The sequence below is a fragment of the Thermobia domestica genome, chromosome 9, assembly GCF_964235325.1.
Source record: "Thermobia domestica chromosome 9, izTheDome1.hap1.1, whole genome shotgun sequence".
NCBI classification, from domain to species: Eukaryota; Metazoa; Arthropoda; class Insecta; order Zygentoma; family Lepismatidae; genus Thermobia; species Thermobia domestica.
In genome coordinates this window covers 16,481,143-16,769,500 of record NC_137462.1, presented here as the reverse complement: position 1 = coordinate 16,769,500, position 288,358 = coordinate 16,481,143, and the positions used below count along the sequence as shown (strand labels likewise).

Sequence of the window (288,358 nt, the reverse complement as noted above, 5' to 3'; positions counted from 1 at the left end):
ATTTGGGTAAGTAAGATTTACTTAGCTATAACACATTTTATTGTACTCTCAAACGTTGAATTCTCTAGATACTGTCGCCCATCACATATATTGTTCTATGGACAATTGAATCAGGCAAATTTGCAAAAGTATAAACCCTAGTTATAAGGAAGACTAAATTTTAACAATTTCTAAATTTGAAGATTTGACGAATGAAACCCTCAATAAATTTAAGAGGTATTTCTCCAGGTAGTCATGTCCTTAGAACAACAATACAATCTTACATCTATGAACATAATCACATGTTACAAGAAACTCACATCTCGTAGAATAAATTAGGCCACAAATATATTAAAAGTTCTTTGAGAATCGAATCGCTTTATGTAAAATGACATGGCAAGTTTCCTATGACACTAAATGATCCACATTATGTTTCCTACGCCTAGACACCTTTTGTGAGATATCTGCACCTGCCAAACTGTTTCCTACACTTCGTATACTGTAAATAAATATACGTTTTAGGCGCTGTCAACTTCTTGACCCTTGGATGGAACACGTGATTACTTCTTCTCTTGATATGTCCAATGGTTGGAAGAAAATAGAACATTTTTGTTGCTGCCATCAGAAGATTCAATAGAGCTGGTAACACTGAAGAAGCTCGTCTGAATCATCCATTTAATCCCCTTCCGACGTTGAGAAGATATTGTAACTCTTTGAGACTTGCACTGGACTGCATCATCACGAGAGATGGCAAGTCTGTCAACTCCATCTGAGTTGGCGTCGTAGTTGAGGCCACAGTTGTCATAAGGCTCGTCATTCTTGGAAGAAACTCGACTACTGGGTCTCGTTATATACAAGGAAAATCTTGTTCCGCACCAACATTACGGTAGGTCTCACCTGTGGCCCCAAAATAATTTTAATCTATATACACGACTACGAAATCTCAACGGTATACAGACAGTACCCTCCAATACAAATTTATTACTGTCCACACTAACTTCACTAAATTTGTCGGTCATTATCTGAATAGGACATTTATGTTTGTTATTCCAGGTAAGAAACTGTTCTGTATTAAGGAGCGAAGCTGACTAACAAGAATCAAAACTTCCAAATGTTCTACCAAGCATTTATGCATGGACAAATACATCAATTGTTTTGGAATTAGCTATTTTTTGCACTCTTCAACTTTGTTAGGTTTTAAGTACATCCTAGACCCCACTTGTGAGGATCAATCCTGGAACGTTTGACCACACAGAGTCGTAGCAGTAGCGGAACCACTTGGTATAATCAGGTTAACCACCTGCTTATTAGTGTTACCATGGGAGTCCCCAATATTATCTTTTGTACCGGTTGACTTCCTATTATGCCGATTATAATTTACGTTTATATGTTTATTGTTATTATGTCCATTAGTTAGTCGTTTACGTCGAACACGGCACCTCAAAAGAAGGTGTGGTCCCCCACATTCAAAACATTGTGGCTTTGTATTACCAAGTTCACATTTATTATGTCCTACCAATGCGATGGAATGTTTTCAAAATGTAACATATGCTACTAAGCTGCATCTATTAAGGTATTAAGACTATTTGGAACAGAATGGCGGAAAAGGTTGTAAGTTATTTTGTTTTTCAATCCATTCAACATAATGTCTTTAACCATACTTTCGTGTAAGACACCTTTCACAATGGGATAACTATCACACCTCTTCTTAATACATTCCATCGCATGCCACGTTATCGTTGTAAACAATAGACACTCATCTCCGCATTTCTATTACAACTTCATTGCACTGAATTTTCATCATAATTATTTAAATCCTATTTCGGTAACGAGGTTACTAGAATTTTGTTATCTATTGTATAATACAACTTACTCATGTCAATGCCATAAGATGATGACAATGTTTGTTTAGATCGTACAAGACTTGTGTCACAATAAGAATCATCCTCTACCTTCTGGTTGACACGGCAGCGCGACCTATGATTTATGTCACCACCAGGCATATGTAACCAATTACATTCACTCGAAAATGAAGATGAAAAATCAGTAGTGTCAGGAAATAGTTTTGTATTATCATGACGAAAGAATCTACCATGATTGCCTTAGTGCATTTTATTTAACCCTTCAGAGGTCGCGTCACGGTCTTAAACACCGTGCTGAAGAAATATGTTGCATGGATTAACAGTCACTGAGCTCATCTACCTATCACCTATACCTTCATGTGAACTCGTCATCTACATATATAAACTTATTGTTTTCCTTTAGCTCTAATAAGTTCCACATAATAAAGCTTTTGTTCACTAACTGGTCTTTTCGACTGTGCGCGTCTCTTCGAGGTAAAGTAACTCGGTCGAAAGCACCAGTGAAAATAGTACTGTTTGTAACAATCTTTTCCTACCTTGTTCGTTTATTTTAATGTGTTGCTGCCTTCTTTGTGAATTTAATGGTATTTCTGAATGATGAATGAACGTAATACATGGATGGCAACAAAGAAAAAGAATACAAGCCTCTTAGTTAGCGTTGACAAATAAATTTTATTCCGCAAATATGCTGGTTCAAGTGAACAAAATTTTGGATTTTCTGTAAGTTATATAAAGTGCGGCCGTTTCAAGGATATTCTTCTTCTTCTTCTTCTTCTTCTTCTTCTTCTTCTTATTATTATTATTATTATTATTATTATTATTATTATTATTATTATTATTATTATTATTATTATTATTTAAATGATCTGTCAGAAATAGAACTCAATTCTATGTTGGATTCTAAGGATGAAAAAGATATTGTAGAAGAAGATATCATGACTGAATTACACAAACTTATCAGTTTTAATATAAAGGAAAATGAGAAGACGTTATGGAACGGACGCTGTTCTACCCTAACCCATACGATGAGTGGATGTAATTTAGCATGTCGTAAATCTGTAGTGAAATAGAGAGAAGATGCAGTAAATATATTATTTAGGCATGTAATGTATTTCTTACGAACTCTGTGCTGTACAAAATAGACCCACATGCTAATCAAAGGATTTATAATATAGTATTGCTGTTGTCTACCGAGAACATCGACCCACAATCAGAAGAGCAGAGAAAACACTTTGTGCTTACATTTTATAATTCTACTAAAGAAGAAGTGGACAGTGTAGACGAGATCAGAGGACGTGTTTCAGTGGGTAGAACATCGAAGCAATGGACATTACTATTTTTGTTAGTGTACTAAACACTGGAGTGAATAATTTTATTGTACTTGGACAGAATATTGAACTGGAATATAAATGCTTTGTGAAAAAGCTTGAAATATAATTACGGGGAATAATTGGGACGACATCTTCTAAATAAAATACATCATCTCAAAAACAAAACGTAAGCTTCACAAAATAGCAGAGAGTTCAGAAATTAACACTGCTCCACCACCAACTAATGACAGAAATGCTCCCGGAAAATGGTAACATTGTGATAGGAAGAAAAAGAGGAAACCGAAGGCAAATTTTCATCACTGTGTATATCTGTAGGCAGCACACGATCTCCACGTGTAATTGTAATTACAAATAACTATGTTTAAATGCACGTTTTCCTTTTACATGATGTGGAGAAAGTGCGGAACAATTACGAGGACATGCTTGCAGAAATAAGAAATGGTGTGAGGGTAAGCCGAAAACCACTAATGAAGCCCTATAGGATCGCGCAGGCAAACAAGTGCGCGATGCGCTGGATGCGCTGGATGCGCTGGTCAGGAGCAATGTATACAGACATGGGTGAGTATAAAAGTATCGAAATGAAGTTCATTTTATGACATTGATTTAGTGTAACTTGCGCGTATCTTTTAAATATCCTTGTATTGTTTTCCGTATTCTCTTTAATATTCTATCAGTGTTTTCCAGAAAACTACCAAGGGGACCACTTATATTCATTGAATATTGTACATTACGCTGGTTCGAAGAAACTATTTCTTTTTCAGAAATTGCCTTAGGGCAGAGCTTAGATTTGGCGAAATTTATCTAATAAGAAGTTTGAACTCTATTGGTGAAGGTCTTAAGGGGCCGCTGAAAATTGAGAAGAATTGAAAAATGTATTGTTATTGAAAATTTTCAAAAAATAGATTTTTCTCCATTGATGGCATTTTCCATGTTGGTTATCTATAAATGATATAAAAAGCTACACATCATATTAATGGGCAGTGTAGAGTCGATTTGGAATATCTGAGATCGAAGGTATTATCGAAATATATTCAAATTAAACACAAAATGTGTACGTATATTACTTTATTATGTTTCTTCTTCCGATGAAAATAAAGCACACTCATTTGACAACTCGTACGCTTTTAGTGCTTTGTCTTGACTTTTCCGCCTGTTTCCAAACATACCTTGTTTCGAGAATAGCCAAGAACTCACCACGAGGAGGTGACTGCAGGTACAGTTCCGTTCTCCCATTCACCCTTGCAAAATTGCATATATAGGTTTAGTATGTAAAGCTCAACCAGTTTCTATGTTTCTGTGTAGTAGTTTTGTACATTGCCTTAGTGGAAAATATTTAATGTCGTCACAAGATTTAAGAATTTCCAAAACAAATCGATGGCTCTCTTCTTTACCACACACTGACGCTCCTCCCTCCGTCACAATTTTCACATGTCTTTCGACTGCTTTTGTATGAACATAGAAACAAGCGGTATCTTCTCCCGGGTAAGATACTGACTTAATTTTATCTTATAATTGTTTCACTTAAATGTCGTATCAATGGTTGAGTAGAAAATTGGCATTTAGATTACAATTATATCGACATAGTTGCCCGCGTCGACCAACTGTGAATTCTCGGGTGACATTAATACATAAAGAACATAAATATCATGGTCATCCAAGTATGCTCACGTTTGGGTGCTTATCAGAATTCATTGTCGGAAGAATGTGTTCCAGGTAGGCAAACCATGCCATTCATTTTGACAAAGTATCGGTTATTTTTCTGTACTTCTCGTCCATGTAGCGTTAAACAGACAAATAAACCACAGGAGTCGACCACTTTAAACCCAATATATTTTTTTCCTGATGAAAAGGCAAAGAGGATCATACAAATTCATAATAAACAGGACGAATGCTTGCAACGTTTCAGACGGATTATCCGTTGCAGTGTATTGACGTAGCATTCTATTAGTAGTTCTCAACCACCTAACATGATGAAATTTCCGAGGATACCTCTCAGCCAGTCCAGTGTTGCAACCGGTTGAGACCGTTTAACAGATGCAGAGAAGATACTTTTGATCTGACTTTCTCCCCTTTTAAGTCGGCAGTCTAAGACATCAATACAGGCTGAAACCTTTGCAGCAACACGTTCTCGCAGTTTCGTAGCGGCAATCGGATTGGTTCTGCTAACCTATAATGTCCAGTGCTATGTCCGTCAATTTCTTCAATGATATGCTGTAAGGGAAGTTCATTTGTGTGCAAAAGACAAACAAATTTTTGAAGAGGCTTTTTTACGTAGTATTCCAGCTGAATTATAACAAAATTCTTCAATGCCGAAGAATTAATGGACGTTCCATTGGAACCTACTGCGAGGAGTCCCAACGTATCGATATCTTTTTCTAAGATTAAATTTTGAAATGTTTCAGCATGCCATTTCCGTATTCGGATGTAAGTTTTATACAACCAATCCAGTTGAACCTCGCTCCTATATAAGAAAAATGTGGTCCTTCTTCCCAAAAGCCGAATAAGATTTACTTTACTTTTTGCGGATCATCATTGTTTCATCACATCTTATATTAAAATATAGTCCTTCTACTTTACATGACTTAAGTAATAATACAGTTTCACCTGCAAATATTTCACCTATTTTCTTTCTTTCCCTAAGAACTTTGTTTGAGTCATTCATTTTATCCTTACAATCTGAAGAAACAAGACCCACATCATGTAAATATATGAAGCTATAAGAGCTGCTTTTCGTTTTGAAATTTTGGTGCTAAAACTGCACTAGTTAAATTAAGAAAATTCAGCCTCATTCCCTGGAAAGGTTCTATGGTCACCTTTTGACTTTCAGAAGATTGGTACTCCTTTTCTGAATACAAGGCTCCCTCCATCTGAGATTCAGCTTCATTTGGGAAGAAACTAGAAATAAAACTTGAAGCTCCTCCATCTTCAAGGTTTTTTCTTTGATTTAGATCTCTCTTCGCTACGAGCAATATTGTCTTGTTGAAGGTTAGTTTCTATTGTATATCTAAACTTTCACAAACATGTTTATTTAGATGCGCTGTTCAATCAAGATGAGTAATTCCAAGGAAGGTTCTGAATTCTTTTTTTCTACAATTGATATGAACAAATGATGCATTCGGATTTTGCAATATCAAAGTAGTATTAGCCATGTTCTGAAAATCAGCTACCTTAAATGCACTCCAAGTTCTCTTTTATGATTTTTGAAACTGGCGAATTTCGGAATGATAATCTTATATTTGAACTATAATTCCTTGTTCACTTAAGATATCATCTTTGGTAATGAAAGCCTTATTCCAAATATGGATTCCTTTCTGATCAACTGAGCTAGCTATTTCTTTGGTAGATGAATCCTTGAGAAAATAACACACTTAATACACATTCTACGTCTGGATATTACAGCTAGCACCATTGCTGAAAATCAAGACACATGAGCACACCATATCCAATGAAAGGAGGATCCCTTTGAAGAGAGTGAACCTTCCGTGATTTGAATGAGAATACGTTGACGTCAAACTTTTAGACAATGAAATACAATACCAATCATTAATAATTACACAAGAGTATAGTAGCATTTATTGTTAAAATTGTGAACAATGCTCTTCCAAATGCAACAAACTAACGAGAACCACAGTACCACTGGCAAAACTCAAGCCGATACTAATTTGTTGACGCTTCTTCCATGGGCGAGTCCACTACTCGTTGCAGCAGGGATGAGGGATTGATTCACCCACCTACCCCATAATTCAGATCCCACAGCAAATTTTATTCGCCCTTTGTTTTTGTTCCGATAAGACTTTCTTTAAAATAATATTGTAACAAATTGTTAAACAAACATTCTGTTTCAAGTGAAAAGTTGTTCAGATGAGCTTTTTATATCTCAGCTCAGAACTAAGCTCTCTGGCCTGTTTAAATGTATACGCCCAGTTCAGAAACAAATTGTATTTTTAACGTACTAGAAACTTGTATATTTCAATTCCAGATGTATGTCGGAACTCTACAATTTATTTTTTTTTAATATTGTGACTTAAGCTAACTTACGAAGGAGGTACAGCAATGTTCATTATTTATAGTATTGTTATTATTTAAAACAATTGTTATTATTTATAGTATTGTTTATATCATTTAGATATGACCTACATGCAAAATACCATCTATAGATAAAATATACTATTTTCAACATTTTCACAAAAAGTACTTCCTTTTCATTTTTTTCAAATTTTAGGTCCGATGCGGCACCTCAGAACTTTCGCCATGGAGGTCAAATTTTCCGCACTTCTTGTTAAACCAATGTTGTCAAAACTTAACATTAGCCGTAAGACATTTTCGAAAAAGAGTTCTTTTTCGGAATACCCTATTGTACATGACTCTCGAACAACCCTATTTGTAAAAACTTATGTCTTGACAAGTTTTTGCATACATCACATCAGGCACTTTGTAAACTTGGGGGCCTAAGCATGATTCACTGGAAATATATGTTGTCTTTTGAGCCAGTTACCATTTGCTCACAATTCAATAGTTTACCTTCCACGACATCTGATTTCAGTGAAATCGAAATTTCTTTCAAATTAATGTATAACTACTTTTCTTTTGAGACTGAGGAGAGAATCGTTAAGACAGAAACAAATTGTCTGGATTTGTTTTATTCCAGCTATATACGATTAGAAGCAGATAAATAGCTTTAACTTTGCAACACAACTAACAACATGTTTTTGGATTCTATGAGGGTGCACGTGGGTTTTTATTCCATTCACTAGCCGATGTTTGTGTGAAAACGTTCTTCGTCTCGGCCGTAATACACCTTCGGAATTTGTGACTATGAATGCAGATTTCACACGCTGTCCTTTACGTTTGTAGTAATTTCACATGCTGTCTTTTTCAAATACCAATAACTAACTCTCTGGCGTATGGAACCCAGAGGTTTCTGGGCCGTGGTCACAAAAGCTCTCCATTGAATTGTATCTTTAGCGAACTAAAATCGTTTTCTATTTTGTATTCGTATTTCTTTGAGATCTATCTAAATATTATATTCCAATATATACCTAAATGTTCTTATTGTCCGTTTTTGATTGGGTTTGAAGTTAAAAATTTGAAAGCGTTCTTACTATCTCCAATTCTGGCTACATGACCTTTAGACAGCATCGCCTCCTAGACTGGATGACTCTAACAATGCTTGGTAAACGTTATAAATTATGCTTTTTCTCGTTATGAAGTTTCCGCCATACCGTATTCTTGTTCGTGTTGGGTCCCAATATTCAACTCAGAACTTTGTTCTCAAATACTTCAATCAAAGTACGCGATCATGTTTTGTAAGAATATAGCACAACACACATAATTATTAATTAATATGTTCTAAGCTTCATACTTTTCGACAGAAATCCGGACAACAAAAGGTTTCGAACTGACGAAAAGCATATAATTCCCTGCTTTCAGTCGACATTTAACTTCTTTGCGGATATTTGTTTGGTCTGTTAATATTGATCATAGACATTGTTTTCTTTTTTGATGACATATCAAGTTTTTTTTTTACATTTGACGAAATGACGCACCTATAATTTGTAGTATTACTTTCCCGACGACCTTTCATATTTTTAGTTTTACTATGATCGACTTAATAAGATGTCTGCATTTCTTTCTATTGTTTTCTTATCACCCCTATTACATTTTGTATCAGCGTACATCATAACCTGGAAACTACCATTCACCTCTAGGCCCTGGTTGCTATCTCTGATTCAGACAAAGTTTAATAATAATATGGACAACGCATCTCCATATTTCAGCTATTCTCGAACTGTATGATAGTGACAGGAATTTTCTTACTCATACTTTACATTGGGATTCGAAGTTCTGTAAGAATGCCGTACAATTTTCTCTCCTAAGTGAGCCATGGTCCCTTCTGAAATCAGTAAGTAATCGAGAGCGGGATTATTGTATTCATATTTCTTCTCGACCATTTGTCGAATAGTAAATGTCTTATCCATAATTGATCCATTTCACCTAAATTGTCACCGATAATCTACAATAATTTCATCGGTGTATGTTGTCAATCTTGGTAATAGAATATGGATTTTATAGGATATTTTCACAAGATATGTATCTTGATAATTATTGTAATCGGTTTTGTTGTCTCTCTTCTGAATTGTTACAATGATCACGTTTTAGTAGATAAAAGAAGGCAATGTAACATAATTGCGATCGTTTAGAGGGGCTGATTGTGACACTGAACACTACCTAGTAGCAGCGATAATACGACAAAGATTATCGTTGAATAAAAGTAATATTCATTATCCGAAATCGAAGAGATTCATTTTAAGGAATTTGGAAGAGAGCCAGGTAAGAGAGGAATACCAGATTGAAGTCTCGAATAGATTCTCGAATTTAGAAGATTTGGATGAAATGAAATATTTGAGTTTTACGTCCAATGCTTATGCAGGTTAGGCTAAAAAAGACGGTGATTGTGAGAAATGATTGAAATGGTGGAATAAAGAAAGTGAAAGGAAACGGGAGGACCTCGAGAAAACCCTCGAGCGCGGTATTTGTGCACCCCAAAGTCCACACGGCACGAGATAGGATCGTGCCAGTGACCCCAAGCATCGGAGGTGGAATTTTTACCACTGAGCCACCTCACCCCTGCATTTTAATCGAGATCCAGAATATCACTATCTTCGGTTCCTTTCAGAAAAGTGGCCTCGTGGGTGGCCAAGAGATCAGTGATTGCTAATGACGCTCATTAAGACTTTGCCTAAAGATCACAATATCTTCAACATATCTCGATTTCAGTCATTTTTACCGAAATGTAGAATTCCTTTATTTCCGGCTTTTTTCAAAAGAGTGACCCTGTAGTTGCCAAACGATCAGTGATTGTTGATTGTGTACATTTAGATTGTTTCCTTAGGAACACCACATCTACAGCATATCATGGTTTCAAGCAATTCCGCTGAAATCTAATTCTCGTAAGAATTGTCGTGGGTCCTTTCTCATTTCGAACGGGATAAATACCAAAGCAATCCTTTTCTAGCAAAAAGGAGAAAACCCTTATTTCCTAATTTGAACTCATCTTTGCATCGGCAGAGCTTCCTTTCTATAAAGTGACCCTTTCAATCAAGTAGACTCCTTTTTTTGAAAAGTTCCCTTTCCTCCCCTTAATCTATTTACCGAAAGAAACAAACAATACGTTTCGATTATTTCCGGTCCAGTGACTAGTTTAAAAAAATCGGATGACCATAAACCATTGCGAAGCTATGTCCTTTCCACTTTCACTTATTTGTCTTGATGGGTTTGCCCAAAAGTCTTCAATTGTAACTATGGAACGTAATTTACGAAAGTCAAAATTGTATAAATGCAACATTTTTCACTTATGTATATTCAAAGTTTCTCAAAATAGTGTGATAATCCAGTCTACCTAGAGCAAAATTAACATTAATTGATTCATATACAATAGTAAGTATTTCATTTTGCTTCAATTATACATTTCTGTGTAGAAAACTACTGCTAGCTTCACGACAGTATTTTATTCAGAGTTCCTATTAAGGACTGAATTTTAAAATCTCCATAGTATGTGATAAAGCCTACTACAAATATTGTTAAATATATTCCAGTAAGGAAATATTAAATGTAGAACATCCTTTAGTATCTCATTTTAAATGGATGCTATTTCCATTTTATAAAAAATTAAACGATCAATATGGAAATATCATTTCAATTTCAGAGGCTAAAATTGAAAATATCTATCAACATTTCTACAAAAACAACAAAAACACGTACGAAGTTTAAAAAAATCTGGATAAACTTTTATTTTTTTCTAAAACAAACCGGAATCGGAACCTAAATCGGAATTGATTCAAACAGTAGGAGTTTGTCTAAGGTTCGTTCAGTTAAAATCAATGAATATATATGTAAAAATTAATGTATATGTTTATTCACACACACACACAGACACACAGACACACACACACACACACACACACACACATATATATATATATATATATATATATATATATATATATAGGATTCACTACCAAGTTTAGCCTAATTAGTACTCTTAAGACGCAGGGTAGGGAGTGGTACGTAAACCTAGTAGAAAATGACTGATATTAGTTTCGAAATCATAGTTTACACTGTGGGTTATCCGTAAGCTTTGGCTTTAAAATGTCCGTGTGATAATCTCATATGTTCAAACATCAAGGATGGACGGAGAGAGGTAAAGGGAGGGGATTACCTTATCTGTAGATTCTAGTGTTGTAAACAGACATGGCCGTGTCCTGGTCTCATGTGTAAGGGCTGGTTTTGATCGTTTCTGAGGGGTTTAACGAAACTCTCACCAGTGTGACTGCATGAATGTACCATTTTTCCTCTTTTCTATTAGTACCTACGACATGACTCTTATGGCTAAGGTCCTTCTCACATTGTTCATCGCTTTCCCCCAAATGCCCATGGGTTTCCTCCCGTTGCCTAGTATATTTTCATTCGCTCAAGTCTTATCTTAATTCAATAATCAATCGCCTCTTTTACCCTAAATAGGTAACACTGTGGAGAAAAAAGTTATCTAGTAAAATATATCTAGGAGAAAAAAGTTACCAACGCTTCCTGTGATATTTATATATTTCCTTCACACGACTTTCCGTTTTTATTACATAAAAAGTATTATTGCTTTTATGTGTCATCATCTTCCGTACATTATCAACAGTTTGTTGTTCCCTACTCTGTAGGATGAAATGGATTCATTGTAACTCACAGTGATAGTCTGAAAATATCTGGTAAGCGATCCGACTTTAGATCCACGATCAAGTGAGTTTGTGATGAAGAACATTCTATTAACTGATCTTTCTTTATGTTTGGGTGGTAAATAATCCCATCTTCTTGCACATTCTCATTGCCCCAATTCTTGTAAAGTCATTAAGTGTTATTAATAACTGTCTTCTATAGCACACAGATCGTAGTGGTGATTCATAGATTCATAAACTAGCAGACGTAATGGTTTTATTTAATTTCATTTTATCCACTATAATTAGTGCCAAGTTTAGTTTATGCAATACGTACAGCACGATAAAGCTCCTTCGCCTCCTTGATTCTCTGCAAGATATGAAAAACCTTTGGGCTGCTTTCTTGTATGTCGTTCCATACATCATGACTAGGACCAATCTTTCCTAAGCGCTTATCTAGTTCTCGACACTTCCTCTGGGAAATACCCTTTATGAACTCTCTATTATCATTTCCTTTCTTTATGAAAGAACGTTGAATCATTGTTATTGCTAATATTAAATGAACTCGCATAAGGGTTATTGACCTTTTCCTTTGCAATAAAAATTATATGAGACAACTTGTTGAAGGGCATGATAAGGAGTTTTATGCAAAAAATATAATCTAATTCTAACGGTGCTTTATTGATTCAAATATTGAACCAAATCATATATTTTAGATATATAGAATATTATTATTTTATGTAAAAGAATTATGCCAGTCACTTAGGAGAAAAGTGCAAAGGATATATGAAGTTTGACAATGCAAAATGAATATTTTTTTTCTGTCAACTACTTCAATCGTTTGTTATATACTTGCAAAATAAATGATCACTATAAAGTAAGATGAAAATGTTGTTACATAAATGCAGATTCATATCTTGCTAAATCAACGTTGTTTCTTGTTTCGACCGTGACAATAATTATTGACTTGAAATTGGTACAGCAATCTAAAGCTGCGTAACTTTTTATAGTGATTAGTCTATTAATTATACACATAAAGTACATAAAAAACTTTGAGTTGTGCTGAAAATTAAACCTTTCTCTTTTGTAGTACACAAAACGATAACAAAGTAATAATGATTGAAAGTAGATTTAATTAAAGATACGGAACAATTTTATGAATGTGTTTACATTAAAAAAATATCAAGATTTACTAAATATCAAATTATTACGTACGTTTCTCGTTAACTGCGTTCAAAAATGCATACGTAATTGTTTCTGTAAAATTTAACACATGTAATCTGGTTCCATGCATTAGGAAATATTAAAACCTAACACAAGTCCTTTACGTTTTGAACAATATGTGAAAATGTTATAACCATGATGTAAGCACTATTTTTATAACAAAGAACGTGAATTAGATGGTATATTTCAGACGCCAATCATTGGTATAGTGGTCATTAAGAAATTGCATGAACAATATGATGAGATATAGACTAATGCAAGGAAAGAAAAAAGGTTTTCGGAACCTTATTGTAGCTCTTTATTACCACAATATAAGTAAACATTTACTTAATAGTCTCTTGAAAATAGGCATCATCGGAACTCCCACACACGCAAATACTAGTTCTCCCTCTCCTTCGATTGTTAGAAACACGAAAGTTCTCGTTTGGTATCATCCGAAGTTCAGGTCTAGCGTTCGCTTTGACCTGTTCCTTGCTGGTGAAGCAGGTATATTCAAGACATATTTTAACTTTGGAATGAGAAATGTATCTTATGTTGCTAAATTGATTTTTAACTCTATCAAAATCTTTGAAGAAGATTTTTTTTCAATCAGCACTTAGCTCGCATCAACTGATCACCACACACTCCTATGTTCAGCTACACTACTCATACACTTGTCACAGTAACTTATAACCTTGTCACAGTAATCAAATTCATAATTAGGCAACTCAAGGAGTGTACTGTAGAAGATTCATTGTGATTGCATTCTAAATTACAAAACTACAATTTTTCTTGAACTTTTCAATTGCCCCTCGTGTGCAAAATTATATATGTGTATAACCTTATATATACATATATGTAATAGGCTACAAGTGGTATTTTGAAGAGCATAGATCATACTGCCAATAGTAATGAACGATACTGAATTTACTATTGTTGTTTTTTAATATTATTATTTCCGTTTTATATATATCATAAACTAACTTATATAGCTTCTGTGACTCATCCGTAGTTATGTTACCATTTTTCCGACTTTATGCAGCACAATGATGCAATTGAATATCTAGTTGGAAATGAAGTTTATTCCAATCGAAAATGCAATTAGTGTTTTCTTGGACTTTTTTCCTGGTTCATTCTGATTTAAATTGTCACATCATAATAATTTATTTTCTCTTAATTATTCATTCCTGATCCTAAAAATATGTTCCTATAAGATTGAAATAATAGATACAATTACTGTCTAATTTATGAAGGAACTAATTTAATGACATTTGTGGTAGCCAATACAATGACCAAACATCAAAAGTTTTTATATGTCACCTATGACTGAGATATTTCTCCAAGAACTCTAGTAATGGAAATTATTATAATAATCACATAAATGATTTGAGAGCTGAAAGTTTGTTTTGATTTAGTTTAGCTTAAAGCATTTTTCAAAATTATACTTATTGCATATGTGTTGAATATGAATATTTATTGCTATATGTATATTTTTCGACTACACTCCAAGACCGAGCAATTTTGGAAGTATTGTATATGAGATATACGACAAAAGTAGAATACTTTTGTAAGATTCTTTACAGCTGACACATTTATATAGTTTTGTTACATATCTTTATATTGTGCTCTTACTAAACATGTGTGTGTGTGTGTGTGTGTGTGTGTGTGTATCAGAAAGACTGCATATGTGTGTTTTGTATTGATGTATATATATGTGTGAATGTGAATCAAGGTATCGTGATATGTTTATTATACAAAATAGTTTTCAAACTTTTGTTAGTAATTATGTGGGATGGAGCGTCTTGTGGCGTTAACCTTGTTGCTGTAGGAGAAAAGGAAATAAATAAATTAATAGTATAGAAATTAGCTATCATTGTTACATTTAATAATCTAATAAATTATTCAATATTATCCCTAGTTAGAAGCACATGGACAAAATGGAATTGTGCCAACGAGGGATTTACATTATCCATAGGTAGTGGTATGATAGAGCTAATTCTCGAGTGCACTGGGTTTAGGATCCAGTTATTATTATAAAGTTCGGTTCATAGAATACATAAAAGAGCATTTCAAGGCAGCATGCATACGTAAGATACAAATTCGTATTTCAATTCTGATATTTCCCTGTGCATTGGTTGTGTACTTGTGTAGCAATGTTAGATCACATGTAAATAGGAACAAAATGAGAAATTTCATATTTTTATTTACGCCTTCTAAGGAAAAAGGGCAAGCAGTTGAACGTTCTACGGTATGTTGTTTAGAAATTATATTGAATCATTTATTTCATTCAATTTGGACATTGTTTTATATTTAGTAAGATCTTCATAGTTTACGTAGATAGGCTGGTTAAACTCATATGAGATTTCATTTAACCATTTTAGGATTCCTGGTAACTTGTCTTACCACGGCGTAGTATAGTCTTCAGCCAATTATTTACGTTTTATAACAGGTTTTTAACCCGGGGATACCAATATGTTCTAAAATTTACTTCGGCGACCTAATACTTCGTGATTTCTAACAGTTCTGTGCATACGTTCAACTTGGCGTCTTGGTTAATTTCATTTGGTGAGTAACGGTTGTTATAGGCAGAATGTCTTTGCCAGTGCTCTCCTGTAGGTGTGACAGAGAGAGGCGATTCGTAAATTTTACGAGGTATTGGCGGTAACGTTACAATTTTGAAAGTAACTTCCATTCTTGTGTATTTTTTCTGAAATAGGAATTTTAATGCCAGTTACTATTGAAGTCACTCAAAATACCTTCGTAAGTCTTGTTTTATGCCATCTTTCGGTTTAGCTTAGTTAAAGCGGATTCATTGAAAGTAATGCAATTTTTTGAAGTAGACTTATGATAAAATTATAATAGCAATCTATACATATTTTGAACCAACAACTTTTAATTAAAAATCTATAAATTAGATTCGGTTCAAAATCTCTTCTTGTCGCGAATTCTGTCCAGGAATTTGAAGCTTAAAATATATAAATCGATAATCGTGCCTGCTGTTCCATATGGATGCGAAACATGGTCGCTTACACTGAGAGAAGAACATAGAATGAAAGTATTTGAGAACAAAATTCTGAGACGAATATTCGTACCCAAGAGGAACGGGAATGGGGAATGGTGGAAACTTTATAACGAGGAACTACATAATTTATACTGCTTACCCAACATTATAAGGGCCGCCAAGTCTAGGAGGCTCAGGTGGGCAGGTCATGTAGCTAGAATGGAAGAAAGTAGAAACGCTTTCAAAGTCTTGACTGGAAGACCAATCGAAAAACGACAATTAGGAAGACCTAGGTGCAGATGGGTGGACAATATTAAGATGGATCTCGCAGAGATAGGAATACAAAGTAGAAACTGGATGCAATTAGCTAAGGATAGAAGTCAGTGGAGAGCTTTTGTGAACGCGGCGTTGAACCTCCGGGTTCCATAGGCCATAGAGTTAGTTAGTTAGTTTGAAATTAGACATTCTCAATGTATTCTATAAAGTAAATAAATAAACATTATTTATTATATTAGAAACTATTTATATAGTATTACAAAAATATCTTAGATAAAGTTTATAGGAGGAAAACAATGAGTTTTAATTCAAGTCGTAAAACTTACGAATCTTTAGTAATATTTTACTACAAAAACCTATTAGTGTTCCAGGGGAAATCCGGATGTTTTATTGATCAAGTCAAGGATGGACCAAAGAACATCACATATACGTTTTGAAACCGAGTGGTCAGCATGACCTCGTCAACTGAGACTGAGAGTCGTGACTTTTTAGCTTTTTCTTAAGGAAAATTTCAAAAATTTCTCACGACTTTAGTTTTCAACATATCATATTGAAACTTTGAGTACGGATTTTGAGTATCTCTAGGTATGTTTCAGATTTTTCAGATGAGTACGTACAACCGGGTTCGGGTCCGAGGGGCACAAGTGTTTCTAGAGGGTAATTTTTCAGAAAAAATCCAGTTTTTCCCGATTTTTCGGTTCAGGTGTATGATACACACATGTGAGTGTTAGCGGTGGAAAGGACTTGTTATACCGGACTCCAGATTGTATAGTAATTACACAGCATGTTTTATACTATGTATATTTATGTGTATGTATATGTATATAGTCTTAATTCTGATTTCCAACAATTTTTCCTCACTATATATTCAAGATACAAGATCGAAATTTTGCACATGTATTATGTTCATACCAACGTATATTTCTTAAAAAAATCAGATTCCTACGTCAACCCAGGCCTGGGCCAGTCGGGCAAAGTGTTATGGCAGGATTTAAAAATTCCGGATTTTTTTCAAATTTTCCGGTTGTGTTCTATGATACGGAGATGCGGCTGGCAGCGTTGAAAAGTACACTCTATCCTGAAAACGAAGTGTTTGAGCAATGATCCTACGATAAACACTAAGGAAGCAGTGGCTGTTTGAGTGAAAACCTAAAATTTACTTCAAAAAGTGGAAATCCTTAAATGGTTAATCCAGTTACCAGACATCACCTTTAAGGACAAATGCACTTTCTGTCACACATATAGGGCAGTATTCAGAGAGAATTTGTTAATGAAGGGTTAGTCACAGGACTAGTTAGTGACATACTAGCTCATTGCTAAGAAATTATACTTTTTGCTATTCAGAGTCTACTTTGAATACTACTAAAAAGTTGATTTGGGTATGATTAAGTAATATAACTTCAATGCATCGGGAAAGAAAAATAAATGTGGCAACTACGGAAAAGAAGATGTGCGCGTGGTAGTCTGAAACATGAAAATACATGAAATACGAAATCGGAATGTGTCGCACATTCTAAACGGGTGCTAAAAGGGTACCCTCTGCTCTAGATTAATAAGTCCCATGTGATTAACATCGTCAACTACTACGTTCTAATCAGAGTCTCTGAATACACTTTTGATAACCATTCGTTAGTCGTAGTAGGGCTTTAAACAGACGTCCAAACGACTCTGCATAATGCTCATAGAAACTAATCTCATTTATTATCACGTCAAACCCAGATGAGTGAATGATATTTCTTAGAGACTATAAACTGGTCTGAGAAGGTCATTTAACGAGTGGCACTCTACCACCATCTCCTCTGTTTGCGTCAGATCGTATTTGGTGACGCTAAAATCTCCGTTTTAGTAATAAGAAGCGTCATAATGTTGCGAGGTACCGAACTCCACAAAACAATTACAATGTAGAAGAGTCCAACCATTGATTTGGGAGCCCTGGAAAACCATACACTGGTCATGATTTCAGCTAGACTTTAGTAAGATTAGGAAGATGGTACTATTCGCAATGCCGGGTACAATAATGAAAACAGTTCAGTAAACTTAAGATAACTTGCTAGTACATTCATTGAAGGAGTTTCTGAGAGCGTACACCCTACTTTTTTCTTAATACATTGAATATAATAAATGATAGTCAACTCTTTCGCATGAAGGTAAAAACTTTGTGATGCTAATTGCACAATTGTGGTAACTAATAATTTACTAATTGCTTATTCCCTGTGGTGTCTTAGTGAAATAAAATAAAATAAAATGTATAGTCTTATGTCGAATGAATGTGCTTCATACGTGAAAGGAGACTAATGATTCGTTAACGTTAATAATTAAAAAGTATAATTGATAGAGTGAGAATTTCGAGGAGTAAAATATAAACCGAGAAACGCCATTTACTTGATATTGGAAATCACAAACAAGCACATCCTGAGCTGAAATCAGGACTCTTTGTACAATAGTTGCCTACAAACCACCAGGTCAACGTGGCTTCTTCTAAGCCAATGTGCCTTATGAAGATATAGGTATATAGTGTCGAGCCCAGTTGTTAAAACTGAGAATTTATTATTGAAACCAGCAGAAGTTTCACTTTTTGCGAACGGGAAGAATAAGATGTATTAAATGGAAAACCTCTAAATTGCATATTTATTACATTGATTTTTCTACCTATTCATAAACGCGATTCTGGTAACTTCCGACACATAATTCGATCGCTTTTAAAATAACGTATTAAATACGTAATGACAGATCTCCAGGTTAAAGTATTCAACACAATATAATGATCCCTTATTTCTAAGTAAAGATTTGAATTGGCTCGGTGCAATAAGGAACTACTTCTCACTTCTGTCAAAATTGAGATAAATCAATACATGGGACAGGAACGTCTGCCTGATTCAGCAGCAGATGGTGGTTGTGCTGTGCGTCATCGTGCGCAGTCACGTTTTATTCTTCTTCAAAAGGAACGTACAATTAGCAAGTTATGTGTAACAGTGTTAAGCCACACGAAAGTGACAGCTATCGAGAAACGTCTGCAGAGCGCCTCCACACTTACTAGTGATTTTGATGAAGAAGATAACCTTCCAATCGTTGACAACAGTTTTGACGACTCAGAGTGTGTGCTTGTAATGTCGAGCAACAACAGCACTGACTCAGAAATAAGAAACAAGTTTATATATGTGGTGTTATGTTAAAATGTGGGTTAACACCTTATTGCCTCAGACATGAGCTTGGAAAAACGATCTGTAAGTGTGAGGTATTACGCGTATGTTAATACACAAATCAATTCACCATCCATTCGTCAGGACTCTAGCTAGTTGATATAGAAAAATTATGAATCATTTCTGATGACAACAACTGATAACATAATGAATGTTGCCTAGCGCCATATTACTGAAATGATTAATCATGATGAATGGAAGGGGTTGTCATGAGAACCTCCCGAACGCTCTCACAGAAGCCAGTTTGGAATATGCAAGGAAGTTTATAATATGCAAACCGAAATATGCAAACGCACCGAGATTAAACGTGAACAAGCAGTGCCTGAACTGAGATCTTATGATACATTCTCTGTATATGACATAGTATGTTCCGTCGTGTACATCTCAGCAGCTAACGTACGTTAGTTCTGACAGATTTCTAAGATTTTCTTGTGAGAAATTTTCTATAGGGTTTAAATTACCTAAGTCAGACACCTGTTCCTTTTCCGACTCGAATAAGGTAAAGTTGGATCATGCTATATTTGTACGTAACGAAAATAAAGGCCAATAGTTAAAAGGCAGTAGAGCACTATACCCTGCTACGGCAGAAACCACATTTAAAAATTAACTGTTCATCCTACAGCCTACAAAAGAAAACTCTGGAGTTATAATTTCGTAGTTCATTCTCTGCTTTATCCTTTGTGGAGTGAAAACACATCCAAACGCGGTTCCTCTAAAAATTTCTAGTTACATGCTTAAATACGTTATGGGAAATAATGTGCCTCAGTTAAGGACTTCATATTATTAGTGTCAATTGCAGAAGGCAAACTAAAAATTGAATATTAATTGAACTATATGATGCCCTGGTTCGGTGTGGACGACTTAAGAGAGCCTTTTATTATTTCCCAGTTGTATGCCACACACAACTGCCATGAGACAGTAATTGTGGCCGCATTGTGCTGTCCGAAAGTAACCAAACTCCCATCGTGTACTCAGCAGATGAATGTATAGATGTAATCATTAGTGGAAACAGAAGAAATTTCATGAAACACGAATGCAGCAAACCGACTTGAAGTATCTCACACCACTTGTGATCAATTACCAAGAAATCAATTACAGACACGAAGGAGTCTCACTAGTTTTCATGGACGATCGTGTTTAAGCAGCTATTCACTATATTATGCATTTGTGAGCTAGTAAGCTATTCATACCAGAAGAAAGAAATCATCTATATAGTCTACGTGCAACCTAGAGAAACGAAGTAGCCTACTACCACAACTGAACCTAAGTGATTTGCTATGTAATTATCAGGAAGAACTTCCCATCGTTATGCAGAAATACTCTGAACTAATGTTCATTTTATCCTGTATTTGAGATGAGGAACCGAATGGCATCCGGGACGGATAATAAACCTGTTAATTTATTTAAAATATGGGATTGAAGAGCAAGAAAGTGTTTCTCCAACTGTGCAATGAAATATATGAAAGCTGAGAGTGGCCGAAAGACTTACTGAAAGTGATCATGATACTGATTGCTAAGACATCGCACCCAAAGAGATGTGAAGATTATAGAACTATTAGCCTCATATCTCATGCAGCTAAAATTCTGCTGCGAATACTAAAAATAAACGTTAGAAAGACAAAATGTATGCTGATGGGAACGAAGTGTCCTGTTTCAAATATAGAAAAGGTGGGGAGAAAATAGAACAAGTGAATAAAGTCCGATGTGTGAGTAGTATTCTTAGTAATGACATGATGTGCGAATGTGAAATAAAAGAAATGATATGAATAGCAAAACGTACTTTGGGGGAAGGAGAATCTGTTTAGTAGGAACTTAAGTAAAGGGTTGAGAAAAACTTTTAAAATGCTTCTTGTGAAGTGTTGTACCGTATAGGTCGGATACTTCGATATCACGTAAATGTAGTGAAAAACGTTTCCTCAAAATGTGGGTGTGAAGAAAAAAATGGAAAGAATTAGTTGGGTCGAGTGGAAATAAATGAAAGATTGGTGAAAATGATGTGGGAAAAATTACACATTTCAATGTTATTGAGAATAAGAGAAATTTAATGGGATATTGGCTGAGAAGAAATTGTATCATCAGGGACGTGCTAGACGGTATGATGTTAGGAAAGAGAGGGGAGGGCAAAGTCGGTTGCAATTAATTTATGATACAAAAAGAGGAAGATCATAAATAAAGACCAAGAGGTTAACGAAAGACCATTGACCATGGAAGTTTCCCAACTGCTTCAAGTGAGCTGCCAATAAGGTCAGAATACCTATAATGATGATAATGAATGTTCATGCTGTGAACGATGCACTAAATATGGCATACTTTTTATGTCAACCTTCTTCTGGCGGAAGTAATGGAGAGAAGTGTGTTCAAATGTTGGATAAACATGCTGGCTGATGCATAAGAATGGTCTGCCTCGGTTGAATTCATATAATTTGTGACTTGCATTATTTGCATTAATGAGATCCACTACTTACACCACATACGCATTAAACTGGTAAACAATTTTGTTTTCCTTCTATATTTAAGTTTGATTTTTGATTTTAATGTATCTTTTTTCACAATAAAATTGTCATTTCTGTTGGTTGTTATTACACAGTACTGACACCTAACACTTTCATGCAATACCAACCAAGAACAATGAGTACTATTGAACTGAAAAAGAGGTAAAAATATAACACACTTGTCATTTTACTTGCACATAATTGTATGTCTATATAAGGGAGGAATTTTAGTTATGCTTTTCAAAAGAAGTGAAAGACATTACAAAAAGAATTCCGATTTATGGATTTCTTCAAATTTTCAAGTGCTAATATCTCAAAAACAATTTTCCAAGGCTTAGCTTCTTATTGCACCGGAGTTCTTCATGTATGCTTTAATAAAGCGCTAAATAACTTCAATGCTATGTACACTAAATTTGTACTTAAACTAATCATATCATTACCTTTCAATTTCCTAGCGTGCAGAGATAAACATTCCCAGTATATGTATAACCTGCACAAGCACAATCCAGTATTGTGTTTTTATATTATATGCACCATTAAGAAAAATAGTATTCTTAATAACATTTATTAAGTTATTTTATAAGCTTATGATCTTTTGTTTCGATTATAATTTGATTTCTCTTATTATTGTTCCATCACATTATTTCTTTCAGTGTAGAAAAAATTTCAATATTGTATATTAAGTAATACTTGCTAATAACGAAAAATTTCTACTCAGGCCTGGTCAAACCGCATTCTTTTGTGAATCAAGAAACTGAAAATGAATTTCAACTTAGAAATCGCTTTGATGTTGATTGCCTACAGTGGTAACGTTGTCTTAACTCAGGCGGAAAGACGTAAGTTTTGAATATTTCAATCTCCTGCTCGTTAAAAACATTTATACTATTACTACTGCTACTACTACTTCTACTACTACTACTACTACTACTACTACTACTACTACTACTACTACTAATAATAATAATAATAATAATAATATAGCTGAATGGAGTAGCTAGCGTGGGAATCTTCGTTTGTATGTAATAAAGTATTTATCCATAAGAGCATACCCGTAAAAAATGAACGCATTATCATAGTGGTCATTGCTACTCAAACTGCAGTTTCATTTTCATTTCACTTTAGTAAGAATTTAACGCTTTGCATTATCCAAGCTACATAAAAACAAACTTTAATATAAAATCAATGAATATTATATCGAAAGTTATCTTCAAACATACATGCTAATGAGACTCAGTATTTATAATTGATTCAGAGGAGTTTAGAGTACAATAGAAATATTCTTCGTGAAATGGATTCCAATTTGAATACAGTTTAATTATTAACTTATGAATGTTCTTTTGGAATTCTGAGATCTATTTATCAACCTGCACCTGGACTGATGTCAACGTCATTGAAGAGACTTCTCTGATTAAGCATTAACAAACTACCTGTTTAGCACGTTACACGAAAATGTGAATATTTCCAATATAACATCAAATGAGGTAGATTTACATCTTATTTGTTCTTATTTCCATTACAACAAGTGCAATTACACTGAACAAAAAATTTTAACATTTTTCATGCTTCAGAAAAGAAAAGGAAATTTTCTTATGCAAATGGGAATGCTGAATAAGAAAATATAAATAAAAATGTTGAATTATTTCGATTTTAAGAGTAATCGAGTGATATATGTACTATGAAGTTATGGTATTTTTAGATTCTCGAATTTTCTATTTGGCCTTTCACTTAAGTAGCTATTGCTTCAATTTTGTTTATCCAAATACCGTGGTTCATTGCTTCCAGATAAACCAGGCTTACAAATGATACTATGCGCATGTGTACATGATGTATAACAGGAGGAAAATTTAAGGTAAAATTTGAAATTTCCCGCCAAAAATACCTTTTCTCAAGTGTACTGCTCATTGGTTTGGCCCCGGCTGAAAGTACCCAGACAATGCATGCTTTTAAAATGACCGCATTTTACACTAAAACATGTGCCAAGATTCGTTGTGTTATCTACAATAGTTGTGAGAGAAAAACATTTTTCAGTTCTGCTTGACAATACCAAACATCATATATGGAAAAGTGATATATAAAATAAAAATACGTAAATAGACAAAAATATGTGGTTATAACGTGAGACCCCTCTACATTAGAAGCAAAAAAAAAACACTCAACATACCGATTATAGGGTATGAAAATTGATTATACATTTTTTTGCCACATCGTTTATTCCAAAGAATATAAAAGTGTCAATAAAAAAATAAAATATCTAAAATGAAAATGATAAAACAACTTACATGGATGTTACAAATGGCGTCACTTTGCATGTCTCTTGTATTGTGGTTCTGTGACATTTCTAACGATTCCCCATCAACAATCTGGAAGCACAGATATAGCTCCAGTTTTTCTGATATCGATTTTCCATCATAGATATAACTTGGTATAAATGCTACATTTGTTCCTCAATGAATTATCCGGAATTTCCTGGGAAGAAATCTATGTAGGACTGCAACATATGCATTTTTAGTGACATATTACACTCCGTTGCTTGAAAGATGATCCACTATATCCTTATAGTTCTGAGACCCCTCGTTTCCTAAAACATTCTTCACTACTTTTCGGATAGAATCGGATGCCATCCTCTCATTATCTTCAAACACTGCACTAATTCAGGATCATGGAGAAGTTAGCGAATCTGTAAGCCAATAAGGATTCCCTACCTGATTTTAGTTTCAACATTTTGTCTACGTTACGCACAATATATTTGAAGAATTGTTTCATGCTTCTTTGAATAGCCGCCATTCATCGAGATTGTTCTACTTTAAGTTTACTCATAATAGCAAACACATTGTTGCCACACACTATGCCACTTTCCACTGAAAATATTGCTCCAGGAGATTTTGAAGTGATGAAAATACGGACACTTTTAGATCTACAGAATATGCTCCCCAATGCTTGAGTCTGGATGACAGTAGTTCTGCGCCGTCTTTTAAATCCTCGGGTAATTTAATTCAATTGAGTATCAAATGGTGAATATATAATGATATGTTGGTTTTCTTAAGTCGAGATCGGTGGGAGACGATGAATCTGCAGCAGAACTTCACAACCTAGATCTACGTTGTCCGCCTTTTGCTCAACAACTGTTGTAACACTTTAGTAAGGTTCAGGAAGTTATAGAATCTTTAGTCCTTCACAATGCAGCACAGTGACTAACATAAGGAATATTTGGACAAGTAGCAGTGCAATTTTTTGGATACACCTTTAATTGGAGGATTCATTCCAAAATAGCAGTTTGAAATATGATCTGTTGGCTCTCTCCATATCATTGGAACTGTAAATAGCATGCATGGCTTTTTTTCTATGTAGCCTGTCCCCCAAGTAGGTACTACTTACTCCTACAAGAAATATGTGACACTATCTTCTTATCTATATATTCAATTTGACAGCTAAAGTTCAAATGATAGACTTTCTTTATGATAGGCGTGAAATTAAACTATTTCGTTTCACTTCGTTATAAACAACAATTTGCTCTGCACTGTAAATACATTTATGCGACATGTTTCTACTCATTATAGCCATAGAACGATAAATAATAATAATGCTAATAATAATAATAATCATAATAAAATAAGAAGAATAAAAATAAGAATAATGATAGCAGCACACACCCTCCCAATATCTGATCACGAACCCGTTAGAAATTTAAAATGTATAACTACAAAATAATATTACACAACAGGGTTTCTCTGGCAAACTCTTCAATACAAACTAAACCGCGATGTGGTTGATATTTCTTTGTCAGCGACGAAGTACAAGAAATAAGGATAGCTAGAGACGAACGTCGGAATTTATTTCGGGAGAGATCCTAAGCTTTTCGGGCGTTAAACTACATTGCAATACAGTTGTAATATATTATAATACAATTTGAGGCTAAATTATATTACAATTTACTAAATTGCACCTGAAATTAGACTAAATTTACAAGAGTCGGAATTTCCGGGAGTCGAGACAAGCAGAACCCACCTCCGGTGTACGTCCCTGACGTTAGCAATGAAACAAACCTTCAAACAACGGAAGTTATTGAAATAAGTAGACAACCCCTTAATTTGCCCACCAGAGCACACCCTGTGATGACATATTTCTTTGAAACCCGAACCGATGTGCAAAACTAATTTCATATTCGTTATCATCATCCTAAAATTAGTAAAAATTGGAAATTTATATCTCCCAAGCATTTTCTCTGTTGAACAGTGTTATTAACTATTCAACAAAACACATTTTATGTTTATTATTAATGTGTCTGATTCATACGTGTATTCACTTAACGAACCCATTCATGTACTACCGTACTTTATACAACGGACTGTAGAATCTAACAAAATTACACAGTGAGTGGAGTATTACGGCAGTCAAATGTGTTGATTGGAAACGTTATTGGTTCAAATGAATTTAACTCGTAAATTTGTTATTTGTTGTTCAATATAAAGATGATGGTGATTAATTAAGATATAACTTGTGAATTATGAATCTAGTATGAGATTGGATATCCGAGATAAAATTTCACTCATACGGTGGCTGCATATTGATTTATGTTTAGTTTTGTTATTCTGCACAGCGCAAATATCAGACCAAAATATACAACTGAAGCTAGAATCAAAGCTACTTGAAGTCCTATAACGTTTGCAGCACTAAAGGCGCGCACTATAATGGTATACTTTTTGCTGAATTTTTGCAAGTAGCTCTTCAACAAGCTTCCGTGGATGCGGATTCAACCAAATAATATTCATACAAGAGATGAACATTCTGTCATGTAGATATCTTGCCTACAACAAAGTTGTATTGGAGCATTGTTTTGTAATTATGATCCTTGTAAGTTTGTCATCATTGTTTACTTTTTAACTTTAACGAAGTAGTTGGGAGGATTAGTGAGGAATGTACGCACCACTCCACTAATTTGTAGTTAAGCTATGTTTACATTTTCTCGATGCAGTTTTGTATTTACACTATCAACCTACAAAACTATGTTGATGGCAGCTCCTAAACCAGATGAAATTTAACACTTAAAAGTATTGGAGCTATCGAACTTCGAGAAAACTAAAACATGTAATGGATATTTAAACAATAACGACAACGTTCGTCTGTGATTACTGACTACAGTATAATAATAATAATAATAAACGCTAGACCAGTGGATTTACAAAAGTTTTTTTTTCAGGACTTTGAGTAATTTACAATTGTTCGGAAAAATACAGAAATAGCCATCGTTTGAGAATAAAATATCGGGTCAAAGTTTGGTAAGACGATGAGTAAATTATTTATTGTCTTAGCTTATATTAATGCGCAGATGGACACAATGAACAGGATATGTTAAGAATATGTAAAATGCTTCTAGCGCACCTTCTTCCAAACCTAAAAGACTTCTATCATTTTTGCTGTTTGAAAATACAGTAGTTATTATGACCGTATGATACCGTGAATAGAAGTTAATCGAAATAGGCATTTCTCTATTCAAACTTAGATTTGTTCCATGATATGGTATGGAAAGTGTTAGTGTGGAGTTGCATTAGTGCTCGTTTTAGGATAGGTCGCGAAAGGTAGGAATAATAATTTAATTATTACAAATTCAAATAATTATAAACATATATAAATTATAACAAAAATAAAAAAATCATAACAAAAAGTATAAATATCTCATAAATGTAGTAAAATCTAATTATATATATATAATGTAGACAAGAATTTCAATGTAGAATGTGAGTAACATGCGAAAGAAAAGACAACGTTGTAATACTATCTAGCTAACCCAAGATACTAAAGATAGACAACACAATATGGGTACTGATTTTAGTTTGAGAAAAATGAGCTTTATGATATTTAGGCTTAAAAAGTCCGTAGACAGGAAAAGAATTGCAAGGTATGGTTCTAACCCAATACACTGGCTGTAATCAAACTATAGAAAATCAGTACGATAAAACTATTTACAGCATGTAACATTAACCCTAACTAACACAAATTCTTCTTATCTTCATCTTCTTTGTTAAATCTTGTCAGATTCCGGTATCGAACATCGAAATCGACATCGAAATGGATGGAACGTAGTTCTTGCAGTCTTGACATTAATTTTCTTTCATCTTCTTGTGATGTATCCATCTAATATAAATCCAGATACGTGACGTCAATTTTCTCTATTCTTCACATACTCACATTTCCAGAGTTAAAAGTAAAAAACGTCTGTGGACATACGTCGTCCAAACAAATAGAATGTAGCAAGTTTTGAAGATATCAACGTGTTTCAAATTTTGAAGTGTTGCTAGTTTCAAAGCATTCCAAGTTTCAAAGTGTTTCACCGCTGTATTTGGATGCAAAATTCACAACCAAGATAGACTAAGTTCTAAGCGTGGCCAGTGCTAGAAGAAAGTTCATCATCCATCTACAAGGTGTTCCTATTTACAGCCCAATCTTCAAGAAAAGTAATCCACATAGATGTTACTCGCTGAGAGACGGAATAACAGGTTCATCATCACTAGGAAAATATATCGGGAGTAACTGGTGATAGATGTCCCAATTTTCTCTGTCATAAGAACAAAATATAACACGGTCTACGTCATCAAGATGTTCCTCTAAAATATTCTTGTTGTAATCGAGGCAATTTTGGCAGTTTCTAACTTCGGAAATTTAAACGCTTTTATCGAAATGTTAGGTAGTACAATTGAGAAGAGATCATCATTCTCCAACATTACTTTAAAACAACGTTTCTCGTAACATCTTCTTGTCTGAATTTCATGGTGCATATGCCATAATTGCATAATTAGCTGATAAACGATGACCATTAGCAATGTTCGCTTCTCCTGGCTTCAAAGGTGATATACTCAAATATTCTTCTAAAAATTCAGTTCCAGCAGCGTTTTGAATAACTTTGCCTGTGCCACCTAAAGGAGTTAAGATTTCATTTGTCGGATTAACCATGGCATTTGCTTTTATATCTACTATGTTTCCTTTATAAATCTGGATAATATCTTCTGGATAATGGCAGTATTATGAGCAAATTTTTGCTTTTCTTCTGTGGACTTCTTCTTTATAGTTGCCCATGTCGGTAGGTTTTCGGGAATTAAATCCTTGATATGAAAAGGAATGAAAATTCTTCTATTCATTATTTCCTTGGGTTGAAAATTTCTTCAGTAGGTGATCCTTGGTGGTCACCGCGTCTCGTCTTCTTGTTTTCTATCGTATGGTCTTCCGTGTAGACGCTGAATGGCATCTCTTCGTCAGAGTCTTCAAGATGGTGTTTCTTTTCCGGGCTTTCCTTCTCATGAAGTTCCTTCAATCTCTGAACTGCTATGCTGTCTATCTTGTAAGATCCTCTAGCGGTCTTGTTCTTAACATATTAGGAATTTTGATTTTACGCTGTTTCAATCATGCCAAACCAATGAACTTTCCGCTAAATGCCTTGGCGTTACCTTACTTCCTTATAGTATGTAATATCCAATATTTTTCTCCTTCTTTAAAAGCAGGTTTTGTGTGACTGTTATCAAAAAATTTTGTCGCCGTTTTATTACGCTCAGTCTCCCTGATCTCTTTTAAATGTTGCATACGAATTTCATTATCTTCATATTCACATGAGGTGTTTAAAATTGCCTGATGAAGTAACACAGTTTTAAAGCAAAAAGACATTCAAATGGCGAAATTTGAGAAGATAAATCCTTGGTGACATTAAGCGAAAAAAATATGGGCTGTAACGTATCAACTCACTGTCGTAAATCTGTGTTACATAATCTTGATTTTAACCGTTTTTCTATATTTCGGATACTAATTTCACAAACACACTTACTGTAATGCCCAGGAACATTCACAAACGCATGTTAGCTCCAATCATTGCACATAAGTCTTTGTATAGTCCACTAGTAAATGAACTACACTTCTCTAAAATAATTTCATAGAAAATTACATATTTTGAATTACTTTATAGTAAAGAAATTAAGCCAAAGTTATTGCAGTAACATCAGGAATGGAATTTGCAATTACGTATCTAGTACAATTGTCGACTATTACCACTAGATATTTACGATTTGACATATTATTGGGAGAATAATTCCCACCTACATCAATGTGTAAGCGATAGAAGGGCGGAACTGAGGGATAAGTAAGCAATGTACCATACTGAGAACTAATTTTCGACTTTCAAATATGAGAGGTTGTACAATCCTGACATTTCTTATATATATCTTAATGTTGGGAAAATACACTGTTTTAGTAACATATCATATATAGGTTTGAGAATAACCAGAATGATCTGATCCTCATGCAAATGTATGACAAGCATTAAAAACCCTGTTGAGATGTTTCCTGTTTTCCATATAAAATGCCATCCTTAATAGTAAAATATGAGGCTTGACGTTCTATTATAGGATTTCTACTTTCTTTTTGCTCCTACGAAGAAAACAATATCTTTGACAAAGGAATCTCTACGTGCAAAATTCTTTTCATCTAATATTGAAAATAAATTAGTTATTTCAGGTCTAAAAGAAATTCTCGGGTCCTCTTGATTCTTTTTCTGATCATCCAAATCTTTAGGCAGTTGAAAATCGAGAAATAGCATCTGCTTCTATATTGCTAGAGCCACTAGTATGTGAAATATTAAAGTTGTAAGATTCAATTTCACTCTACCATCTGGAAAGTTTACTTACATTCTTTGTCTGCTTCAAGTACAGCAAGCTGTGACAATCCGTCTTCAAATAAAAAGGACGTCCCAAAACCAAATACCTAAATGTACCTAAGTAACACAACAATGATTGGAATTCAAGCTGATATGGGTGTAATTTTCTCTCTCTAGAAGACGTCGTTTGACTATAATAACTAATAGGAACTAGATTTCTATCGACAGGCGAATTTTGATGTTGATTTAACAGTCCCGAGATGGCAATTTTGCTGCCATCAAAACAGAGATAAAGAGGATAATGAGGCTTACATCTCATTAACCAAGGAGCTTAAAATGATGGCTTGCTTCATGTCGTTGATAGTTGTAAATGGAGACCAATTATTCGTTTATTCGTTTGGAAATAACCCAATTATCTTTACTAACTGTCTGACCAAGAACATCTAATGAAAAATACCCTAACTTTGTATTTTCTGAGGAAAGCTTTATACCAATTTCTTTTATTCTTTGCAATAACATAAGGGTTAACCGTACAAATTCATCAAAACTATCACTAGACCGAAAATAATCTTCAACATAGGCAAATATTTTATCTTGTGCAAAACCTAAGGTGAGTTTCCCTAATCTATTCGTACCAGTTGTAATATTTAAATTAAAATTAAAATTAAAATTAAAATTGTATGAGCGAACGCTAGGAATCGAAAACGCAGTAATAGGTTTTGACTCTTCAGTGAGAGGAATATTATAATTGCTCCAAAGACATCACTAGAACATAATCATTTGCTTCCTACCAAATTAGTCAAAATTCCGTGGATAGGAAGAAACTAAAAAAAGTCAGGAAACATTTTTTATTGATGTGGCGCGGATCCTCAATAAATTTTAACTGTCCACTCCTCTTTCTAACAAGCACTAGCAGATATTTATAAGGAGTAATACTGAGTTCAATGATCTTACTTTTCAATAAAATACCTACTTTTTTAAAATCTTTTTCCGTAGATGATATAGGATGGCAAATTGTGGGCGACTGACTGGAATATTGTCTACTAATTCAATCTTATGCTGATATCCTTTAGCACTATACTAATCAAATTAATTCCAAGAAAAACTATAATAAAATTCCTTTACAAAGTCATACAATTGCTCTTGTTGATGTAGCCGTAATTCAGGGTTAACATTTACACATATTTGTCATAACCTTCAGGAAAAAATGTGTTTACTACATTCATTTGATGTACTTTTTGTCAGCGCAATTTTGTCAGCGCAAATTAGGTCGAAAACCTGTGAAATACGAATTTTTGGCAATTTTCGCAACATAACAAGGTCTGAGTTGGACCTCTTATACCTATAAATATACATACCATGGGCCCAGGCACTGAACCAAATTTTTAGGTTTGGCAATTTTAAGTGCTCTTTTAACCCCTGTCAAAAACTAGTGGGTGTGCAATGTACAACGCCCCAAATGTATAGAGAGCAGTCTAGGTACTAGTAGGTCATTGACCTTGTCATTTTAGCTCCAGAATAGGGGGAGCCAAAGTTCGATCAGGCCAGGATAATAATTATCCTGATTTCAATAAGAGTATGTTTTTTCTTCCATTGGGATCCATGTAATTCCAAGTTGTAGTATTTCTGTAAGCTATTTGCCGAATTAGAAAGTTTTTTTCTGGAAGGAAGTCAAACACCCCATCATATATAACAGTGTTCATTTTTAATTGAGATGCGTCAAATTGTAATCATATATTAAATGCTATGAAACTGCGGATGTACTATCTGAATCCGACTTACTCCTATCTGAAAGACATGCTTAAATCTTTGTTTTGGGTACGCAACAATGTTTACCAATAGGTATTACGCAGTATGTTAAATGATTTTCAGATTTGCTTGATATAGAGTTTTAACACTTGGTATAGAAAGTTTCTGAAATTACACACTATGTCCAATCTACAGAGATTGTAGAATATATACAAATTAAAACGACATAACTTAGTACACGTTTGGAACTTCTAAACTAATGGACGGAAAAACCTGGTGATTTGTACCATATAAGTAGTACGAATCGAACATTACGCGACATATTTTGTAATATCACTAAGTTACCAGTGTTATCACCGCTACGTAGAGTTATGTACACTTTGTCTCAAAAATGTTAAGCGCATTCCTTATTGGCGTTTTGAGGCAAAAATTTTTTTAAGTCCAACTTCGGGTACCTTCGGAAAATAGTAAACCAGATTCCAACCTCCAAGCCAGCCTTTGCAATCGGGAAAAAGTTTGCAGATGTGTTTCTGTTCTTGTAAATATAATAAGACTTGTTACCAAGTGTTGAAAAAAAGCAACCTTGATTGAAATACTTAACGATACAATATTTCGAAACAATGTATTAATGTCAGCACATGCTTGTTTGCCATTTAACTCTCAATACGTGATGGAACGATTAGATACGGTAAAGAATCATGAGAACCGTTATACATCACTAGAAGCATCTTTCCAGAAGTCCTTGTGTTAGCTCACTGGTAAGCTGGCGGATTTCAAATCATAAGGTTATGAGTTCGATTTCCATGTGGATCAATGATTTTTTTGTGAAATTATATTTTCCGCAATGCTTGAAAAATTATATAAAATAATTACATTAAAATACATCAGTTGTATATATATAACATAATCATTGCAGAACATAGTATTTATTATGTTTAAAACATAACATCTGAAATAGGTAGGTGTTCACATTAGGTCGGTATTATATATGAGAATGTTAAATACAAATTAAGAAACTCGTTTAATAACAATAAATAAATTATGTAGTGTATTAATTTGCAGCTATTTGTCATATAGAGGTTAATTCACTACATTCATAATACAGCACGTCATTTATGTTCTTGAAAAATCATTCGATGCATGAACAGAGGGTATGAATAGTGAATCCGAAGTCGCAACGCTCGCAAGAAATTTATGAACCCTAAAAGTCACGTGAGCATACTGGAATCGACCTTATGAAGCATGCCACAGCAGAAAATTTTTACATATATGTTCAATTCAATTCCTGATATATGCTTTTGCAATGTGAAAGTGGTGATGCCTTTTGTCGCTGTCTCTCGCTCGCTCGCCCACTCTCTATTTATAAAGAATATAAAAGTGGATGTGTGTGTGTGTGTTTCAACATAATTCTGATATATCTAGAGCAATTTTAACTATAATTCTTACAATCTGGAAAAAGTACTGTCGGGATACATATCAAAAATGCTAGAAACGGGTCGATATTAGTATCGAATCCATACTTTCGTGGTTGCTTAGGTGAATAGTTCTACTTTCAATTCAAGTCCAATTAAGATCCCATTAGCACCCAGGGTAGTTACGTAGCTACATAAAAATATCCAAATCAACGAATATTATAATCGAATCGTAAGTTTTCAGCGTCGCTAACAGTACCGCATTTCCCATTAGTCCACATTAGTCCAAATTTCACATTTGTCCCATTGCCTAGAGGGCAACATATTTGCAGAATGAAAAGTTTAAAATTTGAATAATACTTTATTTTTTTCCGTATGAAAAAGTTAAAAATCAAGAGCAAATATACAATTTCATGAACAATCCTCTTTTACTATTCTAATATGTCTAATAATAGCGTAAGAAATCTAAAAATAATTCCGAGCATGTTTCAGATTTGTTCTTTTTTCTTACGTAGTTGTACCTGTAGCATGTAGTTAGTGGTATTTAACTGTAACAAATTCACTAATTGAGCATATTCGAATTAAGTTTTATTTTTAAGTTAGGGATGAAGGGGCGGAGAAATATGTAGTTATTGGGGGCACCGAGAGCAAAAGTTCCTAGGGACGCCAAGCTTTTAAATGCAACACTGCAAATTAATTGGTAGAAATTTTAATGCCATTTAAGACCAAATTTAGTCCTAACGGTGGCAGTATCCGTTTGCTCTCCTAGGAGAAATGAAACGGGCTGACATCAAAATTATAAAAAAAGACAGACATTAGTGTCGAATCCATAATTTTCGGGGTTTATTAGATAAAGAGTGGCACTCCAGGTGCCACGTAAGTTAAGCCCTTACGAGCACTCTGAGGGGGTGTGTGAAATTTTGACATGTGGAAGTAATTGAAAATGACCAATGTTAGTGTCGAATCCATATGTTTCGGGGTCCCAAGTTCATTGGGAGCAGTTTTGATGGCCTTTAAGTTCAACTTCTAGCAGGATTAAAATCCCCTAGCACATCTACTAAGAAGAGTCGAGAGTCGAGTAACATATACAATGATTTAAAATGACCGATATTAGTGTAGAGTTTATAGATTCGTTATCACCGAGATAAATAGCAATTCTTCTGAACAAACATGACAGCTGAATTTTGAATTCACAGGGGCAGTATCGAAGGCATTGCTCACACAGCTCTAAGTATATTAATGTTTCTGTATAAGTGTATATTCCAGCGTAACTCCTTAATGTCTGGGACAACATTTACCAAACTTGGGGGACATATTACTTTCAATCTAAGAAGAAAATATTGTGGTAATATAAAGTTATGAAAGTTGGGAAGTGTGACATGTACAAATAATGTAAAACGACTGATCTTCGTTTTTTATCCATAATTTTCTCTGTCGTTGAGATGGATAGTGATGCGCAGAATGGAGTTTAGATCCAAATTCATCCCCATCTTTACAGGATGATGGCCTGGGAGAGAAAAAAAATAGAATCTCAAAAATTACTGAAGGATTTCTCGAATTTATAGTTTTCGGGGTAGAGAGAGCGTTTCTAATAACTTTCGAAGGTAGTTTGTACCTACTTCAAGATGGTTGTTTTAATCATATTAATTTCTCTCCGTGAGAAAAATGACCATTTCAATACTATATGAAGCCAACCTTCGCAATCGACGAAAAAATTTGTAATGTTGTAAAATTTGTAATGTCGCAATCGACGATGTGTGTTTCATGTGAAGATCATAGATGGAGTTGGTCAGTTGGTCGGTTGCTAAGTGGGTGAAATGGGTCAAGATTTGTGAGTGGGACATTGGATCATGGGTCAAAAGGACGTAACCTACTGCGAAACACCACTCACCGTGATTCACATTCACCCTCCAACCCATTCTGTTCAGTGCATTGTAGACAACATCTGAACACTGGTATGCTTTTCTACATTTTACTTTCAAGATCTTCATTTTTTCTTTTGTCATTTGTTTCTAATGAAAAAAATTCAGTAACTTTTGTATTTTCACAGGATAGTAGGAGTTTGATTTTGGGATGCAGCCTGTGAGCTTCCAGAGGAGCTAACTGCTTGAAAAATATGTTTCAATCACCTGTAGCATATGAATTATATTATAAAAAATTGAAAGTAACTATGTCTGCGTAATCATCACGGTCAAATTGCAAAGTCAAATGAAATGACGTTTGGTATATAATCAGGCCCCAATCCCAACTGCGAAGTTATCACACGTGTATCACTTTCATTATAATACATATCCTTAGGGGGAGTAGAAGTCCGAATTTTGTCGAAAAATTGAGTATCTCACAAGCCGTTCAACTAAGAGCTGATATTCAGGAAATAACTCTTTATAAAAATAAAAGAATATGTCCTGACATTTTTTAAAATTGTCTTTTATGAGCGGAGTGGGGGTTAGGGATGCATTTTCTATATATTTGGAAATTGGTAGTGGGTTGATTTGTAAAAATTATCGAAAACGCTATATATTAGTTGAGAAACAAATATAGTAATGAAAAAGTTCTCCGAATTTTATACCCACTGCTTTCTATTTATAATTGCTGAAGCTGGTGTTTAATATATGGAGCGTTGAGAGCATAATGTAATCAAGCCATAAAGTTGAGAGAAAAATGGCCATAAATTTGTATTTTAAACTTAATTACATGGGCATTTTCAATTACTACGGCATACTTAATTATATATAAAATTAGTTTTTCTTTCTATTTTACGTTGGTTTACTTTTCCTTGATTTGAGACTTTCTGGCAACAAAGAAATAATTATATATGATAAATTTAAATTCATTTTAGTTCGGAAGATGAGAAACACTTTGCCATTATATATCGTAAATGTCAGATCCACCAGTATTGTAACAGACAGGTGCTTGATCCATTGACGGTAGAAATTCAAACTCCGATAAGTGATAATTTCACAGTCTTGTTTTATTACAAGTGTAACCTCTTTAGTCAATGGAGAGGAGGACGTGGATCATGGGTCAGAGTTGATGTCGATGGGTTTTGGTGGGTCGGAGTTGGTCGCAATGGTTCAAAGTTGTTCATAGTTGGTGGTGTGTCAGAGTGGATCACGATGATGGGTCAGAGTGGGCACTGGGTCATTTGGATGGTGGGTGATAGCGGGTCATGGTGGGTCGTGGATCAAATTTTCATTAACTCACACCATATCTTTTTAAGATTGTACTAAAGATAAGGGGCACCGAAGATGCATGTCAGCTATTATGCTCAGATTTTGCACATAGCTAGTACCCCACCAGAAAGCAATACATCTGAAATGGTTCATTGTATCACCTCCTAGAACTCGAGATGTAGGGGTTTGTCTGATAGGCTAAATTCAGAGGTCAATTATTTATCCTTCAACAAGCAAGATTTTTATGATCGTTTCCGTGGGGAAATCAGACCTGTGCCTAGTAATCGTAATATTGACAGTTCGCGTCCACCCCGGGGTATTTATTTTTTTTGACTCACCTAAATATAAGCAAATCACACATATAGGCATTTTAACACATTTTAGGAGAGTAATTATGTGGTTCGTTGGCGTTTCATCGCGTCTCTGCAGCTGGTAGTTTTCAAAATGGAAATGGGGCCACCGCGGATCGTCGCTGCGGGGCCACCAATTTTTGGCGAGAGATTAATAGTTGACCATCTGTAGTCCACCGACGTTTACAGCTTAGGGTAATGAACGATGTCTTTGCTTTGTAGACTTCATGACTACCGACGTCGGCAGTCAACTAGCTTATATTATTCCTTTACTAAGTCTGTCGTTCTTGTTTATACGTGGTGTTGTCATAATAATAATAATATTAATATTAATAATAATAATAATATTTGTAGTAATAGTAGTATAATTGATAATATAATAGTTATATTGTCTATGTATTGTCTAGGTAGGACTACACACAAGATTTGGCTCGGTTTGGTTCGACTCGACTCTAATCCGAGTCGAGTGGGGGCATATTTTTGCCGCCGAGTCCTAGAGTAGACCTCGAAGATGTCTGTATCGAGTCGAGTCGCACGTGCCCATCCCTACTAATGAGAGCTTATTCGAAGTTAAGCGAATTCGAAAGTTAGACTATTTATCTAAGCGACCCTGAGAACTATGAATTCGACACTAATATCGATCATTTTCTAGCAATCTTTTATATACATTCCCCTCCTATTCATCATAGGTAACCCGACAGCACTCTTTTTCAGACTATAAGAAATGCGGTTAAAATTACACTATTCTGCACACAGCTAAGGAGAAATGGATAGAACGAAGACTTTAAGATCACAAGAGACATAGCAAGCGAGGGAAAGAAAGAGGAAGAAGACAAGAACAAAAATGGTTTGGAATAGAAAGCCTAGGCAAAGAAACAGAGAATATAAAGAGAATGCTTCGGCAAGCATGAATTAGGACATACAGGAAAGGAGGAAGCAGAATAATTGAACTAGTAAGAAGAACCAAGAGAAAAGCAGTAGCGGAGAAAGATCAAAGGGGAGTAATAGATAGAGTAGGATGCGCGGAGTGTAACAAAATTTACATAGGAGAAACAAAAAAGAAAATGCAAGAAAGGATAAACAGCACCAGGACGATGTAAGATTGAAAAGGGGCAACAATGCGATATACAAGCATCACAAGGAGACAAACCACACGATAGGGTGGGAACGAGCAGAGATCATAGAAGTAGAAAACAGAACTTTGGTGAGAAAATGGAAAGAGGCCAGAAAGATTATGAAGGGTGGATACAAGGTGATGAATTGGAATGCAGGGTTCTTGATAAATAAAGATTGGGAAAAGATTCTGCTTAAAGAAGGAGAAATGAAGAGGAATAAGAAAGAAAGCGAGAAATTAATAAGGAAGATAAGGATAATTACAGGACAGAATGTACTCAACGAAAAAGGTACACTTTCAATTGGACACGTGTGCAGCTAAAAAGTGAAATTGAAAGCCATACAAGTGTTAGTTTTTAATGAAGGGGCAGAGCCTAATTAAAAGTTGATCTCCAAAGAGTATATAAGTGATGACCAACTCCCAAACAGACAGAAGTAGTGGAAGTCTGATGAAGACAAAGTTATTGTGTTGAAACTGTTAGGTGATACTTTTTTTAACATATTATCACATAGCCTTGCTCAGGGTGTTACTGTGTAATCTAGGCCAGTGGTTCTCAATCTAATTCCTATCATGATCCCCTTTTATTACATCCTCTTGCCAGCAACCCTTTTATAATTTGTATTTTATAGTAAGCTTGTGTGGGATTTTAAAACATACCTATTTCCATAATCGTACAATCCATTTATTGTTTATAGTGAACAGTGCCGTAGCATTGAAAATGAGCGCGCGGGGCGAGAGTATACGACGATGTCTCCGTAGATATGAGTGAGGTCGAGAGACTAGCTGCGAAGCGCCACCATGATTGGCACGAAACTCAATAAAATTTTCAAAAGTAAACCCAGCCTTTCCTTGATTTTGAGCACATTTTATTACGCTTTTCCTTCTATTTTATGCATGTGCACATGCACTTTCCTATCTTGAGTAACACACTTCCTCCCTAATTTGTGCCCCCTTTTTTCGGCGCCCGGCACTGACAGTGGATACAGTAACTTTAATATCTATATTCCCAACGACGAATGTGCTGGTCCAAGATGGATGTTAAACTCCTTCATTGAAGAGGCCATTAACGTATCTGATCTAAGCCCACAACTTCTTGACCAAATAATACAATTATCATGAGACAAGTCTTTGCAACCAGCTTTCTGTAACGAAGACTTGGACAAGTTCTGCCTGATGAGAAGAAAATCCTGGTCTGGTATCTGCTGCTTGAAAAGTAATAATTCCATTTGGTATATCATACTTGTGCGAAAGTGTATTTTTTCACGGTAAACATTAAAACAAAGACAAGAAATCGCTTATCAGTTGAAAATGGCTTGATAATGTTCGTCACAAAGGTTGAACTGGGCATTGTTGCAATAGTGAAATTACACCATACTTAGGTATCTCATTAGGTTTCAATTTTAATTTTATTTTAATGTGCAAGTTTTGTTGCATGTGTATTTTACTAGTATTTCTATAGTTCTCAGTAGTTTCATATCATACCTCTTTCATTTAAATTCATTTCTAAACAACTCTGCACCCTTTGAAAATGTTAAGTAGGCTTGCTTTTTATTGTTTTTATAGTATATATAAAAATAAAAGTATGCCTATCAGAACATTATTCAAAACAATATTTAAAATAATTTCCGGTATTAGATTCTAACTATTTTTATCGTTTCCGCTTATCTTCGAGACTCCCTAGGGGCCGCGACTCCCAGGTTGAGAAACCCTGCTCTAGCCATACATGAGTTATGTTGGAACATATATACATACAGCTTATATGTGTAAATGCAGATAAGAGAGAGTTCAGAGAGCAATTAAGGTATTACCGCTCTCAATTTCTTCACTTTACTTTTACGATTCGTGAATTTCTTATGTGACTGTTTGGGACTGGCTAGTTTTATGTCTTGAACCACCATCCGATTTTCGATATGCTCTACCTAAATGCTGTAATGCGAATATTGAGAAGTTACCTGCGTATGAAAATAGCTGCACATAAATGAATTACATAACTTATTTATTGCTATTACACGATTTTTTTATTTTTATTTAATATTCACATATAACATACCGACTTTCTGTCAACACCTCAGATGTTATACTTTAAAGATAAGAGTTACTTGTATCGTGAAATGATGTGAATATATATATTCAAGTGATATATATAGAACTAATGATATGAATATACATATTCAACTAATATATACAACTGATGAATTGTAATTTAATTATTTTACATAATGTTCATGCATTGAGGGAAGTAGAATATCATAAAAGAATCTCACATGAACGGGTATCGAATTTACGATTTAAACGCTCGGTGGTGTACCACTGAGCTAACATGACCGCTTTTCGTAGGCTGCTTCTGAAATATAACTAAGCTTATACGTAAAATATATTTTCCGTATGGAAATCACAATGACGAAACGAGAGTGTGAATACATACTTTCGAAATATTGTATCATTAAGTCTTTCAATCAATGTTAGATTTCTTTCGCAAGTCGTTGACCAAGTCGTTCCCTACCATAGGCGTGTCGTGCAAGTAACCAATCACACGTCAGGTACTAGCTTTTACTTATTGCTTGCTGCTCACAGCTCACAACATTGGTAACTATGGCTAGACGTACAGCAGTAATTACTTTATGGGAGTTGGAAGGCTATTCTGCAACTGCAGCTAGCAGGCGAGTAGGTGACCCGGCCTCTACAGGAAGGCAATGGATTCGGAAATATGGTGCTACTGGTCAGACTGGTAATTTACGATCTCCTGGTCGCCAGCATGTGTCAACCGAAGCCGAAGATGCGAGATTAGTAAACGAAGCCCGGTTTGACCCAATAAGGACGTCTAGGTAGAGGAAGGAGATAGATTTGTCACCCATTTAATAGATTCCATGCCCAGAAGAGTGGGGAGTGTAATAAATTCAGATTGGTATTCGTCACGATATTAATGTCTCCACCTTAACTCAAGTAAACAGCCCGTTTCAGGGATACCTAAGCGCTTCTGAAAATATTTCTAGAAGTAAACCACTCCTTGTATCCGATTTCTGTGCAATTCTACTATCAAAACACGATAATTCGCTGCATGCTTTGAACTCAAGACCCCTTCATTGCTAAGCCCGTACTCTATCAGTGAGCTAACATACACACGCAAATGCAATCTAAAGAAACACGAATTTCAATTTCCGGTATTCGATGACAAAGATGCTCATATAATTTGCAAATGTTGTATTCAACTTGGGATACTCCGCAACACACACACACACACACACACACACATACACAAAGCGAAAGAGAGAGAGAGAGAGAGAGAGAGAGAGAGAGATGAATATACAAAAGCATATTCAACGTATTCGAATTAGACTCTAAGTAACGACATTCCGTTCTAAAGAGAAGTTGTGTTTTTTCTCGTGACGTTAAGGGAATCGGGAAAAGTGATGTGTCTTGAACCAGGATCCGACTTTGGATACTCTGTTTATACACTTTCTATATCCGTAGGAATATACTGTGTTTCACGAATGTAAATAACATGCTGTAATGAGAATATTGAGAATTAACATTTGTATGACAAATAGCTGTAAATAAATACACTACATAATTTATTTATTGCTATTAAACGATTTTTCTAACTTGTATTCTCATATATAATGTAGAACATTCTCATATATAATACCGACCTACTGTGAACACCTACCTATATCAAATGTTATATTTTAAATATAATAATTACTATGTTCGGCAATGATTGTGTTATGTATATACAACTGATATATTTTAATGTAATCATTTTATATAATTTTTCATGCATTGCGGAAAGTATAATGTCATAAACAATTAATGACCCACATCGGAATCGAATTCATAACCTTAAGGTTAGAAATCCGAGAACTTACCAGTGAGCTAACACAAGAACTTCTGGAGCCATGCTTCTAGGGATGTATAACGATTCTCAAGATAATTATGACATTCATGTCCACTACAAATGCTGTGTCTGTTCTACTTTGACTTTTATTTTAATACTAATGGGATAGTTATATTCTGTCTTAACTTTGAGCATTCTTTTACATATTGAAAGATTCGTTTACGTATCTAAATGTTCCATCACGTAAGGAGAGCTAAATGACAAAAAACACGTGCTGACGTTAATACAAGGTTTCGAAATATTGTATCATTAAGTATTTCAATCAATTTTGCTTTTTTCTACACTTGGTAACAAGTCTTATTATATTTAAAAGAAGAAAAACACATCTGCAAACTTTTCCCGATTGCAAAGGCTGGCTTGGAGGTTCGAACCTGATTTACTATTTTCCGAAGATACCCGAAGTTGCACTTAGAAAATTTTTGCCTCAAAACGCCAATAAGGAATGCACTCAACCTTTTTGAGACAAGGTGTACCTTCAAATAGCACTGCGTCAGGGTTTGAATATTTCAAATTTATTTACTGAACTAAAACTTACTGTTCTTTAGTGTGAAGAAATAAATGCACTATAGTATCATAAATATCAAAATGTTTGTGGCATCAGTAGCAGTAACGATGCATATCGGACGGATGGGATAATACACTATTAAATTATCTAATATTATGGTAATGATATAATGTATTTTTAATGAACAGCAACAACAATACAATTGACTGTTAAAGATAGCATTTCTCTAAAGCCATTACTTTAAGGAAGGTCTGAAAGTTACCTCGTATAATTACGTAGATGGATTTTAATGCATGTTTAGATCATAAAGATGTTTATAGCAACTAGACATCGTACACTATCTAGGATTAATGGTAAACACAAATAATGTTCGCTACAATTTTTAAAGTAATTGTGAGTTGTTGTTGTGATATGCTTACCAAATAATATTATTGTAATGTCTGAAAAGTATAGCATGTTGTAAGATTATAAAAAAAGAGGTCATTTAAAACTAGCGCCACTTCTAATGGGTGGTGAAAATAGGAAGTAGTATTATTCTGGACGTATTTAACTATCTTGTGGTCATTGGAATATTGAATTAACGACGGAGAACACATGCTCTGGTTAATAGTCAGAAATGGTGTAATTTTAATAGAAAGTTCAGAACTTTGTCTTCAACGAGTTTATAACTTCGTAAATTGTGATATATTCGACATAATCTGCATAAGTATTTATACTATTTTCCTGAAAGTGACTAGTAAAATCTGTTGAAGTTGAATAGGAGTCTAAACTGAATACTTTTACAAGGCATTTTTGTGTTATAATATCTACGTATGAAGTTTGCAATTTCAATTCTTGTTTTGACTGACTATGTAATAATACTAGGGATATTGAAGGTTTTTACTAATTTCCAAAAGTGTTACCTGAATGAACTTTTGATACATGGCAAAAGATATTACTACGAATGATTCAAGGGAACACTAAACAGTATTTACCATGATTCGTCGATGAATTATATAATCAGAATTTGTTGTATGAGTTACTACAATATTATATATTCTAGATTGATTTTTGAATAAAATCATTCTATGTTTTAGTGTACCAATGGATTTAATGATATTTGTGCAAAATTACATTAAAATTTTGACATCTCTATCGTCACCACGTTTTTCATATTTTCTAACGCACTCACCTAAATTCCATTATAATGATTTCTGTTTTTTTTTTAATAATTTGTGTGGTTTTATACCCTGCACCACGGCGTCTAAATTAATACAAGACGTCGGCACAAAAATTCAATTTTCCGATCCTAATTATAAATGGAATTTAATTGGGAGTGTCTAAACTGTGCTTGGTGGAAGAATAATGAACAAACATTTTCGTTGAAAAAAAAGGGGAAAAAATACTAGGCATAAAACTTTCAGTCGGAGTTTGCTACACCTTGGAAGAGAAGTTAATGTTGGCCATTGGTTCGTCTTGTCTGGCTGTTGCAGTGGGAAGAAGAGGAGAACTATTACGACAGTGTTCGGTTTGTGTATAGCTGCGATTACCTGGTTGAATTGTGTGTAAGCAAAGAAAAGTGATAAATTTAAAGCTTGGGTTAATAATAATAATTAGTTTAGTGAATATGGCTTCTAATGAAGAATATGTGGAACGTATTCCACAGTTAGTGTTAAATCATTTTTCGAATTGAGACGCAGGAATCTTCAGAAGGTCAGTAGACAGCTATTCGGAAAGACAAGGACATGGGCCGGCTTCCGAGGTACGTGATTCATTTATTATGCCTAGGGGCGTTGTTTGTTTCAACGAACCTAACTTGTTATCAGGGAGATAACGTGAACCACAAGTGGACAGGTGCGCAAGGTCAGTTACTCCTGATATTGATATAAACAAACTTGATTTAAATGATTGTGAAAATCAGATGCTTACTACTTTACATTGCGATAGAGAGCCAACTGAATTATTTGACGAATATAAAGAATTACCGCAAAAAATGAAATACACTACTTTGAGGTTTTAAGACTTCCAAAACTGACTGAACAATTTGTTACTAATAATCAAAATGTGGGAAATACATTTAGACCCTTTGCCACTAATTTAGAGAAAATTACGATAGGTATTGCTAATATTTCCTTTTGTAATTTAAGTCAAGAAATCAATTCTTGTGACGGAAGCGATTACTTGTTTTTATTTAAATTTTTACTGGAAGTACAGAGGTTGAATAAGGGTAATGTTTATCCATATGAATCAATAGTAATGGTTGCTTAAAACAAAGTAAGGGCATTTTGCGTACTAAGATCTTAGAATATATGAGACAATGTGATAATTGGTTGATACTTGCTCGCAAAGTGTTTAAAAATTTAAGTTCTTCCTGAGGAAGAAGAGTTGTATCACGTAATTATGTTGAAACGATAGAATCTGTAGGTCAAGATCCCATTCACTTTGTAGACAAAGTAAAAGATAGTTATATAATACTGCATGGTAACTTAAATGAGGTTCATGTGAAAGAAATTATATTGAGTGGCACAGATCCACGACTCATAAGAGATATTTACGGGGTTCGAGTTCCAGATACTTTACAGGAACTTGAAAGGGACTTATTTTCATATGTGACTCATTTAAAGAATGTAAATATTTATAAGGCAATTAATAAATTTTCTGAAATGGAGGAAAATGTTAAAAAGAAAGGATTGAAAAAAGCTGTCTCATGTTTTGAATGTGGAGGACCACATTATGCTTGGAAGTGTAATTTGAAAAGAGCGTTTAATTTGTCTAGAAAGTTGCATAGTTTACAATTAGTAGATTAGAGGAATGCGAATGTTGGAGGAGGAAGCAAGGTTAAAGGAAGATACAGGCAGGAAAAGGGGGAAATAGTAGAGATAATGATAGAAAAAGTAAAACAGTGAATGATACGTTGAGTGTGGGAGTAAATAGCAATGAACAGTTTACTAAGGAAGGCAGTGTTGCTACCTTCGTAGAGGCTTTTGTATTAGGAGAAAGATTAAGAGGGTGTGTAGGCACTTGCTCAACTATCAGCCTGGTAAATGCTAGAGCTTTTAGAAAATGGAGTAACACATTAAATAATAAATTCAAAGTGATTGATGATTTGTTTATTGGTAAGGGTGTAGATAATAAAAATGTCACGTTGAAAGAATTCTTTACTCTGCCCCTAAAATTGCTATAGAATAAAATTTTATTTAGCAGAACATCAAAACCCAATGTTTATATTAGGGGTTAATGAGTTAAAACAAATGAAGGTTACTATTAATTTTGACAGTAATAGGTTAGTATTAGGTTTGGAGAATAACAGGACCATTCGTTTATTTGATCAATTGAGTCAAGCACACACAGGTATTAGAAAAGAAGATACGTTAATGAGTTTTGGCTCCGTTGATTGTTTCCATAATAAGTTGTTCTTTCCATCCGATGAAAAAGGGAATGAAAATGTAGGAGAAAAGTGCCATTTTAAGGGTATGAATAAAGATGAAAAAGGAAAGCATAAAGAGAGGCGAAGGTTACAAATATAAATAGTTGAGAGATGAGAAAAGCTTAAAAGTCATTCCATGAAAACGAAATTGACCATTTGTTTCAATTCAATTTTAAATACAAGTGCGGAAGCTAGACTTAAGGATAGCGGTTCGTTAAGAACTAGGCAAAAGTTAGTTGACCCCGAAGTTCTAGAATTAGATACTGGGTTACAACATTACGTAGATCAGTTAGTGAATCAATTTAAAGATATATTTGAAGAACAAGTAGGAGAGGTGGCTAATTTTTGTCATCAGATCATATTAAATGATGACCAGCCGGTAAGGAAAAAAGCTTATCCAATAAGCAGGATCGCACAAAAGGAAATGGATAAAATATTGGATAACCTATTGAAACAGAATATTATTCGAGAAAGTGATAGTGCATATGCCTCTCCTTGTTTCTTGGTGGGGAATAAAGATGGCAGTAAGAGATTAATCGTTAATTATCAAAAAAATAATACAAAATGTTACTAAACTCTCAATATACTCCGAGAATGGAGGATATCATGAGTTATCCAATAGTAAATACTTTTCTAAACTAGATATTCATCATGCATATCACGTGTTAAAGTTACATGAGGACTCAATTAAATATACCGCATTTCTTACTCATCGGTGGTTATACGAATATAGGTATGTCCCTTTCGGTATAGCAAGCAGATTCGCTTTAAGTAAATTAATCACAAAATTGTTGTATCATCTTAAGGATAAAGGTGTTACCTGGTATGCAGATGATTTAGTAATTCACACTGCAGACATTGAAAGTCATTAAAACCTCCTTAGTGAAGTTTTTACGATTTTTAAAGAAAATGACATTACATTGTCTTTCAACAAATGCACCCTTTTTCAACGAAAGGTTTCTTGTTTGGGGAATATAATAGAAAATGGCCATATTTATATGGATCCATCTAGAAAAGAAGTAATTAAAAAATTACCTTCTCCGAGGAACAGGAAAGCTCTAATAAACTTATGTTCATTTCTTCAGTATTTTGCCAAGTTTATTCCTAATTTTGAAGATCTTATGGACCCTTTGAATAAGTTGAGGAGCCCGAAGGTTGAATTTAGATGGGGAAATGAGCAAAAAGCTGCTTTCAGTAATATTAAAATGATGTTTGAAATTCACGTAATACTTAAATTACCAGACCTCAATAAGAGATTTTTCCTGCCAAGTGTCACCACGTTTTTCATATTTTCTAAGGCACTCACCGAAATTCCATTATAACGACTTCTGTTTTTTTAATAATTTGTGTGGTTTTTATACCCTGCACCACGGCGTCTAAATTAATACAAGACGTCGGCACAAAAGTAATATCAATTAAAAGAGTGTTCCAAAACAGTTACACAAATACGCAATTTTAAGATCTAACAAATTTAACAATAATTTTAATTTTTCCTATTTCAGTAAAGGTATTAACAATCAAATTGCTATGAATAGTATTATGATCCTTTTGGCTAGTAAAGGCATGCACCTACTTAGATGTGATACTTACCTAAGCAAATGCTTTGAAGTAATGTTCTTTGGGGAAATATTAATTTTAATTTTGAATCCAAGTTTATTTCGATTTGCTGGAAATATGTTGTTTAACCACCGTAGTTTAAGGACTAGGCTATGATTCATGTGCGATAAACTGTTGATGGACATTGGGTAACTACTGTGAGGAACCATCCAAAATTTGGCTATTAGTCTGTGTTTGTATTGCAGTAGCATTCTCACGCCCTAATACAGGAAATATAAAGTTTTCGTTTACTATGCCAATTTTGAAACATGTTATAACCCAATGTGGCGATACAGGTGCCGTTTTTCGATTACTTTAAAAGTGACATGGGCGTATGAAGTTAAATGGCATACCATATATATATATATATATATATATATATATATATATATATATATATATATATATATATATATTTGATATATGAGCTTGTAGTTGGATGTTGTATACTTTTGTTTTCTATTTTGTAAGTCTCATGCGTTATTCTTGATTACTTGTGCACCAAGTAATTTCATTAACTATAAAGGAAATCAAAAAAGTACTGTCGTTTTTACACCCACCACATTCGAACATCGATGTTTCACCGAATACGCACCTCGAACATAAAAAATAGTCCGAAGTAGCATCGATGACCTACTAACATTCTGCAAGACAATGGATTCCAACGCGGTAGAACTTGGTAGGCCATGAAGCAAAAAAAAAAAAAAAAAAAAAAGGTACCAACTGCATTTTTAACCTGTACTGGGGATTTGAACCAGTGTCATGTAAGATGATTGTCCAAGTAATGGAATAGGTGATAATCGGACGGTGCAGTACACGAGAAGTATGGCGAATGCAATAGTTTTTCACATCCATGGCACAGAATCGTATCCCGTTTCACATTAACAACATGTGGCTTAGGGTTGTCCTGTAACAGGAACACCTCTTTGCAATTCAGATATGCTCGCTACAGACGTTTGAGTTTTCGTTGAACACAGCTATCTGTTGACAGTACATAGTTGCATTTATGTTATTACCTTCTGGTAGGAGTTCACAATGAATGATGCCGAAAGCAGTCCACGCAACACAAGATTATGTTCTTTTGGTGAAGGGCGGGTATCGGCTGTTTCGGGAGCGGCTCGTATGATGGTAACAAATGTTCGCTGCACTTAGAGCTTCGTGCAGGAAAAACTTCTCATCACATGCCAACACCCTATCCAGAAATGGCTTCTTCCTCAGACGAGACAGGAAAGAAACACGGGTTTCTGCTGGGTTGCCTTCTGACTTGGAAGCAAATCATGTGGGACCTATCGACCCAACTTCTAGTGATTCCCAAGATGATGGTTTATCACTCACAGTGAGCTGTAGTCTCAGTTCCTCATATGCGTGGCCACTGCTCGCCTCAATTGCTGTGTGAACAGATGTCTGCATTTTGTACATGTGTTGGCCTTCCGGCACTTGATACGTTTCTGAATATTTCGTCACCGTTCTTAAGCTTGTTAAACAATCACTGCACTGTCTTCGTAGTCACGACACCCTCATCAAAGTTCTGACATATCTTACCCTGCGTTTGACCGCAGTTTGACACGTACAGGTTACGCGCTCTTATGACGCTCTGTGTAGTCCCCATGTTTAACTGTCCAATTACATTCAATTCACGGTGTGAGGGCTCATTGATAACTTACCTCCACAAAAACGACATGACTTCCTTGGTTACCTTTGTAAATTGTTATTGTCACTATATAACAATTTGTTTATACGTCTTTGTTTAAAGCATGCTCAGTAAATGAAACTGGACCCATCCAAGCCAGTCATGTTAGTTGTGAGGTTACATGTGAAAAACTAAAACCACGTCTACCTCATATTCTATACCTTTGCCAGATGAGTATTGTGGTTCGCTGCGTTTGCAAAGAAGGCTACGTAAGAGAGAAACCAGATTATAACGCAAGATGCATTCTTAGTCGAGAGTGTCCAATGGGTAAGAGTTTTCATTTTATTTTCTTCAGTAATATTTTATTTCTAATTTTGAGTACTTTGACCAACTTTGCCACAATAAGTATTTATTGTCCAATCGCACAGTGTTTTTTTACCTCTCCCTTGTACACAACGTTTCTTCAAACGTACATGTTTTTAATATTTTAATAATTATCAAATTTGTTGTTTCCGTAGAATATTCGGACATAGGCGAAACCCTTCGATTTGCCACACAGTGAGAAAGATTAATACAATTCCAGTTCTGCCAAGTGTGGTCCAAATTATTGGTTATCAGTTCAGGTATACTTCATTAAAAGTTTACGTATATATATATATATATATATATATATATATATATATATATATATATATATATATATATATATATATATATATATATATATATATATATATATATACTGTATATATGAAAAAGTATAAACATTTTCGTTAAGAATAATCGTAACTTAAACAATTCCAGCGGGGTTATAACTACAATTAATATACTGAATATTTAAATTACTGATAGCTCTATCTTTATAATTAAATTGATTTTCATTCACTCAATACGAGATTTCATATAATGCCTTATTAACGAATTTTTATGTTATAAATGCAATCCTCTCAAACACTTCGGTAGTTATAACCATTAATATCAAAGAGATTTCAAACAGGTAACATCTTACATCTTCTTTTTGGAACAAATTTTGATAATACGAAATGAATATCATAATAGGACCAATCGTCAAAAGAGAAATTTTGAATGTGAAATGCGCCCTATTTAGAAAATTTGCCTTTTGGTTCCAAACGAAGAATTACAACATATTTTCCTCCTCCAATATGAAAAAGTGGTCGAAAGAAGACACATTTTGCCAAACGAGAAAACTTGTATTTTGTTTTCAATATTATGATCAGAAACGACATTTTAAATTTGATATCTGTCCTGTGTGGAAAAATTGTCTTTTGGTCTCAAATGAAAAAAAAAATTAAGAAAACGTCTCAAATGAAGAATTCCAAAATATTACTTTAATTTTCAATATTTAGAAGTGCCCCAAGGTGAATCAACTTTGCCAGAAACTTATGTTTTTCTTATTTTTGTCCATTTTATCATTTTCGAATTCTGTGTAGAATGTTGGTACCCACTAATCGTCTCGTGTTTGAAGTTATCAATGTATAACTTAAAATAATTTAGGCAACTAGCGTCATTTCTTCAGCTGTCCCAAATGGCTTGAAGTTTGGCAATATAAATGGCGATCCGTCACTTTCAATGTTACATTTCCGGTTCACAGATGTCCAGCTGAGAACGCCAATCAGAATTGCTGATGAACTAAACTGAAGAAATCTCACTCATCAGCTGCATACTTGTCAGCGTAGTTATCACAATATTTAGTCATGTCATGTGAGCACACGCGTATTGCAGGTTGAAAATAAAGTAGACACAAGATGTATTTCACGTATTTTTCTATATATATATTATACCTAATTTCAACGGTCGACTTGTGTTTTCGAGATTTGTTGAAGACGTTATAATGACAGGATCAGGACGAAAGAAAAGGAGCGAAGTTCAGTCCCGTTTACGGATCACATGGTGAAATAAACAAGAAGATTCACAACTTCCTACGATGTTACCTGAAAATCATTAATAATGGAACATATCCAACTGGGAAAGAAATATCAGAGCGAGTTGCTTCCGAAGTCCAAACAGCGTGTATTAGAGCATGTATCCTCTACATTACAGAATAGAAGATAGTTGAAAAGTATGAAATTATCACAATAAGTGTAGAAAAATTTTGAAACCATAAAAGGGAAGAAAACTGACGATAATGACGTAAACAGTTAAAGAGTTTTTCATTTAGAGCTAACATAAAATTGTTTACTAGGTGTACCTGCAAATGTTCAAACTGAAGTAATTGTCAGTGTATTAAAGAGGAGAAGGTGCCACTTGAAGAGAAAGATTTACTGGGAAATTAGAAGAATGAACGGAAGATCATAATTGGCACAGTAAACATTGCTGTAAAAGCACTGAAAAGAAGGAAAGAAACACTGCAATGAAGGAAAGAATTAACAAATCTGAAGATATATTTTCAGATCAAAAGAAGTCCACAAATCCCTACTGAAGACAATGACGTAATCTTCTTCAACTGAATATTAAGATGAATTCATTCCATCGTTTTAAAAAAAATTCCATGGAACTCAAATACTTTCATATAACAATAATTCTTTTCCATGTCTCGCTCTTAAATGTGATCATCATGGAGTATCAGACAGAGCAGCTGCCACTGTTGCAAGTTCATTCCTTAAGGATGTTGGAATTGTGACGAAAGATGACACATCAACAGTGATCAATAGAAACAAAACCTGTAGGGAAAGACAAGAATGAAGTAAAGTGTGAAGGCTGAATAAGGAATCTTACTAACGAATCTCTATTTTCATGGGCTGACAGAGAAAGCAGCCACTCAAGAGAAATGGGAAACTAAGTTTTATAGACACACTACAACAGAAGATCATGTCGCAATTGTTAGTATCAGGTTTTATCGTAAATAGGTCACATTTTCTCTGAATAGGGGATATGCAGCAAGCATCAGCAATGCACTTTTAGAATAAATTAAATCAGCTGGATTTCAACCAAATAGTTTTATTGCCATTTGTTGAAATGGAACAAAGGTATGTACTTGAGTGCAGAATAGGGTTATTAGAAGAATTTAAATGGAAGTGAAACTACCAGTCCAATGGATGTTTTTTGCCCTTTATATAAATGAACTGCTACCTCGCCATTTATTTAATCACGTAGATTGATGACTTACGGAACGAAGTTATTCTCAGAGCCTCTGGGAAAACCATTCAGAATTGTGAGGAGAGACCGATTTCTGCCTTCACTTCTATTCCGAGCTCACACCTTCCAACAATTATTAACTTTGAAGATAATAGACAAAAGTACCTCTACTGTATATGCAAAGCAGTCGCAAAGAGAAAATGCACACCTAATTAAGCAATGCAAAAACCAGTTCCGGTCGGTTACTCTATATAGTTGACGACGGTTTGTAGACTTCTTCGTGTGTGTCTGTCTCTACAGCTGATCTATCAAAGAGCTTGATCGCATTGAATTAATGTTCTATGCTTGTTTATGCTCCAGTTTATTAAGTATAAAACTGATGCCCTTTTTCAACAAGGGAATACTTCATCTGTGGAAGCTTATCAATCAGTCAAAATACCTTTAGGCTAATTTGAGGGAAAATGTGAACTCCGTAATTCTGCGTAATGCGTACTTTTCACTTGCAGAAAACATACTTTAGTGATGGTAACTTAAAGAAGAATTTTAGTCGCAGCAATGCAGTAAGTCCAAAATTCTACAGTTCCAAGTGCTCACACTTACTTGTACAGTATATAGGTACACAGACTTGATCAACAAGCGAGAAGAAACAAGAGCAGACCCACCACTGATATCTGAGATTATCGCCGAATTATTTCAAAATCTTTCTACCACATTTCTGCGAATTTCTACGTATTCGGTGCTGCACGCAAGGAATAGAAATTTGCTTCAAGTAGTTACAGAGGCATCTCAGACGGACAAGGGAAAAGTGTCGTGGGATGGCTACATATTAGCGGAAGAAAATGAAAGAGTTCAAAGGACAAATAAAATCAATTTCCTTTAAACATGTAATAGAATGACAATAATTTGGAATGATTAAAATAATTTGAAATTAATTGCGATATTTGAGTGTTTTGTAAATTACAAATGCTTTAGTAAACAATTACTTTGCTAACCACTTTTACCAGATTTCTAACGTCTTTTGTTTTCCTTTTTAAAATTCATTTCCACTTTATAAAGTCGAAATTTCAAGCCACTTGGACACTTCATTAAATGTTACTGGTTACCTATTTTTTATATATATATTAGCATGGCGTCATATTTCGCTAACATAAGACACAAGGCGACTAATGTGTAACAATATAATGTACATAATAAAAAAATGATAAAATTTAAAACAAATATTCCTTTTGGAAAAATTCTTCCTCCTAGGGGCACCTGTAACTATTTAAAGAAAAAAATAATATTTGGGATTTTTCATTTGAGAGGAAAAGGCTTCTTTCCGACATAGAGTAGATTTGAAGTTCAAAATTTCGTTTTTGGCGATCTACCCTAATGCGTATAACTCAATATATGATTTTATGTCTGGTTATCATTACATATATTTATTACACAAAACTAATATCACATTAGATACACTAGCAAGCAAGATGCCAAGCTTCACACAGTCGGAAAAGTATGCATTAAACTATCTAAAATATCTTTGTTGTAAACTTTTTGAAACCTAATAATATAATTTCGCTTTTTAAATATTTTTAAATATACAATTATCATTTTAATTAGTCATGTGCACTTTGTCCCAGCATATTGAACACCCTCACAGGAACTGAATTCATATATATCCTACGATATTTTAAATCTGATGAACACTAGTTATAAAAGTACTGTAGTATGAATATTATTTTACATAAATTCAATGTCAAAATCTCTAAATTATTTTTATTATGCTTTGCAATTCATAAACAATACCATAAACAGTAAATGTAATACTTAGTAGACAGTAAGGAAACATCTTGTCAATTGTAACGCTCCTCTAATTTCTTTATTTTTTGTCCTAAATCACATTGGTTTTAGTTAAATAAGCTTATAACATTGCAGTTTATGGTAAACGTTTCCAGAAAAGAAACAAAACATATTTAGCAGTATGAACTAGACGTAGTAATGAATCCGGACCGATTATTGTAGCCAAACTGAAAAAAATATAAATGAACTACTAGTAATGTCAATTACAACTCAGCGATCGAATTCTACACAAACTGTGTGGTCATTTAAAATTTTATTTGTATTATACCAAAAAAACTTTGCAATGGTTACGAAAACTTTTGATGTCCACACAAATTTCAATAGTCAAACGTTTACTGACGGTATATTTAGAAATAAGTTGAAACTTTATAATTACCATAGCTGTTTCTTAGGACTATTAGATTTTGGTAAATATATGGTTATTCGTATCATCATATTTAATTTGGTACTGATGAGGGATTCCAATATAGTCTACTCATAATGCAATGTAGTTAAAACGTTCCAAAGAAAAGGAAATATCTGTCAAAAATGTGGTTATGAGGCTACAATATACTATTTCAGTTCATGTATGTGAGTCGAACAATTCAGAGGCACAAAAGCACACATAACACCATTACAAGTTAAGTTCAAATGTGTTATATATTAATCCATTTCACCCTGACGTTGAGTTTTTGCAATTCTTAAATTTCTTTCTCCATATGCATTGTATTTGTTACAAAAAAAATCAATACTGTTCGCAAACTGAAAGGTATTTATTGTTAAAGTTAGTGTTAGTGTTATTGTTATCTTATATAAATTCATGTTTGATGACACTGTTTCGGTTTTACCTCAATTGTCAATCTAGCAACAATGCATCGCATATCTCAACCTGCTCCCGTGCCGGAGTTTCACAAAGGAGTTACTGGAAAGAAACGTGTACACAAAGTCCACTTTCCATTGTTTCTCAGGTGTTTACGTCTTTGATTGTTAAGTATTGCGTTCCGCAACGTCCACGGAAAGATTGAGCTGAAATACAAAAAAGGGACTTGCAATTACATTTTATATTTATGGATTTAAGTTGGTCAGTGTTTAATTTTCTCCGTTATTGTGTTGATTCAAAAAACTGTGACGTAGCTCAACGTCATACTTGAATATTCTAACTGAAATGAAGAAGTTGGGTCTATATGCTAACCGCCGATGAGAGGAAAAAGAACTGGGACATGCCCCTTACAGCCTCGAAAGTCTTAGCAAAGCAAGAGAGATTTACCATTACTTAATGATTTAAGAAATATGACGGAACAACCGTTGTTCGATGGAATGACAATTCCATTGTGATGGTGGATACTTATTCTAGCAATGTTGAATCAAATTGAAATATATGTCACTTTGCATTCTCAAATGAGGAGAAGGAAAATATCAGTCCCACAGCTATATATCACATTATAATGCTAACATGGGGGAGTCGATCTACATGTTGTTTTGTCTAATTATGAAATCAGAGTCCGTTGCAAAAGATAGTGGTGACTGATTATTGTGAACTTCGTAGACGTATCTATAGTTAAATGTGTGGTAATTGTGGCAACTTGTACATCACGAAGTTAAAATATAATTTCTCCAATTTTGCAGTGAAATTACGCGCTATCATTTGAACATTGCTCTTGCGGCTTCTGAAAGACACAATAATGGACCTGCAGGACGTCCAAGCAGATTTGCCGTCGAGACAGCAGTCAGAAATACAACTCAATAGGTCCATCATCTTAGAAAGTTTGAGAAGGGTCAGCAATGTAGGTGAAGGGAATATCATAATTAGACTGTATTTATCGCCTCCTTTGTGCTGTGCCATTGCATACAAAATGTTCAGAAGCATTTTATAAGTTATAAAAGGAAATATGTATATATAGCCGAACATGAAGTTTGGTGCACGAGGTGTGTTAGAAACGTAATAAGAGTTTTTATGTTTTTCAAACAACAATGTTATCCCCTTTAAAGTAGTTCTCTTGGACAGCTATACACCGCCAGAGTCGTTTCTCCCACTCTTGGTAGCAGCGATGAAAGTATTGAACTGATATGAGTTTCAACTGATCGGTCACAGTCTTTTGAATGTTTTTGAGAGTTCCAAAATGACGTCCTTTTAGGACATGTTTCAATTTCGGAAAAAGAAAAAAGTCACAAAGTTTCATGTCACGTGAATAAGGTGATGTGGAACAATCTATTTTGATGTCAAAAATTCACTGATGGAAATGGCCGTGTGACACGGGGAATTGTCATGATGAAGCATCAACTTCTCTGCAATGTCTGGTCTTATACGAATCAACCTCTTTGTTAGCCTTTCAAGGATATTTTTATAAAACACTTGGTTGGCAATTTGTCTTTAAGGAACAAATTCTTTGTCTACGATACCCTTACTGTGAAAATAGCAAATCAGCATGGTCTTGAAGTTTGATTTACCCATTCAACATTTCTTTGGCCGAGGAGATGAAGGAGTGTGCCACTCTTCTCTTTGCCGCTTTGTTTCAGGATCGTACTAAAATATGCAGGATTCGTCACCTGTGCTTACACAATCGAAGAATTCTTGGTCATTGGCAGTCCTCTCAATAAAATAAAGGCGCAAGATTTTCCGATTGTCCTTCTGTTCAGTTGTGTGTTTTTTTCGGCGCCATTTTGACACTAATCATTCGCAGGTTCAAATAGTCTGTCAAAATTTGATGTACGTGTTTAAATTTAACTGTTCACTCATCATCCTTATTGCTAAACGAGGGTCTGGTCTCACAAAGTCCTCACACGTCCAAAGTTTTTAATGTTGAAGGTCTCCCTGAGCGAGGTTCATCTACAACGTGTTATCGGGCTTCCAAAAGTGATTTGTGTCAGCGAAACCCTTGTGATTTTGATAAGCAATGTTCTCCATAGGCCTCTTTCAACTTTTCAAAAGTCACACTCACGGAACTCACCAAGGTCAGCACGAAACATTATTGCACAAGTTTGCTCTAAATACCGATGCTCCATTTCTGTAATACACAACAAAAACACAACTTCACTGATGGCACTATCAAAAATAACCAGTCAGCTGTACGGAGCTGTAACTCTCACTGAGGAAGCGGAAGGGATAAACAAACCGGTCTAGCACAGACCGGTAGACACATTGTTGCCAGATCGCCCGCAGTGTTGTAGTATCATTACTTTTCTCACACATTTTGTAATTAGAAATTTTTGTTTTAAGACATGACTACCTATTGTTTTATATTATTCCCACAAAATTCTTATTTTCTGTCGTATTAGGTATATGATGATTGAGATAGACGTTTGGTTTCTAATATTGTGACGGAAAGTAAAGAAAAATATAACAAAATCTTATGATACTGCAAATTGTATAATTATTTCAATAAGTACCACTTTTCCGCTAACATTCCCGAAACTATAACGGCTTACAAACCGGTGAAAATATTGAGATTGAAAAATATTTTAATGCATATGTAGGGGCTTGACAACCCATAATATGCACAATCCCTAAATTCAGTACATTGAAAACAACAGCGGTTAAAAATAGGATAAAACGACAATATTCCGCTTATTCAAAATTACGATATTCATCTGGCTGAGTTTATGAAGACATTTATGTCAGCAAATATAGGTAAGAAGCTTATGCAAATAATGGAAAGTGCACGATTGAGTGCACGATTGAATGCATTTTGTGCGGATGCATTAACTATTACGCGACCAACAAGAGCACCGAAATTTTTAATTATTCAAGTCAGCGTTCTTTCACTCAAGCAACATGACTAGTATCAGTGACGTGAGAATGATGTGTTAAAACTCGGTTCTTTCCAACATTTATTACGACTTTGAATTTTATGATCTGTGAGTGAAATTTTTCTGTATGTGCTTTCATTTTACAAGTTACTTATGGCTTCTTCATACAAAACATTATTCTTTTCATTTGGCAGAATGTGACCCACGAAATGAACTTGAAAGAGTAGGTCCACATCCACTTTGCTGGGAAACATGTAAAGGTCCATATCATCTCATTGATACCCCGATTGAACCATGTCCAACAGAAGTCCAGATGGGTTGTTTCTGCAAAGAGGGCTACGTGCGAGATATTCTATCGGGAAAATGTATTCCCAGATCAGGGTGTAATATAAGTAAGTGAATATTATTCAACAAGTGATAGAAAATTTAAATTGACAGTTTATTGCTATTGCGAGCTAGTTGTTTTTTTTTTAATTTTAATCCCAGAATCGTAAAGTGTTTACTTTTAAGAGATGCTTGTTTATTAGAGTTGTTTCTTGAATTCTAAAGATGGATTTGATAATCTTAGTGCTTAATTCGTAAATTCACATTTCAAGTATAAATTATGTTTTGCACCTCAATATTAATGAATTTTTATATTGAAATGATACGTTAATTTTATTTACTAAAAATTGAAATTATAGTCTTTGCTATGATTACTTTTGCAATTCATGATGTTAACGGAATTAATATTCATATTTATTTGTGTTGGATGCATAAATTACCAAAATAGTAGTATCTAGAAAGTTATTCAGACGTTGCTTTGCTCTTCTACGTACATGTTATAGTAGCTCACTTATTAGTTTAAATAAAGGACTTCATTGGAGATATATTTGACATTAATTTTCTCATTCCAAATGCTAAAAGAATAAAATTTAACTCTTACGTAATATCAATGTTTAGAAATATTAAGCATATTTCAGTTTTGTCTTTAAGTACACTAAATTATTTCCATCTTCCAAATTATATTTTGGAAGGTTTATTAATATTTCGCACTAATTAAACCTCTTTTGCTAAATTATCTGAAAGCATATACCATCTTAAAATCTGTGTATATCTTCATATATTGTATAGCTTTAGTAATATTCAAGCCATCTTTCTAGCAATATCATTCAAATACCGAACATCTGAAATGCATTATGTCAATTATAGATTTTGATATTAAATTTGATGTTAAGGAATTACGTTTTAAGTGAAAAGTCTAAATAGCTATACCGTATTTCTCTAAACGTATTACAGAACTTCAAGATATTGCTATTTTACAAAACAGCCTTAATCTCTTCTATACCCTCCAGTTTAAAATAGTTTTGAAATTCGCATCTTTATATTCAGGGAAACTCTACTAAATTTTGATCTTCTATTATATCTGCATATCTCGAAATGTCGGAGGTATATTGGTATAAAATTATGTGTTCAGATTCTTTGCCTAAAAGAAACATAAATATGTTGTTGCGTGTTTTGGTATTTGACATACAATAATCTAACACTTTATTAATTTTCTTTCAAGCGCAAAGAAGATCTCAATTATTTCAAACGATATAAAATAAGCGAAATTTATATGTTCAAGTTTAAAAACTTCCGAGATATAGTTATCTAAGTGTTTGAATTGCAAAGAGTCCGTGTTCCCAGTCCTAAAGTTTGAAATTTTTAAAATCGCGAATCCTCATGTATTTTTAATTAAATGAAAATATAATTACTAAATAGAAAAGTGGAATTGTGTTATCTGAAGGGATTGTAATATATTAAATGTAATAATTTCTACAGTACGTCCTTCATCTTCCAAAATTTTTCTTATTTCCTTCGTTAAAGGTAAATACAGAAACACATTTTTTTATCCGGAAAATAATATAAATAAGTATGTTTTAAGTGAAAAATTCAAATACCTGATTTAACACACGACATATGAACATCCTTTGTACGAGTTCCAAATGTTATTTTCTCCGATTCCATGAGAAATTTAAAAAAATTTAAACGGCATCATCCATTACGTATTCTATGCATCTACAAATTTAATCATATATCACTAAGCAATTTTGCCTATTAATGGGTTACTGGTCTAGAACTAGTTCATATGTATCTATCTGCTATCCTTCTATATATAATGTGTAGAAAATAAGTTGATTGTAAACTATGTCTTAAATTGCTACATCTGTAGGCAATGCTGTTTCTATGTAGGAATTTTCTCGACAAATGGATATCGGAAACATATCGTTATATATGATCGATTCCAAATATTGTTTATATCTGACACATGTCATAAAAAACGTACCCCATTTATATTCAACATCTTAGGGATGGTTTTAAATCCATATGATTCACATTTTCCTCTTTTTTCTCAGAAATGATATGCCTGGTAACAATGGTGTTAAGTAAAATCACATTTCCTTTTGTATTGTTGAGACGTTAGAATTCTACAAAATTTATTCAGAGAAACAGGAATCTTATTAGTACCACGTAATTTCCAAGTCTTAGTTCAGAGCATGGGGGGAAGTGGCGACAAACAATGTTTTCACAACCATTCTACTAAGATTGATTTTTTCCATCCTGTCTTATCATGTCACACTGTCGAAACGTAATATTGAGTTCATACTCACCAAATGTTCTCAGAAAGTTACCAAACAAGTGGGTACACTTTTGCCTTTCTCGAAATACTTCTGAGAACCGAAAATGGTTCCATATGCGGATAAATCTGTAAATGTCTACTCGGAAACAAACTTTGCCTGTTCTAGCTTATGTAATTATAGCGTACATATTAAATTTAGTGGGTACTGATTTCGTGTGTCTAATTATTGAAGCTTGCGACAGATCTTAGAGTTTCGAATTTTCAGTAGTCATTAACTTTGTTAAAATATGTTCCTAGACACTTTTTTCATTTTTATTTTCTTTCATATAATGAAACACCTTACAGGGATCTTTTGTGTGCTCACTTTCCTCCGTGCACAACCAAGAGAGATAATGTAAATGAGAAAATCACGCAATCGAATGGATATGTGAATTTTAACGCGTCAGGAAAATATTATCCTATTTTTATTTACAAATAAATAAATAAATAAATAATATTGAAAACAAGGTTTTTAATATTTTAGAATCGCTTAGTTTTTCGTATCCGTTTCAAATTACTCTGTTGATAAATATGAGTGCTAATGGATATTTGACCTATTTATTTTAAAGAAGTAGATTCAGAAATCAATATGAAAAGATAAGTTGAGCTGAGTTGGAAACAATAAATTATTTTGGACTTCTTGAATAGTTTTATTTCCTTATTTTGGATAAATAATTTGTAATTAAGTTAAAATTATATAATAAGTTGTAAAAATATACTGGAATAACGAAAATACAACGGGCAATTCATCGCTTTTTTTCTGTAATCGTTTCGCTGAATCAGAATTTAAATAATCCTTTCGAATTGAAAAATGACTTGAGAATCCTAAACGCAGAGATGATATATCGGCTTTTTCGCCACTGCCAATATCATCATCTTCTTCTAGTATAATATCTCACTTCATTCTCGCATGTGCTTGGTTTTTTCAATCTGGACTTTTGAATATCATTTACGTCAAAACAACTACCAGTGATACCTTCTTCAAGTAAAAATAATCATTTTTATTATCGTCACCTGAGAGAACGTAGACACTATCTTGGAAAATGATGTTCAATTCCTAAGAAGCCAATTGAACGACTTATTCACAAGCAAGATACATTTATCTCCTTCTTATTGTCTTGAATTCCCAAATGTAATACATATCAAGTAGTAATTACAATAAACATACTTCATGTCCTTTGTTTATTTAAAAGAAGTGATATAAAGAACATTAAAAAGTAATACTAGTAAAACTAAAACAATGTTCATTTGCTAATAAATAAAATAAAGGGAAACGTAAGTCATGAAGAGCAAATGCATCTGGTAAAAGCAATGCATCTATTTATGTTTCGGAAGGAAATCAGATAACAACATGGCACATAAAAAGGAAATAGAACAATAAAAATGAGATATGCAAAGGAATAAGATATATTGAAGGCAAATTACTAGGTAAGGTCAAGCTAAGAATGTAAGAAATAAGGTCCATTACATTTGAATGTGAATTTTAGAATTGATGGTGAATCCAAAATTTTTGTGGTTAGTGAATCCAAATTTTTAACAAAGGAACACACACATAACTTCCTCAATTCAAAACATACTATAAAACTTACTATAAGTATGTAAGTCAACAAAGGCAGAAATTGACTTCCGATCGAGCATAGTCATGGCCAGTGTTGGGCAAATTTCAACTGAATTAACAATTAACAATTAATCTGTAAGTTTAATTGTTAATAGCAAGTATCAGTTCAAGTAAGTAATGCTTAATTGTTAATTGCAGTTGGCTATTAATAGAGGAGAATCAATTGCAATTGATCAACCAATTGAAAGTAGATGCAGTGGGAAGTAATTGCAATTGAATTACGTCATAGAATTGCAATTGGAATTAATTAGCAATTAATTCCATTGTAATTGATTTCCACAGCAATTACTTTCAATTATTTGATCAATTGCAATTGATTTTCACTGATTAATTTTCAATACTGTAGTTCAGAGAGGGAGTGGGACAATGAAAACTTAAGCCACGACCAACTGACCCACCACTCATCGTGACCCACTCTGACCCACCACCCACCATGAACCACTCTCACCCACTGTCACCCACAGACCCACGAAAACCCATTGTCATCAACTCTGACCTATGATCCACGCCCACTTCTCTACTGACTAAAGAGTTTAAACTTGTAATAAAACAAGGCTATAAAATTATCACTCATCGGAGTTTGAATTTCTACGATCAATCGCTCAAGCACCGCTCTATAACAATAACGGTGGAACTGCGGGACGCAAAACTGAAATAACGGTGGATCTGACCTTTCTGATATAAATAAAATAAAGAGTTTATTTGTGTGTCCGTGTGCGGTCGTGGACCAAACGAGTGGACCGAAAGTTTTCAAAATTTTGTCACGGGTAGCTCTTGGTCTAAGCCCCAGATCAAGACGAAGATTTTTTTTTTCAAATTACGAACTAGGGAGTCTCAGGGGGACGTTTACTGGGACATGTAAAATTAGTAGAAAATTACCGATATTAGTGTCCATTTCATAGTTTTCGCGGTCGCTGAGATCAATGGTGACACTACCATAGCGATGACATTCAAATTCATCCACCATTGTATGCGGGCCTTGGGTCACCCGAGGGGGGAATTCCGAGACATGTAAAATTAATCGAAAATGACAGATATTAATGTCAAATCCATAGTTTTCGGGGTCGCTGAGCACAATGGTGAAACTCAATACCTCGTTTACTTTCACATTTAGTGAACTGGGACATTATAAAGGGGATCACGAGACATGTAAAATAATCCACAATGACCTATATTAGTGTCAAATCCATAGTTTTCGCGTTCGCTGAGATAAATGGTGATACTTTCATTAGCAATGATTTTAAATTCAGCCACCATTGTATTCGGGCTGGGAGTCACCAGGGGTGAAGAATTGCGAGGCATGTAAAAATAATCGAAAATGATCGATATTACTTTCGAATCCATAGTTTTCGCTGTCGTTGAGATGAATTGTGATACACCCATAGGCGTTGATTTCCAAATACTGCCCCCATTGGCTGTGGGCCAGAGGCGTTGTTTTTTCAAACTTGGAACCAGAGGATCATAGGGGCTTTTACCAGGATATGTAAAAGTAGTAGAAAATGGCAAATGTTAGTGTCACATTCGTAGTTTTCGCGGTATCGTCTGGGGCTAGAGACGATTTTTTCACAATTCGAACCAAGGGGTCTCAGGAGCCGTTTACAAAAATATTGGAACAAGTTGATTCTGTTCCGCCATCAACGAATTTTGAGGTCGTTTCTTTCGCAACGTTTAGTGCCATTTTTGCGTCTTTTGTGCGCTTATTTCGACGTTTTGCGAGGCACAGAAAGAGGGTCAAAATTGGCTTTCAAGGTGGGATAAAAATGACCTACTGTTGCGCCATTATCGAATTTCGAGGTCGCTTCTTTTGCATTGTTTAGTGCATGTTTTGTATCATTTCTGAGCATATTTTCACGTTTTGTGCGCCACCGAAAGTGTATCAAAGAGGACCTACAAATATGCCAGAAAAGGACATATTATACCCACTTTCAAGGCTCATTTTGGCTCACTTCCACTGACTCACAAAGCAACACAAATCACGCACAAAAATATGAAGAAAACGACCTCGACATTCGATGCTAACGGAACAGCATTAACTTATTCCTCTATACTTGTAGACCATTTTCACCCATTTTCGTTGTCGCACTACAGTGGAAATAGGCGCACAAAATGGTACAGAACAGGTACTATACGATGCGAAAGAATCGCCTCCAAATTCGATAGTGGCGGAACAATGGCTCTTTTTCTCACACCTTGATGGACCATTTTGACACACTTAGGGTGGTGCTCAAAACTAGGAAATAGACGGACAAAACGATACAAAACGCACTCTAAACCATGTGAAGGAAACGTCCTCCGAATTCGTTGGTGGTGGAACAGCATTAACATCTTTCGTTATATTCGTAGGTCCATTTTGATCCGCTTCCGTTAACGTACAAAACAGGCACTAAATGGTCCGAAAGAAATGATCTCGAAATTCGATAGTGGCCTCCTCCTACTTTAAAGGCCCGTTTAACTCACCTCGGGTGATGCACAAAACGAGGAGCGCAGGAAACGTAAATAAAATAGGCACTAAACGATGCGAAAGAAACGACCTAGAAAATTGATAGTGGATAAACAGTGGGTCATTTTCGTCACACTTTGGACGTCCATTTTGACACACTTCTCATGACGCACAAAAGGTGGAAATAGGGGCAAGAAACCGCACGAAACATTCACTAATCGATGCGAAAGGAAGGACCTCAAAATTGGGTAGTGGCAGAGCAGTGGGTCATTTTCGTACCACCTTCGAGGCCGATTTTGACCCTCTTCCAGTGACGCACAAAACGTCGAAACAGGCATACAAAGGGGTACGCGATGTAAAATTGAGGACCTCGAAATTCGATAGTGGCGGAACTCTTTGTCAGTTTCATCCCATCTTGGATGCCCATTTTGAACACATTTTCTGTAATGCACAAAACGTGATAATACGCGCTCAGAACGGCAAGAAACTGGCACTAAACTATCCGAAAGAAGCGACCTCAAAATTCGCTAGTGGTGAACACTGGGTCATTTCGTTCCACCTTGGAGACCAATTTTAACCCACTTCCAAACGCACAAAACATGGAAGTATTCGCACAAAACGGCACGAAACGATGTGAAGGTAACGACCTTGACATTCGTTGGTGACGGAACAGCAATAGCTTGTTCCACCATATTTGTAGGCCCATTTTGACCCACTTATGGTGACGCACAAAATTTAGGAATAGGCGCACATAGCGATACAAAACACGCACAAAAGATGCGAAACAAAGCACCTCGAAATTCGGTGCAATCTCATTTTTATTTAATGACATGGTACTCCAATTAACTGTGGCTTCAAGAACCGTACTATGCCCATTCGTCAAAAGTTATTGAACAGGCCTCTCCGGAGAGTTTCCTCCATGCTCCACAACAACGATCTTACACTTGGACACTTATTTCAGTTCCACGATGGAAAGAGTTGATGATCAAATAAGTACACGGCCCCAATTAGAACAGTGCTTCAAAATTTTGAAACTAAAGTCACCACAGGTTTTGAAATCATTCCAGTACCTTTAATCTCTGATTTGAAGCTGGAAGAAAGCATTGGTCTAAGCAGTTATCAACAGTAACTTCTCGACATTTGCAAGGTGATATCTTCAGAAGATTATCCTTAGGTCTAGCTCGTATAAAAGGTAGTTGTGTAGCAACTTAGAAATAGAGCATTGAGTATCAACCACTGAGTTAACTAACAAACTAGTTGTCTATATACTTGTTGTTTAGTTATGTAGATCATCAAAGTCTATGAGTTCATTTGGTTTTCAATTAAGATAGAGCCATTTATCATAGAAGGTCCACTCCATCTATGGAAGTTGATGTCGTTCTTACACTGTCTGAAGAATCATTATTGACCTTGTTATCAAATGAAATGCCTGGTTTAGTCATCCAGAAAGTCTGCTCTTGTCTATGATTTTGTCATGATGCTGTCAAAAGGCAATTAAGTTGGAGAAAAGTACTCAGAGATAGATAAACATTGTAGAGCTAGAAACCAATGCTGGTCGAGAAGTTTCTGTTTCTCGGGAAATTAGACTTGCCACCCCATCATATGTTGAAACCATCGATTGGCAAACTGTAAATTAATATAGTCACCACTAACAAAGAACACATGCATTGAAGTTCTGCTTGAGATTATTTTTTTTAAAAAAAAATATGCTTTACAACTGGGAGTATGAAATACTTTCTTTCTCACATACAAAGTGTTGGACGAAAGATCAACCTCGTCACTGATGCTACATCGGCTGTTTGCGGACCTGAGAAAGGACAGAAATTCGTCTTAGATACTCTCAAGTCATGGAGTATGTTGAAACCAGTAACGTGAAACGACCGAGTATGATATTTTTTCTTTCCATTCAGTTGATAAAGACCTAGTTAATTGATCTTAACAGACTTATGCGATGTACCCGCGGTTATTACAACATATACAGTTCTACACTACAAAGTTGTGAACAAGCAGCAGTGCATGGAAGGGAACAGCTATTTTGTAACATATGTATTTATATTGAAAATGTTGAAAAAGACATTTGAAAATGGGAAACGTCTAAAATGATAAATGCACTTGTCTCACTAATACATTCAAATTACAACTTTCGTCTTTTTACTATCCATGTATTCACGAGCAGGGGGGTCGATTTGCTAACACAATTAGTATTATCCATTCACATCTTTCAAGAGAAAAAAACAGTTTGCACTGTTGGACTGGAACTCGGACTCAGTGATCACCAAACTTAAAAACAAAGTAAACTGAGTCGGCATACCAGAAAAGGACATTGAAAATGAACTTCACCTGATGACGCTTACAAGAGATTCATCCAGTTTCTAGATTCAATATAGAAGGACTAGTGAACGGCCTACTTTTGGATTCAGTATTTTCGTCACGTTCAACTCTTGCAATCATTCATACATGCTGATAGAAATGGAATCTGTATATTTCATCTTCACTGTATTAATTGCAAGGTTCCTTACTTCCAGGACATTTGTGTTGTGTGAAGTCATGGCACTTTTATCTTTATAAAATGTGTGCTCTCCAAAGCAAAATGTCCGAAGATGAGTACGGAAAATACTGTGATACTGAGTATTTTACCATTAGAAGAACTTATATGTTATGAAATGGTTTGTGGACCGATTTCACTTAAAACAATATCTCAAGCGGTCAGTTAAGGGTATGGGAGAAAGTGTTGTCAATAAATGGATTCTGAGTATCGCAGCCACAACTTGAATTATCGGCAGCCTCCGAAACTATTGTAACGTTAAATACAAATCGGATGAGCCACACTTAGAACTTAAACATTCAAGGAAAGCTTGTGACGGTGCCGATGAAACAAGTTGGTCGACTGGCTTTGACCCTTCAATCTTTTTCCTGAACACAACTAATCTATGTTGATCGCTACCGGTATCAAAGGTATGATACAATGAACTGTGATGTGGCTTTAGAGGTTGAGATGGTAACAGTACGAAGTAATATTGGAAGCAAATTCAAAGATGTAAAACTCAAGTGACGCGAAAAAGCACGTCCCTTGGCAGCAGTGAAAAGTGTTGTGCGGATACCTGATGTGACCTTATCTGTAAACACTACACTACTGTTTCACCGAGTAGTTGGAGTTGTTAACTGTGACGAAGATTTATAACAGTGCTTCTCCAACAAACTGGTACCGAAACCATTGTCTCTGTTTGATGACATTTCTTTCAGGAAAAAGAAGAAACCATATTGTTCAAAGTTTTTGTTTTTGTAGATGAGGTTTACCCAGGAAGTGATAATCATCTCGAACAAGGTGTCAGTGTCATAGATTGTGGATATCTTTTCCATCGAGCTTTATGACCTCACTAAGGAACGTTTGCTTACCTCAATCGTCATTATGAGCGGCAAACAACTATTGCATTTGATGGTGACAGCGATCGACGCACCGAAGAAATTGAATAAAATGACGATCGCGGTCCATTTCATCATCAGACGTCATATTCGCAGCTTCAACGCCAGCGGTAATATCTCAAGAAAAAATCATTGCTAACCATTGCAAGAAGTGTTGCTTCATTGCTCAGTTTTGTTGACATCTTTCTATAGCTGGATTCTCTGTATTGACAGAACTAGCTAACGCAGAACGCTTAGAGTGAAGACTGCTGTTGAATTGTCCGTTTCCAGATCTGAGCACGTATTTGTTGTCGGACAGGAGGCTGACTTGCTTGCCCTTCTCCTGACTAAATAAAGAATAAATCTTTCAAAACTTTACAGAGCCGAACATATTTGAGGGAGTCAGTGTGTATGCGTATTTACTGCTTATAATGAATCTAAGTCTTCGATTGCTGCAGCTGAAGAAAAGTATCTTCTTACTTTCTATGGAGAAAAGTATCTGCTTCCCGAATTCTGCTTCTAGTCTGGATTATATCTCACATCTTAACTTCATGGAAGCTATCGCGAAGACTTCGATCCCTGTAAGAACAAAGGTTCAATCTGTACTACCAACAAGTGGGGAGCTACCAAACACTGTTTGGCAGTGTATTACCAAGAAGGACAACTCCTGGGCAATGACCTGCCGGCAATAGAATGGGGATGACAGCTACTTGTAGACAATCCAGTGCTAGTAATGACCGAAAAGACACCAGCTCCTGATCGCCTAATGGTGCTCATTTTCTGCAACTGCATATCTGGTTGCGAAAAAGTCTGCAACAAACTGGCCACCTCATGTTCTGCCACATTTGGATACTTCCGCGGCACTGGCAGCATTAACTGTTTATATAAAGTATAGGGATTATGCAAATTATGACCTGTTGCTGGATACTGAAGAATTCGGACATGTGGACGAACCTCATGATTGCGAAGACGAATATATCGACACATGGATTGCGAAAAGACGAAAGTTTTAATTTAAGTATATCAATGGGAAAGGTACTTTTATCTTTTTAGACAGACAAAATCACTAACCATTTTCATATTTCTGTAGTAACTTTTCAAAAGCAATAAATACTTATATGTTATAAAATTGCTGTTCCTTTGCACAAATTCTTGCTGGTTCACAACCTTGTAGTGTAAAACTGTACATGTTGTAATAACTGAGGATACAACTGATACGTCTGCTAAGGTTAATCGACTAAATATTCATACCTGACTGGAAAAATCTACCATACTTGTTTCGAAAAAAGTCGTTTCACAATACTGGTGATGGCCGTTTTCCAAGAGCAAAGCGAGGCTCCGCTTGGATTTCTCAGAACTTTTAGTATGTTGATTGGGCCGGCATTTAATATCTCTCAGACGATTTTTTGGAGTTTTGTGTGCAGAATAATGAAAACGTCCTTTTACATCAATGGTTGACATTTTTCAAGATGGTGGATAAATCTCTACACAGATTTCCCAAGAGTTTTAGTATGTCGGTCGGACTACTAATCCAAATAAGTATACCGACTGTTGTCTCTTGTCTCCGTAACGAGTTTCTGGCGTTTTGTGTCCGAACGTCATTTCTATGATATAAGAGGACGGCAATTTTCCAAGATGGTTGCCGAAGCTACACTCTGATTTCCCAGGATTTTAGTATATTGATGGTCCATTATTTCACACACCTATACCAACTTTTATTTCTCTCTGACGATTTTGTGGCGTTTTGTGTACGGAATAATGAGAAAAGTAGTTTTACTGCATCGGCGGCGTACAATTTTTCCAAAATGCCAGCTGAAGCTCCACTCGGATTTCCCGGGGTTTTCAGTATGTTGAGTGGACCATTATTGCATAAATTTCTGCCAATGTATATCTCCTTATGATTTTTTCTGCCATCTTCAGTATTTGTATCTAACTTGCTCACATTAATAGCAAATTTTCACTTGTGTATGGAGCAACGTTGGGGTAATAATATATAAGATATGAACAAAAATATCATTATTAAGTTAGAAATTTCTACCCATTGTTAGTTTCATTTATTTAATAAATTATTAAAATGTTTTAATAACTTTCAAGCGTGTGATGATCAGAGAGAGTTTGGACCAACGTATGGTACACCTTGCCCAGAAACATGTAGTGATATTAGAGAGCCCACTCAGAAGAAAACATGTCCAATTCCTGAGCAAGTATTTCGCTGTTACTGTAAAGAAGGATTTGTAGAACATAAAGGAATATGTATTCCAATTGCTCAATGCCTAGGTAAGATAAATATTTTTTTAGTTACATTATTTCCATGTAACTTGTTTATGCACTTGCATAGTATTGTGCAATGATAACCAGTTCATTGTTGATCTATGTCTCAGAGGGTAAGGACTAGGAATACGTTAATGTTTCATGTATGTTGAATTGAAATAAACGCTCTAGTCTTTCATGTAATAATATCGTGACTAAGTTTGAATATTTCGTAAAAACTTCATCCTTTATGAACTTATTTTGCCTAAACTTTTAGAAGTGATTTCGTTAAATCTGTTGAGCAGACATCTTCTTCAGAAATCAATGCATTTTACCTTACATTTATGCGAGAGCAGATCATTCTTATACCAGATCCATTTCTTACAGACAACTATTGATGATAGAAACTCCATTAGCAAGTAACACTTTAGCGATATCTCTAGTGTTTGCGTCAAACTTTTCAGGTGAAGCAAACATCCGATTGTTTAGAATATGGAAGATGACGGTATTGAAAGGTGCCGAATCCTACAGTGTGAACAAATTCCGAAAGAGTTGAAATCAAGATCTCGTAACACCTTTAAACGGTTCAAATTACAAAATTCCAACTTTAACTACCTAATATTAGTAATTAGTATACATCGTTCTAATGTCCTACATATAGGTTTCTTTCTACATTGGAAATTATCAAAACTTTTATAAATCTATTGGAAAAATAATACAATAAACATAATGTTTTTTCTTTTATTTAACTGCTAACAGAATTTTGCTTTGCATACAATTCTCTCCGTACTCATATGAAGTAATATAATGATTATTTTATTATTAATCGAAGTTTATTCCTCGTAGTACTTTTTACAGATATATGTATATATTTTGGTGACTGTTGAGTTAGAAACCAAATATTTCCAGACATATAATAGTTATGAAAGTGAAAAATATTCTCACTTTACTGTTAGCACGTGTACTGTGTAAGACGTTCAATAATTCTTCATATCCAAATTGTATTGTCTATTATATATTTTATACTCCACAACGGGAATAAGCGAAATATGATTTACATAGAGTACATGTTTAGGTCAGTTTCTGACAAACTTCAGACAAAGGAACACGAGATAAATAGTAAGATATGTAGTGCTTATTGTACAGAATACCTCGGAATGTAAGTATAAATAGGACTGCATGTAGTGCATGTGGAAATGAAAAAGGTGCTAAATGATTTTGTAGATTGATGAACATGGTTGCAATTTATTATATCAATATAAATTAAGGGATCATTTTGAATTCAAACAATGATTCTGACTTCAGAAATTAAAAGGAAATATTATAATATGTAAATTTATAAATAGAAAAAAATAGCTAAAACCATTCCTTTATTTAAATATGTAATATATATTTGAAAGCCCAGTTTGATTATTTGAAATGTGTACTTAGAGAACAGTGTACGTATTCTGGCATTTCTAATCTCGTATTTAAATTTTCAAGATCAAATTGTGATATGTATTAATATCTACTTTTTCTTTTGTCACACTTTGATCAATTTGAACAATTGTATTAAAATAGGCAGGACACTTTGGGTCCCGTAGCAGTGCGGAATTTTCATTTCTATCTAGAATTGTTGATATCCAACTTAGAAAGTTACACATTATAACAAAAATGCAATCGAAGTATGTTTAAAATATTTTATTCCAAAAAACTACGTACTTACACTACATGATGCATCTGTAGTTAGTATAACTAATATTTTGTCTGCATTTCACTTGCATTTGGTTTACCTTAAATCTAGAGTTTTCGTGAATTTGACGTCCTTGATTATGTGTATATGAATTATGATTGTGTCGTTCGGCATGTTGCTTACATTTGAAGTTAGCTTGTGCTACAATGACTCGATAGATTTCTTCATATTTCTTGGCCGGTATTTTTTCCCATGTTGTAAAACACTAAATGGTCTTCAAGAAACGTTATTTATTTGCAATTTTGATAAATATCAAAAAGGGACGGCTTACATAAGTATTTCCTAACAGCATTAAAACCACTCTCCTTTGATGGCGCATATAATAATTTCTATGTACGTTTTACTATTCATATTTCATGTATAACATGAAACTTCTCTCGTTCAGATGACGGAATAGATGTTTGATTTGGTAACATGTTTTACAATGATACTATTTTACATGGTTTACGATACAATGTTTATTTAAACCTTTTTTTCCTAAATTAGCCTCACCTGCCAGGTATTTTCGTCGGTCCTTAATTGATAGGTGTGTTAGTTTGTACCACCCAAGAAAATAAATGATATTTGCGTTATGTATTGGTGGAAAAAACATAAATACGAACGAACATTTTAATCAAGCTTTATAAATTAACTGTTGAGAAGCTTAATCTCAGTATATCTTAATTCTCTGATTTCCGTTTCATTGTCATTGCTAGAATACACCGTCGTGCCAATGTTTGTTAGAGCACCGCCGTGCCATCAAATTCCTTCTAAATATCTTGCACTTATGGCTTGAGAACAGAATTATAAGTATTAAACATACGCAATACTCATGTGGAAATTGAAACGTTTTTACATCATGCTCAAACATAACAGGTTTTTTTTATTGTTTTGAGTTAATTCCGTTCAGAATTCCAATCCTTTTAAAACAAGTATATCTGAACTATTATTGGAGTTTCCTATATGTCAATTTTGTCTTCCAGAATACCAAGTTGTTCTTTGGTTCTTTCAGTTCATTCACGACACTACTACCTCGTGACGCAGAAATTACACCTTTTGATTTCAATCTGATTTTTTTCATTTCTGCACAATTATAACTCCTGAACATCTGTGTTGGCTATGTTATTCTTACAAGACATTGCCTCCCTTAAATGTGGAAGGTGAGGTCACTTGATACCATAGTTTATGCCTTTGAGATTGTTCACCTATTACTATCATTACATATCTTCTGTTTATTTCAAAATTGACATAACTCAAAAAGCGGCCTTATTTATTTAGGCACAGAAAACAAAATGTAATCTCGATGTCTATTTATGGTAAAAATATCACAGATATGCTCCCAAAAATGGGCTATACAGAGCACTTGTGCCATTCTTCCGCCAAGTAGTGTCCACCGTCTTTCCAAACTTTCAAAACCTTTTCCTGAGAATTTAGGAGTTTTGATTTATGTTGTTTTGAAATAAGCTTGCGATATATACTGCATTTCTTCAAATTTACAATCCAACGGTAAGCACTAAAGATAATGGTCTTTTAAACTATTTTTATTAGACAGCTTATACACATGAGGCAGTGGTATCAAAGTGTTTCTGGATAGAGTTATTGCCTACCTCTTGAATTCGTTAGGAATACAAATTTTAATCATAATATAACTTACCAGTATACATAAGAAGAAAAGTTTAGAAATTACTCTGCTCTCAAATTAGAAGGAGTGAATACTTATTTGATACAATAGAAGCAATTCCAGTGTCTTGTTTTCCCCATTGTCTAGAAGTGAATATAATACATTTTGCAATAACTCAAATCTTTGCTTAGAATATAATCATCTTCCCAAATGAGTGACAAAAATTACTCAATAGTTTTGCTCATGCTAGTCAGAAAAGTGATGTAATGCTTTTGTAAATATATATCTCTTTTGATATCTTCAGAAAAAGCATAATTGAGCCATTGAAATAAAAACAAAAACACCTTGATCTTTTCCTGGAAAAGCTTGTGACTAGCATTTATTGAGATAGGTTGATGAGAATTGTTTACATATTTTACTGGAAGCCTTTCAACTTGTTTCCAGCTGCGTATCTACAGCAAAAACGCACAACAAGAAGTAATTACCCTGCACCTAGTAGTACAACAACTGTTCAAGGAATCCTAACATAACTACTAAATCTTGTCCCTTGTTCAACATCCTAGAAACTAACTGCAAGTACACCTTCTGATATTTTAGATATTACACAATTTTCTGGTAGTACAATGACTCAAGTTAAGTCGCCTCTTTTACATATTTAGTATTCAGGTAAGTTTTTGTTTTAATACCCCCTGACAAATTTGTACATCTATTCTTAGTGTTAATAACGGTTGCTTCAACAGAACGGAAACAATCATTAGAAAATATATGTAGTTTTTAAAAGTATTCTCTATATTAAAAACAGTATTTCTTTTGATACATACGCGTAATCCTTTAACCTAAACAAAACGGTTGCTTGATTACCGTCATCAGAAAGATATTGTTTGATAACAAATTCATATTGTTTGGCTGGATTGTGAATGATGAATGTCATTTTACGAAGGTTATTCCTGAAGTAACAAACAAAACGCACAGAAAAGTTTCGCATGTAATCATTGCCATTTCTCTGTCGCATATCATAAGAGATATATACAACTATACATCACTTCATTTAGATATTCCTTTCGTCAAACCATACTAAAGTTTATTCAATAAACTAGTTTCATTTGGTCAATCCATGCTACAACGAACATAAACTGATCCTATAACGTTATGAAGTGCTTTTGGAAAGCAGTATTATGAACAGTAACCATGTTGCTGATTTCAACGAAACGTTTTAATAGGCGTGAATGCGCTAGAATTTTGGCGCTGTTTTTTAACCACCTACTATGTTAGATGTCTTACTGAATTCAGCATTATTTTTAAATCAATCATTTCATAAAGGAGAAATATCCAATTCATTTTAAAGACACTTCTGGAAACTCGATTATGCCTTCCGGTTTATTCAATATTGAAAAGTTAGTTCCTTTGGACGCTTATTCATTATACGTCTGCCTTAAATTGCTACTGTAGTAGAGGTTGAACAGTTAAGATATTTGTGTCATCATAGTTATCTTAGTTTGCAATACTAAATAATGAGTGTATTATTTTTTAGATATGTTTAATACTCAGGTTTGAAATATTCAATAATTTGACATAGTACCGTTGAAAATTGTAACTTTTTGTTGAGTGGCCAGATTTTTTGATCTAGTGACATTAATATCTGACTATATATGCCTTTTCTGACATCTATCTCGTCTGTTTTCTTCGGTTACGTGATGTTCTAACTAGTATTTCCTATTAGTTTTTTCAGAAAGTGAATTATAATTAAAATCTACTATACAAAGAATATGAAATATTATTATTTATATATTGATTAATATAATTTACTATGCATTATTTCTTCTGAGTTATTTATAACTTGTATTGTTTAATTGCTTTCATTCACAGATCATTACAAACCTAGTGGCCAATAACTTTACCTGTGATGGCAATTGCCAACTTTGGGATCATATATATGTATACACATTACTTCATTGTTAAAATCTGCTTTGTGAAGATGTAAAATCTGCATTGTAGCTTTAAAATACAATAAATTGAAATGAACATTTTATTATGTTTTGTTTAGTATTTATGAGAGAAGAGAAGAAAATATATTTTCTCGAATGAAACCTTTAATAGCTTCCTAATAAAGCAAGCCTTTATCATACTATTATTAAAAATATTAATAATATTACAATATATTTCTTCCTTAGAGATAGCTATAAAATGTAATCCTTACCCTACAAGAATTGATATGGCATAAATAACGTTACTGAAATGACCTGTTTCCAGTTCGTGGAAAATTGTGTATCGCTTACGTATTATTACCTACCAAAGAAGATGTCATACGTGTTATCTGCCAAAGAAGATACAGATAAACTAGTAAGGAACAAAATTTGAAAGCGAGCCCAGATTAACACCATCATGGAATATTAGGTTATGAGTAGTGAACTTAATTTGCGTATCACGTAAATATAGAGATTTGATCGAATATTTTAAAGAAATCAATACTAAATTAATACTTATTGTTTACTTATTCATTATTACCTATTCATTAATACTTATTCATTAAATAATTTCATCAGATTGTTGACAACTGTATTCAATTTGGAAACAACGCAAGGACAAGCAAACTATTGTTTGGACTGTTTACATGTACCAGTGAATGTCATCAGGAAACTAAAAACAAACAAACATTAATATAAGAAAAGCAATTAGTAACAAATATATTTTTTTATGAAAGCGAAATGTGCAGTTTTTCATATACATCTTAGACCTACAACCTTTACGACCTAGGAAAGGCCTGGTCTCGAAGAACGATGTAATGAATGGCTAACGATTGGATTGTTATTGAGCTCATTTGAAAGCATTACTTCTACCCCGTTTTCCTGATAAATTTGACAATTGGTGTGTATTCTAAAGGTGATTGATATCTTGGTATGAAAAACTATCAACAAGTCAAATTAACCTTAATTTAACACACCTATGTAACTGTTCAATCCTATATCAATTACAATTTTGGTTAATACTTTCCTCCTTACTCAATTGCAAGTCACAGTCTGACTTTATATTGAATTTATTACAAGTATTTATCACAAGAAAAGGTCCCGCTTAGCATTAATGTTTTCTGAATTTCTTGTTTTGTACGAATCTTAGAAAGACATAAATATATTATTTTGTCTATTTAGAGACTCTGATGTCAGTATGATACTCAACTATTGCTAACACATTGTTGCAAGTTTCATTTTCTACTTGCTGCATATACATTAGTAAAGAATGTCATTTATTTGAAATATACAAAGGGTGTTCAAAAGCTTTTGCACAGTGGTCTCTACTTTTTCTATTTGTTGCAGGAGAAGAATGAACTTTTTGTGAACATACTTGGAACATTTATAGACTCACTGAACCTACGCAATGTAGCTTCCATCAGCTGTGACGCGCCTAGTCTAACGTTTTTTCCATGATGTAAATCCACTTTGGTAAAATTCTGTGGATTGACTTTTACGCCATCACTTGACACAGGAAATAAACTGTTTCTCTCTATCAAATGTTTTACCGCGCAGGTGGGCCGTCAGACGACCAAAGACGAATAGTCAGATGGAGCCAAATCCGAATTGTACTGAGGAAGAGGATCAATTTTCCAAGTCAGTTTCGTGATTTTCTCTTGCGTCACAATGGCTGTATGGAGTTTGGCATTGTCATGGTGTAGTCTGATGAGCTTACACTGATGCTGTAGTCTGTTGGTCTTGATGACACGTCGCAGCTTATCCAACGACAAACAATAACGGTAATTGTTAATTGTGGAGCTTGTCCTTGGATGATTTGATTAATGATTACCTTATTCACATCACTCACTACCGTCGATGGTCTACTGCATCGTGGTTGTCCAGTAAAGATAAATCATCTTCTTTAAACCTATGGAACCACCGTTGGATACTGCTGTGATCCAACGTGTAATTCTCATAAATAGGGAGGAACTTCCTGCCAATCGATGTGGCTGAGTCATCACCAGTCTTGAAGAGGAACTTCATCTCTTACCGTTGTCGCAACCTGACATCTACTTCACGGTCCATTATGGCTTACCTGTAAATAAAACAAAATACTTTTATATACCAACTTATAGCTAAATGTTCCAACCATGTTCACAAAAAAAATCATTCTCCTTCTGCAACAAAGAGAAAATAGAAACTACTGTGCAAAACTCTTTGAACATCATTTGTACATTTTTTGTGTAGAAAGAACAGGTGCGAACGTCATTGTATTCACTGGTTTCAAAGTTAGTACAAGCTATTCAATTATCTCTTTACCATAATGTGTAACATAATTGTCCCCTGGTATGGAATATAAGGTACTAAGAGGACAAACAAGCAAGTTAATCTAGGCATTTTACTCATTGCAATTGGAATTGAACCGGCAGTGAAATTATAATTACATGCCCACGAAGGTTCCTTTTCCCCACTGAAATAAGATTAATGGACAAGGCATGGTCGCTACTGATGTCATACATTGTTAAAGCAAGCCATCTTCAACCTCACTTATTTCAACAACAAACAGTTGAGGTAAGCCTTTAATTTCCATAGAATAATTCAATATTCTATGAACCTGTGCATAAGTGAATATTCAAGAGAATGTGTTAACAAAATAATGAAGATCACACTAGCTTATTATTGATTCAATTCAAGTGTAACCAATTGAAATGATTTCAAAGTATCAGGAAAAATAAAAAAAAAACATATTCGAAAAATTGTTTTTATCTACAAGGTTTTCATACAGGTTTGTTTAAATCTTCCAGAGAATGGTACACTAAGACTTCTTCTTTGATTGGCTTCGATTGCAATTGTATTCTTTGATTGGCAAATTTTGCAAAGCTTAGTACAAGAATTACTTCCAGTATGAAAATAATACACAGATATTTAGGTTGCTAATACATCTAGGAAATTGCGATAGGTAAATGCACAAAATGATTAAAATAACCAATACTAGTATTGAATCCATAGTTTTTATTGTTCCTGTGTTGAATAGTAACAGTTCAAACGCCATAGTCCAAGTGTCGCACAGCCAGGAAGAATGGCAAGAGTAACATAAAATGATCAAGAACGACAGAAGCGAATTAACAGTTCTTGTTCCAATGAAATGAAGAATAACATTCCTGATGGTTTTCAATTAAAGTTCAGTAACAATTATCAAACGTGCTAAGAATGCGGATTTGTATCAATAGTCAACAGCAATCCATACTCATACACATTAAATAATTTTCGGGGTCTATATCTTGATTGGGGAGATTTTCGAAGCCTTTTATGTTCATGTTTAGCAAGCAGTATGGATAACCTCTAGGGTTCATAGGGAGTGTAAGAAGTATGGGACATGTACAAATAATGAACAGACAAACATAAATTAGTAAGTAATCCAATGTTCTTACGTTCACGGAGGTGAATAGTAAAAAAGTCGGTACCGGCAAATTCCACGTTTAGCCCAATTAGTACCTCTAAGGCGGAGGGAAGCGTGTGTTACGTAATTCTATCAGAAAAAAGACTGAATTTACTATCGAAGCCATAGTTTACACTGCGGTTTGTCCTTAAGCTCTGGCTTCAAAATGTTCATGTGGTAATCTCATATATTCAAACATCAAGAATGGATTTGGGATGGCAAAGAGAAGGAATACTTTACGTGTAAGTTGAACTATTGTTCCCACATATGGCCGTGCCTTGGTCATGTGTGTGAGTACTGGTTTCCACCGCATCTGATTTGTTCAATGAAACCAGTGCGACTGTCTGGATTTACCATTATTCCTTTTTTCTATTAGTACCTACGACGTGACCCACATCGCTAGGGACCTTTTCACATTATTCACGCTTTACCCGAAATGTCCATGGGTTTCCTATCATTGTCTTGTATATTTTCTCTCAACTCTTCCTTATTCTTTTATTATTCGCATCTCTTAGTCTAACTAGGTAACACTGTGGAATGTTAATTTGTTTAAACTATATCTGGGAGGATAAATTACCAATTCTTCCCATGATATATACCTCCGTAGCACTATTTTCTCTTTTTTGTTACAAAGAAAACATTGCTTGTAGGTTTTATCATCTCCCATATGTTTTATCATCTCCCAGTTTGTTGTTCCTTACTCTGGAGGAGGAAACGGATTCATTGTAACTCACAGTGATAGTGTGAAAATATGTTATAACCAATCCCACATTAGATCCACGAATAAGTGAGTTTGTGATGAAAAACATTGTATGAATTGTACTTTCTTTCTATTTGGGAGGTAAATAACCCCGTTTTCTTGCACACTGTCATTGCACTAATTCTTATAAAGTCATTTAAGTGCTATTAATGTTTGTCTCCTATAACACACAGATCTTAGTGGTCTTTCATAAACTAGCAGACGTAATGATTTTATTTAATTTCATTTTATCCACCATGTTCAGTCCTAATTGTAGTTATGCAACACGCACAACACCAGAAAGCACCTTCGCCTCCTTGTTTCTCTTCAGAAAATGAACGATCTCTCAACGTCTTTTGTTGCTTGCTTGAACGTCGTTCCATATGTCATGAATCGGACCAATCTTTCCTAACGGGCTATCTAGGATTCGACACTTATCGCTTATCTATCGCTTATTCTATTAACGCTTTTCTAATTCATAAATACACTGTATGTAAGTCCTAAACATGCAAACTCTTTACTAACCTTCGTGTAGTCCCGCCGCGGTCTAAAGCACCACAAGGAAATTATTTTTTATCGTGTGCCCACTCTGTTTGTCCGAGAGACTCCACCGTCTAGCTAATCTTATCCCTCAACTTCCCGAACATTCCTGCTCAATCACTCCGTTATCTGTTGTTTAGTTTCACTACTAGTGATTGTTTAGTGACTCTGCGGTGCTTTCCACCGCGCGCGACTAACCGTGTAATGTTTTTTCTCAGTGTTTCGCTCTGCACGTGACCTTTGTTTTCGAGATGTTTTAAGCTTTATAAACATAAATATTATTTTAATGGATGAAAGAGCGATCGACAGAGTAAACAAACTGGTAACAAGTGTGGAAAAAGAGAAAATTAGAAATGAACACCTTAAAACAACGGAGGGATATGTTAGAAGTGGACTATTTGTATAAATCAGCCGAGATGATTTCGTGGAAGCTTTGTCTGAGGAAGATCATTACAAAAAAAATGTAGAAGTGAGTGAACACAAAAGATGAAGTGAGGAGTCTGCGAAAGTGTCTGAAGATCTTAAACCCATAAATGACCAGCGATTCCCCGAATGTCGTCAGAGCAGGAGAGTACGAAATAAGCGACGACGAAGTGTAGAACATTGTAAATTTGAAGATAACCTAAAATAATTCAATATAGTGTTGTATAGGTGAAGTTTCAAAATAAGAGGAAAGTAAAATAATTAGATGTAAATTTGATTTGATTCGATTTCAATTTAGCGCCCCTTTCAGCATCAAGGCTGTATAAGACGTGGACCTACTGCTTAACGTGGGATCCAAACCACATGAACTCCCACCGGGAATCTAGCCCGGACGTCCGACGCCAAAGGTGCTTATGCTAACCACTTAGCTACGAGTAAGCTCTAATTGAATGTAAAATGCGCTGTGAAGCTTTGTTTTACTGCTATGTTTATATAATATTTATTTCATTAATGTATTATTGCATTTCCAATTTTAGACGAACTAAAGAGTTGACAAAAACAAAAGATCGTCATCGGTTTGGAATTTTCAATAAAACCAGTGCGTAATTATCTCTCTAATGAAATATGTAACGAAAAGAAAACATTATGTTTCAAATAAGAAATAAAAAGAGTACATGTCTAATTGTAGGATCCTCTAATAGCTATTACTGTAAAACTTATTGTAATAAAAAAAATTATTACCTCTTAATCAGAAAATATACAAAATACGTTTCTAATACAAGAAAAATGTTTAAAACTATATTTGTAACACATTATAGTCGTGCGGTCCTTTTGACTGCGCGCGACTACTCGCGTTACTTTTTCAGCGCGACTTCTCGAGGGTTAAATTGTAGTTATAGTGTTCTGACCTCATTTGAGAACTGAAGGATCAAACGCATTAAGTTCATTTGCTAAAACAAAGTAATCATTTCCTTTCCTTACGAAAAAAAAACGTCCGAACATAGTTCTTGCTAATATTACATCATCTCGCATAAGGGTTTATTGACCTCTTTATTGGATTGAACCTTACATGAGACAACTTGTTGAAGGACCTGATAAGGAGTTTGTGATGAAAAAATATATAATCAAATTCCCACGTTCCTTTATTTATTCATATATTAAACCATAATCATACTTTTTAAATATCTGGAGGATTAAGATTTTTTTGTAAAGGATTTATGCCAGTCACTTAGGGGAAAAGTGCGAAGGAGATATGTATTCTGGCAATGGAAGAGGAATATGTTTTCTATGAATTACTTCAATAATTTTTATATACTTTGAAAAGATATGATCACTATAAAGTCAGATTAAAATTATGTTACATCAATTCAATATCATGCCTTGCAAAATCCACGTTGTCTCTTGTTTCAACCGTGATAGATATTGACTTGAAATTGGCACAGCAATTTAAAACTACAAAACTTATTGAACTGATTAGTTTATTAAGTATACACTAACGTACGTAGAGAAATTTTGATTTGTGTTGAAAATTAAACTTCGCTTTTTGTAATACACAAAGCAATAACAAAGTACTAGCGATTTAATTAATGATACGGAACAATTTTGTGAATGCTTTTACATTACATTACAAAGAATATTAAGATATACTAAATATGAGTTTCTTCCACATGTTTCGTTTGTTGAAAAAAATCATTCATAATTGTGTCTGAATCAAACATTTGTAATGTGGTTCCGTTCGTTTGGAAATGTTGAAACCTAACGTAAGTACTTTTCGTTTTGCACAATATGTGAAAATGTAATAACCATGGTAGAATCTTTTATTATCTAAGCAATATTTTTATAATAAAGTCCAGGAAGGAGGTGGGGTATTTCCGTTGCAAATGATTGGTATAGTGATAATTAGAAATTTAGGCAGACAATACGATTGAATGTAGACATATACAAGGAGATGTCCTAAGGTTCCCGGAATCATGTTGTAGTTCTTTATTATGACAATATAAGAACAAATTTACGTAATCGCTTTGCACATAGGAATCTTCGGAACACGCACAAACACAAACAGTTTTTCCACCTCTTCTTCGATTCTAAAGTCCTCGTTTTGTATCATCCGAACTTCAGGCTTTGCGTTCGTTTTGATCTCTGCTATGTTGGCGAAACAAGGACAGATTTTGAATTTGTCGAGGGGCATATATTTGATGTTAATAAATTCTTTCAAGGCTATCAAAATCTTGGAAGCAAATTTCTTTCAATCAGCACTCACCTTGATGTTTGAGCGAAGTTTGGACTGCGAAATAGCACCAACTTGTCACCATGAACTCCTGTGTTTAGCTACACTACTCATATATAACCGCCACCAAGTTATAGAATTACTTTTGGCCGCTTTAAATATTTCGTAAATACATTGATTATTTTTTCAATCTATACTTTATTCTGCGGCGCAAATAAGTTCTTCCTTTCGTGGGAATTGCTTCTTTCTTATGCAATTGAACAAAGTAGTTTTTCATTGTTTTCTCATATATATATTTAAAACATTGCTTTGTGGTGAGAACGTTTTAGTGAGCGACGAACCCTCTCAGTGTTTCTCCCTGACTTATTAATATGCACAGTATATATTCTACAGTTATTTGGAACGGAATTAAGGATCTTTCTTTAATCGTTTATGGCTATTTCGATTTGTGGCCCTCAGGGTCAGAAGCGACTGAATGGCACCAGCCACATCACTTTACCAGTTCGTTATCTGTACTTCCACACGCAAGAGTTATCGCAATGCCTCGTGCGTTGTGACCAGGGAACTAAAATTAACAATTTTTTCATATTCTGTTTGAATGTATCTACAGGTGGTTTAACCTGAGTGTTTTTGAGAATGAACTGCCAACATTGACAAATACACCAACGCAGCTCGTATCTCGAAACTTTTGGTTCGGGGAGTGCTACTCCATGTTTCGGGGCAGCAACCACACAGTCACGTAAAGAATCAGGTATACTATTTTGCTAGGGGGCAAAGCTATTAGCAGGTGAAGGACGTTTTCTTACGGCTAGCCAGAATCAATAAGTCCCAGGTTGTTCATAAACCTAGTGCTTAAAGTAATAAACGCGCCCTCCAACATTAGCATTCCACTTTAAAAACTACGTAATTTTACCGAAGACTCATGTCGACTTTTCAGGAATGTTTGAAGCAGCTACCATATTACTACGTGGAATTATCCCGGCAAGTTTGGCCCCAGTGCTAATTCCAAAGTGCATTAGTGGTGTGAGAAAAGCATTTCTTGTGAAATCTCAATTATAATCTCAAGTGTTGTGATAGTTTCTCTTCGTTATTTTTCTTTTTAATAGTTTTCTAATAAATAAGAATAGTGTCATTTGACCCTGTCTCTTTTTGTTGTGTGTGTTTATGATGTTTGTGTGCGTTATGATGTGGATGACCGTCAGATCGTCCGTAAAGTTTTCGAGATGAAACATCCGAACCTCTTGGCGCCTGATGCTCATTTCATCATTGAGACCAACGCGCAATTGGAAACAATTTTGCAATCCCTTCTTGGAGAGGTCCTTCAACGGCCTACCCAGGTAAGTACAGGTTCATGACCACGGAGGACAACGGAGGACACACTACGACAAGGCAGTTACAAATAAAATGTACCCGAACAGTGACCCAATACACTTAACGGTTACACATACACTGAATCTTATGACCTTTTCACAGTCATCAAATTCATAATTAGGCAACTCAAGTACTGAACTGTACAAGATGTTTTGTAATTGCATTCCAAGTGACAAAACTACAACAATTTTTCGGGAACTTTTCGGGCCCCAAGTGTTCAAAATTATATACAAGTAGGGTAATCATGCATCAATGACGGAAAATTTGGGAGCTGAATCTACAGGTAAAAACAAGCAAAAATGACATATGAACATTGGGTGCTTGCGGCTTCGTGTGGACGCTTGAGGCATCTGAAGTGTCACCATCTGAGGCGTCAATTTGTAATATTGCAAGGACGGAGAGAAATACGAACGTCAGCTCAAACTATATCAAAGGAAAACCCATTCGAAGAAGCCAATTATGCATAAGTAATGGCGAAACAGTGGGGACGCCAGAGGAAGGCACAAATAAAGGAAACGAAACGTGAAGAAAAGCGAACAATTTTCACTGAAAAAAAATATAGGAGTGGATGTTACATGGAACATGCAGCAACAAATATTAATGAAAAAAGTCAACAATGGCTACTCTGTATGGACGCTATGAGAGGCGAAATGTAGGAATACAGTATCTGTGTAACGGGGAGAAATAGGAATGTCGGGGTCAAAAGATATTAAAGGGAACCCCATGGAAAGAATTAATTATCAATAAGTGATGGCGAAACAGCGGCTGCACCAGATAGGCCACAAAGAAAGTGAATGAAACGGGAAGAAAAGTGAACAATTTATACTGATAACCTGTAGGAGTGGATGTTACATTGATTATGCAGGAACAAATGTTAATGAACAAAAGTAACAATGGTTACGCTGAAGGAACACTATGGGAGGCGAAATGTAGGAATACAATATCTGTGTAACGGGGAGAAATAGGAATGTCGGGTCAAAAGATATTAAAGGGAATCCCATCGAAACAAGTTAATTATGCATAAGTGAAGGCGAAACATCGGCGGGACAAGGAGGCAGAAAAAAGTCAATAAAACGCGGAGAGAAATAGGAATGTCGGGTCAAAAGATGTAAAAAACCTATGAGGAATTAAGTCATGCATACGTGATGTTGAAACAGTCGCGGCGCCAGGGAGCACAAAGGAAAATGAATGAAACGAGAAGAAAAGTGAACTATTTACACTGGCAAACTGTAGGACGGAATGTTACATGTAACATGCAGCAGCAAATGTTAATGAACAAAAGTAACAATGGCTACGCTGAAGGAAAACTATGGGAAGCGGAATGTATGAATACAGTATCTGTGTAACGGGGAGAAATAGGAATGGAGGGTCAAAAGATATTAAAGGGAACCCCATGGAAAGAAGTTAATTATCAATAAGTGATGGCGAAACAGTGGCTGCACCAGATAGGCCACAAAGAAAGTGAATGAAACGGGAAGAAAAGTGAACAATTTATACTGATAACCTGTAGGAGTGGATGTTACATTGATTATGCAGGAACAAATGTTAATGAACAAAAGTAACAATGGTTACGCTGAAGGAACACTATGGGAGGCGAAATGTAGGAATACAATATCTGTGTAACGGGGAGAAATAGGAATGTCGGGTCAAAAGATATTAAAGGGAATCCCATCGAAACAAGTTAATTATGCATAAGTGAAGGCGAAACATCGGCGGGACAAGGGGGCAGAAAAAAGTCAATAAAACGCGGAGAGAAATAGGAATGTCGGGTCAAAAGATGTAAAAAACCTATGAGGAATTAAGTCATGCATACGTGATGTTGAAACAGTCGCGGCGCCAGGGAGCACAAAGGAAAATGAATGAAACGAGAAGAAAAGTGAACTATTTACACTGGCAAACTGTAGGAGGGAATGTTACATGTAACATGCAGCAGCAAATGTTAATGAACAAAAGTAACAATGGCTACGCTGAAGGAAAACTATGGGAAGCGGAATGTATGAATACAGTATCTGTGTAACGGGGAGAAATAGGAATGGAGGGTCAAAAGATATTAAAGGGAACCCCATGGAAAGAAGTTAATTATCAATAAGTGATGGCGAAACAGTGGCTGCACCGGATAGGCCACAAAGAAAGTGAATGAAACGGGAAGAAAAGTGAACAATTTATACTGATAACCTGTAGGAGTGGATGTTACATTGATTATGCAGGAACAAATGTTAATGAACAAAAGTAACAATGTTTACGCTGAAGGAACACTATGGGAAGCTGAATGTAGGAATATCGTATCTGTGTAACGGAGAGAAATAAGAATATCGGGTCAAAAGATATTAAAAGAAATCCCATCGAAACAAGTTAATTATGCATACGTGAAGGCGAAACAGTGGCTGCACCAGATGGGGCAGAAAGAAAGTGAATGAAACGGGAAGAAAAGTGAACAATTTACACTAAAAACTGTAGGAAAGGATGTTACATGGAACATGCAGCAACAAATGTTAATGAACAAAAGTAACAATGTCTACGCTGAAGAAACACTATGGGAAGCTGAATGTAGGAATATCGTATCTGTGTAACGGAGAGAAATAGGAATGTCCGGTCGAAAGATATCATAGGAAACCCCATCCGAAGAATCCAATTACGCATAAGCGATAGCCAAACATCGAGGGTTCAAGGGGGCAGAAAAAAGTCAATAAAGGCGGAGTAAAATTCTAGCACTGACGTTGTTCTCGGATGAGGCATTCATACGGGATGGCATCACAAATATCCAAAATGTCCATCGATGGCCTCCCAACTATCCATTTTCCATTGTAAAGACGAGCATCATCAGCATTTCCAATTGTATTGTAGGCTGGTATTATTGATGGCAACGTTGCAGGACAACACTTCTATCCACAGAGATTTAACGCAAGCAATATCTTATTTCCAGTTTTTCACCCATGGCCTACCTATTATGCCTTAAGACGTGCAACTGAGGGCACGACAGTGTATGTGGTTAATGCATGATGGCGTCCCTGCCTATTCATGTCACACTATTCGTGCATATCTGAACGAAACATTTAAACGCATGTGGATAGATTATGGTAGCAGATGGGCATGTCCCCACGTTCACCAGACCTGAATACCATAGATTTTCCCTGTGTGGTTACAAGAAGAGTATCGTTTACACCCGGCATGACATTGAGGATCTTCGCCAGGGTTTATGAGCTCCATTTGCCACACTACGGCAAACGCCGGTGTTATTGCCACAGTTCAGAGAATCCTTACGCCATCGTGTAACTGTTAGTCTCAAAGAACAAGGAGGACATATTAAACACCTTCTGTAGGACGGCATTATGCTAGTCAAGGCAAATACAATACCTCTTGTTTATACAGTAAACATGGTCTTATATTCCATACTTTTTTTACGATCTGCACGTTTCATCACTAAAAGAGTTTAACAGTTTCCTTGTAGCTCCTATGAACCGCCACTATTTCTCAATCAATTATGTATAATTCTTCGGATGGGGTTTCCTTTGATATATTTTGAGCCGACATTAGTATTTCTATCAGTTCTTGCCATATATCAAATTGCGGGCTCGGAAGGTGACATTTCAATTGCCTGTAGCCACTTACACCCAGTGTTCATATGTTTTGTTTGCATGTTTTTACCTGTATATTCCCCTCCCAAATTATTCGTCATTGATGCATGACCACCCTGTATATGTAACATTAGATAATCATACTGTATATGTAATAGTAGATAATTGGTACTTTGAAGACGATATATTATATTCCCAACAGGAAATGAATGATAATGAATTTATTATTGTTGTCTTTAATATTACTATTTCTAATTTTATATATAGCATAATCTAACTTATATAGTTTCTCCGACTCATTCGGATTTATGTTATTATTTTGCTGACTTTAGACAACATGGTGATGCAATTGAAGATCTTTTTTGAACATGAAGTTTATCCCAATCGTGTTTATGCTTTTTTCTAGAAGTTCATTGTTTTGCCCCTTTCTCGTTCAAATTGTTACAACATAATAATATATTTTTTGTTAATTATTCATTCCTTATCTTAAAATATATAATACTTCAACGTGAAAATTTAGATTAAATATACTTCTGTACTTTCTAATTCATGACCAGTGCATCAAAACGTTATGTATGTCACATATCAATGAGATATCTCTCCAAGAACTCTAGTAATGGAGAGTATAATAATAGTCATATAAATAATTTTGAGAGCTGAAAATTATATTGTTTTACTTTAGCTTAAAGCATTTCTGAAAATTAAACATATTGCATATGTGTTGAATTTCATATATAGAGTATTGGATTAGACTCGAATTTCGAGCAACTTTGCAAACATTGAATATAAAAAATGAACAAGAGTGCAAAACTTTGTAACATTCTTTACAGCTGACAGGTTTATATAGCTTTGTATTATATTATTTACCTTTTTATTTGTATTATATTAATCTTTTAATTCTTACAATTTCGACATTCTTTTATATTTCGTAAGATCTTCATAGCTTATGTAGATCGGGTGGTTAAACTGATGTGAGATAACTATAATCCAGTTATCAGTCATCACGTCAAGGACACATACACTTTCTGTCTCACATATAAATTTTATACTGATTTATTCTCACGTTAAACCTTGATGAGTGAATGATATTTCTTAGAGACTACAAACTGCTCTGTGAAGTTCATTTAGCGAGTGACACTCTACCACCATCTCCTCAATTTGTGTCAGATCGTATATGGTGACCCTAAAATCTCCGTTTTAGTAATAAGAGGAGTCAGGTACCGATCTCAACAATATGACTACTGTGTAGAAAGGTCTAATCAATGGTTGGGAACCCCGCAAAACCATACACTGGTTATGGTTCCAGCTAGACTTTACTAAGATTAAGAAAGTGGTACTTTATGCAAGGTCTGGTTCAATGATGATACCAATTCAGGAAATTTGAAGTAATTTCCTAGTTTACTCATTGAAGACGTTTCTGTCAACGTTGACTCTATTTTCTTTCTTAATACATTGGATATATAAAATGATACTCCATTCTTTCGCACCAAGTGAAAACTTTGTGATGCCAATTGAAAAATTCTGGTAATTGAGATATTACCATTTGGATATTTCCTGTGATATCTTACTGAAAAAGAACAACATACAATTTATAATATTATATTCAACGAGTGTGTTCATAATATTCACGAGTGTGAATATAATTTATAATATTATATTCAACGTAGTACGTAGGGCATGAACGTTTGCTTCATTCACCAAGAGATGGTGCTTGTGCAGTGTCATCCTCGTATGTGATCTTTCTTCAAAAGGAACATACAACCAGATAATTATGTGAAAAAAGGCGTTAAGCCACAGGAAAATGAGCTATTGAGAAAGGCAAGAAGAGTGCCGAAGAAGAGCGAATTGTAAAATTTTGATACATTTACTGGTAAAAGTCTGGCAGCAAAACGTACATGGCTAAAGATTAGCAGTGGAGTTGAGGGATAAGTTTAGAAATACAGTAGCTTCAATAACACTATTGTCGAAAGAATATTGTGATGAGATATTTTGTAATTTATAATTTCCTGTTGAAAAGGACCTAGTGTGTATCTTTTAAAGGAATTTTCATACACTTATTATTTTCAGAGTGACCTTCACATCACAAGGATTACAGAGGGAACTCTTGTGAAACGTCCTTATGGAAGAGACGGCCTGGGCAGGATAACTGGGAAAAGAGAAGCGCAAAGAAGGAGAAATGAAGGGGAGAAGTACAACATCGGACGTTCGAAGAAAGTTGTTAGAGCCAGCAAAGTAGTTAAACCATTTGAATGTCCAAAAAAGCTGGAAAAAATTTAGGTGGACAAGAAGTTTATTTTTCTCTCATTCAGGGACTTAGCGTATTATGCAATACAGATGAACTACGTCATGCAAAGAATGGGAATTAAAAACATGAAACATTCCTATACAAGGGGACAATCTTCCAGGAGATATTTCACGCTTACCTGTACTTTGAAAAATAGTGGTATAGACATTAGTGTGGGTTTTTCTTGAAGTTCACGGCCATCACCGTAGCAGAGAAAACAAATGCAAATACTTCGGCAAGAGATCAAATATTGGAATGTCACGGCGAAAAGAGATGGAATGGGTAGGCATCACATCCGCCCAAATCGTTTCTAAACATGTCAGTTTGGAATCTACAAGAAACTTCATAACATATATATCGCCAGTCATTATATGCCAGTCATTATGCCAATATGCCAGTCATTACGGCCGGAACCAAAACGCGAACAAGCACTACCTGAATTGTGATATCACAATAAATTCTTTTTATAAGACATGGTATGTTCCGCGGTGTGTATCCCAGCAGGTAACGTATATTAGGTCTGACAGATATCTCGGAAGTTTTTTGTGAGGAATTGTGTGTAGGGTTTTGATTACCTAACTGAAATACATGCTCCTTTTGAGACTCGAAAAGAATAAAGATAGATCTTTATAATCTGCACATAATGGAAACGAAGTCAAAATGCTACAAGCCAGTAGAACATTGCATCTTCCTAGGGCAGAAGTCGTAAAGGCAAACCCGACCGTCTCTCACGGATTACTCCTTCAAATCCTTCTACATCATGTCGTTTGGTAAATTTACAAAGACCCTCGCTCTGCTTCCAAATTAACGGTTGGTCGTGCTTTCTACAAGTGAAACCTCTGGAATTATGATTTGGCAGTTCACGATTGTGGCTCGGATATTGGATTCATGTTTCTCTGGAATGAAAATACAGACAAGCTGGTTATCTCAGAAATTTCCAGTAACTCACTGAAATATGTCACTTTAAATAATATGCACAGTGAAGAACTTTATATTATTAGTGATAATTGATAAAGGCAAACAAAACTTGACCTTCATTGTCTTATACGATACTCTGGTTTGGGGTGGACATTTTAGAAACTTTGTCATTATTTCCCTGTCGTGTGCCACACAACTGCCATGCGATCCTGATTTTGGCTGCATAGAGCTGATCACAGGTAACCACTATTCCATCGTGTACTCAACATATGAATGGGTTAATGTAATGGCAAATATAATCAACAGTGCAAACAGAAGAAATTTCATGTAACACGTATTCAGTAAACCGACTTCCACTATCTCAGACCAATTGCTTCGTCAATTACCAAGAAAACAATTACAGACATCATGGAGCCCCTGAAGTTTCAGAGACGTCCGTGTTTAAGATAGAATCAGCTAATACGTATATGATGCATGTGAGCTAGTAAGCTATTAGTACCAGAATTAAGCATCAGTATGGACTACACGTAACCTATAGAAGCAAAGTAGCCCACAGCCAAAATTGAGCCTAAGTGATTTACCGTACAAGTACCACGAAGAAATTTCCATCGCTATTCGAAAATATTCTGACCTAATGTTCATATTTTCCTATATTCGAGATTAGGAATGGAAAAGCAACTGGGATAGACAATACAGCAATAGAATTCATTTAAAATATAGGAGACAAAAGAAAGAAAGCATTGTTCTGACTCTGCAATGAAATATACGAAACAGGAGAATGGTACAAAGACTTCCTGAAAACGATCATGGTACCGATGACAAAGAAATCCAACCGGAAGAGATGTGGAGATTATAGAATTATTAGTCTCATATCTCATGCAGATAGAATTCTGAATACTGAACAGAAAATCGTATTGAAGAACAAAGTGAAAAGTTGAGGTGAACCAATTTTTGTGCAAGAGAGTCAAGGGCAAAAGAGATACAATTGAATTATTAAGGATGATCGCCGAAAGGTTTCTAGAAAAAGATAAAAATATGTTTTACGTTGTACTTGTTGTTCTAGAAAGGGTTTTTGACCGGGTGAATTGGGAATTGTTGTTGAGAGTAATAACAAAACAAGGTTGGAATAGAAAGATCCAACACTCATAAGAAATTCATATATGAACGAATTGTCAGGATAGGAGAGGAATTGATAAAGGAAATTGAAATTGGAAGCTGCGTTCAGCAAGGATGCTGTATCGCGCTAACATCATTTAATATCTATTTAGAAGAGATGGTGAAAAAGGGACTACATGATGAAGACAGCATTTCGGAAGGAGGTAGACTAATTAGATATATAAGATTTTCAGTCAATGTGGCGCTTGGTTCAGAATCTGAAAAGAAAATCAATAGAATGTTAGAAAACTTGAGGAAGATCTTTGAAGAATATGGGATGAAAATAAATATTAGAAAGACAAAATTCATGGTGAATGGAACGTAGCGGTCTGTGTCAAATAAAGTGGGAGTGCAGAAAATAGAACAAATTAATAGTTTTCGATATCTGGGTAGTATCCTTAGTAAAAGCATGAAGTACGAACGCGGAATAAACTACATGATAGGTTGGGAAAATACAACTTTAGGAGGAAGAAATGTCTGTTTTGAGGGACCTTGAATAAAGAGCTGAGAAAAAAACTTATAGAATCCTTCGTGTGAAGTGTTGTACTGTATGCTACAACGGTACAATGGTACCTTGTATATTAATACTAGGCTTGTACGATAGGGTGGGCCGAAAAAATCGAAATTAGATGAATCGACTTCCGATAGTGCGGTAAACTTGCCTCATGACCTCAAAAGAACGTCTGCCAGATTTCAACGAAATCGGTTAATATCTTGAGGTTCCTCAGAGCTGCCAAAAATTTCAAAATTATTCAAAACACGTTTTTTAAATTATTTTTATTTCATAAAAGTTTTAAATTAAACAACTTCCGACAGCAATTAAAATTCACTTTTAATAGTCTTTAGCAACAGTAAAAAAATTCAGCTATATCAATGAATATCTTTAGATTCCTCAGAACTGCTCCCCCCCAAACAAATCATCAAAACCCACTTATTTGACAATTCAGTTCTTAACGTTCATTGTTCATTAGTTTTTTGGTTTGCACTGTAATTAGATTTGTGATCAAACTTCGGAATTGCCGCCTGACTAGCCAATTTTGCACGAATGAATCCGTCCTTTCTGTGGGAACCACATACTATTTGGGACGCTTTTGTGACCATCTTCACACAACGCTCAACGGCCTGGGTGTGGCACGGAAAGGCTTAAAATTCCCAGTCCACAACTGTTTCCTTATTTTGGATCAATGACTTAATAAAGTCTGTCTCCACATTCTGCATGACTGGAGGTGACGTAAATTTGCAGTTCATCCAGTCAATAATATCAACATAATCTGTCCCATCAAATTTGATTTTAGGAACCTCAAACACTCTGATGACACTCTTCTCTTGCTCCCTTGCTTTCAGAATTCTTCTGAGACCCAACTCTCGAATGTGCGCCCTATTGTCGGTCACCATGGAGAGGATAATGTTTTCCGGATGAGCAAAGAACGCGTTTCCGGAGGTGACCTTATCCACTACGTTCTTCAGGTTCATTGGCAAATATCTACTGGTCTGAATGATGTTCCAGAGATTACGGGCTCCGTCTTTGATTGAATGATTACACTTGATTGCACTTCATGACGAACTCTGCCAGTGTCTTCAACTAAGGTGTTGGATTCTCTGTTGCTATGTATAAACGGAGAATGCGGTTGGCTGTCGTAAGCCATCGGGTGTGTGACAGGTGCCCTGGAAAACGCTTGGAGAAATCGTCACTGCAAACTCGGGATTTCACTGCTTGAGAAATTTCTAGCAGGTGCTTTTGGTCAGAGCTAAGGTCATTCGCATTGACGTTAGGTAGCTCGCAATCTATGGCTTCGAAGGTCGTTACTCAAAGGCTCTGACATCCCTCCAGTTGCTGACCAATCTCACCCCCATAGGATCGTGGACCTCTGGTTGCACCATCCAAGTGCTCAAACAAATGCCTCAACGGATGCTCGTTTAAGTGCAGAAGGCATATCAGCCACTGAAGGGGTCTGTTAAGCTTCTCTTCAAGGCGGCGAATGATTCTACCTTTCAAACCTGTTGATAGCCGTACCATCACAACCTACAGCGATAAGGTGTTCCATATCGTCCCCAATATTCGCCATGTAAGCAGTTATGCTTCTGAAAATGCTATCAGCTGAGCCAGATGAGAGTGTAAGGTGGCCGGCATACTTAGATCCTGGCTTCTCGATAAGAGAAATGTGCTCTTTAGTCTTGCTCCTCCGATATGACTTAGACTATTCTTTCTCAATGTATATAGTTTTGTCTTTCCTTATGTCAAAGTAAAGGCCTTTCACCTTGGTATCGTTTCCAGCTTGAAGCGAACATCTCACTTTCATATTCTCTCTTCTAATCTTATTCTTATCGATTACAACTATTGTTTCACCTGGTTTTACGAGCTTTAGATCTTGCAGAACACTTGTGGCAATAGCTGCCATGGCACGGTCTGAAACGCCGAACCTGTCTCTAGCCAAAGCTGTTTTCGCGAGATGAAAGCGCACTTGTGATGTCGATGACGATATGTTTTGTATTGTGGGACTGTTCGTGCGGGTGCTTGTAGCGCTGCTGGCAGCAGAGCAGGGTTGGTCTTCAGTTTGCTCGCTTACTGTTAGTGCCTCAGACAGATCCATTGCCTACATCTCCTCTGAATCTGAATCTGAATCGTCTTCCTGCATGTGCATACTTTCGCATTCGAAGTGCGGCTGATCGGTAGCCTCCATTCGGAGTGTCCTGTCTTTCCTTATGGAACCACCGTTCCTTCTGTCTTCTCTACGCTGAATTCTTTTAGATTCGTTCCTGTCCACGGAGCCAATCTTTCAAACAGTAATGGTTCTCTGGTCCTCGCAGTCCTCTGGTCCAAAAGGAAGGGTTGCTCAAGTGGAGGAACCTTTTTAATTTTTTCACAAGTGCAGGTTTTGAAATTCTTGCACTTGCAAGCAGCTATGTCAAAAAGTTTTCCCCCAGCTTCCCTGATGAATTCATCCAGTTTAGCGGCACATTGCGGTTTCTCATTATCACGTTTGTAGTTTTTCTTTAGTGCCTGATACTTCACGTGGAAGCCTTTAATCATCTTTATAACTCTGTCGTGACTAACAAATGGGATGGAACACTTTTGGTACAATTCCTCAACTTTTACTGCAACTGTTTCGGCAATAGCAGAAAAACCTTGGGTCATCCTTATTGCCTGCAGCATTTATAATGTTGAAAATCTCTTCTAAGCAACATCGCAGTACATCTAGGTTAGTTGGAAGTTGGCAAGGATTCAAGCCCTTTGGCGGTCCGATTATCGGACACTCCATTTCGTTTTGCAATACTTTGCTTGACTTTGGCATAGAGGTTACGAACTCGTTCTTGTCTACTGGCTTTAAGGAGGCCATTTCAACGTTAACTTTAATTTCTGACTGTACTAAAATAACAAAACTTTTTACCTCAATTCCTTGGCTTGCGTTCAAAGAAAATGGATCAGATCAACACGTTTTATTTTAATGTTGATTTAATAATTAATATCTAACTGCACTAAAATAAAAACAAAACTTTTAACCTCACAATTAACCGCCCTGTATTGATTGTTTCTGATTTGTACGTACAACACTCTTCTCATCCGCTCGCTAACAAATACCACTTCCAACTAGTTGACTCTTTACAGTGCTGCCAACTGACAATTGGCAATTTATCTTAAAAAATCAGAATTTGTTTTACGGTCATAATTAAAACATTATAAAGATTTTCAAGATTTTGGTGAAATTTTGTCATTTTTGGCAGTTCTGAGAAACCTAAAAATATTAATTGATATAGCTGAAATTTTTTACTGTTGGTAAAGGCTATTAAAAGTGAATTTTAATTGCTGTCGGAAGTTGTTTAATGTACAACTTTTATGAAATAAAAAAAATAAAAAACGTGTTTTGAATAATTTTCAAATTTTTGCAGCTCTGAGTAACTTCAAGATATTAACCGATTTCGTTGAAATCTCGCAGACGTTCTTTTGAGGTCACGAGGCAAGTTTACCGCACTATCGGAAGTCGATTCATCAACTTTCGATTTTTTTGGCCCACCCTATTGTACAATGGTACATTATATATTAATACTATATATGCAGAAGAAGAAAAAGAAATGTAATGTGAATGTTTATAAAATATATATATTCCAATGTTTAAAATAATAAGGTTGTTAATACGTCGTTAGCATGACAACATAAGATACAAAAAAATAAATAAATGGAAGTGATTGCTTAGAAGTTGTCTTCATTCTTAACGGCTCAAAATTAATAATAATATAAAGGAACCAGTTCCATATCGTTGAAATGTAGCGGGAACATAGACATTACGTAAAACTGATGGAATAATATGGTGGCGTTTTAAATGCGGGTGTAGAGAAGATTGGATAGATTTTTTGAGTGTATCGGAAAGCGAATGAAAGGGTGTTAGAAATGGTGTGGAAGAAGAACACTACTAGATATTATTCAGGAGAGGAAGATAAACTGGTTGGGAAATTGCCTGATAAGTAATTGCATTATGAGGGACCTGCTAAAAGGTATTGTGGCAGGAAAGAGAGGGAGGGTGCGAATTAGGCTACAATTAATTTCCAATATAAAAACAGGAAGACAATAGAGCGTGAAGCTTCTCAGTTACGGTGACTGACCTGCCAATAAAGGCAGAATATGTAAGATGATGACAATGAATATTCATGTTGGAAAGGATCCACCCAATATTCCATAATTTTTATGTCAACCTTGTTCTGACGAAAGTAGTGGAGACGAGAGTGGAGAAATGTTGAACAAACTTTAGGGTTGATGCATAAAACGGGTCTGCCTCTGTTGTATTAATAATAATTTGGGACCTGCATTGATTGCATTAATGAGATCCACTACTGACTATATGGGCATTAAACTGGTAAAATATTTTGTTTCGCTTACATACTTAAGTTTGATTTTTCCTTTTTACGGATATGTTCAAAATATAATTGTCACTCATTTCTGTTTGCTGTTATTCCACAGAAGTGACACGCAACATTGTGATGCAAGGAGCCAGCCAACAATCAGTAATATTGAACTGAACAAATGTGAAAAAATATGACCGACTTTCCATTTTATTTCTATACAGTTGTATGTATCTGTGTAAATTAGGAGCTTCAGTATTGCTTTTCGAATGGAATAAAAGATATTACAAAAATTCTTTTTATGGATTATTTTCAAACTTCCAAAAGTTAATATCTCGAAAACATTGTTTCAAGGTTTAACTCCTTATTGCAACGAGCCCTTCATGTATGCTTTAATAAAGCGTTAAATTAATCTAATGGTATGTATTATCTGTCAGGAAAATAAATGTACACCTATTTTTCGAATCTGGCATTCCTGCGCTCCATCCGTGGAGAGTATGAGAATTAAATCAATCAAATGTTTACTGAGGGGCAAAAAGAAAAGTTTAATCTGAATAAGACATTGCAGAGGGGCACAAGCTGTGAATACGAATAGTGCATAGTGTAAATAAAAGACGACACCGAAAGAGAAAGCCAGAAACAGCTGTTAAACTTAGAAAAAAGAGTAAAAATTGTCGAAATGGGAACATAAAACAGAAATAAAACAAATACACCGACAACTAAACGTTCACCACGCCATGATCTTGGTGTAGTGGTTAAGGTGCTGGCTTACAAATGAAAAATACGCGAGTTCGAAACCCGTCAAGGACGTTTTTAAAAAATTTTGTTAATACATACAGCTCATGAGAGATGGTCATTCGTATTTAGATATTATTTAGCCTTTCGTAGCAATTATTATTGGTAATGTTTAGTACTGATAATACTTTTTGTCTTTGCGTATTGCTTTTATTCTCTTCTTGATTTTGAAAGAGAAGAATATCCGAACAAATGCCACCAAAATTCCTCATATTTTCAATGTAAACGCCATTTGCAATTAGTAAAGAATAAAAATTGAACGTTCCGATGTAGCTGCAAAAAGGAAAAAAGAAAAACATGAAAGTGGACAATATTCATGGTTATTAAAAATACAATTTCTACATGCCTTACACCTCCCGACCACGTTTCTACGTTAGCAATTAAGAAGTTTGTGTTTAGGTTAGGCAGGTCAATACGTTTTGCAAAGAGGCCCGGTTTAGCTCTGACGCACCACAGGTGCGAGCAGGGAGCAAAACACTTTTTCTCTCTCCCTCTGTGTGTCTGTTTATCTATCTATCTGTATATATATAACGCTATTTGTGAATGCCATAACCGCCCTAATTTTCAGCGGATTGAGACGAAACTTGGCACAAACATTAATTGTTGAAACATTTTGATGAGTTCGTTAACCAGAACAATCAGACGAAAGTGTTCAAAATGGCGGCCCTTCAAACTCTTAAAAACTTTCAAGGGAACAAAATTTCGCCCATAAATAGGTATTCAGAAAGTTTGAATAACTTTTCCTCTTTTACTGAAATATTTGTGTGCAGAGACATATTAAAATATTGGACCCGATTAATCGCATAAAAAAGATTCACGCCCTTTGGCTACGGTCAGGGTTTTTTTTTTTTGCAGGAGGGGGTTATTTTTGTATCGGAACAAGATGACTGTCAGTGGTGATATGAAATTACAAATTGAAATGGAAGTGACTTGTGAAACGTGTTATTTGAAAGAATAATATAATAAATGTGCTTTTCTCTAACACAGAGAACTGTAAATCATGTATTTCGATTTCGGGAGCGTGAATGGCAAGGAGTGTTATTTCATTTGCTTTTTTAGTAACACATTGAATTGCAAATAGTGGTAGGCAACATTAGTGGTAAGTAAAATAATAATAATAATAATAATAATAATAATAATAATAATAATAATAATAATAATTATAATAATAATAATAATAATAATAATAATAATAATATTAAGAATAATAGGTGTTGTTTGTGGCAAGGCAATCTCTTCCTCAATTCTTCTTCAAACGTAATAATTGTAACGCCATATCTCCCTTACAAACAAAATATTAGCAATTTATATCGAGAGAACGGGAAACTGTTGAGTGATGGGAACAACGTTGGACAGTATGCACTTATAGTACTCAGAAAAATAAGCGATTTCAATGCAAAATGAACGAAGAGTCATTGTCATGGGTAGTCATGGAGCCACGGCAGAGCCCTTATTAGGCAAAATGTCGATAACTTATATCGAGAGAACAGGAGGTGATAGTGAGATGGGACCAACGTTGGACACCGTGGACCCATAAGGCGCACCGAAAAAATTAGGGGGGCGGGCGCCAGCCAGCCTTACTTATTTCCACATAATAATATAAAATTATATTGTCGAAATACACACACGAGTTAGCTAGTAATATTTCTTCTTATTATTATTATTATCGACAGCGTCTTTTCATTACTTGTGCATGTTTAACATGAGACTAAAGAGAAGATCTATCATTCGTAGAGAGAATAAAAATAGACAGTTACTTTAATTGTGAACGACGGCGAAAAATACGAAAAGTGTGATTACCTGTAGCGAAAAGAAACAATACTTTCTCTCAAATGGTTAAAAAATCAAGCCGAGACAGATTCGAACTCGCATGGACGGCGTGAAAAGTCAGTGCTTTGTCTACTTTTTTTAACTGAACGTGTTTCAATAACTTAACTATTGCTAACTTTACTTGCTTCACTCGTTTAAGTTGCTTTTTCTAATAGCTCATAACGACAGAGACACGAACACAGAAACATAAGGAACAGTTAAAAATCATACAGGCTCTCCCGCCGGTAATCGAACGCGGGACACCATACACCAAAGGCGCAGGTACCAGCCACTAGACCAGCGGGTAGGATACCGATCACTCTCTGTGTCGTTAGGGTTTAGGACCAGTGTATTGCCAGCTATCACTTCTGTGGGTTGAATACTATGATCACATGTTTCTTCTTTGCTGGAAGAGTTAAACCTACATTCTATGTAACACATGAGGTATTTAGACCTACATGCTCTTCATACAGGGTTTTCATAGGGTATGGATGGATTTAATTCGCTTATAATTTACATAAAGATGCTCATATTGAAATCAAATGAAGGGCAAACGGTAGCGGAAGGATTAAATTTTTACCTGTAATCTTCACCAGCTCAGTTCATTCACCGCCACATCTCCAACTGGGCGCAATTTAGGTCCACACATTCGCGTAGGCGGCGTTGGAATGGTGGCGGCCTCCCACATCGAGGACGGTCCAGGACGCTTCCTATGTTCAAGAACTTAGCATGCCACTTTCGGATTGCACTCTGTCAGTTCCGGCTTTTTGAACTCTTTGGTGAACTTTCGACACACCAGAATTGGTGGTTTTAGCTCTGCGTACCACAGAACATAAGAAACTGACTTTTGCCCTCCCTCTCCCTCTCTCAACGTGTTAAGAGTTGCCGCTTATCCAACAGTGTTGCCAACTAAAAATTTAATCCTTCCGCTTAGGTTTGCATTTTATTTGATTTCATTATGAGCATTTGTATCAAAATTATAAGCAAATTAAATCCGTCCAGACTTTATGAAAACCCTGTATAATGTAATAAAAGGGTCATGCTGGGAATAAGAAAAAGAACATTCCTTGGACAAAACGTAAACTATTGGCATCAGAAATATTTATCTACGAGGCATGCGCAGTAGTATATTTCAGAATAGTTACTGTTTAGTTCAGTAAACGAAGAAAGGGGTATAAAAAAGAAAATATGTCGAGTCTACGAGATCGACCGGAGTTGACAGAGGACGAAGCACATGTGCAGTAATAGAACTTGGTTAAATTGATAATTGGTTCTTTATTCTGTAGTAGATCGTATCACAACTTTACGGGAGAGCAGAGAAAGACTTACTAACGCTGTCATATAGTAAGCTTTAGTATCACGATCATACAGACACAAATGGATGTAACTGTGAGTACTATAACTTGGATTTAACGAAAGCCGTTTAGATATTCAGTGGTTTGTAGGGTTGTATAAGACACAAAAAGTTAAGACACAATACAATTCTTCATACCTCAGCTTCCAGTAACTAGATACACGCAATTTCTGGATAGATACTGAAACTGCTGTCAGATTTTAATACATGACGTATTGCAGGATACAAAAGGCTTTGCATTACTTGTTTGTTTGTAGACAGCTACTAGCTTAGTGTTCTGAAAGGTTGTGTATAAACTGGGGATAGCCAATTCCGGAATTATTACTTTTCGGACTCCCGAAGGTAAAACCGGACAAATTCCGGAATTCGGAAAATTCCCATCTTGGAATAATTCCGGAATTCGGAAAAATCCGGAATTTAGAAATTTCTGATTTCGTTAACATTCCGGAATTCGGATCCGGAATTTTCTAAATTCTGGATTCTTCCCCACTTCCGGAATTCTTCTGAATTAGGGAGTTTAACTGAATTCTATAATTTTCCGAAATCCGGAAAGTAAAATTTCCGCTTCCAAAAAATGAATTTATTTTGGTTAATATGAATCGTGGCGGAAATAAGTCTTTGACCAGTTAATGGCGACTGCTTTGAAAGAAATAGAGAGTATGAGAATTCAATAAGTCATATTTGTAGTTTCGTGTGGAGAAAAAACGAACTTGTGAACCAAAGGTTTGAGAACAACTCAAGTTATTAATATAAAGTTTGGCGAAGATTATTCACAAAAGAAATACGAAAGACATTTTGAATCGAAGAAATATAACATACAAGTTTGCAAGCGGAGACAAAGAAACCTAACGTAACCAGACTAAAGACGAATCGTTTACCGTGTAGCGATCAAGGTCAAGCTGTTTTCGAGCGCGAATTTCGAGTTAGTCGAGTTTGATAATGGCTCGCTCGTTCTTTCTGTTCGTTTTAACTCGTTTTGAAATAATGGCTGATTAGACTGGAAACCGAAAGTCATGAGAAATGTAAGCAGTAATGTGGAATACTTTTAGTGTTGCTCACGACAGGGGTGCGTCTCGTCTCGTAATTTTAGTGCATCTCGTGGGGCAATTTTAGTGTATCTTGTCTCGTCTAGATAACCAGAAGACAAGAGTTTTATTATTATTATTATAATGAGACAGCCTCAAATGTCGTAATCACCAATATAAGTATATACTGTAGTTCTTAAAATCAAGGCTGAGACCTGCACTGTCGAATTCTTGAGCCCAAACAGAAGACCAACTCGGGTAGTGATATCAACCGGCTCGGCTCGTATCAACTGAGCGAACAGTTCGAGTCGGCTCGGTTGGAATGAGCCGATGACCCGAGCCGGCTCAGTTAGAACGAGCCATCGACTCAGCTCAATTGAACCGATGGCTCGAGCTTTCTCGGTTGGGATGGGTCCCCTACTCGGCTCATGTGAACCGTTTCAAGCCAGCTAAGTTGAAACTATTCCATCGGCACGCTTCGATTCAGCTCAACTAAGCCGATGGCTCAAATCGGCTCGGTTGGTTGAGCTGTTGGCTCGGCACACTTCTCGGTTCGCTTCGATAGTGAATGAGCTGTAAGGCGAGCCGCTCGAGCCGTTGAGAAACCTAAACCCGGTCCCAGCTGTTTTGAACATCTGAACGGCTGAAGCCTATAACTTTTAACAATTTTTGGCTCGAGCCCGAATACTTGCCCCTTCGGAACTGAAACCCAGAACGTGACCGATGTCCTTCCCTCCTGAAGACTTCTCGACGACCGAGATCGACAGTCAATTAGCTTTTACTATTCAGATACAAACCGTATTTCTTTTAAAGATTATACACGGTGTTGATATAATAATAATAATAGTAATAATAAAAAATGAAATGAAATTTTGAGTTTTACGTCCCACGGTTATGCCGGTTAGGCTAAAGGAGACGGTGATAATGAGTAATGAATGAAATGGTGGAATGAAGAACGTGGGAGGAAACGGGAGAACCCCGAGAAAACCCACGCACACGGTGTTTGTCCACCACAAAGTTCACTTGGCGGGAGCAGGGTTTGAACCCGAGACACCTAGCACCAGAGGTGAACGCTCTACCGCTGAGCCACCGCGGCCCAATAGTAATAATAATAATAATAATAAAAGTAGAGATTTCGGGGAAAGGGTTCCGTACCTTCAAGACACACCTCTGCAACTACCAACATGTTAAACTACAACGTTCCATTGAAGTTTCATGTAGAAAGTATTCTACTGTATGTTTTAAGGAAAATAACTGTAATAAGTATAACTGAATATCACGCAACAGTAAGGCATATAATAAACTAATTTTTAGAATATGCAGAGGTAAATATATAAGCTTTGCTACAAAATACCTACACAGAGCATAATTCAATGAGCTCTGAAATATAATGTAACGAAATAGCCTATGAGATTCAGTCTAAAGAGCAATTGTTACTTAAAGAATGGACATACACTATTTCGAGAATCGAGACAAGACGGGAAATGTTTACCATACTTTTCGTCTCGTCTCGATTCTCATCTCCAAAGCGAGAAGAAAATTTTGAATTAGACTTGACCAGTCTCGAATGTAAAATGTTAATTCTCATGTTATTTTATTTGTTTTAGAAACGAGATGAGAAACTCCTCTTCTGGTGAGCAATATTAAACCAAACCGAAATATTCTTTCCAAATGTCACGTTTCTGCTTGTAATGGTATGACCTGAGCGATTATTAGCTCCTAGCTTTTAATCTTCTACGAGATAATGATAATTAATATTAGTTTATTATTATTACTATTATTATTCCTGAAGATATGATAGTTCAAGTATTGAAACATCCGAGTATTCAAATATCTGAATATAATGAAACGTATGTTATCGCCGATAAATCGCCATCAAAAATCCTAAAGAAAAAAAATTACAATGTGCATTCGCACAAGCACCTTGACCACTGAACCGCGATCGCTACGCGGTAAAAGATTCGTTTTTAGTCTGGTTACGTTAGGTTTCTTTCTCTCCGCTTGCAAACTTGTATGTTATATTTCTTCGATTCAAAATGTCTTTCGAATTTCTTTTATGAAGTTGGAAAAGTTTACATTAATAACTTCAGTTGTTCTTTAACCGCTTGTTCACAAGTTTGTTTTTTCTGCACACGAAACTACAAATATGACATATTGAATTCTCACACACCCCGAGCTCCTCGGTTGCTAAGCGGTTAGCGTACGCGCCTTTGGAGTGGGAGACCCGGGTTCGATTCATGCGGGAGCTCATGTGCTTCGGATTCCACGTTAATCAGTAGGTCCACGTCTCATATAGCCTCGCTGCTGAAAGGGACGCTAAACTAAAATCAACTCAACTCTCACACACCCCATTTCTTTCAAAGCAGTCGCCATTACCTGCTCAAAGACTTATTTCCGCCACGATTCATATTAACCAAAATTAATTCATTTTTCGGAAGCGGAACTTTCACTTTTCGGATTTCGGAAAATTATGGAATTCAGTTAAACTCCGAAATACAGAAGAATTTCGGAACTCGGAAACAATCCGCAATTTAGAAAATTCCGAAACTGAGAAAAACTCCGGATTTCAAAAAAATAGGATTTTTCCCAATTCCGGAATGCTAACGAAATCAGAAATTTCTAAATTCCGGATTTCTCCGAATTATTCCAAAATGGGAATTTTCCGAATTCCGGAATTTGTCCGGTTTTACTTTCGGGAGTCCGGAAAGTAATAATTCAAGAATTGGCTATCCCTAGTTTATACACAACCTTTCAGAACACTAAGCTAGTAGCTGTCTACAAACAAACAAGTAATGCAAAGCCTTTTGTATCCTGCAATACGTCATGTATTAAAATCTGACAGCAGTTTCAGTATCTATCCAGAAATTGCGTGTATCTAGTTACTGGAAGCTGAGGTATGAAGAATTGTATTGTGTCTTAACTTTTTGTGTCTTATACAACCCTACAAACCACTGAATATCTAAACGGCTTTCGTTAAATCCAAGTTATAGTACTCACAGTTACATCCATTTGTGTCTGTATGATCGTGATACTAAAGCTTACTATATGACAGCGTTGGTAAGTCTTTCTCTGCTCTCCCGTAAAGTTGTGATACGATCTACTACAGAATAAAGAACCAATTATCAATTTAACCAAGTTCTATTACTACACATCTGCTTCGTCCTCTGTCAACTCTCGTCGATCTCGTAGACTCGACATATTTTCTTTTTTATACCCCTTTCTTCGTTTACTGAACTAAACAGTAACTATTCTGAAATATACTACTGCGCATGCCTCGTAGATAAATATTTCTGATGCCAGTAGTTTCCGTTTTGTCCAAGTAATGTTCTTTTTCTTATTCCCAGCATGACCATTTTATTACATTATATGAAGAGCATGTAGCTCTAAATACCTCATGTATTACATAGAATGTAGGTTTAACTCTTCAGCAAAGAAGAAACATGTGGTCATAGTATACAACCCACAGATGTGATAGCTGGCAATACAGGGTCCTAATCCCTAACGACACAGAGAGTGAGCAGTGCCCTTCCCGCTGGTCTAGTGGCTAGCACGTGCGCCTTTGGTGTATGGTGACCCGCGTTCGGTTCCCGACGGGAGAGCCTGTATGATTTTTAACTGTTCCTTATGTTTCTTTGTTCTTGCCTTTGTCGCTATAAGTTATTAGAAAAAGCAACTTAAACGCGTGAAGCAAGTAAAATTAGCAATAACTGAGTTATTGAAACACGTTCGGTGAATCAGTTAAAAAAAAGTAGACAAACCACTGACTTTTCACGCCGTCCATGCGAGTTCGAATCTACCTCGGCTTGATTTTTTTATCCATTTGAGAGAAAGTATTGTTTCTATTCGCTACAGGTAATCACTCTTTTCGTATTTTTCGCAGTCGTTCACAGTTAAAGTAACTGACTATTCTTATTCTTTCTGTGAATGATGGATATTCTCTTTGGCTTCATGTCAAACATGCACACGTAATGAAAAGACGCTGTCGATAATAATAATAATAATAATAACAATAATAATAATAATAATAATAATAATAATAATAATAATAATATCAAATATTACTAGCTAACTCTTGTGTGTATTTCGACAATATAATTTTATATTATTATGTGGAAATAAGTAAGGCTGGCTGGCCCCCCCCCCGTAATTTTCTTCAATGCGCCTTATGGGTCCACGGTGTCCAACGTTGGTCCCATCTCACTATCACCTCCTGTTCTCTCGATATAAGTTATCGATATTTTGCCTAAAGAGGGCTCTGCCGTGGCTCCATGACTACCCATGACAATGACTCTTCGTTCATTTTGCATTGAAATCGCTTATTTTTCTGGGTACTATAAGTGCATACTGTCCAACGTTGCTCCCATCACTCTATAATTTCCCGTTCTCTCGATATAAATTGCTAATATTTTGTTTGTAAGGGAGATATGGCGTTACAATTATTACGTTTGAAGAAGAATTGAGGAATATATTGCCTTGCCACAAACAACACCTATTATTATTATTATTATTATTATTATTATTATTATTATTATTATTATTATTATTATTATTATTATTATTATTATATTTTTTTTACTTACCACTAATGCTGCCTACCACTATTTGCAATGCAATGTGTAACTAAAAAGCAAATCAAATAACACTCCTCGCCATTCACGCTCCCGAAATCGAAATACATGATTTACAGTTCTTTGTGTTAGGGGAAAGCACATTTATTATATTATTCTTTCAAATAACACGTTTCACAAGTCACTTCCATTTCAATTTGTAATTTCATACCATCACTAACAATCATCTTGTTCCGATACAAAAATAACACCCTCCTGCAAAAACAAAAAAAAGCCTGACCGTCTTTGTGCGATTAATCGGGTCCAATATTTCAATAAGTCCCTGCACACAAATATCTCAGTAAAAGAGGAAAAGTTATTCAAACTTTCTGAATACCTATTTTTTGCGAAATTTGGTTCCCTTGAAAGTTTTTAAGAGTTTGAAGGGCCGCCATTTTGAACCTTTTCATTTGATTATTCTGGTTAACGAACTCATCAAGATATTTCAACAATTAATGTTTGTGCCAAGTTTCGTCTCAATCCGCTGAAAATTAAGGTGGTTTTGGCATTCATAAATAGCGTTATATATATACAGATAGATAGATAAATAGACACTCAGAGGGAGAGAGAAAAAGTGTTTTGCTCCCTGCTCGCACCTGTGGTGCGTCAGAGTTAAACCGTGCCCCTTTGCAAAACGTATTGACCTGCCTAACCTAAAACAAATCTCTTAATTGTTAACGTAGAAACGTGGTCGGGAGGTGTAAAGCATGTAGAAATTGTATTTTTAATAACCATGAGTATGGATTCGAACACTCCACTTCCATGTTTTTCTTTTTACTTTTTGCAGCTACATCGGAACGTTCAATTTTTATTCTTTACTAATTGCAAATGGCATTTACATTGAAAATATGAGGAATTTTGGTGGCATTTGTTCGGATATTCTTCTCTTTCAAAATTAAGAAGAGAATAAAAGCAATACGCAAAGACAAAAAGTATTATTAGTACTAAACATTACCAATAATAATTGCTACGAAAGACTAAATACGACCTTTTTACGATCTCTCATGAGCTGTATGTATTAACAAAATTTTTTAAAAACGTCCTTGACGGGGATTCGAACTCGCGTCCTTTTCATTTGTAAGCCAGCACTTTAACCACTACACCAAGATCATTGCGTGGGGAATGTTTAGTTGTCGGCGTATTTGTTTTATTTCCGTTTTATGTTCCCACTTCGACACTTTTTACTCTTTTTTCTAAGTTTAACAGCTGTTTCTGGCTTTCTTTTTCGGTGTCGTCCTTTATTTACACTATGCACTATTCGTATCGACAGCTTGTGCCCTTTTGCAATGTCTTATTCAGATTAAACTTTTCTTTTTGCCCCTCAGTAAACATTTGATTGATTTAATTCTCATACTCTCCACGGATGGAGCGCAGGAATGCCAGACTCGGAAAATAGGTGTACATTTACTTTCCTGACAGATAATACACTAAATTTGTACTGAAACTGTTCATGTAATATCCATTCAATTGCTATATCTTACATGCAACATTAAGAAAATTAGTACTCTTTTCATTATACCTTTTAACCCTAGATTAGGCGAGTGGGTGACGGAAGTTGCCAGTGATTTTTGTCTCAAAATGGCAAAACTGTGCGTTGGTGTTCGCAGTTGCGCCTTTGAGTAGCTGAACGTTAATTGTTGGTGTTTGATGTGGCAGCAGTAGTACACTTCTGTTTCCCGTCTACAGTGTATAAGAAATAAATTATCACTGTAGCAGCGAGTTTGGGTGACAATTGTCAACCGCGCGCCTATGTAGGTAACAAGTCAAGCGAAATATCAAAACGACGGAAGATAGAGACGACAAAAGATACAAATATTGTTCTGCAATGGCCTGAGGAGGAAGACCAGAAGTCGCAAGTGTGTTCTGGTGACAGTGATTATGAAATTGGTCACATAAATGCAAGTGTCCCTCAATACTGAAACGGAACAAAATGGCCCATGGTGATAATTTTGATATTCTAAATATATGTGCAGTTAACGCACTTTACATTGCGAAATTCAATACCAGTTCAACTCAATTATCACGAAGGATTTTTTTGGGAGGATATCGCCTGGGAAATGACTAAATCTCAGTTACAACGCGATGCTCTACTCCGCAAGTTCCAGTTGAAATTAGGACGTTGGGCGGATTTTGATTCTTACTGGGTGTTGAGGAAGAGGGAATGGCCGATCTTGAAAAGCCATCAGGTTTTTGAGGAAGCTGCCATGCATATGAAAGGGGAAGAGGCAAAACTACAAGGAAGTGGGGATTAAAATGTAAGAGATCGACATGGGGAAAACATCTTAAAGACGTTTGTGTAACATGCTTCCAGTCAGCCTAGTAGTCATGGGAAAAAAAGTCCGTTGTATTCAGTGGAACACTGTATACAACCAAAACATAACCTGTAATTAACAATTCCCAACTACCCAAGATTAGTATTAGATATGCATTGTTCTAACAACTCTTACATAAAGGTTTCTGTTCGTGGTCGTTTAAAGTAAGCTATCTTTATATTTTATTAAGCGCAGTTGATTTCTCATATTATTCTTTACACATATATCTATATCTATATACCTATATCTCTCTCTCTCTCTCTCTCTCTCTCTCTATATATATATATATATATATATATATATATATATGCATATTGAGTTACAAAACAAAAAATCCGAAGCCATGTATTAATTGTGGAATGAAAAATATCATCAGTATGATGTCAGTGGGTGTAATCTATGAGATTTCAGCATTTCTGCATATATAAATGGTATTCTCTATTATATATTTTATTCTCTACAACTTGGGATAAGCGAAATGCCATTTCCATAGAGTGTATGTTAAGATTAGTTTTTGACGAATTTGAGATAATTGAACATGTAATAAACAATAAGATATGTAGTGTTTGTTGCGGAGAATACGTCTGGATTAAAATATCAAATGGCCTGTGTAAATAAAATTGCATAATGCATTTTGTAGATTAATAAGCATCGTAAAACTTTATTGTTTTACTATAATCTAAAGACTAATTTCGTAATCAACCGATAATTTTAGCTTCAAATTTAAAAAAAAAGAAATAGTAGGGCTAGAGTACTTCAATTTATAAAGAGTCGAAAGAGACAAAACTATTCCTTTTTATAAATATGAGAGATATTCCCGACAACCCATTTTGATTATTTGAAATATATACTTAGAGGAGAGTGTAATCCTAAAATGCACGTATTCTTGTGGACATGTTCTCTCGCATTTAAATTTACAACACAAAAGTGTGATGCGTATTTATATTTCTTAATTCTTTTAACCACATTTTGATGTATTCGAACAATTGTATTAAAATATACAAAATAGGTTGAGTTCTGTAGCAACGCGGATTGCTCACAGCTAGGTACAGTTTAAGATATCGAACTTAAAGGTGTAAAAATTATTAGAAAATGAAAATCGAAGTATATTTAAAATTTTTATTTCCAAAAATATACTCACACTACATGATATATCTGTAGTTAGCATAACAATATTTTGTCGAAATTTGACATACATTTGATTTACCTATAACCAAAAGTTTTCGTATATTTGACGTCCTTTTTAATGTGAGTGTCTCGTTCACTATGTTGTCTTACATTTGAAGTCAGCATGTGCCGCAATGACTAGATAGATTTCATCTTCCAATTCGTCGTCCGGAAGTTTTCACCATGTTGCGAAACCCTAAATGGCACACAAGGAAGGTTCTTCATTCATAAGTTTGATTAATAACAAGAAGCGACGGTTAATCTACTTGTTTCATTACAACATTAAAACCTCTCACTTTTTTTGGTGAGTCTCTCTGATAATTTCCTTATAGTTTTTACTATTCGTATTTCATGTACGACATAAAATGTGTCTCGTTGTCATGACAAAATAGAGTCTTACTTTAATTCACATTCTAGATTGATACGTGATGTATGATACAATATTTAATCAAGGCTATTATTATTTATTATTATTTATTATCAAAATTTTTTGGACCTTAAATCTTAGGTATATCAATTTGCAACAATGATATTTTGAGTCATGTATTTATAAACACATAAATATATACGAATATCTTAATCATGCATTTTAAATGAACTGTTGAGATTTGTAACCTCAGTGTAACTTAACACTCTGAAGCCTTTTAAAGTTTCACTGCTAGAACAAACCTTTGTTCGTTACACAGCTTCTAAGTACGTATTCTCCTTCATGTATTTTTGACGACATTTTTACATCATGTTCAATTATAACAGCTCTTTTTGTTATTTTGAGTATTTTTTCCGTTCTGAATTGCAATACTTTTTTTCAAAGAAAGTCTATCAGGACTATTGTTGTAGCTTCCTTTATGCCGATTTTTTTTCTGCAATACCCAGTAGTTCTTCGTTTACGTTTTTTCGCAACACTACTAGCTCGTGAGGCAGAACCTAAACATTTTGATTTCAATCTGATTTTTATTTATGCACGATTATAACACGTAAACATCTGTCCGTTCGAACAAACAATACGATTTGCTTTTCTTACTTGCAGAGCGTTGCCTTCTCTAATTGTGGAAGGCGAGGTCTTATATTTCCATATTTTGTTACCTGGGAGATTGTTTACTTATCACTAACACTACATATAATGCCTTTAGTACACAAGAAGAGAAAATTGAAGTATAACTCACCATAACTTATAGCGTCAAACAACATAAATTAACACTGGAGACACCGGAAATTTTCACTCCTGACTTACACTCCTGGCTTTTAAACCGGAATGAACATGAACTGTTTTCAGTAATGAATGACGTTTTATTTCATATTACAAGTTATCATCGTATTTAATAAAATTTGGAAAGTACTCAATGTAATAGTATACTATATTAATAATAAGAGTTTACAGTACTTTTGTTATATTACCATAACTATAAATATATGGGCTACATTATAAGTATAGAAATTTATTATATAGAAGAAATGTAGTTTTTTATTTTTAAAGATTGTTAAAAGAAACACTAAATGAGACTCAAGAAAGGTTTTTCCTTCATAATCCTGATTAATAACAAGAAGCGACGGTTTATATACATGTTTCATTACAACATTAAAGTGATGTACAAGAACTTAGTACTGTTTCAAAAGGTATAATTTTAATTTGGGTTGACAGCATTCTTGGTATGATATTATTGTGTAACAATATATATGCCACTTTCGTCAATTATCTCATCTATTTTCCTCGCTTACGTAATGTTCAAACAGGTATTTCCTACTTTGTTAATGAGGAAATGAATTACAAATGAAATAAAGTACACAAAGAATGTCAAATAATGTTATTCATGTGTTGACTAATAGTGTATAATAATGTATTACGAGTTATTCCTTCAATTATATTCCTAACTTGTAATGTTTCTGCTGTCATTCACAGGCCATTACAAGCATAGTGGGCAATAATTTTATCTGTGATGCTAATTGTCGATTTTAGATCAAATACATATATAGATTTTATTTTGTTTCTAAAATCTGCCTTGTAAAGATGTACAATTGGCTTGGTACCTTTCAAATGCAATAAATTGATACCAAAATTATATTTTGTTTATTTACTAATCATGAAAGAAAAGAAAAAATAACTTTTCTTCTCGAATGTCATCTTTACTAGGATCCTAGTAAAGCAAGCTTTTAGCAAAGTATACTCAAACCTGGTTATTTTTTAAATATTTCTTCCTTAAAGAAATGAATAGGAAGTAATTGTTTCCCTACAAATAAAACAGTTTTTCTGTCAAAAGCTTAAAGTGATTTAAACTAATGTCGTGCGCTGATTTCAAATATCAAAACCGTTTTTGCCTATCACGTACAGTTTTTATTCTTTTGCTATTTGGAATCGGAATCTTTATAGTGTTGTTCTTTCTACAGAAAGCACGATAATATAGAATATGTGTAATTTGAATAGGACATGATCAAATTACAAAGAATATACAAAATACTACTTTATGTAACAGGTTCATTTGTAAAAGGTATAAATATCATCACAAAACACTAACATTTCCCCTATTACATACAGTTTGCTGCTATATATTTTTCATACAGTTTTAATTTCAACACAAATTTCACCATAATAGACAATATCTGCAATGTGAATAGAACATGATCAAAGTGTAACGAATATTTGAAAAAATCCCTACTTAATTTAACTTACCCATTGTTAGAATGTATGAATCTCACTACAAGAACATTATTTTTCGCTGCACTTTGATGTGAATGAAAGCTGGTATTTAATTTGTGTTTGTATTTCTGAGTCTGGTTATCTAACAGTAGACACCGACAGCAATCTGACATCATGTAGACGCCCCTGAAATTCCTTCGCCCCTGAAATCTTCGTTCAATTTCTTTTATGTCTTGATGGAACTACTCGCCATGTTCCTTGCTGAATGCTCCTTAATTCGACAGTACTTGAACTCTCTGAAAGAGCAATCGAAAGCAGGGACTACTGCTATCGAAACTCTTAACATGCTGCTTCACAATTCCAAATTTTATATTTAAAGGGGACAATAGCACATTTTGAGGATCAATTAAAGGACGTTTTACAATGTTATTGGCTCGTGGCACGCACTTTTTTCTCTTTGGCCACTCAGAAACTAACCAGTATATACCCTTGTCCCGAGAGTCCCATTCGCGAAGAAAGGATGGAACTTTACATAACCTGCTTGGTGTCCCAATATGAGACAGCACACTTTTAAATCACAGCGCAGTAACCGCGCGTGTTGATTGTATTTCAGTTTCTGCAAAAATAAAGAAATTGTGATAGTTTTTACGAAGATATGTTGAATGGGCTACTGGGACTGAAGCAAGTTTTTCCCATTGCGCAGAAGAAAACTTTTGAGACTTCCGTTACTCGAATCAGTAAATAGGCGCCAGTCCTTGGCTTGGTAAACTATCCAAAACAACGAATCAAGCCAAGAATATCATAGCAAAACACAAGTTCTTTTTGTACAAAAACTGCCTGAATTATCCCTCACGATTTCTGTAATAATATGAATTTGTCCCTGAAAGTAAATTATATCTCTCTATTAATTTTGATCCTAAAAGTTGTCTCTTTCCTTTAGTGAAGCCTTGGTCAATCACCAAATCATTTATGTCACACTGATTATAAAGACGTGGAGTTTTATCTTCATCATCCAGTGTTAAGGTATCATCCTCGCTAACCTCCGCACTTGAAGATGAGAATGCACACTCTCTGTTAACTGTAATGGTAGTTTTGAGACAGGAGTATCGGGTCCATGTGGTACGGGAGTTATGGTTGAGGGAAGGCTATGAAACACTGCTTTTTTGATGGACTGCCTCTTTGTTTTTTCGTATGGAAACCGAAGAAACCGAACACTTTACATGCACAAAACGAACAGTCGTCAAAATGATTTCCTTTTTCCCGCCAAACCATTGGAAGTCCGAATCGCATTAGTGGCAACAGCCCTTTGTATCATTGCGAAATGTTTTCTACACACGTTTTATACACAATATGAGGTGTGCGAATTTCTTGTCCTGATCACCTAACTTTATGTAAAAATATGGAAAGTATAAGCTGTTTATAAATGGCGTAATATTTCGCTTCTGGCCTTTAGTTATATAATGACGACGTATATCACATAAAGTGTTTGAATAGTTCATACATGTTCGGCTGCGAACTTCACTGACATATACCACTTTTAACACAAACTTACTCTCGGGTCGACTTCAAGTTCGAGTTGTAACTTGTAGACAAAGACGTGATGCACGTTCCCAGAATCTCTTCTCAGACAAAAGAACTTGGAGTGTTGACCTTGCTTGGCACTATGCATTCGCGAATTACAACTGTTATATTTGTTTTTCACGTGCCACTTAATAATTACCTGATCTCCTTCATAACTGAGGGCATACAATATTTTACTTCAGACATGTCTATACCTGCATCCCATACACCCACACCTTAATTACAAAAACGAAGCTAAACTAGCATAAACATAAGTAGACTTATGACTAATCTGTACGTGTTAGAAAACCACTGGTAGTTTTTTCTACATAAGGACACTACAGCCAACGTACGCCACACAAAATAACTTTTGCCGGAAAATCTTCGCCGTGTCATTATAATGTTTTCAATAGAACATACGACACGATATATTAATACTTTGAGCCCCAAGGGTCAAAATCAGAATTTTCCTCTTGGGACCAACTGCGTACTTCCTGTTTCCCCTTATTTGGCCGTGTGCATAAATTGTATGCACAAAAAGTTTTTACCTGCGGGCCATGTGCATATATTTTCTACACGATTCAGTGTATAGATTATAGGTTTGTGTAGATATTTTCTATACAATTATCGTTGAAACAAATATAGAAATATCTAGTAATGGCCCCTGGGAACAGTATATAGCAATAGGTCGTTAATTACTCAAAAGTTGGTAACACTGCAGGCAATCAAAGTTGATTGTTCGTAGAAGCTGAATGGATTTCAGTTAGCATTACGCTGTTGTGAGAAACACCTGCTCCGTGTAATAATTCTTTTTCACCTCAATATGGCAAATGAGGATGCAATAAGAGATATTTTACAAGGAATGGAAAATGAATGGGTGACTTACCGAAGATTTATTTAGTAACATTCTAATTCTGATAATCCTTCTTTTTCACCACCCAATACTGTCAATTATTCTTCTAGGAATGATGAATATGAAGATACCCGGAAACGAAGACGTAAGTCAGAGAATGGTGAATCGTAATTTAGTGGCCATCAATTGAGTGATTCCGAAATAGACCCAGAGGAGACAGAATCTGGGACTAGATCCACAAAAGAAATTGTGTGGTATCCAGTGTTTGGAAACTTGCACGGGTACGAATGTGATTTTGATGGTGGTGTGGCGGGTGAGGTTATTGATATTTAGCAAGGTACAATAGACGTGCTATAGTACTATGAGCTATTTGTTGATGATTCAGTATTGAAGTTAATTGTAACTGAAACGAACAGATACGCAGATCAATGTATTACTTCTGACATTGGAAACAAAATATCAACTGATCATGCACTATTGTCCATGCGGTATGATATAGATAAGAGTGTAATACTCCAGTTTCTAGGTTTGATTTTATGGATGGGGTTGGATGAAAAAACAAATATCAAGAAATACTTATCTAAAAGCCCACTATATAAACGCAATATAAGTAAGTGTCTGCCTCGAAACCGAATTCAATTCCGAGTCAATGCAAAACAAATCTAACCGAATGTATAACATCAATCCCCTTATTGCCACGCTGAATGAAAAATTCAAGACTGTGTACACACCCGAACAAAATGTCTGCATTGATGAGACAATGGACCGTTTCGAGGAAGACTTAATTTCAAGCAGTACATGCCAGGTAAAAGACCAATACGGACTGAAATTATTCAATCTTTGTGTCAAGGGTATGTAAAGCTCTACGGAGGAAAGGAGGCCAAATCACAAAGCAAGCTGTGTCAACGGAGATAGTGATGGAAATGATGAGTCCATTATTGGATGCCGGTAGAACGTTGTTCACAGACATTTTTTATACCAGTCTTGCTTTGGCTTACGAACTTAATGACAATGAAACACATTTGATAGGAAGCTTGAGAAAAAAGTGGAAAGGTAATCCAAAACCTGTAATTTCAGCGAAACTCCAAAAAGGTGAAATGATCGCTATGCAAAGCAATACCAATGTGATCGATGGGAAGTGGAGAGATAAGTGTGATGTTTTATTTCTTTCAACCAAAGACGTGCCAAAAATGACAGAAGTTACATACAAGCACAACAAAAACACAACAACAAAAATACCATTCGCCATTTTGGAATAGAATGAAGCAAAGTTGTATATTGATGTATCATACCAGATGGCTTCTTATGGAACAACGACCCAGAAGGAAGTGAAGACACAGTTCATTCCGATGCATGCGTGCCGACTATGTGGGTGCTCCGGAGCTCCGACACCCACACAAATAATCTAGTGGGTGCGCCGGACCCACAAGATTTTTAGTTTGGACCCGTTTCTATTGTCTTTAAACCAGCTTTACCACAGAGCTAGGCCAGCCCCAACTTACATTTATAGTTTCGTTATATTTTACTTTATTACAGCATAATTCTTTATAACTAAAAATAAATCAAATCAAATTTCGAGACTTCCCTGAAACTACATAACACGTCTTGATATTGATATGTATCCACATAATTTTGAAAGACGGCGCCGTTGGTCCGATGGACAATCTTCTCCAAGAAAACACATTCTCCAAATATCAGATAAGAAAAGGCGTCATTGTACAGAATGCTATACCAAGCTGTCTCAGAGCTTTGAAAGAGCAGATGCAGCGAAACACAAAGCAAGTTTTAACTGTGTCACCCATGTTGAGAGGAGAAAGCGATCTTCAAGACTGTTTTTTTTTTTTTAAAAAACACATTGTAAGTTTGAAAAATTGAAAGAATGGTGATATTTCCTGCAAACTCTGAGATAAACTGAGATATTTTCTTATGGGAAAACCTTTGTTATCTCTTTGTTTATAAAAACTAAGAATGAACATTTAGGAAAAATATGTACTTTTCGAAATGTTATCTCCAAACACTGTAATTTCGAACAGTATGAGTACTTGTTTAGACAAACTTTTGAAATAAATTTATCGTAAATTTCAATAAAATGAAAATTTACTTCACAACTTTATCCCAGGGGCCATATGTATATAATTTATCCACACTCGTATTTTCGCAAAATAATCTTAAACTATAGTCAAATGTATAGAACAATAACAAAATTAATATTTGTTTTAAGAAACAAAGAAGAGAAAAAGTGACTCGAAAGAGAGAAAAATAAATGTATGTCTTGGCCTCCAGGAGAAAACCAAAGTGTTATTATATTGTATCAAAATCCAATAAAGATTAGACAATATATAAGAGATCTGTAGAAGAAATCGAGGAGAGAGGGAATGGTTAGGAGTGTGAAAGCACTAATTTATATTTTGTTGGTTTTAACTCCCTGAAGACATGGTGATTTGGAAGTCCCTATGAAAATGAATGACACAGAACACCAAAATAAAACCTTTTTTGACACGAGCATTATCGCAGATGTTCATTTAGAAATTGAAAAGGAGGTGAATTCAGGCTTGAGTACTTGGCAGATTTTATCCTAGATCGTAGGGATATTCGCAATGTCATAAAAACATACAATAGGTTTTCTCATATTGGAAAATATACGTAGCTCGTATTGGAAAATTATATTGCATGTACGTTACATACTTCGAAATTATTTGCCTAATTTATTGCTCTGATATTTTATGGAATGCTCATTAAGAAATAGAGTTATCTCAACAAGCAGAAGAAGCGCACATACGAAGTTTCATCAAATTCGGATTAACGTTTATAAGTTTTCATGGAACAAACACTCTAATGCGAATTGAAAAAAAATAAATGAAATCTTCGAGTTTTACGTCCCACGTATATGCCGGTTAGGCTAAAGGAGACGGTGATGATGAGAGATGAGTGAAACGGTGGAATGAAGAAAGTGGGAGGAAACGGGAGAACATCTAGAAAACCCACTAGCACGGTACTTGTCCACTACAAAATTCACTTGGCGGGGCTGAGATCGAACCCGGGACCCCAAGCACCAGAGGTGAACGCTCTACCACTGAGCCGCAGCGCCCCCCTCTAATGCGAATTGATTCAAATAGCTGAAGTTTTGCTAAGGTTAGTTCAGTTAAAATCAAAGACTATAGTATGTATATACATGAAAAAACTAATAATGCATATATGTATGCATATATATATTTTAAATTTCAGCATAAATAATGATTGACTGAAGCAAATTTTGCAAACCTTAGTACACGTATTAATTACAATTAGAAAATAATACATTGATTTTTAGGCTCCTAACACATGTAGGAGTATAGGATAGATACATAAAATGATAGAAAATGGTCCATATTAGTAATTAATCCATAGCTTTCATAGTCCCTAAATTTATTGGTTGCTGTTCAAACACTTGTTAGTCCAATTGTCGCACAGTTCGGGTAAGTGGCAGGAGTAACATAAAAGTGTCAAGGACTCTACAAATTAGAATCGATTTCCTAATCCTTGTGCGAATGAAATGAATAATTACAATCCTGGTGATTTTGAAGTCAAGATTGGTAACAATTAACACCCGTTGCAAAGATGGTTAACTTGTACCAATAGAGAATAACAATCGATATTATTCCCAACCACATATCTTTCAGTGTCTGTAAGTTGAATGGATACAGTTTAGATGTCTTTTGAATGTTTAGCCCGCACCGGGGAAGTATCTCTAGCGCTTCTAGGGAATGTAATAAGCAGGGAGCATACAAATATAATACAAAAATTACTCACTGGTATGCAATCTTATGTTTTGGGTTGGCAAAGGTGAATTGTGAAAGAGTCTGTATCGGCAATGCCGCGTTTAGCCTGATTAGGACCCATAAGATGGAGGGAAGGGAGTAGTACGTAAACGTAGTGGAAAAAGACTAATATTACTTTCGAGACCATAGTTTACACTGTGGTTTATCCGTAAGCTTTGGATTTAAAATGTCGGTGTGATAGTCTCAAATGTTCAAACATCAAGGATGGATGGTGAAAGGTAAGGTAAGATGATTACTTCAATTGTGGGTTACACTATTGCTCCCACACCTGGCCACATGTCCTGTTCACATGCGTGAGTCCCGGTTTTGATGGTTTCTGAGTTGTTCATTGAAAATCTTATCAATACGAATCTCTTTATTTACCATTTCTCCTCTTTTCTATTATGTTCTACGACGTGACTCACATGGCTAATGGTCTTTTCACAATGTTCATCGCTTTTCCCGAAATGTCCATGGGTTTCCTACCTTTGCCTAGTATATTTCAATTAGCTCAACTCTTTTCCTAATTCTTTAACGATTCGACTCTTTTAGCCTAAAGCGGTAACACTCTGCAATGTTAATTTGTTTAAAACATATCTGGGAGTATGTTTCCAACCATTCTTAAGATATATATACGTCCTCAACACGACTTTTTCTTATTTTTGTTACATAAAAACTGTTGTTGCTTTTACGCGTCATCATGTCACAGACCTTTCCAATAGTCTGTTGTTATCTACTTCGGAGGAGGAAAGAAAGTCATTGTAACTCAGTGGTGAAGATCCAGGATAAGTGGCCTTATGATGAAGAACATTGTACGAGTTGTTCTTTCCTTTGAGGAGGGTAAATAATCCCATTTTCTCACAAATCCGCATAACACCAAATCTCCCAAAGTCATCAACTATTATTAATGTTTGTCTCCGTTAGCACATAGATCTTAATGTTGAGTCATAAACTAGCAGAAATAATGGTTTTATTTTATTTTGTTTTATTTTACTTTACTTTATTTTAACCACTATCCTCATTCCTTGGTGTAGTTCAGCTGGAGACACAACCCAATAAAACGCCTACGCATCTTAATTCTATTCAAAATATAAATAATCTGCCAACGTCTTTTTTCTTGCTTGCTTGGACGTCGTTCCATCTGTGTTAATTGGATCCGTCTTTTATAACAATATATCCAGTAATCTCCAACTCTTTTGTGGAACTCCGTGCCGCCGCCACTAATCAATTCGGGATCATGCACTTTTGGATAGTTAAATGTCAAGTCTAAGACAGTAAAATGCAGCTTAAGCTAGAGATTTATTATTTTTGTAAATGTTTGTCCCTAAAACTCATTTTCCTAAGATTTTCGACAGAACGAGGTCTCAAATTAGACCCTTGTAACCGCAGGACCATATATATATATTTTTTTGTTATTTTGATTGAGAAATAACCTTTTCAATTTCTTTGTATAATTCTTTAACAACTTTATATACATTTTAAAAACATAGGACATTTTATTCAGTCGTAATTTAAGTGTATTAAGAGCAAAAGGAACAAGCACATTAAGTTCATTTGCTAAAACAATGGAATCATTTAATACCATTATCAAGAAAATACCAACAAGTAATTATTGCTAGTATTGCATGGTCTCGTATGAAGATTAATTCACTTCTCTTTTTACGTTGGAAAGTATATGAAACAAATTGTTGAAGTACTTGATGAATTGCACCGTTATGCAAAAGATGAATAAACAAAGTGTAACGTTTGATTATTTACTCTTATATTCAATCACAATGAGATGCTTTTTTTTTTATATTTACAACATTATGATTTTATGTAAAGGGCTTTTGCCAGTCACTTAGGAGAAAAGTGTGAAGGAGTTATAAAGTCTGGCATTGGTAGAGAATATGTTTACTATTAATTACCTCAATCATTTGTTACATACTTGCAACATAAATGGTCACTATAAACAAAGGTTAAAATATTGTTACACAAATGCATTTTCATGCTTTGCTAAATCGATGATGTTTTCCGCTTGAAGGATCATAATTATTATTGACTTGGAATTGATATTGTAACCCTAAAACAACACAACTTATTTTACTGATTAATTTATTAAGTATACCTATAAAGTATATGGAAAAAGTTTGAGTTGTGCTAAAAATTTTTTTTCTTATAGTACAGAAAACGATAACAAATAAATAGTTATAGTAGATTTTATTAAAGATAAAGAATAATTTTATGAGTGTTTTTACATAATATTACCAATAACAGTATTAGTGTGTAAGATTGCTCGACAGAAACTATCTGATAAAGATATATGTGCTGTATTGCTAGAACATGTGAATTATGATGGTGATAGTGACTGTGTTGAAACGGATAGAGAAGTAGATAACGTTAGTGGAAGAAGTGAAGATTCCGACCAAGTAGGCCTCGACAGTGACGAAAGTGACAATGACAACGAAAGTCCTGAGCTACCTAAAGTAAGTAATGCTTTCTTTGGAAATGACGGCGAGTAAAGAACCTCCACTGCAAGGAAAAGTCACTAGGTGAATTTTCCCTATTGAAAGCTGATGAAACTCAGACTGATTCTTTTGAACTTACATTTCAGATGCTGTCATAAATATAATACTGAAATATTCAAATGCCCTGGGCTGAGAAAGTTTGTGCTTCCAAAACTCATCCAGTTCATTGGAAGCCATGTGAATATTCTGAAATAAAGGCTATCGTTGGTCTACTTATCGAGTACACAGGTAAAAAGTAATTATTCGAGTACAAGGATATTATGGAGTCACTTATATGGATCACATATATTTTGACCAACATTGGAGCTGAAAAATTCGTTGATGTCGTGATATACCTAAGATTGGATGATGTAACACCCAGAAGTGTACGAAGAGCAAAAGATAAATTTGCAGCCTTTAGATATTTGTGGTAGATTCTAAATGTTAACCTAGATAAGTTTTATCTACCCCGAGAGAATCTCATAATTGACGAACAACTGGTAACATTCAGAAGTAAATGTGGTTTCGGCAGTATATAAAGTCGAAGCCAGACAAATGTTGATTTTTTTTTGGGGGGGGTGATTCTAAGACAGTGTATCAATTGAAAGTGATATCTTACCTACGGAAAAATATTTAAGGAGGGAGGAAATGCAATATGGCCCAAGATGTAGCGCATTTAGTAGAACCGTTTCATGTTGCAAAAATGATTGTTAGTTGTGATAATTTTTCTACGTCTCCCGATACGAATAAAATTGTTACAAAATGGTCTGACCATCGTAGGCACTGTAAGAAAAAATAAGACGTTTATACCAAAGGAAATTCAACATATAGAAACAGGGAGAAAGAAAGTTCAATCTTGGTTTCACAAGACAATTCATACTTGTTTCCTGTGTGCCTCAAAAGAAAACGTCCATACTCCTACTATCAAGTTTGCATCACTCCAAATTTGAAATTTGTAACTTTGATTAGTCAAGAATAACATTATTCTAGTATTCTTTCACATATGTGCAGATTCCTCAAATAGAGTAACATTAAAAATTCATGCTATGATGTAGAGAGTGAAAATATAATTATAAAATATATTGAAATAAATACTTATACAAAGATTACAAAGAAGATTAAACATTATTCTTTAAAAAGCGACAACATACACTAAAATAATCATAAAAAATTGCTACGAGCCTCAGAGGCTCACCTTGCGTAGATTAAGAGGGAAAGTATCTTGCGTAGTCTAGGGTTAAAACAGACTGTCACTTACATTTGTCTGCGTGAAAGGAATAGTATATACACATTGTATGACTCTATCGATACCAGTATGGGTTCGGCAATTATGAGTAACTCACTAACACACTCTTAATAGATGTATAGAAATACTTATCGTTCCAGAAAAAAAAAATCACATAATTTCATCTCTGTAATCGTCTGGTGATAGCTATTAATTGTTATACTATTAACTGTGTTCAACTCATTTCAGACATTACTTCATAAATGTTGTCTACAATATGGCTACCTTCATAAATATTGTTGCAGAAATACCACAGGATTCTAGAGATGCAAGGGCTCGAAAAAACAGCTTTTTTAAAAAAACTCGGTTTTTTCTGCTTTGCTTTTTTGCTAGGGAAATTTTGGGCTTTTTCAAAATGTTGCTTTAAATATATATTTAACTTCTTATACACAAAAATAAGTACTTTTTTCAAAAAAAGATACAGAAATATCTAGCAAAATTGTATGTAGTAATTTTACTTCAAAATATCACAGACCCTCTATTTGAAACAAAAAATAAAACACGAGATAAATACATTTATATGATAATCTTAAAAGCTGCACATCGAGAGCTTGGTTTCGGGTGGTTCTTGAAATTTTTAAGTTTTAACTTTCATATACATTGTATGAATATTTCGAACAAATTTTTCATTCATTGATCACATACTTAATAATCTTACCACCTATCAGGTGCTTGGAATCTGCAAAATCGGTAAAATTCCAAACTCTATAATGCACTGACTGTTTCTTAAACTTGTTCAGAATCGGGAAAGTATCAAATTTTATTTTAATGGATCATATGCATAGTAGACTGTTCATCTTATTATGCGGTTTCCTAGACTTATAACAACCATCACGGTTTACCCAGTCCTGAAGGTTTCTGAATTTTTAACGATAGGAACTTATCATTACGAAACTTTTTTTCTAAAAAAAAGAAAGAGAAAAACTGGAATATATTTAAGAAGAGTGGAAAGAATCACTCACTGTTCCAATTCACAAGCAAACGACAAAACTGATGTAACAATTATCGAAGCATTTCTCTTAACATTCTATTAACAAGCTTGATTCCATACGCAGATGAAATTATTGGAGATTTTCATGGATTTAGGAAAATCGATCAACTATCGAGCAGATATTTAGTATTCGATAAATACTCCAAAAGAAATGGGAATATATTACCCAGTACATCAGCTATTTATTGGTTTTAAAAAGGCTTACAACTCGGTTAGGAGGGACACATTGTACAACATTCTTACAGAATTTGGAATACCGGAAAAGCTAGTTAGATTAATTAAAATGTGTTTAAATGAATCCCAAAGTAACGTCTGAGCAGAAAAATTATTGTCCATGAGCTTCCACGTCGAGAATGGCCTGAGACAAGGAGATGCGTTGTCGCCATTATTATTTAACTTCGTTCTGGAATACGCTATAAGGAGAATCAAAGATAGCAACCAGGGCCTAGAGCAGAATTATATTCAAAAGGTTACGGCGTATGCGGATGGTGTAAACTTAATAGGGGATGATAGGAGAACAATAGAACGAAATGCAGAGTCCTTATTAAACGAGTGCAGCGACATTGGTTTAGAAGTAAATGCAGAAAAAACTAAATCCATGGAAGTTCACCGGGATCGTAATATAGCAAATTAAGGATGCGTTAAAATATCAAATAATACTTTCGACAAAGTGGATACTTTCAAATAACTGGGATCAATATCACCAGACCAAAATCATATCCACAAAGAAATTAAATGTCGACTGAAATCAGGAAAATTCGTGTTATTATCCAGTTCAAAGTATTTTGCCGTCGCGAATTCTGTCGAGGAATTTAAAGCTTCAAATATATAAAACGATAATGATGCCTGTTGTGTTTTATGGTCGTGAAACATGGTCGCTTGAGGGAAGAACACAGACTGAAAATATTCGAAAATAAAATCCTGGGATGAATATTCGGATCCAAGAGGAACGGGAATGAGGGAAAGTTCATAAGGAAAAACTGCATATTATATACGGTATACCAAACATCGTTACTGTCATCAAGCTAGGTCTAGGAGGCTCAGGTGGACAGGTCATGCAGCTAGAATGGAAGAAGGTAGGAACGCTTTCAAAGTTTTAACTGGAAATTCAATCGGAAAACGTCCATTAGAAAGACTTTAGGCGCAGATGGAAGGACAATATTAAAATGGATCTCTTAGAAATAGAAATACAAAGTAAAAACTGGATCCAGTTGGCTAAGGATTCAAGTCAGTGGAGAGCTTTTGTGAAAGCGGCATTGAACCTTTGGATTCCATGAGCCATATATAGATAGAATATATTTAAGTTAAGCACAACTGCACAAGAACCATGAGTGAATGGTTAACTTCTGCGCTTCTATCGGGAAGTCCAGGATTCAACCCCGCATTCGACCATTATGACAAAAGCTTTCTTAATTGTATCTGTGAATGTAGAGATAATGGGTGTATTGTGAGTTCTGGTCGACTTCCTTTCTTATCGTTTTCAAATCGTTATTATTGCTAATTACCAGCAGTGACGGATTTGCGAAGGGGGTTAGGGTGGGGATGTTTTACGGGCAAAATTTGTACCCTGAAATTACAGAATTTTTAAAGGAAAGGAAATATTTGTGATGCCTTTACTCATAAACTCAAGATCTTCTCAAATAAAAGTTAGGTATTTTTAGAAAAAACTAAACATTGATAAGAAAAAAACCCTATCAAAATACTTTTCTAAATCCGCCACTGATTATCAGTATAAAATGGTCTTCAAGGTTGTATCCGGAAGGTTATTGCTGAATATACAAACAAAACAAAATATTAGTTATGCTTATACTCATAAAATCCAAAACAAAAATTGGGAAATTGTAGGAAAAACAAACATTAAGCGGAGAAACACCTCCCAGAATACTTTTCTGAATCCGCTACTGATTTTTAATATAAAATGGTATTCAAGTTTGTATCCGGAATATTATTGCTAAATCATTGCACAGCTACAATATAGCAAGAATGTGGAAGTACGCTTTGACAGATATACTGACAAACGTACGCTCTGACGGATATATTGAAAAACAAAAGTTTAACTTTTGTGCTAGAAGCTAGATAGGCCTACTAATCTCTAGGAAATGAAACACAGATGACTAAAAAGAAATGATGTAGAAAAGAAAAAGATGTCCATAACTCAGAAGTTTAAATAAAGTTAAATATCTTCTACAGTTGCCCTCAAATACTACGTACTTTATGTTTACTTTAATTCATAAAACGTGTGTTCCATCCATCATGATGGTGAATTCCAGAGCGAAATATAGCATTTAGGTCATGAAATCTTATTTAATTTTAGAGTATACTATAAGAAAGCTATTTAAATAGAAAAATCTTGAAAATGAAGAAAGCGAAAATTTCCAAAATTCTCGTTTTTTCCCAAAAAAGCCGGCTTTTTATGTGCAAAAAGCCATTGATTCAAAAAAGCCGGCTGTTTTTTGCATCTCTACAGGATTCTGAAACATGAATATTAATATAGGGCACATATTAGTTCCTAAGTGAAGTCTTGACCCGACTACTTTGATCCCGTACTTTTGCAACTATATCTTTAAAATTCATTTTTCATGTTTCCGGCAGCCTATAACTCCGAAAGGAAGCAATTGTGCACCCATATTAGTTTATACATTTCGTTTTATCTTGGTATCAGGAATCACCTCCCAAACATTTTCGGTGTTGTTTTGAAACACCCTATATATACGTTACAAACAAACCATTTCTGAACATAAGTAATTGCTGATATAAACGATTCCTTCTATTACATTCATTTCTTATGCGTACCAGTTACAGTATTTAGTTCGCTTTACGAAACAGTTCCCCTTTCACAGTCAGTGGATATTCTTTCGTTAATTTAATTCATACTCGAAATTAGTAGTTGCATCGATATGTTGGATGCTCTTGGATAATATTTAAAAAACACACTTAGGTGTATATTGTTATACGCAATATCTTCTACATTCACATTGCAGTCAGTCATAAAGTATTTCATTCAACTTTTCAGAAAATACCTCGAGAGTTAGGAATTAAACACTAATGTCGAAAGTATTTATTTATTTTTACATGCCACTCTTTTCCCACAAATATCGGTAAAATTGTGTGGAATGATTTCAGGTTTAAGGCGCATAAAAAGTACCACTATTCATCTCACGAGTAATCCGATTCAAGTGTGACACGAAATTATGAACGTGTTTATGCGCAAATAAAGTGATTTTGTGTACAGTTAAACCAATTAGAGGGAAAAACCCTCGTTATCAACCATTCCGAAGATATAGAGGAATAAGTGGAAGGCTGGTGCTCTGAATATGTAGCGATAGTAAAGGCAAAAAAGATTCTGAAAAGTGAAGAATTCCCTCATCCAAGAAACGTAAGTAAAACGTCGTATTAGAAATGAGGGTCAAAAAACCGAAGAGTCCATAACAATTCTATGGGAAGATATTTTTGGAGGGGGAAGGTGAAATTAGTGGAGTTCCATTATTGGCTGAAATAGACGTGTAAGGTGTCTATGTATAGGTTTTTTGGTAGGCTGAATCGAATAAGAGCATCATCAGGTCAAATAAGATGAAAAATGTAAAATATGGTGACTGTCTGAACTTTCCATTGATCGTGCGTTTAAAACGTATCTTTCGCAAGTTATGTTCTTACGTACGGCGGTATGAGGAACGATTTTAATGTGTGACGTCAGTATTGTTTACATGCAACAACTTTATGTCTTATACAGTATATCATTCGTATATGTTTTCATTTTTTATGTGGAAGATTCTATTTTTGTTTATTGATTAATAGTTTGTATTTTAATATGTGTTCCACATCTGCCTAATGTCGTACTTACGTTTACTACAATATGTGTTTATGTTTCATATTATGCGATTTGTTTTCCCAAAGCGCTTTTGCACGAAATATGACCTTGTACTTTTGTACACACAATAACGTCTCTGATCCTTTGGCAATATAATTAGCACATTTTCATATCAGTTTTTCTCCTTTTCTACGAACTAAAGACATGGCATATTAGCAGGTAATATCATGCAATTTTGTTCTTCTTGTCAATGGCGCTTGCTATTCCACATAGTTCCTTCTTTTTCTGGCCCCAGTTAAAAGCTACGCCAGTTACCTCAACATTCAACGCCACTTTTTCGGTCTGGTGCATCTTTCTTAACGTTTTAATGCAATTGCCAAACATGTTCACTAGCAACACAGCCGAGAAACCACAAAATATCATAGCACTACGTTTCCCCTTACCCCTGTGTATCTCCGGAAGTTTAAAATCGATGGTTTAATTGTTCACAAAAACACTTCGATTGCGCATTAATTCGTCCACAATTTCGTATGAGAGTTGGCTCGGTTTATTTTCAGCCTTATACCTTAATCAAATCACCAACAAGAAGATCAGTGATTTTTCATGAAAATATTGCGTGAGTATTTCGGAAAATGGATAACAAAAATCTCACAAGATAATGCATTATTCAATATTTTAATATGAAAGAAAAAAGACAGTTAGAGCTTAAAATTCCAAAGTATGCTTGAAAGAAATGAAAAGAAGATATATGTAACATGCACCTGAATTATTTGTAATGAACACCGTGAGATATAGACGGAGTTAAATAATCTATGTATTTACGAAGTTTGCAAATTCGCAATATTTTTTTTAAATTGTGTAAATATATCTTCGACAGCACTCTGCTATACACATCGATCTATATACGAGAACGGTCCGAAATGTATCTCACCATGGTCCCTAAAACCAATGCACATAACTGAATTTTTTCATAATTACCTTCAAATCTTTTCCATCCTGCTTCACTGCACGGAGTTTGGTAGCCTTTTCGCTGTTGAAACAGGCATGGAACTTCTCATATTGAAGTACTACTGTAACACACATCTTGTTGCACTACATATCTTATCGGGTGTGATTAAAAGTTTCTTTCTTCTATCTCTTGACTTTTGAATAGAAGCAAAAGTCACACATAGCCATATCTCGAGAGAATGGGGCTAGCCGAAACATCGATATTTTGTAGTGTTATGGAAAGACAACCACAAGAACTGCAAGAATGGAATGATTATCCTGGTGCAGTGTTTGTAGCTTGAAATCAGATACAAGTTACGTCATGTGGACAGCGTGATTGGTCTGAGAAGAACATTGAATGCTTTTAAATATGAAGTCGAATGCTGAATGAATAATCTTTGTCACCATAGGGCCCCTAACAACTGCGTTAAAGCAAAATATAATAGTAATTGAATCTCCAACCGAAGAGAAGATGGGCCTACTATCACACACTAAGTATCTTTTGAAATACCCAAATTTGTATATGTCTATGGCTCTTGCTCTTATAATTACAAATCTATTAATTTCAAAAGTATTCTAGCTTATGGACGCTCTTGCGTCTTCAATTAAGGTTTAAGAAGATTACTTGTTTCGAAAAATATGTTAATATATAATCTGAAAGCTACGTTTCGTCTTGTATTTTATCACAACAGACCTACTTTGATTCGTTTGATCGAAGAAACTGAAGCTCCCCAAATGTTCTGTTCCCCGCAGAATTCTTATAGTCTTACTTTAATTATAATACTTGAAGCATCCGTTAGCATGTTGATTCCTAACGTTTCTTTTTGTTCAAAATTTGACTTTAAGCAAGTCCTAACCTTTAATGTTACTATGAACAGTTTAAGTTGACCTTTCAATGATAAATTGGAAATTACGATAAGTCGTTAAATGTATTGAATAGGTCTTTACTTTTCAATGTAATATTACATATTCTAATGAGAACAAATGGATCATATGCACAAAATAGATCATTATTTCGTACTCATTCTGTTCCGTCAATTGGCGTATTATAATTGTCTATTAACTGCAATTCCTCATTTAACATTAATAATATATTTCGCATAATTTGAAGTTAAAACCTTTAATGAAGTCACCATTTTCCATTCTCTTCTGTCATTCAACCTGCACTTTTGGAGTTTAAAATTGGACATAAAATCACGAACAGATAACTGGAAGAATATTGAAGATGACCGTACTTTATATCAATCTCTTGTACTTCTGACACTTAAATGAAGACATAATGTTCTCATAAAGATAATTTATATCCTATTTACATCTTTATTACGAAATGACACATTGCCTGTAACATATTAGAATGCGAATATATAATGGGCTTTTAGATATTGGCTGGCGAGAACTATCAACATGGTTGCCAGTACTACAATAACTTTTTGGTTCTTTTTATCCATTTGGGGTGCTTACATCGTGATTGCGTATCGACGACATGGTCTTGGAGCATACCCGGAAAGCTTTCCCCATCGTAAGTGTTCAACTTTATGTTCTTAAATACCGGTACATGTATATATTCTCAGAAGGATTTAATTACATAGCGTTTGCTCGTAATTACGATGAGAGGATAGAAAGGTATGACCATCTTCAACTTCTTCCTCTCACCAGGTTGGCATTTTGACCAACCATACATTTTTACTTAAATGTCACAGTTTAAGTTATTGCATATTTCAATTGTATATTTTTAATGAAAATCAATTTAATTTCTTTAACATAAAACACACCTCCACAGTTTGTAGGATTTTGTTGAAGTAATGACTGCAGAAAGGTGAATTTGACAATATTCTTTGTAACTAATACTATAATCACAAAATAACGAATTTTGAATTAATAGAAACATAGTTGCAGTTGATTGAAAATTTTAGTCTCTCAAAAGCACTATTTAGAGAAACTTAGAAAAAGTATCATATCCAATCTAAAAGATGAGAAGGTCGTATAGTAATTTACTGCAATTTGAAATGTTATACTGTTGAAGATATATAGTTAACACTGGTAAAGTTTGCAACATAGCTTTAAATTACCTATACGTGGATAGTTCATTGTGTTGCCCGTCTCACTTCTGTCGTTATTGCTAACAGGCAATCAGAATTTGGATATTTGTGCCTCTTGCTTCCAACACTGCAAAAAATCTTACACTATAACTTTTCTTGTATATAGATTTAAATATGCAAAAATGTGCAGTGCAATTTGTGATGTAAACGCTTATAAATATATAAAGTTGTTTCATAAAGGACAATGTCTTTTTCAGCTTTGAAATTTAATGAATTTAAATAACTAAAACTGTTCTATTCCAAGAACAAGATCGTATGTTGGGTTCTTTACACCGTTTATCCGAATGATTGTAACCATAGAGGAGTAACTGCTCTTGAGGATATCAACTACAATAATTACTCAAGTAAGACGTATTAGGAAATGTGCGTCTGTAATATTTTAGTGTCGCTTATACCGACATAATATAGCGGAGAAGTTTTTTTTAAAGTGTACACAAAATTGAAAATTAAACGTTGAAAGAGGGTGTTTACTTTTGAAAATATTTTAGAAAATTATCACATGTAATTGCACAGGTCGTTTTCAAAACATAATCGTGTCATTTACGTTAATTCGAAATATCAAAGCACTCCGGAGCTATGAGAAACATTGGTAGTGTTTGTCGTAATGTTAAATTAGAACATTTGTGAGAACATTGCTATAATATATTATGAATCTAATGTACTTTCACTCCATTATACTATGGTGATGATAAGCTGCATCATTATCAAACAGGAAGAAAGATTGCTAAGAAAATGTATTTTTGAAAAAAAAAAACTTAATTTACAGAAATACTTAAATAAGTACATTTTCCATTTACAAAGTTCGCTTTCAACAGATATGTAGATCATGATGTCGTGTCGAGCAATTGATACCTAAAAGCCTTCTGAAGATCTCACAAGTACCTGTAAAGTTTGCACGCAACTTAAAAAATGTTATTTCGAAGTACTTCTTGTAATTACACTACCAATAAAAATTGTGTAGCGTAAAATAAGTCAACAAGTTTTTTAATCGTTCCAACAAATACACCATTTTAAGCAGTATATCCAATGTTCCTTACTTCCCGAATGGTTTTCAGAAATCAAATTGTTGTGCACTGCATTATGATTTTTATGTTTGTAAAAAAGACCTTCCTATTTATACGTAATACTTGTTTAAAGGTTATATCGAACTAAAATTGTTTCAGGAAGGTTAAAATTTCAATGCATTTCAACTTCATTTCTACTTAGTCGCAACTTCATATTATGACAGTATTTTTCTATGACTGTAACTTCGTCTGTGTCACTTGGTTAATTACTGTGCAGAATCCTCTAAAATGTTGTTCTTTATTTATCTCTGTATACGTGTATCATACTTAGTTTCCCTTAGTCTCCACGAAAAACTACTTTTCTCACGTCGAACACAACACATATAAACGACAAAAAATCAGTGTCTTCTTTACCCCAGTGGAAAAAGGCCCCTTGGAATGAAGTACGTGAAGTTCTTCATACTTTTTCATGGTGCTTACTTTCCTCAAACTCAGTTAATGATACAGCTTACTTATTTACTGGCGTCATACACACTGTGCTTGAAGATTTTGTGCCTTTTCATAAAGTGCAAACTTCGCAACAAGGAAAGGTGCATGGAAGCTATGGAAAAATTTTCCCAGTGAATATACTTATAGGAATGTTACAGATATTGGAAGACATACTGAATATTAATATGAAAAGAAAGTATGAGCAGTACATTGAACACATCACAATCGATTCAAGTAATAGCCCTAAACGTTTCTGGACTCTAATAAACATTCTAAGAAATAGTTCTCTTATACCGACAGAACAGACCTACAAAAATGCTTTTGTAAATCAAAAAGACAGGGCAAAGGTGCTTAATGAATAATTTGCAAGTAGCTTTGATTCATCCCCTCCCACCTCTCCATTCTTCCCCTATACTCTTCAACCCTTTTATTCTGATTATTTGTCTTCTATCAGTACCAGTCTCACCAAAGTACTATCTCTTCTCTTGACATTTCCCCATCAGCGCCCCTTAGGTCCAGATTTTATCTATACTTGCTTCCTACACGGTGTTCCCAATTCGCGTTCTCAATCCCTTTCTGATCTATTAATTCTCAGTTTTACAGAAGGTGTCTTTACCACCTGTTGGGAGAGAGCTAATATCACTCCCATTCATAAGTCTGAGAAAAATAAAAAAAGATGTGTCCTCGTATAGACGTCCTTTTTAGTATCACCTCTTTCACTTGTCTGTGAAAAGATAATCAGAAACAGAATCTTTCCGTTGCTCAATTTATAAACTCCTCAAAACACAGCCTTTTGCCAGGGAAATCTCGTCTTACTAAATTATCTGTTATTCTATTCGATGCTGTATACAGCATCTCAGAAAATTCTCAAACCGACATTTTCTATCTGGCCCTGGCTAAGGTTCCGATTCTCTTCTACACCATCATTTTATATACAAACGCTGTTCTAGTTTCAATATACATTGCAAATTAATTAGTCTTCTGGAAACATATGTCATTAATAGGACACCACGAATGTCAGTTTCAGGTTACTTTGCTGATTGAATTCCCGTAACTTCTGGAGTTCCTCAAGGCAGTGTTCTGGGTCCACTTTTATTCCTAGTACGCACGGACAATCTGCATTTTTCGTTCAAATGCACCTCTACCAATATTCTTCTATTCGCTGATGATTCTAAACTGTACAGACAAATTCAATCCGAGTACGGTTCTGTTGCTCGTCAACATGATGCTTCAATTCTTCTCAACTGGTGTAACTGTTGAAAACTTATCTTAAAGATTGTGCTTCTCTTACAATATGTAAAAAAATATCCTACAAACCGCATTTACAAAATCGGTCATAAGAACATAAATCCTGCCTCCTCTTTCAGAGATCTTGGTGTTATCATAGACAATATGCTTTCTTTTGTGGATCATATAAGCACAATATCTCATACTATTATGAGATAACTGCGACACCTATATCGCTTCACTGACATAAAATATCCGAATTCGTTATGCTTCTTCTGGAAGTCATATGTTGCTCCCAATATTAGATACTGTTCTCCTTTCTGGTCTATGACATGCCCTACTCATTAAAAATAATAAATCCCGTAATTAATTTCGTTTTAGCCATAGTACGCTACCGAGTACCTCACCTTCGAACCCTTCAAAAAATGACGTTTCAAAATCCTTCAATACCAACTCTCCTCTCGTGAGAAAGAAAATGTAATTGGCCGTATATCATGTGAACAGCTATTAAGACCGATTAATTTTCGCGTTCCAGCAAGAACAACATGGACTAGTGATCTCCTTCACACTCGAGCGGTGAGAGTTAATATTGCCCAAAAGTCCTTTCTAAACCGAATTGTTATTACTTATAATCGGTTACCAGAAACAGTAGATATTTTCGCAAATGAATATACTTTAGATCATCCATAAATAATGTATTCTTGCAATGTTACTGTTGTGTTCGACCATATTTAGCTTAAAATGTTATTCACTTCTTATATTACCAAAATGTCAAAATATTTCACTGCAAAATGGCCTAGCGCTGTATCTGAAACCTATTATAAATAAATAAATGAAAGAATGAAATGTCAAGTTTTCGTTTAATATTTGAATGTTGATATATTTAATAATCTCATAAAGTGTTATTATAAAATACAACTTTCTTTTGAGTCGGCAATATTTTTAATATAATGGTAACTATGAATATATTAACCAATGTTTCCTATCGGTATTTGAATGGTCGAAATTACAGTGCTTTGGATCTATTAGCCTAAAAGTTATAAGGTAACCAAGAAAGTTTGTCGCATTTTTACCTACCATTATCGAGCATAGACATGTCACCTAAGACAAACCTGGAAGATCAAAAATAGTTTACATTAGCATTGACGACTTTCTGCCAACGTCGTGGAATGCCATGGATTCCAACGCGGTATAATTTAGTATGGCATGAAGCGAAGAACGTATCAAGCTCAGTTTGCATCTTTACTAGGGAAATGAACTCGCATCTTCTATGGTGATTGTCCAGCAAATGGAATAGGTCATAATCGGACAGTGCAATATACGGGGAGAATGGTGAATGCAGTAGTATTTCACGTCCAATACGTAGAATAGTGTACCGGATTATCCTACCCACTTGGGTTAGTGTTGTCCTGTAACAGGATGACCCCTTGGCGATTCAAAACACCTGGTTTCAAAGTTTTGATGTTTTTTTAAACACGACGCAACTGCTGGAAGCTCACAGTTGCATTGATGCTCTGACCACCTAGTAGCAATTCCCAATGCACTATGGCGATGTCGCGAGCAGTACACCAAATACAAAGAAGAACCTTTCTCTCGGTTTGTTTGAAAACAGTTCACGGGATGCTAAACAGTGATGACGACGCCGTGGAGCTTCGTAAGTGATCCATATCTCATCACATGTCAATACCTTGTACAGAAATGGGTCGTTCCTCAGACGAGACAGAAAGGAAAGAAACACACTGTCGATTCGCGTTGCCTTCTGGCCCGGATTTAAATCATGTGGGCCCCTTCAACCCTACATGTAGAGCTTCCCAAGTTAATGGTGATCCTGGTGAATGATTTCTTCAATCATACTGAATTGTATTCCCAGTTCCTCACATGTCTGGACACTGTTCGTTTTAATTGCAGCTTGAATATCTTCATTTTGCACATGTGTTGGTCTTTCGGTACAAATAGGCTCCTCGAGTGTTTTGTCATCGTCATTAAACATGTTAAACTACCGCTGCACTGTCCGTGTAGTCAGAGGACCCTCCCCAATGGCCTAACTTATCTTCCGTCTCGGTGCAAAGGCATTTGAATCGAGTTTCAATTCGTACAGCATAAACATCTTTAAGATGCTCTGTTTATATCTCATGTTCACTCTTTCCTTACACAAGTTTTAGTATAACTGAATTTCCACCACCAGGTAATATGTTGAATACATGCACACCGACAACGGGCCTTTGCCTTATCTCCATTCGCATTCACCTCAAGGTGTGAGGGCCAAGTGACACAGACCTACACAAGAAGCGACAATACCTTTTTCGATACCTTTATAGAAGGTGGTATCAACATAAATGGTCCACCCAACATACTTTTAGTTTTCTAACCTCCTGCTGTATAGTGTATTATTTTCTCTTTGTACATTTTAGCTTGAAATTTATGTCTACTTAAACTTATTTTAGGAGTCAATACTTAGAATTTATTTTTAAATATCTTATGTTTGTTCTTTACTTGTTCTGGTTTAACGAACAAACTCATTATACGATGTGAACAATTATTATTTTTGTCGAGTACCAGATAATTTGCTTAAATAAATAACTAATTTTAATGCTATAACATATTTATTTTGACATTGTTCTATGCAGAAGTCTGCACAGTGAACGAAACTGGGCCAAAGCTATCAGGTCTTCTTGATTGTGCTCCTACATGTGAAAAACTAAAACCTCGTCTACCAGATATTTCAGAAGTTTGTTCACTGGTTGAGGAATATCGCTGCGAGTGCAAAGATGGTTACGTATTAGAGAAACCAGATTACAACGCAAGATGTCTTCTTCGTGAAGACTGTTCTATGGGTAAGTGAATTGGTTTACATTAAACTTTCTTTCACATAATATTAGGTTTGGGTTTTGCGAGAATTATACAAGAAGTTGTTTAATGAAGTTGGCATATCATCTCCTTAGACTTCATATAACTTGAGTTTCAAAAGATATGTAATTATATCAAGGTCATCTATATTCAGTGCCTCAATGCATCCTCCCACATAATGATTCTATCTCTCTCATGCAAGACAAAATTTTCTTAAAGGTGTACAATTATAAGGTGGTCAATAAATATTATACAGGTTGTATTTTCTGAATACGCAGACAAATACAAAGTCCTTCTCTTAGAAACGCAGTGCGATAGAAAAATGCTTAACAAAAGTCAAGTCATGTTAACAGTAGTACAGGACAATAAGTATTTACTTAAATTTACTTGATTACAAAACGGCAAAATTGCCATTACTTTCAGTGGTATTAAACAATCCTTCCATTCGGAAATTCTGCAATAAATCATCTCACTCTAAACTGAAACTGTAATTTATATTTCACTATAGCATAATGATTTCCAACTTTCGTAAATATGTTGTTCACAATTGAATGGATATAAACATGTTTAATGAATCAAAGAAGACGTATTGAATTAAAAAGAAATATAGAAATATCTGCGAGTTTACCATCTTGCTTCATTCCTTGATAACGAATTGCCAAAGTTAGTTATAGCTAATGAGTTATTGTTGTATGATTTGTGTCCAAAGTAAATATTCATTTGTTTAAGCTTTGTGTGTAAACCTTCTTTAAGATCATATACAACAATAAATACATTATCTCCTCTCAGTGTTGATTTGATTGTTTAAAATATTGTCTTCAGTTAATTCTTAGTTTTATGCTAAATTCTGAAAAGTGATGCTAATTAACTATACTATACTGACAAACTGTGAGCTATTTGTTTACATAAAAATATAAACGAATAGTAACTTAAGGACTAGAGCCATCCAAAATCGTAGAAAAATAGGTAACAATACGCCATACTTTACGATAAGTAAACATGAAGTTGTGATCCATATCAACACGTACGAAGTTGCACATATGAAGTACAAATGTGCATATTTTAGTAATACGTACTGACGTTTCAAGCGATTTCACGCAGAACATAATTCCCTGGGTGATTTCTTCAGGATTTCCTGTTATGGTCTAACTTAAAGATACCCCGATGTTACGACCGGAGTACAGATGATACGCTGTCTTCAGGAAAGGTGACAATGCCCTACTTTGGCCCTTGAAAATCATCTCCCCACCTATATAATAGAATGAATCTGTCGAATTGCTGCACGTTCTCGGCATTTTCGTTTAACACAAACGTCAATATTTCAAAATGTTTGGATAGAGCAGTCTTATTAAATTATCCCAAAAGAACACAAATATTTTAGATTACATTTGCGAGTATGTAGAGTATTGAGCAGCAATACACTACTTAGGGTTTGGTATGGGAATTCGAGAATTCACAGACACTAGTTGTATTTAAAAATACATCCAAACACTTGTAAGAACTTCCATCATTAGTTGAGTGCAAATATATATTAACATATCAGAGCCGACTATGTTCTACTTGTAAAAACTCACGATACACATCTTACTATATCTATGAATACATCTTTTGTCAGTACGCATAGTTAGACACGTATCACTTGACACACCAAGAGTAAATATATTGCATTATAGACCGTTATCTTCAGCAAATGTTGCAAATGATTTAACCACTACGCCACTCAGTCCCCTCCAAGAACAGATATGCACTCTGTCACATGGCTTGCAAAATTGAATTATCATCTATACACTGAATCGTGTGTTAACAATACGTTAGTTCGTCCATTAGTTAGAACTTCACAATTAGTTTGGAACTCGCAAAAACTATAATTTGTGTCTTTCTCTATCTCCTTAACTACATTTCGTGTTCTTTATTACACAATAATGTTAGTGATACCCGCTACATTAAATTGCGATCAATTTACTGTTGATTGAGATAATTTCAGTACGTTTGTTACAAGGATAAAGGTGGTAGTGGAGCATTTGCATTTTATTCGACGTAGATTTATAGAAGCAGAATTCTGAGGTGAAACAAGTATTTCGCAATACGCAAACCTATGTCATTGCCGATAATTGCTATTTTAATTATTAACGTCCATTTTCAAAGTTCTTTACACTTTCTTTGTTAAAATAGGGATCGCAGTATCTCCTAAAGTATGATAAATTCCTGCTTTGATTCCTTTATACTGCATGAAGTTTGATTACAATGAAAATAATAGTAAAATATTCTCTTACATTTTAACTGAAGGAATATATGCTATCTTCTAGGAGGGAAATGTATATATGTTTATGTATTTTCTTTTCCATCTGCTAAATATGAGTGTACAACATTATTCACTTGATACTCCAGAGTGTGATGAAAATGAAGATGGACCAAAATTGGGCCCAGATCCCCATTGCTGGAAAAGATGTGAACATGTACTTCATATCGGAGAGCAACTGCACAGAATATGTCCAATGAATTTGGTGAGAGGTTGTTTCTGCAAAGAGGGCTATGTGCGAGATTTTCTCAGCTTTGGAAAATGCATTCACGAATCGGAATGCAATAGAAGTAAGTGAATAAAATTCACAATGTAACAGAACATTTCGAATTGAACATTTTATAGCTAAAATGAGTTACTTTTAAAATCTTAGTTCCATAATCAAAAGTGTCTGAGGGATGCTTGAATGGGTTCGGAAGAAGCTTAGGTTTGATATATCCTTTAAAAACAGCATGTTTACTACTTTCATTTCAACTCTTAGAATGCATTTGAAGATTGTTTTTGTTAATCTGTAAATATGGATTTAGGTTATCAAGAACGTTTTGAATCTTTAAATTCACTTATTTACCCTTTATCTTATGGTTTTATAATATTCGTCACTTCTCCTTTATTAATAATTACATTTTATGTATGTGTAAGGTAAATATAGAATTACTACTATCACGTAATTTCTTCGGACATTTCCTAGATAATGAGATACATTTTAGTACAGGAAATTTACTTCAGACATTATTTAAAACGCGTGGACATTCTAGAGTCCTCACCAATTAAATACTTGAACTGTTTCTTTAAACAATAGAAATATATTTGAATGAATTCAGCATTTCAAATAGTAAACGTTGAAAGTATAATTGAATCAATAATTTAGAGAAGTTTATGAGTACGAAAATGAACACTTTCCTTTAGTGCAACTTCTATTTATTTATTTATTTTTTATGTTATAACCCCAATTTCCCACTATAGATTCTTAAGTTTGTACAATGACAATAAAACTCTACTTTTCCAAACACAGATTCGATTGTTTCATACCTGTCATATCTATTGTTGGATCATGAAGATCATATTCAAAAGAGAAAAAAAAAACTTTTATGTCCTCACAACCATACGATTCTGACGCATGTCTTTTTCAAAACTTCTGTTTCAATTATTGCTTACATACTTTTTCGACATGTTAAACATATCTCTATTCCTTGTGTTTTGTCTGCAATAAATCATCTTCGTCTTCCAAATACAGTTTGAAGAAACCAATTAACTTCTGACACAAATTAAGCTGACAAAAATCTCTTCTTTATGTCATTTCTAAATCAAATCTAGTAGATGATTCATATATTTTCTTTTATATTATTAACAAGCTATCAATTTCCTTTATGTATCATCAAGAAATGTGGGAACACTCGCTTCATTTAGTAAATTAAAGTTGTGAAACTAAATTTAGTTTCCATATTCAGAAAGAATTAGGTTTCCAGTTAAAGTCACACATGACCAATTACATTTCTTTAATGTTACGCAAATGCCGGATATTTGCAATTGTACCTCTTTTGTATTTAAACTCTTTCCAAAAGCCCTGACCCTTACAGATTTTCATAAATGAAATTCTAACCAATTTTCGTTTTTAAAAGTACGTTTTTAAAAATACAAAGGTGTCGTACTACAAAATATGGACAACTTGGTTGAACATATGCAAATCATGTCTTTTAAAGTATATAATCTTACACAAATGTTATGTACATGTTAACTGAACCTTCCAAATATGACGTATTGTTTACATAGGATAAATGAAATTAAGTGAAATTAAACATCCCAATAACTTTTTATTATTTATTCTAAATCAAACATGAAATGCTCGTCCATATTGCTTTTTAGTATTTCAGTTAAATAGAACCAAGTACTATGCCCCCTCGTTCCGGAGAAAGGGGTATAACTTTTTGCCTCCTGCTCTTGCCGCTTTTCGTTTGAAACATTGCAGCACTCCATGTAGATGGGATTGGGGTATATATATATATATACATAATCTTACTTAGGGTTTAAATTAGTTATATCATTTATCAAGTGCTTCTAATATTACATTAATTGTCAGAGAGTATAAAAAGAATAGCAAAAAATCCGTGTTCCGTAAGTAACTAGACGTTCCCAATAATATTTTCCATTTTCAATGTAACATGTCTAATAATGACGGAATATCAGTCTTATCTTACGGATGTAATGTAATTTGTACAGTAGTATATGACTTATGACATTATAATATTTTTATAGTTTCGTATATGGTCACTTTATATTTCCATAGGAAGGAGCATATGAAATGTAGTCATACGCTACATTTCTGATAAGGTACTCACTGATTCCCACCAACAATTCTGGCATTATATTACTGGTTAATATCTATATTAAAGCGAGGCGTATATATTACAATTTCAAGTTTCAATATTAATTGAGAAATTAACACGTCGGTCTACACATGTCAGAGTTACTAGTTATACTGTTACCACTTTGTTCGAAATTAGTTTTTTTTTTATCTTGAAGTAGAACTTCAGAAATCATTGAACAAAGCATCTTTCATTTTATAAAGTAATAACTATGTTACAGTTTTTTCCATCTAACTGAACATATTGACGCTGTAAAAGCAACACGGTGTTGTATTTAAATATAACAGAATCTCAGAAAGTGGTTATGAACACTGATCAGCTGGACTGAACGGATTAAGGCAATCATAATGCTAGTTGGCAAAACTGAAACTAAGCATACTAAATATCTTTCACTCTCTGACATAGTAGAAAACCTAGCTACATATGTTATCGTTCCAATAGCATGTCCGATTGTTCGTCAATTGTAGGTCATATATTCTACTTCATTACACAGGTGTGCTCTTTTTCAACACATCTGGCCTTCCAATTTGTTATCAGGGGCAAAATGGGAGAAAGGGAATACTTGTTAAGATACAGAAAAATTCCAAGAAGTTTTGGAGATCATATGAAGGAACGATATCTGCGTTATAGGAGGGAAGTTAACAAAGATCAAGGAAGATCTGACCACAAAATCAGGAACGAGTCCTGTATTGGCAGAAAAAGATTTGAAACGATGAGAAATGGAAGACAGAAGAAGGAGGGGACAAGGTTATGTCATATGTCGATAATTGTTTCAAGTAATGGAATAGTACTCATAGGCAACGTAAGAAATTTGTGATGGTAATATAATATCTGGAGGTCATAGAACTCGAATTGGAAGTAGAAGAGAAGGGCACGATTGTGTTTGGAGACATGAAAATAAGCAGGAGGGGAGAATAATAAATCACAGAATGGTTCTAACAGAGTATGCATCAAGAAACTTCTGTCATAGAAGGAGCGATATTGATCGACCAAGAAAGATCGACATCGTACAAAATATGGTTGAGGTAATCATGTGTATTAATAAGGACAAAATGAAGGGAGAAGAAGATACAGAGAAATTTCGCAAGCAGCTGATGATCGACGGATATGGTAAATGAAAGCTAACTACGGAAAGAATAAGAAGACATGACTAAAATACTAAGAAGGAGAAGGAAGATAAAAAAGCAAATATAAGAAGAAACATATAAAATTTCTTTGGGAATGAACGGTATTGCAGAAGAGGCTGAGTTAACTAATTAAGGGAGGAATAAATAAACTAGGTAACATTTCAATATATAGGGGAGGGAGTAAGATATTCTTGGATTTGTTACGTATAGGGAAAAGAAAGAAGAGAAGTGGGAAGAACGAGAGTAGTTGATGGACAGAAAAGGAGTGATTTACGAGATACGGTGTGGTGAATATAACGTTTCTATATAATTGGAAAGAGGAAGAAACTAAAATATTGGTTAGAACAAAAGAAAGACGACATAAGGTTATAAATAAAAAGTAATGGCATTTTATGCACGGGAGTGGTACGAGACATAATATTAATTGGTGCGGGATTCAAGTCTTATGAAAGGAGCACCGCTCATTTTAAGAAAGTGAAAAGGGGCAAGATTTTTTTTTTAAAAAAAGCACGACTGTGTTACGAATTTTAATGCAGCACTACTAATTGTTGAACAGTTGAGCAAATTACTGGAAATAATCCATTTTGGCTAGCCATTCAGCATTCAGAACAATTTCCTGGAATAATGTTAAATTACTCGCTCTTTTTTGTACATTGCTTGATGAAGATAATATCATCAAATAGTAGGCGAAACTGTTACACATTTTTACTTCTAATAACATTTGTTTAGTGATTTGCATTCATAATTCAATTTATTTAGAATAGCAAAGCTAATATGAATCAATTATTTTGTTACATACGATTGGTTCCGAATCACTTAATTAAATTAAACGAGGCAGTGAAACAAGAATGTATTTGTGTGAATCTACACCTTACTCTCTCCTCTTATGAATGTTTTTTTTTTATTTCAGCCCTTTATGAGAGGTTTTACAACATGTTCCAAGGATAGAATTTATATTAGAATAGCTGGCATCACAGTTACTTCAATGGATTACACTTTTTCTTCATTTAAGTCAATATTATAGAAGTTATTAGTGGCTTAATAATTGTAATCATCTCATTATAAAATCATGAATACAGAATATTTATAATTGAATGTTGGGTTTGTTTTGTAATTTCCTTCTTACGTTTGTTTGTCTAACATAGTTAATTACGACGTAGTGAACGTTCCGAAAACAATGGGAAAATTAATTTTATTGTTTCACTATTTATTAGACGAATAGTATTTATTAGACTAAATATCCTTAAATGCATTAAATATTTGCACTTAATTAAGCTATTATGTAAATAATTCTGTAAAGATGGGAATATACAATGTAGGAAAAATAGTTTATTAAATTTAGTAGCAATAAATACTCAAGTTGCTGTATGGCGTATAGCAGTTGTATACTAAGCCTTTAAAATGTATAAAACAAGTTTTCAGATTTGATGTATTACAGTTTATTAAACGACAGTCTAACAATCTTATACTGGAGTACATCCCTAATTTAGAATTACAGTTTTGAATGTTAATCATTCCACGTTGATGATAGTGCATCACATACGAGTTTTATTAGAATATAACCTTACGCTAGCCACCTGCGTAGTTACCACTTAAATATAAGTGTAGGAACGTGCTACTTTCTAAATCGCAAGGTTTTGTTAACTTTCAAATAGGGATTGGTTTTAATTGCCTCAATTTACCATAAAATATAATGAACTTTTTGGAATATATCCTTTCTCTTACACATACAAATAGTTATCCATACGCACAAAAGCGAACCAGCAATGGGAGATTGTAAGATGTGCTTTACAAAAATATTGAAAAGGACATTTGAATTATAAGATTGTCGGTACATTCTGAGGAAATATACTTACACCAATCCTTGTAATAAGATTCTAAGTTTATCACTGGAAGTATGTACAATTGTAATGATTGGTTGGTACACAATCAATAGAAAAATATAAATTAATGCGCGAAAGACCAAACAACAAGTCATTTTAGTAGTGCACAGTTTCCTTCCATGGTGCACAGCACATTAGAAATATCTGTAGTACTCTGTTGTATTTTGAAACACATAAAAGCTATTACAATCTATTTTATTATTTAGAACATTAAGAAAATCAATTCATCGTTACAAAATTAACCAATAAAACTAAATATAATTCCTTTGTCTTTAATCACGTTCTTTTAGATTGCATGTGCCTTCTTGTTGAATGATATATAACATTATTGCCTTTTCTTAAGAAACGTTTTGGATATTCTTCTCAGGAGTGAGGGTTGTGCACTTACCTTACCGTGGATTGAGCTGAAAGAAGTGGCAGAAGAAGCAATTATATTTCAGGAAAAGAGCCGTTTCCAAGCCATTCCGGACATTTATGAGCTGATAGTTTATCGCAGCACTAGCTGTAAATAATTGAACTCCAGGCCACCGTCTATAAGCATTATCAGCCATTACAAAAAATCATCCAATGGCAAATTTGACGGGATACAAAATCCAGTGGTGATTTTCTTCTGGTTGTATACATTCCTAGCCAGGAAAAGTTACTAGTTCGAAAAGTCAAATCACTATTCTTCACAACTTGAATGTCATCAAGAACCAAGAATGATAAATATCAGCTTCTCGCTCCCGTTTCCCTTCTACCTAATCTAATACTATTTTTTCAATTTGAAATTGTTGAGTTTCACTTGTGCATTAAAGCATAACCTCTCATTGTAGAATTTCCGTATGACTTTTCAATTTCATCCCAAATGCTATAGGTTTTCTTAAACAGTTTATAATAACACATGATTGTATAGATTAACATCTGAGTTACTTGAATTGACTTATGGGTCTAGTGTTCTACTTCACCATGACTTAAGTTGAACGCATGGAGGACGTATAGGCGACCGATCGGCCTATTTAATGGGCAGGTACCGTCAAAGAAGGCACCCCACCCGTAATTCCCCTCTCTTCGACTTAAATGCTCTAACAAAGTGGGATACGCTTACTCATCGGAAGGACCAAAGCCTTGTGTAACAGTTAACTACTGGTGGAGGAAAGCTGCTAGCGAACCAGTCCTCTTCTAGGCTTGCATGCTGCACGAGCGTTTCAAGACAAGCTCATCTGCCGCCCAGGGTCCACGTTACCCAGATACATGGAATTGTATCTTATGAACTACCGAATCACACGGTGTGACCCCAGCCGGCAGAGTCCAAACAAATCCTAAATTCCCAGACATGCCGAAGTGGCTTGTTCATTCCCGGCCCTGTCTACCTCTCTCGATCCACGACAACCACCTGCGCGCGTAGTGGTACCATACAAAGTGAACCGCTGCCATATCTCATTACTGAGTCAACATTTCAGTCTCACGCCAGCCAATATCCTACAGTTCCTTCCTTCTACTGGGGTTAGAAACGGTTACCCAGATACCTGAGACTTTCACCTTTCCCCAGTCTAAGTTCAGTCTCCATGCAGGAAGAATCAGTCATTTAACTCATGTAGGATCCTCCATGCAGTAGCAACCTGCTCTACGGTAGAGATACACCGTATATTACCCAAGCCAATGACTTATGTAGGCCGTCTGCTAGAGCAGACGTATTCATTTCTGTGTCGTAACTCACTTGGCAGGCTCGCTCAAATAATACGGTATTACCAATGTTTAACATGTTTACGTAAACGTACACGTTGCAGCAAAGCTGCAATTCTGAACAGAATGATACTGAAAATCATTATTTAAGTAGGGACGGGGATTCTCGCATCTAGAGCTGTCGCCAAACTAGCGCAATGGAACTCCTTACCTCTAGTTTCAGTAGGAGTGCATTCTACATTGCCAGACCCAACGACTGATGTAGACTGTCTCCCTTTAAAGACTATGGCGATTTGGGAACGTGAGCCGCTTAACTATTAATGTTGAGAACCTTTCATCCAGTAATGATCCCTAAACAAAAACAGAATACGGAATCATCTCTCCCAGAACATTTGAGATACTAGTGTGCGTTAGGATATTAGGCACCCCATTCCGGATTCAAGGGCAAGCACGGAGCGCTCTTTTATGGCAGTACCTATATCAATCCCGGTAAAACAAAATAGGCGTTTAATTATGAAAAAAACTACCAACATTATGGTTTTTAAACATTAAAATATTAAAATTAATTTGGTAGACAAAATAATTCCTCGATTTTACATATTTTAAAAATAAGTAACAAAACTGTGTGCTGCAGTAATATAATTGCAGAAAAGTGATATGTAAGAAGTTGTCTCTTGAAACATCTTTTGAATTTCTTAGTTAAAACTTAGTAACATAGCCCTAGTGCTGTGTTCGACTTCTACAGAGGAAATATGTATGGTGACACAATGTTGCTAATAATAAAAGCTTTAATTTGAAAAGGTTCAATATATCTAATTGCGCTTCTTATTTTTCAATAGTTAGGATATACGAGTTCGTTGCGGGAGATTGAGATTCCATTCCCGATAGGAGATCATGTGTTTGATTCTCCTTTAATCTGTAGTTCATGTCTCATGTAACATCGCTGCTGAAAGAGATACTAATCCTACCAAATGTATAGAAAATGCATATAGTTTTTAGTTGGTTGGATCAAAGTTTAATTTGTCTATTGAAACGAGGCTGTTACAGATCAACACCTGCAGCTTAATATGGGTCTCAACCACAAGGACTTCCTGTGGGAATCGAACTAAAGATTCTTCTGTCAAAGGTGCGTACGTTAAATACAGTCTCGTTCTGTACTGAATCATATCTATATTTCTGTTCCAGAATTGATGTGGGGAAATGATTCAACCTTCGTTTATAGTCATTTATTTATTTAACTTGTGTATTTGCGTGCGACCGTCCAAGATTAGAATTGAAGGAATAGAATTGACCTAATGGATCTTATGAGTATTATAGGCTTTTCAGTGTTTATGTCTAGCGTTTTTGTTTCTATAGGCTCCTTTTCTTTCTTTAGTTACTTAGTATACTTCATAATGGACACGTATATTGAACAAGAATGCACAAAAAAAATGAAATCTGTAGCATTAATTATGTAGCAACAAAAACATGAACTCCTTAACTTTCTTGAGATACAAAGACAAGATACATTACTTTCAGTTTCTCAGGTGCAGTGTTATAGATGCATAAGTGAGCAGTTTTACAGATGGTGTTGAGGTAAAAACAAAAAGTCCAAAATTCCAGGGATGTATTGTCAATTTTTGATGGAAAAATTGTAGACTGGATATAAAATCGGTACTAAGTGCGAAAAATGGAAAAGTTCGGTTTAATGTAAAAATGTGCCGATGTTAGAAACCACACCATGGAGTAGCAAAAGATTAAAATATATAAAGATCATAATATACTTAATTTTCCCTCGCCAAACAACTTCTATGTTCTTTTCTCTGTGTCAGTTATTATTTCCTCTTACCGTAACATCCTAGTGACCAGGAGAATTCCTCAGTAAAGCGATTAGGTATAGCTTTATATATACTTTACTTCTAGTCAAATGTCTATAACCTCGAAACAAATTCCTTCTTTAGTGACTGAAAGAATGACATCTTTGAAAGTACATAATCTCGTTGTCATTTATTTATTAGAGGTAAACAAATTTGGAGGAGAATTTGGAATCAACGTATGGTGTACGTATTTGGCAGTACATATAACTGTGTGGTTTATGAAAATGTATACTGAAAGGTTAAACGCTAGAAAATGTATAAATTCTCCACTATATGTTCGGCTGCTCAGAAAGAAGAATAATAGCAACATTCTTCACGAGAATTGAAGAACTCGAAAAAAAAGTGTATATTAAAGTCAAAAAGTAAAAGAATGTAATTATTTTCATTGAAATGTGTTAGTGAAATGTGGTTCAGCGTCTATGCCATGAGACTTTACTTTCAATAACAGTTAATAGAAAGAATTTTACAATTTGGGACGTACTTTTTCTGCAAAATGCTAGATAAAACTTCGATATCTTTCTTATACTGCTTCCAGACAGGAGAATTCCCTAAAATTAGTAGTTTTCAGTCGAATGGATATGCACAAGTTAAATGTAAGAGGCTAAATAAGACGGAAGATTGTTGGAAGTGATTTATGATTATATAATTAGATGAATGAAAATGAGGGAGGAAACGAGAGATCCTTTTTAAAACCTGGTGAGAAGAAGTTAACTGAAAAAAATCCATATGGTGCAGGATGGAACAGAGAATCCACGCGCCAGAGATTTGTGCTCTACTATTGAGCTCTCGTGCCATATAGAGATCGTATGGCATTTGTGTAGATCACTGATATCGAACCGTATGTCGATAGCAGCTCATCGAGTTGAGTTGAGTTGAGTTGATTTTAAATTTAACTTCCTTTTCAGCAGCAAGACTATATGAAATGGGATCTATTGATTTACGTGAAATCCGAAACACATGAGCTCCGCCTTGAATCAGACCCGAGTTTCCCACGCCAAAGGCGCGTAAGGTAACCGCTCAACCATAAAGGACCTGTAGCAATTCATTGATGGCCTGAGTATATCGCCACAATGGAAGTCATTTAATATCTCATTGACAGCATCCTGACGTTCCAGACAAGCATGCAACTCATTCTTAATTGAAACTACTTTCCCCATATTGTCTGATAAAATTGAAATTAGTAGTGATATGGTATCTAAAGAAATTATAAAGTGCTTTTGGAATAGTGTGTTGGTACCTTTAAAGTGAATGGATTATGCGATAAAACACACATGCTACTTTCCTTATGAAAAAATTTTTCAAATGAGAGTATGAGTATATCTTGATGTAAAATATTTATACACTGTGTGTAAATAAAATACATGACTCAAACTATCCATATTTGGATGCGTTATATTGTAAATTAATGTTATAAATAATACTTCATTAGTTGAACAAATGGTAAAAGCGTGAAATCTAAAGATTCCTTGGCTGTTACAGAGACAATGGTATTAATGAAGGGACAGTAAATCATACCAGTTGAGGTTATAGAGCACAACGTGTAAATAAGGCATTAAAATCTTATTTCAATTCTTATCTGAAAAATATTAAGAAAAAGATTTATTAGATAGAGAAATGAAACCTCAGTGACATATGATAAGCTACTCACCATTTTGAATACTTAAGTTTAAGTTTACAAAATACAAAGCTCTGAGGGTAAACGTCCTATAACCAATCGCTACTTAATTAGTGATTTTGCGAGAATGTAAACAATTAAAGACACAGATAACAAAGATTAAATTGATCGACAATTGTTCTCAAATGGAAATATAATTATTAACCTTGATGGTAAGAAATTGATTATTTAAAGGAAAGCGAGAAACTATTATAAGCATGCTTTATCATGTGAATTTAAGACCTACTCTGGAGTAAACTAATTTAAGAACATCAGTGCATTTTCAATCATTTGGTCCAAATTCGGTACACGAAAAGATGGAGCTGTTTGTTTTCTATCTGATTAACTTACTCATCATTGGTATGTGAGTTACCAGTCCGATTCATGGCGAGAAAACATGCTGTTTGAATCTCACAATAAGTTTACAAACGATATAGCCTCGCTACAAGAAACAACACTAAACTGAAAAACAACCTATTACACTAACAGAAAAGGTATGGATGGCTGATATTAGTAACCTAAATTTTTGGTGTGTAACCATTTTCGTCATTCAAAAGGATTTCGTCCAATACAGGGTCACATAACCATCTTATTGCCCAATTAAATGATGATGTGTACGCTTATCGATGATCTTACGGGTATGAAAATTCAATTTACTTTTATGCTTGTTGAATCCCAGTATTTCGCTGTGATTGGACTCTGTAAGTGTGTGATAGAGATGAGAGAGATCGACAGAGAAAAAGAAAGAAAGAGAGAGAGCGCATTGAAAGATTCCCTCTGATTTATAAGCGTGATAAAAGGCTCTCTACTCTTAGATTTGTTACTAATTCACTTCCAACAACAACCAAAAATTTTCACACAAGCCTCAAGATACTTGTAACACTTTTGCTTTTGTTTTTTCAACACTAAAATTGTTTTGTCGCAAAATAAAGGAAATGTGTTTCGTTACACAGTGTAAAACTAAGGTAGATATCTCAACTATGTGAGTTCAAACTTCAAGCTTCATGTACTAAATCTATAATTATTATTCGCAGTACAATAATAAGATTAAAGATATAACTTGTTCTGCGGACACTGTTTCCATATCAAAAAGGTATTACGCGCTCTTCCTTGTTGTTTTAGGCTCTGTGTCAAAAAAGTTTGAAACAAACATTCGTTAACCTCTACTACTTGTGATTATAAAGTAGTTCAGGGAGAAGGTAGAATCTACTCTTGGTAAGCTGAATCGATTGCGATAACCCGTTTATGAATATCTAATACGTTCTTCCCCAACAGAGACCAGTATTAAAACCCGATATAGGGGTATATTTCAACCACTTTCGTTTTATATACAATGTTTCGGTTTGTGATTACACTTGTCTTTAAAGGTATTCCAGTTTTCAAAATTTCAGATCTATTGGATGTTTCGAGTTCGTTTATTTAATATCTGGCATTAGTTTATCCTTATCACATTAGAATTATTAGAATATAGCTAGTTACGCTAGAACCCACTAGTTCGTGTTTGCTCTCCAGTTCATCAAGAGCTCGGAAGTAGCATATTTACCACCAATTATGCAACAGATGTAGTTTTGGGGAATGAAAATAGTGTGTAAATTTAGTCCGTGTAATCAACATTTATTTTTATCTACAAATAAAATTGTGTAACGCGGAGAATAATATCCCATACAACATTTTGTATATTTTTTTTGTAGCTATAAGATTGATTTGTTTCAGTTAACGCATGAAGAAATTAACTTGAATAGCATTAGGATATTTAGTTCGATTTATTGCGATCTAGTGCTCGTATGCCGTCGACAAATAAATGGCAAGTCTTGGTCGGGAAAGTAGTTCGGATGTGTATTGTTATGTTACAGATGAGTTTGTTCTTGAGAGACAAAGACAAAGCATTACAGAGTTGTTATAAAAATATACGACGCTCATTTTCAAATAAAACCATGGGCTTCACATCTTGTGCGCCTTTCTGTGTGGAATCTTTGAGAATTTGGAGGAAGGGAAGACAAGTGTATATGTCATTTTGAATTCATATGATTTAGAGGGAGCTGAGGAATCTTGGTGATTATTGCTACTTCTGCTCTTGTAAGGTTGTTGGATTCAGTGCAATAAATAAGAAGAACATGGTCTATTCAAACATTCCATCAGCCATATGGATTGTTGATCGTTTCCGATACTCCTATACAAAACCCTGCAACATATCTAGAATGCGTTAGTAATTTTAGTTCGCAAGCCATGAGAGATAGCACCACCAGCATCCCATTTTTTCCTCGATTCTAACAAAAGTTTCAGGATGTCACAATATCTCAAATCCGATTTACACCACCTTGCCATCCAATGCCTCATTCGGTGTCTAACTTTAATTCTCTATATTTTTGTTCATAGTGGATTACGATACAATTAACTCTTAGTAGTTTGAAACGCATTAGATAATCTATTTAACTGTTTAACGAAGACAAAAGCACGAGTTTGAAGTATCGTGTACATATCTTTTCTGTAATTTCTGAAAAACGTTTGTGGCGATTTCGATCATACACATCATACCACTATGTTCTCAGGCATTTTTTTTTCATTGCATAGATAAAAAAGAACACAAAAGGTTAAACTACATTTGTGTTTGCTATTGTTGAGAAATTACTTCGAATATAATGTATGTAAAATTGCTGGGAAAGGTATAATAGAATAAAGAACATTCAAAATATGTAAAAGTGAACCTAATATATTAACAATATCAAACATCGGGACGGATTACAACATGTAGTAGGTAAACTGTTTTCATGACCATTTAGCGAAATATATTGTTATTATCTTGGAAAATTATATTACCTTCCCCATGTTGCAGTTACCCTTGAAAATTTCAGTTTAACTGGATTGAGTACCATTAGTGATTAAAAATATTTTCGCGTTCTCCTCAAGTAGTATAAATATATAAAGTTTAGTAAAGGGTTATGAATTTCTGACTTCAAGAATATTAATTCATGGTATTAGTTTTGTATTCTTTATATTATTGTTGGGTTATGGTTTTGTTTATACTATTAAAGTTTCAATTTTATTACTAGAAGGTTTTTGAAGAGAAATGGTCGTAAAACAGCAAAGTTTAAAATACAAACAGACGAAGCAACATTACATGGACACTTGTTATGTTTTCATATGTAACATATACATCCTTCTTTAGTATTTATGCTATGAACAGTAACAGCTCATTCTTGATGCCATAAGCCACTATTTATTGGTCGATAATAATAAGGTAATTAATTTGATTAGCACATTAAAACATTGATCCGGCGAAGGTCTGTCATGAAGATTTGACGATAATGCATAGCGAAGCATGAACACTTAGAGTTATTACATTTGTACTACTTACTATCAAGTAGCACATTCGATTCATCAGCATTACCTCTAATTATTATGGAACAAACGTCCAAAGAAGAAAAGACTAGAATTGCAAGTGGAATGTTTGAAAGATGTTGTTAGTAAATAACTTGTGTAGTGCGTATGGAAACTACATAAGAGTATGCAGAACACTTTAAGTACGTTATAAACTTTAATCTCTTAAAAACAATTTGAATCAATATTTCTCATCCTATGCTTCAGGTAAAATATTATCTCGAGCTGATGTATAAACTCAGAATATTTTCATTGCTTATCTTTAATCATGTCTGCATACAGTAATAGTTGGAAAAAGGTGAATTTAAAATAATACAGTGGTGTAACAGTCAACAATATCACATAATATACATAATAAATTATAGGAAACATAAATTATATTTATCACTTATCTGTTTGCAGAAAATTAGCACGTGTAAAAATTAGGAGATCATTACACAAAACCGGAAACTTCCAAGTCATATCAGGGTATCCATGCAGTAAACAAATATCATAAAGCTTCATCACAGAGAACGAAAATAATTAAAATTGAGCTTTGGCTGTTATAACCATTCAATAGGACAGTATAAGTGATTTGTAATATTCAATGATGACATTCGTTTACACGTTAAAATGTCATCCAACAGTTCTAACTGATGCCACATATGAGTCTAGATGAAAGTTATTCAACACAAAATAATCTCGGTACTTAATTATAGTCAGTGATTTGGAGCATATGATGAGGGTGTGTGCCTCAACAGTGACAAGGACTTAGTAAGCCTCCAGAGAGATTTAGTTGCATTTTCGTTCCTAACTTTTAAAAGTTACTGCCAAATTTTCTATCAAAATGTGATAGATTCATTGATTTAAATTCCATTGACAGAACCTATTATTTTCGTTTGGTGTTTCTATGTTTTTGTATTCTACGTATTTATTTGTTGCTTTATTTTTATTACTCTCACCCTTTTCAGAATGGAAGAATAAATACTACATTTTAAATAAAAAATAGACTATACGCGTCCACGTTCTGCGACCTACCAATATATCATGTAAGATTGACTTTAGGCACCGGACCAAAATATCTTTACTATCACGGACACTTGGATTTAAGGGATAGATGGGCACAAGAATGTCCTGAAGTATTTCGTTTAATATTTGCCTAGAATCTTCAAAAGTTATTCGACATGGTAAGTTCATTTAAAAATATATATATAATATCACATAGTTTTTAAATAGGTGGACAAACACCGTGTGCGTGGGTTTTCTCGGGGATCGCCAGTTTCCTCCCACTTTCTTCATTCCACCATTTCATTCATTACTCATCATCATCGTCTCCTTTAGCCTAACCGGCATAAACGTTGGACGTAAAACTCAAAGATTTCATTTTTTTAAATAGGTGGATTAGTAAATACGAAATCTGGATTTATAAAACGAACATGTAGATTATTAGATTAGTAAAATAAAGAGCTAGGTAGATTAATAAAATAAAGATATACATAAAATAGAGACTCAACAAAATCTAGGTTTTATATCATCACCTCTACTGCATATTTGTGTTCTCTTACCATTTCTGTTGACTCCTCCAATGCTTGTTATTTTAAATTCAATACTCGCAAAGCAGAACGGAATTACTGTGGAATACCAGCAGGAGACTCCCCGATTTGAGTGTGTTCTATAGGTATTTTTTATGAAGTGTAAATTCTGCTGGGGTACACCTTTGTCACAGATCGAGCCATTTTTAAATATATCCTTATCTAGCCAGTACTTGTTGATGTACCAATAGTATTTAAACTTGTTCTCTACCTGACCATTCAGGTTTGCCGCTTCATGTGCTTACTTCACTGACACATAAAGGGTTATTAAACTCGTTTGCGCATACCACACTCTTATCTAACTTGTTTCTACTCAGTGTCTGGTGTAACCTTAACCGGCTGCAAATTATTGTGCAAAAGAATACTTAGATGGAAAAGAACATTTACGGTTGGGTAATTAACACAATCAGGTTATCCTACGAACACCATGGGGGGGGCGGTGTACCCCAAGTTGTTTTTGTCATATTTTCTAACATTTCTATTTGCATAGAAATCTGAAAAAAGAATGATATTTTCAAGCTTGATCCCATTAATCAACAAAGTACTTGTTTCGTTTGCAGTGTTTTGTTTTTTTTTCTATTTGTAAATAGAGATAGTGTTGTGGGCCTCAAAGACCCCCCTTTGGTAGTACTATGGGGCTATTCACCGCATACACTAACTGCTATATTCCAGTGTTTGGGTACTTAGTTTACTTTTCTTTGAAAGAATTTTGGTATTACAACATCCAAGGTCACTCTGAGGTATTATTACTGCACGTTATAAAAATTAGTATATATATTTTTCTGATTATTTTTTGGCACCTGTGTATATATACGAGGGATAACAAAACATCTAAAAACTTATTACAGGACACGTAAGTTATCTCCTGTAGAATACGTGTTGCGGTTGCGGATCGTTTTTGTTTTCAATGTGTCATGTGGACCTTCCTTGTCCGTCAGCCCTAACCAGTTAATCTGTGAGTGTCGTGGTGTGAAGTGGTGCGGTAAAATGCGCGACCTGAAATACTTCCGAAGAGGCACGGTCGTTGGTGTCCGTCAGGTTGGAGCTTCAGTGGCAACGGTGGCAAAGATTGTGGGGGTATCGAAAGACACTCTGTCCAATGCCACGAGGGCATACACAATTCACGGGCAAACGACGTCTGCAAAGCAGAACAGTGGTCAAAAATCATCCTGACAGATAGGGACCGAAGGGCACTAAAACGGATTGTAGCAGCGAAAAAAAAGACCACTGCAATGAAAATTACGTGTGAACTCAATTCCGGCCTACAAAACCCGGTTTCATCGAAAACGGCGACGGGAACTTCATAAAATGAAAATTCATGGCAGGGCCGCTATCGCCAAACCCCTGGTCACAGCAGTAAATGGCATGACGTGTTTCCATCGATGTTTTATGGAAAATGTATTCAACACGCACTACATGATACGATATTCCACGTTTTTGGCTGTGCAAATGCATGTATTTTCTTTTATTTTATTCAATTTTAGGGGCAAATTGAACTCTATGTAATTCACCTTCCCAAGGCACACTTATGTGCAGTTCTTCGCTTAAATTAGCCAAATTTCAACACTTAAGGAGAAAATGTCGCGTTTGTTATTTGTATGTACAAAAATGATTTATTAATTTTTGTTTAGCCTAACAGTAGTTTTTATTTACTTGTTTGTTGTTGTAATACAACCCATTATCAACATTCTCGATCATTTATTCTTTGTTCAAAATAACACACAACTCACCATGAGGAGGTGACTGTACTTCGAGTTCCACCCAATTTTAGTTCCGATCTCCCGTCATATTTAATTTTTTGTTATGGCCCTATTTGCTTGCGTCCTTACTTACTTGCTTTACTTTTCTAGATGGCATAGTCTTTTTCGATCCTAATGTTGACAATTCTTTCCTGGAAATCAAGGAATCCGTCGTGACTCGCAGGCCCACTCACGGATTGAGAAGCTTACTTCACCAAATCCCCATTCGCTCAACTGCTTGGGTATGACATGGGTATGGCATGGCAGTTGTCTCTTTAAATGGCAGTTTCACTAACCCTTAGTGCAGCAACTCAATATGCAAGAGACATTCTAACTGAGCGCAAAGACCATGTTATTGTTAAAAATAAGATCAGGATGGAAAAAGAGAAAATTAAGCGAAAATTTTTATTAAAATGGTGACATAGAAGAACAATATGTTAGAGGAGTCTTCTTGGATGGAAGATAAACCCGAAACTAACGCAAGCGAATAAAGGAAAGCATTGGTATCGACGGTAAATAAAAAAACAGTTAACAGTAGTGGAATAACGCGATTCAACACGTTTGCAAACATCTAGTAATAAAGAGGACATCGTCGCGTTTTCGTACGAATTTCTGGATGAAAATGGAACTGATCTACTATCGTAGCAGGTGGCTGTTGCGGCATGCCAATCAACAAGGAAAGATTTAAAGGAAATCTACATTATTTGAAAAAAAGAAACTAAATCAAGAACTTCAATGGACCGTTTGCCTCCTTCACGCAAATGAACTACGGCTTCGTTACTGAATAAGACATCTAAACTGGGGAGCGTCGGGTCCTGTGGAAAGCTTGCTTCATTCTGAAGAGAATAAAATATAAAACTTGACCTTCCAATGAACAGTGTTGATGCAATAGCTATTTCACTGAGAGTTTACGATTTTCATTATACTAAGAGGATCAGTGGGCCATTTGCAAATTCTATTTTCCGTGTTTTCTTTTATCAGCGGTAATTACTGAAGCCAAAAAAGAAACAAAAGTAAGTTTATACTAATTTGGAATAATACATTTTTATTTTTCTCACTTGTATTACAATGAAGCAACTGACGTAGCTAGATCGTCTGAAAATTCAACTGAGATAACAGTTATAATTCCAGCAATACCAGACTTTGTCCCCTTGTTAGCTGCTTCGAAATGTCAGAAGTCTTAAATTTTCAACTTAGAAAATGTAATCTTACTCATAAATGTTCTGAGTACATATATTTTTCCACTACCTATACTGAGATGGATACATGTAATAATTTTATTTTGTTTCATTGTTTTGAATTTCAGAGAAAAGAAATTGTACCTTCCATTAAGCATGTACTGTTTTATTCATGTAAAATTGTGACTTCCAAATGTAAAATGTAACATTTCTATATGTCAACAAGAATGTTATGAAATGATAATAATTCAATTTTATTCCGTAATTTAAATTAATTTAAACGTTGTACAATAAGAATATAACATTTGGTACGTTGAAAAATCTAAATACCGGATAAATTTTTAATATAGTACATTACTATGAATACATACAATATATACTAAAATATAATTCGAAACACCGTGGTGTGTTATAATTTTCGATTTTCGGTAAATATTTTGCCTTAATAAAACGTAATTTCGTTACACATTTTAAACATATTTGCTGCTCTTCGGCAATCCTTTTATTATATATATATATATATTGTAGTTTATATTATTTTAAGATATATTCTGTAAACATATCGTGTTGTTCACGTGTAAAAGGCATTTATATTTATGTTTGAAAGTTATTATGTTTATTACAATACTTACTATCTGTGTGGTGGATTAATGAAATGTAACCAGACATGTCATTACGGGGGAATTTACGTTAAAAGGTTATTATTCTACAACTTTCGTTCTCTACAAGGGCAGTGTTATAATCACATTAGTATGAAGTCACAAATAAGAAATTGTGAAACTTTATGATAAAGAAAACAACAAGAATGTATAAATTTTATAAATATACCCCGTTTTCAGTATACGTAGCTTATTTAAAAGCGAAGCAGAATATTAATAATAAGAAATGGTCGAACAAATTTCGAGATGTAAAAGGTAAATTGTTTTCGTGGTGCTTTCTGAGTATATAATCTTATTATATTAGAAAGTTCTAATATTACTGCTGGTGTGCTAGCGCTTAATAAATTTCCTTTTATAACTGCAGTGAATACCATTACTGATTAAAACACACGTTTATACTTCTATCAAGTTATTTAAATGCATACTGTTTAATAAAGCCTTTTAATTTACTGACTTTGGGATTACTGACCTATGGTATTTGTTCAGATCGGTTGTTTACATGAATACTACTAATAGTTTTAATTGAGATCACTAGAAAGTAGTTTGAGAATAAATCATCCTAAAACAGCAAAGTACGCGATTCAAATATTGATAATAACCTTACATAGACTCTTGTTATATTCTCATATTTAAAATATACATGCATCTTTCATGGATTGGATGAACTCGTTGTTGATGTCATAGGTCATTATCTTTAATTATAAATAATACGGTACCAAATTATCTGAGCACATTAAATTATTATTATTGCTTATGTGCTGCTTACTACGAACCAAGAACTTGAATTCAAGAACATTACATCTAATTATTATGTGACAAAGTTTCAAATAGCAAACACAAATATAGCAAGTACTTTTTACTTAATAAGACATTAAGTATTTAGTTCTTGAAACAAATTGCTAGTAAATAACTTGCATAACACGTATGAAAACTAGACAAAAACATGAAGAAAAATAAGTTCATTGTAAACTTTAATCCATTGAAAAACAATTTGAATTCAACATTTTGTATTCCTTGTTTTAGCTTAAATTGAAAATCACGTACAATAATTTCGTAATTTATTAGTTCCAAGTGATGTGTAAACTCGAAATGTTTTTATATGGACGTTATGGATGTTGTTCACAACTTGTAATTTTAGTGATTTATTTTATTCGTTCAGCAAGAAAGTTCTAAACAGGAAAATGGCTTGTAAAATATCATGGAAAACAATGCAGATGAAATAGTGCAAATTTCTGAAATAGTTGACGGGATATAAGAAAAACAAATTAACAGAATATTTCATTTTAGTTAAGTTTTCATCGAGATAAGCTTTATGTTAAAGTTTTCAATTATTTAAAATGACAAACGTATAAAAATAGAAAAAAAAAGAATGGTCTGTGGATACTTGTAATATTTTGAGACAGAAGAATATAACAAGTCAGATTCAGTTTAGAATTTTATAAATATGCTCAAATATGCAGGTTTATATACATTGCGACTGGTTATTTCTGAGAGTAGTTTTAAGTACTAGAGAAGTAGGGAAGCTTTCACAATGTTAGTTTGTTGACATAAACGTGAAAAGGAATATATATGTGTGACATAAGACATTTTCCATTCAGTGTAAAATTCTAAGAACAGTATTTCTGTTTGGAGGTGAAATTTTGAAAAAAAAAACAAGTGTATTTTATTGCAAGTATTACTTCAATGCAATATACTTATAGTGGTATAGTGGTGTAGTAGTAGTTATAAAGTATCTTGAAAGAAAATTGCTTTACCGTATTATGTGTACAGGCATTGATTGTTTTCGTAATCTGAAGTTAAAATAATAGTGTGTTTCTTCAACCAGCAATGTCGCATATATACCTAATAAACCTTATTTTATATCACAATCACTAATCTACATGTTTAAAGCCTTTAGATATTATTTCCTCGTAACACATTTATCATGTCGAATAAACTTTGGAGATTCCACAGAAATATGAAACCTCATACTCTAAAACACTGTTGTGTCCCTCAGTTCATTTGTCAAAAGGTCTTTGGACAAATTTGTTATAATGGGAGGACAGGCGTCCACTTGTTCCCCCACTTTGAACCATCCATTACTGGTTAATAGACGTCGCACAAAACTTCATATTGGTGGTACAAAACGGTACAAAACTAGTACAAAACTTTGACACTATTTTCAGGAATATCCGTTATGGTTGGGGAACAAGTTAACGCTGGGCCCAGACATTATATCGTCCATTACTGGCTAATGAATGAGGTACAAAACCTTTTATTTGTGGTACAAAAGGGTACAAAGCTAGTACAAAACTTTGCAACTATTTTCGAGAAAATTCGTTTTGGTGGGCGAACAATTTAACGTTAGATCCAGACTTTAAGTCGTCCATTACTGGATAATGGACGTGGTACAAAAACTTTTATTGGTGGTACAAAACTGCACAAAACTAGTACGAAACATTCACATTATTTTCGAGAAAATTCGTTATGTGGGGGAAAAAGTTAACTCTAGGTCCAGACATTAAATCGCCTATTACTGGCTAATGGACGTGGTACAAAACATTTTATTGGTGGTACTAAACGGCACAAGACTAGTACAAAACTTTGACACTATTTTCGAGAAAATTCGTTATCTTGGGGGAACAAGTTAACGCTTGGGCCAGACATTAAATCATCCATTACTGGCTAATGGAAGTGGTACAAAACTTTTTATTGGTAGTACAAAGCGGTACAAAACTAGTACAAAACTTTGACACTAACTAACTAACTAACTAACTCTATGGCCTATGGAACCCGGAGGTTCAGTGCTGCATTCACAAAAGCTCTCCACTGACTTCTATCCTTAGCTAATTGCATCCACTTCCTACTTTGTATTCCTCTCTGTGCGAGATCCATCTTAATATTATTCTCCCATCTGCGCCTAGGTCTTCCTAATAGTGGTTTTTTATGGGTCTTCCAGTCAAGACTTTGAAAGCGTTTCTACTTTCTTCCATTTTAGCTACATGAGCTGCCTACCTAAGCCTCCTATTCTTGACGACCCTAACAATGTTGGGTAAACCGTATATACTATGTAGTTCCTCGTTATGAAGTTTCCGCCATTCCCTATTCTCGTTCCTCTTGGGTCCCAATATTCTTCTCAGGACCCTGTTCTCAAATACGTTTAGTCAGAGTAAGCGACCATGTTTCCCAACCATACAGAACAACAGGCACGATTATCGTTTTATATATTTTAAGCTTCAAATTCTTCGACAGAATTCGCGACGACAAGAGATTTTGAAGCGAATAGTAACACGAATTCCCTGCTTTTAGTCGACATTTAATTTCTCCGTGAATATGATTTTCCTCTGTTAATATTGATCCTAAATATTTGAAAGTATCCACTTTATCAAAAGTATTGTTTAATATTTTAACGCCTCCACAATTTGCCGTATTACGGTCCCGACGCACTTGCATGTATTTAGTTTTCTTTGCATTTAGTTCTAAACCCATGTCCCTTCTATTGTTCTCCTATTGTTTATTTCTATTGTTCTCCTATCATCCCCTACTAAATTTACATCATCAGCATATGCCATAACCTGGTGAATGCTGTTCAACTCTAGGCCCTGGTTGCTATCTTTGATTTTCCTTATGGCGTATTCCAGGACAAAGTTAAATAATAATGGCGACAACGCATCTCCTTGTTTCAGGCCATTTTCGACGTGAAAGCTCGTGGACAAAAATTTTCCTACCCGGACTTTACTTTGGGATTCATTTAAACATATCTTAATTAATCTACACTCTGTAAAGAAAAAATAGCGACAGTCGCTCAGATATAGTTTTCACAACATACATTAACCAATATGAGTTTTTACATGAATTACTGATAATATCACAATGCATATTCTTAATGAGCAGTTCGTTCTTAATACTTGCACCGCAGTTTCAGGTTTTTTATATGCATATAATGAATTTATATGTATATATTAGTAGCTATGTATGTTTTCAGCAAAAACGGCTGTGGGAAGAATTATACATAAAAGTATGAAAAATCAATAATAGCACAAAACAAAAAACGTAATTTCTTAAGAGTAAGACATATTGTGTACGAACATTGAGATGTACAATACATCAAACTAGATTTCATATGTGGACCATGGGCTTTAGGACTTGCAGGGGAATCGTCGAGGTCTTTTGGTGACAAGGTTATTGCAAAATGCAACCTTGATTTCATGGAATCACTCCCGGATTATCTGTTCCGTGAGTTCCATTCTATCCGAGATAGTTGTCTATTGAGTCTTCTGCTCATATCGACCCAAACTTTACAATTGGATTCATGTCAAGTGAGTTTGGAGGCCACATGAGTCTTTGAATAGTCATATTCTTGCACCACGTATTAATGATTTTCATTCATTGACATGAAGCATTTACGTCCTGGAAAATGAAGTAGTCCATATCTTCTTCAGGAAAGTTATCTTTAGCTGTTTGAAGAATTTTACGTACCAGAATTTGAAGACATTTTTGTACATCAAATGACTCTTCACATATATCCATTGTTCTGACGTCTTTGACAGTGAAGCAAGCCAATACCATCACTCAGTAACAATATTTGCATCTCTTAAACAAAATCCGTATCAAGTTCCTCGCTCATTCGTATCCACAACTTCACACTACCATCGTTTCCAACTATTCTAAACCTTTTTCAACGGAGAAAAGAACATGCTTCCAGTTGTCATAAATCCAAGTAGCATATCGCCTCACAAACGTACGTGTTGAAGTCTTCGGTGTTTTTGTCAGTTTCGACTTTCCAGGCGGTTTTTTCTTCGTAATATCCTCCTCATACAGTTAAGACAATACAGTCGTACGACTGACTGCAGACCCAAGATCAAAACTATTTTTGGGGAAGTCATTCCTTAATTCTGCAGTACCATTGATTTTATTTGGCGATCAGCTGTGGGTGATGCTTTCTTTTTTCTATTACACTGTTGACGAAGGATACTATTTTTGCTTGTGAATTACTCTTTCTGCCGTCGAATGGTAAATTCTGAGTATTCCAGCCATCTCCCTTAGAGATGTAACTTAGCTGTGCAAAGCAAGAAGTATGTCTTGTTCACGTGACGACAACTCACATTTCTTACCAATCATACTTGTTTACAGTTCACATGTAGCAACAATTTCATACAAAAACAACACTGTACAACAACAATATTGCCACTTGACACTGTTCAAACAATGACAAAGCAGAGAACAATCACAAAATGCTAATTATCTGGGCTTACACATCACAAATGCAATGCAGAATTCTCACCCCAATAATTTACGAGACGCTCTCAGGTGCCATCTGGAGAGAATATTACTGATAAATAATTAGTAAGCGCCATTGTACACCATAGGTGTCACAGATAATGGAAATAAATTATCACACTCATAATTTCCTTCTATTCCACTTCCAGCCGGCTGCAACTATGGTGTTCTGTGTAAGTTACCTTGAGAATTGAGGTGTCGCTATTTTTTCTTTACAGAGTGTAATTAGCTTTCTCGGTATTCCAAGTTCTGTAAGAACGTTGTATAATGTTTCTCTCCTAACCGAGTCGTACGCCTTTCTAAAATCAATAAATAGTTTATGTACTGGGGTATTGTATTCCCACTTCTTATCGAGTATTTGGCGAATGGTAATTATTTGTTCGATAGTTGATCGATTCCGCACTAATAATCTCCAATAATTTCATCTGCGTATGGGGTCAATCTTGCTAATAGAATATTTGAAAGGATTTTATAATATGTTGACAGAAGAGAAATGCCTCGATAATTATTACAGTTAGTTTTGTCGCCTTTCTTGTGAATTGGAACAATGATTGATTCTTTCCACTCTTGTGGCAATTCTTCCTTGTTGTAGGTAAGGAGAATGAGTTTGTGTATCTTGTTCCACAATTTTTCACCTCCAGCTAAAATTTACTCAGCCGGAATTTCATCCACACCCGGAGATTTGTGTTTCTTTAATTTCTTTATAGCGGCTTCTACTTTTATTCGATTGGGTTCTGGAATATATGGTTCTGCGGTGTATATCTCCTTTTCTCCACGCACATTGGTTTTTGGCTGCGTGTTCAGGAAATCGTCAAAGAAATCTTTCCATCTATTTAAGACGCTATCCGTGTCAGTGAGAACTGTTCCGTCAGCTTTCTTTAATATATAAGCACGAGGTTGGTAGCCTTTCTTAAATTCGCTGATCCCCTTATACATGTCCCGAATATTTTTTAAAATTTTTTTCTATCATCTTCAAGTTCCCTGATTTTAGCTTTCAAAAATCGCGTTTCTTTGTTCTAGAAGTTTTGGAAGATTCCCTCCTGATATCTGCGAAATTTTGTGTAGTTATCTCATTCGGATTTTGTGGCCACCGTAATTTTGCCTGTTTTCTCTTCTCTGCTAGTTTAATGCATTCTTGGTCGAACCATGGGTTGTTCCTACGTATTTCCGCGTGTCCCAATTTTTCTATTTCTGAACTTTTAATGCTATCTCTAATTTCAATCCAAGTATCCTCAACACTAGTGCACTGCGAGTTTTCTAAAACCGAGAATCTATTCGAAACTTCAATCTGGTATTCCTCTCTTACCAGGCTCTCTTCTAATTTCTTTAAATTAAATCTCTCCGTTTTCGGACTATTTTCAGGAAAATTCGTTATGGTGGGGAACAAGTTAACGCTGGACCAAGATTTTAAATCGTCCATTACTGGCTAATGGAGGTGGTACAAAACATTTTATTTGGTGGTACAAAACGGTACAAAACTAGTACGAAACTTTGACACTATTTTGAGTAAAATTCGTTATGATGGGGGAACAAGTTAACGCTGAGCCCAGATATTAAATCGCCCATGACTCGCTAATGGATGTGGTACAAGACTTTTTATTGGTGGTTCAAAACGGTACAAAACTAGTAAAAAACTGTAACACTATTTTCGGGAAAATTTGTTATGGTGGGGGAACAGGCGTTAACTTGTTCCCCCACTTTGAATCGTCCATTACGGGTTAATGGACGTTGTACAAAACTTTTTATCGGTGGTACAAAACGGTACAAAACTAGTACAAAACTTGTTGCCCTGAGTGCCCTGTATGTTGTAATACCTGAATTGTTTGAAAGGAAAAAAAGTAAATAACTAAAACAGTGGAATACAGCTCTTAGCTTATCCTGTGAACAGGCCCTTAGTACTACCAGGGGTGGGGGGCTTTGAGGACCACATCACTTTGTGACCGTCTGACCGGCCACATAACTATGTTTTTGGACGAAAAGTGTATTTCCTTTTAAATTTTATTCATGCAACGAAATTATTATTTTACTCAGAAAAGAAAAGCTATTTCTCTTTTGATGGCAACTTCATTACTTTCTATGTATGCAGGTGTTCTTCAGTCGCTCTTATTGTTTCTCACGATGGAACAAGGAACTTGTTGTTTTTCAATGCAACGCATATCGTCTAGACAGAGTGCTACGTCGCAGCAAACTTATTTTTTCTTTCCCTAAAATAGTTTCCAACTTATAGTCTTTGTTACCATGACTGTTCCACATATACTTTTTTCATAACAACATTTATTAAGATTGGGAATATTTTTGGACACGAAGTTGATATTGTGTGTGAATGATATTGTGTTTGTCGTGTTCTCACGCACTCATATTACGTCATCCTTTCTACCGTGAGAACAGTGTTCTTGTCCTGCAGGAGTCGTAGGTGAAATGACTCATACACACAATTACCATCGTTCGCTCCTTTCCACTGAACTCTTTTACGTATAACAATAGTGTATAAAAATCCAATAACCATGGAAAGAATTTATTAGTTTAGATTGCCACACATTTTTAAACTATTATTTCCAAGCTTCTCTCCCACGGGACCAAATCAAATGTTGCCTGTGTTCTCTATTATAACATCGACCTATTGGCATTGTGTATGAATGCAGAAAACTTTAACATTTTCTTTATTATTTGATATAATGCATTGTCAACCCTAAGTGTAGAAAACGGGTTGTTCCCTAGCGTCAGTAGAAGCGGGGAGTTATCAAAAGGAGTTCGTCGCAAGAAGTCATTGCAAGAAGTCATAGTATGAAGAACATTGTGTTGCTACATTAATATATAGGGTGTGAAGCTAAAAAAACGAACAAATACCTTCTGGACATGTAACGTCCTTTTGGAGTCAAGAAACTTTATCAATTGTATTTCCCCATTCTCCTTGTCATTATTACACAGTGAAAGTCTCGTCACAGTGCGAATAGTAAATCTATAGTGCAAGTTATATTTAAACTAGGGCTATGTTTCTAATGTTCGTATATAGTGTGCGCATATCTACATTTATCATGCAGTATTGAGTGTTTTATTTTCATCTCGTTTATTCTATTACATCAGTGTTTTAGTTTTCATTTCGTTTATTCTTCTGTTTGAGCATCTAGCTCTGTAAAGTGGAAATTTTGTGTGTTGTTAATATATATTTCTTATTCCATTCCACTCCGCATATATGCGTGTTCAATAAATAAGGATTCATCTAAGTAAATGTTATCGTCTTCATTCATGTGTGTGTGAGTTCCTGCGAGGAGACGGCTTGCAAGTTTCGTATATGTATGCGTGTGCATACGCAAAACTAAGTATAACACGACCTGAGTCTCAAAAGCACCAACGTGGCTCATGTCAAATCACTTTCATATTTCAATATCATCAATCTGCGCCCAAACAGAGTATGAGCCTGGACCAGAATTGTTATCAGCTGTTTTCTTAGGGAGTTCTTCGGGAGCCAGCACCCAAGGGAAACGGTAGGTAGCAACTTACTTTATTTATAAATAGAAAAAATAAAACACTAACAACTAAGCAAGTACGATGTATGTTGAATGGGTCAAGCTTGACAATATATTTTTTTAAATTTTTTATGTAATTAGAAATGTTTCAAAATGTAACAAAAATAACTTGTGGGCCTCCGAGTTCCCCCTGGTGTTCCTAGGGTTTGCGTTTGAACATGTGCACTGTACAGAAGAAACCTAGATTTATTCTTTTTCATCTACAAAATAAAAAGACTCTAACAGTTTGTTTCACTATAACATAAATATGAATGATTTTTTAAAATACTTCCATAGTCCCTTTCTACAGAGTAAATTAAGAAATCTAATTGCAAAATAAGGAACACAATACAAAGTAAACAGTATAATATATGTGTAACAATAATACATTAAAGTAGTCCATGTATTATGTAGAAACTTCACATACAACAGTTCCGGGCACTGGAAACAGTCTGTGTAGTATATAGGGTTGATAAAACATACGAATGAAGATCATCTTCTGATCCACCGCTATCCAGTTCTAGGTTTATAGTTTCGGCTTGGCGGAACACTTCCTGGTACCAAGCAACAACAAAAAACAGAACACCTTAAATCTCGGAGGCCAGACAGCAGGGGGAACTTTTTTTCTTTTGAATCACTTCCGTAAAATTGAGCAAACTACTTTCCTTGTTCCCCAGCATTTAATCTTTGGAACATTTACCTATACAGCACCTGTCTAGTAATGCAAATTGTGTTCTTGAATATCTTTGCCATTAGTAGGTCTAACGTGAGTTTCTTTCATTTTCCTATGCACTGCGACCGCATTTTTAACTTTCATTTCTATTTCTTCGGACTATATTTGAACTTGTACGAAGTCATGCTAGCACACTGCGTCATGTTCAACGCTGTTCAAACTACTACTTCCCAAACATAACTGCAGCAGATACTCGCTTTCCTCTCACAATGACCTCTATTCCTTCACTGTAGCAACATCGAAACTTAGGGTATCGCATTGAAATTTCACAGTTTTTTAGAGCTAACACAAAAAAATTAAGAATTCAATCTCCCTAAAAATAACCTATTCCGGTATGAGTCCCTATTACATTGAACTCATTATTTAATCTTATTAAGGAAATGTACACTCATATCCAAAATGATTGTCGCATATCTATAACTGTCTTCTTGTAAGAATACAATTTGATAATGATTTTGCAGAGTACTTTTAATACTGATACTATGTGTATAATCGGTAAATGTATATTTGTGGTAAATTTCATAGGAAAACAATTATAAATACGAAAGTTAGAATGAGTAAAACAAAATGTTGCTAAATGAACAAGAAAGTTTTATTTTCGTTTTATTGTTCTTATTTACTGCACTTTTGACATGAAATTTGTCACATACATGTCTTTGCCGATTATGCACATACTAACATTATAAAAAAATACCGGGCGAATTCGTTAGCAAATTATATTCCTACAACAACATATTTATAGACACACGACAATAATTTTGGATATGAGTGTACATCTCGGGACCAATAACACATACCGAATAGAAGAGAAAATCGAAAAACGGCTATCGGAGGAATAGTTTGGACTCTGAATGAAAAGGGGAACGTGGGAAGCAATACGAGGTCTATGGTTGATCATGGAACAATACATCAGAATAAACAGTCCAATTGTGACACCAGTTTTAGATATAGAGAAAGCTTTTGACAACTTAGACTGGAATATCATGTTCAGACCTTTGAAGAATCTGAAAGTGCATTACAGAGACAGAAAGATAATATATGACATTACAGAAAGCAGAGAGCTATTATAGGAAGAGATCAGAAGGAAACAAGAATAAGTAAATGTGAGAGGCAAGGATGTGGACTTTCGCCTCTCCTGTTCAGCATCTATAAAGAAGAGGCGATGAAAGAATTCTTTGAGGAAAACGAGAAAAGCGCAAGAGTAAATGGTCAGGTTTTCAGCACAATGGCTTTCATACATGAGGTTTTGTTTGCTTCATTTGTGTTCAACCGTTTACATATTAGTGCTACTGGACGTTTATCTGATACTGTTAAAATATCTCGGCGGTCATTTTGAACACGGTGATATATATATGAACAAGTCTTTTGTTATATCACTTTTTACTTTTTAAAAATCTATCAAACGAGGTATCATTCGTCCCATGTTTCCATTCAAAATTTTAAATTTGAGTTCCGGGTCCCCTTGAAGAGCGGACCTGGGAGAACCGCGATATCGCCATTCGATTTGCCCCATGGAATTTCCTATTTGAGTTTTTGTTCAGTTCATTTATGTTCAACCGTTTTCGAGATATTTCCGTGGAAAGATTAAAACAGGCCACTATGTATATATCCATACAGTTTTAGTATTCTGAGACCCGGTAACTTTAAACAAAATATTTTGACTATATCAGAAGTCATCTTAGAATTTCTCTGTAAATCCGCATCCATAAAGGGTTGCGTAGTTTAATTCCAAAGCTTAGTAAACATAAAATCCATGACTTGTAAGAACAATGAATGTAATATATGTAAATTTCGAGCATGATTTATAGATAATAATTTACTTTTTTCGATAAAAAGCGTATGCGGAATGAAAGTATATTTACGACTAATTTTAAGAAATTCTCTTTGGTGATTTACATTATTTTCGATTTGATTTTCCTATACACAATTTTCTGAGGTAAATTGGGATCTTGCCAAAAATATTAACGACTGCCTAAATCAGTGTTTATTAAGAACTAATTTTCTTATAGAAAATTCATTAAGTATTAGTGTATAGGCCTAGTCTATATAAGAGCGACTCGGGGAGAAACGAAAGTGAATGACAGTTACTAGCTTTTGAGTAAACTTTTTTTTTTTTAAAAAAAAAGTCCAACATTCGTATCCGAAACAAACCAATTGTACGAAATAATGCTCTGCTGCGATCTTCTGATACATTTATAAGGCTAAATTACTTATATATTGTTATGCGGTCCACTTTCAGACCCGTTCCACCTAATAACACCATTTTCACCAATTTTGTCTTCCCTCGAATGGCTCATATTATTGTATTTAATTATCATAATTGTCTCATATTTTTTCTCTTTATTGACAGAATCGAAAGGACAAGGCAATATGTTATAGAATGTATCAAGTCAGCTACTGCGAGGTGATTATAAGATAGAGTACAAGAAAAGTTTCATCATAATGTTTCATGAAAACGTAATGTATTATTTATTTAAAAAAATAAAATAGTTTTGTTAAATGTAAAATTTATTAACATTGGCTCACTTTTTTCTCCCGATTATTCGGAAATATTTATCAAGATACAATAAAATGCTTCACCCGTTAAGTAAAAATGAGTATTTTCCACTAATGATGGCTATGTAATAAGAAAATTCTTGGAGCTATACCCTCAACGCCTATAGTCTGTATTTACATTTAGCAATTTACTTGTTACAATCGACCAACATAGGCATATAGGTAATATATGTTAACTTGGTGCAATGGTTACCAGCAAAGAAACTAGATAATTCTACCTGTATTTTCTCAAAATGTTGTTTGAAATGAAATGAAATGAAATCTTTGAGTTTTACGTCCTACGATTATGCCGGTTAGGCTAAAGGAGACCGTGATTATGAGAAATGAATGAAATGGTGGAATGAAGAAAGTGGGAGGAAACGAGAGAACCCTGAGAAAACCCACGCACATGGTGTTTGTCCACCACAAAGTTCACTTGGCGGGAGCATGGTTTGAACCCGGGATCCATGTCACCAGAGGTGAACGCTCTACCGCTGAGCCTCCGCGGCCCCTAAAATGTTGTTTGAGGCTGCACGTGAAGCAAGCACACGATATTACAAGGAAGAGATACTATATTACATCTCACAAAGCAGAAGAATAATTAGAATTGGAAGGATTAAAATATAAAAAAATAATGATTCAAGGTGAGTTGCGTCAAACTTTAAAGTGTTGTGAGGGTAGTTATAATGATGATCTTATACACTATCAATAATAAAAGCTATGAATTCATTTCTTCCTGTTTTCTAGTGTAGAATCTATTCTAGCTATGTTTACATTCCTCAATAAATGCATTAGTGAACGTAATTTTAATCGGCAAGTTATTATTCTCCATTTACATGTTACACGGTTGTCGTTTCCCTTATATTTTCTTGGGGTTTTATACAGTTGAGGTATCTTACCTACATTTCAATCGGATTACCCTAATACTTTGCAGGACCTAATATTTTTATATTAATTCCCTGCCATCTGTACTTTATTATGTAAAAGCTAAAACCGATGACAACATTCCTGTAGAAAAATCGTGACCGACAAGGAGAGCAGTAGGCGATTCATCACGGCATCAACAGACTTAAACACAGCTCAGTGGTGGAGCTGTTTCTGAATAATATGTTCTTGTGTCTTTCTAAGCTCCAAAGAACATCAATAACGACCTCCATTTTCTGATTGTGATAGTAGTGCAATATTCTCGAGTTTCTCTGCTACTCGCGTCAACTCAGGAGCTGTCAAAAATTTGGTTCTTGCTGCTTCACTTAGATTAATTCCACTGATGACATCATGCATTTTCATTCTTCTGTTTATATGTTTCAAAGTATAATCTGCCACGAGACATATGTAAGGAGTACAGCTTTTGCTTACCACCCAATTACTACTCTTGAATTAAAGGGTGTAGGGCAAGAACATGGTAACTCAGAATTTTGGAATTGCTGCGTTTTGCAGCACCCTATAGGCAGCAACGCATACCGCTTCGTTTCACCTTGACTGTTTAATCCTTAATATGTAGTCTTATGCGGAAAATTAATTTTCCTATTTCGAAAATGAACTGTGCAGCAACACACCTCTATTCTTAAACTGGTAAAATTGTTGGTCAACATGTTCTTCCCTCACACCCTTCAGTTCATCCCACGTTAATTTGTCAGTTTTCTTTAAGTAATCATTTTCAGACAAGAACAGTCACATCATCATTCCACAGTTTTCTCGATCCACACTGAAGAAATCTTTTAAAAAATTCTTTTTTGATGCAAGTGACTCCAATTTCCAGATCTTCCTGTTTTCACAAAGAGTAGCATCATTTGACCCCACATACCCATATACATGGGTGCAAACTTAAAGATTTGTGGCAATGTTTCTCTATTTGCTGAAAAGGCTTTCAGATTTTTTGGAAGTTTCTTTTCTTTTAAAATTGCGGTAAAATTATAATGTTTCCGTTTATTAGTTCTCTCTGGGGAATCCAGCAATTCGTTGACAGATTCATGAGCTTCTTCCAGCACACTGGAATATTGATTTTGTAACTTATTCAGAAACAATATTGTTAGTACCGCCATTGTTTTCAGAGGTGCTTCTATTCCAATGTGTTTCCCTTTAATTATCTGTCTTCTAGTTGCTGGTCCATATATCTAATTTTCCAATGATAACATATATAATTTTCCATCCAAAGATCTCGAATTCCACTGCCCGCAAATTGTGCCTCCAGTTGTGCAATAATTCTATGCAGTTATATGGATTTTAAAAGCCATTTCCATTACCAACTTCATTAGCCACTTTAAGCTGCTTAAGTGTTTCATATAAGGCCATATCAAAAGACATATACCATAACATCAATATTTTCATTACCGTTCACAAATTGTGTATGCTTTCCAAAATAGTTCACGAATGTTAATTGTATTGACCGGTCTGTTGGTGTTACAATAAAATGGTAAGGAAGAGATCTTTCTAATAGTATTTTTTTCTATTATGCTGGAGGTGAACCTCGCCTAAGTAGGAGAAGACATTGAATTTGAAATACATGTGTTTAAGATACAGATTTTGCGTATCAGTAGCTAAGCTAAATATCCAAGCTCTGATTCATAGAGAGATAAAAAGGTGTCGCTATCTGCAATCCATTCCATGATTTTTGGTTGTGAATTACTGGTAATTCAGTTGATATGTTTCGTACATGGCACCATATTAGAAATTATTTCCTGTGAATGTTTCAAAAATTTATTTATTTTTACATGTCAATCTAAATTTTCGGTTTTACACGACTATATTTTTTCAGTGTTTAACGTCAATTTCAGCTTTAGATACTAGAGTATTATAAGAGTCATTTGTGCCTTTTTTCTTTTGTTTGCATCCACTGTTCTGTTATTCTCTAATGTTTCCATATCCGTCCCACTGAAAATTACTGACATGCACATTAAACATTACTGGGTCGCGTTATCAGAAGCGATGAATTAGTAGCGTCTTCTCACGTTCATTCTACACTAGTTTGGGTTTTATTTTTGCTTAAACAGTGCAGCATATAGAAAACTCACTAAGAACACAACCAGATGTCAGTTTACTTAAATCACATAGTATTACAGCTATTATTATTATTATTATTATTATTATTATTATTATTATTATTATTATTATTATTATTATTGTTGTTGTTGTTTCATCGATAAAATACACGCTGAAAAAGTCAATAATCGATACTACCTTGAATTCGCTTTTATGATGCTTCTCAAGTGCAAGAAGTGGCATTCATAGAACTACCTCTAATTATCCCAGAATCATACATAATACATCATTGGTAAGCTATTGCAACACTGATTCTCATTTTTATACCAATTAGGGGGTTAAAGTCTCACCTTTAAATGTGGAAAGGGCAAGAACAGGAAAAATAAATAAATTTACACTCCCCTTCCACCTCGGAAACTCCAACATGGGTCAACTACACATCACTGGAAAGCTACATTATTCAGAAATACATCGACATACAAATTATTTTCCTAACTTAATTAGGTATTCAGATATACACCGGTGTAAGTGTTTAAAGTTGGGTGTACCAGCGTTGGGAGGTTACTTTCCGCAATTTTGTTTTTATTGAATATGTATTCTCTGTGCAAAGTACCAGGTTTTCAACAGGTATGTTCTTATTATGTACATGAAGACGAAGAGATTGAGTCACCTCCCACTCTTGTTTCTAGAAATATCCTACTTGAACCCTCCTTTCGACCATTGTCCGCTGAATATATAATATACTTAGGCTTCACAAACACTCACCTATATATAGGTTTAATTTTGAGAGACGAATATTAGTTTAATTATACTAATTACCAATGTTAAAGTCAGCAAACGGAAAGATAAATACAAGAGATCAAAGTTATCAAGAAACATGTTCTTAAATAATTCTATTTACTTGAACTTGAAGAAAACTAACCTTCTTAGTTGGGAAAAGTACTTAAACACCATATGATCGTTAGCCCTAATCTCGTCCTAAGAAACAAATAAAAGGTGATTTCCTCGAATCATGTTACTTTTCATTTCATTATCGGTGAACGAAATAATGAAAGTATTTAATTATACACATTTTATTATTTAGTTTCCTATTTAATCTTGAGTCGTAGTTTTGGAAAGGAATTGCTATGTAAATACATGGAACAAGGAATCAAAAGTTTGCAGGATAAATGAAATTCTTATTTATGTTTGTTTTGGCTAACTTTAATCTTTTATATTCATGATTGTGCATTATGCTTTAACATGAAACATAGTAATAACACAACTATAGTCTATAAAATATCGTCATTGCAAATCGCTTATGAATATTTATAAAATTGTTATTCTACGTGTTTCGTGCGTATCATTGTTTTTTTTAAAAAAATACCCATTAAAAATTAATAACACAAGTTCATGCTTAAAACTTGAAATATCATGTATTGAAATTTATATTCTGCAACGTTCATTTCAAACGACTTGTTTACAAAAGACGGTATTGAAAGACAATGTTCGAATGGTGAATGATATTCATAAAGTTGCCACTGATGTAATAATTTTTAAGCTAAACTTTTTATTTACCTTTGTCTAAAATTACCTTTTGTCCAGAACTTTTACAGTTGAGTCGATTTCTTCTTTAAATAAATAAATACGAGCTTTATATTGTAATTAAGAAGAAAACATTATGTATAAATACAATGTATAACTAAACTCAATCTAACAAAGCTACATCACTTGTAAACGTATTTTGTAGTTGAACATGCATGGCGAAGTAGCTATAACATTTAAATTAATATAAAACTAATAAATATGAATATTGTCTAAATGTTTACGAGATTTTTATTTTGCAAATAGCCGATTGCTAGAAACGCTTGTCTTTTTCTCAACTACTTTATTTGTTTTCTTTTTTTTATGAGCAAATTCTTAACAATGGTAATTATTAATACTCTATGGATTACATTGAGGATTATCGGAATTCTTGATTTGCGTTGAAGTTCAATTTCCATATTGTTCTTCAAGTATCTAATAAAGTATTTTATTATACAAAACATAAATATACTAAACTATAAATTTCTCATATATTTAAACACAATCAGAAAATTGTTCTAAACATAGAAGAGTATTTACTTTTGTAAAAAAAATATTTACTACTCATTTAGAGAAAAAAGCGCGAAGAGGATATAATGTCTGATACTGGAAGAGTAATAAGTTTTTCATGTACCACTTCAATCATTTATTACATACTTGCACAACAAGCTAGCGCACAGGATGGAAGTAAGATTGCAATACTTTTCTGAGAATCAGTGCTATGCATTGTTAAGTGGATAATGTTTTTTGGTTTCATTAGTGATAATGATGAGTGCGAATAGTATAGAAATTAACTGCAATCCCTAACTACACTAATTCTTGTGCTGCTTATCTTGCTAAAATATTAAAATGTAAAGACGCAGTTCGTTAATCACGCTTCAGTTTAATACGTCAAATTAGGAGGATATAGCTCTACAAACATTCTGGTGTTCCAGAATTTAATAATAATTATATACATAATGTTAGAAATTGAAAAATGTATTTGGTTTTTAAATATTATTAAAATTTTACTTAATTTTTGAAACTTATAACTATTATGTTTGCATTGAATATTAAGAATTTAGGGTAAATGTATACTTGAGGATGCATACTCTACTATCTAACAATGCTCCAACAATGATATACATACGTAGAGAAAAGTACATCGTAATTGATATAGAAATTTGTTTTCACTGTCAATGACATAATTAATATGCAATAAATTATTCAAATATTATAATAATTCCATAGCATGTGGACCAAATGAAGATGGACCAATGTCGGGCAGTACGTGCCCAGACATATGCCTAGACGTATTACGTCCAGAACGGATTAAGACGTGTCTTCCTGCGGATATGGTGTCTGGCTGTAACTGTAAAGATGGATTCGTAAAAGGATCTAATGGAGAATGCATTCCAGAGGCGGCATGCTTTAGTAAGTTAAAGCTTTGTATTTTAATTTAGGTATGTTCGATGTACGTTGTTTAAGCAGTTTAGTAACATTGCAAACGGAAAAAAATATTTCAGTTTAAGTTATACACTGATGGCAGAATATTCCTTAACGAGTGGCACTATAGCAGCATCTTGTGTGCTTGCATTACAGAATTTCTAGTGAAGCTAACATCGATGTTTTATTAATCAATAACTGAATCAAAACACTGAAATTTGCTAAATACCACAGTATGACTACAACCTAGGTGGGTTCAATCCATGATTTGGTAGTCCTTTAAAACCATAGAGATACATAACCATTCGATTATACCTGCCTAAGGTTAGAACTATTTTACTGCATGCATTGTCGGAACCAGTAATATATAAAATTCATCCAATTCGAAGTGAAACGACTCTCTACGAACTAGAAAAAACTCTCCCAGACTTACTCTTAGGTTAACTCCCAGGTTAACTTATACTCTTAATACATTGACTTTTAAATAGTACTCATTATATCCCGCAAAGTACAAAGGTATGTTACTCTTACGCAAAAGTTAGGGAACTGACATTGGAATAATTGGATATTTCCTGTTGGTGCATTTCTGAAATAGAATGAGATAAAATTCACAGTTTTATGTAAAACGCTTATGCCCCATACGTGATTATCGTTGGGAACGCTTGGTTACATGAAGAAAAAAGCGACGAGTTCTGGTACTTTTTTAAAAATTAAACATGTGCATTACCTTTCGATAAAACCTTGCGTTGGCTCAATTCGTTTCATTTTTAGCGGATTATTATTCCGATTTTGAATTAATAGGAGTATTGTACAGGGTGTCCGAGAAGTCCTTCCCTGATTACAGAAATTGATAACTTAGGCTAGAAATAAGATAGAAATATGAAACTGGTGTTGAATTGTTTACAAACTAGAAAAGTTTTGGTCACATCAGTACACTTCCACATGAGCACCCTTGGTAGCACGTAGCACATCTAGGCGATATTCAATTTCCATCCACACATTAGCCAACATCGCCCAGGGATCGATGCAACGACTGTGGTTATTCGTTGCTGCAGGGTAGACCTCATCCTTGACATAACCCCATAAAAAGAAGTCTAATGGGGTTATGTCAGGAGAGCGTGAAGGCCAAGCTGTTGGTCCATCACGACCAATTCATCGCCCAGGAAATGTCCTATCGAGATAGGCACGGACGTCCAAACCCCAATGAAGTGGTGCACCGTCTTGCTGAAAAGCGACATCAGGCCGATACTGAAGCAGCTGAGGTTGGTGATCGTGTCTCATGGTACCACAGGACACACTGTGCCTTCTCCTGGTTTGTTGGCATGGCTTCTTGGGCTTCTTACTTACGTACTACAAACCTAAAACAAAAAAATGAGACTTGGTAAAACAGAACAAAACTAACACAGACAAAAACTTTTATAGTTTGTAAACAATTCAACACCAGTTTCATATTTCTATCTTATTTCTAGCCTGAGTTATCAATTTCTGTAATCAGGGAAGGACTTCTCGGACACCCTGTATTGAATGGCCATATTAACCAATGGCTATCCTCTCCCGAGGCCGGGAGGCCTAGGATTCCAGAGGTTTAAACGGCACAAATAACTAAGCTAATATTTACATATTTTTGAAAGTTTATACTAAACTCATCATGTACTTATCATTTCGGCGTTCTGGATGTCCTCTCCCAATTTTTACCTTCTAGATCCTCCACTAGTATTAGAAGAATTTTTTTCATTCATATTCAACTGACGGTGTGAAGACGAATTAAACAGATCTGTAAAAAAGGACAAAACTTTCTTAGTTACCATTATATATTTGGTCTACGAATTAATTCGTGAGGGTGGACAAGAGATGGCGCAACGAACGGAGCGTCCCACAGTTCCGTGTATCCACACATGTGTTGCAAACCCCTGTCATCGCGTATCGTTCGTAGTATAGGGCAGTGGATTAAAGCGTCAACAACACCAGTTTGTAGTTAAGTGAACATGGCGCAATTTGTGCCTGATAAAGTGTTTTTGCGGGGTGTCCTGCTGCATTACTTTAACATGCAGAAAAGTGCGACTGAAAGTCATCGTATTTTGGTGGAAGTGTATGGTGACCATGCTCTAGCTTAGTGAACGTATCAGAAGTGGTTTACACGGTTTAGAAGTGGTGATTTCGGCTTGGCAGACCAAGAGCGAGCTGGACAGCCAAAAAAATTTCAAGACGAAGAATTGACAGCATTTCTCGAGCAGGATTCGTGTCAAACGCAGGAACAACTTGCAGCAGCATTAGGCGTTGATCAAACAACAGTCTCCAAACGCTTGAAAGCCATGGGAATGATTCAAAAGATGTCACATTGGGTTCCACATGAATTGAAAGACAGAGACGTTGAAAGACGAAAAACCATTTGCGAATTGCTGCTTCAACGACAGAGCAGAAAGGGGTTTCTGCATCGAATTATTACGGGTGATGAGAAGTGGATCCATTACGAGAACCCTAAACGAAAAAAGGCCTGTGTGAAACCAGGTGAACCAGGTCCATCACAACCAAAACGAGATATTCACTGTGCAAAGGTTATGCTGTGCATATGGTGGGATATGAAAGGTGTGGTGTACTATGAGCTGCTGCAACCGGGTGAAACTATGAATGGAGAACGTTATCGACGACAATTAATGCGTTTGAAGCAAGCTCTGGCCAGAACACGACCAGAATGGGAGAACAGACATGATAAACTTATTGTTCAACATGATAACGCTCGCCCACATGTCGCAAAACCGGTCAAAACCTATTTAGAAAATGTCGGATGGGAAGTTTTACCCCACCCGCCGTATTCACCAGACGTTGCTCCTTCGGACTACTACTTGTTCGATTGCATGAACAACGATTTGATTGGACAGCGGTTTACTTCTTCAGAAGATATCGAAACATGGGTCTCTGACTGAATCGCTTCCAAGGATGAGGATTTCTTTCGCCACGGAATCCGTACATTGCCTGACAGATGGGCGAAAGTGGTGGCTAGCGATGGACAATATTTTTCTTAAGGTATTTATGTATTTTGTGTTTGTACTACAGCTTCAATGTCTGCGTACCAACCGCACGAATTAATTCCTAGACCAAATATAATTGATAATCTGCAAGAAATTTACAAGGAAAAGACTTCAAAGAAAGTATCTAACGTACTCTAGCACTTGATAAAATATAACCTCAGACGAAAGGCTAAATTTTCCCAATTTGCCTCAACTTTATGTTAATCGTTGTAAAACAAGGAATAAATATTTGAATATATTTCGTTGTACTACAAAAAAATGAAGGAAAGAAGTAACCCAAAGAAGCCAATCAGAAGACGTTCAGCTGTCAGTGTGGATATATCCACTTCGTGGTTGAGCCAGTTCAGCTACACCGTGAGCTGCCTCCGTTAAGGGTGCCGTGACTACGCGGACAGTACGTTGTTGGTGTAACAAGTTTAAGTTCGGTGATGAAACACTCGAAGACGCACCTCATGTCGGAAGACCAGCACCTGTGCAAACTTAAGACCTTTAGGCTGCAATTGAGTTCTACAGTAATCTGACACGTGAGGAACTTGCGCTAAAATTAAGTATGAGTGAAGAAACCCTTCGGCAACACTCCCATCAACTTGAAAATCATTACAAGTTGGATCGATTAGTCCCACATGATTTCGTTACGGCACAGAAAACAATTAGTGTTTGTTCGCTATCCCGTGTGACTAGTGAGCCATTTGTGGGCAAGGTGTTGACATGAGATGAGAATTACATCCTGCACGAAGCTGCGAGGTGCCACCATCACTGGTTACCGTCCCATGAACCGGTTTCAAAATAGCCTAAAAAAGCACTGCGTGAAAAGAGAATCTACCTGTCTGTTTAGTGGATTACTCGCGGCATCGTGTATTGGGAACTGCTAACAACTGGTCAGTGCATCAATACAAATGTGTACTGTTAATTAATTAAGCGGTGTTAAAAATAACCGATCTTTTGATCGACCTCTTCGGCATCGCAAAGGGGTTCTCCTGCTACAGGGCAACGCTAAGCCCTACGTGGCTAGGATGACCCGGGACACCATTGTACGTTTTGAATGACAAACACTATTGAATCTGCCATACTCCTTGGACACGATCCGATTATCGCTTATTCCATTCCTTGGATAATCACCTTAGAGTTCAAATCCCTACTAGAGGTGGTAAACGCACTTGACATCTTCTTTCCTTCACAACGCACCAAGTTCTTCTATGATGGAATCCAAGGTCTTCCCGAACGTTGGCAGTCAAAGATGTTGATGGGATCTCTTTCTGATTTTCCAAGTACGTCTTAGTTGACATATCGATGTTCGAACTTTGTGGTTGAAAAAGCGGTATAACTTCGTTACTCTGATACAAATTTTAATATTTTCTTAAAGAATTGTTTTTCTCTCTTGTCAATCGGTCTCCTTGAGTGATTCTAGTTTAGAATAGCCCGTTTTAAGTTAGATTAAATTAAGTAAACTTTAAATTATTTCTATATTATGACAAAGATTGCTAGTAAGTAATTTGCAACAGACGTTTGTACAAAATGATAGAAGTGAATTTGTTAAAAATTTGCATTATCGTTGAGAGTCGTTTATGAGTAGCATTCAGTTGCAATTCTTAAAATAACAATATTTTTCATTTAAAACAATTATCTCAAAAATTTAATTTTTAACTCCAACTTGAATTGTACACTGCTAGGCAAAAATTACCATGTATGGTGGGATTGCATAACCTGCTAGCTACGATCACAAGAAATGGTTAAATCATTGAAAATAGATACCGTCGTTCTAGATCAATTATTAGGTATTCTAGGAATGTTAATCCAATTTTTATACCAACATTTTTTGATTTAATCCTAAACTTAACATTAGGAGCATCGTAATTACACTTTTTATGAAACATTCGAACTTACAAATCATTGTAGGATTATTTTGAAAACAATATACATCAAATATGCACGAACAATTTTGAGTAGTACTGGAGTTAAAAAAAAAACTTTCTTCTTATATGAATGAGCAACGGGTTAATACTTAGTAAACTTAAATTTGGTTTAAAGGTAAAGAATTACGAATATTTTTACGTTATATTACGAAATGAAACAACATTTACTAAAGGTAAAATTATTTTATATTTTTTGAAATAGCTATGTTCAAAAATATACACAGGGTGTTTCACATCAAAACACTCACAACCTTTGGGGGTGATTATCGACACCAAGATAAGGCGAAATGTCTAGACCAAACTGGGGCCACAAATGCTTCCTTTCACAGTTATATGCTGCCAAAACATGGAAATATGAACTTTAAAGACCGCTAGATACTAAACTAATTATTTACGGTAGTCGACTCAAGACTTCACTTCGGAACTGGTATTTATTCTATCCAAATATCCCTTTTTCAGACTCAAGTGCTACTTCCTCAACAATTTTTATAGAGGGCGTTTAAGGATACTTCTCTCATGCGAATGATTATTTCTTTAGAAAAGCCCAGGTGTTAGGAAAAAACCTATACTATAATATTAAAGATATGATCAAAAATAATGTTTTAATGTTTATATGGGGGTTATATTTTGAATTCAATGTAATTTCATTTTACCTATATTGCCCCTTCCTGAACAAATAATTGTTCCAGTGCCTAATGTTGTCTATTCTATCCGTTTCCTTCCAAATAAAACTTTATTGGGAAAATATCTAATTGAGTATTACAAAAAATGATTCTGCCTCTTCCGATAAATATAAGTGCTATTTGTAGTGATAAGATGTCATAGAACTTTCGACTACTATGTGTACTGATAGAGTGCAGTAAAACTTTAGACTGCTATGTGTACTGATGAAGTGTATAGTATTTGAAATGTTATATGTGGTGATAAAGTGCTGTATAAATGTATTTTACATACATGGAATACATGACAAGATTCGCTTTTACACACACACACATCTATCTATCTATCTATCTATCTATCTATCTATCTATCTATCTATCTATCTATATATATATATATATATATATATATATATATATATATATATAGATATATAGATATATGTAACTAACTAACTAACTAACTCTATGGCCTATGGAACCCGGAGGTTCAGTGCCGCGTTCACAAGAGCTCTCCACTGACTTCTATCCTTAGCTAATTGGATCCAGTTTCTACTTTGTATTCCTATCTCTGCGAGATCCATCTTAATATTATCCTCCCATTTGCGCCTAGGTCTTCCTAATGGTCGTTTTCCAATGGGTCTACCAGTCAAGACTTTGAAAGCGTTTCTACTTTATTCCATTCTAGCTACATGACCTGCCCACCTAAGGCTCCTAGACTTGACGACCCTAACAATGTTGGGTAAACCGTATAAACTATGTAGTTCCTCGTTATGAAGCTTTCGCCATTCCCCATATATATATATATATGTGTGTGTGTATGTATGTATCTATATACAGTAGAGCGTCGATTATCCGAACGTCGGTCAACCGAACGACCGCTTAATCGAAGTGTGTACTCGCTCGCACCTGTTACTCTCCCACCCTACCGTCCATCATCCCCCTCACTCCCAAACCAAGTTTCCCACAGTAGTCGCCGCACTGAGCCACCGCTGGCGTAACATTGCTTCTAATGGGGCCTTCATAAGGCGCTGCTGACCGGCCAAGCCGCCAGTCGCCGTGTTTCAACAATCAGCACACTTCTGTCGGTTTGGCACTGGCTGTAGAAGTACAGTACAGTACAGTACAGTACAGTTCGATTATCCGAACAAACCAGTTTTCCGAACACCCATGTCTTCCAATTACTTCGGATAATCGACGCTCTACTGTATATATATATATATATATATATATATATATATATATATATATATATATATATATATATATATATATATATATATATAGATAGATAGATAGATAGATAGATAGATATAGATATAGATATAGATATATATGTGCGTGTGTGTGTGTGTGTGCAGTAAATTAAGATATTAACAAAAAGGTATGTTTCTGTATTCTTGGAACATTATATATACCGAGAATTTATTTTTTAATTGTATAGGGTATTTATCCTAATTATAATATATGTTTCGAAATATATTTAGTGCCTATTTTAATTCCTACCTTTAAAATTTTAAGTTTCTATCTGCCTGCCTATGTTCCAGGTTTCTAATGGCTAAACATCATATTTATATTCATAAGTATCTACTTTTTTAAGTATTGAAGCCTTTAGCATAAAACTTTATTCGCTCAACGTGATATTATATATTTAATTTTATTGGTAATCATCACATTGACCGCGGATCAATTTAATACAATTATGACTTATGTCGCGAATATATCTATAACGACTATAGTGTTGGAGAGTTTAACAACAGTAATACAAGAACAAGATAGATAATATTTAGATACAAAATATTTATTTCTTAAGTTTAAATAAAATTTACTCAATTTTTCAAAATAATAAGTGTTGCACTTCCTTTCAATGCTGAGGATTCAATGTACACTTGAGGATATAAAATTTACTCTAGAGCGATATAGAAACAATATAAGTATTCGAAAAATGAACAAGAGCATATAATTATTGATATATAAATTCATTTTAATTCTTAGATATGTAATATATTATTCAAATATATATATATATATATATATATATATATATATATATTTATATATATATATTTTAATTTCCAAGCATGTGGACCCAATCAGACTGGGCCAAGGAAAGGTGCAATTTGCCCATACACATGTGCTGACCTCAGAGACCCTCTACAGAGAAAAGAATGTGTGCCGGGTTACGCATTTCGCTGTTACTGTCAACCTGGATTCGTCGAGCATATGGGAAATTGCATTCCGATAAGGGAATGCTTAGGTAAGACAAAACTTTGTGTATTAAATTTCGCTATTTTAAGCTTAAGCTGTTTACTCACTCGTATAGTGTAGAAAATAAAAAATCAAATGAAATCATTCTTTAACGTCTCATGGTAATGTTTTTCAGACAGAGGGATATGGGTGAATAAAGCAGGCGAATGAAGGGCCATAATTGGTGAAATAAACATTAGTGATGAAGAGAATGATAATAGAATGATAGGTGTAATTTAGAGTGAGCCAGGAGTAGCAATAGTCACGATAGAGTCCACAACAGATTTACTTGGATGGGAATTAAATCAGGTAACAACGCACCAGAGGTGAGAGATGTAGTACCCACTTACCATGTCCACTACTTACAAAGCATTGTTCGGTCATATATACGATAGGAACGAAATTTTAAAAAAATCATATGTGCGTTTACGTCTCGTAGCACCAAAGAACAAGGAGTGAAATGTTTTATGGTACGTTGAAGTGTTGGTACTCAGTAAAATTTCTTACTTTGTATACATTGTTTTCAAAACTGGTATTGGGTTACATTTAATTCTGTATCTAAGACGAAATTACCTAGAAGGGACAAAAGTAATTTTTCTCTCACCTACATAATTGGAGATTAAGTTATAATGAGGTCAAAAGCGTCGTAGCCAATGTCGTTACTTAGGAAGTATATACTAATGGGAATATCTATCATAACTCCTGGCACTCCAAAAGCATCCTCCGTCTTTGCGTCACACCCTTTGTGCTAAGGCTAAAATCCCCGTTGTAATAATAGAACAAATATATTCAAGGTCTCCATTACTACAATATGACTATAACCTGGAAGCGTATTATCAATGATTGGGAACGCACTGAAAGCATACAGAGATCATGATCCGGCTCTAAACGACTACAATTAGTGGTATAGTACTATATGTGTTGTAGGAACCAATCATACATACAATTCATCGAATTCGGTCTGAGAAGCTTCTCTACTTCCAGATAGAATCTCTGTCGGGAAAAGTTTTTTTTTAATATTTTGCACTTATAAATGTAGTCTCTTATTTTGCAAATATACGTGCATATGGAACTAATTATAGACACTACATAACGCATTCACAATTATTATGCATGAAAATAACCACGTGAAGAATTTCCGTACAAAAAGGGCAAAAAGCGAAAGTAAAATGTTTAGGATAGGAACATAAGCCATACGCATCATGTTACAGAGAGGAAAAGTATAAACTGTTGCAGAATTGGAGGTAGAAGATAAGACTATATGTTCCTCTATATTTGAGCATTACTTCATTGTAATTTTACAGTTTTTTTCTTTATGCAGCCAAAAGTTAGTTTCAACTATAACAATAAAATGGTGTCACGTTGAGAAATGCCAGACAGAATGTTTGCCAAAGAATTGGAATATTTGCGATTGCCTCATGGTGTGAAATAAATTATTGAAAATGCTAAATAGATCTTTTAATTAAAAAGATAGTAATTAGTTTAAGAAATTGGTTTGGAAAATATATCATGTACTGGCAGTAAAAGTGATTTGCTTTGTTAACTGCCATATGCGTTATTTTATGGTTTGCTATACTTATTATATTAGGCCATTAGTAGCCTACTTCATGTTGCTATAATCACTTGTATTTTAGATATCTGATCCTTAACCATAAACTGCATTTTTTTTCTGTGTGTGATTCACAGAGTTATTTTACATTTTTTTAGCCTTGTCGCATCCATTAACACTTAACCAATTTTGTTCAGCCTATTAACCGTATTTGAACCCTGACTAATAAAGAATATTGTCTTTGGGAGCGTTACTATTATGCGTATATCTGTGATTTCTACAATTCCTAATAGTGTTTTCATTTTAATAAATGTTTCACTTAGTGCAGCATTATTTCTAAATTTGTTTCATAAAACTGCATTTTGTTTAACCTATTACCTTTCAATAGTAATAGTTCCAAAGATGACAGTCTGTAGTAATAGTCTGCTTGTGATTCTCATTAACTTAATTTTGTTTGTAATTATAATTCGTAACTAGATTACGGTACATTTTAATGTATTTTATTGCATTTATTACGATATCGTTATATGTATTCTTTATGCAACCCTCGTATACGGAAGAGGATTTCTTAAAATGATTGCGCATTAAGACGACATTCTTGGAATTTGAATGCTGCGAAGTTTCTCACTTACAAGCTGTTATGTGTGTGTGTGGTTACCCATCTATTTTTCTCTTCGTATGACCAAATATGGACGAAGAAGTCAACTCAGATTAGTTTACTTCTTCCCACCTTCGAAAGCTGAATTTCAAGACTTAGAGGCGGTGGCGAACTATATGCAATGATGTGCATATATTGTATTAATTATAAATTATTAATATTGTCATGTATTTAAACATGGCTAATGTGCTTTCAATAGTCCAATAAGCACTTAATCATCTCTTATTATTCAAGCAGACACCTAAAAACTAAACGTTTTGTGGGAAGTATCTTTCATTCCACTAACGTTTCTATACGATTTGATTGCAAGAGAAGAGTATAGCCATGAAAGGGCGCGAAGAGTGGGACTTTGCTACAAAAGAGATTAGAGCATATCATCATCCAGTACAATATTTTATACAGTGATACATGTAATCTCAAAAGTTTCAACGCTATTCTTTGTATTAATTCTCTTAGTAATGTTTCAACTAAAAAGTAATTTAAAAAAGAAGATTTTTTCATGAAAATGCATCAAAGTCTTAATTAGCAACCAAATCTACAAAATGACGTAATGGAGTAACCTGTACTATCTAAAATGGAACAAGCATGCGGAAGGAGTGAACATTGCAGTTAATATTGCATCAAATTCTCAACTCCAGTGAACAGTGCTTATGCCCATGTCTCCGATTATTCGACTTTCGTTACCGTAAATACGCGCGTATATATCTGTATTCGGTCGCCAGCGGAATACGAAGCCACATTGTTGCAATTTGAAAAGAATTTTAGTATTTGCAAAATGTGAAGTGCCACAATAATTAAAAAGTTTGAAATATACGTATTTAATATATATTTGTGTGTGTTAAATGATTCGCAAATGATTTAAAGTGTGCATGCTGCATAATAATACTTTGTGTAAGAGGATAAATATTGTGCATGTATCAGTTTTACTATGTTTACAGTTTTAGCAGTGTAACGAGTTAGTATTATCTTATACAGTTTACATATAAAAGAAATACATGTCGCACCCAACGTTCCCCGAACACTGATAGTGCACTGGGTAACCACAAATGGAAAGATCAGCTGATTCTGCTGAGGTGGAAGTACGTAAAAATCACTTACACGGTATATACCAAAATGCCATGTTTCCAATCCCGAGTTTCACCAGTTTTGTTCTCAGTTGGTAAATGTTTACTTGTAGGTTTGTTTCGTTTAATCCAAGAGTCTTCTATCTTCTTCACCATTATCGGTGTAATTAAAAAGCATCAGCTTACGCCAAGTATGCTATAAATGCGAATTAATTTGAAAAGTTTGTATTGTTTTTGTAACTGATCGTGCAAATGGCGGAAGCCGCCATTTGCATTTTTATTGATGGTCGACCTACTAGTCGTTTTCCTGTAACATATAGTATTAAGTGCATTTTAAGAATGAATTGTTCGTTAGTTAAATTATTCGTTAGTTAAGATAAGGTTTACAAAGAAACAGTCAAATTCGAGTAATAACTGTAATGTCATAGTCGGGTAAAATGATGTCAAAATCGGGAAGGAGTTCCAGCGGGAAGAAGAGGGCCAGTTACCTAGATGATCGTGGTGAAAATATTGAATAAAGTGAAAAATAAATTATATGAATACGTGTAGATTAATTGTAATTGTGTGTAAATGTTTTCTTGAACTAATGTGATGAGTGTAAATGGTATATGATGAAAATTTTTCACTTTAAACACTTCCTCTTCAGCAGCTCACTATCCGAGATGTTTACACTGTCGCGATCACCGCGGAACTCCATCCAAGAGTCTGTTTTCTTTCATGAATCAGTACAATGGCGTTCAGAAATCTAACCCGACAGTATTAAATCTGTTTATTCAAACGGTAGACCACAGGAAAGGAACCCAAATTTCCTCTAATATATGGCTTTCATAGAACAGGAAGACACAGTAATCGAACCCTCATACTGTATTATATGTCGTCCGGCGGAACAGAGACGTTTGGTCGATTTTTCTTTACTGTATTTACTTTGTAAAACAGTACCACGTGTTCTTCTTTCATTCTCAGTGATGTTTACTATAATATATATAAAAAGTACTGATTTGCTAATTTATTAGTGCACATTTTACGTTCGATTGAAAGACGAAATTAGGCATCATGCCACTGTTTCATTTAATGCGAATTAGAAGTGAAATTGAAGCACAAAATATTACTCTGTTAGGAAAATATAAGTTTAGCAATGACTCCATTCTCTTTGGATGAATTTCAGAATGTCTTAGGCCATAATCAGAATCAAATAAACTCAGAACAATTTTTAAACAAGATATTTGTGAATTTTAATTATGAGTGTAGAAAGGATATTGAACACGAAATAAATTTGCGCTTACATGGTATAAGAAAAAAAACACTGAATACGAAAAATTAAACGAAAGGTGTGCTCGTGGTAAAAAACCTAAATTTCGATTACGTTTCTAGAAAGTTGAATATACATTGTGACGGCAAGAATGTCAAAAATAGAGTAATTGAATTAATATTAGAGAGAATTCACAAAACGTATTCCGATGACATCAGCTGCTATAGTGATTACGAGAATAGGCCTAGTTGTAAAGAAAACCAAGCACCGTCAATTAATGGTGAAAAATTTTCAGGAATTGCATGTGGTAGTACCAAATCTATTTTCAAAAAGCGTGATGAGAATTCTAGGGTACATCCTTTTATGTTGAGTGTAGGTAAGGCCGAAGATAAAAATATGATAGTGAAAAAAGTCAGATTTGCTGATAAGTGTGATGTGCACCCCTTAGCACTCATAAAACTCAGTCGTCTTCCCAAGCGCAGAAGTAGGGATTTTAAAAGGAAATGGAATTTTAGTGTCGACGACACAGAAGTATGCCAAAATACCGCTCAAAGAGTAAGGTTGTCTAACACTCATGAGGTGCATTTTTAAAATCGAAATGAAGGTAACAGTAGTTCTTGGAATGAGATTTTACAATTGTTAGATAATTATAGCAAACACTTGCAAGGTATTATATTTAAGTTGGAAAATACGCCTGTCTTAGACAATGTTTGTATTTCTTCTCAGGGTAATAAAGTGAATAGAGAAACTGCCAATGTAAAGCTAAGCACCGTACAGGTTGACTATACGGATGTTGCCTCACTCAGTAGTACAAGCTGGTTAATGCGATCGTTGCTAGGAAAATTAAAAGCGATGCCGTCGTGGTAATTTCGGATGAATTTAAAGTCTGCGCTTATCCCTTATGAGAATGGAAGTTGGTGGACCAACTTTTTCTCCCCTTCCAGCTCAATGCTACAATTAGAAAGAAATGTCTGTCAACAAATATTATATTCTTTATGGCGTATATTCAGCATGTTAAAACTCATCCTGCATTAGAATTTATTACACAACATGTTCAGGTTGAATATTTGCACTATATTCCAAACTGTAAACGGAAGGTATTTATAGTACGGTTAGAATGTAGAATTTGTACGCCCGCAACTTTATGTCCTGTCTGTAGGATTAATTTATGCACCGTATTGGCGCAACATGCAAACAAGAAGTCAGCAAAATGTAATATAGTAAACGAAATAAAAGTGATGTTAAGGTAAGTCATATTGTACAATTTATTCATGGAACTGTCATCATGTTGCGCTGTAAAAAATATCTTTCTAAAAATCTAGTTCCGGTAATAGTTGCAATTGAAAAAAAAAGTAAGGAAAAGCTCTTCCATAGTATGAGAAATAAACTCAAGTTGAAAGCATGTAAAGCACTGTGCAAATCAGGTAAGGCTTCATATGTACGTAGAAATCGTATGATTCTCGCTGTCAACAATTGAAATGATTTTCAAGTAATGAATGTTTCGAGTAAACCAACTGACAGTTAAGGTAACAGCTGATTCTCATATTTGTGCAACACGAAAAGTACGTAAATGTAGACTATTGCAATTTTGTGTTAAGGAAAACCCAGCGATACCATGTTTGAAAGTTAAGCATGAAATAGAAAATCACACGAAAATTTTGATCTAAGACGTAGTGATAAATCCAATACCAAAAGAAGTTTGGTAATCGATAAAGTTTATAGCCGATTTACCCATTTTCCATATTTTCGACCCAAGCGATAAAAAGATAAAATGTTTCGGTTTATGCTTAGAATGTGTGAAAGTAATTTAACTTATGAAGTTCTTCCATTTGATTATTTTTACGTCACAAATATCTTGTTACACTGCTAATGTTTCAGAAACTTTTGAAAATCAAAATAAAGTGAATTTTAATTTGAAATAAATAATATTTTCACCATATGTGTTATGGTTGCGTTAGAAACCCACAAATTCAGGAAAATTTTTGAATATTATTTTTAAGTTCTGAATATCATTGCACTTTAAAGTATTTTGGAATACAAAATATGAGATAGAATTTTGGATCTTTAAATTTTGCTGTTTCAAACATGTGTGTTATATAATCGCCTGTAATACTATTTTTCTCATTGGTATATCCAAATGAAATTTGCGTATTCAAATTATCAGAAATATGTGCTGTATTAAAGGGTAAAAGTGAATTTGGGCAGTGATTTACTTCAAAATTCAGTTAAATAAATCTAAATGAAAATAAATTTAAATTCTGTCAAGAGGTGAAAAACCTGCATATGAAATACAGAAATAATCGATTACAGTGTTGTAATTTGTTTTTAATATAAAATTAAATATATTTTAAATTGCGAAATCAAGCATTTTGGTGAAAAACCATTCAACTAAAACCTAATCCATTATAGTTTGAAATTAGTTAGTAAATATTTTCATAATCCAAATACGAACTATGCGTCAATTAAATAATAAATATGCTTTGTGAAGCTATTTGGTTTATGTAGTTGGTATGCCTCTGGGATTTTTTTTTTATAAATCAGCTGAGGATACTTCAACTTTTTTATAGTCGAAGCTAGGTTATGTGATAAAAATGATGAGTGATATAAAAGTGTTGAGCTTACCCTGAACCTGAATACACAAAGTGATGACCGCCAAACTACATCGGCACAAGGAAACGGTGCTCGGAAGCGCAGTCATTCTAATAGGTTCCATTCACTTATTAAAGGGATTTAAACACAGAACCAACGTATGATTACGGTGTAACTAAAATGGAATCTGGCTATATTCAAAATCCGCTCCATTGTACATAATACTTTTGGGTCTTTTTAAGCGGAATAAATCATTGATAAACGACCGTAATTCTTAAGTAGGGCAAGAAAGATTACGCTGTGCCATATTGATGTCACTAATATATTTTTCTTAACTTTCTCTCTTCTATAGAATGATATAGTTATGTAACCGGATATGAGAAAACAGAACTGTATATGTGGCTCAATCGCCAACTAGCTGTTGTAGCCGTCTGCCTCTGAATGACCTTTACGTCATTCAGACTGAAATAGCCAAAGTGGGAGTTTTGACTTTGGAATAGAGGAAAGTGTTAACCGTTATAAAAGTCAGATGAGCAGCTTAACAATCAAATATAGTATTTTAATTTGGATTGAAATTGAAGTGAGCTTTAGAATTAAAAGTGAATTGATTTTCTGGTTCCTATGAAAACAATATATTTCATTTTGCTCCAGCCAATAAATTTATATTTTCACGATTAAGAAGTTTTTATCATTCAGATCGTCGGAATTACATTTAGCAGTCTATCGGAGTGCAGATATTACGTCGACATCAGTGTGAAGTAAGTTAATTATTTGAATTTGGATGATTATTTTGAAGAAACCAGGTTTGATGCGAAATGTTAAATCTTGAAAAAAGTAAGTTGTATGGAGCAAGTAAAGTATATAAAAACCTGAATGGTTGATTGTGAAATATGGTAATTTCTTGTTTAGAACGGCAAGAAAATATCCTTGTTGAATGTTTGTATTGAGAGCATTTCATATCTCATTTGTTTTGTACTTGAAAACATTTATAAAGTTTATTCGAATACAGGGCTTAATCATATTATTACGAAAGATCTAATTTTGAATAAAATTTATACTTGCCCTTTAATGGTCGTACATTTTTGCATGCCGAGAAGTCTTACTAATATTATTATTACAAAAGTACGTATATATTTTTTTCTCTTTTGAGGCAAATTTGTCCTAGTCTATATTGAATTAGCTAGTGCGCAGTGAACGAGCCTCGCTTTTATAACGAGTGCACATTATAATACAAACATGCAAATAGGATCGTAGCTGACTTCAAATTTGTGATATGGATAGGAAAATCATTATTTACTTTATTTCAAACCTCCAGCCTTGTTAACGTGTCATAAAATCCTAAAAATCATGTGTATGATCCAAGCTTTTTTTCGCCCAACTCAGATACATGCAATTGCCGCTCAGGACATAAGCTTCAATTTTCTCGTTAGCCAATTGCTCTTTCTAAGGCTTACACATATGTCATTGCCGAATATTATCTTGCTATTTACAAACGATGAAGTTCAGGCTACAGTTCAAATGCATGTTCAAATAAATCACATTTTGGAATCATAGTGCGGCGATTTTGTGGGGTTTGAAGAAAATGGGTAAAAAGTTTTATATCTATTCGCTTTTAACCCTTCTACGTCCCTTGATTTTTGCATACATATAAGTTCCTCTGGGTCAAAATGGACCCATTCATTTTTTTAAATGTGTCAATGTCTAGTTTACACCGCATTTGTAGATGTAATAGTGTTGTGACTGGTTTGTGTCAAATATAACAAAAGATGGGTCAAATCTAGTCAAGCGTCCCTGGAGGGGGGATGTCGTCGGCTCCCTATATTTTTGAAATACATGATATATTTTCCTGTCGTCCTCAAACATTTAGAAATAATAATACAATTGTTCTATTATTATTCACTGAAATGTAATATGGCAGAGATGGCCTTGCATTTAGAACACTAAAACATCACACACACACACACGCATATATATATATATTTGACTTACAATATTCTGCAGCAAACAGGTTTTATTTAGATTACCTTTGGTTAGGTCGGGTCATGCATTCCTGTTAACTTTTATTGAAAACCTCTGAGAACAAAACCCACGTAAGTGATTGTTTTCTTTTATGCTACTTGAAACATGTGAACATCGTTTTTACTACTTTTGACATTGTTCACAAATCTGATTGGGATGTCTTTTACAGATACATTTGTTTCACAAACTGTATTTGATCGTACCTTTGATGTCTGTTCCCTTTCACATGTGCCATATAACTCTTTTCCTCGGAAATTAGGGCTACTTGTCGTTTGATGAACACACTCCTCCAGTGTCTCTCCACGGAGCGATCGTACGATTTCTTGGGCTGCAATTGTCCTTAGAATATTTTGTTTGATTGATGTAATTTTTAGTTCAGTTGATTTTAGTTTAGCGTCTCTTTCAGCAGCGAGGCTATATGAGGCATGGACCTACTGATTAAGTGGAATCTGATCCACATGAGCTCCCGCCAGGAATCGAACCCGGGTCACCCACGCCAAAGGCGCATACGCTAATCACTTAGCCAAGAGGGAGATCTTGATAAGAGATCGTTTTCAATCAGAGCTTTTCCAAGAATCTTCATCAGACAGGGAAGACGAAAACAAAGAATCCTGCAATGATAATTGATCCTCCGTTTCACATGTCACTTCTTCCTCGTCAGAAAAAGTAAGAAAGATATGAATTCTTCTGGTGTCAAAGCAGTCATTTTAGACATCAAAATAGACTGTAATTATTGCAGAACGAGGACACAAGCAATGCTACGAATAAAAAGTAATCCAAGATGAATGTTGCCAGTACAAGGTATTTGAAAAAAAAAAGAATTTTGCCAGTACACTATACTGGAAGAAACTAAATTATTTTCGGACAGTATAATAACTACTACTACTAGTAATAATAATAATAATAATAATAATAATAATAATAATAATAATATTAATAATAATAATAATAATAGTAATAATAGTAATAATAATAATAATAATAATAGTAATAATAATAATTTTGCATTATTTTGTGGAGATATTATCATCAGAAATGCATTCAATAATGATTTTACAATCACTTAAATATTTATTGAACTAATGGGTCTAAATGGATCCAAGGAACTTATGTGTTACTTTTTCTACTGAGACGTAACAGGATGGAGTTTTGAGTCGAAAATTGTACAAAACACATATTTTGAAAACAACTAAAAGTCACGAAATATGATGATCACAGCTCACATAGTGTCCGAGATAATCAAGTTGAAAAATTGCTTTGGGTCAAAATGGACCCGAGGGACGTAAGAAGGTTAATCTGATTCCACTTATATTGTCCGGTCACATAAATAATTACGTTTATACAAGCTCATATTGAACCAAATGCGAATAGTTTACATTCTTCTTGTTATCATTCACGAATTCGTGAATTCACTTGACATTTTTCATGAGAATATTTGGAGAGTGTAATCTTTTAAATATACATTCCTCTTGTATTGTAAATTTAGAAGTGTATGTATATGCTACTTCAAGGTGTTTGGTTCATATAAAGTTTATTCTAAAATGGGAGAGTAAGACTAATTTAAACAAAAATAAATGATGGTTTTGATGTGGCTTATCATTGATCTTCTTTGTTAAGGATTCAAAAGAAACTACTAATTATTTAACAAAAAGATAAAATATTTATTAGAGGCAATTATAAACAAAATACAGAAAGGACTACCGTTAAAATGTTTCCCGATTAGATTAGATTCCTGTTCTGTTGGCATATAATGTTATACCGTAACGTATGATTGATCATATCCCATGATCATACACGGCCCAGAGAATTAAGCTAGAAACTTGAATGGAAACGAAGGAAGCAGCCCCGGATAACTTTGTTTTGGTACCAACTCTGTATTTGACAGTTGGGAGTGTGGAAGACTCAAAAATACCTTATTTACGATGACCGACTGGAAAAGTATTTTTCAGATCAAGTGTTCTCGCTGGATATCAAGGATTTTAAGTAAAAATGTGTCATAATAGATAATACTAGATAATTGTAGACAATATAATATTACATAATTTAAAACATCTACGAATTGAGTGGCTGTCTATATTTCGGCACACTTATACAAACAAAAACACACACACTCATATATATATATATATATATATATATATATATATATATATATATATATATATGAATAGGGCATAGAAAAGAATCTAAAAACACATCTTACAGAAGACGTACATTTGGAGATCCTCTGTAGAACATGTGTTGCGGTCGCTGATTTGGTTGGATCTTCAGTGGCAACAGTGGCGAACATTGTGAGTGTATCGAAAGGCACAGTGTCCAATGTCACGAGTGCATACTTAATTCATGGGCAAACGACATCCGTAAAAAAGAACGACATGGTCGAAATACGATCTTGTCAGATAGGGACTGGAGGGCATTAAAACGGATTGTAACACCTAAAAAGAAGACCATTGCAATGCAAATTACGTCTGAACTCAATTCCGGCCTACAGTACGGTTTCATCGAAAACAGTGCGACGAGAACTTCATAAAATGAAAATTCATGGCAGGGTCGGTATCGCCAAACCCCCAGTTACAACAGTAAATGCGACGAGTCGTATCCAGTGGTGCAACGACCACAAGGCATGGACACATTAGCAGTGGAATCATGCGATGTGATCCGATGAATCGATCTTCACCTTGTTTTCAACGCCCGGTCGAGTTTACGTAGGGAGAACACCGACGCAGGCCCATAGTACAGACTGCCTGCTCCCAATTCTAAAGCATGGGGGTGGTTTTGTTACAGTATGAGCAGTGATATCGTGGTTTCCTCCAGATCCCATCATAGCCCTGCATGGAATGATGAATGCTAAGGCGCATGAGTCAATTTTGGGGAGCCAGGTTCTACCAATGTCCCAAATATCCTTCACTGATAGTGATGGCATCTACCAAATGACTTGGCACCGTATCTCGCTGCAAAAACGGTAAAATCATGGTTTGAGGAGCATGGCCAGGACTTATCACACCTCCCCTGGGTCCCATAGTCACCAGATCTGAACATTATTGAGACATTGAGGCCCGAGTCAGAAAGACGTGTATGGTCACATTACCCCCCACCAGCATCCATTAAGGAACTGGTGCGTGCTTTGGAGGAACAATGGAACAAAATCTCCTCACACCACGATTTAGGAGCTGTATTCGTCCTTTCCACCTCGGATTCAAGCGGTTTTGGAAGCAAAAGGAGTCGCCATACCATACTAGGTAAGATTTTCCCACTTTTGCAAAAATTTAAAATTTTGTGTGTGACTCCCTGTATATATATATATATATATATATATATATATATATATATATATATATATATATATATATATATAGAGAGAGAGAGAGAGAGAGAGAGAGATAGAGAGAGAGAGAGACAGTATCTGTTTTATGTTTCGTCTGTGTTACTAGATAATGATGTCGAAGTATCATCCTTGTGCATTGTAAGAGCAGATCAGCAAATATAACATTCTGCTAACATGTACTCGTAAGTATACTGATAGTGCAGTTATCACTCATTCAATACTCTTCTGCTATTCTTCCAACTATTGAAGTGCACTATTGAATAATATATGAACTTCATCGAATTGATAGTATGTAATCTCTAGTATTACGTTACCTCAAACGAATTTAAATTTGGCAGGTGAAAATTGAAAACATATTTAGCATATGCTTTTCTCTAGATTTCTGGGCTTTCGTTATATATGGCCATTTAAGTAGTTACGCTTCCATAATGACGTCCCTGGCCGAGTACGCTATCTGGAGAAAGGGAAGGACGGCTGAAACATGAGGCATATATTTTAGGAACTCCAAGGAAACCTCATTCAGCGTTGCAGGCCTGAAAAGTCAACACTTTTTTGAACCTGTATCCACACCGTTGAAAACATATTTAATGTGGCTTCAAAATAACATTACGAAAAGTTTGGTTGATGACCTTCTGTCATTGTTCCGGTAACGCAATACTCGCACTGGTATAGAGGTATCTGGATTGGGGTAAATAATAAGTAACACAATTTTTCACATTATTCTTTACAATTAAATTACCATTTTTCACTGTGCTCTGTAGAGACCAAAACAAACATAAATGTAATGGTGGTATACTTTTGCTATACAGTGGTTACATGAAAACTTCCCATCGAAGGATTCGCACTTTATCACCAGCCGATAAACATATATCTGGCTTGGATTTGTAAGTGATATATGAACTACATCCTATCAGTTTATCAGTTACAATCTTCCTTTCAAATCGTAAATATAATTGTCTTACATATCAACACCAGATTACCAGCTTACTGTTCTCTAGTGTTAGATAGCTTGTGATGTACATTGATTTTCTAGCGCTACTCACCAGAGCATAACCTTCCTGGGTTTGTTTCCGCAGAGTGTGGAATTTACAATTACTCAACTATGATCTATTTTAAACATTATTGTTGTAGCGTATCCAGCTTTTCTGACACATTATCAAATATTCAGAAACGGTTCGTGTTCATTGATTCCGTGTAGCTACGCGGATGGAAATTGGATCGGGTCTATATTATTTAGTGTTAGATCAAATGGCACTCCAACATCGTTTTCCTTATTGTAGCCATTTTAACCCGTAAAGTTGAAACCTATTTCATAAGAGATGTTAGGTCGCTATAAAAGCCATAGCCACTTACACATCAAACAGGCTAGATTTTTTACAATGCTATGATTCTAATAAGGTTGGTCATCCAATGTAAATAGCATTCCTTGCATCGGCAATTTCAGAATGAAACCAGTTATCTTATGGATATCTCTTTTCGTAATGAGTCTATTGCTAAATAGCAAAATAAAAATATTTGAAGATTCACTTTGGGATTCAAAATAATATCTTTAAATGTAGCACACTTTTGTTCAAAAATAAATCATATAAAAGAAACGGTATATTAATCTGAATATAAGAATTCCAATATTTTATAATGTGTACTAGCGTCAACAGTCAGCTGTCAAATGGCGTTACGACTGTCCCACTGCGTCTTACATAACATGTTATTTTAGTTAATAACCTGATTGTGTTTGTAAATTGCTCAATTAATTTTACGTATACCAAGTACCACATTTACTTTAGGCTTAAAATTTGGTGTCTGCATTCTTGATTCTTGGAAAACTTGATTCTTCCAAGATCAGATATATATTTTGGTAACAAATACGTCAACAACGAAACTGTAACATTCAATGACACCTATTAACTTTCATTATTTTTATATGATAACCACATATATATTATTAGAGAATACAGTTTATTAATAAAATTGGAATAACGACATTGTTCCTTACAACAACTACTTAGTTGTCTCCGAATTTAGGCGCTGAAAGAAAGTAAATTGAATGTTTCAGTTGGTTTCATTTCATAAATATTTAGTTATGTGCCTATATGACAAGAGAACAACTGGTTCAGCAACACATGAATGACGTAATACTGAACTGCTGTTATTTGATCCTCAGGCCAAGTCCATTGCTATGTTTCAACCTATTTCAGAATTTGTAATTCATGTTCCTGAGCCATTGACTAAAGGTCGAAATTCTGATCAGGTGTATTTAGTAAGGATATGCATATTAATTCAGCGAGTTGAGCAAACTTCAGACCCTGTTATTCTGCAATACTTGAAAACAGCACAGTCTGGTGCCTTAAGCCATGCACGATGGCTAACTAAACTAACCGACAACTTCGATTGTACATTTCAGACGAATCTCCATCAGAGGAAGAAAAATGGTTGGTACTGTTAGTACTAAATTTTTATGTTTCTATATGCTTTTATATTCCATCTATACTGTCAACATGATGCAAAGAATTATTAGTTCGTCGTATCACTCTACCAAAAACTTCCTTCTGAAAACTAGATCATAATCCTCCCAGTCCTCTTAAATAACTCCTATTTCTAACATTTGAAAACCTGTGACTTGCTTGTGTTGCTGATAAACAGCAACCCATAAGAACATGTTCATGTCTTTACATTCTTCAAACAAGAAAGAAGACTCCCATCAGCATGCAATTCCGCTGCAAAGGCTAAATATCAATCTAAATTCTACTACCTACCTGGAACTAATAGATTGGGAGAGTACTATCATCTTCCCTCCACCTTTACTTGATGACATAAGCGATGATATTCTTGCGTGTAAACAACAAATTATTCTAATAAAGCACATGTATCATTTGGTCGGTATTCAACGCAATGCCAGAGGTTTATCCGCTGTTAGTAGAAGAGTTTTATCGTCATGCTTCTCGACATGGTGCAATGCTATAAACCAAACATTCTAATACCTTCTGGAGAGATGAAGTCTAATTTTCTGGGAGAGTTTGTGCTGCCAGTTCTTTTAGCATGTAAGAATTCGTGAATATTTAGTCTTCACTGTACACCGTGGAAGGAAATGAAAACACACAATACCAAACTCATTGTGCCATTATCAGCTGTTCCAATAGTTGGAAAATAATTTTATAAGAGTCCAGTTCAAATCTCTAGTAGAGGTGTAAAATGCACTTGATACGTCCTTCGCTCCACGGCCCACCAAATTCTACCGCGAAGGAACCCATGGCCCTCAAAATCGTTGGCAGAAAGTTGTCGATGATGATTGGGATTTTTTTTTATCTTCCAGGTATCGTCTTAGGTGATATATCTGTGTTCAGAGCTGGTGGATGAAAAAGTGCAGATTTTCCTTGGTTACGTTTGTATGACTAAATATCTCAAATCTGATTTTTCTAAAATACAGGAGCGTATCCACTTACCTAAGAACAAGTAAAAGGGTAAAGTGATACTTTATAAACTCATTGAATAAAGATAAAAAAATCAACCACTGGCAAGAAATCAAATTGCTCAATTAAATAAACATTTATAATGACATGAAAAGCAAATGTTGGTGAAAATAACTTGGAAAAGAAAAATCTGATGTCCAAGTTTGCATTTCCAAGATATATATATATATATATTTTTTGCCCCAGGCCCGTCTTTCGTATCCGGTATCTGAAAAATTAAACCGGAACGGGTTATCATCATTGCCATTTTTTCTTAATTCATTATCCATTATATTTCAGGAAAAGAGAAAAGGAAAAAGGAGAAAAGGAAAACAACCACAGCACACAACACACACACACACACAAAAAAGAAAACAACAAACAAAAAACAATAATTTCCCTAAGTGCTATATTCATTTGCATGTCTCTTAACTGCCTACCTTAGTTCCTAATTGTTTCCTATTCCTATCTTAATAGTTTATCAAAATTTATTAATGTTTATTATTTACTAAACTATCTTACCTAATTAAGCCTCGTCTAACATGACTATCATTTTTGCTAGTGTTTATATATTCTTTGGTTTTATTTATTAATATTTTATAAAAATATTTTTAGATTGTTTATGCATATTTAGTTTTTTCTTTATTTGTTGTTTCGCATTTATTTATTTATTTATTTATTTACAATATCAGTTTTTTTAGTTTCCACTTCATTCCTTTCTTTTGTGTACTAGTGCTCCATATTTATACTTCTTCCATTAATTATGTTATTATATATTATTTATTCATTTTGTTATTTATTTATTTATTTATTTATTTATTTATTTATTCGTGTCTCCTCTTCTTTCTTCGGTTTCTCCCTGTATGATTTTTGGTTAATCCCTGTATGGTTTTGGGCTTCTCTCCTGTGTTCCACTAGAAAATGCACTAATTTACTAATCGATTTTCCCTTCGTTTTTACCTGTGTGCCTTTTCTAGTTTCACCGTAAGCACTGATTAACACAAGAATAACAACACTAAGCGCTACCACTGGCTACAATCACATACATTTTTGCACATATTCACTCTTCTCACTATTTCAACACATTCCAATATAGTTATAATCATAGACGATTTCCCTATGGCTACATTAGTTTTAGCTGATCCTAGTGGCTTATGCTTGTCCAATGGAGTAGTGTTCTCACAAGGGAACCTTCCGAAAATGATAGTTGTAGTGCAAGATGTGTCCTATACCAATTGAAAGAGCTGTAACAGAGATGTTCATTCCCAAAAAATTAGCTGCCCATAGCAATAGGTTCAAGAAATATAAGGGGTGGAAGTTCGGGAAACAGCAAGGTTGGACAAGGGGTGAAAATTGCAAATTCCGCAAAAAAGGGGGAGCAGGGCAAAATACAATGGTGACAAGTGATGTATAGAAAGAGGCTTGCCACAATAGGGAACAAATGAAGGCACCAGTGCGGTTAACAATGTTGCCAACTGCAATGAAAAGTACATGTTTGCACAGAGCTACATGAAGTGAGTGCAATATTCAGTGTCAACCTGTCATGTAGAACGTAAGATATGACGTGTATAATCAGTGGTACAATTTAACAAAAGAGAATAGAAAAAACAGAAGTACGAAAAATACGGAAAAGACGGAGTTGGCCATAATGCGCCACATTTGATCACGAGCTGTGCATATTAGAATGAGCAAAACAAGAAGCATCGACTATGCAGGAAACCGACGTGCCTAGAATCGAAATGAAAAACTAGTTCCAAAGTTGGCAACACTGGCCATGAAAATCCAGACAATTCTAATATAGTTAGGCCACTCGCTTCACAAAAAAAAAAAATCAGCAACAGGGATTAGTCTTCGCATCATTTGTACATGCTCGTCCACATTGTACGTGCAATTGTTCGATGAGACAATGGTCCAAACAGAAGATACATTTGCAGTGAGCACAGCGGAATACTGCCAATCCGTTACACAGGGTACAATGATCGGCTGTGAATGTCTCGAAACAGTACTCTAGAGGTGTCGGAACCTTTGGTGGTCTTTCTATCACATATCCACTCGTGTAGAAAGGTAACAAAATCAAAGGCTTGATCTGCTGTGACAAGAACAACGTTCATTTTTGGCGGCCATTTTGAAACCGGTGCTTCATATAGCAAATGTTTCTTATAGGCGGTGTTGTATCTATCCAGAGAAATATCATCCGCCCCCTGTTCCCATTTGAAATGCTGCGGTTGACCCCCTTGAGCCTTATGATGGGGGCCCTGGGGGACTTGCTTCTTACAAAGTTCTCTTGGCCCTCGACATGAGTACATTCCTGTGCAATTGGATTTTGCAACATCTCTTTTCGCTTGAGATCACAATGTTCGATGCCATGTTAAGAAACAACATATATTTGTGGCGGCCATTTTGAAAAACATGCTTCATGTAGCAAATGTTTCCTATAGATGTTGCACATTCCATGATCTATCGAGAGAGGTACCACTCGGTCCCTGTTGCCATTTGAAAATTTGAAGTTGGCTCCTGGGGCCCTATGATGGGGACCCCTCGGGGCACTTGCTTCTCACAGACTTTTATCACCCCCTGACAGTGGTACATTCCTGCAAAACTGGATCCGTCACATTTTTTTTCGTTTCGCAAATCTTTCAGGTCACAAAGTTTGGTGAGACACCCTGTATATTCCCACATACGACCCAACCAGGACATAATGTTCACTACTTCTATTATCGGTTGATGGCTCAACCCAACCATTTCATGTTCTCCGACTTGACATTTCCTGAATCACTTCAGCATTGACGCATTCCGAGTGATACCTGTTGCCGGAATTTTCTTTTTGTGAAGCGAGTGGCCTAACTATATTAGACTTGTCTGGATGTTCATGGCCAGTGTTCCCAACTTTGGAACTAGTTTTTCTTTTCGACTCTAGGTACGTCGGTTTCCTGCATAGTCGACGCTTCTTGTTTTGTTCATTCTAATATGCCCAGCTCGTGATCAAATGTGGCGCATTATGGCCAACTCCGTCTTTTCCGTATTTTTCGTACTTCTGTTTTTTCTATTCTCTTTTGTTAAATTGTACCACTGATTATACACGTCATATCTTACGTTCTACATGACAGGCTGACACTGAATATTGCACTCACTTCATGTAGTGCTCTTTGCAAAACATGTACTTTCATTGCAGTTGGCAATACTGTTAACCCCACTGGTGCCTTCATTTGTTCCCTATTGTGGCAAGCCTCTTTCTATACATCACTTGTCACCATTGTATTTTGCCCCGCCCCCCTTTTTTGCGGAATTTGCACTTTTCACCCCTTGTCCAATCTTGCTGTTTCCCGAACTTCCACCAATTATATTTCTTGAACCTATTGCTATATGCAGCTAAAATTTTGGGAATGCTCATCTCTGTTACAGTTCTTTCAATTGGCATAGGCCACATCTTTCACTGCAACTATCATTTTCGGAAGGTTCCCTTGTCAGTCGAGTATCCTTGTCGAGTAATCTCAGTGATACAGGTTCGAGGTCCAGGGCCCACTCAGAGCACTTAGTGTAGGCCCTCGTCCGTTGTGTCCTACCACCTATATCCGAAGTGAGATCCACACACCGGCTAACCTTTCTAGTCTGAGATACTCCTGCCATCTAGTCCCTAGCGGGGTAACAGTTCCTGTAGCACACACGCGCACACACAAGAAACACCTAGTATGAACACAAACACTCACACACACGCATCCAGCGCATTCGGAGTTCCGATCCACGTTTAGCCCGGAAATGCACTGGCTCATCCACTCTTCCGCGGGGAGCACGGAATTCCGGTGCCTTCCAGAAGGTACCTTCGGTCCTGGGGAGGGGTCCACTTTCTCCAACACGCGTCCATCTCACTTTATCCATATTTGATTCCTACTTGTTTCCATTGTAATAATTTTTCTCCTTATTCCTGAGTATGCTTGTGTGATTTTGCTTAATATTTTGCAAACCCTTTCGCTGCTGAATATCTGTTCCAGCGTTTTTGTTCTTATACTATCTCTTTCTAGTAACTCATCTTCCAACACTGGGCACCAAAGAACATGATATTCAGGTGATTCTAGTTCTCCGCATTCACTGAACGGGTTGTCTTTTACTGTAATCTTATGTAGGTAAGTTTCGTAGAGTCCGTGTCCACTGAGGAAGTGTATCAATCCTGATGCTAGGTCAAGGTATTTTAATTCTCTTCTCGTCTCCACTGTTGGTATTATGTTGAATAACCTCCTAGATTTAGTCGAGGTCCTCCATTCTTGATCCCATATGTTTTCAATGGCTACCTCGATGTCATTCTTTGTTGTGGCCTCCTTGCCAATTAACTCTTTTATTTTTTCTTGATTATTTTTCTTTAGCCAATAATTGCAGGCTCTTTGTACGACTATAAGATTCAAAGGTTTAACGTTTAGCAGTATATATAAAACGTTGTTTGGTGTAGTTTTGAAAGCTGCGCATAACCTTATAAGTAAGTTCCTCTGAGGTCTGTTTATACTTTATTTTATCCTTTTATAAATAATTCTATGTGCCCATACACTTGCCTCATAAGTCATCGTCGCACAGAGTAAAGTTTCATGATATAATTTGAGTGTTTGGATGGGTAATTTATAAGTATTCATGCCAATTGTGAGTAATTTATTTGTCACTCTTTTTCCACGTTCAATAATATATTCAATATGCTTTCCAAAGTTTAGTCTGTCATCAATATTGACCCCCAAATACTTAAACTCTGTTACTCTTTCTATTTTCTGATCTTCGATCTTAATTAGTGAATCTCTCTGCAGGTTTGTTCCGAATAAGATGTATTTAGTTTTCCTATTTGATAATTTTAGTTTGCAGCCAGTACACCAATTTTGTAATTCGTTTAGTGTTTGGTTTGTCTTCACCTCTAATTCTCTTCTAGAATTTGCTGATACTATGATGGCGATATCGGCGAAAGCTATTATTTTGTCTATTTGTTCGCTATTATTCATTTTATGAAGGCGTGGTAGCAACTGTATGTCCCACATGAGTGGTCCCAAAATTGAGCCTTGTGGACATCCTTTTTCGTTATTCACAGTTATATCCCTTTGTTCTAGTTGTATTAATATTCGTCTATTACAGAAGTATCTATTGATTACATTTATTAGGTATTGTGGAAGCTCTATACTTTTTAAATTATCTATTAGCGATGGTATCCAAAGATTATCAAAGCCACCCTCTACGTCTACAAATAGCGCTAGGGCATATTTCCTCTGGAAGCTACTTGTCTGCAAATGTTCTTTAAAAGCATTTAGCGCGTCCTCTGTTGATTTGCCTGCCCTAAATCCAAACTGCAGTTCGTCGTCTTTTACGTTCCTATATTTGTTTAGTATGTTGGCTATTATTTTTTCAAACATTTTACTACTGTTTTTTAGCAAGCAGATTGATCTGTATGCTCCTATATCCACTGGGTCCTTGTCTGTACGTTTTTAACAGTATAATCAACTTAGAAATTTCCCAGCTATCAGGGAATTCTTGTATTTTCAGTAGCATATTAAAGAGTCTTGACAGATATGGAGTCCAAACATCTTTATTTCGTTTATAAATGTCGTTAGTTATACCATCTAATCCCGGCGATTTTCCAGACTTTAATTTCTTGATAATCATTCCTATTTCTTCGATAGTGACCAGGTCTATGTCCGGAATTTCCTCTGCTAATTCTGTTTCTTCATATTTCCTTTGCAGTTGTTGTTGTTCCTCAGTTCCGTTTTCTTCTAAATCTTTCGGAAAAAAAACTTTTGTGTTAGTTTGTCCAGTGTTTCTTTCCTTGTGTTAGTGAATGATCCATCCGCATTTCTAACAATACATAATATCACCGGGTTTATTTTTCGCATAATTAGTTTGTATGGTAAGCCCTATGGATTAAATTGTATGTTTCTAGCTAGGAAAAGATCCCAACTCTGTTTCTTTGCTTCCAAAATCTGTGCTAGATATATTTCCAAGATATATTTAGTTTTTTTTTTTCTAATCGCTGAATATCTCTTCAGCTGGACTTGTATAGTCATAGAAGTCACGGCTTCAATTGCATTTTTAGCACCAGCCTACCAGTACATTACTCATATATTCACAACAAAAATTAGAGAAATGATGATTACACATAATAAAGATAGAGTAGAAAATTCAACTTCAACCAATGCTTACAGCGAACCACAAAAGTATCTCCCCATCTAAGTGCTGTAATTCAATTACTTCAGGTACAGGTAATTTGCAGTTGTGAGAATGCCTGGACAGATGCAACCCGAGTTACACGTAACTTTTGTCGCAACATACAGTGGTTGGTAACACTGAGTCAGGTCTTTATGCAAGTAAAATTATCAGTAGATGACACAAGAAGCATTTTTCCATTAACAGATTAATTTCTCTGGTTCAGAGCGTGTTATATAATGAACACCATATATTAATCTCAACATTGCTGTGTGTGTAATGTATTATTTCATTATATATAGTATATTCAAAGAAATAAAATCCCTGATCACGCATGAATAAGAAAATGCTTGAATGTAGACGAAAATGTCATATCAAGAACAAGTGCTGGAAATAAGCTTGTAAATCATTGTCTCCATTTACAGGCTTCCTCCAATACTCCTTATTTCAACATCTTTTCTTTCTACTGAAGAGACCATCAGGCTTGCCACACTGAGCATGCATTGAAATTGAAATTGAAATATTTAAAAAAGTTTCAGCATGGCCGGGATTTGAACCCAGGTTTACCCAATTAAATTCAATGCGCTAGCCACTCACCTTCCGCACCACTTCATCTTTCACCCTAACTAATACCTAGTTAATGTTTTGGAAGAATGTACGTAACATACTAATGCTTGTGTAAGTGTCTAATGATTTATCCAAGATATCCTTTTTTAACACAAAAACAAGTTATATACACGTTCCGCAATCAGGAAAATATTACGAAAGGTTCTTCAACTTCCGGCTACGTCACAGGTTTCAAGAATAGTCCCGATTTATATCACACTTGTTCTATACCATAACTTTTAATTTGTAAAAAAGGAAAAGACGACATAAATTATTTTCGCATTCTTTGAATTGTATCAACATATATAGAAATAAACAGTCCTACTTTTATGTTCTATAATTATTACCTTATTTTCTTATATTCATATGAGAAATTTATGGCAAATTGAGCTGGTGGCTCTAGCCGAGATTACTCGGGCGTTAGGATTCTGATAATGAGGCGCAATCGCTTAGCAATTCCAATTCCTCTGAAGAGCAAGAGCGGAATTTTTAATGTCCACAGTATTTCTGTATTCGTGACTTTAGCGTTTGGCATACGTCGAAAGGGCATGAAGTGCCAGCAGCGAAGAATAGTCCGTTTGGGGCGATTTGTTTAGAAACATATGTGAAAGGAGGAAACTACCTGGGATCAAATCCCATCGTGGCAATTATTATTTTTTTCTGTATGGGAAAGTAATATTTATGTAACTAATATTGCAATTCTTTAAATTCTTTTATTATTATTATTATTATTATTATTATTATTATTATTATTATTATTATTATTATTATTATTATTAGTAGTAGTAGTAGTAGTAGTAGTAGCAGTAGTAATAATAATAATAATAATAATAATAATACAGAAGAAGGAAAAGTCAGATAGTCGAAGTTATTCATAAGAACAGAAAATATATATAGTTTGTCAATGTTTCTTAGGTTTACACATTAACGCAATAATACTATTAAGTTTATGGATTTACAGATAGAATTATCATTTTATGACAAGAAACGGATTATAAATTTTGTTAGCTGATAGCAGTAATGCATTTTGTTTCATCCTTCTTCTAGGTATAAAGGTGAGGTGACATCTTAAATAGGATCATTCTCGTGACTAGAGTTGTAAGATCGATCACTATTTCCAACTTGTGCGCAGCTAGGATCAATTCCTAGGAACTCAGTTTTGGGCCAAACTACAGCAGTAAGGACGTGTTTAGCCCTTATGTATTCATCAATACTAGTCCAAACACGTTACGTTCCCAGAGAGTAAAAATCAAGGTTGATACGATTGACGGTTGCCATTTTACCTGTGGAGGAAATCCTATCAACTCTGAAACAAAGAGTAATTGAATATTTTTCTGGTTAGTATACATCAGAAGTATCAATATTGCAAATTATAAACATTTACTTAATTGCCTGAGCGGGACTCGAACCTTTGACCCCAACATTATTAAACTAACGCTTAAACCACTATTCTAAAACATCACTCTTCTAGAAGAAGGAAAAACAGCATCAGCAGTGAATTAAGTAATTACACACTTTTAGGAAACATATCCAATAATGGTGAAACTTTCAGATTTCAGTTAGGATAAAATGGTAAAGTATTATGCGGAAAGAATAGTCCAGAGAATTTAACTTTAAATTCACAAGTAAAAATACATACAAACGCGCAAGGTGAAATGTAGTATCCAGGCTTGGTGTAAAGTGCAAGTAAACAAATAAATCCCTCCCTCACACTCATACAATGCAAACAAAAAGTCTTGAACTCCAATCAAAAAATTCATAAATTATAAAATGTGGATAAAAATCTCGGATTTGCAATAATAATAATAATAATAATAATAATAATAATAATAATAATAATAATAATAATAATAATAATAATAATAATAATAATAATAATAATAATAATAGAATAAGAGAATCACAATATCAATTACGTAAATAATATCTTTCAATTGAAGAAAATAGTTGCCACGACGAGGTATCAACCCATGTCTCTGCCATACGAGTTCCATAATTTGCCATTGTACCACATATTCCTCATATAAAGATAAAAAATAAACAAGTACTTGCTAAAGATAGAAAATGTAGTCTTACCTTCTACACGTGTGGATTCTGTTCAAAGAATAAGCAAATAATGTCTGCCTTTTTCACATTTTCGAGGACCCAAGAGCTTCAGATACCCTCTGATATTTTTAGCCGATACAGATAAGATAACAAGAAACATGACCTGCATAACCCATAAAGTAAAAGCAAACTGTTGTCGGCCCTTGTAGCCGAGTGTGCCAGCGCAACATGCTAGTAATGAAAATCATTTTTGACGTGGATCCAAAACCCAGCCAAGGACTTTTTATATATTTTTTAATTTTTATAACATTTTTTCATTAAAATAAGACTGAAAATATTTTTTTCTTTAAAGTTTTTTAACGATTATTTTTTAAATTTTCATAACACTTTTTTTCATTAAAATTAAGTTGCAGTTTTGCTGTACTGATCCATAGTAAAAGCGGTAGTTGTAGTAATAAAAATAGAAGTAGTAGTGGTAGAAGTAACAGTAGCAATAGAAGTTTAATAATAATAATAATAATAATAATAATAATAATAATAATAATAATAATAATAATAATAATAACAAGCGTCGGAACAGGTTAGAACCCTGCAGGGGTTGTTAGGCTCTGATCTCTTGCCTATTTTTTGTACATTTAACATGACCAGCTTCAAACAGCTGGCTTGGGTAGCGCGCGAAAAATAACACAGCTAAGCGCGCGAATACCGAAACTCTTGGTATCGGCTTAATTGCTGGGGGTAGTTTTTTTCTTTGGAAATTAGAAGTTATGAAAAAGAAGAATAGTTGTAACGTCAATCGTGAGCAGTTAAAAACGATGATGTCGCCTTAACTTGAAGAACGTTTCGTGATATTATCCTAATTGACGAAGGTCTATATAACTTGTTCTTGAGTTAAAGATAGTAATCTCGAATAAGTCATTGTGGCACTCATAAGTAACGTCTCTTTATAAAAGCATTAATATTTTGTTTAGTCTTCCATGCAACGACTTTAACTTGGGAACAGTTTAGATGAAATATGAAGTGACTCGGTACGTAAGTGGTTAGCGTATTTAACTTCAATTCAGCGGACCCGGGTTCAAATGTCTGCCAGGTTGAAATTTTATCAAACGTTTTAACTTCAATTTGAATACATATTCAGTGTGACAACCAAGATCTTTTCTGTTCCAGAAAGAAAAAGATATTGGAAATAGGAGAATTGGTGAAGCTCTGTCAATGACGACAATCACTCGAAACTTATTTACAGCAGTTGTTATAGATTTGATAATTTTAGCTACTCTCAAGCATTTCTTGATTCGTGCGTTATCAGTAATTGTATCTCTAAACATACAACATATAAAAGAAATAATGCATTCCATACATATCAATATTAGGATTAGTATATGGTGTTCTTCCGAACCATAGATATTAATCGTAGAATAGATAAACCTACCTTACAATTGTACCTGGAAAAACAACTGGATTAGGGCTCCCAACTGCTGTCAGTACTGACAAAAGATACGTGTGAGCTCGGTTGCATCTGTCTAGGTTACCTCACAGCTGCAAATTGCGTGGGTCCCAAGTAATTGAATTGGAGCACTTACTGAGGGGGGGTATCTTTGTGGTTCGCTCTACATCATTTACAAAATTTTGAAATCGCATACCAAAAACTATGCATGCTACAATATAAATGATTAACCGAATGCATAATAACTGCTATTATGTTTAAAATTGGTGATGAAATTAATTGTATGTTAAGTCAAAATATGAATATATACCAAAATCAAAGTTGTTAATATAACACCTTATGCTTTACCATGCAGTGTATATATACATAAAGGTACAACAAATTTACTATTTCAGCCGATATTGGTCTTTGTTAATAAATGAAACGTAACGTTCGGATGGCACGCTTTTTAAATTAGACTAGTGTATGTAATTAAAGTGGATGTTTATAATCTCATAATTTTTGCTTTGACATCTTGTATATCTGTTGTTCTCGCCTGGAAACCATATTTATGCATGCATCAAATAGCATACAAGCAAATGAAATACCAATAAATCTCAATTTCAAAACAGTTAAGAAAACTGTATTATATACACGTTCCAAAATGTTTCTAAGGAACAATGTATAGAATACCTGGTGTTTTAATCTCAGTTGCCTTCATAAGTATCAATGCAGCGGATAATTCCGATGAGAAAAAGCAAAGTAAGTTCATATTTTGTCAAAAGTATTATTTATTTACTTTTTTGTTCCTCGCTTACTAATAATCGCTTGAAAGCACATGGAACATTTATTTACATATATATACGCTATCTTACTTCCTACTTGAAATACAAACGGCACTGATTTTTTTGAAACCTATAATTTGTTTATATAGTTTAAGTATGGCTGGTAAATAATTTGATTAAGACATGATAATACAGGGTGATTTCTAAAAGCTCAAGGATTTTATTTGTTTGTAGAATTTCTAGCTGAAGTCCGATTTTGTTGCGGTGTTTGGCATATCATCAAATAAAGGTATGAGACATAAGGAACTATGTTTACTGACTTAAACTAAGCCATGATAATATCCACCACATCAAGAAAAACAGGAAATTTTCAGCAGTGTAACTAACATCTGGAAAGAGTTTTGTACATTGAAGCGAAAATGCAGAATATAAATTGAGTGTTAGTGAGAATACAAGATAAGTGTTAGATGTAAATCCCGTGAATCACATGTTGAAAAGCTTTAGCCCATATATTGCGACAAATGACTCAGAGACGTTTTGATCGAGCTAAGGAGTCGATAAGTCACATCTTCCAAATCACCCGCCTGCGGGATCTGATGCTCAGATGTCTCACTGAGAAATGATCCTGCTTCTTCGAATGTGTTCACCAGCGACCATATTATGTTCCTGGCTGGGGCAGAACGTGACGTAAATTTGTTTGCGAATGTCCTTTCCTTAGTAACAACATATTTCGTTCTTCAAAAACTTCTAAGGATTAACGTATGTTTCTCCAGAGTAAGCTATTGTCTCTGCGTCTAGATTATACTAACACAGTAACACAGAACAGTACAACTCTATTTCCAATATAAAGGTCAAATTTCCTATTTCTTAAGGCATTCCTGAGATTTACATCTAACGCCGTAAACTCAAATCTCCACACGACACTGCACCTCATTGCAATTGTAAGGCACACTAGTGAATATTTGCTGTTTTTCAGGATGCCTAGTGGATATTACCACTGATAAATTTAAACCAGCAAACATAATACATTATATCTACCATTCTTCCTCGAACATTTGTCACAAACCGCATGAATATCAGATTTCAGTTAGAAATTCTAGACTCAAATGAAACGCAGGAGTGTTGAAAAATCACCCTGTATTATTATTGTATAGGATGAAAATTCCTCTAAATGTATAGTAGTTCCACGAGACCAATGTGTAGGCCACCTTTCAAAATTTCTTTTGATTTCCTTCATTTATGTGGTACCGTATATTGATTGAATGTTCTTATAAGTCAGTAATAATTACATATAATATGCTGGCTTAGATCTGTAATTGAACATATTCATTAATAGTGAACAGTATTCACTGTAGAACAAAAATTGTTATATGATAAGTACCAATGATTTACACTGGCACTACTTTCAATTTTCGTATTTTGAAGCCGTTGTTATTAGAGAGGTTTTCTCTTTTCATATGAGCGTTGGATATTATTAGTGTGTCATTGAGATATTTCGCTTTTACTGTAGTTCCATTTCCTTTGTTGAAAAGTCAACATGTAAATCTATTGTGCTGAAGCCAAATACATTTTTTACAAAGTCTTGATATACTGATGGCAATTGTAATACCCTGTGCCATTCTGGATCTTGCGTCTTTTTCAATTCTTTTTTAGCTAGTACACTTAGTTTAGTTTTGCAAAAAAAAAAAAAAAAAAAAAAAAAAATAGAAAAGGACATATGGAATAGTAAAACGGCTTGTTACCCTAATGCTTTTATAGTAATATTAATAATATGGTTCGGCGTTAACTCATGTTTATTTTCATTTTTCTCGTTTTTGGAAATAGGCTGTGCACCCAACGAAATTCTTAAGTTTGGTTTCGGGAAAGTATGCGATATTACTTGCGAGGACCTAGCTCCTAACGCCGAGAAAGGATTATGTTCAACGACACCAACGTGGGACTGTCATTGCACAGACGGAGACGTAAGAGAAGTACATAGCGGAAAGTGTATTCCGAGAAATGAATGCAAATACCGTAAGTGTTTTTTTCTTAATTGCTTATATATATACTAAAAATGCTAATACTATAAACATTACTAAAATATTTAGTACTGCATGTTAGTTAATTTGGTTCACCTTCGGTTATACTTACAATCATTTATTAATCAGATTTTGTTAACATATGGTACATTCTTATCAATCTTAGATGATACATATCTTTTAATAGGTATTAAATGCCATTCGACAAGCTGGACGTTGGAGCATATTGAACGAGGTTGTTTAATACGTGAGTAAATATGTAATTAATCAGAGTCCTCCAATCAGAGAACAGCTTTCGACATATAATTCTAATTCTCCAACCAGATGAACAGATCCGTTTATAAGCAGGAAGGATGAGAGACATCTCTGCAATGCAAAGTCTACTTATGTCGCAGTGAAGAGGATCAAGATAATGAAAATATGTCATCTAGAATACATTACTCTACTCTGACAGACCATAAGGTATTAGACTTTCAAGTTTTAATTTAATTCTTTTACAAATCACTTCATTGAGAATCGAACTCAAGATAACTGCTTAATCTGCGCCGCCTTTCGAAAAAGTGGTACAGTGAATAATACTTAAAGTAAACATGTAGACAGATGTTAGGGATTTCATATTATATTTTCAGTATTCACAATTTGTTATTGGTGAATATCGTAGATTCAGTTACATAACGACTCAAATTTAATTAGCAATGTATTATACAACACAAGTAAAGGGAAAATGCGTGTATTGTTAGAGTCCGTTTATGTAAAGCGACTTATATCATTTGATTTTTTTTTCAATAAAATTCGAAGCAAGCCTCTCATGTTATCAGCTGGTACTCATCGAAGCAGCTTGATACTTATTACAACTCAGTATCTATCATGCAAAGTGACGAGATGTTTCAATACTTCAATAAAATGAGTAGGCCACAAGGAATACAAGGGTATTTCGTCTAAAATCTGCATTATATTGTCAGGAAATCGCCTAGGGAGAGAGAAAGAGAGAGAGAGAATGGTAGACTGGGATACAAACATATAGAAAATTATGAAAGACGATAATGTGAATATATATTAAATATTCAGAGGAACTACATAAATTAAACGGTTTAAGAAACATTCTTAGGGTCATCAAGTCTAGGAGGCTTAGGTTGGCTGGTGATGTAGCAAGGATGGAAGAAAGTAGCAAGCATGGGAAACGATTTCAAAATCTTGACTGAAAAACGACCATTAGGAAGACCTAGCCGCAGATGGGTTTACAATATGAAAATGGATCTCACAGAAATAGGAGTACAAAGTGGAAACTGGATCCAGTTACCTAATGATAGAAATCATTGGAGAGTTTTTGTGTACGCGGGATTGAAACTACGGATTCCAAAGATCATAGAGTTACGTAGTTATATATAAAATAATTTTTTGTAATGGTGTATTGCATACGATACTTCATACCCATTGCATACATATTTACAAAATTTACGAAGTATGTAATTTATCTTATGAACTATAGCTTCATGAAAGACATAATAGAATTCAAAGGTTCTCTAAATATCTTATATTATACAATATTAAAACATGTAAACGAAATAACTGTTATAGCGTTATTTTATTTTTTTTTTAATTTTAGCAAATTATTTTATAAGGATAACTTCATCAATCCACACAAACAACAACACAAAATTCTTCACAATCTCCCTTAACAAATAATAATTTATTTCCAGGTTACATTTAAGTGGTATGTGTTTGTACTTAAATTAAATGTAAGTTCTTGTTTTTACTAGTTTTACACAGAATGTAACTGTGTACATATTGCATGTGGAAATAAACCATCTTTTTTCTTCTATTACTCAAATCAGGTTGGCTACAGGAATCAGGTTTATAGCTCTAAATATAAGTTGACCCCAATAAAGTTGACATTTGTATTTAAGACCTGCTTTACAGATAAAATATATAATCTCGTCCATTAAAGCCAAGTTTATGTAATTTGTGTAATTAACAGTTTTATTGAGAAGAGTGCAAAACGTTTACAAATTCATTTAATCCTTAATATACAAATATTATATATACGTAGCATATGTTTTATTATTAAACGGTTTGCTGCATTACTTACTTCTTTTCCGTAACGCAATTTCATCACTGTCTTTCTAGCTTAATTAGAACTTCCTTGCATATTTTACTCGGTTTCAGTTGATCCATTGATGTAGCCCTCCTCTTCATTATCGTTTCACATTACGTGTTTTTCTTCCTCTTCACTGTCAGGTGACCTCTCAATATAGTCTTTTTCATATTTACTTGAAAGCTTATGTCTGTGTTCGTAATTTGCATAGTCCAAAAACACACCACATTCCCACCGATTTAGTCTGTTAGATACATATCACTTCTTGAATCCGTTGATTTTGCTGTCGCTAGATACACTTCTCCACGACGCGATGAACCACTGTAGAAGAAATAATACAGTGGGTTTTTAATTTATTTGCTAAGGCAAGCTGATAGCTCCACTCAAACAACCAAGTAATATAGAAGGTTTGGATTTTGCCTTTCAACGGCTTGTGTGCAATAACGTCTAGAAGTTGAAATTATGATGTCTTACCTGGAAAAATAACAAACTCAGTGCTAATATACTCCACCTTCCTTTTAACACCATCCGTGGCATATCTACGGAAACACTGAGTACCAATATCTCTCGCTGTTTCAACTAAACCTCTCGACATCGATCGAAAGACCTCCAGAAAATCCTTCATCGGTGTCTCTGTCATCTACCCCTTGTCCTAAGTATGCACAATAATAACATTAGGTAACTTTTCCTTTTAAAAAAAATTTATGCTTCAAGATAACGGAAAGTGGAAGTTTGTGGTATCTTGTCCAGTTCCACTTATACTTCTTTTCACTTCCACTTGATCTAACGAGAACAGGCTTTCCCGCTTTAACATTAACAGTTACCTTTGTCGACCTACGGATATCAAGTTCTGTTTAGTCTTCCTTTCCAATCTACTCCGACAGATAATTGGGAAGTAGTCTTAAGTTGATCACATAATGCTGATAATCAAGAAATTTTTCATGAAAAGTATTGGGAAGACGTTGCGCAAGGAGTTTGCGTTTTTGTAAAGAATTCTCTCTTCTTCTCCTTCGGACATCTTTCATTTCTTCTCATCATCACTTACACCATTATGAATTATCCTTGGAAGTGAGATGGTAACTGCATAAGCAAATTCGAGAGCTTTAAAGTGAAAAAATTACGTTAGACAGGAAGACTCTGATCACAAGTTTCAGGAACCAACACCACCACCTATTCTTCCAACTTCTTAAATTTGCCGGACATATGACGTCGAAAAGCCTTTCTTGTAGCACGAGACATCCACGATAGGTATGAGGTTTATGTGTGCACCTAAGGTGGTAATAGTTTTGCTGACATCGTTAAGTAATTCGTTTCGAACTAAGCCTGGACTCATGCAATATACTATGTATTCATACGTTATATTCATTGCTGTTTGTATGTTCATATTTACCCTTCACATCTGAATAACAATCATATTGTTTATTCTCAAGGGCATATGTTCTTTAATATATGTATTTTTTTGGTACTCGGCCTAGAAGAGGCGTATAAGTTAAATTTAAATATAAATCATTTTTGAAGAATGTCAGGAAAATACCTCGTATTTATCCCGGAATGTGCATACAGAAGATCAGGTATAGTATCATTCCAAAGTGTGATTTAACTTTAAAAACTGTGACAAGTAATTGTAATGATTGAAATATATATAGATTTCAAGCAAGCTTTATAGATAAGAAAATATTTTTTCTTTGAGAAAATGGTATTGGATGAGAGTATAACAACCATTAAGGTTAGTAAATTAATTTTTGTTGAATAGTATAAGAAACTACTTTTTGAGCTACTTAGTTCGATATAGAAGATAGGAATTCAAACTTGACACTTGTTGAAAACAGTAATTCACAATTTAGCCCATGCATTACCCAGGTAGAGAACGTAGCGCCTACTTCCAACCGGATCATTTTGTAACCAGGTTTACACTGAAATATATGTCGCAGAGAAACATATTAGAAACTCTGGCAAGAATCTATAGTGACTAAGATGAACAGGAAAAGAAATATTATAACAGCTGTTTATTATAGTGCAAGTTAAGAGATTTACTTCCAAATAACTATTTCCCGGGATTCCATCAAATTAAAGTAGCAAATTTATGAGACACTCTAACCTAAAACTGTAGACAACAGTCACTCACAATAGAATGTACAGTGACTGAAGTGAAAAGTACAAGAAAAAGTCTAACCGTCAATTTCAGAAAAGGCAGGAAAGACTTATTTATTAGACTACCATGTAAAAATGACATTGCTAAATATCAGTCACGTCTCCAACCAACAGGGTACTTTCGTAGACATATTTAAAATAGGTAATTTCTTACACACACTAATATTCAATTTGCACCATTGAAAGGTATACAATTTAGATAAACTTGTTGATCAGTAACATTATTTTACAATATTATAGAGCAATTAGAAAATTAGTTACAAGAAAACATGTATGGTGTGCGGAAATTACCCCCGTTCGTAATACGAGGACAAACAAGAAGTACCCTTTTTGTATTTGCAACAAATTCATTAAGTATGAATATTAAAAAGTAGTTTCTATATGAATAACTGTTGGAAAGACAATTGTAAGTGACATTTTTTTTCTAAATTTCGAGTAAACTTTAAAAAAGCATCAGCATTCTTTGCGAAACAATGCTATTAAACAAAACAATCTGCAGTACATTTCCGAATTATAGCCACATCTAAACTGTTTCGTTGTGTTCTGACGCCAAAGCCTGATAAATTAATTTCACTTACTATTGTCTTCCTTCGAGCAGCTCACATTATTGTATGTAATTACTATAATTGGCTGATATTTTTTCTCTTTGTCTTTATCAACAGAATTGAAGTGATATCATTGATCAAGGAAACTATTCCAAAGACATTATAAGAGAAGCTACAAGGAAACCTTCATCTTAAAATTATATGAGAATGTAAAGTATTCCAAATCATTAAAATAAAATAATTTAATTGAATTTAATATAACTATTGGCTCGTTTTGTCTCAATTGTTTTAAGACGTTCAGCAAGTTGTAATTAAATACTTAGTCTAATAACTGGATATTTTTAATAATCCTGATTATGTAATAATTGCATTCTGGGAACTATATTATCCGCTACTTTTCCTTATTTGAATCTAACAGTTCAATTTGTACAATGGATTTACACAAATAGCCAATATATGTAAACTAGAGAAGGGTACCTAATACAAAGGCTTTCCGCAAAGTAACTGAATAATTTCTGTGGTATTTTATCAAAAGTTCTTTGAGATTGCACAACAATCAAGAACGATACTTAATCAAACATATATTCTATTACATTATTCACAATAGACGAACGCTTATCCTTCGAAGTCTTGGGAGATACAAATCTTTATTTGATCTAGTTTTTCCAGTACAGAATAACCTTCAGAGTCATATCTGTGCAGATCCCAGCCCCCGCCAAGTGAACTTTGTGGTGGACAAACGCCGTGCTAGTGGGTTTTCTCGGGGTTCTCCCGTTTCCTCCCACTTTCTTCATTCAACCATTTCACTCATCTCTCATCAACACCGTCTCCTTTAGCCTAACCGGCATAACCGTGGGACGTAAAACTCAAAGATTTCATTTCATTTCATATCTGTGCACCCCATGGGCAGCATCTTTAAGTGCTCTACTTCTCATTTACTGAATATATTAAAATGTGCACGTTACGTTGGGTGAGAGTTCGAAACGATTGTAAGTATAATTAATAGATTGTGTTATGCTCTACAAAGAATCAGCACCTTTAATTCATGTGTCCTTGTTTTTCTATTGTATTGAAATGTATTTCTTGATTTCTAGTCTATTGACATTGCTGAAGAAATGCACTAATGAACATCATTTTCAACGCCAAGTTACCCTTCTATATTCACATGTAACACTGTTATTTTCTCTTCTACAATTTTCTCCAATTGAAGTACAATACACATGTTTCATTCTGAATAAAATAACACGTTTATGGTTTTCCTTGATTAGGCAGAAGTTACAAGTAACAGTGCCAGAAAAACAACATGAGAGAGAGAGAGAGAGGTAGAGTCTGAACCAAGTGATAATACCTGTCCCCATAGATATAGTACTACGATGTATCAATATAAAACTATCATATTGAATGTACAAAAAATGCTGTTCCCCAAGATAATACCACTCTGCTTCCCAATTCCACACGAAATAGAAACTGATGTCGTCACTCTAAGAAATCCTTTTTAAAGTTCGTGTTTCAATTTCTTCCTAATTCAAACTTCTTATTACTGAATGACTTAAATATTTAAAAATATATGTTGTGATTCAATGAGGGAATCTGTATAGTTTAGTTCATTATTATTAACAACGTAGGTCGTTTTGAATTTATATTAAACTCATAACATTTGTTGTATTTTTGCAGTAAAAAAAGAAATACACTTTTACGCTAGTGCTTGTCGCAATGGGTGGTATGAGAAAAGAAGTTCACTTAAGCATTTAATTGACCTTACTAGAACATATGTTTTAAAGATGTCATTCTTGTTTAAACAAGAACGTGTGTTACAATTAAAAATGTACGTTCTGAGCAACAAAAAATAGTGTAAGATCCAGGGAAACAGAAAAGTACAATGTGTAAAGATGGATATAAACCATCATATCAACACTATCGCAGAATTTTTATCGCAGAATTTTTATCGCAGAAATGCAGTACTTGAATATTGGGGATTATGGTTTTTATTATAATGGGCAGTTGGCTCATGTTTAAATCTTAAAATATGTTCTTTATTGAAGGAATAGCTCCAAATTTCAGCATTGCAGTTCTAGATCTAGTTACACGCTCTTATATTTTCAAATCCTTTTTTCTTTATAATATAGTAATATGAGGGAAAACGTTTATTGAGAGAAGAAGTAAAAGTGTTTTAAATAGTTAGTCTATTTATGAAATATACAAATAAGTTTCAGACTAAACTAGATTTTAAATGCAACCAAAAAAAAAAAAAACGTAGGAAGTTTCCACCATTTGATTCAACCAGGAGTTTTGTGTCATCATATCTCTGCCTGTTTAACCACAACTGTCGTAATACTTATTTGACTTTAACATATATTGGCATATGGCTTCCTCCAATCTTTCATAATTATCTTATTGTTAGATGTTGCCAGAATCTATCAATAGTGAGGGAGTAAAGGGGAATAGAAACCATTCCAGGTTCGAAGTTTTCATATATGGAAAACGATTTTCTTATATGGAAAACGATTTTCTTATAGGAACTGCGTAAGTTACATGGACGACGGTTGACTAAACCTTCTTAATGGTTATCATCTGAAGATTGATTGCATCCAACATGTGGTTGTTGAAAACAAGCGTAGCTTCTTGCATTATATGTAACGAGAGAGAGACAGAGAAAACTATTATATCGGAGAACATACGTATTCATTAAGCTAAATGACAATAAAAAGGAGAACACATTGTTTAGCCATCGTTCCATTCGGGGTAGATATTAGAGGCATGAAATTTTACTGGTCAGAATTATGTAATAACTTCGTGCAGCTTTATTTAAAAGGCCTTCACAATAGCGATAGTGTAAAGAGTAACATGCATGATCTTCGATGGAAACATTTTCTCAAATACAATGTACGAGATATGTAAAAAAGACATAGTTCCAAAAAAAGTGGTAGCTACAAACAGCAGTTTCTGACGTAAAGCCTAGTAGAGAAAGCCTAGGAGCTTCTATGTTTTCTTAACTGCAGATGTTGACTAGAGGCGATAAAAAATTTGTATGTATAAAAAATTGATAATAAAAGTCAGGGTGAAAGTATTAACATTATTTTTCCTATACTAGATTATTGTATTACTTTTAGCGAAAATCTCTACAGGTTGGTAATTACAGCAGCGGTTTCTAATTCAACTGATCAAATAAAAATATGCATTGTAGTTAGAGTTCAAATACCATCCATATATTTATTCATTTCTTGATTAGTGTTTTTAAAATATTAAAACCAGAACTGTGTCAAAGAAAAATGTGTTAATGATACGGTAGGGCCACACAAAATGCATTTTCTGTATACAGTTAAAAGTATATTGGCTAGAGCTTGCGATTGTATAGAAATTAGTTCCCTTTTTCCGCAAGTTAGAAACTGTAATTGTTATGCATGGAGTATATACATTTCACATTTAAGCTTTACTGTTTTCACTTGGCATTATTTACATTTACATACAAATCTGAAGAAATGTGTATACAGTGATTAATGGAGAGGTAAATGAACGCGGAATTATATAATGAATTGATCCAAATGAGCCTACTCCTTTGGTGTGATATCTTTAAGTATAGAAGTACTGTTTCGTTGGAAACATTATGGACCGAGGTTCAGAAATGTGAGTTATGAAAAGGAATTTAATCTATATAATCTAGAATGCCCCATATAACTTACTGTAATTCCTGTGGAATATTAAATCAAACGGTCCCATAATTATATATTGAACATATGACTATTGTAACTTTTAGTCGTAACAATATGTGACAATACACATTGAATTTTACGTGTTCTGCATTTAAAATATATACTAGGCCTCAGAGGCACCGGTTGCCAGTCTACGTTACAAGCAATGTCTGAACCGGATTTGCTATTCTGCTTGGCTTATAAAAGATTCGTTGCTTGGCAAAAATAAATATTCGAGATTGGTCGAAACACTATGTGAAAAGAAACATTAAATTTTGTGTATTCTGCACGTAAAGTATCTACTGGCCCTGACAGGCCCCGGTTGCCCGTTTATGTTACAAAAATTTCTTGTCTGGGGAAGGGTTATGAAACCTCTGCAGTCGGGTATTAGAGGGAGTCAACTATATGATTTATCCGCAGCTCCCTGCAGCCCTGGCAGAAAGTCGATAACAGGATCCCTCTTGTGCACATTGGTACCTCCAGAGATAGTTTATAAAAAACTCTCCATAGTACTTTGTGGTCACTGGAGAGAGTTGTTAATAGATTATTCATGAGTTGTTAAGTCATGGTTCCATTAAGTTTGAAGCCCCTTTTGTAGATATCGTCTTGAAGGGTAACAACTGGAGAGAAGTTGACCGTCTTCGGTTTTCCTCCGATCATTCCTCGTGCCCTCTCGGCAGCCTCTTTCCATCGTTTGCTAGTGTTATGTTCTGAATGCAATAACTCATATTCGTTATTAAAGTAGGTGATTGAGTAATTGCTTATACAAGACGGGACGTAACCTTAGAATATCATATCCAATTATGTAGGTGGTTTTAAATCACAATAGAATGTATGTACACGAGCAAACGATCATTCACAATTCATTTTTACATATCCTGCAACGTTAGACAGAGTGAAATACTGCTAAGGTTTGTTGCTTGAGAAATCCGAAAGACGTTCTACAAAATCTCCAATTTGTTTGACAAATGTCAGGCAAGCAAACTTTTAAAAACGGAAAATATCCAAGCCGCTTTGACGAAAACATCATTTAGAAGACACTGTTTACTGTCTAGACAGGGATTGATACCATTAGGGAAATAAAGATATATATTATTTAACCTTAAACATACCAAGGAAAAATCAATGTTGGTCAAACATTCACTTTGTTTTACACGTTACAGTATTTTGTAAAATCTCTATTTTACATTATTCGTTTCAACGTTACCTTCACTTTTGTTCGTTATAAGTTTTAATATCACTACTAAAACTGTATGACAAAAATATCAGATCGAGGTGATTTAACTAACAAGTTTGTTTTGCGAGAATATTTCTTATCAGCAAAAACATCGTAGATTTTATTTTTTAAATGTATTATTATTATTATCATTTATTTACACATTAAACTTAATAAGGATATTTTGTGGAGTTATATTAATGGTTTCAACTATGTTCGGAAAATGAAACAAAGAAGAAAAAGAGAAACAAATAAGAAATACATCGGAAACAGAAAACAAAAAAAGGAAGATGATATAAGAAAATAAAAACAAAATGAGCAGTGCGTGTGAGTTCAATTTGAGGAAACCATCCCATCAGTAGAAAGGATGTCACACTTCTAAAATATGACAAATAGTCATATTGTGTGTGCACATGAGTTTGTGTAATTTAATCGCGAATTATAATAGAAGCATGTTTTTATTAGAAGCATATACGATATCAAAAGTTTACAAATTCTCTCTTGTAATACGCCGTAATATATTATACACTATCTCTTGAAATAATGTAAGTAACTGAAAACTGTAATTTCGTAAAGAAGAATAAATAAAAAATAAACTAAAACATAATCATATATGCATATCGACGAATGTTCAGGATAATATTTCAATTGGAGATATTTCCACTCTCTCTTTCTCTCAGTTAACATGTGCAAGATTCTTTCATTTCAATTCTAGATCGAGAACTTTGAGGAAAAAGAAATCATCAAACAACATGCAAGAACAAATTAAATTTAAAAGTATTAAGTTGACTTTGAGGAGACTTGAACCAATGACTCCCAGATTTCTAACCTAGTGCCTATAATACTTAGATTATTCTTTCACTACTGCCTGTAGGGAATTAGACGGATATGTGTCGAAAAGCGCGAAAGAATTTTGAACGTGCTTCAGGAAGAAAGAAGAAGTTAGTGTTTGTTAGTAATATAATGTACTGAATTGAATATCGAGTAGTTGTTGATGTGGATGTCATATTATTGAAGTTAAAAGCCCAATTGAAGAATTGGTAATTATATTAATTGTGTAGTAGGTACTGGACGTAGTAAGAGGGCTAGAGATTGTGTGTAAATGGTGGCATCTTAGAGGTAGATTATTATATGTGGTCATATGAGATAATGATAATAAAGAGAGCTGCAAAAACAGCAATTATTCAAGTTGGACTTATTTGTTTACTAATATGTAATTAAGAGTGAGTCAAGTCTGTGTTGTTCTATAAACCGTAATCCGCCCAAGTAAAGCATTGAACCCACGTTGAGTACACTAAAGTTTCTGTATTCGTCAACTCGGGATTTAGCTACAACAATTACTTACACTGTCGAAGTCTCCCAACTCCCAAATAATAATCAGAAGGACATAGAACGAAAACAAAACTTTGATATACAAAAAATAAAAAAATAAACAGAAACCTTCGGTTTGTCGAATGAAGCCTTAAGTAGCCAAGTCTCGGTTAGAAAAACCCTTTTGAAGAAATTTTGATTGTAAAACAATATTTCTTTTCAGACATAGAAATCTGTGTATCTTGGTAGGTATTTAATTAATTACGTTGAAATCTAAAAGAAGCGTCTTGTGTGGTGAAATAATACACTACTATCTGTTAAAAATATTTCGGTCGCGGGTCGGCATTATTTAACCCTTCCTAAAGTCAATGTTATGAACAATCAGTCCATACAATACGCATACACCTCGTAATTTCATTACATTTAATAAAGTTATTCAAGTGGCAAATATGAATAAAATAGTTATTTACATTTACTTTAATGTTGCTCTTTGGACAACAAGTTTTAGAAATAAAAAAAATCAGAACAAATCTTCATACTTAGCACTTAACGTTAATATAAAAAAGTTTTACAACTACTCCGAGATATTGTGTTTGTTAGTGAAATTTCAGCTGTGTATTATTGGCTGTGTGGATAACGTACTTGAACAGTGAGATAGTCATTAAATGTCTTGGGTTCGAATCTCCACCCCAGCTATTTTATGATTGGTTTTTGTAATGCTTGTGAAAAAGCAACCATAAATAAATTAAAACCTTCAATCATTTCCATTTGGAGCTGACCAAGTGATCCTTATGCTTGTTCATAATTTTCGACGAACAATCGTTTGTTCATAATTTTCCTTTCACCCTGCAACTATTTCCCTGCATTCGGATGCGTAGATTGCTGCCTGTGAGTGTCGTATAGTCAAATCTTGCTTTAGATATGGCTGTTTTTAAGCTGTTACGTCTACCTGTACTCGCATTTTTGTTTGACCAGTGCCGGCTAATGTTAGTGTTGCAGCATTGCGTAACGACCAAAGTATTTAAAGAAAATACAGTAGTAGTACTAGTAGTAGTAATAGTAGAACAGGAAAAATACTCTCCAACACTCCCATATATACCTTAAATATCACATTTTTGACTTCCGTAACTGTCCGTTCCGTTAATCCATTTTAAAAAGCGAAAAACAATCCGTCACAGAGTCTGTAATCTATATTGCGATGCAGCAGGCATACAACGACCAGATTTCTACAGCGCAGCAGTTGGAGCTTAGGCTGAAAGTTTCTCTAATCTCAAAATCTAATATATTATTATTATACGCGTCTTTGGTGTGGGAGACCTGGGTTCGATTCCCGGCGGGAGTTCATTCGGTTCCGTTCCTCCGTTAAGCTTTAGGTTTACTTCTCATATAGTCTCGCTGGTGAAAGGGAAACTAAACTCAAAATCAACGATATTATTATTATTTTTATTTTTTATTATTATTATTATTATTATTATTATTATTATTATTATTATTATTATTATTATTATTATTATTATTATCAAATAGGGAACACAAAAATGTTTGAAGGTACTAAATTTGTTGACACATTTTATTTCCTCATAGTTTGTTATTACATCCAGGCCCATAACTTTTGGGGGGCATGGGCATCTGCTCCCAAGGGAAGCTTCCCGCCTTTCGATTAGGGCCCATTTATGACATTTGTTTTATTCCATATACGATTCTAACATGAAGTTCTAAATGAAACATCAAACAGGTTCACTAGGTAGTTCGGTCTCGAGCCGAGCTGGTTGATACCACTATTTCCAACTCGATAAAGTTTTTGCATAGCTATCGTGAAGAATTAATCTTTTTAAATGGTGTTTAGTAGTTTTCATCGGTTCAGGTGAGTAGAGCCATGATTTTTTGCCCCTTCTTTGGCTATGACTCGAGTACTCTAAATCATATCCTTAACTTTAAGTGTTTTCTGAGTATTTAGAAAATCTACTAAGAAAGGTGATACATTTTCTTCTATCGCTTGTTAAATCCTAGGAAAGCAAGAGCACCTAGAATACACCCGAGAGGTACAAGTAGAAGGCAAGTATAATAGTTTATTCACCATTTGCCAACATTTATAGACAAACCATCTATATAGAAAATGTAACGAAAAAAGCAACATGAAAATTTTTATGGCAAATTTACTTTCGAAATAAATTTATGCGTTTGTTGAATTTAACAAAATATTACCTTTCACCAACTATTTTGTTACTGTCAATTGTTAAAACAATCAGAGAGCTTAAATGAAATATCTGATGTCACTCCTGGACATATGAACCACATTAAAAATTTTATCATACTTTACTGTGAGTTGGAAAAATATTAATGAATCAACATAATTTATTAAATATTGTTTTAAAAAGTCAACCATGATTCGTAATAGTGAAATAATTATTAGCTATGTAAAAATAATCTTCTACTGATTCTGGAGGACTAATATTACAAATATTTCTATTTGACTTTTAAGTCGCTCTAAGTTTAAAACACATAACATGTATTGAATTGACAATTTAAAAAATAGTATTCTCTTGTATAGTGCCTATGTTGCAATTAGAATCCACCAAATTACAGTAAGCGTATAATAATACTATTGTTAGATCTCCAGTCTTGTCTGTGATGAAATGGAGGTGAAATAAATCAAACATAATTGATGTAGAGCCGTTTCGCAGGACTTATTGTTCAATATATGTGTTTATACCATTTTGCAGACAAGAATGTTTTCCTCAAGCTGGAACGAACATACCATAACGCTTTGTGGACAGTACGTTCAAATTACGCACGAGATTTTACAATTACAATATAGGCGACACATGTGTACATTTCGGTTCACCCTCTCATGTACACATTCCATTTAGAAAGTGAGATGGAAATTCAAACTCACATTACTACTTCTTCCATTTATCACATGATGTTGCAATACTCATAAGGTTTACAGTCATAATAAAAAAAGTGTCGTTTGAGAAATAATAGAAATATTAGAAAAGAAATTGCATTCTTGTGTATAATATTACGAGCTTTTAGTTTGAAAATGGACTACATGTATTTTAATTTTATCTCTGAATTCATAGCTGTCTTTAATTTAGAAATATATATGTACACTGTTTTACAATCCTTTCTTCTAATAGGAAAATGAAAAAGAACCATGTTAACTTTTCTAAACTAATATATTCTTAGAGATAAGGAAATGTGCAAGCATGCGAAATTATGATATAATTTTGAAGGCATGACAGATTAAAATATGACATTAGGCCAAAGGTTTAAAATCTCATAAAAGGTAGTTTATAATCGATGCAAAGCAATGGCATATCAGTCGTTAAACCAAATACGATGAAGGTTATTTCATGCAGTCATATTGAGTGCTTTCGCAATACACAAACCAAAACTAATTTTAAAATTAGTACTGAACCTGTCTACAACATTGGGTAGGATATTAAGAAAACATAGATAAGCGTTGGTAGAGAGATTGGTAATGTCCGCATCGATTCACAACTAACTGGAATAGACTAGTTTGCAATTTTATAGATGTAAAGTGGAATTGAATGAAAGCAATACTGGAATGTTTGGAAGGAAAGAAGTCAATTTAACTAGCAGCACAACTTAAAATATTTTAACATAACGCCACTACTGTCCATATTGACAAGACGTAGTCCGCGAAGCTTGAGACTATGCTGCCTACAAAAATAAACATTTTTCTGTTTAGTTCTATTTTCTTTGTAGAAGTGTTATCCCACATAGGTAAGTGATACTTCCATTCATATATAATATTTTAAAATTATGATGTGGAAGTCTAACGTACTAGACAGACACTTAAAATATAATAGAAATACAAAAAAAAAATAACTTATTAAGGTAAGGTATAGGAGTTATCAAACTGGAGAGATACGAACGCCATCGTTACACATTGTAATTATATTTTGTGTTATGCACACACAAAAACACACACGCGTATATATATATATATATATATATATATATATATATATTTAGTTTTGCTACTACAGTGCGTCCGTACATTACGAAGATTGCATTACATGTGGCGTCCACGTACATATGACGTCCGTATACCGGACGCCAGATGACAATCCTCAATAATTTTCTTCCTGTGTGTGTTTCATGGAAAATGATGCTTTTTCTGACTGTTGGTTGGAAAAAGTAATATATTTTATTTACCGAAAATGTTCTTCGACGAGTAATAACTTCGATATTTAAAGTTCGTCGGACGTCGAATGGATAGCATATTGTAAACCTATATTCTGCTTTTAGTTCGGCCGTTTACCACCTTGGCGCTCGAGTCACAAAGTTTGTATATTTTATTTGTATACTTCCTTTGAAATTACTGACTATATGGCGTCCGAAGTGTGGCAACAGCGCAAAGTGCCTGAACGCTTGTATCTCCTGCGTTTACATGCATTCCTTTGTAACGCTCTGGCGCTTGGGAGTGGAAATGACGGTTTAAAAGTTTGGTAGCCGTTTCAACAACTGTCTTGAGTTGCGTTTTATAATCTTTCTTTGAATTGCAATAAACAAAACCTTAAAATTTGTTTTTCGTAAATAGATAATGCTTTGATAATTTCTGATAGAAAATAGGAAACAAGTTTATGATTTCACTGCCCATAACTCGTGTTTGTTATTTGGTCCCCCACGATTTTCTCTTATACTTTCGAAGCGATTTTGATATGTCAGATCAGATAGATGGATCGATATAGGCTTGTCGTTTTGTACTTTTTTAAACTTTCAGTTTCTGAAAACAAAGTGACGATCATAAAAGCTTCCAAATTTACTAACGCATAGGTTCCTTTCTCTTCGAGTAACTTCTTTGCATCTCAATCAATTTTATCGAAACTTGCACGATAGCTACATAAATTAAAATCCTTTTGTATGAATGTCGTCCCATTAATATGACTTTGAAACAGAACGACAATTGTTAGAAAATTAAATGTTAATAATTGTCCTGCAGAAACTAATTATCCTACCGGACTAATTTCGTACCAAAACAAGTCTTTCAGATTATATGTAAATCTATATTTGTCATAAATACTAAAAGTTTGTTTGACATTTAAATGTCAGTCGTGTTGTTCACTATTTTGATTCAAAACCGTGAATAGCATTTTCTATCGTTTTTCAGGTCTACTGTGCGAATTGAATGAAATTTTTAGAATATGTCCAGAACTTTGGAAAATAACGTAATATGCACAGGTACATAACAGAGATATGAGTAGGCTGGGGCAATCGGGGTAGTGTCCCTGGGCTCACTAGTTGAATCCTGAATAAGTGCAAATCATAATTATATAATCTACAGTTTAATGTGTTTAGAGGCTCAATTCAACTTCTGCTCGGTTCCCTGCTGGGCCTAGTTATGCCATTGTCACAATTATCATTCTCTATGGGTTCTTAAACCAAAATGGTGGTTATCATAATATCATAAATATTCACTATTGTATATCCCGTAACTCGGATAATAATTGTTATATGAAAATCAAATTGCAGAATGTATACAGATAGATGAAATAACCTATAGCAATGTCAGTGTTGTTCGTCATTTTGATTAAAAATGGTAAACAGATTTTCTGTCATAATTGATTAGTGATTAAGATCCAATTGAAATCAACTTTTTAGAACATGTGCACCATTTCATTTTAAGTTTTATAAGTATTGATGCGCACGAGTCGAGACATGTCTCGAATCTCAACTCAACTCGACTGGAATTCGAGTCGAGATTCGAGTCTAGGCACATTTTGTAAAATTCGAGATGAGTCGAGACAAATTTATTTCTTGTCTCGAATTTCGAGTAGATACTGATCGTAAACATCTCGACTCGACTCGAATGTCCCGTAAATCTTTAATATTATTTTTAATATTATTTTGAAGAAAGTATATGTATGCAATTAATTCTTCGTAAGTAAATACAACTATATAGTATCTGAAAGGGCTTGAGTTGGATTGAAAGAAAAAGTGGTCATGTATTTGAACTGCACCATGTATTGTTAATTATCGTGAATTGGAAAAAGTTAGAAAAGAAAATGAAAGCGGGGCTGATTAGCACCAAACAAGGCATGAAATATTTGTTGACGTCAAAGCCGCACATGTCAAAAACCTGAAAAATGATTGCCTCATCAATTATTCTTGTCTTGTCCAAGTCAGTGGCTTGTTGCCATAACTTGTGAAATTTCCTGCAAGTTAGTCAGAATGTTGAAAATTTCCTACATTTTAAATTTATTTCTTATACTCCAGCCGGAACATTATGATCATCTACCTACTATCGATATAAACCCATTCAGGCGATAGCAGCGTCACCTACCGAGGAATGCCTGCTAGTCAGACACACGTACAGTGCATGCAGTATCAGTGCGAGCGCTGGCCGTTTGTAGAATGGGAAAGGCGTGCAATCTATCTTAGTTTGAATGAGAGCAGATTGTAACGACCCGAAGACTCGGCACGATTATTTTGGAACTGCAGGATTTGTCGGGTGTTCGAGGAGTGCTGTGGTGAGTGCCTTCAACAAGTTGCGATACCAAGGGGAAACAACATCCAAACGTCGAGGAGTTGGGCGCCACACTTCAATACAGATGTCGGACGTCGTAAGTTAGGCAGACTTTTAAAACAGGCCAGGCAGTGAACTGTGACGGAACTAACATCAGACTTTAATGCTGGGCAAAGTACATGTGTGTCTGAAAAAACAATGCACCGAACACTCCTAATGATGGGCCTCCGCAGCCGACGACACATCATGTGCAAATGTCAACACCACACATTGGCAACTACGAATGAAATGAACACATTGCAATCGCCAAAGGACCTTGGTGCAGTGGCAGAGCGATGCGTTGTCTAATGAATCCCGATACCTTCTTCATCATGATAATGGAAGGGTGCGAATCCGTCGTGATTCAAGGGAACAGCTCCTTGACACCTGTACTGCGGGACGGAGGCAAGCTGGCAGCATTTATTTATGCTCTGGGGAACAATCATGTAAGCATCCATGTGTCCAGTGTAGGGATGCGTACGAGTCGAGTCGAGTCGAGATTTAAGCCTGTCTCGACTTGTCTCGAGAAAATGTCTCGACTCGAAAATATGTTTCTCTCTTGACTCGATAATTTTTGTTTCGACCCGACTCGAATTCGGGACAAGACGTGTCGAAATTCGAGTCGAGACAAAGTATACGAGTTAAAATATACGTACACATCAGCCAGAAATTTATGTCTACCTACCTAATTGTCAGTATGTCCACCTTTGGCACGGATAAGAAAGGAGACGCGTCTTGACAGGAATGCAGTGATCTTTGGTAGGTCGCTGGAGAGATTTTTCACCACATGTGCACACAGAGATCACCTAAATCCCGTAAATTCCGGGGTGGGGGTCGATGCGCTCTGACGTCATGTTCAATCACATCCCAGACGTGTTAGATTGAGTTCAAATCCAGCGAGTTGGGGGGCCAGCACATCACTTGGAACTCGCCCCTGTGTTCCTCGAACCACTCCATCACACTCCTGGCCTTGTGACATGGTGCATTATCTTGTCGGAGATTGACACTACTGTTGGGAAACATTGCCGTCATGCTCACGTGAAAGTTCCCCAGTGCATAATTAAGCCGCCAACAGCTTGTCTCGGTCCTTCACAGTACAGGAGTCAAAGTGCTGTTCCCTTGTAACACGATGGATTCGCACCCTCCCATCTTCATGATGAACAAAGTATCGGGATTCATCAAACAATGCAACACTCCGACACTGCGTCAAGGTCCAGTGGCGATGGTCACGTGCTCATTTCATTCGTAGTTGTGGATGTCGTGATCTTAACATTCGCACATGGATGGGTCGTCGGCTGCGTAAGCCCATCTTTAGGAGTGTTTGGTGCACTGTGTGTTCAGACACACTTGTACTTTGCCCAGCATTAATTCTGAATTATAGAAAGATTTTCGAGACATTCGAGTCGAGTGCAGATTTTTACGAGCAGTCTCAAATCGACTCGTATCCAGAGATGGAGTGGGTCAGTGGGTAAAGTGGGTCAAGTTTTCTGCGTGGGTCAGTGGATCGTGGGTCAACATGTGACCCACAGTGACCCACCACCGACCATGATCCACTGCGACCCACCACCCACGATGACCCATTGCGACCCACCACCCACCATGACACACGGCTACCCACCACCCATCGTGACCCACTCTGACCCACGACCCACCACCCACCGTGACCCACTCTGACCTACCACCCACCATGACCCACTGTGACCCACCATGACCCACCACCCACGGTGACCCACCCACCATCCACCATGAACCACTCTCATCCACATTGACCTACTCTGACTCACCAAAAGCCATCGTCATCAACTCTGAACAAGATCCACGGCCTCTTCTCAACTGACTAAAGAGTGTACACTTGTAATAAAACAAGACTGTGAAATTGTCACTAATCGGAGTTTGAATTTCTAGTCAATCGCTCAAGCACCACTCTGTTACAATAACGGTGGATCTGATCTTTACGATATAAAATGGTAAAGTGTTTGTCAGTGGGGAAATTGAAACAGTTCGAGGCGGGGGAAATTAGTGTGTGCCTAAAATATACTTGTACTAAGAGAGTATTCTTTCAAGTGTTAATTTCTGAATGCATTTCACAAGAAACTTATATTCGCAGGAAAATATCCCTGTACAATATGGAAAAGGTTATGGTTTCTCAGTTCACAGTATTTCTCTCATAAAAGACTTGAAAAATCAGTTGTTCATAGCATATAAAGGTGCTCGGGTACCCTCTGTAAGAGCATCTACATAAAGTATGCTCGTAATTGTAATTTGTGTAATCACTAAAACACCACGTTAAATTTAAGTTGCAAATATGCATAATTGCAATTATTATGAATATTTATTCAAAGTAGTTTACCTAAAGCAAAGAAGAGACTTACTAAAAATTAGATAAAAAGTTGAATAACTCAAATAAGCCATTAGTAATACAAGTATACATTTTCCGTAACTCGTAATTGTCCACCTCAAAACAAATCTGAAATCGGATTTATTTCCTGTTGGTAACTTTTTGTCGGCAAATCATCCGCAGGGGAATGATGTCCATCCTCCAGCCAAGAAATAACTAGCTCGTCTACTTTGAGCTTGTCTAGCGGTGGTCCATTAACATTGATGAGCAACAAGTTAACAATGTTTGAGCACTTAGTGTATTCTAATATTAGTCATCTGTAAATTCATAAGGTGAAATCCCTGTTCGCACTCTGTCGTGGAAATTTATAATATTTCTACCCGATTTCTGCAACTTCTCATCGACAATCTACTTGCTAGACTTAAGTCTGATAACGATTTTTCTTGGTCAGGTTTGAAATACTCAGCAAGGAGTATCATCTCTCTATCACCATACAACATTTTTTCCATATCCATCATGTCAGTTGGCAATGTCGACCCATGTAGAACAGAAACTTCATCTACCACGCCTTTGATAGGGAATCTTGTGAATAAATTATCAATTAAAGCCTGATAAACTGATGATTTCTCATTTGTTTATAAATTTAATTTTTGTAATTACACATGGAGGTTTGATACCATTACGAAGTTCCCTCCCCCGTCTAGAAAGCGAAAGGGAACGAGGTTCCTGGAAAGTGTTTAGAGGTAAATGAGAATGTCCTTCCTTCTTCAACTTCGATTACCACACTGCTGTTTGCCATGTGCCAAATTACGATGAATTTCAATTAAATTACCATAGTATAATTATTTCCTTGTTGAATTATCAATACTTTTCAGTGGAAAAAAGGATGAAATTTCAAAGTTTCAAATCAAAGTAAGTAGACCAACGTAAAGGGAGAAAAAGTGTACAATCCAAACTTCAAATTTCCCTGTAATTAAGCTTACGATACAAATTTTATGCCTATTTTTCTCACAACTTTATGGGTTGATTGCCCTGTGCTGTAAGCGCTCCATATAATAAACATAAGCTTCAGCAATTATTATAGCAGAAAGCAATGGATATATGAACCAAGCACTGTATTTTTTGTTTCTATTTTTTTCTTAAATAATATCGATCGTTTTCGATCATTTTTACAAACAAACTGACTACCAATTTTCCATATATAGAAAGTGCCCTCCGCCCACATAAAGGAGAATTTAAAAAAATGTTAGGACATACTCTGTTTATTTTCAATAAAGAGTTAATACACTGAATTTCATCTCCGTAAGTTTAACGGCTTGCGAGATACTCATTTTTTTCGCAAAAATTCGGATCCTCACTACCTCCTTAGGATATTATGCATTATAATAAAAGCAATATAACATCCCAATTTGGATTAAGGCCTAACTATATACCAAAAGTAATTTCATTTGACTTTGCAATTTGACCGTGATGATCAGGCACACATAGTTACTTTCAATTTTTTTATAATAATTTATAAATTACAGTGATTCAAAAATGTATTTTTTCCAGTAGTTAGCTCTAAAAACTCACAGGTCTCGAAAGCCAAGTAGTAGTGTAAGTCCTATTGCTATTATTATTATTAAAAATATCAATATCCAAAAGTGCCTGAAGTTCTTTTTTCACTTGGTTAGATATACTCACCTCAGGTAAGTAGAAAGAAACAAGTGAAAAAGAAAGGGAAATGAAGGTCTTGAAAGTAAAACGGAGACAAATTTACCAGTCCTCAGAAGATTTTGTCTACAATGCAGTGAGCAGATAGGGTCGGTAGATCATACTGAGTCGGTGGGTCGCAGTGGGGCGTGGTGGGTGGTGGGTCGCAGTGGGTCACGGTGGTTGGTTGGTCACAGTGGGTCACATGCTGTTCGACCCACGACCCACTGACCCACCCAGAAAACTTGACCCACTTGACCCACTGACCCACCGACCCACTGACCCACTCCATCTCTGACTGCGACCCACCACCCACCGTGACCCACTGCGACCCACCGACTGAGTATGATCTATCAACCCTCTTTGCTCACTGCAAGCTCTGAAAAATGCGTATGAAAGATGATGTCTACCAATGTCTTTGTATTAGTACACTGCAGACGAGCGTCTGATACAGGGAGTGATGATAGTGAGTTTGATCAAATAAGGGGGCAGGTAATCCAGGGTTTAGTAGAAGAAGTGGAAAGAAGGTTTCCTTCTAATGATGTCCTAAAGTGCTTTTCAGTGTTTGAAAATAAAGATCGTGATAACATGAGTGGTTTATACGGTAATGTAGACGTATATAAAGAAGCTCAATTGTTTGGATTAAATCCTGCAGTGTTAGATGGCTTGGTTTGATTTAGTTTAACGTCCCACGGTTATGCCTGCTAGGCTAAAGGAGACGTGGACCTACTGATTATAATGGAATCCGACCACTTTGGTCGTTCAACTGTATACCACCGGGAATCGAACCAGGGACCACGTTAACCGAAATCAAGCGTGCTAGCCACTAGACCAAACGGGGGTTCTACAGTGTCAGAATGGAGAGAGTACAAGTCACGTTCTAAGTCGGTAAGTGATTTTCAAGTTCTTAAAGACCGTTCGCGGAAAGTTCGTTCTGTGCCATTATCAACTGCTGCCTGTGAACGTGGATTCAGTGTTGTTCATATTAAAAGTTTCGAAAGAAACCTATGTTGGCGAGTACCTTTCAATCTTTATTAACAATTAAACTCAGTGGATCTCCTTTAAAATTATGGGATGCTGTTACTGTGCTCATACGTGGGTTTCTTCTGGCCGTCACATGTTCAACTCTCGTTACACACGTAAAGAAAGTGAAGTTTAATCTTAAACTTTTTCTCTAAGGTAAGATACGTTATTGCAAACTATATTTGGTCTATAAAAACAGTAACACAATCATTCATTACTCGTATTATTGTGGCTCTCTCCGCTGGTCTACTGACTAGCATTCGCGCACCATCTTCGGTGCAACCGGGGTCCGGGGTCCCGGGTTCGATTCCCGGTGGAAGCGCCTTACAAAAATTTGAACGATTACCGTGGTTCGGATTCCACCTTAAACTGTAAGTCCACATCTCATAGCTTCGCTGTTGAAAAGGAACACTAAATTTAAATAAGCAAATCAATCGTATTGTTGTATTTGTGCTTTCATTTTTTAAGGTTTAACGTCCTACAAATATTCAGTAAAACTAAGGAAGACGGTCATGATGAGATAGATAATAATGATGGATTAAGATAGTGGAAGGAGGCGGGAGGACCCCGAAAAAACCTACACACAATTGTTTGTATACCACAAGCAGAATTTTGCGCGAGCTAGGATCCAGCCAGAGATTCCACACACCTGAGGTGAGCGCTCAACCACTGAGGCAGCACGGCTTTTTGTTGTCTATCAAGTATTTGTATTGAAATCATATCTGTTATTTATAATATATTCTTGCTAATAATACAATATAAATACATAGTATTATTTAGACTTCCATATAAGTGACCGGATATCTGAGCGCCAAACTAAAATACTAAATACTTAGCGAAGAAACGGGAATTTCATAAATAATAAAATCTATGCTCTGACTCTACTGCTCATGGAGATCTATGGCTGGCCAGGTGAAGCGCTTCGAGTTAGTAGTTCTAATGCTTGGTTAGAACATTGGTTCTCAGGGACTATTATTTCTGACTTATAGATCTCTACCGCACCATTTTCAAATGATTTCGCACCCTGCTTGGCTGTCTATTTTCATCTCATTATTTTCCTGAAGTTCACGTTGTAAAAAAATCAAAGTTGTATAGTAGTATTTATGAGTAAAACGTGGAAGCAATGCCTATGATAAAAGTAACTAGTTATTTTATAGATTCTAATGCTTTGCCAATAAAAATTACTATGTTACTTCTCAAGACTGATGAAATGTGAACGTAATTACCATTTCACCAATTTTTCATCATCTAATTTTCTGTCACTTAGTTTTCTTGTAGTCTTTGTCACCTAATTTCCAGTGTAGTGACACTGACAATTTATTTGTATGTACACTTTGAACAGAATCTGTTTGATGGAAGGGTGGAATCGATTTCAAGGAAAAGAGGTTATACTCCGTGAAGTTTGTCCCTCGTGAAGTGCGAACCCAAATATATTTTATTATTGTACTGTCACGGACAATGACGTCTTTGGCGTGGGAGACTCGGGTTCGATCCCCAACGAAAGCTCATGTGGTTCAGATTACACGTTAATCCTTAGATTCACGTCTCATATAGCCTAGCTGTTGAAAGGACGTTAAACTCAAATCAACTTAACTCGTCGACAATGAACTTGTGTGCAAATTTTAAACAAAATCGGTTTGATGGAACTGAGTAAAACCAATTGTTAGAAAGGATGATGACAAACAATTTAACTTAAGCAAAAGCATTCAAATAGTAAAAGAATAAATATATTGGACATAAAATATACTGTTAAACTGGCGGGAGAAAACTGAGATTATGACAAAACTACAATCTCAAACGAAACCAATGTGCTCTCAAGTTTCTTTGTTTATATATTACGGGACGTTTTCGTCTACTATTTGTGCAACAACAGCTTTCTTCCGATAATTCGAGAGCTCGTTGGGTAAGCAGCTTCAATATTTTTATTCATCTAATGGAAAGACATCGCAATGTTTCTAATACTGATAAGAAGTGAGCATTCGAAATCTTTTTTTTTTAAATTAAAATCCTATTTTCTCCACCTACTAAAAAGTATTTTCATTAAACTTTTACGAAGTTAGGCTACTTATCCAATGGCTTTCCGAAGATATAGTAAGTTATTGCTTGCATATACTTCGAATACAAATTCCTGTTGTGCTAACAGGCAATTAAAAAAAGTCTTTATCTTTATAGTAACTGGAAGACAGGCATCAGAACAGAAAATTATCAACATTAAATGCTTTACTGGGCTTGGTTTCTGCTTATACTTTCAAAACTTTAAATAACTGTTTTTCTTTATCATTTTCGTGATTGTTTATCCTCCGTGCACGGGCCTATAGCCAAGTAAAACCTTGAGATTTGAAAGGAAATAGTGTTGCCCAGGAGACGATACGAGAAATGAGGTTTTCTCGTCTCGTACCGTAATTATTTGTTGCCTTTAGTCTTCGTGATCTAAGCAGAAGATAGATCGGTATGAAGCCCTCACATGCCAGCAAGCAACAAAGTCAAACTACTTTCTATACCAATCGAAATATTGTAGTTTTAGGTGTCGAGTCAGCCCATCATTTGCTGTATGAATGAATACCATTGATCCATGTTCCGTTACTATTTTCTCGGGTTCGATATTTGCCATTTTCCTCAAATGGCGCACAACAACTATTTTACATCATCCATCATAACAAAAATTTGACATTAATCACAATAATTTAAGTATAAAATGAATAAGTGCATAGCCACAGATCACTGCTGAGCTACATTGAGGAAATCATTACTTTCTGGATTCAAGAAATTAGTTTCACACAAAACTTAGTTTAATAAATTACTTATTGAATATATTAGTGGCTTATTGTACAACTAGATTTCTAAAAATTTAGACTAAAACACGGTAGAACGCTCATCTCTGGTGCGAAGGGTCCCTGGGTCGACTTCTGGCCAAGTAAATTTGTGCTGGACAAGATCGTGCTATCGCGTTTTCTCGGGATATTCCTGTTTATTCCCAATTTCTCATTCTACCAATTCTTCCATCATCATTCACTTGTTAATCATCGTCTCCCTTAGCCTAACAGGCAAAGCCTTGGGGCAAACTCAAACATTTCATTTTCTATAAATTTGCTCATAGATACAAATCTCATACGTGGTAATTAATATGGAAAAAAGTGTAAGCCTTACATGAAGCCAGAGATTAAGAAAAAATAATTTAATGTGTTATATAATCCGTCTTTGATGCTCTCAACTCGTCATAAATTATAAATAATTTACACATGAATATGGAAATTAAACGTGTTAGTCAGAGCTGAGGATGGTCAATGGGGGTGGAAGAAAGGAACTTGTTTTTTTTTTTTTTAAATTGCCCGAGATATTGGAGAAATGTTATGACTATTGTCTAATCAAGCATATCAGAGTATCTCAACTGAAACATTTGTTCTTTAGTCATTAAAGAGAGAGAGGAAGGGCACAGGTGCTCAACCCTAGCAGAGTGATAAGGATCAAAACATTTTGGGTGCTGAAAGTATGGTAATGTGTCGTGAGCTTAAAATACATACGCAAGCAGCACGACAAGCAAATAACAACTAATACCTGTTTCTAAAGAAAACAAGTACACTATGCGTTAAATATTTTTTTGTTTTTCTTTTGTTCGAACGGCGGATTTCGTTATACTTTTGTTACGTAAAATACACTTTGTACTGAGTAATGTAATAAATTATTGTGTATGTTAAGGTTCAATAAAGTATTCACTGTAAGATCGAAATGTCCTGAAATACATAAACAAAGAAACATGAGAAAATATTGGTACATTTAAAATTGTATTTTTTAAAAAATAAAATATGCTATTTATATTGTGAAAGCATCGACGAAAAATCATCTTCAACAAACGAAAATCTGGGCCATTTATATGAAACATTAATTTGTACCTCCATTAATACTACTACTAGTAATAATAATAATAATAATAATAATATTAAATAATAATAATAATAATAATAATAATAATAATGTTAATAATAATAATAATAATAATAATAATAATAATAATCCACTAAAGAGTACGACTTCGTAACATTATTGGATGCCGTACAAGTTCTGAACAGTTTACTTATTTTCTGAAGATGGAATGACCGGGCTGAACAGAGTGATTTTCTTTGAAGAATTTTGTAGAAGTTATGTACAGCACTATTGTCTTCGTAAAAATCGCAATGTTTCTTTTTATTATAGTTGAAAAGAAGACAAATGCAAGCCTTTTCCCTTTAACTAAATTAAGGTGGAAAGGTAAACACGTACAATGAAAGTGGAGCTTGAAATATGTTGAACGAAATATATATCACTCTTTTTTGTAGTGACTACCTGGCAGATGTTCGTACATTTCTTTGCATGAATAATCAATGTTATGGCATATCAATCTGCAAGCATATAATCAATCTTTACGCCATTATTGGAGAATAGAGCACTGTACAATGCATTCGGTTATTATTTAGAAATGAAATGAAATCTTTGAGTTTTACGTCTCACAGTTATGTCGGCTAGGCTAAAAGACACGGTAATGATCAGAATGAATGAAATGGTAGAATGAAGAAAGTTTGAGCAAACAGAAAATCCCCGAGAAAATCCATACACACGTGTTTGTCCACCACAAAGCCCACTTGGTGCGATCTGGGATCGAACCGGCCACCCCACACACCAGAGGTGAGCTGTCAGAGATATCGAGTAATTTTCGGGAATTCATACAGCGTCTCAAGAATAGGTTATCTTTCTTCTGTTAACCTTGCATTCAAACCAGAAGAAATCAACCGTTTTCGGTTAACATTGATCGCCATAAAACTAAATTGGTAGTAGATAACGACAGTTATCGAAAATCGATTGAGCATCTGAAGAAAAATACCATCTTCCCCTGTATCTCTCTCCTGAAACAGGAAATAGCAAAACAATTTCACTCTTCCGGTTTCAGGCTCCATAGAGCCCCTTGGGGCTATGCGGATAGTGTATGCGTCTTGTTGCGGGAGACCCGAGTTGAATTCCCGGCGAGTTGAAGCGAGTTTGCTATTCAGTTCACTATACAGTTCAAAACTATTTTTATAAGATGAACAGTTTCCTCACTTGAAAGCAACACAGAGAGCTTTTCTGAAACTTTCGTACGCCGTTAGTTCCAATATGCTTCTACAGGTAACGATTCGCCGAGATGTTTACGCAGAATCAATGAAATCTTTGTGATCTATGAGGAGAGAGAAAACTAACTTTGCTCTTATCTGCTGTCAATCTGCATTCCATTGGTATCTTCGTCTGCGGGGACAACCCAAAGTTCACGCACGTGACCTAGCCGGGGGCAGAGAATGAAAGAAACTACCTGCTTAGCCTCCTATCTGCTGTTCTGCGTTCTTGCAACATAAAGACCATAAATTAAACAGCTTTTAAATGGAAGAAAATTAATTTTTAATTAGCGCGCTTTAATATTACCCTAGCAAAAAAAGTAAAAGTGAACATGCTTATTAATACTAACAAACATTTGGACGAATTTTGAAATGTTTAGAATAAATAGTTTTCATAATATTTTGGAAAGAAATATACTATGTTATTATATAGGGAAATCCCATCGCATTCCGAGTGTCGAACACAGCCTTAAGTAATAGATAGCAGAATTTTCAGTTTTCTCTTTTTATACACAACAAATTACTCTTAAAAATTTCAACTAAGGAAGACAAACTTTCGGGCTCAAAGGCTTCATTCATAGGGACCGCGGTGGTTCATCAGCTCACCTCTGGTGCTTCGGGTCCCTGGTTCGATTACACTCGCGCCAAATGAACTTTGTGGTGGACAAAAACCGTGGATTTTCTCGTGTTTCTCCTGTTTCCCCCCACTTTCTTCATTCCACCATTTCATTCATTTCTCACCATCACCGTCTCCTTTAGCCTAGCCGTCTTAACCTGGGACGTAAAACTTACAAATTTCATTTTTCATTTCCAAAGGCTTCATAACGCTTTGAAGAGTGCAATACGTGCTAAGTTCTGATTTTGTACCTTTCAAAATATAAATAAAACAATCTCTTTGTTGAAATAAGTGTTAAAAATATGTATGCGTTCACTGAACATTTTTTGCGGGGTGCAAAAAATACATGGGATAGATAGGGAGAATTCTGATTCCATCTGTTGATACAGGCTCCCACGTTTCGCACAGCTTCAGATTATACTAGCACTCTTTAAATAGTGTATGTTTTATACTTGGACATCTACCACTGATTAGAATTACATGATATTTTATTGTTATAAAAATAAAATCATTTCTGATAACATCGGATGTACGTTTGATTGAAAGAATGACAAGAGTCGCAGATAGAATGTTGAATAGTAAGAACAGTAGCAACTTGTGGGGACACCTTATCATCAAATTAACACACAGGTTACCAAATACAATATTTGTGAGGTTACTATAAATTCGCAGAAATCAAACTTTACATGTCATTCAAGGAGCATTGAAAGAAAAACAAAGCATGTCTTTTTGAGATTATATTTTCAAAACAATGGAGGTGGAATGGCTTTACTCATTGAAGGACCAACTAACGTAACTCCCTGGCTTTAGATAACGAAAGGGCCATCGCTGGCCACAGCTTTTTGTTGAGGAGTGTGTGTGTTCAACACATCGGCTCACTTCATCCTATTTATGCTGCTCTGTTGACCAGAGTTGCAAAGTATTTGTAGAACGATGTTCAATGATAATTGTATTAACAATAACAATTCTCGTTCCCCTTTCTAGAAGAAACACTAAGTTCTCGCTGGTAATAGATAGCACCGCAGGCAAGTTTACAATATGACCTGTTTGAGTGAATGATGTGGCATTGACACGGGTGCTTTTCCAGGAATTCAGACCTAAACATTTGTTGACTTTTCCAACCCTTCAACCTTCTTCAAATTGCTCCTTGCCAAAACATTGTACTTTCCGCATGAATAGATAAATATTTCAAGAAACAAAAGGGTGTGATTCTAACCGCTACAAAAAGGCTGAGAAGTGAAATGTTTAATAAAATGTTTAAATTCAATTAAAAGTGTTTTCTTAGTTTGGCTAGCCAAAATAAGTCATTTCATCTATCTTCGTAACCATTCGCAAAAAATGTAGAGGGAAAGTTATAACTGCCAGAGATGAAAATTTTCTTCTTCAGGAAGATACATTTCCTGAATGGGGAACTTTCTAGCACCTCAATGAAGTTGCACAGTGAGGGTAACTTTGAAAAGTCAGAATTAAGTCGTTAACTTATTATCAAAACTATTCTCAGAAACGAGGAAAACGCATTTGCTCTTGACCATCTTTAGATGTTTATTGAAAATAAATAAAAACAGCGATTTGTATTATTGCTTGGAACAATTACCTCAGATTTTTTTCAATTTGTAACAGCTTCTGAAAATTGTAAATTGATTACGGCATGAATTTGTAATTCTAACAGTGAATGTAAAGAATTTGGCTGCATTTGAAAGACAAAAGCGTCTGGAACCCTCATGAAAGGAAATAAAAAATAGCAGGACATTCAAGCTAACACTATAAATGAAATGCTGTTTCCGATCAAACACATGAATTCTTTGAAAACTAGAGAAATTTTCTTCCCAAAATAGCAGTACCTCTGAAATCATCACTGAGCCAAAGAAATGAGGCGAATTCAACCCTAACTTTGGAGTTTCCGCATATAATGTGGGAACAGGTGACTTTTCTAATCGCTTTGGTAAAAAGTTTTAATTTTGATGTAACATAGTCTGAGGTTTACCTACCATTATCATTGCTTCAAGATGATTAATCATGCGCAAGAGAATTTTCCATGTTTATTTTAAATATTCTTGTAATACAGTATTGCATTTCACAAACAAGTTCACTGTGTGTTCAGACCTGTATGTTACAAACCGTGTTCTTATAGTTCTTATGTTCTTATAGTGCATTTTTTAAACTTGTGTCGAGTAACATTGCTTAAATTAAATGTATTAACATATCATCAACCTGTATCTGTGTTATAAGAGAAGATCGCAAAACTATGTCAAAATACTCTTTCAGTTTTACGTCCCAATTTCGGTTTATGTTCTGTAGGTTAAAGGAGACGGATGGTTAATGGAACGAATGGTTGCGTAAGAATTAGTGGAATGGCAATATTGGAGAAAAAGCAAGAACCGAGATAAAATCCACAGACAAGATTTTGTCCTCCATAAATTCATATAAACTGAGATCCAACTAGGAGGGATTCTCGTATGAACACCATATCTCTGAGCCACCATATCCCCAATACCCAGTCATTCCTACCACCAACTGTTGCTAATAGATGAGTTCATTACAAAGCTCCCTCATGACTATATGGTTATCATGGAGACCTGGGTTCGATTTTCGGTGAGTGCTCATGTAGTTCGGATCACATGTTAAGCTGTAGGCTTAAATCTTATATAGCTCCGGTGCTGAAAGGAACGCTCAACTCAAAAAAAAGAAATAAATAAATAAAAAAAAATAAATGCCAATCTTAGCCTAACATTTCACACGAAACTATATGAGATTTGATTCTAAATATAGATGTGAAATCATAATCTTATTAGCTCCCACGAAAGACAAGAATACTTATCAGTTAGTATTTCTTAGTATTGGTTTTAGTATTCTATTCATTCTATCTTAGAAAATTGCATGTATTTTTCAAATGTAATAATAATAATAATAATAACAATAATAATAATAATAATAATAATAATAATAATAACATGTTTCATTTCAGATAATGGTAGATTTGAAAATTTATGCAATTTAATATGAACTTGAAGTAGCACATCTATACTATAACTACTGGTTGTTTATTTATATTTTATTTATACATATTTCTGGGTACTAGGGACGACGTCCATCGGCGAGCACATTATCGGGGAAAGCAAGGAAATGTCCTGGGGCCTGTATATTAGGTACTATCCCGCTATTTGCTTAGTAGGAATGAGGAAAGCCCAAGGAAAACCTCACTTACAGTCAGGATGGCTAGTCTGAGAAACCTTTTGGACCGAGGCCCTCTACTATGAATTGAACTCGGGACCACTCGCCCCAAAATACCAATATTAAGTTGACTGCTATCCTACGCAGGGCAATGTGCTACTGATTGTAATAGAGAAATAAGATCAAAGGTAGAATCTGTTCCTCGAACTCTGAATCTATATGGAGAAGGCCATTACCCGATATCTCTTACTATTTTTCTCTATGAAAATCAACATTTAAACCAGATGTGTTCATTGATGTTTAACACTTTCGGTGTGTGAGATATGTATATACAATCAGAAACAATATTAAGTCTAAGTTGGAGCTATAAGAAATGATAGCTCCAATCTATGCCTAATATTGTTTTTGATTGTACAACGTAACTAATGAAAATAAGTGCTATAGGAGCAAAGTTATATGTAATGTTTAAAAATGCATTATATAAATGGTTTAAAAGAACGAATCGCGTTTAGACTCCAGAGCCGAAAAGAATATAGATTTAAACACTTCTGGACAGGGGCGTCATTTGGGCAGGAAAGGGGCATTTGCATCCTTCTGAGTTTGAAGAAACCATATATATTTAATCAATGCGATAAGGATTTCGGAGTGCATTTTCCAATTTACCGGATTGACGTGCTATTGCCTCCTGCAGATGATGTTAATATTTTAATGGCTGTGTAGTTCCGAGGAACTATTTTATTTATTTTATTCAGTTGATTTACAATTTTATGGGCTTGTTTTATTTAGTTGATAAACCTTAAATTATATTTGCTTTTCATGTAATGTTTATTTATATTTTTTTCCTTAAAGACCTATACTGGTAGTCATATTCTGTTAACTATATATAGCATATAGCAGGTGCGCACACGGATTTTTTGTTCGGAGAGGTCCAGTTTTTTTTTTTTTTTTTTTTTTTTTTTTTTGACGTTTATGTAGTATTATACCTGTGGTTTTCGGCACCCGGAAAAACGATAAGTAATCGTTAATTATTGCCACCTATATTCACAGAAAATCTGATAAGACTAGATTTATTTTTACGAGGAAAGGAAGAGTACAGATGAGGAGTATAATCAAGTCATTTCTCTGTGACAAATGTGTACAAATGATAGTCGAGTTACGAAGTTTAGGTGAGAAAATGAAATGAAATCTGAGTTTTGGGATCTGGACCCGGTGGACACCATGTGGGTGCGCCCCTGGCGTAGGTCTATTGGCCTATAACCATTGAAAATCCGGTATGTTTGCAAATCTGGCACTCCAAAGATAGGAGTTTTTTTTTTTTTTTTGCCAACCTGTACTTACAAAATGCACTAATATTTATTTCCAGGAATGCCTTATAATGTTGGAAAACTCGACAATTATGTCATGACTGGTTATCCTTATTGATGCCTATAAGAAAAGTCCTACAAATTGTGGTTCTGTGGTCTAATTCCTTATGCCCCAATTGGAAGTCCTGTCTGTCATGGTATTGAATCCCGCTCAAAGCATGTTAGCTATGTATTATCATCCTTTCCTTATTCATGTATAGTCCGTTTCGCGGACATAAGCTAACCGGCAAAAAGCTCACCGGACATAAGATCACCTATGTTAACTAATTACATTTATAGGTTAACTAATTTAATTGCAAAGGAAAATAAACCTGAATAAAATTAATACGCAACGGGAAAATGGCAAGCGGGAAATATGTCAAAAATGAAAACTAGATTTTGAATATTAAAATGAAGTAGATTTTGAATGTTAAAATATAAATTGAAAACAGATTTGGTCAAACAAAAGAATACTACATTCTTTTAATGAAGAGAGCAATCCAACCCCCTCCCCTGTGCTGAAACTTTCGGTGCAGGATATTTTGCAGCAAAGAAATGTGGGTAAACGAAATTTTGAGGGGAGGGTATCTCCTTGTTATTTTTTTTCTCACCATGGCTGAAAGTATCTGAGATATACATTTGATTTTGCTTTAGAAAAACGTGTGATGGGTATGAAGAGGTATTAAAATTTTGATTTTGACTAGTAGTAGGCCTAATTCAGTAGAAAATAGAGCTACTAATGCTATATATCAGTTGGTAGACATCAGAAAACAATAAGAAGGATGTAGCAGGATTTAATGTGTTAAACGAGGGCAGGCTTTGAGTAACTTGTAATAAAATGCTCCGGATATTTAAATCTGGGCTTTGTCTACTAGTAAGCCTAGTTCCTCAATAGAAAATAGGCTATATGACTAATGTCATATAGGAGTTATCAGAATAAAATATTAAGAATGATGCAGAGTTTAAGTCTTAATACATCTGAGTATGATGAAATTGTAAAAAAAAAAAAAAAAAAAAAAAAAAAAAAAAAAAAAAAAAGCAGAATTACCAGTCGAGTTAGCAAGAAAATTCTATTATGTAAGTATTCATGCCTAATCATGAAATTATTGTCCGGCCTATAAGAAAAATTTGATTCCAAAATTTCCAGGGCCAAAATTAGGCCTACTGCCACCTATGCTTAGCACATTAAACTTGCAACATCTCTATTTTATTCTGATATCTGATAACTGCTATACGACATTAGTAGCTCTACTTTCTACTATTATTAGGCCTACTTGTAATTTTAGTCAATGGTTAGATTTTAATATCCAGGACATTTTATTGCAAGTTCCTCAAGGTCTGCCTACGTTTAATATAGGCAGCAACGTCTTTATTATTTTTTATATATGATAAGTAATGTAAGATAGTAGCTCCATTTTCTGCTTAGGAAATAGCCAAAGCCTAAATTTCAACATTCGGGGAATTTTATTACAAGTGAGCTTTTGTCTGCTCCTGTAATATAAGACTGCCAATGAGCTTTTTGCCGGTGAGCTTATGCCCGGTGAGCTTTCTGCCGGTGAGCTTATGTCCGACACCCGTATAGTCCCTTTACTGTAAAAAATCGTTTTGTTATTTTAAGGACGTGCCTATGTGTTAACATGATTGTGTTAAAATATAACAGAAACAGATGGTTAGAACAATTCACTCTCCATTCGGAGTTGTGTATCAAATGCCGATAGTTGAAATGTCACAAAGCTTGTGTGTTAAATTAACACAAATGTAGAAAATCGGTATTGTTTTCTGCGTGATTTTCCAATATGTTGAGCATCTAATTATAAAGGCTTACGCAGAAGATACAGACAAACACAGTAGAACGAAATACTTAAACAAATCCAGGTATTCGCAAAATTTCAACATGCAAACCTCGCGATGTGTTTTCAATTGTCTTACATAATGTTTCTGAAGAAATATGTCAACAGCGAGAAACAACACCATATTACTGTGTTACTTCTTCACTGCACTAGAGCTCACAAGTCAACAACGTAGACTGTGCTTCAAAAATGGAGGAAAACAAGTAGAAAAACAATTAAGAGGCAAACACATTATAAGGATATAGATAAGAGTTTCCTATCATTCTTTAACATGATGTTGTTGAAGGTTGTGTTTCGCAAAATCAAGAAATTAAAAAAAAATGAAATGAAATGTTTGAGTTGTACGTCCCATGGTTATGCCGGTTAGGCTAAAGGAGACGGTGATGATGAGAGATGAGTGAAATGGTGGAATGAAGAAAGTGGGAGGAAACGGGAGAACCCCGAGAAAACCCACGAGCACGGTGTTTGTCCACCACAAAGTTCACTTGGCAGGGGCTGGCATCGAACCCGTGACCCCAAGCACCAGAGGTGAACGCTCTACCACTGAGCCACCGCGCCCCATTCATCAAGAAATACTTCACAATAAATGTTGGGGAGGACAACAAAAAATTTTTGATGCTTTTCTGAATGAAACGTTCTGTAGTTTACTATTCTTATTTTAATATTAAAATCCTCGGTAAGCGTAAGCATGCATACCACAAGGCTTTGGTCCAACACATGGTTACATCAACACCGCACACGGAGTTATTTAAACGCCGAAATAGGTGTCATAGTAACACAGAAGTGGAGCCGAACTAACACTAAAAACGGTGTTAATCTGGTGGTCTGACTTCGAATTTTAACACAGGGAATGTTGAATTAGCACCAGAACGGTGTAACTTATATGGCTTTGACCTTGAATTATAACACAGATTGTGTATTGAAATAAGAAATTGATGTTGAAATAACACAGAGACCGTGTTATATTGATACATGACATGATGTAATATTAAAACAAAATAGTTAACACACTACACACTGTGTTATTTTCTGCGTGTTGGTGCAACACCTCCACAAGTAACACTCAAAACGTTTCCCCACACTACCTACCCTGACATGATGTTGAATCAATACCGAAAATACTAACACATCAGAGTTTAACACCGCTCAACACCGGTTGTGTGTTGAAAACGTAACACACCTCCTGTGTTAAAAGCCAACATCGCGGGCTGTGTGTTGAAGTAACATCGCATAGTGAAACCACTGCCCTGTGTTAAAATTCAGTTGAATTAACACAACCATTTTACTGTGTATAGTCTCGTTTAACCAAAAGGGAACAATCATTTAATATTATGCAAAGTTAAAAATATCGGCAGTACTTACTTACTCATTTACGTATGTATTTTCTGTTTATGATTGAATCTACATTCATTACGAACCTAGAAATTGCTTGGTTGACCAGTTTAATGCTTGTATTGTCATTAATACATTTGTTTAAATATTACTTAATTTTGCGTTTCACAATTATGCTCTGTAGGCCAAAGGAGATGGATGATTAATAAAAGTGTGAATCGTATTTTGGAAACATCTGTAGAATAATAATCTGAAAGGGAAAGGGAGAACACGCAGAAAAACATGGAAACGACGTTATCTACCACAATTTTACATTGCCTGTGATCGAACTAATTACTTTTTGCACCAGAATGACAAAAGTACGACAAAACGTAACCATTAAGAAAGGAAGAATTATAAAATACTAAATAAATGAAGATTGCTCTAATTTTTCTTTATTTATCTTTGTAAGTAGGTAGGCGCTATATTCTTATAAACGGTCAGGAGTCGAAAGTACTCACTACAAATATTAGCATTATAATTCATTTAATTCCAGAAAGCATGCGGTGTCTAAACAAAGTTACTTCCTTATTATTTTTCCGCCTACGACTTAAAAAAAAAAACTAACCTTCCAGCTTAAATTCGAAAGAATGAAACGCTAATAAGGCGTTTCAAACAGTTCAAATAAAACTTAAAAGTAGTTTAAAGGTTAAGGCCCAATTTAGCACAAGGGATATGTTAGACCTACAAAGATCGATAGCTTGTCATGAAATTCGAACACATGGATTCCTACCAGGAACCGAAGCCGATCTCCAGTAGGGAAGGCGCTTACGTACGTTACTATACAGCTACGAGTAACCTATGAAATAATACTTACTGTAGGAGTAATTTACCGATATTTGTCAATATAATGTTCTATGGTGAATACATCAATCAAAAAAGAAAAAGAAGAAGGAGAAGAATGAATGATAAATTAAAATTTCAAGCGTAAAGTTTGCATGGTGCTACAATTCAAGGAGTTTTGCTTCCATCTATAAGTTGTTTATCTGGAATTGAAGAGCATTGATTCATTTTGGTCTCAACAGTGTAGATCTACTGCTTAGAAGGAGATCAGATCCTAAATTTATATTTTTATTGAAGGTTTCGTATTTTCACAGATATCGGTGTACATAAGAGTGCTTGAAGCTTTTAACTCATTTTTGACTGAGATAATATGCAAAACTAAAAATTTACCATGTTAAGATATGTTCACAAACACCTTGAATTAAAACTTGGGAGATTGAACTTTTCTTGACGAATTCCTGTGTCCGTCACTACACATGGGATCGAACCTGTAATCACACGCACAGAAACAAAAACAGCACTCATTTGATGAAGGGATATATAAACTACAACAATTCTGCAATAAAGAATAATGTAAAAGATAAGTGAAAACGACATATTATAAAAATTATACTGCTTATTCTATACATTTTTCTTTATTTCACACAAAAATTGTTTTGAGACTATCGGGACGAGACGGAGACCGAAACGGCGATTTTCGACTCGGGATGTGACAAAGACCAATACAACTATTTGTCAATTAAGACGAGAATGAGAACAAGTAGAAAAAAGACCAGAAATAACAAGTTCACCAGGTTGATATGCGATTGAAGCAGGGATTCTTTGATATGGGTAAACCTTTTACCACTTTCCCCTGATAAGGGGATCGTCTCAAAAATGGAATGTAATAAAGGGGTGGATAACTTAATTCTATCCACAATATTTGCAATTCATTGTCCGTTTCCGTTTCCTAACCCATTTCTGCACATGGTAAATAACGTTATTAGTCAGCGTAACTTCTAAAATGGTATCTCTGAATAACGTTATTCGCCGGAATATCCTTTACTTTGGTACTGTAGCTGAGTTGATTTTGAGTTTAACCTCCCTTTCAGCAGCGAGACAATATGAGATGTGTCTGTAGTTAGTCACCAAGGTAATAACGTTATGTTTAAATCTACCTGTGTCTTAATAACGTTATTTGGCAGGCTACCTGTGTCTTGCCTGTTTCAGATTATTAAGGTACCATCTCTCTCTCGAACCCAAGTTGTTTTGTTCTTTGGTTTAACGCTACGAAACGTATTGGATTTTCCAGACCATTTTTGTGTAAGCAGACATATTTTCGTTGTGATGCATACCATTTCTATTACTTTCTTTTCTTTTTCGACTACCTTTTATAAATGCATTTCTTTTTCTCCAAATTCTGATGCTCTTGGTGTTACGCTTGAATAATGTTCAAACATAAGAATCTCCATTATGATGGTAAACTCTAAGTTTTTGAGTTTGCTTTTTTCATACTGAAGTTTGAATAAGTACACTAGGACCAAGGCACATGTCCTATTCCTTTGAGAATAGAAGAGATTTTCAAACAGGTTAACAGTGAAATTTTTAATTCAAACTTGTTGATAGGACTTTTATTTCCTTCTGATGATAGTGCCGATAAGGCTTGAGTTGACTTAACACTAGGAATCGAATCCGGAACCACATACGCCAAACGCACACGCACTAGCCACTAGACAAGCGGCAAGGGCTTTTCATTTGCTTGTTCATTTGCTTGGTAGCAATTTTATTTATCTTTACAATACTGTCGATATATCAAATATGATCTACAGCTTAATGTGATATCAAAATTACGGAAACCTAACTCGCGTATCATAGTTTGAACTAGCTATTTAGTCACAAGATAGCCTTCCTCATGATTCGCATAGTTAGGTAAACTGTTCATGTAAAAAACCAAATAATTACAAACATTCTAGATGAGTGATTTCTAACCTCTAGGTGGCCAGATGTCCCGGTTTTGCCGGTACAGTCCCTTTTTTCCAACCGTTGTCCCGTTTTTTCTGATTCTCGAACGGGAGGCCTAAATGTCCCGTTTTTAAGTAAAATTGACCTAGGTGTCCCGTAATAATTATTCAAAATATAAATCGTAAATGGAAATTCTATTCTCTTCCGTACCAACATTCGTTGCCAAGGTTCAGCCGTGTCTAGAACTTCTGAATTTTCAAATGGGAATTGAGTGTTCGTGGTTCAAGTGGGAATTGAGTGGGAATTTTGAGTGTTCAACTAGTTAAAAGAATTGTTGGGTAGAACTTGCAATCGAGAACCACTATTTGTTGTGTGGTACACGTAAAGTTAAAAACGGTGTGTCTCACTCTTACTTGTGTAGTTTGTAAATTGAGAACACTGCTGAGTCCCAAAATGCAATCTAGAAGTCAGATACCCCTCCCCCCGTAGCCGATTCATATGCGTCCCGTTTTCGCAAGTGAAAATTCTGGTCACTTGTCTAACCTGGACGGCAGGAGTGTGAAAATCGATCAAGGGGATGCAAGCAAGCAATTGACAGAAATGATCTGTTAAAATACTGTATTTAAAAATATATACTGAAAAAATACATAAGCAAAATTTAAACAATTTATAACTGATTTACAAAGAGCCAAGAATGAAAATTAAAATTAAGCTGTTTCCTATGATTATTCAACTGACAAATATTACGAATGTTGTGACAAAGAGGTTTTAAATACCAAACACAAAGTAACTACTGAGTAAAAACTGTAGTTTCAACAAAGCTGGTGTATCATAATAATAATAATATTACTAATACTAATAATAATAATAATAATACTGCACTATAGTGGTATGCAGAAGTCTTTATGGAAATAAAAATAAATTGTCCAAAATGTCATTATTGTTATTATTATTATTATTATTATTATTATTATTATTATTATTATTATTATTATTATTATTATTATTATTATTATTATTATTATTTAAGATTCGAGAAATCATGTTCCATCTGAAATTGTAAAATGGGTCGAACATAAACACGTATGAACAACGAGCGGGAAGAGGGTGCATAAAGTAGGCAGGATTTATTGAAGGGAACGCGAGAGTTCAAAATGAAGAACTTCGTGAATAAGAAAGGATTGTCTCTGTCAAGCTAAACTGAAGTCAGTTTTTGAGATGGAAGAATTCTTTAGTGCGATACCGCCAGACATCAGCATCAGAAGTAAAAATATTTGCAGGGAACTCTGCAGTCCATTCATAAGGGTTGAAACCGGTTGTGGAGTTGATTGGCAGGTTACAAGGTCAGCCATCCTTCTAACCACTGGAATTCTAGCAGAACTAGCAAAAATAAATTGTTTTAGAAAGATAGCCAACATCCGATGAAGACAGAAGGCATATTTTTGACAAGTTTGCATAATAAAGAAAATGTTATTGTTGCTCTAGAAGTGCTTAATTAGAATAATAATAATAATAATAATAATAATAATAATAATAGTAATATTATTATTATTATTATTATTATTATTATTATTATTATTATTATTATTATTATTATTATTATTATTATTATTATTACAACCAGTAATGCTATGCTTGAAGTAGCAAGCGATACTTTTACTGCATCACACTAATTAGAACGCAAAACTATAGGAGTAAATCTTTAAGCTGGAACAAGACAAATATACATTGGGACAGAAAGAGATGGTTCTTTTTTCCAGGAATTCTGAAAACCCTGTCCACCCCTCTCAACCTTCGGCTAACTAGTCTCCGCGACACGTGGTAGAGATTTATGATCCCTTCTGGCTAAAAACCAATGTTGCCTCAATTCCTTTTTCCTAGTTGATTTTTTTTTTTAATTTTTGTTTTTAACTGAGAATAGGAAGGAAAGCTTTTTCCTTATTTTGCCGGACTTTAACTACACAAGTGGATCGCAGGTAAGACAGCAGTGACAGCAGTGACAGCTTAACGGGATCTTATACCTTTTACTAGTGGTTTCTCAGTCCCCATAAGATAACATGTAAATTTTACTAAATGAATGTCTAACGAAATATGGAACGTAACAACTTAAAATCTTCCATATGAATAGAGAAAATCAATAGAAATTAATTAGTTGTTTCAATTTCACGCTTAATGACGTAGATCGCGAGTAATGAACTTTTTTTTTTTGTAACATTGTAGTGGACTATATATTACATAGTGGTTGAAAGCATCTGCTCCAATTTGGTCCTCACCAACAGATGTGCTGCTGACAGACAGGGATTTCCCTCCCCCTCTTAAGTCCTTTTCGAATGGGTGTGGTAGAACGCCCCGGGGTGCCACCCTCATCCTATTTGTTTCATTCGTTTCTGCAGAGCAGGTAGATTTTCTTGTAAACGCCAGAAAGAAGGAACACGACAATTTGAACTCTTTGCTTCTTACGATTTCCTGCTGCTGCATTAGTTAGTTCCAACTTTATAATAGCACTGCCTCAACTGTAAAAAATTATACTTTGTGTGGTAGGATCAACAGTTCGATACAGATCATGGCTGAAATTTAGCGTTCTTTTGCAGCACTAAGTTTGTATGAGACATTTACATGAATACAAAATACATAATTCTCTCTAGTGACTGGAATTTGAAATTCGTAGCGGGTAGTTACTTCCACTTCCTGGCAACATTATTCCAATTTTCAGGAAGTAATGAAAAATTCAACTTTACTTCAAGATCCATTCAACAGAAACGATGGACTGAAACCCATGAACCAAACTGCCTGTGAATAAACATACGTAAGTAACATTTAAAAAATACATAAGCTCTTCCCGTTGGTATAGTGCCTAACTCGCTCATTTTGGATCATGGATCTCGGGTTTGATACCCGGTGGAAGAGAATTGAAATTTCAATGCGTTACTAAGAATACGGATCCCACTGAAGTCTCCGTAATCACCAGTATCTTACAACATTGGTGCAGAAAGAGAAGCTAAACTCTAAACCCACAAAACCAACCAAGCTAATAAAGAACGGACTCAGTAATGTAACCATAATGACTACGTGGGTGATTTTATAATGTTTCAGACTATGGTCATAAATATAAGTGGAACTAGGGTTTCGAACATTTCTAGTTCTTGTTACTGGAAAGTAAGTGTAATATATACACATGGTGTTAGGAAATAACTTTGGGAAGTGAATCCTCACACGTAAACGTGAACAAGCCTATAGACCAATCTTGTTGCACAAATGCGTTATTTCAGAGATATAGTCCGCAGAAAGTTTGTTGTAATTAAAAAAAAAAAAAAAACTAGGGAGCGAAATGTTGGACAAGTGATTATTTTCAGCCTAGATTCTAGTGGATATATTAAGTGTGAATTTTCCAGTTTTCTCCAGGAAAGGGGTTGCATTTCTTGTACCTCTAAAAATAAAAGTAGTTTCCTGAAGGGTGAAATTTAGGGAGAAAAAAGATCTTCTCGGAAACGTCTCCAACGGATTTTGTTTGTTTCATACATCAATATTGTATTTACAAGCCTATACTGTGTTATAAGTTATTTAGGAAAAAAAAAAAGACGTATTAGTCTTGGGCTATTGTTTTCTGATGATAAAAAAAGCCACTCTGTTTGTAACCTGACAGTGTTCATTTGTCCTACAAAAAAGAACCCACGGGGTAGTTTACTCTTGGAAATAAGTTTCGATTTTCTAAAAATCATGACCCAGACAACTTTGTTAAATAAATATTTTATTAATAACTGCAAACCGGTCCAACTCGAGATCAAAGGTCAACTAGCTCTTTTCGCTCAGAATCAAGACTTCCCTTACAAAAATGAGCAAGCGCTTACGAATTTTATTGAAGATTATGTAACCCAATTCTTTGTCGTAGAATGTTATACCGGAAGGTTTTAAACATCCTAACTTAGCTCTAACCTAATGTATCTTAGGCTCTTATCTATTTCTTAACTGTAACTGTATGAACAAATAATCTCTCAGATGTTTACAATTTCTTATGCCTTATTACAAATCTAAAGTAGATTTAACTTCATGCAAATAATTTTATATATTAGTTTCCATAACTCACAATCCCTTCTTCAAACGCGCTAATCGGTTCGACTTAGTCAATCTTGAACAGTGCTGAATGGGCAGGCTAGTAAATAATTTCTGCTCTACTGGCAACTAGTTTACGTATGACATCGAGTTTGACTTATTTTATGGTTTAAAAAAATAGAGGACACGATTATCCATAAGGTAAAAAAACATGGTTCAAAACAAGTAGCAGTGCCACATGTACACCACGCAAAGGAGTTTGGTTTCTTTGGTAAGATATTTTCACAATTAATATTGAAACTGGAAATTGTAGTAGATTTCTACCACTTCCGGTTTTAGTAGAGAGACTAGACTAGAGACGAAATAGATTCTTGTGATGCCTAATTGATTGCAGAAAACCGCTTTTGTTGTCTATTACAGTTTTTATTCTATAGCTATCACCGTTAAAACCGGAAGTGGTTGATTTCCATCTCTTATGGTTTGAATAGAGGCTTAAGACTGAAGATAGTAGTTATTTTTAGAACGCTGAATAGAAAGTAAAAAAAACGCTTCTCGCTTTTACCATTCCTGTTCTATGGAAATTACTATTGAAACCGGAAGTGGTTAATTTTTACGACTTCAGGTTTCAATTGAAACCAGAAATTATAGTTGATTTGAATCATTTTCAGTTTTAGTAGAAAGTTAATAATAGAGATTAAATGTGTTCTTACGAAACACAAAACCGGATCTCACTACATATTACCGTTTTCGATTTATGGTGATCAATGATCAAACCGGAAATGGTTTATTTAAACCCTTCCGGTTTGAGTATATGGTTTCAATAACACACTCAATTCCTGACTCTTGACTATATTTTGATCAAATTTGGTGATGATCCAGGAAGTGGTTCTTTAGTTTTTTTTTTCACACACACGGACAGACATGCATGCACGGGTATGGTAAATATATAAAGGAGTTTTGGTAAACCAAACTAGTTATTTAAAAACAAAAGGACAATTTGGTTTTTGCCACCCCTGCATACAATTAATTCGTTCTAACCGCAGGAACATTATATTGTGGTTCTCTGTGATGAATAATATAAAACGAAACGAAACCTATCCATCCAGACAACAAAACAAATGGCAAATAAGAAACATTTAGACTTTCTTTGGTTGTACCTAGAACCTAGGTATAGTACTATAGTTGTCAGTGGCAGAGGTGAAAGCCGTTTCGAGAATCTGTCCGCTTGAAGCAACAAAAGATGTAGAAAAGCAATCGGAAACATGTTCGATACTGAGGTTTCAAAGATCATTATCTTTGTTCTATAGTTGCCGTTGTAAAGTTGTAGGAACTCAGTAGGGAAGTGGGGGTAGGGGTGGGAACGAAGCTGCTCACGGCGTAAATGACTATGAAAATGGAGGTGGTGGACACGAGTTTCGCTCCCCAGCATGAGTTCTTCAAAGAATGTCACCCGTAGTAATTTATGAAGTATGAAAGTGGTCTTTTGATCCTTTACCTGAAATAGTGATTCCGTCATTACGGAAGTAATTATTACAATTAATCTAAGTCATTAAGTTTAGAATTGAGATAACCACCTCCTTTGTATTGGTCTTTGACATTCGTATAGAAAATTGCAAGTTAGTTTCTAAGTGCAGTATTTTGTAAGATATTTATGAATTAAATTTTACATGTTATCTTATGGAGATTCTGAAGCCCCTGATGATGGGTAGACATCCCCTTAAACGCTCGCGAGGACTAACCGAGGGTTGTGGGGGTGAAAAGATGCAGTGGTTGGGGAAAGAGCCCTTTAAAGCTGTCCCGATGTATTCTATGTTTTATAAAACTCGAAGCTTTTTGCTTTCAAACAAAATTTCAGAGACGTGTTTTATTTAAAATGGCTTGCTTTATCACATAACTGATCTAGTTCAACTCTAAGCAGAAGAAATGGTTGGAATTCCTCAGAAAAAAATATATTCCACCAAAATAGAATGATTATGGAATATTTCAACAGGGGGCATTCAATTTAATAGTTGCAAGCACGCATGACTTTTGCGTCCATATCTTAATATAACAAATAATTATTACTCCGTATCATCTCAAGTATTGAAGGTTAAAACCTGGCACTCTCCCTAGCATACACCACTGGTGGAATGTGTATTTTTTAATCGTACGAGTAAGGTGATAAAATTAGACCTCACTTTTGACTGACTTCCAACGTTGCGAATTTGGGAAAGCCTCATATTGTATCAAAATCAAATTGATTTTAACACGTTTTTATGTAAGATGTTTTTAAACTTGTAGTAAGAATAACTTCAGTTTCTCGCTTTCGATTGATTTTAATTGAATGATTGAAAAAAAAAGGACCCTTGTCGTTGAACAGGAATGCATGAAAGCACGCCATGGAAAGCTCATAAATGCGACTGGTGTTTTCTTTTTAAGAGTCCAAGTTGGACCATTATTCACTTCTTGCTGCGAAATACAAACAGTGCATTTGGTCCAAGAGTGGTGACTAAACACACTATATGTTATCAGTTTGTAAAATTTCATGCCAGTGACAACATTGGAAAATGAACCCCGCATACGCTGACCAACAGCAGTTCTGATGAACTCCTTAGGAACAGTGTGAAAGCGTCCCTTGAAAACGTGTTCCTGAAATTGCAGACAAATTTGATACATGTCATGGATATCGTTCACGGCTCCACGTAATCGGCAAGCAGGAAAAGTTTGACTCATGCTATGCGAGTTGATATCGGCTAATGAGTGTCGCCAATAAAAGGTATGCGATTCTCTAAGTATATGGAATAACCGGGAAAGTTTCTTGCATTTGATTGTCACAATTATGAAAAATAGATCTGCAATTGTAAACGATAAGGACTCTAGATGACAATCGTAAACGGCCAGGACAGTACTTGCATCATGATCACTTCCAGTAGCAGTTTCCAAAATCACCATCCACTCACAGGTGATTATGTAATGGTCTGTAGTGGAGGTTGGAACGGTACACATAAAATTTTATTATTGATATTTATATGAACAATTTTCTTTTCATTTCGGAAATCCTTGAACTCGATCTACACTGCTCCATGCCACAGATTTCTCCCCGCAGGATATTCTTATTCTTTATCTGGTAGATTGAATTGGTAGGCAATATTGTTTTATATAATCATAAAGTTTTCTTTCGATTGCTCTTGTCCAACAACACTGTGCTTCTCACACGTATAGTTTCATTCAAGTCTAATGTCAACTTCAGGAGATTGGTTGTCTTCTCACTTAAATTTATAGAAGAATCAACTGGCTCTACACGCCAAAAGCACAACCTTTTATAAATATCACAAAAAAAATACTTTCTCATCTCTTACCTGCAATTTTCGAAAGCATCTGCAGAAGCGTCGCTTCTTCTCAATCTAGACATATTCAGTTTTCTTCTAAAATCCGTCAAATTCTATAAAGCAATCCAAATTTTGAAAATAGCAGTGAGTTAAGGAAATAGCTAATCAACTTTAAAGAGCTTTGTAAAGAAACCAGAAAGGGAGGATAAGATTGTTTCCAAAATAGCTCCAGTTCCTTATATTTCAGTAGAGATGCATAGATAGAAATTCGATTGAAATGAAATGAAATGAAATCTTTGAGTTTTACGTCCCACGGTTATGCCGGTTAGGCTAAAGGAGACGGTGATGATGATTAACGAATGAAATAGTGGAATGAAGAAAGTGGGAGGAAACGGGAGAACCCCGAGAAAACTCACGCACACGGTGTTTGTCCACCACAAAGTTCACTTGGCGGGGGCTGGGATCGAACCCGGGACCCCAAGCACCAGAGGTGAACGCTCTACCACTGAGCCACCGTGGCCCCCTAAATTCGATTGAGTAAATGTTTTAAGTTAGATAATGTGGCACTCATATGTTGAGCTTCTTTCCTGTAGCCAGCTTTCTCCAAATGGTTTATCACGTTTGGTGATGAATGATTAGGTCAGGGATAATGTCATAACTTTTTACACACCAGTCTTACTTGACTTTCACCAAAAGCAGACTAGCATACATGTTTTCTTTAATTTCGCCTTCTGTGAGTGGAAATTTGGACATCAATATTCCTAGAATGAAACCATCTGAAACGTCTTTAGTTTCTTGACTTGTCATGAGCAACCTTTCGGTTGGTTTTGATAACTTATCTTACCCATGAACATACAAAATTTCTTTACAGGCCTGCGCATCATTCGCGCCTTTATTGAAACAAAATTGTAAATTGAGGCTCAGTTTTGTTGGAAGCTCATGACTTTCATGGCGCAATACCATAAATCTGATTGCAAAACACTTTTTTTTGCACTCTACTAGCATCAAATGTCACCTGTCAAATGACGTTAAGCTTAACCCGCTGCGACCCATATACTCTGGCATTTTTGGGACACTACGGTCATCTCGTGTTCAAAAAGGTTCAACATTTTGCACTAGTTGATTCCTCTATTTAGTGATAAGAAGAAACTAACTATATGTACGGTAAAAGACTGTTAGATAATAGTGTTCTTTCTAAGTAACTTAGAGAACAACGATTTGTTTCCTAGTGAAGGGCAAGTCATATCAATGTAAAGGCTAAGAATGTTATCTATGGTAAGCTAAACATATATTGTCACTCTTTAGAAGGTTTTCTACAAACTATTTATATACTTATGTAGGAAGTTTTAAATAATAACAATTATTATTATTATTATCATTATTATTATATGTTTCAGAAGCATTAATTCTACAAGGTGAATTAGTGGAGCTGTACTAACTAAGAATGAGTGTTACATTTACTACAACCTAATTTAGGAACTTCAATTTGCTTTCCACCAACGATTATTATACGCCGATTAAAATTTTAAACAAATGTGATAGTCATTTCATACAGGAAATTAAAATACTTAGGACTCTTTAACATAGATGATCAGTCAGCATTCTTGTTTCACAATTTAAAGTAGTGCCGATCGACTCCCGCACTAGTTTATCCTTACATGTTTTCCTTGGGTTTATCTTCACAAACAAAGACGAAAAAGGTGCGGATTATAATATAGAAACTGTTTGTCTATCCAAAGGAGTACGCCAGGGATGTATGGGGGTTTACATACTCCCTTGAGTGACACATGAAAAATAAGCATTTGTTATATTACCACATGAAATGTCCGTTTTTGACACGAGCTAAATAGATTTGGGGAAAACATTTCAGTTTCACCTCTACAATATTGTTTTTCAGATTTAAGTCATATGTACACCAAATTGGTTGAAATTGCTTCAGGTGCTTCAGAGCTATGTTGGAGCATAAACCCACAAAGCGAGACACATTCATCCACATTTTCATTTATATTGAATAATGATGGCCAGTTTCTAACGCACCATAGGTCAGGGCATAATAAGAATCAAACCTGGGGACCTTTTTGCACTTTCCTTCCATTTTGAAGCCAGAGTTCGGACAAGTGAAAATGAGCACCATCACATCAGATTAAAATAGAAGTCGAAGGGATATTCTGCAGAATATTGCTACATAAATTTCCTCATATTTCAGTCTCTCTCTTTTACTTAACTCTTCCACCAGCTACATCTTATAAGGATGCATTTTACAGCTCTATGAAGGATTCTTCTAACACTCCGGGTAGATAATTCAAGTTCAGAAGCGTGCTTGCGTGTAGAACACTTGGGGGATTGGAAGACTGAAAGCCGCACTCTAGCCACAATTGCTGCTGATAAAGTCCTGGTTCAGCCTGAACATTTTAAAAGGCTATGTTGAATGCAAGTAGTGCATTGTGAACTGTGTACTCTCTGCCATGTGAAAAAAATGTATTTACTGACATTCTGTTGTGGTAGAATGTTTCTCACATGTTCAAGTTTTATAAGGTTGCCTACACAAGTCCAGAGCAGAGCTCCTTCGTGGCTAAGCGGTTAGCGTACGCGCATTTGGCTTGGGAGACCCGCATTCAACTCCCGGTGCGAGCTCATGTTGTTCGGATTCCACGTTAATCAGAAGGTCAACGTCTCATATAACGTCGCTACTGAACGAGGCGTAAAACTCAAAACACCTTACAAGTCCACACTGTGATTAATTTAGCTCCTACGGGAGATTTTCCTTCACAAAGGATTTTTAGGAACCCGCTATACAGCTGTCCCTAATTATTATCTAGTATTATTAGTTATCAGCAATCATTGTCGTAATTAGCTTATACCATTAAGCTTACATGCTCAATCCTTTCACTGGGGCGTGGCAATGGTATTTGTGGCTGTTGGTTAGAACCTATTTTCAAAATTAAGAATTATTTATGCTTAGAATGTAATGCTTTTAAAATAAATTCATGGCATAGTTGCGTACGAGGGGGAGACCGGGAAATACCACTGGAGACGACGTGGTAGGTGCTTTCGTGGGACCAGAGTAGAAAGAGATATCGAGAGGGAAAGGAAATTCTTGAAAGTTTACACTTGTACCTCGTAGTACATAGAAGAAAGAAAAAAAGCAGTTGAGAATGCTCTAAGAGCATTGCCAGAATGAACTTTAAAAAGAAACATTTGCTGTCCATGGCTAATTGCTTTTATTAAAAAAATGGTAGGCTATTAGGGAGAGTAATTGCATATGGAAAGCTGGAATACCTAAAAAGCATGTTGCTTGAACCATGAACCTGGATATTAAAACAGTAAGATATTCAATTGAACGATTCGAAGTAGAATGGGAATAGGGATTACATACTAAACAGAAGCTGAGTAGACCGCAAGCGGCAGCGGGATACGAAAATGTTTCGACTATTATTGAAGCTAACGCTTCAAGCCCGTTCGCTGCTGCAACAAACCTGAAAACAACTTTAGATCTGGAATGCAGTGCAGAGACCTGTAACTATACTCATATTATTTGTTCTGCTTTGCAGGTCAAACTAACAGATGCACATATACATGCTGACTTAGAGTTCGCAAGGACGCACATCAACAAGCAACAGGAAGCTTGTAATCGGGAGCAGTGTTGAATTCAGACATATTCACCCCGGAACGGGGGGGGGGAGGGGGAAGAACTCCTGGGAGGAGAGGAGTTTGGATGAAGTAATTTCTACATTTTGTGATTGAAATTTTGGGAGTGTCTCCGGGGGGCAATGGATTTTCTTCGGGGGAGAGATTTCCTCCGGGCTACCTCCTGAATTAATCCCTGATCGGGAGTGATAAGAAAGTGTTTAGTTTATACCAAGGATGGTAACTGTTAAGAAGTTCTACGATAAGATTGACGCAGACATGTGATCAAAATAGTAGGCTCAAAATTTAAAAATAGGCAAAATATAATCTATGACTTACGGTTCACGAGATATGGCTCCTTAAATCTCCAGAAATTGGATTTTTTCTCCCATATCTCGGAAACGGTAAGAGTGACGCTAAAAATTCCACCACTTTCTCTGATAGCTTTTGATGCTCTAACGAATAGATTGTTCAAAATTGAAAAAAATCGCAAATAACGCACACACACACACACACACACACACACAGACACACACACACACACACACACACACACAGACACACACACACACACACACACACACACAGACGTGGAGAATTCAGTGACGAATTTTTCAAGTTCGTTGAAAAATAGCCATTATCGGTTGGGGGGAAAATTGCATCTACGTATGATTTTTTTCTCTAATGTCTCAATTTGTAGTATAAAAGTATATTATAAGAGGCAGAGTGTGGATGCAAGGACAGGGGGCAGTTCTTGTAATCTTGTAATTGAATAAACTCGTTTTTGGCCTAAAAATAAACACAAGCTTCATACAGTCAGTGCTGTTATTAACAGGCTCAGCTCTAGGCAGTCAATTCCCTTGACACGTTGCTCCAATACAGACATCCCCACCAATACCTGATTATTTGTAACACATTAGAAGACTGTGTGGATCTGTTGTGGTATGAGCCTGATCTTGTTACGTTATAATCAAGATGTAGCTGAGGGGGATCGAATCTATCCGAGCCTAACTATACTGTTTCAGAGTTCGTAACCTATTTAACTACATTTTGGTAAACATAAAGAAGGTTCCCATGTCAGCTTCTCCCAAACATGTTTCCCGTCACTGGATAGCACTATGAATTATGAAGCGTTATCTGTTCAAAAAGCAAAATCGAGTCAGGTGCGAATAAACTTTATAATAAAATTTGACAGAAAAAAATACATAGTAACACGTATGTGATACTACACGTACTCCTAGACTCTATGTAGTACTGTAAGAATGTTAAAGAAATCCCTAGAAGCTTATAGATGCATGATTATCATTATTTTATATAAATTTCAATAAGTTTTCGGTAAATCAAAATATTTCAATTATGTTTACGATTCTTAGCCGTTATGTATTCACCAATTATCAAAAAAAAAAAATAAAATAAAATAAAATAAAATAACACGGATTTGGGCGATAGAGAGTTTATTATTATGCTACTCTTTATTCTTGTTAAAGATTAAAAGGAAAGCGTCAAAATACCTGTATCATTAAGTAAAAGTTATAGAATACCACCGAATATAGTTATAAAAATTTCGTTTAACAACACATTGTTTCAAACCACAAGCATTGTTAATTTAATTAATGTATTAGTAATGATTTTTTTACAGAAAATGAAAATGAATTATTCCTGTCCTTTATTTTTCTGATTGCTATCTGAATCCAACCAAAAGTGTCTCGAATTCTTGTTACCATGAATGTTAGCATGGAAATTAATAAAGGACAGGAATACAATTTCAACAAGTAAGCTCTCTGTGTAGCAGTCTTAAAAATAATATGCTATTTTGTTTTTTCTTCTAAAAATAACAGACATAAAGCAAATCTTAGAAATATAATAATAGCTACAAATTGGCTCTCTACATGTTAAGAATATATTATACTGTAAATAAAGTAATAGGAACATTTTACTTCATTTGGCGCATAATACATAAAATTGAAACCTAATACTATAAAATAAAACTGTCTCATGAACTTCCGAATGAAAATTAGGGATGCGCACCTGACAAGATTTGTGGCTGTCTCGTCTCAAAAATGTGTGGTAAAAGTGATGTCTCGACTCGAAAAATGTATATTTTACTATTGAAAGAGCCGTGTCTCGACACGAATTTTGTCAAAAAAATCCTGTTTCGATTCGTCTTGTGCGCATCTCTAATGAAAATTCTGAATCTCCAAAGATTTTCTTACGGATAATCCTTGGGATTCATCCCTGTTCAGTTTTTACTAATAGTATACAGTATATGTATACACAATGATGTAAGTTAATAGCATATACTGACATGCCAGAGGCTGCGGAACCGTCCGGGCTGGTAGGTTATTGCCCGGTCAATATTTAGGAAGGTATCAATTTAAAAATTCACGATGCATTCAGAATAGTAATAGGAATCATTTAATGAATAACTATTTTCAGTTTCCCGTGAAATGAATTATTGACAAGAACGTGACAATAAAATAATATTCTGTTTTTAAAGATCATATGTTTTGCTTTTGTTTTTCAGTCACCATCCCTACCTCCGAATAGTTGTCCTTTTCTTTCTTTCTTCAGTTTTACCCACTCAAAAACTGTGTAATTCTGTGAAATAAACTAGAGTAGAATTACAGAAGCATAAGCTGTGTAGTTTGGCTTTCGCTTTGTCATTTCTCTGTTCCCTCCCTTTCCCTGTTGAGCTCAGTATCCAAAGGGAGATTGACCACACATGGACACATAAATGAACAAGAAAGGAAAACTTCGGAAATAAATTCGTTCGTGAGATCATTTCAAAAATGAAAATCTTTGAGTTTTACGTCCCACGGTTATGCCGATTAGGCTAAAGGAGAAAGTGATTATGAGCAATGAGTGAATTGGTGGAATGAAGAAAGTGGGAGGAAACGGGATAACCCCGAGAGAATCCACGCACACGGTGTTTGTCCACCACAAAGTTCACTTGGCGGGAGCAGGGTTTGAACCTGGGACCCCATGCACTAGAGGTGAACGCTCTACCACTGAGCCACCGCGGCCTCCGAGATCATTTCAAATAATAATAATAATAATAATAATAATAATAATAATAATAATAATAATAATAATAATAATAATAATAATAATAATAATAATAATAATAATAATAGTAACGTAAATTCTACATAGTGTAGTTTACGCTTGAAATCAAAATTATTTAATACGTAATGCAAACTTAGAAATAAATTAAACACAACCCTTTTGCACTCCATTCGATAAAGTAAATAAAATATATGTAACTAAAAATAATGTGAGCATGCAAAAAAAATCTAATCTAGTCGACATAATCTTCCCAAAATTCAAATTTTAAAATAAATAATCATTAGTAAAAATTAGCTATCCTTTCCATTGAAGTTTGAAGGCGTGAAAATGATTTCGAGAAGATGGAAGTTTTTGCGATTATGTGTGCGAAAGGTTAAGTGAAGGTTAAGTCGAAATGAGATCACCGTGAGGTTGAGTGAGTTGAATTGAATGCGAATGAGTGTGATGGTGAACTAATAATATAAGCATGAGGTTGAGTAAGTGTGATATCGGACTAGTGATGCGTGGGCGTGATATATAAAAGATATTGTGAGCATGAAGTCAAGTGAGGAGAATGTTTGGTTGACGATATGAGCGTGAGGTTTAGTAAGTGTGATGTCGAAATGAATTAGTAAGTGTGAGCTCGAAATGACATAATAAGCGTGTTTGAGTTTAGTCCAAAGTGAGTATATTTGAATATGTCATATTCATGTTCTGTTAGGTATAGTTTTCTGTCTGTTCCAAATTTTGCGTTTAAGTCCTATAGTGTGAAGAAATGATACTTCTATTTTAATACTAAGTAAATAACAACAAATGTCATGTGTACACCACATGAAGAAGTGTAGACTGAATGGTGTGATAAATCTTGATTATTATTTAAACCCGAAGTGGTAGTAGATTTATATCACTTTCGGGTTTACTAGAGAGATAAGAATGCACTTGGAATTTATTCTTCATAGGATTAAATGCTTGCAGAAAAACTGTTTGAATCTATCAACTATTACTTATACTCTATAGCTATCAACGTTAAAACCGGAAGGGTTTGATTTCTGTTACTTTCGGTTTGAATAGCTATGAGTGCACATGAATCATTTTTGAAAGTAAAGTCTGTTCCTAAAACAGACTCTATAGATCAATACTTATCTATACATCTTTACTTATCTAGACATCTTTACTTATGTTTACTCTATAGATCAATACTGAAGCTGGAAGTTGTGGTGATTTTCTACACTTCCGGTTTTAATAGAGTGTTAATGATAGAGACAAATGGTATTTCAGGACCATTTGAAAAAGAATTCTAGAGGGGTGGAATTTTTCCTGTCAGGATTGAGAATGTTCTCCAGGAGGAACAAATTTTTGTCACAGGGTATATCACTTTTACCTTCTCCACCATTTCGTACACTGAGGCAGCTGATGGTTTACGATCAAATTAGGCTCTCTGTGTCAACCAGGCTCTGTATTATAACCTCTAACAATAGAGTTCAGCGCTCGATTTGGCACTACTGTCGCAACGAAACACTGTGCACGAGTAACGACACGTGCCGCCACTGTGGACCCACCGTTGTTCAGTTGTGAGTCAACTGTGGTCTCTGTGAGGCGCGTTAACCCAAGTGGGTGTTAGTGTGTCCGGTTCCAAACTGATAACGGTAAAATGAACGAACAAAGGATCAATTTGAAGTTTTGTTTCAAAATTAGCAAGACACTGAAAGAAACCCATGATATGCTGGTACAGGTTTATGAAGATCAAGCAGTGTCCTTGAAGTGTGCTTACGAGTGGTTCGGCTGTTTTCGAAAAGGACGAGATAATGTTTCTCATAGCCCCGTAGCGGAAGGTCGTCAAGTTTGCACAGGCGAAAATATTGAAAAGGTTAGGACATTAATCACGAACGATCGCCGATTAACTGTGTGAATAATAGCTGAGGAATCGAACATTAGCCGTGAATCTGCGAGACTTAACCTCATCAACGACTTACGGGAAAGGAAAACGTGTTGTGGACTAGTGTCACATTACTTGGCTGATGACCAGAAACACGCACGTGTTCTTGCCTCACAAGATTTTATCGCTATGGCGGATGAAAATCCAAATTTCTCCAACTGTAATGATGCTGAGCATGAATCCTGGTGTGTGAGGTACGATCCGGAACAAAACGCCAAAGCATGGAATGGGTCAAAATGACACTAGTCGCCTTTTTGACAGCAATGGCATAATCATCAATGAATTTCTACCTGAGGGAACAACATTGAATGCTGATACGTACGTTGAAAGTTTGAGACGTTTCATGTAACGTGTACAAAGGGTACGACCCCAGTACTAAGAACAAGGTTCATGATTTCTGGTTCACGACAATGCTCAATTTCACAGAGCTAGTCTCGTCAGATAATTCATGTTCCATAAGGGGTGGTGCAAACTGACCATCCACCATTCTTGCCAAATCTGAATCCTTCCGAATTTTTCCTGTTCCCATGTCTCAAATTTGCGTTGAAAGGGTAGATATTTGACAATATTCCAGACATCCAACGAAACGTGACGAGGTTCCTGAGTACCATCTCGAAAGAAGATTTCTCAAAAAGTTTTCAGGACATGTACATCCGTGCTCAGCGTTGCATAGCTGTGAGAATAGACTACTTCGAAGAACAGTAAGGTAAGTTTCATTCATATTGTAACTACCTTTTATTTACGGGATCATTCACCGAACTTTATTGTCAGAGGTTGTATTTCAATCATTATCCAAACATAATAACTTCTCAAACAGACATCTTTTGGAAATTCATTTTGATGATAGGTATTTAACTTAACCCTTATTCGACTCCCTCAAACTCACACTGACTCGCCATGATCCTCAATAGACTCCTTCACACTCACTCGCTCTCGCACACAATCAACTCTCTCACGCTCACATGCACCCGCCCTCACACTCAAATTATTGTCGATGCTCTCACCCTCTCTCACCGCCAATCAACTTCCTCGCACTCACTCTCTCTACCAAAATTATAGTGAGTGAAGATGAATATGGCCTTCTTGAGGACAAAAATGTGCTTTCAATCTCTAGTTAGGAGTGCTATGTATTTATATTTTCACTCAATCCAAAAATCATATATTCGCTCTAGATAGAAGAGGGTTGAGTAAAGTATAACGATAATAACTAATATGCTCGCTTTTACATTAGTTGTTCCGAACATGATTCCCGATTGAAACTTATTGTCTAGGATATCAAAGCCTACATAACAAAACACAATTTTTCTCTAAACACTATATTTCCCCTGTTATCCTCTCTTTTGAATAGGCGTTATAGTTCACCTGTACTTAGCTACCTTATTAATTGAAGTATGATATATTTCAGTTTCATAGTCATTTAAGGCTCCCATGGTTTCATATACGCAGTGGCGTATTTAAGGGGGGCTTCCGGACATGAGCCACCCCCGAAATCTTACTTAATATAGTAAAGTAAATTAAATATCTTGCAGAATTTTCGAATTTCCAGGCAAAGCCCTTTCAAAAGTTTGCAAAGCCACCCCGAAACAAAATCGTAAATACGCCAGTGCGTGTGCGTATAATTGCGTTACTTCTGAGATTTGAAATGCAGGATATTTTCTCCAAATAGACTTAATCATACTATATTGCTTATTATAGATGCAGCTATTATTCATTATTAAAGTCGTATCTCGTGCCTCAAACTGCGTACATATTATGTTATGATAATATTGTCCCACAAAACAATTTCAGAGTTAAACGAAGATTTTCATGAGCAGGTCCGCTATATTAGCTTCGCTGACAGATCTAATGGCAGATATGTATGTAACTCTCACTGCGATTATTAATTTCAAACCTTCCTTGTATTTTCTATCAATCCTTATTTATTCTTTTTCTCTACTTAACTACATTTTTCTTTGGGCCCGTTCGGCAAAATTTACAGCCCATATGAGACCTTTTGAACTTGATTTTATATAGTTTAAAGACGATTTGATTTTAACATCAATATACCAGCAACAAGAAAATAACTTTCTGCAACTTTTGTGATCATTCCATTGGCTATAGATGCAGCAATTCTTGTGTAATACAAGAGAAAGTCTTAGTGTTCCTGCTTCTGATGGCGGAGAAGAAGCAGGTGAAAAAGAAAATGCTGAACCATTATATCACCGTCACAAAATTAAGTAAATCACTGAACTTTTACCTTCAAATCCCAGTTTCAATTTAGATATTAAGTACTTTGTAAGGAATTAAAGATTTGATAGTTTCTTTAATTTTCAAGTATCCTTTTCTATTATTGAAGTGAATATTCATTGCTTATTTTAAGAATAAATAGAACTGTCAATATAATTTCTTACTGATGTCAAAATGTTTAAAGAAAACGCCTACCGGAAGATGGACGTTTTAATTAATGTATTGTTACTGTAACAGACTACAGATATCTCGTGTATAGTAGAACAGACTATCCAGTACATTCGTGTAAAATTCCCTGTAATTTCTAAATTACTAAAGCGATTACTCTATCATTATCGACATCAAAAAATATGCATCATATCTACCATTACATAACATGTACATTATCTAAATAAGTTTTAAAGATAAATGTCTAATACATTCTTCATTAGAAAGTTTTTGAAGTACCCAACGATGATTATTTGGAATTGTTGGTATTCATAGCGCTTACGAAGATATTTGACCTTAAGCATGAAGAACACTTGGAAATCACCCGTTCTCTCACTTCCTTGCACAATATTTAAAATTGATGGCAACATTTGGAACCAGTTTATCCTAGAAAGTAATTTCTAATATGTTCTCTTAAAAGCCATACAAGAATATAGTCGCCATCTTAAAATATATAATAGTTATAACAATTTCAAATTTAAGAGATGACTTCCGCTGGCAGCCATATTGATAACGGCATACCTGTTTCGCTAAGTGGGATTCGTTGTGACTTTTATTATGATTATTCATAAGCAGGGGTGTAGCCAGCAGGTTTGTGTAGGAGGGCCCGTCGTTTTTGAAGTGAATATTCATTACAATGTACAAAGCCAAAAAAAGTGTTGCTTCTAGTGTTTTTGAGGCCTGAAAGAAAGGAAAATTTTGGTTTCCTTCTGGAAAACTAAAAGCACTATTTTAGCTTCTTCTTCTTCTTCTTCTTCTTCTTCTTCTTCTTATTATTATTATTATTATTATTATTATTATTATTATTATTATTATTATTATTATTATTATTATCCATAAATTATATTCAAGATAGTTTTTATTATGTTTAATCAAGAACTACTGTCCGGGACCAAACGCAATAGTTTTGTACATAACTATAAAAGTAAGCAAGAAAGTTCAGTCCCTTTTCTTGGAGGTTTGTGTTCAATTGAACCTCACACCGTGAGTTGATGCGAGTGGAGATAAGGCGAACGTCAGTTGTTGGTGTGGGTATATCCAATATACTACCTGGTTGTGGCCATTCAGACACACCGTGAACTTGCGTAAAGACAGAGGGAACATGGGACATCCACAGAGCGTCATAAGAGCATGTATGCTGAACGAGTTCAAATGGAGGTCAAACGCCGCTGTAGCGGGACAGAAGATATGCCAGGCCTTTGGTGAGGGTGTCGTGACGACGCGAACATTGCAGCGATGGTTTAACAAGTTTAAGGACGATGACGAAACACCCGAAAGCACCACGTGCCAAAAGACCAACACATGTACAAAGAGGAACTGGGACTACAATTCAGTGTGTGGAGAAAGCATTCGGCAGCACATCCATCAACTTGTTAAGCACTACAAGTTGGGTTGATGGGTCTCTCATATTTTGACTCCGGGCTAGAAGGCAACGCGGAAGTCGCCTGTGTTTATTTACTGTTTCGGAGCCATTTCTGGACAGGGCGTTGACATGTCATAAAAAAGTGTGTCCTATTCGAAGCTCCACGGCGCCGTCATCGTTGATTAGCATCCCATGAACCCATTTCAAAACAGCCGAAACCAGCACTGTACCAGAAGAAGGTCCTTCTGTGTGTTTGGTGCATCGTGCATCGGGAACTGCTACCAGCTGGTCAGAATATCAATGCAACTGTGTAGTGTCAGCAGTTGAGCTGTACTCAACAAAAACTCAAAACTCTGGAGCCATCACTTCTGAATTGCAAGTGAGTCCTCGTTTACGGGACAACGCTAAGTCCCACATGGCTAGGATGACTCAGGACACCATTTTTCGCGTTGGATGGGAAACAATATTGCAACCACTATATTCCCCGGGTATTGAACCGTCCGATTTTCACCTGTTCCATTCTTTGGACGATCACCTTAGAGGACACCAGTTCAAATCCCCAGTAAAAGTCCTAAATGCACCTGATACTTTCTTCTTTTCACGGCCCACCAAGGTCTACCGTGATGGATTCCATGGCGTTCCAGAACGTTTTCAGAAGGTCGTCGATGCTGATGGGGACAGTTTTTGATCTTCCAGATTAAGTGACATATCGATGTGCGAAGGTGGTGGGTGAAAAAGCAACAAAACTTTTCTTGGTTACCTTTATATTTAAATTTAAGGCCTTGTATACAGAACCTATCTACACAAGATTGATTTTCTTTGAAATTTCACTTAATTTCTTTACGGTTTCCTGACAAAAATATTTATATATTATTCTAGATTTTAAAAAAAAAAACATAATTATTTTATTACACTGACAAGTAAACCTTACGTTTGGGTGAATCGAGTTGCTGACTGAGACACATATAAGAAAGTAGTACTAAATGTGGTCAGTATTTCATTGAAGTTGTAGGTGCGAAGCTCCAGGGGTTTAGGAGATACAGCTACCAGAACATCACATCGAAGTACAGAATAGTCTTCATACAGTTGGAGGTAAAAGCTCTGTAAGACCACTTGTAACGACAAAAGGTGAATAACAAATATATGGGTACATATTAGGACTAGGGGGAAGTCATATAGTAAGGGTATACCTGACGGCGGCCATCTTGAAATCCGCCATTTTGAATTAAGGTTAAGTTTTTAAAATAGAAATAGGGTCATGTGATACATGATTTAAGGCGCAAATTTAATCAGAAGAACAATGGTGACGTTAATTATGATTTACGCGCAATTGGTAAAAAGTTACAGGGACATTAAATATTGTTGCAGCATATGTATTAGTCCTTTAGCCCACCTTGTAAATTTTGTGTTAATGATAATAATTAAGTAAAAAGCAGGTACATAAATATTAGGTCTATGGTAAGAGTGGCCTTGATGGCGGCCATGTTCAAATGCGCCATTTTGAATCAGACAAAAGTTTTAAAATGTGTCAAGTGTAACTCGATTGCCTTTGTCAGGTGTGCTCACTGTGAGCAGAGCATTTGTGCAAGTCATGCACTTTTTTTCTGAACTACATATTGATTGTACTAATTGAGGACTTTTCTGGAAGAAAGACCCAAGTTCAATTATGACTCAATTCCACTTTGGTCATTTTTCCTTAAATTAGCAACTTGTTTATGCGATGCTGGTTAATGATAAAGCAAAAATGGTTATACCGTTGGAGTTATGGTAAACTTTGCTATTAATAAGGTGTCAATGTTATGCGTTTTGTTTAAAACTTTTGTCTGATTCAAAATGGCGGATTTAAACATGGCCGCCATCAAGGCCACTCTTACCATAGACCTAATATTTATCCACCTGCTTTTTATTTAATTATTATCATTAACACAAAATTTACAAGGTGGGCTAAAGGACTAATACATATGCTGCAACAATATTTAATTTCCCTGTAACTTTTTACCGATTGCGCGTAAATCAAAATTAACGTCACCATTGTTCTTCTGATTAAATTTGCGCCTTAAATCATGTATCACATGACCCTATTCCTAGTTTTAAAACTTAACCTTAATTCAAAATGGCGGATTTTAAGATGGTCGCCGCCAGGTATACCCTTACTATATGACTTCCCCCTAGTCCTAATATGTACCCATATATTTGTTATTCACCTTTTGTCGTTACAAGAGGTCTTACAGAGCTTTTACCTCCAACTGTATGAAGACTATTCTGTACTTCCATGTGATGTTCTGGTAGCTGTATCTCCTAAACCCTTGGAGCTTCGCACCTACAACTTCACTGAAATACTGATCACATTTAGTACTACTTTCTCATATGTGTCTCAGTCAGCAACTCGATTCACCCAAACGTAAGGTTTACTTGTGAGTAGAAATAAAAGAGAGAGCGAATGAAATCCAAATTGAATAAAAACATTGTTTCTCACAAAATTTTCGATCCTCTATGTCTTTTAAAAGACTTGTTAAAGCATATAAAAATATTCTGTATTTATAAATCAGTTTAGTACCTTTGTTTTATGGCTGTATTTGTAGTACCTTGTTAAAACGTTTGTCTTCAAACTGTCAAATATAAATCGCAGTAAATTGTGTAATCTGCTGTTGCAAAAAAGTATGCTATTTTTCAATCGGTATAAGGAAGAGATATTATACTATTTTTCGATCGGTATAAGGAAAAGATACTATACTATTTTTCGATCGGTTTGGAAAAAACAATAATTCTCCATACTATTTTACCATAAATTTTGTGAATAAACTTTGTTACTTTTAAATGAATGAAGCGAGATAATTTTACTATGATGCTTTGAAAGCTGGTCATTTGGGGGGGCAGGAAACCATTTGGGGGGCCTGGCCCGATGCCCCCCTTGGCTACACCCCTGTTCATAAGTATAGTGGAATTGATACTGCAAACTTCAGTTTGTTATTCCGAATTTCCACATTTAACCACATGTGATCTAACTTTACTGAACTAATACATGGATAATACCACTGGCGGCTCAAGTATTTTCTGCCAGGGAACACAATTCATGAGTGTGCAATGCGCCCTGAACCATCATCACTTTCTTTGTTGCCGTAATCGATGTTGTACAACTTGGCGTCTTTGCGAAATACTACAATGTGTATAAAAATAATATAACTTGTAAATTTTAAGAGATAGAACAAAAACTTAAAGATTCTTCTTAGATCTACAGTTAAAATTATATTTCTCTGCTTGATCAAGATAAAAATTATTGCTCTCCTTAGATATGTATTTGATTTAGTTCCTCAAATTTTGAATATTTTACGATTTCTGCGTATAATTGGAAAGCACATTCTGAATGTAAATTAAATACATGTTAAATGAACAAACTAACACTCGTTACTATTTAGTGTAAAGGCCAGTCCAGCTCTAAGGTTCGGTAACATAAACAGCCACCTACGACTAGGCAATTCTTTAATAATGACAAAATTAGTAGCTGAGACTGAAAGATATATCCATTCTCCCTCCTATAAGGGCTCCAAGGGTTCGGTAGTTATCGACAAAGGTGGAGGAAATATTCTCAGTTCACTTTCACTTATAAACGGACGTAAGCAAAAACATTTGCAGCCTTCCCCTACAAATAAACCTGATTTGTTCCAATATAATCACGTTCAGGCAGTCTAGACAAAAACACATACTTTCTTGATTTGAAACTTACGCCACGCTCATACACGTTACACCCGAGCTGTGCATGCGTAAATATAACACAACAATTATCCAACTAAACTATTATTAGCCACCATATTAGTATTGGAGATATGTAGCTATCATCATTGGAGATTTTTCCTTTAGAGTGTTATTCGCTAATTACTGAAATTAATATTTGTAGCAAGGAATTACTTTACAGAAGCCCATTGGAGTAGGTAGGCTAAGAAGCAATGGAAATGTTATAGCTTACGTACTTTTGTTTTCGTCCTTTTAGAGGTGAAAGTGAACAGGAAATAGGATAGTATAAACTTCTATATTCTGAAAAATTAGCACCGTTTTGGGAAGATTCGCAGATTGTAAGATTTTGAACTTTCGCCCTTGATTCAACACTTGGAGCCCCCAGTAATAACTATACTTTAAAATAGATAGATATGTAATATCATGTTATACAACTCATTTATTTAAAATAAAATGTTGCCTGTTACTTACAATATCTATTTCTGGATAGCTTTGTGATATATCATTTTGCAGTAAACACATTCTTTCTGTTACTCAGCAACCGCATTAGTGTTTCATTTGGTATTCTATCTTTAGGCTAATTTGAAACTGCTCAGAAGTGAACCTACAGTTTAAAATTAACGAACATTCAGAATTCCTTAAACTTGAACCCGAGACCACGCTCACGAAAAGCAAGCGAATTTACTAACCAATAGGGTAAGCGTGAACCTTGACCGTATTTGTGCACTGCGTTCCCTAAGAACTACTTCCTCTCCGTATCAATGCGTATTAAAATACAAGGATGGTGGATGGCGTAGTGTTATATCAAACCCGTTGAATAATACAATAAAACTATTTCCGCCTAACTGTACAGCTAATGTGTTGATTTTGAACGAGAAGTCTAGTACAAAGTCCAGTTTTCTATTTCCATTAAGTATTCATCAAGAGCTAATTGGGATTCCAGTATAAACTGTCTAACCCCTCTTACAGGTGCTGAACGGGAGAAAAGTTAAGCTATGTTATTCATAATGGTTATTTGGATGTTTTATAAACAACATCACTTCAAATCCTCAGTCAATTCTACCCTCAGCTGCGCTTCTGACTTCATAAAAGAAACATGTACAGTATATCGTTTTACAATATAAGAACATGCGGCATCCGCTAGAAATGAAAATCTGGCAACAGCGCTGGATTCCATATGACTTTAAATTCTACATAAATATACTCAAAAAGACGCCAAATGGTAATAAACTTATAAATGGAATATTCTCGGACGCAAGTTGACTTCAAAATGAAAAGACGCCACATGGAATGTATTATGTAAACAGCTGAATTTATTATTTTATCGAAAATCTGAGAACGGGACATGATTCTCCATATCTATAAACTATATATATACTGTAATCAAAATGTAATATACTCCAGTATTTCAAGGGGATGCCCAATGACTGCAATATGAAAAGACGCCACATGGATAGCGAGATGTATATATATATATATATTATTACGATATATATTTGCGAGTGTGTATGTACACACTGCATTTTACACTAAAATTTGAGGGAGTTGGCAAGGGTCAAGTGGCGACCCTAATTTAGTTACTACGTAAGTATGCAGAACACTAGTTATGTGGTTCCTAGAAGGATCCTGAAAAAGAAACATACTTAATTTACCAAATATGGGTATTAGATTCCCATGAGGCCATTATCGAGGTTGGTCTCAGACTGTTCCTCTAGGCGAATCATCCTTAAGCAAATCTTAGGCCTACGTTGTTGAGAATGCACAGACAGTAGGTGTCGGAAGAGTAAGATTGAAGAAGAGTGAGACTCATAGAGAAGGTTCGATTCCAGTAAACCTTTCGTTCACTACGGCGTCTCACACTCTAATTCAGTACTTCTGTAATACCTTCTGTCATCAGCGCCAAGTTCACAGGATACTTATAAAGAAAACGGGGACGTTAGCTACAATACACTAACGGGATCTAGTAGCATAGTATGTCTATCGACTGATCCTCCAAATAGCTGTAGGTGGCCATTAACTCTAGAGCAAAAATCCATAAAAAAATGAAATAATCCCTTTGAGCTAGCAAATTTATTACAAGACTAGTTAAACTAATTTATACAATAAAATTACAAATAAGAATTCAAAAGTAACTCAGCATTTCATTAAGATTACAAGAGTTCTATTCAATATCATATTTTAACTCTTTATGTAGTTTATTTTCATAATATTAAACACCAAAGTGAATACCCTTTATTTCATTGGCTATCTCACGACTGTAAGGTAGTCTACCTACGTCCAGAAAGGAGAGTATTGCAAAAATAATTTACTAAGCTAGAGTTAATGATCTGAATGACGGAAAGTTGTTAAAGTTTCAGCCTCCCAACCTTCATATCTGCACCTGCTTTGCCGTTTAGTAGAAAATATTAAAAATTCATTTCTTACATACCTGAAGAAACGTCTTCACGAAGTGTTGACTGACACTCCGCGCGACGATGTTGAACCAAGATCCGCACAAGGCGAACACCACACAAGACTCACCCCCAAATCATCCCGAGAATTTCCTTTTCTAATTTTTATATGCGCCGTCTGACGTAAGATCACCCACTCAGGAACTGAGTCGGCAGAAACCGTTCATAATTTTTGGTTTTGAGATAAAGCTGCACAATTTTATCAAACACTGTCATTCCCTTCTTTTGGAAAAATAACGTAACCCAAGACTTCTAGGATGTAAAGGAACACTGACGAATTTAGAATGATTCTGAGCGTCATACTTCAGGAAAACTCAATTCCGTAATTTTCTTAATTGCGTAGAATAGAGATGTCAGAAACGCCCTGATTTTTTGTTCGTCACGTACTTAAGGGAATTGTTTGTTGATAATTTAATACGTGTTTATCATCGGCTACTTATTTACGTCAATCCTTTCATCGTGGCTTGCTCTGTTACCTTTTCCAAAGGTGTGGGAGAATTAAAAAGACAATAAAAAGTAACAATCACGTTAGCATGGTGCCTACAAGAACCAAATTTCAATAACGATCCTCTACCGATTTTCCCAAAAGAGTAGGGTCACTTCATGTCAGTAGTGGCCGAAATAAATCAGTGGCGGCTTGATTATGGTTCCTAGGTCAGCCTAATTTTACACCGTAACAATATATATATATATATATATATATATATATATATATATATATATATATATTAAAATTTCTAACTTTCAGTTTGGCATTTACATATTTTCATTTACGTACGTTCCGATTAACAGTATCATACTCATAAAATAGCTCAACTCGTAATAACGTTTTTGAATTTGTACCTTTTTATTGCAGATTCTAATCACATGCTGTTATTTTTAGATTTGCTATGAGAACGTACAGACTTTTCAAGATTTAACTTAATCATTTACAGTTAATTTTTATAGAATCTTTTTTTTAAATTAATGTACATATCATAGCTGGTAATACGTTAATATCGTTTATGATAAGAATTAAACAGCTAGTTATGTTCTCGGATAGTATAGACGATATTCTTGTTTTCGAAAGTTGCGCATGACGGTTATCATTTATTCTTGGAAGAATTTTTTTAAAAGAAAGGTGCTTCTTTTACATCATCAATTCTTAGGTTTAAGAAAATACTTTCCAAAAACTGCGCGTTAAATTCTTTTAAATTCTCTTCTTGAAAATCGTTCATGGGCATTTGTTTGAAGTTATCTCTAACATGCTCATTATACAGTCAGAAACATCAGATATTGGAGGTTTGAAATATAATAAATCATAGTTTTCTCCAATATCAGAATATGTTCACATTATGCCTGATAGTTGGACAACAAACATGACAGCAAACACATTTTCGAAAACATAAATGCCAGGATATTTCCCCAATTGAAGCAAAATGATATTAGTATCTGACAGCATCACTTACAGAAACAATCAACTGTTAAGTATGCAAAAATTCCATTCACGTTAGGTTCTAAGAGATAGGAGTTGCTTCAGTGAAAATGAAAATAAAAATATGCATCATGTAGAGATCGAAAAATATGGAAAGCGAAAGAAAATGAAAATGAAGGAGAGCGAAAGAAAAGGGAAAAATAAATTTGTACGTTTAAGGGTAAACAGTATGTTTCCTTTTTACCCTTTCCTCTTGTTTCTGTCTTGGATTTTGCTCCCTTATTGGAATAAATTTTTCTTAGATCAACCGTGAACATCATTTACAATGTTCAATCCATTAGAAAAAAGTCACTCTAGATCAATGCTCGAAGTAGAACCTTTAAAACAACAAGTATACAGAATGTCCGCTTAGCTACACAGACTATTTTATCAGGATTTTTTTTCATGAGAAATTATATTAAACGTGTTGTTAAATCAGTCATTGTCGGGTAATTACCCAAGTTCCATTTGAAATTCGAATTCTATTTACGGCCTTTAGCCGTCTATGGCTAACCGGCTCCTTGCTTTCATAAAAAGCATTTGTTCTGTAGAATAAAATCAAGAATAAATTAACAAAGATTTGGCTGTTCCAAATTATTTATTGGCCTTTAATCTAAGTGTGGTAAAAATCTCTGTAGAAATAGTGCCGCGTTCGGGAGAGGGAAGAAGTAGAAGAAAAGAGAATAGAAAATTATTTTTCTTTTTGTTAAAGATACAGTTACATTTTTCTCCACAGATATCTCTAAATTACAAAATCTCGACATTTCCTCTGCGTATTGTTATTTTAAAATCAACATGCCCGGAAAGATCACGATTTCCAGTTATAGGTCAACATCACGCACCATCTCCGAAACGACATCGCCGAGATAGCATCTCAGACCCTGATAGTGAGCGACTTATATTCGGACACACCTAGTTTCCATCGCTATCTGACAATACGAAACAACCAATCCATTCATTCTTACTTACAAAGCACATCTATATTCAGCTCACTAAATATTATCGAGCTCAGATCTGACAAATTGTTGCCACCAGAAATGGGAAGATCATCAAATCTTCTGATCAGCATCTGGCTACCACTATTCGTAACAAGACCACTTATGAATTTTTTGGCAAGAATGCACAACTCACTAAACTGACTAACCGGAGAATCAAACAGCCGCCTCCGCCACGTCTCACGCCAGCTTTCTCCGTGGTCATACGAGGTATAAATCCTGACCTTACGGACGGTGAGATTCTACAGGAACTCACAGAAGAAGGGCATAACGTTTCCAACTGCACACGCATTCGAAACGACCGAGGTCTCACATACATGGTCCTAGTGTTATCTCAAACGCAGGACACCATCAACCAGCTTTCTGACAACGGAGATTATATATATCCCAAACGGCATCGTGTCGAGCCATCACGCCATGCACGACCAGTACCAATCCGTTGCGGGCGTTGTCAAGAATATAACACGCACATCACCGCCAACTGCAGGAATAACTTGAAATGTGAATACTGTGCTAAACTCCATTCCACACGTACATGTTCGAACCTGCAGCGTCCTCCACAGTGTTCCCGTTGTCCTGAACAACACCCGACATCAGCGTTTCTATTAACGAAACGCATCTCACACCTCGCATGTCTTGTAAGTTCTCAGGATACCAGATCTTTCGAGCCGACAATCAAACACCAGCCCTGGGGGCGTACTCATTGGATATTTTTCTCAGTTACCTTATCGTACTTTCCAAGCTCCTATTTCCAACCTTCCAGAATATCTTTTCGCAACCGTCTATTTCAAGGCTTTATACGTCACCTTGGCGACCATCTATGTTCGCTCCGGCCATGCAATACCCTACTACCTTTTTAGTATATCGCAAACAACTTTCGCCACTTCATTATCATGGCCGATATTAACATTTATAGTAGACCCGCTTGCCAAAAGCTCAATTCCATGACTTTGTTACAACACGCATAGCTTGCATTCTGCATAAACTTCCCAAATCAACACGCCTTCTCTCAGATACCACACCGGCTGTTGTCATCACCTCAACTACCCTCACCGACAAATGCCATATCGAAGTCTTAGACCCTCTTGGCAGCGACCACCTTCTAGTCAAGTTAATTATCAAACGTTCTTTTTGCCACCACTGTTCTGTAAACATTCCACCTATGGAAGTTCCTGTATTTGACAAAGCTAATTGGGATAACTACAGACTTCATCTCACTTCTAAACTTGAAGCTCGAGCCAACAAATAATGAGGATGAACTATACTCGGCGCTGGATGCTATTATCCCTTCTACCTATACAGCATCTGCCAAGAATATACTTACCTCGCAAGTACATCCATGGCGCCCTCGATTACCATTTCAATACCTTCACATGATCAGACGTTCTTGATAATTTTACCGAGATTACGTACGTACAAAGAACAAATAGGGTCTACGCCATCACAGACAACTCCAACGCATGGTTCGTAACTACGTTATAGCCTATAAACTTCGTAACTGGGTCAAAACGTGCAATATACTGGACGCAAGTTCATGTCCTACCAAATACCGGGGGAGATTTAATGCACTGACTGGCAACTCAATCGAATAGCTTATCCTCTCATCGACGGTGATCGTCCACTCACCTCAGATAGTGCCAAAGCTGATGCCTTTGCGAACAACCTCCAAACCATCTTCACGCCATTTCTTTCTGAAAGATTTTTACGACGCCATCCTGCATATATGTTTAATGTTGATTCTACTCATCTTCAACCCAATACAGAGCATACCTTTCCAGCTAATCAGGAACTTACCACACCTATCACACTTCTAGATATTCGTGCACTCACGGCTCACAAACGTAACACTGCTCCAAGCGTGGACCGTATCACCTACCGTCACATTAAAGAGAGTCCTTTCTTTTTACTGCTCTTGTTAGACCTTATTTTTACTTTCATTGTACGTACCGCTATCATTTCCGTCAATTGAAAAACCTTTCAAGATTTTAATGTTTCTAAAAGGTAAAAAGCCAGCTACTTCAGTATCATCTTATCACCCAATCCAATTATCCACTGTTTTCTGCAACATTGTCTATCGCATTCTTGCTAAAAGACTTCATACACCTTTCCGTCGCCATCACATCATTCCACTCCATCAAACAGGTTTCTGTCCTCGCATTTGTGATCATGACCAGCTCCTACACCTCACCAATCTCATATCGAATCACTTTAACCGCTCACAGCCATCATGTTTATTTCTATTCGACCTTGAGAAAGCTTTCAATTAGGTATGGCATCTTGAGCTTTCACTTAAACTTCTGTCCTGAATTCTACCAATTTGCCACATCCGATTCATTTTCAACTTTCTATCATGTCGTATTACAAACATATCTGTAAACAACTTCTTATCACGCCCTGTCTTTATACATGCAGGCGTTCCACAGGGCTCAACATTATCTCCAGTTTTGTATCTGCTTTTCGTTGCCGATCATCTTCCACTTCCTACAAATGTACATCTCTTAAAGTTTGCAGACGATACAGCCTTTCTTGCTGTCGTAAAAACGATCCATCAATTGAACACAGCACTCCAATCTGATATCGATATCTTTGTTAGTTGGTGTCCGAAATGGCGATTGGGACTAAATTCTGAGAGGAACAAGCAAGAGTTTTTCTTGACCCTAAGAGACGGTCCCGCGTCCACTGAAACCGAACATGCCTGAACCTTACTGTTCGTGATGCTCCCACCAAACCTACCAAACACGTTAAATATCTAGGTATTACATTCGATACTCTCTCATATGGCGTCCTCACTTAGCTCAGATTATCACTAAAGCCTGCAATAGACTGAATCTTCTTCGCCGACTCACTGGCACAACCTCCGGCCTACAAGCAGATACCATTGTCACAACTTATAAGGTGTGCCTACGACCCGCCCTCACCTATGGGTTCACAGTTTGGGTTGCTGCACATTTGACCTTTTACAACAAGCTCAAGATCCTAAAACGACCCGCCCTGCGTATTGCATATCGTGTCAAGCTACCCAGCCCTACACAAGATCTGTATGATCGCATCTCCTTTCCTCAGATCCTTTACCACATTGAAAAACTTAGACCTTCCTACCTGTCCAGTAGGGCTCAGAAGTATCCCTTTTTCCTTGATATTTTACACAGCACTCGTCTAACTGACCCTTCCCTGTTCTGCGTTGTGGCGTTCAGTGCACCATACCCTCGTCTCTATCTCATCACTCATCCTAATGATTATGGCTAAAGGCGATAATGTCTGCTATGGTACTTGAATACTATATAATTTATGATCAATAAATTTAATATAAGTTATTAAATCACTTAGACCATCCCGGCTGCCTCCTTTCGATATTAATATTCCTTGTCTTCCCGAGAAAAGGGCGTAAGCCTTGTAAGGTGCTAGCATGCCTTAAGCATGCTAGAATTGTATAAAGAAAAATAGTTGTTTCATAACAGTTTTTAGTTCCTTTGAAAACGTGAAAACTATTATTATCATTGTAAGTATGAATTGTGTATTGCAACCTTCTGTAGATAAAGGTGGTGAACTTATTCGGTTAACTCAAAAAGGGAGAGATAGAATAATAGAGTGTAGTGAAATTAAGCAAGATGGTGTAAAGGAGAAATTCGAAAAGGAAGCAGTGTTGGAAGTGCATAAGGAGGCGCTACACTTTAAAACCCAAGCCACACCCAACAGTTCCAAATCTTGAGCCTAGACAAACTCCTCGTGCTACATTCGACTTCAAAACACAGTGTTTCTTGTGTGGTCGGAAATGTGTGGAAGTATCAAAATGCAGATATCCATACCAAGAAGAATGGAGTGAGGTAGAGACAGTTGAGTTGTTAAACGTATCCGTGAAGACGCAATAAGAAGAAATTGGGCTTGGGGACAATTGAAATACTTCTCAGACTTAGCATTATCATTGACCTAGTTCAATGTGATGGTAGGTGCCATAGGTATTGTTTGTCAAGATTCAAGGTGGAAGGCTCAAGTAAACCTGGAGAGCCAGCAACTAGAGGCGGATCAATAGCAGACTCTGAAAGAGCTGCAGCATTTGATAAATTATGTCAATATTTATTTGAGAATGATGAATTCCAGTACACGTTGAAGGAATTACAAAGCATGTATAACGGTTTGAACCCTAACGTGGAATCATAAGATGATAGCCACCTGTAAAGACAATTGATCGACCTTTTTTGGTTCCAACATACATGTAACAGATCTTCCCGGAAGAAGGGTCGAAATTTGCTTCAGTGCAACAGCATCCAGAATCCTGTCGGACGTCCGGTATCAAAAACGGCAAGTTGTTGAAAAAGATGATGAATTGAGAAAGAGAAAACTACAGCAGCAATAATTTGACAAACACTAAAATCTCAAGCTTATGGTTGTTTTCAGGTTGCAACTCTTGAGCAAATTCAAACATTAAGTCCAGAGCTTATTCCAGAATTACTGAAGACACTGATTTATGAAATCATTAAGCCTACCAGGGTAACAGAAGAAAATAAAAAAGTAATGAAAGGAAAACAATCCCTATTTCTCATTCCCTAATTGCAGTATCTCTGCCAAACTCAGTTGTGTCACCTGTTCAATTTCGTACAACAGCATTCCTTCACAGAAGGTTTGGGTCTAGGCTCTTAATTGACTTACTGGCAAATATGCCAGTATAACGAAATATTAAAATTCGGAAGGTCAGTTACCAGTGAACACTAATTAAGCATAAATCAGGGCTATGTCCTGTATGCCTTTGATAATACTGATTACAATCTACATACTGTGGTTGGTCACGCCACTTTTCATTCCATGGGTGATGTACTGTGTTTGACACCTGCATCTGCAATCAATGTTGACTCCTTTGTACCTCAGAGGGATGTCAGAACAAAAGAGGTTGAACACAAAGGTTTAACAGAAATCCAGATATACAAACGTCCAGATACATCTGGGTATACACGTATAACAGCTTTAAATATGAAAGTAATGCAAATTAAACCTTTATCATTTATTACTACCAACACATTGAATATGCTTTTGTTGTCTGGTATTTGGCTTAATGGTTCATGTGCCGATAGTAGGCCTGGTTGGAGTGGTTGTATGGAAATATTGCATGCTGGACAACCGTATGAAACATCAGCAGTTTTGGCTCTTCCATTTGTGAATTTAGCACCCTCAAACCCTGCAACTCTTCTGACCGTTTTCCTTTGTGCTTCTCAGGAGGGTGCTAAGCAGGGTCAGTCTTGCACGATGATTACGTTCGATGAACCATTATATGCTAAGGCTCGGGAAATTGTAGCTGCATCTCCTCTCAGTAGCCCTCTGAGTTCACTATTCAATCGCCTTGGAGAGTTTCACTTTCTCCTTCCTTTTATAGGGCCAGTAGGCTATATAATGTCTGGAAGCGGTTTGGAAGAGGTGTGGAGTCAAGTTTAGGCAAAAAACAGCATTCCGTAAATTATGCAGGGGAAAGCATACTCCAGATCTATTCGTGCTTTGTTCCTAGCCCAAGAAGCCCTTATGACAGTTTTCCTTGAGATGCACCATCCTGACGTTAACTAGGAATTTTTAAAAGCACTTTATTCGCAATTAACTTCTTGGACAATAGGTGCTGATGAGATAGTGAGGTCTACTGCAGTTAAGAGTTTGGCAAATACTTTAGAAGAGCAGCTGCAGAATTTCAAGGAACATGGTAGAACACAAAAATTGTGGATTCAATTCATAGAAATGGAACATCATGTCCTGTAAGATGTTCATAAAAGCAGAGTAAAGCAGAGAGATTTTTTACCTCCATCTTCACTGGGTGCAGCAAATACTGCCTTTTTCCGTGTTACAGGACACTTGAATTATGTGAAATCGGCTCATGTGTACTTGCAAGATTGCGTACAGCTACTGAATATGTTACCCGGAGAAGAGTTCGACAAATTTATCACCAGGGGGTTCTTCACCATTCGGCAAAGTAACAAATTTTGGTGTGGTGTTTGGACCGATATGACCATCGAACAAGTGTTAATGCGGGCGAAGAATAGCAGCGGTGGATTGACTGGTGGCAGAGGAATCACTGCATCAACTAGCGCTACATTGGTGAAGTTGATGCCTGCAAACTCCAGAATCGTACAGGCAGTTGAGAGATTTTACATCTATTATTTATGCTTCCTTAGAGCAACATGTAGAGTTACGTGATGCTAAACATAAGCTTAATGCCAACCCCCTAAAACTTTTAATAACTTGCTTACAACTGCACAATATTTTTACAAAACCTTCTCAGCAGACTTTTCTCTCTACAGATGTGTTTGCTTACTCTACTACAAAATTGTGACGTGGTCAGTGATATTGGTCTTTCTGCAACAAAAGAGATCGAATGGGTGAAATTTAGTGAAAATACATACTAAAAAAATGAAAATGTACCGTCAAATCGTTAGCAGCCGTGACAAAATCTGTCACTGTCCGAAATGACACCACTCACGTCCACCCCAACCAATTGTTCCGTCGCATGGTTTGTAGCATGAGAAGAGAAGAACAGTTAAGGTAAATATTTAAATATGAACTATGTAAAAGTTTTACCAAATGCAGGATCAATCCATATCCAGATGATGAGATGACACTGAGGGTATCATATGTGATCGATGGAGGGCATCTTCAACATCATGCTGTTTGGCAACGTCCTGCAACGTTACAAGTAATATGCCGACCATATTGTGATATGTTCTCTCCCATTACGGAAGAGCTACTGTCGTGTTCGATGGTTATAGGGAAGAACTCAACACAAAAATGAGGAACATCTCCGAAGGTCCCGCTCAACTAGCAACATAGATGTGAAAGTAGAAGTTCACATTCACGCCACCTTTGGGCAGAGTAGAGTTTCCTTGCTAACCAGAAGGCAAGGAACAGTTAATATCCCTTCTGACATTACACTTGAAGGAAAGAAGGTGTCATATGCTTCAAGCATATGGGGACACAGACACTCTGTGATTGTTTCGACAGCAATCGCAGAGGCTCAAAAAGGATGGAGGTGCAAGTAATAGGCGATGATACTGATCTGTTCCTTTTCTTAATTACTTTTGCTCCCCCATACTGCAGCTTATTCTTAAAGTTGATTGTGCCTGGTAAAGGAAATCAGTCAAATCAAATTTACAATATTCAAGAAATGCAGCATGAAATAGGGGACATGAAGGAAGTTCTGTTGTGTGTTTATGCCTTACAGGCTGTGACTCTGTGTCCTTAATATATAGGAAAGGTAAGACAGACCCATTTAGAAAAGTTAAAAGTGATGAAGAATTCAGAAAAAAAAATAATTATTTTCAATTATCCTACTGCACAGGCAGATGATATTGCTGAAGTTGGCCGGGAACATTTACTGAGAGTCTACCATCAAGTGCACCAGTGAAATGGATTAAATGGAGATGGAAGTGGGTATCTGCGTTCAACACCAACAACCCTTGCTGCCGCTTCAGAATGGTTGAACCGCCTCATTTCTTCTTCATGCTCAGAAGAGTGTGATTGCCGAAGAAGTGCCCTTCAGTGCACAACCATGTGTACTAACTGCGCTGGATATGCATGTAGTAATACAGATTTTGCAACTGATTCTGATGTAGTGTTGACAGGTAACGAGGATGTGCAAGAAGTTTCTGAAACAAATTCAGATACTTATGAGAACGATAAAGAGGAATGAAAACTCTCTGTGCTTAATACGTTAAGGTAATAATTTTCGTTTTACGTTTGTCTAATTATATATATATATATATTCCATACAATAAATTCGAATTATCCTTGTAATTAGGTGGCGAGGCAAATTTAACCGGAAAGTGCGCAAAATGGAGAACAAAGAACACATCTACACGAAATATCTTTTGGACATTTAATCGACCATTTAAAAAGACACATGTTATGTGGAGCTACAATGCAACACGCACCTCTTATTAATGTCGAATCGAATTGAATTTAGAGTATAACCTCTACAAATAACATTAATACTACTTAAACAGAGAAGCTTAATGATTTACTTCCTCATAAACAAAAGTCCACTGTCTTTGTTTTTAAGTGTTAAAATACCATTTCCTTCTAGTGGTTTTATTTTCCTACGTAGATTTTCTTCAGTAAAGAAGATCGCGGATAATCGTGAGTTTACTGTATTTGTTTTGTAGGTGTATATATATTTAGATTAGATGTCAAGGATTGTATATTAAAGTATTACTTATATTATGAATATGCTTTTGATCAACAATATTATCATTTTTGTAAACTAATTTCAACAAGTCATACCAATCCCCTCTCCTCATTCCTCCAAAACCCGAGACTTTTTACCACATTTAAAGTAAAGTGTAATGAACAATGTGGATCACTCAAACCTTTTTTGGATGCCCGAGTTCGGAGCTAATTGTAATGTACTACACACACACACACACACACACACACACACACACATATATATATATATATATATATATATATATATATATATATATATATATATATATATATATATATATACGGATCGATACGATATATATGTGATTGATTGGGGATTAAAAGAGTGATTTCTTAACTCTACAGCATGGGTCTTCACAAAGTGGCCCACTGCGTC

General features: G+C 35.1%; 1 protein-coding gene across 1 annotated transcript; it reads left to right on the top strand.

Annotated features, from left to right (window-relative positions):
- The first annotated feature begins 130,168 nt into the window (after positions 1-130,168).
- On the top strand, positions 130,169-283,495 carry LOC145660742 (uncharacterized). Its single transcript, XM_081726151.1, has 9 exons — positions 130,169-130,295; positions 136,223-136,429; positions 138,831-139,031; positions 156,089-156,219; positions 174,962-175,076; positions 175,620-175,802; positions 183,496-183,672; positions 212,411-212,599; positions 283,320-283,495. The coding sequence occupies exons 1-9, from the start codon at positions 130,181-130,183 to the stop codon at positions 283,493-283,495; spliced, it is 1,494 nt and encodes a 497-aa protein (XP_081582277.1). The 5' UTR covers positions 130,169-130,180.
- The last annotated feature ends 4,863 nt before the right edge of the window (positions 283,496-288,358 follow it).

Excerpts from the sequence above, each read along its gene's own strand:
- LOC145660742 (XM_081726151.1), top strand. The coding sequence starts at position 130,181 with ATGGTTGCCAGTACTACAATAACTTTTTGGTTCTTTTTATCCATTTGG. Across the intron at positions 175,803-183,495 it reads TCCAGAGGCGGCATGCTTTA|CATGTGGACCCAATCAGACT; the intron begins GTAAGTTAAAGC and ends TTAATTTCCAAG. Across the intron at positions 183,673-212,410 it reads TCCGATAAGGGAATGCTTAG|GCTGTGCACCCAACGAAATT; the intron begins GTAAGACAAAAC and ends TTTTGGAAATAG.